General features: G+C 38.9%; 1 protein-coding gene and 1 pseudogene across 1 annotated transcript; both read left to right on the top strand.

Moving 5' to 3' along the window:
* The first annotated feature begins 87125 nt into the window (after positions 1-87125).
* DGKK (diacylglycerol kinase kappa) lies at positions 87126-250653 on the top strand. The gene is made up of 28 exons (XM_047843840.1): positions 87126-87729; positions 134172-134282; positions 136001-136081; positions 138047-138151; positions 172959-173094; positions 173568-173674; positions 173999-174121; positions 193862-193964; positions 207600-207783; positions 208506-208614; positions 209390-209529; positions 210439-210520; positions 212456-212547; positions 213379-213478; positions 229430-229649; positions 231286-231390; positions 231829-231925; positions 233709-233816; positions 238448-238544; positions 238821-238928; positions 239559-239672; positions 240015-240149; positions 241311-241471; positions 242016-242157; positions 244096-244182; positions 247754-247864; positions 249256-249380; positions 250476-250653. The coding sequence occupies exons 1-28, from the start codon at positions 87139-87141 to the stop codon at positions 250546-250548; spliced, it is 3747 nt and encodes a 1248-aa protein (XP_047699796.1). The 5' UTR covers positions 87126-87138; the 3' UTR covers positions 250549-250653.
* LOC125157677 (60S ribosomal protein L32-like) lies at positions 89053-109792 on the top strand (annotated as a pseudogene).
* Positions 250654-288358: the final 37705 nt, after the last annotated feature.

Below are 288358 nucleotides of genomic sequence, written 5' to 3'. Positions count from 1 at the left end.
AATGTCAAAGAGGTTACAGCCTGTGTTCTCTTCTAGGATTTTTATGGTTTCAGGTCTAACATTTATGTCTTTAATCCACTTTTAATTAATTTTTTGTTTGGTGTAAGAAAGTGGTCCAGTTGATTCTTAGCATAGCAATGACAATGATATGGACAAAGGAAGTCATTTGGATTTATTGTTAATATCTTAATATTCACATCAAATGTAGATAAGCATTCTAGAGGTAACATGGAAAGAAAATATCATCATATGCTATATGTGTTTTAATTATATCAATCAGTTGAAGGATAAATGTGTATCTAGTATTGCTAAATAAAAACACATCAAAAATTAATGGTAATTATAAGAACTATTAATTTTATCTCCATGAAACTTAAAAGCCTTAAAAACAGTTAAATAAGAAAGTATATTGGTAGCTAATATAAATTTTGAGAGAAATTCTCACTAGATAACCTTAGGAAGAATACTATATCAATTTTGAGCCAGTATGTCTTTAATTTTCATAAACAAAGATCCAAGCATATTATAATTCTAAACTGTAGACTTACTTGAGATATTAATATTTATAACACTAAACAAAATAACTTTTAAATCTATATTTAACTTTTAGTTATTAATTTCATTATTCTTTCAAAAAAAACTTATGTGGGAATTTTTCACATCTTATGACGATGGCTTAAAACCTGTAAGCCAACTTTGCCACCTCAAATTTTTCACGGAGAAAAATACACAAAATGGAGGTTAATGAAAGATTTCCAAGGGAAGTGATGATTCAGCTAAGACCCAAAGGAGTTATCCAGGCAGAAGTGGAATAAAGAAAGTGGAGGAAGATCCCAGGTAGAAGGAGTGGCATATAAAAGAATGGGAAGGTGGAATATGTATCAGAGGAACTGAAGTGTTGCGAGGAAGGTGAATTAGCTTACAATGCTACCACAACTTAATAGTTAAAACAACACTCATTTATTATCTCACAGTTTCTATGTGTCAAGAGTCAAGGCAAAGTTTGGGTGAGTTTTCTGTAAGGTTGCAATCAAGGTCATAATCATAACTGGGCTCTAATCTAAAGGCTCAACTAGGGAAGAATCCATTTCCACGCTCACTCAAGTTGTCAGAGTTCCTTTTCTTGTGGCTTTAGGAACCATGGCAGGTTGCTTCCTCCAGACCAGCAATGAAAAGAGAGAGAGACTCTAAAATAAGTTGGCTAGCAAGATGGAGTCTCACATAACATAATGTATTCACAGGAGTGACATCCCATCATCTTTGTCATCTTCTATTGGTTAGAAGCAAGCCACAGCTCCTGTTCATATTCAAGTGAAGGGGATTATACAGAGGTGTGAATACCAGGAGATGGGGATTGTAAGGGTCCACCTCAAAATCTGTCCATCACAGAGAGACATGGTCAAGCCAGGTCAGTGATAGAGGTTCACCTAATCCACAGTTTGGCCAAATGCTGCTTTGACAGGTATCAAAATCAATATTCAGCCAAAGCTAAGACCAAATCCAAAAATATTCATTATATATTAAAATTCTGGTATACAAGAATAAATTGGAAATTATATCAAAATATTAATCATAATAAAATTATTAAAATGTTAGTAATTTTTAAGTTTATCATTATAATCTGGGAACAAAATTTCCAAGCACTGTCACACTGCCTACCACACTATTGACCTCTTCTTCATAGCACTTTTACAGCTGCAATTTTACATTTATTTGTATGACTAGTTGATTAATGTTTGAGTCTTATGCTAGACTCTAATCTTCAGAAGAGCAAGAGCCTATGTCCAGTTTTGCTCATAGTAGTACATTCGGTGGAATAGTACTCTTAGTTCCCACATTCCCCTTGTACCCACTTACCCTCATCCCTCATGAGAAGGGAGACTAACATCCTAAAAATGTATCAAAATTATTCTATCAGAGGTGATTAGTAAATAGCAAGAGAAGGGTTTATTAACAAAGAAATTCACTTTACAATTTTTAAATAATAATTGTTCAAATTTGGAAGCAACCTAAATGTCCAACAGTAGGGGAATTGTTAATAATACCATGGTAAATCTAATCCACGCAGGAATAATGGATACCATTTCTTCCTCTACTACATAATTACCCTTCCCAGAGACACAGAATACAAAACAGACTGCTGACCAAGCAGTACCACCTGAATTTCCTAATAATAGTGTAGCAAAAACTTAATGCATTTTGGAGTTAAATATATCTAGGTTCAAACTCTAATTTTACTAATCTTGGATGGCCAAATTGGGGTCTGCCTATCCTGAATGAGGTTTGTCTAAAGCAGTTTTCAAATTGTACTCCTTCAAGCAGCAACAGCGGCATTCCCTGGGAACATGTTAGAAATGCAAGTTTTTGAGTTTCAACCCAGACTTACTGAATCAGGATCAATGGGGATTGGGTCCAACACTGTGTTTTACCAAGCCCTCTAGGTGATTCTGATGCACTCTCAAATATGAGACCCCAAATTCAAATAACATCTGTTTTACCCAAGACCCATCTTGGTTATTTTGGTTTCCAACCACAAGGTGGCAACCTTTGCTTAAGTCCTATGAGTTGACCAATGGTTACAATAAGTATATCTGGTCTAGTGACCTAAATGCAAGAAGTAGTAGGTAGTAATGTGATATAGGGATGTGAGAGAGACGTGGGAAATGGGAGAGGAAGAAAAGAGATGGAATGAGAAATACGGCTGGAGGGGGCTTTATCGCTGCTTCGAACATAGCAAGTTAGCTAGGGTAAAGGAGTCGGAGTAGTGGTTCTGGGGGTACTGGTATCAAGTAGTTTACCATCTAACAATTCAGTTCATTCTGGGTACAAAACAATGTACACCAATGTTGGAGAGTTTATGGGCAACCAATCTCATCTATGATAATCCCTTATAATCCCCAGACACCACCCAAAGGCAAGCACCTCCCTGCATCATCACCTATCCTCTTCCTACCCTCCAATTCTAATCATGATTCCTTATTCAATTCTCTTCCTATTATTGAATTTTCAATTTTAAAACTTTTTGACAGTTCTCCCTGAAACCTTATTGCACAGTAAAGCAAGCTCAGCCCATGGATATATATAGAAATAGTGTTGTTGCTCCTCTTTATTGATCATTCCTTAACAGAGACCTGGTATTCCCCTGAAGATTCTCCTTTCCTTACTTCTCCCTCTAGGAAATCTGTTTTTTTTATTACCCATAAATTATAAGAATTGGCAAAGAGTGTGGAAGATGGGAAAACCCAAAAACAGACGTCTCAAGAGAAGATAAAATGTCTCATCTCTGGCAGTGGGATCCATGCAGACATGTCATGAATCAGCACCTTAGCTTCTCAGTTCTGTTGAATGTCCCAATTCTATTTCACTCCAGCCACTGTTACCCATGAAGACACAATGTATATTTTCAACACCTAGAGGAAGTACACATTGGAAATCTTTTTCGACCCATTTGTCTTCTTTCCTGCTTTCTATAGGATAGATGGAATTTTCTTCCTTTGGTTTAAAAGTTACACATTCTATTTTCTTCAATTCTGTCGGTTGCCTTTTAGTTTTGCTGATTGTTTCCTTCGCTGTGCAGAGGCTTTTTATTTTGATGAGGTCCCAGTAGTTCATTTTTGCTTTTGTTTCCCTTGCCTCTGGAGACGTGTTGAGTAAGAAGTTGCTGTGGCCAAGATCAAAGAGGTTTTTGCCTGCTTTCTCCTCGAGGATTTTGATGGCTTCCTGTCTTACATTGAGGTCTTTCATCCATTTTGAGTTTATTTTTGGGTATGGTGTAAGAAAGTGGTCCAGGTTCATTTTCTGCATGTCGCCGTCCAGTTTTCCCAGCACCACTTGCTGAAGAGACTTTATTCCATTGGATATTGTTTCCTGCTTTGTCAAAGATTAGTTGGCCATATGTTTGTGGGTCCATTTCTGGGTTCTCTATTCTGTTCCATTGATCTGAGTGTGCATTCTTGTGTCAGTACCATACTGTCTTGATGATTACAACTTTGTAGTATAGCTTGAAGTCTGGGATTGTGAGGCCTCCTGCTTCGGTTTTCTTTTTCAATATTGCTTTGGCTATTCAGGGTCTTTTCCGGTTCCATACAAATTTTAGGATTGTTTGTTCTAGCTCTGTGAAGAATGCTGGTGTTATTTTGATAGGGATTGCATTGAATATGTAGATTGCTTTGGGTAGTATCGACATTTTAACAATATTTGTTCTTCCTATCCAGGAACATGGAATCTTTTTCCATTTTTTTGTGTCTTCTTCAATTTCTTTCATAAGCTTTCTATAGTTTTCAGTGTATAGATTTTTCACCTCTTGGGTTAGATTTATTCCTAGGTATTTTATGGGTTTTTTTGTGCAGCTGTAAATGGGATCGATTCCTTGATTTCTCTTTCTGTCACTTCATTGTTGGTGTATAGGAATACAACCTATTTCTGTGCATTGATTTTATATCCTGCAACTTTGCTGAATTCATGAATCAGTTCTAGCAGTTTTTTGGTGGAATCGTTTGGGTCTTCCATATAGAGTATCATGTCATCTGCAAAGAGTGAAAGTTTGACCTCGTCCTGGCTGATTTGGATGCCTTTTATTTCTTTGTGTTGTCTGATTGCAGAAGCTAAGACTTCCAATACTATGTTGAATAACAGTGGCGAGAGTGGACATCCCTGTCTCGTTCCTGACCTTAGGGGAAAGCTCTCAGTTTTTCCCCATTGAGGATGATATTAGCGTTGGGTCTTTCATATATGGCTTTTATGATCTCCAGGTATGATCCTTCTATCCCTACTTTCTTGAGGGTTTTTATCAAGAAACGTTGCTGTATTTTGTCAAATGTTTTCTCTGTATCTATCAAGAGGATCATATGGTTCCTGTCCTTTCTTTGATTGATGTGATGAATCATGTTATTTGTTTTGCGGATATTGAACCAGCCCTGCATACCAGGTATACATCCCACTTGGTCATGGTAAATGACATATCAGATAAAGGGTTAGTATCCAAAATCTATAAAGAACTTATCAAACTCCACACCCAAAAAACAAATAATCCAGTGAAGAAATGGAAGACATGAATAGACACTTCTCCAAGGAAAACATCCAGATGGCCAACCGACACATGAACAAATGCTCAACATCACTCATCATCAGGGAAATACAAATCAAAACCACAATGAGATACTACCTTACACCTGTCATAATGGCTAATATTAACAACTCAAGCAACAACAGATGTTGGTGAGGATGCGGAGAAAGAGGATCTCTTTTGCATTGTTGGTGGGAATTCAAGCTGGTTCAGCCACTCTGGAAAACACTATGGAGGTTCCTCAAAAAACTAAAAGTAGAACAACCCTACGATCCAGCAATTGCACTACTAGGCATTTATCCATGGGATATAGGTGTGCTGTTTTGAAGGGACACATGCACTCCCATGTTTATAGTAGCACTATCAACAATAGCCACAGTATGGAAAGAGCCCAAATGTTCCTCGATGGATGAATGGATAAAGAAGATGTGGTATATATATACAATGGAGTATTACTCGGCAATCAAAAAGAATGAAATCTTGCCATTTGCTACTATATGGATGGAACTGGAGGGTATTATGCTAAGTGAAATTAGTCAGTCAAAGAAAGACAAACATCATATGACTTCACTCATATGAGGACTTTAAGAGACAAAACAGATGAACATGAGGGAAGGGAAACAAAAATAATATAAAAACAGAGAGGGGGAAAAAAGAGACTCATAAATATGGAGAACAAACTGAGGGTTGCCGGAGGGGTTGTGGGAGGGGGGATGGGCTAAATGGGTAAGGGGCATTAAGGAATCTACTGAAATCATTGTTTCACTATATGCTAATTTGGTTGTAAATTTTCAAAAATAAAAAATGAAATTAAAAAAATTAAAAAAGTTACACATTCTATTTTTTTCTTAGTGTGGTTTCCCCCAACATCCATGTTTATTTAACTCTGTCAGTTTATCAATATCTATATTTTCCTGTTAATAATACAACTATTTGAAAATGTTCTATGTCCTTTAGGTCCCATTACACCTTCCCTATCATTCTGATAATATTTAAACATTTGGATCTGGATTATTCCATTGTATGCTTTTTCTTCTTTTCTGTCCACTATTTTTAAATGTTTCATATCAGCAATAAACTATACCATGATATTTAATCAATGTTACTTCCATATCTCTTGTAGCATCTCTTTTCTCTATTCTCACTTGAAAACCTCTTCCAAATTTGTCTTCAATGAGGATCTTTGTGGGTGGAAGGTATGCCAAACTTCCTGAAACAACGTATGTTCCAGAATATTTTTATTACTTTATTACATTTGAATGAAAAATGGCTGAAAATAAAATTATAAGTTCAAAGTTCTTCTAAACATTATAGGTCCGGTCCTCAAAATATTACTCAGTTGCCATCTTATATTCAAATTTGCTGATAAGAAATCTTATCAATTTAATTCTTTCCTTTAGAGAATTTTATTTTCTTTTAATGTTTATTTATTTTTGAGAGAGAGGCATGGGCGGAGGAAGGGCAGAGAGAGGGAGACACAGAATCCAAAGCAGCCTCCAGGCTCTGAGCTATTAGCACAGAGCCTTACACAAGGCTCAAGTTCACAAACCATGAAATCATGACCTGAGCCAAAGTCAGGTGCTTAACCGACTGAGTCACCCAGGCGCCCTGAGAATCTTATTTTTCTATCTGGGAGCGTTGATAAGTCTTTGATATATTCTTAAATTTTATTATAATGTGTGTATGTGTGTTTGTACATACTTATACATATATAGGTCTTATATTTTCCTAGTCTGTATCAGCCACAATGTTTTTGAAAAATGGGGAGAAAAGAGCACCAGGTACCACAGAACATGCTGATCACTCTCATTTGCTGCGATTCCATAGGCAGCTGCTATGATCAAGTTTTCATCTTGAAACTCTTTGAAAGAAGCAGCACCGTGAGGAATCAATGTCCCAAGTCGTAATCTACCAGTCTTGGAGATCTGAAAGGGATGGAAGAGTGAATATCCAATGAGGTAGTCCCCATTTATTTTAAACAACCTCCTACTCAACCAAACAGAGCTTTTTGCTACTCTAATATACTCTAATATATTCGCAGTCACTGGTAACTGTGGTTTGGGATGTTTCCACTGATTTATGTAATGAAGGGGTAAAGTAAGTACTGGGACAGAGGAAATACAAGACCAAACTTCAATGTATCCTCTCACTGTTGTCTCCAACTACTCTCTGTTCCAGGATGCTAAAGAAAACCACACAATTAGCATATTGAAGCTGGCACAAACAGATGGCTTCTTTTCTCACCTGGGCTCTCAGCACCACTCAGCTATCTCTTTACTTGTAAGATTTCCCTTTTATTTGTTCAGTACCTATTCAAATCTCCACCATACTCATCAAGCCCCTCCAAACCCTCTTCTTTTCAGCAATGAACTGAGAAATAACACCTTGCATATCTCCAGAGGCACTTTCTCATATAAGAATGGTCATCCTAGAATAAAACATAGAACATGGAAAAAATTATATCTCTAGTTGTGCTAGACTGCAGAGCTGAAAGGACTTTGAGTCCTACTTCAAAGGAAAATGAAGACAATGGAATGACAAGATAGGAAAATCACAGACCAATCTGTATAGCCAGTGAACATATCCTTCAGGAATGAAGCAGAAATCAAGACATTCTTGGATGAAAGAAAACTAAGAGAATTTTCCACCAGTGTATCTATGCTCTGTCTAAAGGAAGTTCTTGAAGCATAAAAGAAATGATGAGAAAGGAAACCTGAAACATCAGGAAGAAAGAACAATGAAAGAATAAAATTATAGGTAAACGCAATAGACTTTCTTTCTCTTGAGTTTTCTAAATTATGTTTCATGGTTGAAATAAAAATTATAATATTGTCTGATGTGATTCTCAATGTATATAGAGAAAATATTTGATAAAATTATATTGTAAATGGGGAAGGTGTAGGAATTTAAAAGGAAATAGTTTTCTGTAACTCATTTGAATAAAATATCTATACAACCTGTGGACTTTGATAAGTTATGTAAATATAATGTAATACCTATAGCAACCACTAAAAGTTCTATATAAAGAGATGTACTCAAAAATGCTAGATAAATCAAAATGGAATTCTAAAAAAATATTGAGATAACCCACAGGAAATCAGCAAAAATAAGACAGAAATGAAGAACAGAGGGAACAAAGAGAACACAAACACATACTCAAAATGAAGGACATCAGCCTTAACATATCAATAATTACATTAAATGTAAATGGTCTAAGGACTTTAATCCACAAGATGGCATAGATCCATCTCTCCCTGCTTCTCCTTCCTAGCAGTTGTACTTAACTGTAACATAACACAAGAAACAACCAAAAGATGACACTGAATGGTACAGAGAAGAAAGTGGACTGGCTACAGATCCCAGTACTGAAGGAAAAATACAGCAACTGGGCAACTTACAACCCCTTACCCAGCAACAGAAAGTGGCCTAAGGCCTGGAATTTCTTGACCCTAACATATTAGATGAAGTTGACTCTGGTAGGCTCAGGCCTTCTCCAGATCCAACGGGAATCCTGCTGACAACTCCCTCTGGGCCCAGTGGAACGGCTGAGGGTGATCAAGTGAAACCTCCAGTGATAAGTGGCCAGGGAAACTACTCTTTTTTTCTGTGAGCCAGAAAGTTCCTTCCCTTACCCAGAGATGCCCAGTGGCCACAGTGGCACCAGTAGGGGGAATACCACCACAACAACATTCTAGAAAACATTCTTTGTATTCTCTGGTTGAAGACCCTTTTCAACCACCTAGAGACGCTGATAGTCCTGACAGCACTGGGAGTGGGGAATCCTACCACAAGTGGCCAAATACAGTAAGTACAGGCAGTATTTCCCTTTTTGTATAAAATATCCAGAAAGGGGCAAATTATTGGAGAAAAAAGGAGGTTGCCTGGGATTGGGGATGGGAGCAGAGAGTGACTAGAGATGGATTCAAAAACAGGTTTTGGGAGTGTTGGGAAATGTTCTAAAACTAGATTTGGTGATGGTTACGTGACTTTATAAATCTACTAAATATTATTGAAATGTATGCTTATAATAAGCAAATTTTGATGGTATATAAATTACACCTCAATAAAACTGTTTTTTAAAACTCACAGCTGAGAAGGAATTTCTTTAACCTCATAAAGTGCATCTATAGCTAAAATCATTCTTTTTTTAAATTTTTTTAAATGTTTATTTATTTTTTGAGAGAGGAGAGAGGGAGAGATAGAGCACAAGCAGGGGAGGGGCAAAAGAGAGAGAGACAGAATCCGAAGCAGGCTTCAGGCTCCGAGCTGTCAGCACAGAGCCCGACGCAGGGCTCAAATTCACAGAGTGTGAGATCATGACCTGAGCCGAAGTCTGGCGCTTAACCAACTGAGCTACCCAGGTGCCCCGCTAAAATCATTCTTATAAAAAATTGAATACTTTGAACACCACAAAAAAGACAAGCATTCTTATTTTTACACTCCTATTTAACATCTTATCAGAAGTCCTAACTAGTGCAATAATGCAAGAAAAAGAAATAAAAGGCATACAGAATGTAAAGGAAGAAATAAAACTAAACTGTAATCATTAGAAAAACATCAGACAAATCTCAACTGAGGGACATTTTATAAAATATGTGACCAGTACTCCTCAAAATGGACATCATCAAAAACAAGGAAAATCTAAGAAACTATCAAAACCAGGAGGAAACTATGGAGACATGATGACTGAATAAAATGTATCCTAGATGGTATCTTGGAACCGAAGAAGACATTAGGCAAAAACTAAGGAAATCTGAATAAAGGACTTTGCTTAAAAATAATCTGTCACTTTTAAGTCATTAATTGTAACAAATGTACATTTCTAATGTAAGATGTCAATCATAGGGGAAACTAGGTGTGGGAGATATGGGAACCCTCCATATTACCTTGACAACTTTAAAAACAAATTATTTTAATGTTTATTTATTTTTGAGAGAGAGACAGAGTGTGAGTGGGGGAGGGGCAGAGAGAAGGAAACACAGAAATTGAAGTAGGCTCCAGGCTCTGAGCTGTCAGTACAGATCCCTACAGGGTGCTCAAACTCAGGAACCAGGAGATCATGAACTGAGCTGAAGTTGGAGCCTTAACCGACTGAGCCACCCAGGTGCCCCTACCTTGGCAACCTTTCTATAAAGGTGCTCAGCAAAGTGAAAAAAAAATCTCAATACCAGTAGTCATTAGGGAAATGCAAATTAAAACCACTTTAAAATACCAACTACAGCTATTAGAATGGCTAATTTAAAAAAACTGATAATACCAAATAGTGCAAGGCTGCAGAGCAACCAGACTCTTACATATTGTTAGTGGGAATGAAAAAGTGATAGTTTTTTTGTTTATTTATTTACTTTGAGAGAGAGAGAGAGAGAGAGAGAGAGAGAGAGAAAGATCCCAAGCAAACTCCACACTGCCAGTGAGGAGGAACCCAATGTGGGGCTCAAAACCCCCAAACCATGAGATCATGACCTAAGCCAAAATTTAGAGTTGGACACCTAACTATCCATGCCCCCAGGTGCCTTAAAAGTGATAGTCATTTTGAAAAACATTTTGGCAATTTCTTTTAAAGTCAAACATTCACTTACCACACAACCCAGCAATTCAACTTCTGGGTAATTGCCTAAGTGAAATGAAAGCCTATGGTCACACAAAAAACTGTATACAAGTGTGTATTGCAGATTTATTCTTAATTGCCCCAAGCTGAAAACAACCCAACTATATCTCAAGGTCTTAATGGATAAACAAACAGTGGTACATGCATATAAGGGAATATCACTCATCAATAAAAAAGAAGAAACTATTAACACATAAAAGAAAACAGATTTAAAAAGCTACATACTGTACTATTCCACATATATAATGTTCTGAGAAAAGAATCACTGTAGGAATGGAGAATTGATTACTTAGTGATAGAGGTTAAATGTTGGGGAGGAAGTTGGAAATACAATAAAAGGCTCAAGGATATTTGGGGGGTTCATGGAATTGTTCTGTATCTTCATTGTGGTGGTGGTTATACACTACACATTTGTTGAAATTCATAGAACTGTACACAATATAGTAATCTTTTATTGTATCTACATTAAAAATAACACCCACAAATCAATTAAATTTCTTTGTTTTATTTTTTTAGGTAGAGAGAGAGCAAGGAAGATGGGAAGAGGGAGAGAGAGAATCCCAAACAGCCTCCATGCTCAGCACAGAGCCCCTTGCAGGGCTCAAGCCCACGACCTTGGGATCATGACCTAAGCCAAAATCAATAGTTGGACATTAAACCTACTGAGCCACCCAGGCACCCCTACATTTCTATATTCCATCAACAAAGAGTTAGAAAACAAAATTCTTAGAAGATACCTTTATGACAGCATCAAAAAATACTGAAAACATAGTAATCAACCTAACAAATGATATGTGGTAACACTTGAGGGAAAATTATGAAAATTAATTGGGAAGTATTGCTATGGACCTGAATGTGTTCCCCCAATATTTATATGTTGGAATCTAATCCATAGTGTGATGGTATTAGGAGGTGGGGCTTTTGGGAAATTATAAGATCATAAGGGTGGAGCCCTCATGAATGGAATTAGTGCCTTATAAAAAGAAGCCCCAGAGGTCTCTCTAGCCCCTTCTGCCATGTGAGACCACAGAGAGTAGATAGCCATCTATGAACCAGGAAGTTATATCTCACTAGACACTGAATCTGCTACCACCTTGATCTTGGTCTTCCTAGACACCAGAACTATGAGAAATAAATTTCTGTTGTTTATAAGTCAAACAGCTTATGGTATTTTGTTATAGCAACCCCAATAGACCAAGACAGGAATAATAAAAACCCTTATGGGGGTGCCTGGGTGGCTCAGTCGATTAAGCATCCAACTCTTGATTTTGGCTCAGGTCAAGATCTCATGGTTTGTGACATGAAGCCCCGCATCAGGCTCCATGCTGACAGCATGGAACGTGCTTGATATTCTGTCTCCCTCTCTCTCTCTCTCTCTCTCTGCCGCTCTCTCTCTCTCTCAAAATAAATAAATAAACAAAAAATCATTATGAAGGAAAGATACACCATATTCATTAATTGCATCACTCTGTAAAGATGTCAATTCTCCCCAAATTGATCTATAGATGTACAGAAAATCCAATAAGAATCCCAACAGGATTCGTGGTGGGTGTGGTTGAGATATTGACACCTTGATTCTAAAATATATATGGAAATGCAAAGGGACAAAAATATTCAAAGCACTCTTAACATAGAAGAGTGAAGTGGGAAGCCTTGTTTTTCCAGATACCAAGACTTGTTATAGAGCTATTGTCATTAAAGTAGTAGGTATTGACAAAGGGAGAGGAAGATGGCAGTGCAGGAGGATGCTGGGCTCACCCTGTCCTGCTGACCACTTAGATTCCACCCACATCTGCCTAAATAACCCAGAAAACTGCCAGAAGACTAGCAGAATGGACTCTGCAGAGCCAAGCATAGACGAGAGGCCCACAGAAGAGCATAGGAAGGGCAGAGAGGCAGTGTGTGCAACATGGACTAGTGGGAGGAAGCCGGGGCAGTGGAGGGGCAGCCCGCCTGGCAATGCAGAGTCCCTGAGTCTGGCTTGCAAAAGTAGAGGGGCTGGACGGAGAGTGTTCTGACAGCCAGTGGGACTTAACATCTGGAATGTTATAAGTCACCAGCTCTGCTCCGAGAGTAGGAGGGCTAGAGGACAACGGGAGGGAGAGTTGTTGAGCCCCAGAGGACAGAGCTCAGCTTGGCAGGGAACAAAGGCACTCACCAGCACCATCTCCCTCTCACATCCCCCAGCCAAAATCCCAAAGAGAAACAGTTCCCCTCATGGAACTTGCTTGCACTGTGCAAACACCCAATGCTGTGCTTCTGCGGATCCATCCTTCCAACAGGTCTGCCTCCCTCCCAGTGCCACAGGGCCCTTCCCAAAGCAGACCACTGAAGGCAACGTGAGCTGAGCCTGCCCCTCCCACCGCTGTGCACCTTGCAGATACAACCCGGCTAATATGCCAGATCACATTGAAGCAGCACCACAAGCCTGGCAGTGTGCAATTAGCCCAGACAGGGGCCACACAACTCCACAGTGAGTCCTGCACCTGGGAGAGGGGAATATAAGGTACACACCAGTCTGACTATTGCCCCAGCGGTGGGCTGGGGGCAGACATCAAGTCTGACTGTGGCCCCACCTACTAACACAAGTTACTCCAGACAGCACAGAGGAAGAGCTCTGCCATTCCATGCCACTCCAGGGACTATCCAAAATGATGAAACGGAAGAATTCTCCTCAAAAGAAACTCCAGGAAGTAGTGAGAGCTAACAAACTGATCAAAAACGATTTAAGCAATGTAACAGAAAAGGAATTTAAAATAATAGTCATAAAATTAATCACTGGCTTGAAAAAAGTATAGAGAACAGCAGAGAATCTATTACTACAGAGATCAAGGGACTAAGAAACAGGAGGAGCTAAAAATGCTATAAATGAGCTGCAAAATAAAGTGGAGGCCACCACAGCTCGGATTGAAGAGGCAGAGAGAATAGGTGAATTAGAAGATAAAATTATGGAAAAAGAGGAATCTGAGAAAAAGAGAGATAAAAAATCCAGTAGTATGAGGGGATAATTAGAGAAATAAGTGACACAATTAAACGTAATAACATACACAAAATTAGGATTCCAGAGGAGGAAGAGAGGGAAAGGTGCTGAAGGTGTACTTGAAGCAACCATGGCTGAGAACTTCCCTGATCTGGGAAAGGAAAAAGGCATTGAAATCCAAGAGGCACAGAGAACTCCCTTCAGATGTCACTTGAATCGATCTTCGGCACGACAATATCATACTGAAACTGGCAAAATACAAGGATAAAGAGAAAATTCTGAAAACAGCTAGGGATAAGCGGGCCCCAACATACAAAAATAGACACATAAGGGTGGTAGCAGACCCAACTACTGAAACTTGGCAGGCCAGAAAGGAATGGCAGGAAATCTCAACGGGGAAAAACTGAGAGCTTTTTCCTGAGATCAGGAACACGACAGGGATGCCCACTCTCACCGTTGTTGTTTCACATAGAGGTGTAAGTGCTAGCATCAGCAATCAGACAACAAAAATAAATCAAAGGCATCAAAATTGGCAAAGATGAAGTCAAGCTTTCACTTTTTGCAGATGACATGATATTATACGTGTAAAACTCGATAGACTCCACCAAAAGTCTGTTAGAAGTGATACATGAATTCAGCAAAGTAGCAGGATACAAAATCAATGTACAGAAATCAGTTGCATTCTTATACACTAATAGTGAAGCAACCAAAGACAAATAAAGAAACTGATCCCATTCACAATTACACCAAGAAGCATAAAATACCCACGAATAAACTTAACCAAAGATGTCAAAGATATGTATGCTGAAAACTATGGAAAGCTTATGAAGGAAACTGAAGAAGATATAAAGAAATGGAAAAACATTCCGTGCTCATGGATTGGAAGAATAAATATTGTTAACATGTCAACACTACCCAAAGCTATCTACACATTCAATGCAATCCCAATCAAAATTGCACCAGCATTCTTCTCAAAACTAGAACAAGCAATCCTAAAATTCATATGGAACCACAAAAGGCCCCGAATAGCCAAAGTAATTTTGAAGAAGACCAAAGCAGGAGGCATCACAATCCCAGACTTTAGCTGTATTACTACAAAGCTGTAATCCTCAAGGCAGCATGGTATTGGCACAAAAACAGACACATAGACCAATGGAATAGAATAGAAACCCCAGAACTAGACCTACAAACATATGGCCAACTAATCTTTGACAAAGCAGGAAAGAACATCCAATGGAAAAAAGACAGTCTCTTTAACAAATGGTGCTAGGAGAACTGGACACCAACATGCAGAAGGATGAAACTAGACCACTTTCTTACACCATTCACAAAAATAAACTCAAAATGGATAAAGGACCTGAATGTGAGGAAACCATCAAAACCCTAGAGGAGAAAGCAGGAAAAAACCTCTCTGACCTCAGCCGCAGCAATTTCTTACTTGACACATCCCCAAGGGCAAGGGAATTAAAAGCAAAAATGAACTATTGGGACCTCATCAAGATAAAAAGCTTCTGCTCTGCAAAGGAAACAATCAACAAAACTAAAAGGCAACCAACGGAATGGGAAAAGATATTTGCAAATGACATATCAGATAAGGGGCTAGTATCTAAAATCTATAAGGAGCTCACCAAACTCCACACCCAAAAAACAAATAATCCAGTGAAGAAATCGGCAGAAAACATGAATAGACACTTCTCTAAAGAAGACATCCAGATGGCCAACAGGCACATGAAAAGATGCTCAATGTCGCTCCTCATCAGGGAAATACAAATCAAAACCACACTCAGATATCACCTCACGCCAGTCAGAGTGGCTAAAATGAACAAATCAGGAGGCTGTAGATGCTGGAGAGGATGTGGAGAAACGGGAACCCTCTTGCACTGTTGGTGGGAATGCAAACTGGTGCAGCCGCTCTGGAAAACAGTGTGGAGGTTCCTCAGAAAATTAAAAATAGACCTACCCTATGACCCAGCAATAGCACTGCTAGGAATTTACCCAAGGGATACAAGGGAGTGCTGATGCATAGGGGCACTTGTACCCCAATGTTTATAGCAGCACTTTCAACAATAGCCAAATTATGGAAAGAGCCTAAATGTCCATCAACTGACAAATGGATAAAGAAATTGTGGTTTATATATACAATGGAATACTACTTGGCAATGAGAAAGAATGAAATATGGTCTTTTGTAGAAACGGGGATGAAACTGGAGAGTGTTATGCTAAGTGAAATAGGGAGAGAAAGACAGGTACCATATGTTTTCACTCCTATGTGGATCCTGAGAAGCTTAACAGAAGACCATGGGGAAGGGGAAGGAAAAGAAAAAGAAAAAAGAGGTTAGAGAGGGTGGGAGGGAAAACATAAGAGACTCTTAACAACTCAGAACAAACTGAGGTTTGATGGGGGGTGGGAGGGAGGGGAGGGTGGGTGAGTGGTATTGAGGAGGGTACCTGTTGAGATGAGCACTGGGTGTTGTATAGAAACCAATTTGACAATACTTTTCATATTAAAAAAAATAATGAGGACAACAGGAAATCAAAAAAAGAGCAGATTAAGGAGTGTTATGTTAAGTGAAATAAGTCATACAGAGAAAGACAGATACCATATGTTTTCACTCTTATGTGGATCCTGAGAAACTTAACAGAAGTCAATGGGGGAGGGGACACACAAAAAAAAGAGGTTAGAGAGGAAGAGAGCCAAAGCATAAGAGACTCTTAAAACCTTGGAACAAACTCAGGGTTGATCGGGGGTGGGAGGGAGGTGGGGGTGGTGGTTTCTCTGCTAAATTCAGGACTGGTCTCATGGGTATGAACCTTGTGCTGGTTCACAGGGACCCATGTTTAGAAAGGCCTTGTGATTGTTTTAATTCTCTGCTGCCGCATCCTTAAAATTCTTAATAATTTTTGAACATGTGTCTTCACATTTTAATTTTGCACTACTTGCAAATTATGTAGCTAGTCGTGCCTAAGCTTCTGACATATATCCTACTGCCCATTGAACACCTCCATCTCTCTCTGTCCAAAGCTGCACTCAAATCTTTCTATCTCAATGTCCCTAATTTTCTGATATTCTATGAGAAATGGTAAGATCATGGTAAGATCTATCAGTCAATGGTAAGATCTGGTCACCCAACCCATAGCCATCCTTCATTTCACCTCCTCTCTACACTCAGGTCTGCCACCCAAACTTTCTACCATTTCCTTAAAATTATTTCCTTGAATTATTTTTTTATCTCCATTACTGTTGTTTGTTCAGATCCTCATTATCTTTTGTTTTTAATTTCACAATATTCCTCTTTAAAAGTTTGTCCTCCTTCTAGTCTTACCCCTTTCAAACCCATCCTTCATAGTGGTGCAAAGCAAAGCTTCCACACTGCATAACTCCAAGTAACATTACTCCTAGGTTGCAATGTAGTGGGCTTAATAACAAGAATGATTTTTCTTAAATTCAAATATGGTTTCATGTTAATACCCTACTTAAAACTCTTCAATGGCACCCCATCATCTAAAGGATAAATTCGAAGCTCTTTATATTACATTCAAGTATGCCATGATCTAGGCCTCAACAACTCCTTTCCTTCATCTCATGTTCTATCAACAAAGACCTATGCTCAGAATTCCCTGTTCACACTATACTTTTTTCTCTGCATGTAATGTCCTCTCCTCAGCCTCTATTCCTTAATCCTTTTCATCTGTGTAATATCTATTTCTACTTCAGAACTCAGTTCAAGGAGTTGCTTCAGGAAGCTTACTCTTAACCTTGACCCTCAACCCCAGACTGGTCTAAGAATCCTTTCCTTGATTATAGCACTGATTATAACACTTTATGATCATTGTCTGTTTGCACATCAGTCTCCTCCACTAAGTACAAACTCCTTAAAGGCAGATATTCAGTGTCCTCAGCACCTAGCAAAGTGCCTGTCTGAGCTGACTTGACCTCAGCAAAGGACAAATTCTACCCTAACTTCAAGACAGGAAATGTTTTTTCAGAAATCCTCTTAGGACTGTTCATAGTACCAAACACTGTTTAATAAGTAGCACCAGCAGAGAGGAAGAAAATGATAAATATATCCAGGGCTTATATGAATCTGGCATACAGTATTGAAGCCATACTGACTGTAAAAATATTGAAACATTTTCATACCAGCCAGTAAATAGCTATTTAATATTGAAGCTCTCCTACTGCCTCCACTACTATCCTAAGGCCTCCTATATGTCTCTCCTAGACTCTGCTATGATACAGCTCAACAGGGGCTTCAGGAACCTTATTCTAGCACTAATATCTGTTCTAACTGATTAGTGCCCAGGATAAACCAATTGTTACATATTTTGACAATTACCTCTGAATTTCCTCCTCCCCAGTTGTGCAAAATTTCCTCCAATAACATTTTCAGCTATTCTTAATGTTTCAAGGCCCTGGAGACCCAGGATGCTTGTCTTAGAACTTAAGCTGAACAACCAAACATTCACTGGGAAGAGTAAGCTAAGTCCAAATGGAGATTTAGCATCATCAGGATTGGTATTTTTCAAGATTTCTGTGGCATTGGATACCCCCGTTTTTTAAATGAAATGTTTATGTGTGTGGCAGGGTAATACTCTACTCAATGTCCTGCTACCTTGCTCATTATCTTTTCAGTAACCCCCCCCCCCGAACTAAAACCCTAAGCCCTGAAAACCACTAAACTATTCCCAATTTCTATGATACATGATTTCTATGACACACTTCAAACATTTTAAATAACTGGAATCATACAGTATGTAACTTTGGTGGATTGGCTTTTTTTTTCATTCAACATGATTACCTGCTGGCTTTTTTTCTATTAATATATTTTTAAGTTTTATTTAGACTCTTTTTTATAACTCTTATTTTTTTGCTGAGATTTTCTATTTTTGTCTTTTGTTTCTATCATGTTCATAATTGCTCACTGAAGCATTTTTATAATGGCTTCTTTAAAATCTTTGTCAGAGGGGCGCCTGGGTGGCGCAGTCGGTTAAGCGTCCGACTTCAGCCAGGTCACGATCTTGCGGTCCGGGAGTTCGAGCCCCGCGTCAGGCTCTGGGCTGATGGCTCAGAGCCTGGAGCCTGTTTCTGATTCTGTGTCTCCCTCTCTCTCTGCCCCTCCCCCGTTCATGCTCTGTCTCTCTCTGTCCCAAAAATAAATAAACGTTGAAAAAAAAATTTAAAAAAATAAAAATAAAAAAAATAAAATAAAATCTTTGTCAGATAATTCACATGATTCATCTCAGTGTTGGCGTCATTTGATTGTCTTTTCCTCATTCGAGTTATTTTCCTGGTTCTTGGTATGACAGGTGATTTTTTAAAGTATTCTGAATATTTTGGCTATTGTGTTAGGAAACTTTAGTTCTATATAAATCCTTTATTTTAGCAGGCAATCTCCTTGGTTAGGTTTTGCACATAGATCCTGGCCTACTTTTATGTGTTGTGGTTTCAGTAACATTTTAATTTTCAGAGCCTTTGCTCTGCTTTGATATGCTTAGGCTATCTGGTGCTTCTGGGGATCCCACTGGTCTGTGCTGGTGGGCTGTGAAGGCAGGTGTTTCCTCAGGCTAGGTTGCGTGGTGCCTCTAGGTGGGGAAAGGGAGTCTCCATGAGAGAACCCGTTCTGCACTTGGTCACTTGTTGTGGCAGAATCCCTCCTCCCAGGGCAGCCTGGCCATTCTTGGGAGGAGGAGGAGAGAAGGGATTACTACACCATTGAACACAAAGAAACTTCCAGGATGGGTCATTTGTTCTGGAGGGATCCTACTTGCAGGACATTCCCTGGCTACCCAGTGCCTCTCAGTGGAGAACAGGGAGTCTCAAGGACCACAGGAATAAAGAGTTCATTTCCATGATTTATAGTTGTACCTAGTAAGTAGGAGTAGGGAGAATGACTCTATTCCATCTTATTTGGACCAGAAGACCTCTATATTCCCTTTTATGTTACTTAAGATGTCTTAGCATTGAACAAATCTCATGCCTCTCCTAAATTGTATATAACATTTTAGAAAATACTGTTCTTGCTTTCCAATTAAGAAACTTAATATTATCTCCAAATTATATAGCCAGCTGGATTATTCACCAATAAGTTAACTGAGAGACACTGAGGTTTTGCTCAATACTATCATTTAAAAAAATAAAAAATTTTTTCTTGAGGTATAACACACAGAAAAGTGAACGAATCTTAACACACCAGTAAATCATCACAAAATGAACATACTCAGACAGTATTTTGTTTGCTTAAAAAATGTGTCAGTGGGCAAGTTACCAAACCTTTCTGAGATTTAGTTTTTTCATCTGTCAAGTGGGAAAATTAATAGTACTACTTTCTATAGATCTGTAGATCTATTCCACAAAAGTGTGAATATACTTAATGGTAGTGAACTGTACACTTAAAAATGGTTAAGAAAGTAAATTTTATGTTATGTTCTTTTTACCAAATTAAAAAAAACGTATGGGAGGAGACAAAACAACTAAATTATGAAAAATACCAACAATGCCTCCAGACTCACAGGCTAGCAGAAATCACTAGAGCAAATTCCTAGCATATAGACCCTATGTCTTTAGCTCCTTTTTCCTCCCACATACTTGGGGAAATAGTTCTTCATGGTTTTTTAGCTATAAAGAAAAAAAAAAAGAAACGTGGCACCCATTGTATCTTAAGTGTTGTGGAAAAAGCAAAGCATAGCTGCTCTAGTTGAATTCAAGGTAGTGTAGCAGCCCTGCTGTTTTCACTTGACTTTTCATCACACAGTCATCCTGTCATCAGGACTGTTGTGCAAATTGAGTGAAAATAAAATAGGTAAAAGTTCTGCCACATAGCAGATGTTCTTTAAAAGTTTGTTGACTTTGGGATGAGCACTGGGTGTTGTATGGAAACCAATTTGACAATAAACTTCATATATTGAAAAAAAAAGTAAAAAAAGTTCGTTGAATGTGGAGATGGAATGAGAATAATACAGACCAGTTCATATTATAAACACATGCTGTTCTCTAAAGAGGAACCCAGGAAAGAACAAAGACCAGGACTTACTTTGTGTGCCAAACACCATGAAAAGTGATTTATAAATGAGATATAACAGCCATTTATGAAAATCCCACAGCTAATATCATCCTCAATGGGAAAAAACTGAGAGCTTTCCCCCCTGAGATCAGGAACATGACAGGGATGTCCACTCTCACTGCTATTGTTTCACATAGTGTTGGAAGTGTCAGCATAAGCAATCAGACAACAAAAGGAAATCAATGGCATCAAAATTGGCAAAGATGAAGTCAAGCTTTCACTTTTTGCAGATGACATGATATTATACATGGAAAACCTGATAGACTCCACCAAAAGTCTGCTAGAAGTGATACATGAATTCAGCAAAGTCGCAGGATACAAAATCATTGTACAGAAATCAGTTGCATTCTTATACACTAATAGTGAAGCAACAGAAAGACAAATAAAGAAGACGATCCCATTCAAAATTGCACCAAGAAGCATAAAATACCTACGAATAAACCTAACCAAAGATGTCAAAGATATGTATGCTGAAAACTATAGAAAGCTTATGAAGGAAATTGAAGAAGATATAAAGAAATGGAAAAACATTCCATGCTCATGGATTGGAAGAATATTGTTAACATGTCAATACTACTCAAAACAATCTACACATTCAATGCAATCCCAATCAAAATTGCACCAGTATTCTTCTTGAAACTAGAACAAGCAATCCTAAAATTCATATGGAACCACAAAAGGCCCCGAATAGCCAAAGGAATTTTGAAGAAGAAGACCAAAGTGGGAGGCATCACAATCCCAGACTTTAGCCTCTATTACAAAGCTGTAATCCTCAAGACAGCATAGTATTGGCACAAATAAAACAGACACATAGACAAATGGAATAGAATAGAGGCTCATATAGCCAACTAATCTTTGACAAAGCAGAAAAGAGTATCCAATGGAAAAAAGACAGCCTCTTTAACAAATGGTGCTGGGAGAACTGGACAGCAACATGCAGAAGAATGAAACAAGACCACTTTCTTACACCATTCACAAAAACAAACTCAAAATGGATAAAGGACCTGAATGTGAGACAGGAAACCATCAAAATCCTAGAGGAGAAAGCAAGGGAAAACCTGTCTGACCTCAGCTGCAGCAGTCTATTACTTGACACATCCCCAAAGGCAAGGGAATTAAAAGCAAAAATGAACTATTGGGACCTCATGAAGATAAAAGCCTTCTGCACTGCAAAGGAAACAATCAACAAATCTAAAAGGCAACGAATGGAATGGGAAAAGGTATTTGAAAGTGACATATCAGACAAAGGACTAGTATCCAAAATCTATAAAGAACTCACCAAACTCCACACCTGGAAAACAAATAATCCAGTGAAGAAATGGGCAGAAAACATGAATAGACACTCCTCTAAAGAAGACATCCAGGTGGCCAACAGGCACATGAAAAGATGCTCAAAGTCACTCCTCATCAGGGAAATACAAATCAAAACCACACTCAGATATCACTTCATGCCAGTCAGAGTGGCTAAAATGAACAAATCAGGAGGCTGTAGATGCTGGAGAGGATGTGGAGAAACGGGAACCCTCTTGCACTGTTGGTGGGAATGCAAACTGGTGCAGCCACTCTGGAAAACAGTGTGGAGGTTCCTCAAAAAAATAAAAATAGATCTACCTTATGACCCAGCAATAGCACTGCTTGGAATTTACCCAAGGGATACAGGAGTGTTGATGCATAGGGGTACTTGTACCCTAATGTTTGCAGCAGCACTGTCAACAATAGCCAAATTATGGAAAGAGCCTAAATGTCCATCAGCTGATGAATGGATAAAGAAATTGTGGTTTATGTACACAATGGGATACTACTTGGCAATGAGAAAGAATGAAATATGGTCTTTTGTAGCAACGTGGATGGAACTGGAGAGTGTTATGCTAAGTGAAATAAGTCATACGGAAAAAGACAGATAACCATATGCTTTCACTCTTATGTGGATCCTGAGAAACTTAACAGAACACCATGGGGGAGGGTAAGGAAAAAAAAGTTAGAGAGGGAAGTAGCCAAACCATAAGAGATTCTTAATACCTGAGAATAAACTGAGGGTTGATGGGGGGTGGGACAGAGGGAGGGTGGGCATTGAGGAGGGCACCTGTTGGGATGAGCACTGGGTGTTGTATGGAAACCAATTTGACAATAAATTTCATTTTAAAATAAATAGATAGATAGATAGATAGATATCACTTAACCTTCTACAGTTAATGATAAGAAAGTAGTACTATTAATTTTCCCACTTGACAGATGAGAAAACTAAAGCTCAGAAAGGTTAGGTAACTTGCCCACTGACACATAGCATAAGAAAGAAAGAAAAGAAGAAAGAAAGAAAGAAAGAAAGAAAGAAAGAAAGAAAGAAAGAAGCTGAACTAGGATTTGAGTGTCTAACTTCTACCTCCCTCAACCAACCATTAGACATTTATACCCTACTGTTTCTAACATCTATGCTTTGTTCCTAGTGTCCTCAATTTGGCCCCCTCTTCCTCTCCCATTTACATGGCTAAGTCACCTCTTTTTGGAAATCTTCTCTGTCCATGTCTCCATAATCTGTGCACCCTTATGACTCCTACTTATTCCCTGTGCTTATTTATATTGAATTGTCAATGTATATTTACTTTTATGTGAACTCTTTGAAGGCAAGAACCATTTCTTATTCATCTATATTGTGACTAACATGATTCCTGGTACATACTTGTTATCCAGAAAATGCTTGTTGAATGAATAAATGATTGAGTGAATGAATGAATGATGCTAAACAGTGTTTTTTCCTCTTCAACCATTCTCACCTCTCTTGTTCTGAATTTTAGAGACCTATTTTTGTGCCAATTGCCTTCACTGATTATTTAATATTTTTCTTTGACTCAAGTCACTTGCAATATTTTAAATCAATTTAGTCTTGTTCTAAATACTAGTCTAGTCTAGTCTAGAACTAGTCTAGTTCTATATACTATATACTATATTTACTATGTATGCAATGTATACATAATATATATAATGTATACAATAATATATATGTATGTATACATACATATGTACGTATATATGTATATAATAATATATGTATTAAGATAAATGCATAACTATTGAAATAAAAACATTCATCTGTTTACCACCTAAATAGCCTTGTGAACCTCCAGTGGTATATATACCATACATAAGGAAATAATTATCTAATGATACTGATGCTGTTGCATGAAGCCTGGATCTGATGGGCAGAGGAAGCAGGGAAGGGTGAATGGCAGTGGGATATCTTTGCGACAATTGCCACTAGAGCAGGTATTTGACTGAGACAGGAAGTCCCTAAACAGCAGCAGTTTCTCATGGTACTGCATGACCAGTCTTTGGAATATGGCATCCCAGACTTGAGCTCAGGATGCCTATGTGGTACAAGAGGCTCATCCCAAGCCACACCTGGCCCCATCACAATGCACCTGTTCTTTTAAAATTGAGTTTAACTCCAAGTCCAGAGTGCAAGCCTTTTCCTTGTGGCACCCAGTGTGTGGTACTGAATGCAAGGCAGTGTAGCCTAGTGCTGGTTCTTAACTGGGTGACCTGGTGCATATTTTCTGAACTTAATTGTTCTCATCTGTAAAATGTTTTTTATATATACCTTTCATACAGTGGTTCTCAACCCTGGTTATACATTATGATTATTTGTGGATATTAAAAAAAACTTCTGCTAGAAATTCTGATTTAATTGGTACAGTGAAGGCTACACACTGATATTGTTTTTCAAGTTCCCCAATGTGTAGCTAAGTTTGAGAATTACTGAGTTCATTGGAGAATTAAATGAAAGCATGTATAAAGCACCTGGTACACAATAAATACACAAGAAATGTAAGCTATTATTAATATTATCATCATTACTATTAGACTTATTCATTGGTTACCTTTTCTAGTTGCCATTCTGGTAACCTATCCACAACCTCTTACTCTCACAAGCCCACGCATCTCTGGCCCCAAAGACCAGGCCAGCTGTCTGAATCATGTTTGCTGATAATCTTTTGAACATCATCCTTTGCCCTCTTAGCAGAACCTCTGTGAATAGTCCCTGACACTGGGACCACACATATTCCATACACCCTGGGTTGAAACCACTCATGGTCAGGTTTGTGGGTGATTGCAAATAAGCCCTCATGCCCTGTTTCCCTCTGTGGAATCTGAGATGCAGTGGGTGGCCATGGCAATCACACATTGCCTCTCTCCCCCTCCTTCTTATCCAGGGACATCAGGTTACAAGAGAACAAGCTGTTCTTGTCTTAGTAATGGGCTGGGGGAAGGGGAAGAGACCAGCTGTATGCATATGAGTTGCATATGAGCTGCATATGAACCTCAGGTGAGTTTGTTATTATGGAGGGTGTTTTGCTTTTTATTTATACCATCAGCTACTAAAGCTGGTTTTGACCCCTTAGGCCTTCCTTAGAAGGCTGTTAATGTGGCTACTTGCTAATGATCACTCTAAAAACACTAGCTAATATTTATTGAATGTAATGTACTGTCTTAAAGCACTTATATATGGGTGATCTTGTTTAATTTCCAAAGCAACCTTTGGAGACAGGGTCTATTTTTATTATCTTCATTTTTAAGGTAAGAAAACAAAGAGTCCAAGAAAGATAAAGTAACTTGTCTCAAAGTAGTAGGTAAAGGATCCTAAGAAATCTGGCTCCAGAGATTGCTTTATACCCAGATCTCTAGACTTTGTCATAGAGATGCAAAAGACCTGAGAAACCATCCATTCCAACCCTCTTATGTTATCAATGGGGGAAACTAAGACCCAGCTAAGGAAAGAAACACTTTTCTGAACCATGGGCATCTTTTAAGAAAATTCATTTAACAAATATTTATTGAGAACCTACTAATGCCAGGCCCTGTGTTAGGTGCTAGAAATATATAGTTAAAAAAAAAACAAAAATTCTTACCCTAATAAATCTTATTTTGTAGGGAAGAGATGGATTATAAACAAATTAATAACATAAATAGAGTATACTAAACGTCAATAAGTACTCTAAGAAAAATAAAATAGATAAGAGAAAAAAAGAGTATGGGGTAGCTGCAACATTAAATAGAGAAGTCAGGGAAGATCTCACTGAAAGGGCATTATTTTTACTAATATATGAATGTGAAGGGGTTAATTATTTAAGTATTTTGGGGAAGATTTTTTCCAGGTAGAGAAAACAGCTGGTACAGAGCTCCTGTGGCAGGGGCAAGTTTGGTATGTCCAAGGACAATCAAGGAAGCCAAGATGGCTAGAACAGAGTGAGTGTGAGGCAAAATAGTAGGACTCAATGTTATAGAGCAAAAGATAATGCAGGGGTTTGTAAGCCCCTGTAAGGTCTTTGATTTTTACTCTGAATGAGATAACAAGTCATTGGAGGATTTTGAGCAGGGTGATATAATCTGACTTGAGAAATAAAAACATTCCTCTGACTACTGTAAGGAAAACAGATGGCAGAGGGGCAATGGTAGAAAGAGAGGGATGAATACAGAGGCTATAATGAGTGAACAGCAGCTTAGAACAAAGTGGTAGTAGTGAAAAGGATAAAAAAGTGATCAATTTATGAGAAAATTTGGAGGTAGAAAATTACCCAGTTGTAAGGGAAGCACAGTTGTGAGGTATGAGAGAGAGAGGAGTCAAGAATGTCTGGTTCACACTCCTCTAGCACACTCTCTGTTGGGCCCAAGAATTATTTTGACCAAGCAACCGCCATTAATTTTCATCCTCTCTTATTGTCCCAGTTTTAATTCAATTCCATGGATCCTCTAGGGAGACTACTACCCTCTAGGGAATCATGGGAAAGAGCTAAAGCCAGTAGAATCAAGTCACTATACTGAAGGTGAGGCAACTTGGCCTCGTGTGGCCTATCCTAACCTGCATTACCAGGACCACTGCAAGAAAGGAGTATAGCCTGAAATTGGCAGCCACACATGCTCATTTGCCTCCTGGGTCAGGCAGCCATTATGGCCTGAGCAGGAAATAGTGTGGCTCTCCTGGAATCTCTTGCAGATGGTTATCAGAGACCTACCTGACAGCTTACAGACAAAATCTCAGAGGAAAGAATTCACCCTACTTCAGTTATAGGTCATCTTTAGGAAGTCCCTCAGATCCCTATGGCAGACATTTAGAACTTAGAAAAGAGAAAATATTTTGGTTTTCTATTTTAGGTGACAGCTGTACATTAAGATATTTGGAGACATGTGAAAAGTAAAAGGTTTTTCTCCTCCTCCTCTCCCTGAGTTTTGGTCCTGACTACTAGGATTTACAGTTTCAAGATTCTTGAGAATAGGAGCTAATCCTAGTCATGTTTTCAATTATGAACCTCTAACAATTGCATTTCCAAGAAGATATCAGGCAGATTAACAATTTCCTTAGCAAATCCAAAAACTAAAATGACATTTCATTAGAGAGGAAAGGAGGTGTACTAGCAAATGGGGAGAAGCCAGAGTCCCAGCAAGATGCCCAGACCATGTGTTTCACAATTATTCACTGCTATCTTCCCAGAACTGGACTGATATTGATAAAAGAGACTGAGCAATGAAGACATCTCCAGAGTCTAGCAGTGACCAATGGACCAATATCAATAAGAGAGTTAAGATATAGCCTCCTTCCCTTCTATCTGTCCTCATCCCAATGGTAGCACCCCAAAGGGATCACTACCTCTTAGTAATGGTGAGTACACATGTGGAAAAACTACCCTAACTCAAGCCAACTGAAAATCACCAGCAACCCAAGGCTATAGCATTCCCAATTGTCCACAAGCTATGAGGAGAAGAAATGATTTTTTTTATTTTTTTTATTTTTGAAAGAGAGAGCATGAGTGGGGGAGCAACCTGTTCCTCAAAGCAACTTTACAGAATGGCACTGACATACCCATTGGAAAGGTTAGGAAATGGAGGCCACCACTGATTTTGTCCTATGTCACACCTAGAAAACTTATCTGAGGATTAACACAACAATCTGCACAACCTGAACCACAGAATTCAGCAGGTACGTGGAGCAGAGAGGTGAACTTGGGGAGAGAGAAGCTGCGGAGGGCAGGGAGCCACTTTTGTGGGCAGAGAGAAGATGGAGATGGGGGACAGAATACACGCAAAGCACCCCTCCCCAAAAGCAACTGGAGAGAACATGGAAAGTTGGAAACAGCTGCAGGGACTAAACTAAAAAGGGAGAAAGGAGAAAGGAGAGGGTTTAAATTCCATTAAGACTGTAAACAAGGGGAGTGCAGGGTCTGCAACTTTGAAGCTCGATACCTGGCAGTGCTCTGGTGAGAAGGGCAAATCTCCAGGAGCAGAGTGGGGCCTGGGAGGTTCTCAGACCACACAGGGAAAAGCGGTTCCACTGCTGGAAGGACATTTGGTAGAGATTGTTGAAGCCACCTGGTCCCAGCAGACCCCAGAGAACGACCACATTTGCTGGTGCTGGAACAAAGTCATTAACGGTGAAGCCTGGTGCCAGATGCATGTTGTGATTTTCCATAATCCCTGAAACGCTGCTGCTACACTGTTTGGAGAACTTATTCTGGGGTGGGCTGGCACCTGGCCACAGTCTCAGAGCTCCAGCAGCAGCAGGGTGCAGCATTTCTCTGTGCACCCAAAATTCGGCCATTGTTCGGCCATTGCTTGGTGAGACCCTCCCACAGAGGGGCAGAATGGGTCAAAGCCACAGTCTTTTGGAAGTAATGGGCCGGGGATAACAGCCACATCTGATACAAAACTTGGGAGAGAGGTACTGCCAGGGGCCTGGTCATGGAGAGTGAAAAAGTGGGAGTGGACTAGAGCTGAAGACAGAGGACAGGTGCACGATTGCTGATCCAGAACAGACTGTAGCTAGGTGGCACCGTTTTCACCGCCCCGCACATGTACATAGGCACCTATGAGCACCACAACAATCCACTCCAGTAGGCTAGCAGCGCCATCTAGTGGAGAGCAGAGCTGTTACACTGAGCCCCACCCAACAGGGCCAACTTCACTCTTCAAAAACACAAGTCTCACCGCCGGCTTGCTTTATGGACTATAAAGAGAAACATAGACTGACTTCTAGCAGAAAACAAAGCAATTTCAGTCCTACTTCAATCTGTTAGCAGATTCATCTATTCAATTTACTTTCTTTCATTTTTCTTTTTCCTATTTCTCTTTTACAATTCTTTTATTTTTCTTGAATACAGAAAGAGAAAAATTTATTTTTATTTTCAATTTTTATTAAAAATATCTGTTTTTAATTTTTATTACTATATTTTTTTACTTTTGTGTAAATTTTTTTCAAATTCTACTTTACTTCCAAGATTTTATTTTAGTCCTTCAGTGTACTCACCTTTTCAAATTTTCAAACAATTTCCTTTTTTTCTTTCTTTTTCTTTTTTTCTCTTCTTCATTTCTTTTCTTTTTCTTGAATTCAGAAACAGAAAAACTTCATTTTTACTTTCAATTTCTATTAAAAATATTTTAATTTAATTTTTATTACTATATTTTTATGTAATTTTTCAAATTATATTCTACTTCCATCATTTTATTTTAGTCTACTACAGTGTATTCACTTTTTCAAATTTTCAAATGATTTCTTTCTTTTCTTCTTTTCTTTCCTTTTCTTTTTTAAATCTTTTTTCTCTTTTTTTGTTTCTTTTATTTTTTCCTAAATACAGAAAATGAAAAAATTCATATTTATTTTTAATTTTTATTAAAATATTTTTCTTTAATTTTTTTCTACTATATTCTTTACTTTTGCATATATTTTTTCAAATTCTATTTTGCCCCATTATCTCATTTTAGTCTACCTCAGTATATTCATTTTTTCAAATTCTCAAACAATTTCCTTTTTTTTCTCACTCCCCCTTTTTTTCTCTAATCTGTAAAGCCACTTTCAACACCCAGACCAAAACACACCTAGGATCTAGCATCATCTTTTCGATTTGTGTGTGTGTGTGTGTGTGTGTGTGTGTTGAATTTTTAATTTTAATATTTTATTAGTTTCAATTTTTCTACCTCATTAATTCCTTTTCTCCCTTCAAAATTACAAAACGAAGGAATTCACCCCAAAAGAAAGAGCAGGAAGAAATGACAGCCAGGGATTTAACCAACACAGATACAAGCAAGATGTCTGAACCAGAATTTAGAATCACGATAATAAGAATACTAGCTGAAGTCAAAATTAGATTAGAATCCCTTCCTGTGGAGATAAAAGAAGTAAAAACTAGTCAGGATGAAATTTTAAAAATGCTATAATTGAGCTGCAATCACAGATGGATGCCACAGCAGCTAGGATGGATGAAGCAGAACAGAGAATCAGTGATATAGAGGACAACTTATTGAGAATAATGAAGCAGAAAAAAGAGGGAGATTAAGGCAAAAGAGCATGATTTAAGAATTAGAGAAATAAGTGACTCATTAAAAAGGAACGACATCAGAATCATAGGGGTCCCAGAAGAGGAAGAGAGAGAAATGTGGGTAGAATGGTTATGTGAGCAAATTATAGCGGAAAACATTCCTAACCTGGGGAAAGACACAGACATCAACATCCAGGAAGCACAGAGGACTCCCATTAGATTCAACAAAAAAAAATAGATTCAGAGAAAGCATTTGACAAAATACAGCATCCTTTCTTGAAAAAAACCCTCAAGAAAGTAGGGGTAGAAGGAGCATACCTTGAGTTCATAAAAACCATATATGAATGACCCAATGCTAATATCATCCTCAATGGGGAAAAACTGAGAGCTTTGCCCCTAAGGTCAGGAACAAGACAGGGATGTCCACTCTTGCCACTGTTATTCCCCTTCATTTTTAAAAGATAGTTTTACTGTATATAATATTCTTGCTTGACAGTTTTTTTTCTCCAGTCTGAAGATGCCATACCACTGCTTCCTACCTTCCATTGTTTCTGATGAGAAGCCACCTGTTAATCTATTGTGTCCCCCTTGTATATAATATGATTTTTCACTTTCTGACTTCATGATTTTCACTTTGTCTTTCAACATTTTGATATGTCTGTGTGTGGCTCTCCTTGAATTTATTCTTGGAGTTCATTGAGTATCTTGGATGTGTAGATTAATAGTTTTCATCAATTCAGGAAATTTCAGTCAGTATTTCTTTAAATACTTTTCTGCTCATTTCTCTTTCTCTTCTCTTTCTGGTATTCCTGCTATAAATATGTTGGTATACTTAATTATGTGCCATATTTATCTGAATCCCTACCCCTATATTTTATTTTTTCCTTTCTGTTCAGATTGCCTAATCTTTATTAATCTCTCTTCAAGTTCATTATTTTTTTTGCCATATCAAGCCTAGTTTTGAGTCCTTGTAGTAACTTTTTTTCCATTTTGTTTACTGTACTTTTTATCTCCAGAAATTATATTTGGTTCTTTTTATAATTGTTCTCTCTTTATTGATTATTTAATAAGATATTGTGATCATAGCTTATGTTAATTCTTTAAGCAAAGTTTCCATTACTTATTTGAACATATTTGTAATAGCCGCTTTGAAGTCTTTGTCTACTAAGTTAGGATCTGTGTTCCCTTAAAGCAGTTTCTATTGTATTTTTTCTGTATATGGGTCATAATTTTATGTTTCTTTTTACTTGTCTCAATTTTTTGTTGTTGTTGAAATGGACATTTTAGATAATATATTAAAACAACTCTGGTTACAGATTCTCCCTCTTCTAGGATTTTATTGGTTGGTTGGATGCTTGCTTGCTTGCTTATTTTGTGATTTGGCTGGACTATTTCAGTGAAGTCTATTTCCCCCTTGATGTAGAGTTTCTGTTGCTCCCCAGAGGATACAACCTTAGGCATGCACACAGTTTTCCTGACCATCATGCATGACCATGGTTTTAGCCTGTCTCTCTTTGTGTCTTTCCTTGATGTGCTTGTTAAAATTCTGTCTGGTATGCTTCTATTAGTATTATACCTAGCTGTTAGTCTCTATTAATTGTTAGCTGATTGCTCTTTTATTTTCAACCTTGCTCTGCAGCATAAATTGCTCCACAGTCTGATCCAATTGTGGTTGGGTTCTTCAACAGGGACACAGTATTACCAGTCTTTTATGCTTTCTCAGATCTGTCCTTAATAAGAATCTCTGAGTTATAAATCAGGAGCTGGAGGTTAGAGTAGGAATGGGAAATGTAAAACCCATTACTCACTAGATGTACTATCTAGATCTCTTTGTAGCAAGTGATGTGTGTATGCACATTTGCATGTACAGGAGGCATTGATACCACTCCCAGCTTCTGACACTACTTACTATGGATCTTCTGCAGCTCATCAGTGGGAAGGATGAGATCTAAAATGTTTTCTGGCTACTGATTCTCCCTGGACTAGGTCTTATACTTTGGAAATTTTGGCAAGATGGAAACTACCACTAGACTGTAAAGTGCTTTGGAGCATTTCTCTCATAACACAGGACTGTACACAATCATGGTACTGTTTTGTTCACCAGATGCCCTGCCTGGATCCTGCCTACAAAGTAAGAGTTGAGGGGTGGAGAACAGGCACCTCCTGGCTACTGCCACCTACTCTATATAGGCCTTCTACATAACAGAGCTGTGGAAAACAGGACCTGATGATGTTTATCAACTGCCAAAAGCATACAAAATAGCTTTTCCATCCCAGGGGTCTGGGCAAATGAGATTTGCCACTTGACAGCTGAGCCTGATGAAATAGTTCTTCTGCATGGAAGATCTGTCAGGGATGGCTGCAGTCTCTAGCTCAAAGGCCATGTTTTCCTACTGTTTTTATTGAGTTTCTAAACATTTTAAAAATAAATGTATCTCAACTTTTTTAATTCTGTTAATCAACTTCCACAGATTTTGTTAATTTTGATCAGCTTAGTAGATGTTTTTCTGTGAGAGTTTTCTTGAGCTCCTTACTTGCCATTCTGGGAATTGGAACATCCTCCTTTTTCCTTTTATAGCCACTTTTGAAGAATGAGGTGTTTACACTCATTACTCATTACACTCATAGTCTCTCTACTCCTTTCTTTTATTTCTTTCTCAACCTATTGAAGTTTGGCTCCTGTCCCTACTATTCCCATGTGGTAAAACTCCTAATGACCTCTTATCTGCCAGTTCTAATTTTGTGAGAAACTCTGCAGAATTTGACATTGTGGACCAATCCCCTTTTGAAACTCTCAGTCTTGCTTTTCACGATGCCATTCTCTCCTGAGTGTCTTCCTACTTCTCAGACTATGCTTTGATATTCTATCTTTTAGACTCTTCTTTATCTACCTGCCTCTTAAATATTGGGTATTCCCAGACCTCCCTCCTTGTTGTTTCTTCCTCTATGAACTCTCCCTAGGTAATCAAATTCACCCTCTTGTTGAAGTGCTATATATATTAAAATGTCTTCCAAATTTACATCTATGTAACTTTGCCTAGAACTTGATACTTGTGTATCCAAAAGCTGCTGAAAATTTTCACACAGCTGTTTCTTGGGATTTTCAAATTTACTATCTACAAATCAGGTCTTATCATCTATACCCCCTCAATCCTGTTCCTTCTTTGTATTTTCATTTTCAATATATTATGACAATTTCCACCTAACCCCCCAAAAGAGAAACCTGTAAGTCATCCATAGTTGCTCTCCCTTATTACCCTCAATTCAATCGGGTCACCAAGTCCTATTGATTTTATTCCCCAACTATCTCTCAAATTCAACTTTTTATCTCTGGTCTTATTGCCCGTGCATTAACTTAGCAACCACCATGTCTGGCTTTGACCTAATGGTCTTCATGTTCTAGTCTAGCTCCATCCCCTCCCCATCCTTTACACAGCAGCCAGGATGATGTATTTATAACACACAAATGATGTTGTCATTACCTCTATGTAAACTTTATGACAGTTCCTCATCAGTAACAGAATACTATTCAAATTTCTTGTCCTTAAGGCCCTTCATGACCTGGTCCCTGACCACGTTCCTGGTTGCATTTTACCAATTTCTACCCTCCACCATCTTTTCCCTCATGTATTCAAAGCTACCCAGTACTGTTCTACTTTTTTTTCAACATATGAAGTTTATTGGTTTCCATACAACACCCAGTGCTCATCCCAAAAGGTGCCCTCCTCAATACCACTCACCCACCCTCCGCTCCCTCCCACGCCCATCAACCCTCAGTTTGTTCTCAGTTTTTAAGAGTCTCTTATGCTTTGGCTCTCTTCCACTCTAACCTCTTTTTTTTCCTTCCCCTCCCCCATGGGTTTCTGTTAAGTTTCTCAGGATCCACATAAGAGTGAAACCATATGGTATCTGTCCTTCTCTGTATGGCTTATATCACTTAGCATGACACTCTCCAGTTCCATCCATGTTGCTACAAAGGGCCATATTTCATTCTTTCTCAATGCCACATAGTACTCCATTGTGCATATAAACCACAATTATTTCATCCATTCATCACTTGATGGACATTTAGGCTCTTTCCATAATTTGGCTATTGTTGAGAATGCTGCTATACACATTGGGGTACAAGTGCCCCAATGCATCAGTACTCCTGTATCCCTTGGGTAAATTTCTAGCAGTGCTACTGCTATGTCATAGGGTAGGTCTATTTTTAACTTTTTGAGGAACCTCCACACTGTTTTCCAGAATGGCTGCACCAATTTGCATTCCCACCAACAGTGCAAGAGGGTTCCCATTTCTCCACATCCTCTCCAGCATCTATAGTCTCCTGATTTGTTCATTTTGGCCACTCTGACTGGCGTGAGGTGATATCTGAATGTGGTTTTGATTTGTATTTCCCTGATGAGGAGCAACATTGAGCATCTTTTCATGTGCCTGTTGGCCATCTGGATGTCTTCTTTAGAGAAGTGTCTATTCATGTTTTCTCCCCATTTCTTCACTGGGTTATTTGTTTTTCGGGTGTGGAGTTTGGTGAGCTCTTTATAGATTTTGGATACTAGCCCTTTGTCCTATATGTCATTTGCAAATATCTTCTCCCATTCCGTTGGTTGCCTTTTAGTTTTGTTGGTTGTTTCCTTTGCTGTGCAGAAGCTTTTTATCCTCATAAGGTCCCAGTGGTTCATTTTTGCTTTTAATTCCCTTGCCTTTGGGGATGTGTCAAGTAAGAAATTGCTGCGGCTGAGGTCAGAGAGGTCTTTTCCTGCTTTCTCCTCTAGGGTTTTGATGGTTTCCTGTCTCACATTCAGGTCCTTTATCCATTTTGAGTTTATTTTTGTGAATGGTGTGAGAAAGTGGTCTAGTTCTCCCAGCACCATTTGTTAAAGAGACTTTTTTCCATTGGATATTCTTTCCGGCTTTGTCAAAGATTAGTTGCCCATATGTTTGTACGTCTAGTTCTGGGGCTTCTATTCTATTCCATTGGTCTATGTGTCTGTTCTTGTGCCAATACCATGCTGTCTTGATGATGACAGCTTTGTAGTAGAGGCTAAAGTCTGGAATTGTGATGCCTCCTGCTTTGGTCTTCTTCTTCAAAATTACTTTGGCTATTTGGGGCCTTTTGTGGTTCCATATGAATTTTAGAATTGCTTGTTCTAGTTTCGAGAAGAATGTTGGTGCAATTTTGATTGGGATTGCATTGAATGTGTAGATAGCTTTTGGTAGTATTGGCATTTTGACAATATTCTTCCAATCCATGAGCATGGAATGTTTTTCCATTTCTTTATATCTTCTTCAATTTCCTTCATAAGCTTTCATAGTTTTCAGCACAGAGATCTTTTACATCTTTGTTTAGATTTATCCCTAGGTATTTCATGCTTCTTGGTGCAATTGTGAATGGGATCAGTTTCTTTATTTGTCTTTCTGTTGCTTCATTATTAGTGTATAAGAATGCAACTGATTTCTGTACATTGATTTTGTATCCTTCAACTTTGCTGAAATCATGTATCAGTTATAGCAGACTTCTGGTGGAGTCTATCGGATTTTCCATGTATAATACCATGTCATCTGCAAAAAGTGAAAGCTTAACTTCATCTTTTCCAATTTTGATGCCTTAGATTTCCTTTTGTTGTCTGATTGCTGATGCTAGAACTTCCAGCACTATGTGAAACAACAGCGGTGAGAGTGGACATCCCTGTCGTTGTTCCTGATCTCAGGGGAAAAGCTCTCAGTTTTTCCCCATTGAGGATGATGATAGCTGTGGGCTTTTCATGAATGGCTTTTATGATCTTTAAGTATGTTCCTTCTATCCCAACTTTCTCGAGGGTTTTTATTAACAAAGGTGCTGAATTTTGTCAAAGGCCTTTTCTGCATCGATTGACAGGATCATATGGTTCTTATCTCTTCTTTTATTAATGTGATGTATCATGTTGATTGATTTGCGAATGTTGAACCAGCCCTGCATCCATATTCATCAGGGATATTGGCCTGTAGTTCTCTTTTTTTACTGAGTCTCTGTCTGGTTTAGGAATCAAAGTAATACTGGCTTCATAGAATGAGTCTGGAAGTTTTCCTTCCCTTTCTATTTCTTGGAATAGCTTGAGAAGGATAGGTATTATCTCTGCTTTAAACGTCTGGTAGAACTCCCCTGGGAAGCCATCTGGTTATGGGTCTGTTCAAGCTTTCTATTTCCTCCTGATTGAGTTTTGGAAGTGTGCGGGTGTTTAGGAATTTGTCCATTTCTTCCAGGTTGTCCAGTCTGTTGGCAAATAATTTTTCATAGTATTCCCTGATAACTGCTTGTATCTCTGAGGGATTGGTTGTAATAATTCCACTTTCATTCATGATTTCATCTGTTTGGGTCATCTCCCTTTTCTTTTTGAGAAGCCTGGCTAGAGGTTTATCAATTTTGTTTATTTTTTCAAAAAACCAACTCTTGGTTTTGTTGATCTGCTCTACAGTTTTTTAGATTCTATATTGTTTATTTCTGCTCTGATCTTTATTATTTCTTTTCTTCTGCTGGGTTTAGGCTGTCTTTGCTGTTCTGCTTCTATTTCCTTTAGATGTGCTGTTAGATTTTGTATTTGGGATTTTTCTTGTTTCTTGAGATAGGCCTGGATTGCAATGTATTTTCCTCTCAGGACTGCCTTCGCTGCATCCCAAAGCGTTTGGATTGTTGTATTTTCGTTTTCATTTGTTTCCATATATTTTTAAATTTCTTCTCTAATTGCCTGGTTGACCCATTCATTCTTTCGTAGGGTGTTCTTTAACCTCCATGCTTTTGGAGGTTTTCCAGACTTTTTCCTGTGGTTGATTTCAAGCTTCATAGCATTGTGGTCTGAAAGTATGCATGGTATGATTTGAATTCTTGTATACTTATGAAGGGCTGTTTTGTGACCCAGTATGTGATCTATCTTGTAGAATGTTCCACGTGCACTCGAGAAGAAAGTATATTCTGTTGCCTGGGATGCAGAGTTCTAAATATATCTGTCAAGTCCATCTGATCCAATGTATCATTCAGGGCCCTTGTTTCTTTATTGACTGTGTGTCTAGATGATCTATCCATTTCTGTAAGTGGAGTGTTAAAGTCCCCTGCAATTACCACATTCTTATCAATAAGGTTGCTTATGTTTATGAGTAATTATTTTATGTATTTGGGGGCTCCTGTATTTGGTGCATAGACATTTATAATTGTTAGCTCTTCCTGATGGATAGACCCTGTGATTATTATATAATGCCCTTCTTCATCTCTTGTTACAGCCTTTAATTGAAAGTCTAGTTTGTCTGATAGAAGTATGGCTACTCCAGCTTTCTTTTGGCTTCCAGTCGCATGATAAATAGTTCTCCATCCCCTCACTCTCAATCTGAAGGTGTCCTTAGGTCTAAAATGAGTCTCTTGTAGACAGCAAATAGATGGGTCTTCTTTTTTATACATTCTGATACCCTATGTCTTTTGGTTGGTGCACTTAGTCCATTTATATTCAGTGTTATTATAGAAAGATATGGGATTAGAGTCATTGTGATGTCTGTATGTTTTATGCTTGTAGCGATGTCTCTGGTACTTTGTCTCACAGGATCCCCCTTAGGATCTCTTGTAAAGCTGGTTTAGTGGTGACGAATTCCTTCAGTTTTTGTTTGTTTGGGAAGACCTTTATCTCTCATTCTATTCTAAATGACAGACTTGCTGGATAAAGGATTCTCGGATGCATATGTTTTCTGTTCATCACATTGAAGATCTCCTGCCAATTCTTTCTGGCCTGCCAAGTTTCAGTAGAGAGATCAGTCACGGGGTTATAGGTCTCTTTATATGTTAGAGCACCTTTATCTCTAGTTGCTTTCAGAATTTTCTCTTTATCCTAGTATTTTGCCAGTTTCACTATGATATGTCTTGCAGAAGATCGATTCAAGTTACATCTGAAGGGAGTTCTCTGTGCCTCTTGGATTTCAATGCCTTTTTCCTTCCCCAGATCGGGGAAGTTCTCAGCTATTATTTCTTCAAGTACCCCTTCAGCACCTTTCTCTCTCTCTTCCTCCTCTGGAATACCAATTATACGTATTTTATTTCTCTTTAGTGCATCACTTAGTTCTCTAATTTTCCCCTCATACTCCTGGATTTTTTTTATCTCTCTTTTTCTCAGCTTCCTCTTTTTCCATAATTTTATCTTCTAGTTCACCTATTCTCTCCTCTGCCTCTTCAATCCAAGCCGTCGTTGTCTCCATTTTGTTTTGCAACTCGTTGATAGCATTTTTTAGTTCCTCCTGGCTGTTCCTTATTCCCTTGATCTCTGTAGCAAGAGATTCTCTGCTGTCCTTTATACTGTTTTCACGCCCAGCAATTAATTTTATGACTATTATTCTAAATTCAATTTCTGTTATATTGTTCAAATCATTTTTGATCAGTTCATTAGCTGTTGTTATTTCCTGGACGTTTTTCTGAGGGGAATTCTTCCATTTCGTCATTTTGGATAGTCCCTGGAGTGGTGGGGGACTGCGGGGCACTTCCCCTGTGCTGTCTTGAATAACTTGCATTGGTGGGCAGGGCCTCAGTCAGAGCTGTTGTCTGCCCCCAGCCCACCGCTGGGGCCACAGTCAGACTGGTGTGTGCCTTCTCTTCCCCTCTCCTAGGGGCGGGATTCACTGTGGGGTGGTGAGGCCCGTTTGGGCTACTTGCACACTGCCAGGCTTGTGGTGCTGGGGATCTGGCGTATTTGCTGGGGTGGATTGGCAAGGTGCACAGGGGTGGGAGGGGCAGGCTCAGCTTGCTTTTCCTTCAGAGATCCACTTCAGGAGGGGCCCTGCGGCACCAGGAGAGAGTCAGACCCGCTGGACGGATGGATCCGCAGAAGCACAGCTTTGGGTGTTTGCACGGTGCAAGCAAGTTCCCTGGCAGGAACTGGTTCCCTTTGGGATTTTGGCTGGGGGATGGCCGAGGGAGATGGCGCTGGTGAGTGCCTTTGTTCCCCGCCAAGCTGAGCTCTGTCGTCCAGGGCTCAACAACTCTCTCTCCTGTTGTCCTCCAGCCCTCCCGTTCTCTGAGCAGAGCTGTTAGCTTATAACCTTCCAGATGTCAAGTCCCTCTTGCTGTCGGAACACACTCCCTCCAGCCCCTCTGCTTTTGCAAGCCAGACTCGGGGGCTCTGCTTGGCAGGCAGGCTGCCCCTCAGCCCCAGCTCCCTCCCACCAGTCCATGTAGAGCACGTACTGCCTTGCCACCCTTCCTACCCTCTTCTGTGGGCCTCTCGTCTGCGCTTGGCTCCAGGGACTCCATTCTGCTAGTCTTCTGGTGGTTTTCTGGGTTATTTAGGCAGGTGTAGGTGGAATCTAAGTGATCAGCAGGATGCACAGTGAGCCCAGCTTCCTCCTAAGCCGCCATCTTCCCAGGTTCTCCATGTCTTATTTATCTTTATAGTTCCAGTGTGCCTAGTAGCATAGTGTTTGGCAAGGAATAAGTATCATAAATATCTATTTAATAAGAATCAGCTTCCAACTTAATCCACAATTTCACCTTGAAAATCAAACAGAAACAGACATGAATCATGTTTATGGATGAAATTAGGCAAGGTAGTGTGGTTTGATCATGAATTCCATTAGTCATTAGTGGCAGGGTGATGTCTGCATATTCTGGAACCTGAGATAAGCTTCTTTTTGTCCCTCTGTCTTTCTTTCATTACTCATTCATTCAACAAACTATAATAGAGTTAAAAGCATGCATACAGCGCTGAGGGAGCATAGAGAAAAGAACTAACTAAGGGGAGGGGTGGGCAGAGGGAGGGTGTTGGGGAAGGTTACTCAGAGAAGGTGGCATAGCCCCATTCAGCAGCGACTGCAGTACCATTTCAATAAGTGGATGCATAATAAATGGTAATAATAATATCATTACCTAAATAAATAATGGAAATGGAATAGAGTTGGCAGAGATCACTTGATTTTAGAATTCTTAGAGAAAGAAAGTTAGGGAAAGGATCTTGAGGCTTAAGGGCATGGAATTTGCCAGGGCTTAAAGCATAGGTTCTTAGTAGGTAAAAGATGGGGGTATAACAAAAGATTCCCCAGGTATTCAATGCCTCTTAGGTACCAGATGTTTGATATATATTATTTCATTTAGTCCTCAAGTTATCATGTGAAAATGAGGTTTTCCTCCCAGTTTATCGTAACAATTCTGAGGACAGGAAGGTGAAGTGATTTATAAATGGTTAAGATCAGTTGCACTTGTTTTAGTGTTCTTTCATGAATATTGGTAACAAACTCTCATATAGAGTTTATTAATTACAAAACATGTTTTTTTTAAATTTTTAATGTGTATTTATTTCTGAGAGAGAGAGAGAGAGAACAGGGGAGGGACAGAGGGAGAGGGAGACACAGAATCCGAAGCAGACTCCAGGCTCTGAGCTGTCAGCACAGAGCCCAACGCCAGGCTCCAGCCCACAAAACTGTGAGATCACGACCTGGACTGAAGTTGAACGCTTAACTGACTAAGCCAATCAGGTGCCCCACAAAGCATATTTCTTTGGATATTACGTTTATTAAGTTATTTAATTCTCTCAATACTCCCAATGAGGTAGCCATTAATATTATCATATTATTTTACAGACAATGACAATGAGACACAAGGAAATTAAGCAATTTTCCCTAGATCATATAACAAAGAAAATGATGGAGCTAGAATTCAAACAAAAGTCATCTGTCTCTTAAATTATGTACATTAGGCTGCTTCCATTATGTTAGGCCTCGTTAGCTAGAATGAGGTATTTGCCTTCCCAATTCTACCAGGCCATTAGCACAAATTCTTCCTGTGAAGGTGACTGATTAGGGGAGGTGTGATAGAAAGTAGGAAAAGAGATTTGGTGTCAGCAGAAGAAATAAGCATTTCTTTCTTTCTCTTTTCTTCCTCTGCTTTACCCCAAAGTCAGAGAGGTGGGTGTGTGGCAGCCTAGGGGCATAGAGGTCACAAACCACTTCCTCACTCCTGTTCCTGAGTCTAAAAGATGGGCAGAGTCAATCTTTTCAGAGATTCCCTCTGACTAAACTTCAGCCTCATCTTACAGAATTCACAATGATTGGTGTTAGAGCATTAAATTTCTTCTCAGTTTACCCTGTTTACCACCCAGGATAAGTACCATGGCAAAGAGAAATGCCAGAGCTAACTCATGATGGGGGTGTCCCCTTTAAGGAAGTCTGAACTTAGTTAGATTCCTGTTTCCTCTTTGTTAGGGGATAGAACACAGTCCAGGGGAGAGGAGGCATGACATTTTCTAGTTTTGAACTGCAGGGTTCCAAGGTAAGAAGTGTAAGAATATTCTAGACCTAAGCAAGCCCCATGAGAACTTGCTGTCCTTCCAGCAACAAACCTGTTGATTTGTCCTGTTATGGGCTGTCAAAATAAATGTTTCCCCTTACCCCTTACTGTCCAACTTACCTTTCACTTCACTTACCTTTTGTTGTCTTGTTTTTTTGACAAAGTAAGTGACTATTATGTCAACAACATTTGTCATGTCACTTTGGTGAATGAGTTTTAGTAATGTTGGTTTTAATGGATGGCCAAATAGAGCAGACAAGAATCTGTCCCAGACTCTGTCTCCTAAAGGCACTTCTATCTGACATGCTAATACCTCGCTGCATGCCACCCAAAGACATTCAACTTAAGTTCCCCACATATTTGGAACTGAGTTTATCATGCCAGAGCCCCCTCTGAGCTGGCTGTGATACCTCTGCTTACATAAAGGCATATACTAATTGAATTGGGCACCCCCCCTGTCCTATCATGAATAAGAAATGAAACGTATACTTGATCCCCCCGCCCGAGTTTCCAATCTGCAAGACAGTACAGAGAGTGGTTTGTAACAAGCCAGAGAATTACCATTCTAAGTGTTTTCTGCAGCTTGACTTTATTGCACCTTTAATTAAGTCAATGTTTTGGCACCCACCCCCAGTAGAGATGATAAAGGGTAGTTAGCTCAGAGGATCTCTGAGGGAATAAAGGGCTTCTCCAACCAGTAGACAGAGAAAAGTATTGGCTGAAACCAAGCCTGCAGCAACTGTTGTGGAAAAGAAAAGAGGGAAAAGGGAGAGGTAGAGGAAGGGAAATAAGAAGCACATAGGGAAGTATGAGAGTGAGTGGAATACTGGATAGCCAAGACCAGAGAGAAGGTGAAGGATGCAACGGCTGATGATCTAGCCCCATAGTACAGAGCTGAGATATTTGGAAAGTTTTTTTCCTCTGGGAAATAACCAGATCAGTGAGCATATTAAGAACCTCATTGAGCATAACTGTGGCTACAGCTGCTGGACCTATGGAGTGGGGGAGGGCAAGAGACAAGCTTCTGGATGTGGGAATGACTTCAAGGGGTTGGGGAAGAAGGAGGATCGAGGATGGAAGGGAAAAAATGCAACAATATGTAGAATAGGAAAAACATATTAAAGGTGGGACTCAGATTTTTACATTCTCTGTGCTGTTTAGTGTCAGAGTCTCATGGGAGAAGAAAGAATCGCACATTACTCAAGGTGAAAGGAAGACACGTGCAGAATCACTGAGGGGAAGAGAAAACATCAGTAAACCTTTCAAATGATGATTTGTTGTCAGGATTAGATACCCAGTGATATAAGTAAATATTCACACAGAGACTGTGTGGTGGAAACATTAATAATTCATACATTGGGATGCTTCCCGAGGATCTATTTGCTCCTATACAAATCTGAGGTGTGACAGAATTTGATGTAAGTTGGAGGCCCCAGGGGCAGCTGCATATTGTGGGATTAGAAATAAAGCTTACAAAGGAGAGAATCAGATAAATTTTAGAACTAAGGAATCAGCTAACTGAATCCTCCCTTTGACAGATAAAACACTGTGGCACAGAACGGAGAGGTATTTGCCCAGTGAATTACTATGGGATCTGGGCTTTTAGGCCAGGAACCTGTGCTCATCTCCATACAATTGGTCACTAGTGCCATCTGCATGGATCCAGAATTGAGGAGAATTGGGACAAAGAGACAATGGAACTAAATGCAATCCCTCACCCCACCCCCATCTCCAAGATTCACAAAGTAAATATATATTAAAATGGGTAATAAGAGAGAAAAATGCCTGTAAGAAAGTCTGGGCCATCATAGCAATAAAGAAATTGGCTCTTCATCTCATTATCTGAATTAATTAAATGGAAACAGCATCAAATAACTTGCAGCTAAAATGATGCTCTAGCATCATCTATAAATTGAAAAGTACATTTTGAGATACTTCTATGTATTCCATAGTATGTAAGGCTGTGAGAGATTAGTGAGGATTGATTCTTAATTTTATTTCTCAAAGGAGACTTCCATTTGGGTGGAGAAAACAGCTCTAGCAAATGAATTTGGCTACCAAAAGCCCCGAATTTTTCAGGTCAGTTCTCATTTAAAATATTCAGGTCCATGATTCTCTTTGTATATTCATAGTTGTAAATCAACATCTTAAACTACTGGGTTTAGAAATTTTGGTCACTCATTCATTTAACATATACTTATTGGGTATCTACTGTGTGGCAAGCACTGCACAAGGTGTTAGGGATCCACTTATGAACAAAACACAATTGTTGGCTTCATGGAGCTCACAGACTGTTGAGAGACACAGACAACTAACTACAGTTACAGTCATGGGATAGGGTTATTATGGAGTGAAACATACAGTACTATAGGAACATAGAGGAGGGGACAATATTATGCCTCCTGGAGACTGAAAAGACTTCTGAGAGGAGGTGATGGCTAGGTAAGGATTGAAGGGCAAGTAGGAATTAACAAAGCAAAAAGAGACAGTGAGGAAGGGGACAGAAAGATATTCCTGTCAAAGGAAATAGCATGTGCAAGGTCCCCAAAGCAGGAAAACAAAACATGGAAGTTATTTAATATCAACTATGTGTTAAATTGTGGGTTGCAAATATTAAGTATATTACAAGGTAAGAAGGGGAGGAAATTAAAGGCTTTTGTGGGGAATGGTAAGAGGGAACAAAGTCTGGAAGAAAATCCAAATACTTAAAGTATGCAAATAAAATTTTGACTTTAAAAAAAATGGAGAAAGAAGGATTCTGCAAAACTATTAGCCAGTGCGTTTGATGTTAATCCAGGTCCACATTTCAAAATGTATTGTTAAAGGACTGGTTTAAAAACACATTGTTTTAAAAAAGAAGGAAAAAACATAGCAGAACTCACCAAGTATTAGCCATGGCAGGCTATTTTTTTTCCTATTTATGGGATTACTAACTCAGGGATATGCTATAAGCAGGGCATGTCTGAGTGACAGGCAGTCTCTCCTGATATTTTTTCCACAACTGAAGAAATGAGGCTGGATGATAGAATTTGATGGATTTCCAACAGGGTGAATTACCATCCCCATGCATGCAAATGATAGGATATCAAATATGATGGAAAACAGAATAAGGAGCTACAAAAATCTTTTTTCTCAACCAGGTCATAAATGCTGTCTAACAAGAATGACCACATAATTTATCCAAATTGGGACCTTTTGAACAATTATGTCAGCAAACTATGCAAAATCAGGACTGTCCTGGGCAGACTAGGGTATATGGTCACTGATCTATATGTATTGAATGAATGAAATGAATGAGTGCACAGATGAATCTCCTCTAAGAACACCACTTCTCCTTAAATCCTTTTGAAGTGTGGCATAGTCACGAAACAGTATGACTGCAACAGCATAGTCATACAACAGTATCTCTAATTCTCCACTGTAGCTTCCAAAGAATTATTCCTCATGTAAAAATCCTCCTCTTCTGAGGTTCAGATCTTCAGCACGTGGTCAGTACCATGTAAAAACCTCTTGGTCATTCTTTCACATTCATTTGAAGACTTCAGAACCCTAACCTCTCCTTCTCTCACATAAGCCTCCCTGTCACCCTTGGAGGGCTTCAGTAGTCACTAAAGCATTCAACCTTGTGCTCTCACAGTTTCTTTCTCTCTTTAATTCTGGTTAACTTCTCTTTTCTCCTTCAACTATAACCACACCTTGGACTTTTTTAGCACTTAGAACTACTCCATTTCTGAAACTTTGAACTCAAATATCATACTGTCTAATTATACCTTCCTATCCTTCTAAGTCTCTCACTCCCTTACTCCTAGGACATCATTTTTTAAATCTAATTGAGATATTAAGTTACTTTCTTTAACCAGCATAGATCCCCCCTAAGCAATAACTTCACCTCTTCACTATCCTGTCTCTGCACTCCCTTTCCATCTTGTCCTTCCACTGCACTCTAATAACCAAACTCTTATGTGGGTCACCTGCCCTTTTTTCACCTATCTTAGGCAAAGTATGACTAGAAAAAAAATCACAAGCATGTGCATAACTACCAGTATAATATCTTGATGTCCAACTTTAACTTGATCTTCAAGCAGTAAGATAATCCTCCTATGTGACCCTAATCAAGTTCCTTTCCCAATACACTCAGTGGCTATTTGAAATTTTCACCAAGCACCTCAAGTCCTCTACCCACCATATTTCCCAACACATACAGTAGATGAGCTTGCCTCTTATTTCATTAAGAAAGCAGAGGTCATCAGGACACAAACTCTCCCAACTTTTTATTCCTGTACCGAGAAACTTAACTGCACTGGCAACTACCCTAACCTGATCCCGCATTCCTCAGAGGAAGAGGTGTCTCCTAATAAAGGTTTATTTCTCCATCTGTGCTCTTAATCTCACACTCTTCTTCCTCAAAAACCTTGATCCATTATCTTCTCTCTCTTTCTGTACCTTTTACATCTCCCTCTCTATTAAAATGGTCCTTTTGAAGGTCTCCAATGATTACTTGGACACAGTCTTTTTTTTTTTCAAAAGTTGTTTAACTTATTTTGAAACACTTTAATTCACAGTAAATGGCAAAGATATTTCAGGAGGGACCCCATGTATCCTTCCCCCAGTTTCCCCCCAGTGGTTACAGTTTACTTAATACCAAATTAGAAAATTGACATTGGTACAGCATGTGTGGACAGTTTATTTATTTTAATGTTTTTAATTTAATTTAATTTTATTTTATTTCATTTATTTTTAATTTTATTTATTTGTAATTTACATCCAAATTAGCTTATAGTGCAACAATGATTTCAGGAGTAGATTCCTTAATGCCCCTTACCCATTTAATCCATCCCTTGTCCCACAACCCCTCCAGTAACCCTCTGTTTGTTCTCCATATTTAAGAGTCTCTTATGTTTTGTCCCCCTCTCTGTTTTTATATTATTTTTGTTTCCCTCCCCTTATGTTCATCTGTTTTGTCTCTTAAAGTCCTCATATGAGTGAAGTCATATGATTTTTGTTTTTCTCTGGCTGACTAATTTCGCTTAGCATAATACCTTCCAGTTCCATCCATATAGTTGCAAATGGCAAGATTTCATTCTTTTTGATTGCCGAGTAATACTCCATTGTATATATATACCACATCTTCTTTATCCATTCTTCTATTGATGGACATTTGGGCTCTTTCCATACTTTGGCTATTGTTGATAGTGCTGCTATACACTTAGGATGCATATGTTCCTATGAAACAGCACACCTGTATCCCTTGGATAAATACCTAGTAGTGCAATTGCTGGGTCATAGGGTACTTCTATTTTTAATTTTTTGAGGAAACTCTAGACTGTTTTCCACAATGACCGCACCAGTTTGCATTCCCACCAGCAGTGCAAAAGAGGCCCTCTTTCTCTGCATCCTTGCCAACATCTGTTGTTGCCTGAGTTGTTAATGTTAGCCATTCTGACAGGTGTGAGGTGGTATCTCATTGTGGTCTTGATTTGTATTTCCCTGATGATGAGTGATGTTGAGCATTTTTTCATGTGTCAGTTGGTCATCTGGATGTCTTCTTTGGAGGTGTCTATTCATGTCTTTTGCCCATTTCTTCACTGGATTGTGTGTTCTTTGGGTATTGATTTTGATAACTTCTTTATAGATTTTGGATACTAACCCTTTATCTGATATGTCATTTGCAAATATCTTCTCCTATTCTGTTGGTTGCCTTTTAGTTTTGCTGATTGTTTCCTTCACTGTGCAGAAGTTTTTTATTTTGATGAGGTCCCAGTAGTTCATTTTTGCTTTTTTTCCCTTGCCTCCAGAGACTGGTTGAGTAAGAAGTTGCTGCAGCCAAGATCAAAGAGGTTTTTGCCTGCTTTCTCCTCGAGGATTTTGATGGCTTCCTGTCTTATATTCAGGCTTTCATCCATTTTGAGTTTATTTTTGTGTACAGCATAAAAAAGTGGTCCAGGTTCATTCTTCTGCATGTCACTGTCCAGTTTTTCCAGCACCACTTGCTGAAGAGACTGTCTTTATTCCATTGGGTATTCTTTCCTGCTTTGTCAAAGATTAGTTGGCCATACATTTGTGGGTCCATTTCTGGGTTCTCTATTCTGTTCCATTGATCTGAATGTCTGTTCTTGTGCCAGTACCATACTGTCTTGATGATTACAGCTTTGTAGTATAGCTTAAAGTCTGGGATTGTGATGCCTCCTGCTTTGGTTTTCTTTTTCAAGATTGCTTTGGCTATTCGGGGTCTTTTCTGGTTCCATACAAGTTTTATGATTTTTTGTTCTAGCTCTGTGAAGAATGCTGGTGTTATTTTGATAGGGATTGCATTGAATATGTAGATTGCATTGGGTGTATCAACATTTTAACAATATTTGTTCTTCCCATCCAGGAGCAATGGAATCTTTTTCCATTTTTTTGTGTCTTCTTCAATTTCTTTCATAAGCTTTCTATAGTTTTCAGTGTATAGATTTTTCATCTTTTTGGTTAGATTTATTCCTAGGTATTTTATGATTTTGGTGCAATTGTAAATGAGATCGCTTCCTTGATTTCTCTTTCTGTTGCTTCATTGTTGGTGAATAAGAATGCTACCAATTTCTGTGCACTGATTTTATATCCTGCAACTTTGCTGAATTCATGAATCAGTTCTAGCAGTTTTCTGGTGGAATCGTTAGGGTTTTCCATATAGAGTATCATGTCATCTGCGAAGAGTAAAAGTTTGACCTCCTCCTGGCCTATTTGGATGCCTTTTATTTCTTTGTGTTGTCTGATTGCAGAGGCTAAGACTTCCAATACTATATTGAATAACAGAGGTGAGAGTGGACATCCCTGTCTTGTTCCTGACCTTAGGGACAAAGCTCTCAGTTTTTCCCCATTGAGGATAGTAGTATTGGGTCGTTCATATATGGCTTTTATGAACTCGGGTATGCTCCTTCTATCCCTACTTTCTTGAGGATTTTTATCAAGAAAGGATACTGTATTTTGTCAAATGCTTTCTCTACATCTATTGAGAGGATTATATGGTTCTTGTCGTTTCTTTTATTGATGTGATGGGTCATGTTAATTGTTTTGAAGATATTGAACCAGCCCTGCATCCTGGGTATAAATCCCACTTGTTTGTGGTGAATAATTTTTTTTAATGTATTGTTGGATCCAGTTGGCTAATATCTTGTTGAGGATTTTTGCATCCATGTTCATCAGGGAAATTGGTTTATAGTTCTCTTTTTTAGTGGGGTCTTTGTCCGGTTTTGGAATCAAGGTAATGCTGGCCTCATAGAAAGAGTTTGGAAGTTCTCCTTCCGTTTCTATTTTTTGGAACAGCTTTAAGAGAATAGATGTTAACTCTTCCTTAAGTGTTTGGTAGAATTCCCCTGGAAGGCCATCTGGCCCTGGACTCTTGTTTTTTGGGAGATTTTTGATTTTTAATTCAATTTATTTACTGGTTATGGGATGTATGGATAGTTTATTGTGACTTAATCATATGTGTGGATTCCTGCCATAGCCACTAGAATCAAGATATTGAACTATACCATCACCATAAGAATCTCATGCTACCCCTTTATACTCCAACCTTCCCTCCTTATCCTCATTATCCCTAATTCCTGATAAACACTGATCTGTTTTCCATCTATATAATTTTGTGATTTTGAGAATGTTATATAAATGGAATCATACAGTATGTGACTTTTTGAGATTGACTTTTTTCACTCAACATAATTCCTTTTAGACCCATCCAAATTGTTGTATGTATCAATAGTTCATTCATTTTTATTGCTAAATATTATTTCATCATATTAATATACCACAGTTTATCCACTCACTTGCGTATGACATTTTGGTTGTTTCCAGTTTGGGGCCATGAAAAACAAAGATTTTTTTAATTAAATATAAGTTATTGTCAAATTGGTTTCCATACAATACCCAGTGTTCATGCCAACAGATGCCCTCCTCAATGCCCATCACCCACTTTCCCCTCTCCCCCCCACCCCCTATCAACCCTCAGTTTGTTCTCAGTATTTAAGAGTCTCCTATGGTTTGCCTCCCTCCCTCCCTGTAACTTTTTTTCCCCTTCCCTTCCCCCAGGTCTTCTGTTAAGTTTCTCAGTATCCACATAAGAGTGAAAACATACGGTATCTGTCTTTCTCTGCCTGACTTATTTCACTTAGCATAATACCCTCCAGTGCCATCCACGTTGCTACAGATGGCCAGATTTCATTCTTTCTCATTGCCCAGTAGTATTCCATTGTATAAAGATAAAAACAAAGATTTTTAAAAACTATTCTCGAGCTTGTGCATTTCCATATACATATTATAAAAAATGTGTCTAATATCTAAAATCTTGCTGGGATTTTGATAGGGACTGCATTAAAATTATATAACCCTTTGGGGAGAATTGTCATTTTTACCATGTTGAATCTTCCAATCCATGAATGCCATATGTATTTCCATTTATTTAAATCTTTTTAAAATTGTTTCATTGGCAGTCTGTAAATTCAACAAACAAATCTTGTACGTGCTATGTTAGATATAAACATAAATATTCAATTTTCATTTTTGAGTGATTTTATAAATGGTATTGTATTTTAAATTTTAGTTTCTACATGCTTATTTGCTGGTAAATGGAAATACAATTGATTTTTGTATTTAATATCATATCCTGTGTCTTCTCTGTACTTACTCATTAGTTCCATGAGTTTTTGCAGCTTTCTTGGGATTTTATACATAGACAATCACGTCCTCTGCGAATGGAGACAGTATTATTTCTTCTTTACCTATCTGTGTGTCTTTTTTTCCTTATTGAACTGGCTAGAATTCCCAGTACTGTGTTGAATAGTCATGGTGAGAACAGATATCCTTGCCTTGTTTCAGATCTTAGGGTGACATTCAGTCATTATTTGTTAAGTATGGTGTGAGCTGTAGGTTTTTTGTATATTTTCTTTATCAATTTGAGAATGTCTTCTTCTATTCTTAGTTTCCTGAGAGTTGTTATTACTAATTAATGTTGAATTTTGTCAAATGCATTTTAGCATCACTTGATACAATCATGTGATATTTGTTATGTAAGCCAGTTAATGTGCTGGATGACATTGATTGATTTTCGAATATTAAGGCAACTTTGTACCCCTGAAATAAACACCATTTGTCTTTCTGTTAGTGATTTCTAGTTTGATTGTATTGCAATCATAGAACACATTTTGTATAATTTCACTTCTTTTAAATTTGTTGAGGTTTGCTGTATAGACCAGGCTATGGGCTGTCTTGGTATATGTTCTTTGAGCCCTTGAAAAGAATGTGTTTTGGGGTGAAGTGCTCTATAAATATCAATTAGATTCTGTTGGTTGATGGTGTGTTCAGTTCTGCTATAGTCTTACTGATGTTCTGACAAGTTGTTCTTTTGATTGCTAAGACAGGAGTATTGAAGTTTCCAACTTTATTTCTGGATTTATCTATTTCTCCTTTCAGTTTTATCAATTTTTGATTCACATTCTCCTTTCAGTTCTATCAATTTTTGCTCTCTTTTTGGTTTTTTAATGCACATTTAGTATTCTTACGTCTTCTTTGTGGATTGATCTTTTTATCATTATGTAATATTCCTTTTTCTCTGGTGATTTTCTTTGCTCTGAAATTTACTTTATCTAAAATTAGCCACTCCTGCTTTTTTAAAATTATTGTTTGTATGGTATATATTTTTCCATACTTTTACTTTCATTATATATATGTCATTTTATTTTAAACAAGTTTCTTACAGACACCATTAATTTTGGTCATTTTTAAAAATTTACTCTGCCGGGGCACCTGAGTGGTTCAGTCAGTTAAGCGTCTGACTTCAGCTCAGGTCATGATCTCATGGCTCATGGGTGTGAGCCCTGCATCAGGTTCTTGTGTTGACAGCTTAGAGCCAGGAGCCTGCTTTGGATTCTGTGTCTTTCTCTCTCTGCTCCTCCCCTACTCACACTGTCTCTCTCTGTCTCTCAAAAATGAATGTTTTAAAAAATTTAAAATTTATTCTGCCAATCTGTCTCTGAATTGATGTATTTAGACAGTTTGCATTTAATACAGAGAGGGAGGCAAACCATAAGAGACTCATAAATACAGAGAACAAACAGGGTTAATCGAGTGGTAATGGGTGGGGGAACGGGCTAAGTGTGTGATGGAAATTAAGGAAGGCACTTTTTCGGATGAGCACTGGGTGTTATATGTAAGTGATGAATCACTAAATTCTAAATTCATTTTAAAAATGAAACCATTTTTAAAAATTGCATTAATATAATTATTGGTATGTTAGGATTTAAGCCTATGATTTTATTTTTAACAAATCTGTTTTTCTATTGTACTGGGTTGGGGGGGGTGGTTTTGGGTTTTGGGTTTTGGGTTTTTTGGGTTTTTTTGTGGTTTTTGGTTTTTTGGTTTTTTGATTTGTTTGTTTTTGTTTTTTGTTTTTTGGGGTTTTTTTTTTGGTTTTCTGTTTTTCCCCTAGTGTCCCTCTAGGTTACTTAAACAGTTTTAGTTTAGTTTCATTTTTAATTTTGATCTTTTTGAATAGCATCTTAGTGACTGATCTTAGTACTCCACTATACATGCATAACTTAACACATTTTACTAGTGTTAACATTTTTCCAGTTACAGTTAAGTATAGAAATCTTACTTCCCATTATGTTCTTTTGTTGTCTTCTATTTACAATATAATTATCTTAAATATTTTCTCTATATACATTGAGAACAACATCAGTGTTGTTATCATTTTTCTTTAACCACCAAACATAATTTATAAATTCATAAGAAGGAAAGCATGTTACTAGGGCTGCAATAACAAAATAACACAGATTGGGTGGTTTTAACAGAAATTTATACTTTCACAATCCTGGAGGCTAAAAGTCTAAATTCACAACATTTTTAGGTTTGAGATCTTCTGAGACCTCTTTGCTTGACTTGCTGATGAACATTTTCTCACTGTGACTTCACATGGTTTTTCATTTGTGTGCTTGCATATCTGTGTCTTAATCTCTTCTTGTAAGGACACTAGTCATATTGGATCAGTGTCCACGCATATGAGCTCATTTTACCTTAATTATCTCCTTGAAGTCTTTATCTTTAAATACAATCACATTCTTAGGACCTGGGGGTTAGGAGTTCAACATATGAATGGGGGGGGGGCATAATTCAGTCCATAGCAGAAAGTGTATTGTATTTCCTCATATCTTTGCTCTTTCTGCTGTTCTTTCTGATGTTCCAAGATCCCTTATTTTATAAATTCCTTTCTGTTTTGAGAAATTCTTTTGCCATTCTTTTAAGGTAAATAGGTCTACTAGCCACAAAATTTCTTAGTTTCTTTCCTCTGATTTCCTCTTGATTTCTCCATCATATCTAAAGGATATTTTCAGCAGCTATGGAATTCTGATACAACAGTTGTTTTCTTTCAGCTCTTAAATCTTGTGCCATTTCCTTCCAGCCTCCATGGTTTTTGTTTTGTTTTGTTTTGTTTTGTTTTGTTTTGTTTTGAGAAATTCACTGTCATTCTAATTGTTTTTTTTCCCCTTTAAGAAATGCATCATTTTTCTATGGCTGTTTTCAAGATTGTTTTTATTTGTCTTTAGTTTTCAGAAGTTTTATTATGATGTGTCTTGGCATGCATTTCTTTTATTATGTTTTATGTTCACTTAGCGTCTTGAATCTATAGGTTTATAGTTTATGCCAAATTAGGGGAAATTTCACCCTTTTTGTTTCTCCAAATACTTTTCCAGTCTCACCTTTTTTTCCCCCTCTCCTTCTGGAGCTCCAATGGCATGGAAATTAGTGAGGCTCTGTGTATTTCTTTTTAGTCTATTATTCACAGTGGGAATTTTCTGTTGCTCTATTTTCAAGTCTACAGATTCTTTTCTCTTCTTTTTGATTCTGATATGGAGCCCATCCATTGAATCTTTTAATTTAGTTATTGTATTTTTCAGTTCTAAAGTCTCCATTTGGTGTTTCTTTATATCTTGCATTTCTTTGCTGAGAATTTCCATTTGTTTGCTGATATTTTCTATTTTTTTATTTCTTTCAAACGTGTTTGTAATTGTTCATTGAAACACTATTATGATAGCTACTTAAAATTTTTTGATAGTTATAACATTGGTGCCATCTTGTTAGTGTTTGCTGATAGTCTTTTTTCATTCAAGTTGACATCATCCAGGTTCATGATATGATGTCATTTTTATTGAAAACTAGACATTTGGGAATTTTGTTATGAGACTGATTCTTATTTAAATATTTTGTTTTGTAGGTCTCCTCTAATACTACTCTGGTGTGGAAGAGTGGATGCTACCTCATTACTGACATGCTGGAATTAAAGTCCAAGTTCTCCATAGTCCTCTATTGGTAATCAGGAGGAGCACTGTTGAAAGTTTCAATTGTCCACAAGACGTTCTCTGACACCACTCCCCCAAGTACAGGGTAGTTTCCCTCAGTACCACGAGGTGGAAATGAAAGTCCAAGCTCTCCTTGTGATTTTCACTGACACCATGGATGAAGGTTCTTGTTACCTATTGGTGAGGATGAAAATCCCAGATCCCCACTCAGCATTCTCTGACACCTCCCTGGCAGGCAGTGGTTAAGGGTTTGATGCCTTGTTACCAGGTATAAGTCTGGACTTCCTATTTGGTCTTTGCTGACAGCGATAAGGGTGGAGCCACAGATTTTTCTGTGGTGTTTAGTTGGAGTTTTCTCTTGCTACTTTTTCCCTTTCTCAGTCTTTTGTCTGAAGACAGCAGGCCTTCCTAGTTTTTTTTAGGGGGGAGGGGGACACTCTGTGTCCATTGTTGCTGGCTTACCCAAAATCCAATCTGAGATATATGAAGAGTAAACCCAGAGGCCTCACCCTGTATCATTCATTGGGGTCCAAGGTCTCTAAGGTCTTCTCTTCACCTTGTAGCGTCTTATTTTTGTTCTATACATAATTTACTGGGGGAAATAAGGAAAAGTATGTCTACTACATCTTACTGGAAGCAGAAGTCCCATAATCCCAAATAACCATTTTATATCTTTGATTTATTTGACCTCCCTGCAGCATTTGACTCTGTTGACTTTACCTTTCCTCTTGAAATTCTCTTTATTTGACTGTTATCTCACTCTGTGCATTTCTTCCTAATTGTTTTGCTGTTTATTCTTAGTCAACACTGTGAGCTCCTTTTCCCCTGCCTACCTGATAGATTTTGGGGTTTCCCAGGTTTCACTATCAGATTTATAATTTTTCACTCTATATCCTATCATGATTGACTGTCAGATTTAAATATCAAGCTCATGGGGAGCCTGGGTGGCACAGTCGGTTAAGCGTCCGACTTCAGCCAGGTCACCATCTCGCGGTCCGGGAGTTCGAGCCCCGCGTCGGGCTCTGGGCTGATGGCTCAGAGCCTGGAGCCTGTTTCTGATTCTGTGTCTCCCTCTCTCTCTGCCCCTCCCCCGTTCATGCTCTGTCTCTCTCTGTCCCAAGAATAAATAAACATTGAAAAAAAAAATTTTTTAAATAAATATCAAGCTCATTTCTTTTTGTCACTCCCCATCCATATATCCAATTACCTACAGGACATGAGCATTGAATACCTCACAAATATCACAAACTTAACATGTCAAAAATTAAGCTTACCATTTTCACCTGAAACCTGACTTTTTGCCTGTATTCTCATAGAGGTGGTATGACGTAGTGGTTAAGCATGCACACTCTGGAGCCTAGATTTAAATCCAAGCACTACTAGCTACATGGCTATGGGCAAAGTAATTTAATTTTTCATTGCATTACCTTCATCATCTGTAAAGTGGGATACAACTACCTCATAAGTTGAAATGTAGATTATTATGACTTAAAATTCCTCAAAGGCTTTTCCTCTCTTTTAAGATCCATTCCAATCCCATTACCATGGCAAACAAGGCTTAGTCCCATGTTTTGACACCCTCCCTGTCACAACCTCCCCTATCATTGGTAATACGCTGTCTATACTCTCCTTATGAATGTTGTATTCTTCAAAATGTACCATGTTCTTCCTATTCCTACTGCCTGGAAGATTTTATCTTGCCCCTTTAAAACAACTTCTCATCTTATAAGAAGTTGCTCTAATGTTCAAGCTTATGCTGCTGATGATCTTTCCTTGATTTATTTAACACTAACATAACCCCTATCATGCCCAAGAAAGTATGCTAAAAGCTCCATATGCATTAACATTTTTCCCTACAATTCAATTGGTGGATAATATTATTATTTCCATTTTATTGATAGAATAAGGCACAGTGGTACCACAGAACTAATAAGAGACTAAGTGAATCTATGACTCTAGGATCATCCCTCCCAAACCCAAGCTCAGACTGGGTACCCTTTTTATGTGTTTCTACATAACCATAAACACACTTCTAACTTAGCATTTATCTTTCAGTTGTTTTATTCTCTATTCATTTCACAATATATGAAGGTCAGGCACTGTCTGTATGATAGCATCCAGCACAAGACCTGTACACTAAATTTTTTTCTGAGTGAATGAACAGAACGATGAGTCAAATGAAACAAAATGAAATTCACCAGGAATGAATGTAAGGGACTGCCTTTGAGTTCCAAGAACCAACTGTACAGTGCAGTATGGGCATCTTTGTCTTCACACCAGCCAGTGTAAGAATTATATAGATGTGTGGTTTGACAATAACCCCTATTCCAGCCAACAGTGAGATGTAGGTGTCAAAAATCTAAAGGGATAGCAATCCTCATTAGTTCAACCCCTCACAGCTGGAGTCACTGCAGCTCAGCCCTGTCCTCATCATGAGCCATCTTGACTTAGGCAAGGCATGTAGTGCATTTCAAGTCTAAAATGGCATCAAATGGAAGTAACATCTAAATTTCAAAAACATCAAAATGAAAAATGGCTGAGGGCCATTGTAAGATGCCATTGATTGTAAGATCCATCTTGTTTACAAATAAAAGAATAGTGTGCATCTTAAAGTTGATTAAACATGAGTATCTGCAGCTTTAGCCCACCACTTGGTGGGACTTAACCTCACTAGCAACCCATTGGCAATGCTAGGGCTAAACACAAAGCTTTTGTATAACCTCTGACTTGCAGTACTTCTTTATAATTGTATTCCCCTTTTCCCACTCCTTCTTACTTTTCTGTGTTAATACAAGCATTACAACAGGGTTCCTGTCTGTCTGTCTGTCTCCATTTCCTTCTTAAATTCTATTCTATAGCCTCATTCTAAAGGTCTTACTTCAAATCTTAGTCCATGTGGATGAGGCTGAACCCAGATCTCTGGACCTTCCAGTCCCCAAATTGAATCTACAGTTAATAAGTTAATTTTCCAGAAACCCTGGCTTTGAGGACCCCTTTACCCTTTTGGTTTCTGATTTTCAATCCACTTTTTCTGATAGCCTGAGGCTTGCCCTACCCTTTAAACACTATGCATTAGACCCACTGGGGGCCCCTCAAAGGCTGGCCTCTGCAGCTCAGTTAGTGTCTGCAGTACTGCTCTTCTCTGTTATGAAAAGCAGCCTCACAGCTGCGACAAGAACAGCTCCAAAAAAACACTCCATCATGGCTTGAAGCCTGCTGCAGTGTTTAAAGCACATTCGCCACTTTATTATAAGCCTGTGGATCATTTATTTTGTGAATTATCTGTGGTCATTTAGCCCTAGTTTGCCCCTCCTCCCAATTGCAGAGGCTGAATCCAGGCACCTCCACTCCCAACCACCAGGCTCCCCTCTCCCTTTGCCAACAATTCCTGTGTGCTCAGGAAATGCAAACTCATTCTAATATCAGTCCAAGAAAAATAGAATTAGGAACAGAGGTAACTACAAAACAAATTCTTAAATACATCTCTAAACCAAAAGGAGAGAATTCAGAGCTTATCAGGACCAATGATAACTTCAAGTAGTGTGTATAAGTAAGAGTAGGCTTGATTCTCTGAAGGCAACTCTGAGGTACATGCAAACATGTAACCTGATGAAATCCATGCTGTGAAAATAGACACTATATATATTTTAGCTGTCCAGACATAGATCACATTTGATATCTGGCTGAGAATAGACTAGAAATCAAAGAACTAGATAAAACCCCAGAGAAAAGAATATAATGGCCTGAAAGCTCATTGCCAGTGAAAAATAAAAGATTTATAGATGCTAAAGTGATGGGGGGGGGGAGATAAAGAACTAACAAACATGGTAGAGAGGAAGAGGGGAAGAAGAAAAAGGGATTGGAGAGGGACTTATAGACACCCTGGGAATGTTTGATAGTAACAATGATTAAATGGAGAAGAAATTAGCAGTGCTGACTTTCTGCCTGCTGCAGGACCACGGCCATGAAGGGGACTGACTCCAAGGTAGAACACAGTTGGGGCAACTGTAGCAGGCAAGGGGCAGCTCAGAGACATCTACAGGGATGAGCTGTAGATATTTGCATTCATTTTTCAACAGGGTCAAAGTAAAAAGGACAAGCAAGAGGTGGGAAAAATGGTAAAAAGAAGTGAAGAAAAGATGAAGAAAAGAAAAACCAGAAAAAGGAGGCCTGAAGAGGCTGGGACCAGTAAAAAGAGAAGCATGTGGTGAAAATTCAAGCTAAAAAGTACTCAGGGTACAGCTATTTTAAGAGGTGCCTGATGTGGAGAACCAAATGGACACAGCCTTAGTCATCATTGTGCCTTCCATGCTTAGTGCCTGGCATACTGTGAGTGTTCACAAATGTTTTATATGATTCAAGATATGTATGTGTGCACACGTGCACATACATATACATGAATACTCCTATAGAAAGTTGAGAGTGAGCTAAAAAAATAAAATTCTCTTCAGAGATATGGTGAAACTAGCAGAATTTATTTTTACCTCTGTCTCTACTAACACTAGGTACTCCAGATCACATCAAGCCTTAATAATGCCCTGCTTCTTAGGACCCCAACTGCCCTGTTTATGGCATCTATCTTGCTCTGGGAGTCTGATTATATATATTGTGGCCTTTTCTGTGCACTCATTGAGGGTAAAGAGCAATTTCCCATAGCACTGCCTGGAATAGGGTTAGACACATAGCAGGTGTTCAAAAAAAAAAAAAACAGTGGAAAATCCCACTATTCTTCAGATAAATAGCAAATTGATCTTTTTCTCCAAGGAACTGCCTTAAGGTAGAAAGGGGGAATGGCAACCTCCCAGAAATGGTGGCTGAAGGTTGCCTATATGCTGGAAGAACATGGTGGATGGGACAGTTTGCTTATTCCCTCCATCTTTTCCTTCCAGAGAGCATCCTGAGATCACGGGTAATATTGGAAATCAGAATACTCTGTATCTTGCAAACAATCTGCCTTGCTGGAAAAACCCCTTGATATACTTCTGCACAAAGTCAGTTCTGTTGCATGTAAAGTGTGACCTCACATTTTAGGACAAAGCCAATTTTAAGCATTTTTATTTTTTTTCAAACAGATAAATATCTGCATATTATGTTAAAGAGTTTATATGCATCTTGCAGGGATGAGTTTTCTCTTACACATAATAAAAAGGGTCATTCCAAATTCATATTTCCAATGGCTTTACTGGGTGGGGTTACCCAGTTGTTTACTTTAAAATAATTTAAGTTGCACATTTATGTTTCATGCATTTTTCTGTATGTGTGTTATATTTCACAAAAAAAATTCTTAAAAAGTTCTGTTGTTTCCAATTGACACAGTGAAACGTACTTGTGGAAATTATTTGAAATCTTAGAATGTAACAAATGATTATAAGACAGTGCTTTTGAAATTTGTAAAAGTAATGGTTGTCCTTGTTATCTCTGGAACAACATATCATATGTGATAAGACCTCCATTAACTCTGAAAGCCTCATTAAAGGGTTAACTTTGCCCCTACCAAATGAAAGCAATCACCTCTAGAAGATACACAAGAATTAGTTTGGGGTTAAAATCACTGAAAAAAAATTGTATGTTTGTGTAGTTGTCCTGTAGCATCCTGTTGACATTATCTGAAGCTAAATGACTAGATAAAATGCTGCCATGGGAGAAACAAGCACCTAAGAATGGTCATCTTACACCTCTTTCCCAGCCTACCCAAGACTAGTTGGAAATACAAGAATGGTGGTAGAGTTACTTCGTTGTTTGCTATTGGATATTTCTTTGTCTTAACCAAAGATGATTCACTAAGGGTTGCTAAGTGGAAAAGAACCTGATTGCTAAGGAGCAGCTATACAAAATCTCTTGTTGCAGATTCAAATGATGGCTTACCCAATAAAATATCAGGAAATTGTTATTTTCATCCAGCCTATTCTCTCTGTCTCACTCCTTCCTTCCTTATGCATACTTCAAAGCCTTACCACATGCTGCTTCCTCTGCCTAGAACATAGTCACCCATTCCTACCCCAGCTCTGACTCAGCTAATCTGTACTCTTCTCTCTCAGCTTACATGACACCTCCAAGAAGCACATCCAACGTTACCCAAGGCTAGAGTTGATGCCATTCCTCTGTACTGCTCTTCTCATAGCCCTGATCACACTCAATCGTAATGGCTTATTTATAGTCTTGCTCATCATGGTAGTCCCAGCATCTATCACAGTTTCTGCCACATAGTGAAAGCTCAGTGAAGGCTGTTGAATGAATAAATGAAAGAAAATTCATTTCTCTGAAGCCTTTCCCACCTCTCCCAGTCAGAAGAAATTGCTCTTTCCATGTTTCAGAACACTTTTTACAGACCTCTATTCTAGGCTGTCTCATGTTATAACTAGCTGTGTACTGGATGTCTTCCCTCACAATGTTTCATGCTTTGAGGGGCAGGGAATTAACCTTACTTATCTTTGTATTTTCCCGAGGACCTACCTTCTTCCTTATTTGTACAAAGTAGACCTCAATAAATGTTTGTTTAATTGAATTGAATTTCTCTGCCCTCTAGCCCCACTGCCACACAATTAATGATTAGTAAGGATTGGTTCATTATCTGTAAACAAAAACTTAACTGCACTAGAGAAATTGCTATTTAAAACAACAGGTTAGAGAATGTTTGGGGAAAGGAAAAAAAGGAACATGCAATGTGAATAATTATCTCCTAATTATCTGGTTAGTAAATCCAAGATTTCATAAACAGGGTTTTGGGGTTTTGTTCCTGAAAACATAAACATACTCTTGTTATTACTTTAAATTTTTCAATTTTACTGTTTTTGCTCCTTGGAATATATATTTACATATTAGGTAGAGCCAGAATTAATTTTAAGGAACTAGATGAGAAGATACTGACATCACACACACACACACACACACACACACACACACATAGAAAAGGGGTTGTAAATCAGAGAGATCTTTTTGTTCTCAGCTCTAACCTGGGAGGGTCCCAGTTAACTAAGATAAGAGGCAGCATAATGAATATAGCATGACACTTTTGCGAGCCACTAATTTAAACTCAGGGCATGCAAATTGAGTCTTTTTAATTTGTTGCTTATACTGCATACTTGTCTGGTCACAACTTTAAAAAATTAAATGGAACATTGCCAGCTCTATTCCACTGATCTCCCAGAATCTACTTTTTCCCTTGCACAGTCCATTTTGTACACAGCTTACCAGAGTGTTCTCATGAAAACATAAATTATATCATGTATGTGCACTGCTTACAACTCTGTAAAGACTTCACATGAGAACAAAAATCCACACTTTCTACCTACCAGGCCCTGGATGACTCAATCCATATCTACCACTCTTAACTAATTCTCTACCTTGCTCTGATTTTCTTTCAGTTTCTTGAACAAGCCAAACTATTCCCAGCTTAGAGACTGCAAATACTCTTCCCCATGCCTGGAATGTTCTTCCCATAGATCTTTTCAGGACCAGTGCTTTCTCATCTTTCTGGTCTCAAGTCAAATATCATTCCCTGACCATTCTATTCAGTAACCCTCCATTCTGGCACCTGAGTGGCTCAGTCGGTTAAGCGTCTGGCTTTGGCTCAGGTCATGATCTCACAGTTCGTGAGTTTGAGCCCTGCATCGGGCTCTGTGCTGGCAGCTCGGAGCCTGGAGCCTGCTTCGGATTCTGTATCTCCCTCTCCCTCTGCCCTTTCCCTCTCGTGCTCTGTCTCTCTCTCAAAAATAAATAAACATTAAAACAAGTTAAAAAAATTCCTATAAAGTAACTCACCAGTCCAACATTGGTCACTTCCTAAATCATTACTTTCATAGCACTTATCACCATCTAATATCATTATCTTATTTATATATTTACTTATTCTGTGTCTTCCTCTTTAAGAAAGTCAGTACTAATAACGCAAAGGCCTTATACAGCGCTGTGTCCTCAACAGCTAGAATAGTGCCTCACACAGAGGAAGTGCTTAATAAATATTCATGAAATAAATTATTGTGAAAATCAGTTGGGATCCTTTTCAGTACCAAGTTAGTTGTTTTTTGCCCAGGGCTGAGAAATTCAGATTCGATTTAATTTTGTTCAACAAGCATTTATTTGTTTCATTCACCTCTGATTTTCCAGAACGTAGGAAACACCTGGCACATTGTAGATGCTCAACTAATAATGATCAAATGAAGGAATGGGCTGTGCACCTACTGTGTGCAATATTAAGATAAGGAGAGCCACTGGGAAGGAAGGCCACAATAATGAGGAAAGCAGACTAAGAGCCATTTGTTGACTGCCAACAGGCCATAGGCAGAGGCTGGGCCTGGTCTCCATGGTAACCTTTCAAAAGAAAGCATAGGAAGGAATCTATCTTGTATCTTCCCATCAGGCCAAATAGAAGTTATAAGGAAGATGAAAAAAAGGAGAGGTGTTTTTTTTCTGAGGCCCACATCACCTTTCTTTTCCATTAACAGGGTGTGGATCTCTAAACTGCTTTCAGGGTAGGCTTAGGGGAGAGGCTTCTTCATCAATCTTGTTCCCACTGGAGCTCACTTATGGGAGGAGTGCAGCACAGCGCCAGCTTCCCAGGAAGGTGATCCCTTGGGGCCTACCTGAATCACTGCGGGGGCGGGGGGAGGAGTTTCCATGGAGAGGGCTGATTCCTTTAGCTCCATTAGGCCTAGATGAAAGGTAGGGATGGCAAGTGGGAAGAGGCTTAGCCTCAATTAAAGCTGCAATTTGTTAAGCATGAGATAGGCTCTGTGCAACCTCAGGGGCTCTTCCTATAGCTGCAGCTCTCTCCTACTGCCCTAGTTACACTATTGGTGGCATCTTTATGGAAAAGCACCATCTATACTACAGATTCTACAGAAAGCACCATCTATACTACAGATTCTACAGAAAGTTCTTTCTAAAAGCATCAGTTCAGCAGGGCTGAGCTGGACTACCTATTAAGAATTGGTCCAAGATATATGACCTCTATTTCTCTAAATTTTCCAAATTAAGATAATACTAGCCCCATTTTGCAAATGAGAAAACTGAGACTCAAGTTAAGTACAAGTTTAAAAGCTCAGACTCTGGAGCCAGACTACTTGAGCTGAGTTCCATCACTGTGAGATCTCTGACAACTCACTTAACCTTTCAGAGCCTCAGCTTCCTTGTCTCTAAAGTGAGGGTAAAAATAATATATATAACTCCATAGGGATTATAAACACACACACACACACACACACACACACATACACACACACGTCTCTTGAAAATGCTTAGCACATTATCTGGTAAATAGTACATCATTGCTCAATAAATATTAGCTGTTGTCATTATCCAAGGTTACCTAGGTAGTATAGAGATCAGATTCAATCCCAGGTCTCTCAGGCCCCAAAGCACAAATTTCTTCCATTATATCAGGGGTTCTCAGGCCATAGCAGGCATCAGTACAACCTGGAGCACTTGTTAAAACAGGTTACTAGGCTTCACCCCTAGAGTTTTAGGTCTGGGTATATCCTGAGAATTTATATTTCTTACGACTTCCTGTGTGATGCTGATGCTGCTGGTCTATGGGACAATACTAAGGATCACTGCACAAAAATCCTAAACTAGGGCTTCACTCTCAAAGACCATCTAAAAGCAGCTCAAGAGATTTTAGATGATAATAAGGTATGAACAATTCCAGAGCAACTGCATTTTAAATAGGGGATTATGTTGGCTGAGAGACTGCAGCTCTGCCTATGGAAAAGCACAAAGTAGGGTTGCTTTTTTGGAACAAGAAACTTGCCCCTCCAATTATAAAAAGTTGTAAGACAGTTCTTCATCCAGAGATTATATAGCTACTGTATGCAACATGAGAAGGCCCTAGGGAAGAATCTCCTCTTCACTGTTCATCAGAGCCACAATGGCAAACAGCCAACCCTGGGGGGTGTTTTCAGTTGTTTTAATCATGTCCAAACCACACTGTTGGCACTAGTTCATGCCCAAGCTCACATCTTGGGTATTTGGGAACTAATGGGAGACATGGAGCCTATAGGTCTGTTTTAACAGTGAGTCCACTTGGCTGGGATGGACTTTTCCTTTCAGTGAAATGACTACAGAATATTGCCTCACCAAGAATTCATTCCAAAAAAGGATGGAACTTGGATACAGGGACCTTCTCATTTCTCCCACTAACCAAAGTCTATGCTAAGAAATTCTGCACCCTGGAACATCCATATTGACATTCTTAAACTCCTATCTCTAGTAGCTACCATCAGAAGTAGCAATGCACCACACAGGGCTTATGTGAAGCCCCTCTCCCCACTGTTTGTTAAGGCCCTCTTCTCTATGCTTAATGCACATAGCAGGCATCCATTTCCATGGTAGACTCTCATTTAGTTCCCCCCACACCATCATAGGCATCCAAAAACAAGATTTCAATCTCGTGATAGGCAATCATTCCTTAAATTTTCCCATAAACATTAGTTTGAAATACAGTCCTTTGGCATAGGCTTCTCAAAATGCAAATATCCCTGGCAGAATAACACTTTAAAGCATAATAAGTCTTAATAATTGAATGTCAGTGGTTCTGGGAGTCCTTTCCAAGCAAGTTAGGAGAAGATGCATAAACGTCAAGCTCCTTGAGGAGGGCTAGGACTATGACTGACACATCTGTATATTCAGCCCCCAAGAAGGCCCTGCTTTTATTCTGCCCTGTTTTGTTTCATATTTTGCTATTTCTTTGGTAAAGGCATTTGAATGTCTATATGCATTAGCTGCTAAATCTTTCAAAACACATCTGCACACTGAAAATGTAGAAATTTTACATTAATGTCCCAGGCCCCTGATTTTGAATTTTGTAAACAATAGATAGCTTCTTTTGCAGAGTGAAGATATCCTCTCTCTCTCTCTCTCTCTCTCTCTCTGTCTGTCTCTAACACTCTCTCCCTCCTTCCCTCCCTCTATCTCTCATCTTGTCATGTATTGTTACAACTGGAAAGTCCTTAACAATCATCTATTGCCCATGTTTCTCTATTGGAGGTATGTGTTAGAATCAGCTAGGTCACTGTTTAAAACTTCACATACCTGGCTCTACTCTATATCTTTTGAGGCTGGGTCTCAATACAAGGGGACATAGGAATCAATATTTTGCTTCCAATGCACAAACCTAACTGATCTCATTCAACCTTTTCATTTTTAAAATGTAGAACCTGAAGTCCTGGAAGGGAAGGCACTCATCCAAGGTTACACAGCCAATTAGTGGCAGGACTGACTCCCCAGTCCAATCTTGAAATAGCCAATTAATTGTCTTAACTCACAACTTTGTCCAGAACTGCTCTTTCTCTGGGTACCTTACAAACTTAAATGTACACAACAAAACTATTTAAAAAAATGGCACAGAAGGGATAATGGAAAAACAGAGAGAGGGAAAAAGAAAGCACAGTAGAATTTCAAACTACTCAAGGACTTAGATGGGGATAAGAACCTGTGAAGGTCTGAAATTTCCAATGCTTACTAGCTGGACAAAATCTGCACAGAAATTATTTGAGAGTCACACTACAAACACTATTGGGAATTTTATGATCCCTGAGCTCAGCAGCTGTCATCTTTGTATTGCTATTAATCACCCAGGCTTGGTCTTCCATTCCTGAGTATAATCTTTCCAATTGTCCCTATCCCTAGGCTGTGCGATGTGATACTTCCACCCCACATTGAGTCCTACCCAATTCTCTGTCTCTTTGTCTCTGTCTCTTTGGATGGGCTCCATCCATCCTTTCTGTATTAAAGCCACTTATGGAGTGGCAGAGACAATGTCTCCATGGACCTGATTTACATTATTTTGTTTTATTTTCAGATTTATTTGGGGGAGGGGCAACCTGGAAGCCTCCAAAGCTTTTTCTACCAATGCACCAATGACATCCCAATCTAGAGGAGGGATTTTTGCTGTCACAATTTTCTATTTGAAATAGGATCCTGAAACAAAATTAAGCTATTGTAAATTCAACATTAAGAAAGTGGTTAGGGGGTTTGTTAGCACCAGTTTTTCAACCACCTTAAACTTCTGCCAATGCACAAGTAACCCCTGTCTTCTGCATTTGTGATTTCTGTTATTCTAAGCCTTGATAAAAGAGGTTATAAACTGATGCTGAAGTCATTTTATACATAGCTTTTGGCTCCCTGTCACATTCACCATAGTATCTGTTATACACCTCCTCTGCTCATACAAGCCCCCTCTACTCAGTCTTACCTGCCACCTTACTGAAACCAACGTTACTCTAAGTGAGCTCCCTAGAAATCCATTCTCCCTACATTTATACCCAACATTCTATTTCCTTCTTTGCATCACTTATCTTCTCTGCAACAACTGCCTATATCCATCTACTTTCCCTTTCCTTAACCTCCAGCACTCTGGCTTCTATCCCCACCACTCTTCTATACTCCTCTACTTTCATCAGTAAACCCATGAAATGAAATAATATTGGTAGAGCAGATGGCACAGTTATTGACACATAATAAGTACCAATAACATTGTACATCTTCCCAAACATAAGCAAGCATATATGTGCACCCATGCATCTGCACATGCACACACATACACAGGGTCAATTCCAATGGCTTTTCCTCTTTCATTCTTTACTTCATTGTGGTGTTTGACACTGTTGACCACTCTCCTTCCATTCTTTTCTTTTTTAAGTTTATTTATTTTGAGAGAGAGTGTGTGTACCCATGAGTGGGGGAGGGGCAGAGAGAGGGAGAGAAAGAATCCAAAGCAGGCTCCACACAGGCAGTGCAGAGTCTCACACTGGGCTCGAACTCATGAACCATGAGATCATAACCTGAGCCAAAACCAAGATTTGGATGCTTAACCAACTGAGCCACCCAGGTGCCCCTACTCTCCTTCCATTCTTGAAAGTTTCTGACATTTGACTCCAGGGACACTATGCCTTGGTGTAGTGTCTTATTACTTCGTTCTCTTTTCTTCCTATCTTCTCCAAATGTGATCACATCCAATGACTCACAACTGAAATCCCTTATCTCTCTAGATTCTCTTTCATAGATCACATAGATCATAATCTCTTTCACAGATCAAACTATAGTCTTTGTACCAGTACCCATCAGCACTAGTTACTGGTCCACAATAAGATAAGAAGCTTATCCAGAATACAAATCACTCACATCACTAAGCACATAGATTAGTTCACTGGCATTTTTTGGTAACAAAGCTTTCTTGATGAAGGAAGTAGTGCATTGATTTACATTCTGCCACAGATGTCTCCTCTTGTCATGGCCTAGTGCTTCAAGGTTCTTTAGACTGTTATGACTTCAGTATTCATCTTTATTCAAAGAAAGTTCATACAAGTCAACATCTCTAATCCCTGCTTCTTCCCAGTACTCCAAACCTGTATCTTAGCTGCCTGCCAGACCCCAACCACTACTACCAACCTGGATATTCCATTAGCTCTTTAAGCTCAACAAGTTAAAAACTAAACTCAAACCTGAAATTCTTTTTTAGACACAAATATACAAATAAACAAACCTACTCCAAATATGCCTTTTTTAATATAATTTATTGTCAAATTTGTTTCCATACAACACTCAGTGTTCATTCCAACAAGTGACCTCCTTCTTATCCATCACACACTTTTCCTTCTCCCCCACCCTCGATCTGCCCTTAGTTTGTTCTCAGTCCTTAAGAGTCTCTTATGGTTTGCCTCCCTCCCTCTCTGTAACTTTTTTCCCCTTCACCTCCCCCATGGTCTTCTGTTAAGTTTCTCAAGATCCACATATGAGTGAAAACATATGGTAGCTGTATTTCTCTGCCTGGCTTATTTCACTTAGCATAACACCCTCTAATTCCATCCATGTTGCTGAAAATGGCCTGATTTCATTCTTTCTCATTGCCAAGTAGTATTCCATTGTATATATAAACCACATCTTCTTTATCCATTTGTCAGTTGATGGACACTTAGGCTCTTTCCATATGTCTTTTTTTTTTTAATTTTTTTTTCAACGTTTATTTATTTTTGGGACAGAGAGAGACAGAGCATGAACAGGGGAGGGGCAGAGAGAGAGGGAGACACAGAATCGGAAACAGGCTCCAGGCTCTGAGCCATCAGCCTGACGCGGGGCTCGAACTCCCGGACCGCGAGATCGTGACCTGGCTGAAGTCGGACGCTTAACCGACTGCGCCACCCAGGCGCCCCTCCATATGTCTTTTTTATATACATTGTAATCATACACATAATACATGAATTCATTTTCCTTGTAAACATTTTTAAAGTTAAAAATAAAGTCCATTTTGTATACCATCAACAATCAAGGTCTATTCCTCTCCTCCTCAGGAATAACTGTTGTTGATAGTTTGGGTTTTGGTATCATTCTATATCCTTTTCTACACATTTGCATACATATACAAAATATGGACTTAAAGAAAACATAGGGCATAGTTTTGTTCTTTTTTAAAAATCTCAGTGTTAAATCATAATGTATCATTCTCAAATTATTCTTTTCAATAACAAAATATTCAGTAGATCTTTCCATGTCAGTCCACATAGATACATCTCATTCTTTTTTTTAAGTGCTGAATAGTATTCCATAGAAAAGACATCCATAGTTTACTTACCCATTTCCTGTTAATAGTGGACCTTGTGTTAGAGACACTGGTGTGCAGCAAACTACTCTATTATCTCCTGGGCACACAAAGTCACAGGTGGGCAACATGACTAGTCCTGGCCAATGGAATATGGATGGAAAGAACACATCCTATTTCTAGGCCTGGCACTAAAACCTATAACAAATTCCTCTGCTCTCTCTCCTTTCTACTGTGACCATGGGGACAATATGTGGAAGATGGTAGTACTACATGATGGGAGAAATTGGATCTCTAAATGACTGCAAGGATAATCCCTCTCCTCAGTGACCACATTATAATGCCATGTGAACAAGCAATGTATCCTTATGGTGTTAGGTCACTAAGATTTTAGGATTGTTTATGACATCTATCATTGTTTAGCCTAACCAATACAGACTTTTAGGTTGTTTCCAAGTTTTTGCTATTTCAAACAGTGCCACCGTTAATGACTTCTGTATGTGTGCAACTGTTTTCCTATGATAAATTCCTTTCTTACAACTTATCATTTTCTCTGACTCAAACCTCATGGTCACTGTTAACTACTCCCATTTTTTTGCCCTCCTTCCCATCCAATTAGTTGCAAAGTTATTAATTTTTACTTGGTAACATCTCTTGCATTTCTTCCTTTCTCACTTGTTATAATATCAACCTGGGCCAGGGCCTCAACCTCTTATCTGATCTCATGGCATCAATCCTCTACCCGTTCTAATTTATCCTCATAACAACAGCTGATCCAAGTTTCATAAGCCTCCACTTTGATCATACCACTATTATTGCTCAAGAAAAGATCATGAATTCCTTGTTCCATATCAGATAAAATATAAACTCCTTGACCTGGCACTTAAGGTCACAATTGAGCCCCATTCCACCTTTATAACTTTACCATCAGTTACTTCCCCAAAGAGACTCCATTTCAGTTGGAAGTACCTTCTCTTAAATCTGAATCTGCTGCCTATATTCACAATACTGCTTTTGTTTAGGCCCCTTCTCTATTTATTTGAGTCCTAATCATCCTTTAAGACCAAGATTATACCCTCATTGTTCTGTGAAACCATCTGTGATCATTTGACCTCAATGGAATCTCCACAAATTCTGTCAGCACTTTACTTCCTCATTTGGGTCGTGGATACTCTCTCTTCAGCCTTTAGAACAGTTTTATCATGCACATCAAGACCTCTCTGTAGAATAATAAAGCTTCCCTGCCTTAGTACGCCATATTCTCTGATACTTATCATACATCTTTTTCCTTTCCACTTAGAAGTACTGTGCTCCCTCCTTTTTGTCTCTCTTCTACCTCTCATATTTCTTCTTCTGGGATTTTTAAAATAAACATTCTCATAACCTCAACTTCAGTTACTCTTTCTCTTCTAGCTCATTTAGCTCTTTTTCAGTGACCCAGAAAGACTCCCTCATCTTCTCTTGCTTAAATTAGGGTCAAAATGGGTACAGGTGGGAAGTTACAAGTACAATTGTTGCTACTTCAAGAAAAGTGGGAGCAGCAAAGATCTTGTCATGTTGGGCAGCTCTTGGAAATTTCACAAAAGATATCAGAGGCTAGGTATCAAAATGGGTAGAAGTCACCCAAGAAGTGATGAAAAGAGATGAATGGAGAAATGAAAGGAGAGAATAAGGCAGTGGGAAAAAAATGGGAGGGGGGAAAAACTGAAGGCAGAAACTGGGGCAGATATGCAACTAAGTCCTTGGATTGAGAAAATAGGCTGGCTGGAAACTAGGGGCCAAATGTTTAAAAGGTGAAAAGTTTACCACTCCTAGGTAGCCAAGAATCTAAGGTGGCCTGAACATTTTCTTCTTTGTTCCATCTGTGTTTCAACCAAAAGCTCTAATTATGGTTGATGAATGTTAAGAGCAGTGCTGATGCAACCAAATCAAAGAACGAAGAGCCATATGCTTTAAAGTGAAACTAGACATGATAAAAAAAAAAAAAACCTGTGCAACATCCTCTAAAGTCCTTGAAAGTACCAAAAGTCTTATTCAGAATCTCTACTAAAGCCTTCATCTTACTTTATCCCACTCCTAATTAAACTAGCTTCTCTTAAAGTACCAGCACTAAAACTCATTCAATTTTATAGCTTATTTTATTTAATTATTAGTACACTATTTGTCATATAAATTTTCATAACAAATATACAGAGTTTCAGCTATGCTATGGAACAAATTGGATTTATGGATGCATCTATAAAACACTCATCTTTAGCAAGTTTCTGATATAAAATGCACTCCAAGTTCCAAGCAACTGCCTTGCAACTCAGCTTTAAAGGCGCCACCTATTATTTACTTTTCTATGTGTTTATTTCTTTCCTCATCAAACAGCCCATAAGCAACTCAAGAGTTAGGGAACCTACCATTTTCATCTCTTACCCTCTCCGGTGTTTCCCCAATACTAAGTGAGGAACACAGCCTATATCTTCTTCAGGACTGGGTTCAGATAAGAATTCAGTTGAATGGCAAATTAAACCTGCATTATCCATGCCTGTTCCTTTCACTTTCTCCCTTCTTTCACTACCACACTTCTTAAGACAGTCATCTGTCAGGGCAAGTTACTCAACTTCTCTGACTTAGTTTCCACACCTGTATCTTGGGTACATAACAATTTACTTAACTGATGTAAAATGTTAAGAACAGTGGTTATTTAACAAAAGTGGTCCATCATTATTTTACTCCTTGGCTCACTATCAATGAATAACTGTTACTAATAATGAAAGTCAGAACTCACCCACTGGGTGTGCTACAGTGAAAAAAGGATTGAATACCACTGCCTGAGATGGTGCCTCCATGGATTTCAGAATTTAGTCTTCATAACTGCCTTGAGGATCTCTGATAGACTCAGGAGCACTCCCCAGGCTTGATTTGCAGAGATGTCTTTATGCTCAGTAAAGGTACACAGAAAGAGGAGTGTTTCCAGCATGTGTAAATTCAGATGTTTCCAGGAGAGCTTCATGCACTGCACAATAACATTCCCCCTGGGCTAAGGATTGGGCTGGTTTGAGGCAGATAGGAGCTTTTCTAGAACCAAAAGTGTCAGTAGGTCTGTGGGCCCTACTCTCCGGAAGGGATATCTAAAACTATAATTGATTGCTTATCTTATCAGAAACAAAAGATACCTTCATATATATATATATATATATATATATATACATATATTCATATATATATATATATAGTATAAAACAGTAAATATACAAAAAGAAATACTAAATATTAGATACAAATCAAAAGGCATCTGTTCCTAGCCATTCTGGCTCGGTGTACAACAGACCCTCAGGCAAGATTCATTGTTATTAGAATGTTTATGAGTTTGTATTTCAAAGTAAAAAGGGGGGACAATCTGTACTCTTAGTCTTTACTTCCTTCCCTGCAATTTGTGTCTCAGCCCACTTGGCTTGGGTTTCTTCTGGCACCATTCTACTGAATATGTTCTCATTAAGGTCACCAATACCTCAAATACAGAAACAAGTGGGCCTTGCTCCTGTTATTTTTTTTTTTTTTACTTCTGTGCAGTATTTGACACTGTGGACCAGACCTTCCATCTCTCCAGGTTTTCCTCCTATCTTTCTGATTATTCATTCTGCTCTTTCAACAATGTTTCTTCCTGTGTCTATCCCTTAAAGGCTGCTGTTTCTAGAGGTCCCATTCATAATGCCCTTTTCATATTTCACAAACTCTTCTAGGGAAATCTTCTCCACTCCCTTGGCTTCAACTATCACATTGATGATACATACATTTTTTATCTCCAGCTTACACATCTCTCCCCTACTCTAGACCCATTTATTCAACTATCTACTGAATCTCTTCAACTAATCTCTAAAGTCATCTAAACTAGAAATCTTGGAGTCACAAGAAAGTTTTCCTTCTCCCTAGTCCCCACATTCAATTGTCCACGAAATACTATTATAACATTATTTGGAACTGCCTCTTAATCATATTCCCTCCTCATTATTTCCATTGTCACTGACTTTGTTCTGACCTTTATCACCTCTCACTTGGATTTTTGCAACGGTCTTCTAATTGATCTCCCAGTACCCATTCTTGCCTCCTTCCAAATTGCCCTCCATGTAGCTGTTGTAGTGAACTTTGTAAATTGCCAGTAATATATCATGCCCCTGCCCCCAAAATATTCAATGCTAAATCCAAATGCTTTAGCATGCCATAGGGAGGTCCTTCCTAATTCACTCTAATTTCCTTTTTCTAGCAAGATCATCTGACATTACTTCAATCAAACTGAACTTCCTGCAAGACCCTCACCACTCTATGCCCCTTTATATTTCTGTATCTGTGCAAATGCTGTTCCTCATGCCTACAATGACTCTTCCCTTCCTCTCCATATTTGAAACATAACTCAAATGTCACCTCCTTTATGAACACTTCCCCAGTTTCCCTGGAGCAAAGAGAAACTATCCATCTTCTGAGTTAGCATTTTGTCCAGGCATCTAATCATCACACTTATTATTCTGTATTTCAATGATTTGTGTGTGCCTTTGTCTTGAAGAAAGATCTGTGTGTAGAGCTATAAATGAAACAAAGGCAAGAAATTGTATCTTATGTATCTTCATACCTTCAATACTACTACAGTGCCTGGCATATGGTAGATGATTAATAGCAGTTTGGTGAAAGGATAAGTGTGGTTGGCTGCCTAGAAAGGCACTAAACCAATAAAATCCTAATTTTAAAAAATCTCCACAGAGTTGCATGCATGCATTGAGACCCATGGATAACTCGGATCCCAAATATCTGGGTTCATGGTCAATGACTATATGAACTCTATTCTAAAGGTGTCTAGAGCAATAATGAAAGATTCTATAGCAGCAACAAGAACTACAATAACCAATAAACTAAGTTACTTATTTATGGCACTGTGATATCCCTTTCTATTCTTTAGTACATTCATTCTTGGCACTGAAGAAGAAAAACACTAGCCCTTAGGCTAGTGATGGAGGTGGGAGTGTAGGGGGCAGTGAGGATTAGCTGACTTCTTCATTCACACGTTTTGGTTTCCATGGGAGAGAGAGAGAGCATGTGTGATGTCGTCAAGATTACAAAATCTTCCCTCCTCACTCTTGTCTCCAAAGAAGTAAAACCTCTTTTAAGAGCTCTATCCTCTGACTTATGCTCACCCACCTTCACTTGTCACAAAAAAAGAACCTTTATCAAGAGAGGGAAGTCTATGATATTTCAGTATGTAGTCAATGTAGTCACCTCTTTTATCATCATACCAGAGGGTGTCATGATGAAGCTTAATATACCACAGAAGAAAGAGATTTACAGAATAGTAGTGAAAATCCAACCCGAACTCAGCAGAAAGAAAGTAGTTAAAGGCAAAGAGTGAGTCAGCTCTACAGACACTGCCATAGCTGCCAAGCTATACACTGCCAAGGAAAACATGGATATTCATACAAATCTCATCGAGGTTTGCTGACTGATGCTGTTGTTAATGCCCTATGTTCTCACCATATTAATTAATACCGCAGAGAAAGTTTACTGAGGACCTGGCAGTGCAGTTTGATTCTCTGCTGTGGACTGATTTGTATGTCACCAAAATTCATATGTTGAAGCCCTAACCCCCAATGTGATGTTATTTGGAAGTGAGCCTCTGAGAGATCATTAGGTTTAGATGAAGTCACAAAGGTAGGGGCCTGTGATGGGACTAGTGACCATAAGAGAAGAGACACCAGAAAGCTTGTTATTTCATTTTCTTCATCATATGAAGACACAGTAAGAGGACAGCCATCTGCAAGTCAGGAAGAGTGCTCTCACCAGAATCCAATCAATCTAATCTCAGATTTTCAGCCTCCAGAACTATGAGAAATAAATTTATAATGTTTAAGCCACCCAGTCTATGGCATTTTGTTATGGCAACCCAAGCTGACTAAGACATCCTCCTAGGATTCTCCCTAAACTTAGCACCCCCAAGTGATTAGTGGTAAGTTACTTTAGTGTATACTATCTGCTCCCAGTACCTTCAACTCTTCCATTCCTCAAAAAAAGCTCTAGAAAATTTTCAAATTGCATTAAAATAACTTCTCTTCACTTCTCTTGTTTGTTCTCATCAAGGCTATGTCCAGGTGAACAATTCTAGACATTTCCATCCTTATGCCTTTTGTTTATGAGACTTCAAAGAAGCTTGCAGATTGGGCAAAGTTCTCATCTCCACTCCAAGTTTCCATTTCTCCTATGAAAAATTTCTGGAGTAGAATAAAGCTGCAGTTGGAAGAAAAGTCAGTATTCTTGGGAAAGAATGCAAGTGCAAGGGAGCATTTTGAAAGGAAATAATATTCTCAGGCAATAATGAGAGGAAGTGGTTAATGGGAGGGTAAGATAGTATTGATAAAAAGCAGATGCCTCCTACCACAGGTTTGGAGTGGACAGAAAATGAGTAGGAATGGCAATGGCTAATGTAATATGCCTTTCTATCACTTCTAGAGACCCTGACAAAATTTGTAGTGAAACTATCCTTCCCAGAACTTGATTGACTTGGAAAGCATTCACTTGTAGTATTCAATGGTGTGAACTACAGATGAGTATCTACCTCACAAGGCTATTGGGTAAATTAAATGAAATAATATATGAAAAGTGTTTAGCATGGACCCTGGCTTATGGTAATCAATCCATAAATGGAAGCTGTTATAGTTGCTGTTGTTTCTGTTGGTGGTGGTTAAATTAGGGTTTCCTTATCACGGTAACTGTGTTCCTGTCAATGTCAGGTTTTCTCTAAGTTAGTTTTGTCATAACAACAATTGTAGTGAGGGGAGACAAGAAGCTGATAGCAGTCCTGGAAATAACCTGAGAAACCGTGAATCAAGAGATAGATGAAATGCACCATCCATCCCACTACATGAACTTAAGAGTCATCAATGACATCTCTCTCTCTTTCTTTCCCCCTCACTCTCAATCTACCACCAAGCTCTATTTATTTCTTTTCTCAAATATCTATTGACTGGCTGCCTAATTGTTCTCCCAACTTTTCTTATTGCTCCCTGATAATCTATTCTTCACAAAAAGGTCAGTGTAATCATCTTAACATGCAAATTATGACATCCTACTGACCAGAACAATTTGAAGTCACACATTTACCTCCATTCTTTTGGCAAATCTCACTAAAATGATGGTAATTTCAGGAGAGATGATGTTCACAATACAATTTTTGAAGCTAGAAAATAGAAGTACAAGGGTAACTGACTTAGCAGACCTGAGGAAATTGAATCCAAGACTGATATTGGGAAAAGTTGATAAGCAACATAATTCATAACAAAAAATTTCCAAAGGTTCAGAAATTGGTTGTACCAGTATTTCTGGAAGTGGGGGATGAAATTGAGGCTGAAAAGGATAATATTGCTTAAAATTTTATTTAGTGGTTAGATCCCAAGATCCTGTCTACAACTTCACACAATTGGCTGATTGTCTTTGCCCTCTCCCCATCAAATATGTGAGGTTTATTCTCTGGAGAGAGTAAAAAGAAAGGTCTCTGGACTGGGGAAACATTGAGCACAGTTGAGGCAGAGGTACTCTATGAAAAACAAACAAGAAAATTAATAAGTTTACATATTGATTGTTGAGACTCTTAGCCCTTTACCCCACTTGGTGCTCAGAATTCTAGCAACCAGACTTACAACCTCCAGGCAGGGTATTGAAATATTCTTCTTTGGGAATATAAAAAAATGATAAAAAGACCTAAAGATGCTTGTAGAAGTGGTTACCCAATGAAAAACCCAACCAGATCATCTTGTAGTAAATCCCATTATAGTAGACTAAAGTGATCCTCCTGGTGTTCATGCCTTTGTGTAATTCTCTCCCCTGGAATGTTGTTGAGACCTGTGACTTGCTTCTAACCAACAGAATATGGAAAAAGTAATAGTATTTACTCCCACTATTAAGTTACATTATATAAGGTTCTGCCCTAGCAGACTGTAGTCAAGGTGTCTTCTTGTGGGCTTGATGAAATAAGAAGCCATGATGAAGAATCCCACATGGCAAGGAACTGCCAGTAGCTTTAAGGAACAGTGGGTGGCCTCTAGCTAACAGCTAGCAAAAAGCCAGGGCCTTCAGTCATATGGCCACAAAAAAATAAATTCTGCCAAAATCCTGAATGGGCTTGGAAGCAAATTATTCCCCAGTTAAATCTACAGATGGGAATGCATCCTAAACAACACCGTTATTCATCCTGTGAAACCCTAAACATCCTATGCTGGGCTTAACTCCTGATACATAAAAACTATGAAATAATCAATATGTGTTGTTTTAAAGCATAAACTTTGTGGTAATTTGTTACACAACAAAATAAAACTTGCACTCATAGTCTACAAGTCTCACTAAGCACTCTGATTTTCTAATCAACTTTTTAGGAACCTACTTAGAAATATGAGCAGAGGGGCGCCTGGGTGGCTCAGTTAAGCATCCAACTCTAATTTCAGCTCAGGTCTCATGGGTTCATGAGATGGAGCCCCATGTTAGGCTCTGTGATGACAGTGTGGAGTCTGCTTGGGATTCTCTCTCCCTTTCTCTTTCTGTCTCTCTGTGCCTCTCCCCCACTCATGCACTTGTTTGCTCTCTCTCTCTCTCTTTCTCTCTCTCAAAATAAATAAATAAACATGAAGAAAATAAAAATAAATAAATATGGGAAGATAACCAAGGATGATGAGTTATCTGAGGAATGCTTCCAATATCAAAGATAGAGATATAAACCAACAAATAAACCAAAAACTAAAAAGAAACAGAGAGATGAAAAATAACCACTATTAACATTAAAAAGATTAAAGAAGATATTGCATCCACCAAACAAGAACAAGATGATATTTTTAAAATAGGATGCTGAGAGAAGACAATTTTAGTCTTAAAAATTCCTTGAATTTCTTATAAAGAGTTGTGTAATAAAGAATTTGTCTAGTCTTCATCACAGGTTCCTGGAAGGGAGCTTCTAAACCCCAAGAATTTCTTGAGTGATAGGACTGTCTTTGAGGTTCATGTTAGGCCTCTGGGACCATGTTTGAATTTATGCTCATGAGGTGACTCATGGTGAGCACCTAGATACTTTCAGGATGGGGGCTGGCCATGCTGGAAAGACCAATCATGCAACTAGGGCTTTGAGCCAGATGGTATCAGCTCAATTTGATTTCTGAGGAGAAGAAGGGGGTTGGAGATTGAGTTCAATTACATGGTATATTAATTAATCAATTATGTCTAATAATAAAGCCCCCCACACATAAAATATCTCTGGACACCAAGGTTCAGGTGAGCTTCCTGGTTGGTGAGTACATTGATGTGGCAGAAAAGTGCATCCTGACTCCATTTGTGGCGGGGGGGGGGGTGTGCAGGTAGGACATGAAGCTCAACTTTAGGTACCCTCCCAGAATTAACTCTACAGGTCTCCTCATTTGGCTAGTCTTGATTTGCATCCATTGTAATGAAAATATAATCATAGCACTTTCCTGAGTTCTATGATTTGTTCTAGAGAATAATCAAACCTGAGTCATGGGAACACCTGAATTTGTAGCCAGCAGGGAAGAAATGTGAATGTCCTGATGACCCCTGAATTTGTGACCAGCATCTAAAATGTGGGCAATCTTTTTGGGGACTACTCACTTAACCAGTGAAGTTTATGCTAACTCTGGGTAGTTAGTGTCAGAAATGCACTGCAGTATTGCAAAAGGGTTGGAGAATATAAAACTGAAGAAATATCCCAGAAATAGAGCAAACAGACAAACAGACAAAGAGAAGGGAAATAGAAGATAAAATATAAGCAAGTTACAGGATCAGTCCAGAAAGTCCAACGTAAGAATGAGTTCCAGAAAAACAGGTTAGAAGAACTGAAGAGAATAACATGGAAAAAAAATAATGCAAGAAAACATCTCAGGATTAAAAGATAGTTCTAAGATTTAAAGGGCCCACAGAATTCCCAGTGCAATGGAAGAAAATAGACACATGTATGCCATGTGACGTTGCACACATAAAGGCAAAACAAAGAACCTAACAACTTATAGAGAAGAAAAATTAAAAAGATAACTTACACGAGATCAGGAAGCAAAATAACCAGTCTTCTCAAAAGTTAGGAGTCTTTAAAATTATTCAAAATTATTAGAGATATGGCAGGGTGGGAGCAGTGCCACAAATCTAAAGAACAATTAGGCCATACTGAAGCAATTCAGAAGGATGTCTCCCAGAAGATGAAATTGATAGAAGAGCCAATGCTTTCAGTACTGTCCATCTTCACACATTGGGAGAAGAGTTAGTTGGGGAATAGGTTATAGATAAAGTAATTTTAAATATATAGAAAAATAATAAATTGAATAAACAAGACAATTATCAGTTCCATAAAAACACAGATGTACAATAAAGAAAAGTCATCATAGTATGCCACATAGCTCATCTGTGAATAGGATTTCCATGTTCATAAAAATATAATCTCTGAATATTGATATAATCAAAATTGCAACGTAACTATACTGACAGAGTGGTGGAATGGGAAGTGTTTGCATGGGGGCTAATGGTAATAATGAGCTAAACTTTTCTTTTCCATAGAATATTTAACCTGAAAATTATATATTAGCTTTATAACAATGTTATTTAGCTAAAGGAGTTCAGAGTAAGTTGCTTCTGGCAAATTGATAATGGGGGAGAGGGATGACAGCTATTATAAATAACTATTTGTTTCTTTAAATTGCATACAAAATAAAAAATAATTAGAAAATAAAAACTGCTTTTAAAAGAAAATTTAAATCAAATCATGTCACCAAATTGCTTAAAACTCCTAGTGGCTTACCACTGCACTTAGAATCAAATCCTAAGTCTTCCACGACTTATATAGCTCATCATGATTTAAATCCTGCCTATTTTGCTCCATCTTGCACCATTCCCTCCACCATCTCTAGGCTGCAGCCACTCTGGTCTACTTTTTCTTCCTCAAACATAATGAGCTTGTCCCAGTCTCACAGTCCTTGTGCTTGTTATTCTCTCTGTCTGGAATCACTCTCCCCAGGTCTTCTCATAGCTGAATCCTTCTTTTCATTCAGGACTCAGCTGAAAGTTTATTATTTGGAGATGTCTTCCACAATCAGACAAATCCAAATTGGGGGACAGTTCTGAAAGTAACTTACCTATACACTTCAAAAATGTCAATTTCAAGAAAAACAAAAGCTGGGGACTATTTTAATTTTATAAATGTTTATTTAATTTTAAGAGAGAGAGAGAGAGCATGAGCAGGGGAGGACCAGAGAGAGAGGGAGACACAGAATCTGAAGCAGGCTCCAGGCTCTGAGCTGTCAGCATAGAGCCTGATGCAAGGCTTGAACCCACTAACCACAAGATCATGACCTGAGCTGAAGTCAGATGCTTACCTGACACTTAACTGACTGAGCCACCCAGGTACTCCAAAGCTGAAGTCAGATGCTTACCTGACACTTAACTGACTGAGCCACCCAGGGACTCCAAAGCTGGGAACGATTTTAGATGAAAGGAGACTAAAGAGATAAGAACAATTAAACACAATCTATGATTTAATCCTCTATGTTTAAAAAAAGTTATACAGAGCATTATTGGGACAATTGGAGAAATTTTGATAATGTGTTATATATTAGATAATATTAATGCATCATTGTTAAACTTCCTGGTATGATAATTATATTGTGTATATACAAGAATGGTTTTGTTCTTATGAGATGGATGCTGAAGTGCTTATGGGGTGGAGTGTCATGATGTCTGCAACTAACTTTCAAATAGTTCAGCCAGAGAGATAGATAGAAAGACAGAGAGAGAGAGAGAGAGAGAGAGAGAGAGAAGAGTTATAGGTATCGTGCAAATGTAACAAAATGATAACAATTGGTTAATATTAATGAAGAACATATATGTTCACTGTATTATTCTTGCAAGTTTCTGAATGATCGAAAACTTTCCAAATCAAAAGTTGGTGGGAAAATAAATATTGAACTTTAGTAGGTTTATCAATAGCAATACTGATGAAGTAATTGCAAACTATTTTGGATATTTTATAGGATTAAGCAGATGAGTAAATATATTGACCAAAGTAGTCCTCTAGACAGTTTCTATCATATCATCCTATTTTGTTTTCTTTATCGCATTTCTCATTGTCTAAAACATTATTTTGTTTATGGACTTATTTGTCTGTTTAATGTCTGTATTTCTCCCACCTCCTATCCAATAAATGCTATTTGAGTAGAGATGGCATGTATTTATTGGTAAATTTGCAGCATGCAAACAAGTGTCCAGCACATAGTAAATGTCTAATAATTACTTGAGGAATGAATGAATGAATGAATGAAGCAATCCCAAGAAACCTTGGGTATAAACCATGGTCAGGCAGCTGAAATTTTGCCCCTAAGGTCAAGTTAAGACTCTGAAGCCCAGTTGGGAAAGGGCCTTGTTATTGCAGAGACCTGTGAAGCTGATAGAGGAAAAGTAGAGGGAAGTCAGCCTCATTCTGGCATATGGAGTGTGGTTAAAGGGAATAAGACCTATAGGAAATGGCAGTGACCCCAAAGGTTACAACTAGAGGATAGGGACTTAAAACTAAAAGGTGAATGATGATGGAGAGATCCTGGAAAGGACTGTTTAATGCTTTAATCTTCGTCCAAGAAAACCGAGTCATATGACACCTTGCCCTTGCAAGTCACTTCAGTTGTGTAGAGACTCTTCCCTGAAATTCCCTGTTATGCCAATGAATTGTGCATTTTGAGCTAAATCTTGGTAAGAGAGAAATAGGGGAAGAGGAAAAGGGGTATCTGAGAACACAGTAGGTGAGTCTTTGGAGGAAAGGAAAGCTGCCTTTATCCCCAACTCTTTTTATCACAACAGTTCTGCCTGTCAACCTCTTTTTTAAAAATTTCTTTTCCCTGCCTGTTTCTCCCTCCTCTACCATTCCCCTTCTCCTGACCCCACCATGGGTTGGCGCCAGAGAGAAGTGTTGGTGGAGACTGGTGGGGTAGTAATTTGTGCAGGGACAATTCTTATTAAAATAACCCTTTTGTCTTTCTGGATAAGGAAACACACACATTCCAATATTGAGAATGAATATTGCAGTTGTCTGCCTGCCTCCATTATTGACATCACACCATGAGGGTTCTAAGACAGAATTTTTTCCAGTCTTTCTAAACACCATCACCTCAGGAATCCTATCAGCTCTACACACTCTCTCACCCCCACCCTAGCACCCCCCCCACACACACACACCTGTGACCTGTCACACCACATTCTATCACTTCTTTCTCTGTGGCCTTAAAGCAATCTGTTTTCTCTTATTAATCCAAGTTCAGTTTAGATCCTTGGAAGTTCAGAACTTGATGACTGCTTCTCATCAGCTTTCTCCCATATCTAAGCCATAGTAAGTCAAAGATTCTGCAAAGATCCATTTTCTTATCCTCCTTCAAATTGTCCTAGATCTCTTAATCTGCTTTCAGGTCCACAACCATCCCACTGCTTCCTGCCTAAGAAGACCTTCATCATCAGTTATATGATGTTCATTCATCATCAGTTAGAATTTGAAATTAGGAATTCCATCAGCATGTTGAGTCCATGGAAGCCAAATAAGCCATTATGGCCTGAATCCAAATGTATAGGCAGGTGGTTAAGCAGGTCAGGCCAGCAGCCTTGGCAATGCAGACCCAAAACTAGAGTTTGCAGCAAAAATCAGGAAAGAATCATGATTTCACAAATAACCCTGGATTAACTGGATACCAGCTCAAGGGGGACAACATAGATTTGTAGGTTCTTCTAGAACCAAGTATACCATCAAAGATAATTTTTCTCACCAGTTGGTTCTACTATATCACCCCCATATTCAAGCAGTCTTCATTGGCTCCTAATTACCTTTAAAATAAAATCTTCAAACCTTTCAGTCTGCCATCCAAGGCGTTTTACATCTCCCCTTCTTCCCACCACTCACTCTGCTCTCACCTTATCTCTCATCAATTCTTGGTATGATCTGTCTACCTCAATCATCCTGGCATATTCTCACTATCAAGTTTCAATTCTTGCTCCTCTCTTTGCTTGTAATGTCTTTCACTTTCTCTTCCCAGACCCACATTAATTGTATCATTCAAGACCCACTTCAAGATATACTCCCTTCTAAGAAGCTTTCCCTAATTCACTCACAGTAATTAAAGCTAAAACAGACTTTAAAGCTCGCTGATCAAATTCAACTTTACCACTTCCCCCCAATTTTTTAGATGAGAAAACTTGAGGCCCAACAATATTAAGTGATTTGTATAAGGTCATGCTGTGAGTTTAGTGGTAGAAACTTAATCTGAAGCCAGATTTCCTGACTCTTTGTCCACTTTCCTTTCCACACTGCCATACTTTGTCCCCACTGCCCCATCTCACACACACAAGTACAAAGTGTGGTGTCATGATCACAAACTAAGATCTCTGTTTGGATGGCTTATTCACCTGTATTTGGTTTATCTCAACCACCAAGTTCTAATAATTCTTGAGGGAAGGGATTGTGTATAATATTTCTGCCCCCTCTTTTCTTTCCCCATGGCACGTAAAAGGGCTGTATATACCTCAGACTAGTGGTAAATGCATCTTAACTGTGGAGTGCTTCACTTCAAAAAAATATATAAAAACAGAACCAATAAAACGAGTACACTCAGGGTGGATTATTATATCACATCCATATTCAAAAAGGTTCCCCTAAACAGGGACCTCCTATAGTGAGCTTGGTTACATATCATTAACTACCATCCAGAGAGAGAGAGAGAATGAGAGCTGAGAAACCTGGAGGTAAAAATGTAAGAATACTGCTCCTCTCACAGGCTTGAGCAATAGACAGGAGTTAAGGCAGACTTCCCATTTTGCGATAGAGAGGATTTACACAGCCCCTGTCTTCCAACCCCCAACTCAGCACTAGCTCTGGTCTCCCTTGGCTGGGAATTGAGTGACACAAGTTCTAAAAGTCTATTCCACCATTAACTATCTCTGTGACCTAAGACATAGCACTTAATCTCACTGGACTTGTGTTTTCTCATCTGTAAAAGGTTAGGGGGTGGGAGTGTCGGATGGAAGTCCAGACTTGCTTTGCCTCACACATTTGCTGTGAGGCTGAAGTGAGATAATATATGTGAAAGTGCTTTAAAAATCAAAAGGCATTATATGAATGCAAGGTATTAACTTTTTAATTCCCAATCATGTATCAATTAAATCTTAGGAGACTAGAGCAAACAAAGGTTTGCATGTTAATCCCATCTAAATTAATTGTCTGAATCCTCTACCTTCTCTGTAAATGCTGTTCTTCATCCCATCTCTTTATTTTATTTGGTAGAATATTATAAAGGTTGCTATTTTGGCTTTGCACATTGCCGAGGTGGCAGGAATGGAGGAGGTTGGCAGCTGCTAAGACTCAGGAGAGGCACCTATTTTTTTTTACTAAATTGTTCTAAAGGGGGAGTGGTAGGGAAATTGAAGCTGTTGGTCAAGGAAAAAAGGGCTTCCACTCTAGCTCCGTAGTGTCATTCTCTCATTCAATAATGAAATGAAAATGAAAAAAAAAAGGAGAAATAAGAGCTTTAATTTTGCCACATTTCTCAGGTTTTCTTTCCTTTACCTCTCCAGAACTCCTAGTATGCCTGAAATCAAAGGATCTCTGTGTTGGCTTGGATGAGCTTTATTTTGGGTATAATCAGGATAAATGCTGGGCATGGGGATGAGGTAGCACATTAGATATTCAAAGATTTGAGGGGCGCCTGGGTGGCTCAGTCAGTTAAGCATCAGACTTTAGCTCAGGTCATGATCTCACAGTTCATGAGTTCGAGCCCAATGTGCTGACAGTTCAGAGCCTGGAACCTGCTTCAGATTCTGTGCCTCCCTCTCTCTTTGCCCCTTCCCTGCTTGCACTCTGTCTCTGTCTCTGTCTCTATCTCTCTCTCTCAAAAATAAATAAACATTAAAATTTTGAAAAATAAGATTTGAGCTCACTGTACTGATCCATTCTTCATCCATCACAGTTGAGTAACTTATATAATATGTGCCAGAGTCCTATGTTAAGGACCATGTCTGCCCTGGGACATCCAGAACCACGTCCACTCAAGCCTCTATGGAAATGGTCATCATTCTTATTCTTATGCAGCTCTTGGCCTTTATATCAGTATTGTTCAATTAGAAAAGAGCCTCTTAAGAGATCATAAATCATTTGAAATATCAAATACTACTAAAAAGCCATGCAGGGAGAAAAAAACACACCCTAACCGGTAACCTGCAATGAATCATCCACTTAACAGACATTTCCTGGATCCTTACTATGGCCTCAGCCCCAGGTTAGGTTTTGAGGAAAATGCACAAGCATCTCAGTAAAGCTTTCTTTGTTAAGTGACTGGGAGACTATGGTGGAGAGGAAGGTATAGATAAGAAATAGCAAAGTTGTCTCCCCAAATCAAGCACCAGTAAACTCTAACCTTCGGCTACAGTGGTCCTATATAAGCATTGTATTCAATTTTGGGCTGAGGAGAGACTAGAAAACAAAATAAAACCTCGCAATAACATAAAGCAATAAGGCAGTTTGTGATGTACTAAAAATGTCTTTAAATTAATCATACTATAATCCAGGCAGTATATAACCCACCCTAATGGAGCAAAAGCCATACACAACTATTTCAGCATTTACCCTCAAACTGACCTTGTAGCAAGAGTTTACATCATAAATTTTGGATTCCTTGTGATTGAGTACAGAATTATAGACAAGAGTATCAATGAAGATATATAAAACAATAGCTCCAAGTTGTCCCCTGGTGGTGTCCTGCTTGATGACACCTGGTCTATGCCAAACCCCACCCTGTCACTCTAACCCAAGAGGCCATCCTGCTCAGTGACTTCTCTGCCTTCAGCCCTTCTAATTATGTGCCAGGGTTTGGTTAAAATAAGATTTAAATGTGAGATACTGGTCCCTTCCAAGGACAGAGATTTCACTAAAGTCTGAAAGCCTGAGAAGTGAGTTCCAAGCATACGTGCAATGGCTGGTCAGATCTGACATCTGTGTGCTTCAGTCTGAACTCTTAAGGGTTAAAAGCAGCTTGGCTGCTTAAGTGTGGAATGGAAGAGAGGAGAAAAAGCCCAAGGAGGGTGAAGAAGATGAACCCCTTGTGTGAATTCACTGGAAGGAGGCCTGCCATCAGTGAGGGTCTTGATAGTGCTCATCTCCCCAGGGTTTTCCCAGCCCCAGAGGTTAGGGATGGTCCTGGCACTAGCTTACTAGCTGCCTAGGAATGTAACCCTTCTCCAGAAGGGTGGGCTTAGACTGTGATGCTGCAGTGAGAATCTGGGAAATGCAGATCTGATCAGAGATTCTGGTCTTTGGAGGGGGCTAGGTGAGACTGTCTTTTGTCGTATTATTTACTGCTGGTACGTGATGTAGGAAACAGAAAAATGCGGCAGGTTCTAGAAAATTCCAGGTGGGTCAGTGTCATTTGGCAAAAGAAGAGGGATTAGTGGAAGATATGGTCTAGGAGGAGATGGTGAGAGGAGGGGCTGCAGAAAGAGAGCTGCCATCCACAACTGCAGTATTATGTGTGTCAGAGATAAATTAACTTGTCATATTTCAAATTAGGTTTATAGGTACTTTCCCCATCCCCCTCCCCCCCACAGCAGTGGCTTAACGGGTGGTGTTCTCAATTTTTAATTGCAGTTTTGCAGTATATTGGCGTCTGAAGTCTAGGTCTGACTAAGATGATGGTTTGTATGTGTGTGTACGTGACTAACAGTCTAGGGATGTTCTAAAGTCTCCCGATGTAGTGGGAAGGGTGCTGCGGCAAGGACTGGCCTGACTCTTCTCAAGAGAATCTTACATCTCTAACGTCAGAGTGCTATCAGGAGGTGCAAAAGGTGTGGGTGGTGCAGTGAATTTCTCCTAGCCCAAGACACACACACACACACACACACACACACACACACACAGTAACAAGTTCAGTAAAAAATCCTGCTAATGCCTGGGAAGTCCACCTAAAAGCAAAGGGCGGTCTCCCATGGCCAGGGCGAGCCAGGCGTATTCCGAAATCACCGCGGAGACCAGGACAACCTTGGCTCCGGAGCGCGCAGCCCAGGCGCCGCTTCCCTGGGAACTCTTGCCTTGCTCTAGGCGCTACATCTGCAGGCTGCTGAAAGCCGGGGCTCCAGCCGTCTCTCATCACACACCTTTCCCGAAGCACCCCAAGCCCTATACCCAACAGCAACCCCCTGCGATCTGGCAAAAGCTCAAAAATGCAAAAAAACTGAGGCGGAGTGCAAATTGTACTTCAAAGGACTGAACACACACACACACACACACACCCCAACCCCGTGCCGCTTAAATTTCTTCCCCCGGTTAGAAAGGAGGATTACTTGCCCACTGAGGCTTGGAGATGGGGGACAGGAGGTTGGTCCAAGTCTAGGCTCACCTGCTGCTGAGGTGAGGGAGCAGACACAGGATGCAAGCTGTTAAGAGCAGCAGCTCACAGCTGAGTGGCTGGGGGAGGGGGCTCCAAAGACCCTCAAGTTCGCCTCCGGCTTTTTTTTTTTTTTTTTGCATTCACGTCACCAAAGGGTTAAACTGCTGGGCTCCAACCCCCCCCCCCCCCCCGGGCCGCTCCACTCCCTCCTCCCTTTTTTTGTCTCTCCCCCCCCTCCCCTCCAGCACGTCGCTAGGAGGTCATCAAGCGCTCTGTCCAGTCCCCGTTCTCAAGCCCCTCTGCTTCCCGCCCATCGGACCCGTGGCTGCTTACGAAGAGGTGTGCGCTCACCGAGGGGCGTGTTCCAGCACTGGGAGACGCCGAGCGCCCCTGGGTTAGACCTCAGAGCGGAGCCAGCCATGGAGCGGGGCGGGGGAAAGTTTGGCATCCTGCAAGGGGTCGTCAAACTGGAGTGGGCGGGGCGCCCGAGGGTACTTTAGCCCTCTGAGCTCCCGGGTGCTAGCTGCCCAGACCTGAGGAGGTGTGCGGCCATGGACAGCGGAGCTGCCGCGGCCCAGGGCACTGACCCGCCTCAGGATGGAGAGCAGCCCGCGGAGTCTCCAGAGCCGCCGCCGCCGTGGCCGCCGCCGCCGCCGCGGGCTCCTCCGCTGCTCCACGCGCCTTCGCCGGAACCGGTACCGCAGTTCTGTCCAGAGCCTGTTCCGGAGCCCTGTCCGAGAGCGACCCCAGAACCAGCCCCAGAACTCGACACTGAAACGGTCCCAGAACCAGATACAGAACCGGTCCCCAAGCCAGCTCCAGAACCAGCCTCAGAACTCGATACGGAACCGATCTTAGAACCAGCCACGGAACCGGTCCCCGAGCGGGCTCCGGAACCAGCCCCAGAACCAGCCACAGAACCGGCCTCTGAGCCGGCCCCAGTACCAGCCACAGAACCGGCCCCTGAGCCGGCCCCAGAACCAGCCCCAGAACCAGCCCCAGAGTCCTGCCCTGAGCCGGCTCCAGAGTCCCGTCCTGAGCCGAGCCCAGCACCACGTCTATTGCAGTGTCCGGTGGTAGCTCCAGAGAAGGGTCCAAAGACATCATCGCCCCGAACGCCAGTGCTGTTCTCCAGTATCAAGGTAAGAAAAAGACCCCCTGGGGCGGGGGAAAAAGAAGTAAAATGAGGCCGAAAGGCTACCGAGCTTGTGGGACTCTGTACCCGAAGCATCCCATTTGGCTGCTGCTACTGACTGGCAAAGATGCGCGGAGAGATGCAGAGGTGGGGGATCGAGGGGCAGTGGGAAATGGTTGGGAGGCGGGAAGCAACATGTGGAAGTGAGAGTGGGCTCGCTGGGGCTAAAAACAGGGGTGACTGCACGGATTGGGAGTCGGAGCAGTTTTCCCCATGGGGAGAAGTGGCAGTGCAGTGAGCGCCTGTATCTTGAAAAAGAGGAGGAAGACATCCCCGGGGAGCGCAAGAGACCTAGAGAAGTATTTCGGGCTGGCCCTGGGTACACAGCGATGGGACTGAGTGGTGGGGATGGCGGAGTGGGGGTGGGGGGGGTGGGGGGGGGGACACACCTCTTAGCCGCGGTCACTACCGCAGAGGCCCAAGCTTCGGAGCCGCAGTCGTCAGCTTGGCCCCCTCCCTGACACTGGGGAGGGGGTCATTAGTGGGGGCGCAACTGGCGGCGCTCCAAGGAGGTGCCCTGCGCCTCTGTTGGCTGCTGGGAGCTGGTACTCCGGGTGGGGATGAGGGGATGGGCGGCGCCCACGCGCACTGCAGGGGAAGGGCAGGGTTCACTGGGGAGGAGGGGGAGAGCATGCGTGTGTCGAAGCCACCATTCCATCTGTCTGCAGGATTTCCAGGCAGGTAGGTGATATGGTGATGGGCCGCGTCACAAGCGGGCGACTGGCATCCCGCACTGGGACCAGTTGAAATGGTACAGGAGTCCCGGCTTAGAGACACCAAAATAGAACTTGGTATTTGAGAGCGTGTGAATGGAAATCCTCATCTCTTCCAGTCTTCAGAGATGCCTTCCTAAACGTTGCACTTAGCCTGGAGAAGACGAGTGGAGGATCCTCGCGCACCCGCGGTGGTGGGGGGAGGAGGAAGGTTTTCTGTGTTCTCCTTGGACCCCCGAAACCCCGTTTGTTCTTTGGCAGGAATCTGTTTGTCTTTCTTGCTTTCTCTGTACTCCCCCTACTCTTCCTTTCCCCTAAACTTCGTTCCATGAGACTGTGAATATCATGATAACGTATAGATACACCTTGATTTAGCTTCCGCTACAGGGAAAAAAAAAACCACGAAACAAAATGCAGAAACATAAAACATACCACACCAACAATACCCGTCCATCCTGCTGCCTAGCAGGGCGTAGGGACACGACTCTGGAATCCTTCTGCTGTGGAGCGCACACTTGTAGAATGTAGGGGAAGGGGGCAGAACTTGGCATCGCGAAATGGAAATGGGACCGTTGGTTGCTTCCTGAATTATGAGTAGGAAGGCTTGAGTTTGCAAAATAACTGCAATGATAAATGATTGAATAAGAGGAAGCCTAAAGCGAAAAGTTTCACAGGGTGAAAAAAAAGTGCAGAGGCTTAAAAATAGATAAAATAGGACTGTAGGAGACTAAGACAAGTTGTTGTTGTTGTTGTTTTAAATCCAACAACCCGGCTCTCTCCAGGGGGGTGGCTCTCCTCCTCCCTGCAGCAATCTCAGGAAAGGAAATGGCAGTGTAGCAAGACACCGGAGATCACCCTAACCTGGGACTTGCTCTTGTCATTTTGGGAGAGTTTGCAATGAAGCCGATGGGAGGGAGACCAGCAGGGACCACCTAACCTATGGCCTTCTTAAGTGAGATTTGGGGAACCTGGCTCAACACCTGGGGACTTAATTACCGGGATGTCCAGCAAATATATGGCCTCTTTGGCCTCTGGTAGACTGACTAGAGGCCAGGAGCTCTAGGGATGTGCCCCGTGACAGGGGGAAAACATGTCCCACGAGCTTAACAGGAAAAATGTCTGTTGCCAGACAGATAAGGAGGATCAAAGTAAGGCGAATCAGGTTAGCTTCCTCTACACAGTGCCCTCTCAGATGTGCTGGGTGACTGACCCATATGCATTTGGCAGCCCTGGCAGGGGACCAGGACCTCCCCCCCCACACCAAGGTTTGACTTTGTCCTCTGTAGAGTTAGTCATTTGTCCAGTCATTTATCTTTTAGGATTGGGTTAAGAACCCTGACTATCCGCTAAGAGGGCCATGTAGATGAACCTATCAGTGGCTCTAGATGATTTTGAAGGATGCAAAGGATCTGGTTATATGTTCAGGTCCCTGGAAGCCAAAGCCTCTTCAACCCCCTAGGTGTTGCTATGCAATTGCTCTCTGGCTGGGAACATCTGATCTTCAGTGATAGGACCGTTCTCTGCTGCATCCTCCTCAGGCAAATAGCACCCACAACCAGCTGACTTGCATCTTAACATTCAAGGCAAACAGGTTGCCATCTTACCTGAGGAGGTTTGTTCTCAGACACTGCCTCCTTGAGGCAAACTTGGGGAAACACACACACACACACACACACACACACACACTCAGAGATCATAACAAAATACAGCTCTTATCATACAATGAGATCCTACCTGGCAAGGCACAGTCAGTACCAGTAGCATGGAACTAACCTGATAAGTCAAAGGATGAAATGAGCAAAACAAAGTGTTTGAATGTGACTGCAAGTTTCTCCCAGATAATTTTGCTGACTGGTATTGCAGAAGGAAAGAAAGAAGAAAGAAGAAAGAAGAAAGAAAGAAAGAAAGAAAGAGAAAAGAAAAGAAAAAAAGAAGGAAGGAAGGAAGGAAGGAAGGAAGAAAAGTCAACATCTTCCAGTTTGGAGTCTGCTCTTTTCAGGTTTCAGAACCTGTTGGTTGCAAATCCATGCCAATCATGAGGGTAGAGACTGAGAAAAGGGGGCTCATGTGTCTTTCCAAATAGATACCAAGATAACATAATCTTATGAACCAAACCTGTCTATTTCCTTCCTTTCTAAAATGTTTTGATTTCTAGGAAATGAGCTGTAGTCTCCCACCTGGTGGCAGTAAGTGTAAGTAAGGATGTGTGAATTGGTTCTTTAACAATGTCATGACTCCTTGGGGGGGAGTGGGGCTTAAATGAAGGGTACTGTATTTGTTTCTCTCCCCTCAGTTGTGGTTGAAGAAAGATAGCTTATGTTTTTATTAATTGGGTGTAACTAGCTATGAAATTATAGCCACATCATACAGGTGATCAATGAAAATCTGAAAAGAAATACAGTTTTGTGGCCTTTATTTTTGGGGGGCAGGGGTATGTGCTAATAGATCAATTACCAGTTACCATTACACCCCAAACCATAACAGAGCAGTTTCCTGGTATTTCTTTGCACACACTTTCTTCCAAAGTAGCAAGCATTTGTTTATAGGATATCTGGTAATTCTTACCTAAATACTTTATCATTTTACTTATTTCTGAGCTTCTCAAAGGTAGATACTCTTTCCCTCTCAGTGCCTAGTATAATTCAGCCCTCCCTATTTTTGCTCAGTAAACATTTACTGAAGCTTGAAACCTATCAATTCCATTTCCAGCGAGATGTAGAGACTGTTGCTGTGAATGAATAAAAATGCATTCTCATTGATTTCAGAGTAAGAAGTAAATGATTATTTAAATAGCCTGGAATATAAAATAAATAAATAAATAGCCTGGAATATATAGCCTTTAAAGAAATGCAGTCAGTCTTTCCCTTTTCAGAATGGATGTTAGAGCCATAATTAACAAGCAAATTACCAACAATTAAAAAAACTGTTTGGAAAGTGTCCTTATCCCTTGCAGTCCCAGCAGCAGCAGACTAATGATGATGTTGTGGGTTTCAGGGGTAATATATTTTTTCCTAAGTGAATAGAATATCTGCAATGACTATAAACAGCTTTGGGATTGTAGGATCGAATGTTTAACCTGTTGAAGGTTAAGATGAAATTATTTTCTTTCCTTTTAGGCTCTTTCCCCCCTCTTTGCCAGGTTTTGATGAAACTATCTGATTTATTTGGTATATTCTGAGAGCTCCTGAGCATTTGCGGCAGTATGTTCTAGAAAAGATAATGAGATATTTGGTCAGTGGTCTTTCCTGAGAATACAATTCTTATGTGTTTATTAAAATCTCTGACTGGGGCTTCTGCACATCTGCAGCCCAAAAGGAAAGGCTGATCCATTTCCCAAAGTGCTCCCAAGGAAAAGAGGAAAATCCATAGAAGCCAGGAAGCCATTCAGGGATATTATAATAAGGATTAGATAATCCTGCTAGTATGGCCCTTTACAGTGTGCAGAATGCTTTCCTCTGCATTATTAACTCTTATTTCCCTGAAGAAGGCAGCAGGGTGGGAGAAGGGAAAGATAAAACTTGACACCTAATATAATTATTAATTTATCTAATGTGGATTTTTGAAAGTATCCAAAATAGGGCTTTCTGTGACACATAAGAGCCTCATTTGTCTAAGAAGAATCTTTAAGCTGACATTCCATCAGCCTGGAATTTGTTCAAAGCAGCAATTGCTGTTCCCAGTCTGATGCTCCCAGCGGGGGCCACCCTAGAACAGGAGCCTGAGAAGGAAGGATAAGAGGCACAAAACCCTGAACCTATTATTCCCAAAGAAGACCTTTTTCTGGAAAGAAAATAAATAGAAATTCTGCTAGGGATAGGGTGCCCAACCTTTCCAAAGACTGCTGACTGTAATTCCCTCTATGGAAAAAAAAATTATTTCAAGGATTAAAAAAAGAAAGCATCCATTCCTAAAGGGAGATGCCCCACCCTCACCAAAGCAAATAAACCTTATTCTCAAAATAGAAAAACAAATGTACGAATTAAAAAAGAAGAATAAAGGAACAGTGACCCCAGATAATGAAACTTACCCCTCCCCTAAAAATTATTTTAAGAAAAAAAAAAAGAAATTCTAAAGGGAGGTGTTCCTCACTCTCATCAAAACCCATGAAACTTATGTCCCCAAGAGGAAAATTAAAGAGAAAAAGAGAGAAATCACCTCAAGGTAAACAGTATTTCTAACCTTTAAAAAAAATTATGAAATTTATAAACTTTATTTCCACCTCACGTCTCATGCTGAACCCCTTACAAAAGTTATGGGGGCAAAAATAAATCTCCCAAAGGGGAGGTATACCAGTCTCACCAAATCTCCCTAATGTTATTTCTTCCAATTACATGAAATGTCCAGAATAGGCAAATTCTTAGAGACTGAAAGTAGATTAGTGGTAGCCTGCAGGTTGGGGTAAGAGGAAGAGGGGAAGTGTGGGTAATGGCTAAAGGGTACAGGGTTTCTTTGGAAGGATGATAAAAATCTTCTGAAATTAGATAGCAGTGATGATTGCATGACTCTGTGAATATGCTAAAAAACACTCACTTTGTACACTTGAAAATGGTGAATTGTGTGATATGTGAATTATATATCAATTTTAAAAAATAAGTAAAAGGAAGGTCACTCCTCCAGCTGCAACATACTGGACCTACTATCTTCCCACAAATAAACAAAGGAATAAATGAATACATAAGCAAAAAAAAAAGACATTTATCAAAAAGAACTAAAAGGAAGATCCTCTTAAAGGCAGGGCCTCCAACCTCAACAAGGAAAAGAACCTTTATTCACCCCCCAATTTTTTCTCTTTGGGAAAAACAAACAAAAAGGTTGATACTTTCAAAATCATCAAAGTCATAGATGAAACTTAACCAATCCTTCCATCCCAGAAACACACAAACATTTTAACAAACAAAAGAAATATTAAAGGACAGAGTCCCTGATCATACCAAACATCCTGAATTTTTAATTTCCAGAAAAGGAAAAAAAAAAAGAAAAGAAATAAATCCTTCCCCTGCCAAGGGGAGAAGCCCCATCATCACCAAAGCACATGAACCTATCTTCCAAATACAATTTTAAGATGTAAAAGAAAAATCAATAATGGAAAGGCATGTATGTTGGGGGGGGGATAATATTAATGAAATGAAAACAAAATCCTCTTAAAGAGAAGTGCTCCATCTACACAAAGACACATGAACTTTTCTGTCAAGATACAGCAAAAAAAATGCAAATTTTTTAAAAAGAAAAATTAAAAGGAAATCCTTTTATGGATGATCTGAATGTATTCAAACTCCAAAACTTGATTGTTAATATAGGAAATTTAAAAATTGGAAGTATAAATATTTTCAAAAATAAACCTCCGTTTTAGAGAATAAGAATGCCTCAAAACCCACCAAAGTCCCTGAACATTTTTCTCCAAAAAAATTAAATAAGTAAAAAATTAAAAAAAAAAAAAAGAGAGCAAAGGAGAGACCAAAGGGGAGGTGGAAGGAGAGGGAGCGAGGGGGAGGAAAGGAAGGGGTAGAGAGTGAAGGAATGAGATGCAGAAGAAAATAAATTAAGGGATAACTTTTAAAAGAAAGAAATTTTCCTCAGGAAAGGTGCACCAGTTCTTTATTGTCCATTAAGTGTATTATTCCTGATGATCAACCAACCCACTCTACCTCCCACAAAAAGGAGAAAAAAAGAAAACCTCACAAAATCTCTTTCTAAAGCTTATTCAAGGGGAGATGCCCCCAACCCCACCCAAACCCAGGGACCTTATTTATATTCCAGCCTTCAAGTATTTTTTAATGAAATAAAAGAAAAAGGAAGTCTTTTACAGAAAGATGCTCCCAATCTTATTTCTTCCAAATAAATTGCTCATTTTACAGAAAATGAAAGAAAGGAAACCCCCTTTAGGAGGGCTCCCAACCTCACTAAAACCAGTGGCCCTTATAGTTTCTCCCTACAAAACTTAGATTTATAAAAATGGAAATCCTCCAAACCTAAAGAGGTGTGCTCCCACAACCCAACCAAAAGCAAGGGACTTTTTTACCCGGAGATTTTTTAAAAGGAAAATCCGCCCATCATAAAAGAAGCCTTCAACTTCACTAAAATCAATAGACCTTATTCCTCTCCACATCCACAAGGAAAACAAAACCAGAAAAGAACTGTAAGAGGAAAAGAAATTCTCCTAACCTTAGGCAAGTTGGCCATAATCTCACCAACATCGTTAAACTTTATTCCCCTAAAGAGATTTTTTTAAAGAAAGAGGGGAAAAAAGAGGGGAGAGAAAAGCCTGTCTTTTAGGAAAAAGTGCTCTCCACACCTACCCCACTCTAAAGACTAGGAAAGTTATACAAAGAAAGGGTAATATCATTCTAGAACCATGCCAACGAACCTTAAATTGAGAACCTGAAGACGAAGGGTAGTAAATGTTTAATCCCCAGCTGGTTTCCCTCTGCTCCAACTCCAGCCCATTTCTGGTTACCTTCCCCATCAGCCAGTCAGGCTGTGCACTCCAGAAAGGCAAACTCTGCCCATGGAAAATAGAATTAGGAGGGAGGCAAACCATAATAGACTCTTATAGAGAAAAAACTGAGGAAGGAGTGGGGGAGAGAGGAAATTGGGTGATGGGCATTGAGGAGGGCACTTGTTGGGATGAGCACTGGGTGTTGTATGTAAGCAATGAATCATGGGGATCCACTCCCAAAGTCAAGAACACACAGTATACACTGTATGTTAGCTAACTTGACAATAATTTAAATATATATATATATATATATATATATATATATACACATCAGGTTCTGTGCTGACAGGGTGGAGCTTGCTTAAGATTCTCTCTCTCTCTCTCTCTCTCTTTCTCTCTCTCCCTTGCCCTCTCCCTTTCTCCCTCTCTCTGCTTCTCCCCTGCTTGTGTTCTCTTTCTCTCTCAAAAATAAATAAATAAACTTAAAAATTTTAAAAAACTTCCAAAATGTAAATAAAAATTACGCAGCACCCCACCACTCAAGATGAAGTATCAAGAGATAATTAATATTTTGTTGTTTTCCATTGATTTTCTCTGAATATATGCTTATATATCTTATAGTCTACAGTAGTAAGACTTTAGGGAAATGTACAATTGTGTCTCAGGCTCTCCTCCTCCCCCTACCTGTTACCTCCCTGACTTAATTATTAGATCATGTGCTGCGTTGTTCTACATTGTATTTAGGAAACAATTGTTAATTTTAGCTTAAAGTTTATCTAGTCAAACACCTGTATGATCTGATTGATAAACATAAGCTGAAAACATAACTGTTCAGAGATGTGATTGCAATGTAAAGCAATGAAAGTACACACTTTATGTAGACAAACCTTGTGTCTACACTAGAGAATGTTGCATATACAATTGGCAGTGTGATCTCACATTTACTTACTGCACTTTCTGTGACATCCAGATTTCATTTGTCCTGATAGCTTTTGTGATTTGGACTTGAAGAAGGAGACCCTAAGCAAAATCCACCCTCTTCCCACTGTTAAATTCCCAAAAAGAAAATCTAAATTTAAATTTCTAAGACTCAGTTGGGTCACTTTTCACCATATGCAAAAATGTACTAATGGCTTTGTCTCTTTAACACACAGTTACCAACCATGCTCTTTCAGGTTGCTCTTACCCAGAAGGGAAAGACTTTCCTGTGAGGACATTACCAACAATTAGGAGATAGAATATTCATTCAGCTTTCATTAGCCAACTGTGGTAGAAAATTGAGCGAGTTAATAAACCATATACAATCCAACCAAGGTTGAATCAGTAATTTAACAGGCAAGTATAATGTGGTATTGAGTAAGATCAGAGTCTTCAGCCTCTTCTGTAGCACTTAGAGATTTTCATCTTCCAAAGCATTTCAGGCATTTGTTGGTTAAGCCTTTTTCCTTAAAGAGCCTTATAAAAGAGATTTCCGACCCTGAGGACAGTGATTCCCACCCTCTTGTTTTCCTCCTAGCACAGGGCATGGCACATGTTACCAGGGGATTCTGAAAGATAAGCGTGATGCTCCAACCCAGAGTTCTGCTGAATTCTTCTGAAACAAGAGGCAGTGGGCATGAGGAATGAGCCTGCCCCTGCCTCCAGGAGTAGGAGGGCGATGGAAGCACTGCTTGCAGGCTCAACTAAGAAATTCCAGAATCCTGGATGTTCATTCATTTGCCCTCTCCTGCAGCTAATGTCTCTACCTGGAATTTTGCAGTTTGAGACAGGAAATGAAAGGTACCCACTGAGTACAAAATTGTTAATCTCCTTGGCTATGAGTAGAGACACTTGAAACCAAGAGAGTTTTTATTAACTTGGGCTCTGTCAATTGAGTCCCCCACTCTCCTGAATCCAGCTCCAGCATCACAGCACCATCCTCTGAACCCCACCTTTAACAGTAGTCCCTGCTTACTTTAATTGTTAATTTTCCTTCAATAAGTGTCATTTGCATTTATTATGTACCTTGAACATACTATTTCATGGCTTATTACATCACCATGTGTGTCCCTTCCAGTATAAAAGAGAAATGTGATGTAGCTTTATTAAAACAGCTAAGCATAAACAGCAAAGAGGAAAGTAAATCAAGCTACAAAACAAGATTATTGATTTCAGAAAATTAACAAGTTTGTGCCTTCTCACTAACCTCAATTAATGCTTACTGTGACTGTTTCCGTCCTGCCAGGCTTCAGTGGAACATAACTTTTCTCTTAGAATTTGGATATTGCTGTCCCTTTCTCACTCCTTCACCTTACTCTGCTTGACTGTCAAGACAATTAAAATGATAATTTTGGCATTGCCATGGTCTCTTTTGCTTTAATTTACTCAACTTGCTGACTAGATCACCAGGGCATTTTTTTAAAAAATTTTTTTTGTTTCACGCGGAATCAAAGCACCCATTTAGTGGCTCACTTGATGGTTTTGTTAGTATATTGCTTTTCACTGGTGAGTTGTCTTTCTACAAATTCCTGGAAAAACCTTTTGTTGCCTTTCCATCGTCCCTCATCAGCACTAAATTTTTTGAGTTCCTCCATCTCATCTTCTAATGGTGAAAAAAAAAAACATAGATACTCCCAGGCAGCTTGAAAGTTTGCTTGCTTTTGTTTGTTTTTTGTTTGTTTTGTATCCAGTACAGTAAGGCATCATTTTGAACTACACATAGACATATCTGTCAGCTCACTAAATGTTCAATAATCACGTAATTGGTACATAAAATGCTTTACAAGAGGCATCTGGGTGTGGCTCAGTCTGTTGAGCATCCTACTCTTGATTTCCGCTGAGGTTGTGATCTTGCAGTTCGTGGGTTGGAGCCAGCCCCATATGGGTCTCTATGCTGACAGGGTGGAGCCTGCTTGTGATTCTCTCTCTCCTATCTCTTTCAAAATAAATAAGTAATTTTTAAACAATTAAAAAAATGTTTTACAATATGATACATATTTGGAGGATTGTTACATGGGTATTTTAGAGTACTTTACTGATATTTGGGGAAATTAGTTGAGGGTTCCAAGATGAAATGGGAATGCATTATTATTTTTTCAATGTAGAATAATGAAATAAATTTTCCCTATCCAAAATTGACTATTCAATAAGTTTTCAGGTGTGGATTAGATTCATATATGAGGGGGAACTACATGATAGAAAATTCATTTTTATTGAAGAAATTTAGGGGAAAAATAAAGAAGCTGTTTGAGGTAAGTGGGAACAATATATCTTCCTCAAGCCTAGAGAAAATCAGAATTAAATTAAGCAGTGACACTATTAAGTAGAAGTAAGGTTATCCTTAAATTGGGCAGGTGAGGCCAAGGTCTACAGACAGAAGAATGAGGCCCTGTACAGTATCTGGAGTTGGAAAAAATGGCCATTCTAATAGAATCATAAAGACTGAAATAATATGGAAAATAAAGTGGATGGCAAAGTCCTATTAAAACTTTGAAGGAAACTGACAAAATTGTGTATATTATCCTAATGATGAGATACAACCATTGGAGGGCTGTTGACTAGCAAAATAACATGGCTGAAGCAGAGGATTGGCTGATGGGTATATACTTAAAAACTAACTTCCAATTTCTTTGTATGCCAAATTCCAAATTAAACTACTAAAGCTAAAAGTGAAAGAAAAGAATTACATTATCTAGCACCCTTTTTCTATTGTTTTGGGCTTTCTTTGACCCACACTATACTTTTGTAAGCATCTGGTCCGCTTTCTCTATGATATTTTTTTTTCTATTTTATATCACAGAGTTTTGTACAGCAAAAGTAAGAAGCCAGTATGGAAATCCAGTGAAATCTTTTATCTTCAGTGTTGTAGACCCATGGAAAGTTCTAAGAAGGGCCGTTGGGGATCAGCTGTCCTAGTATGTTTATTTATTTATTTTTTGGCCTAGTATGTTCAAAACCTCTTTAGCAATAGAATCTTTTTAATGTTTTTCTCAATAAAATTTTAAATGAAAGCCTAATATTTAATATAAATACAAGAAGTATTTCATTAGTCCTTTCCTTTTATGCTAAAATGGGTTTGTAACTGATGTACCTTTCTAATTATTTATTTTAAGCTAAGAGGAGGGGTGCCTGGGTGGCTCAGTTGGTTAGGCGTCTGACTTCAGCCCTGGTTATGATCCCACCCTTCATGGGTTCAAGCCCCGTGTAGGGCTCTGTACTGAGAGCCTGAAGCCTGCTTCCAATTTTGTGTCTCCCTCTCCCTCTGCCCCTCCCCTGCTTGCACTCTCTCTGTCTCCCAAAAATAAATAAATATTTTTAAAAATTTAAGCTAAGAGGAAAGCGATTTTGCATTCCCAGTTTATTATGGCTTCTTAGCAAAGCGCTGGTGATGTAGGAACACATTGAATATGAAAAAGAAGCAAGTCACAGTTTAAAATTTGGCCTAAAATATTCCAGAAATTAATAATATTCTCCTGGAAACATGGTCATTCTGGAAAGTTCCTCCCTCCCCTGACCCCAGGTAAGTGTTACAATAGGCCTGATTAAATGGGTTGTCATAATATGCATTGTCTTTGTTTATAGGAACATTTTTATTATGGGGGATTGTGTTATTGGCCAAGGACACTACACCAAGTAAATTGTAGATATAATTAAAAATATGTAGTAAAAGCTAATATATAACTAAAAGCTTCTGTAATAATTTAAAACAGCAAAATTATTCCATGTCCTATAAAATAGGCATAAATGTACCATATAGGTTGATTTTGTAAGGGGTCCTAATGTACTATAAAGTGTACATGCAGCACATAAAAGATCCAAGTCTACATAAATTTAACCTATTGTTATTATTTATTTAAAATTTACACTCTGCCTGCATCCAGAAAGGGTATGAAGTAGCCTATAAAATTAAACACATATAAAACAGGACAATTAAGCACAAATAAAAACAGGACAAAACCAATTCAAAGCAGTGGTGAATGAGACTTTAAACTAATGTATGATAGTTATAATAAACCCTAATTATACATTTAATTAGCAGTACTTTTGTTAGCTGCCTTTGTTGGTTGAAGAACTTTGGGGAATGATTTGAGTTACTCAGACCTCTTAAAGTTGGTATCCAAGCAAGTTTGAGCTGATGCCTCATTTTTATGTGATACATCTTCCTGTAGCAAGCTGCAGCAACCACAGAATGAAGAACTAAAAGTTGCCAGGATTGTGTTACAGGTGCTAATTAACTGTCCTAGAAAGCTGCGGTTTGGGTTATTTTGGTGTGCTTGCATTTTTCTAATATCATAGGCAGGTATCTGTGAGGCATGTAAGTATGGAACTTCCTCAAATAAAATAGTATTTCAAATAAAATTTCTCAAATAAATCCAAATGGTACTGTGTAGCCAGGGGTTCACTAGTTTGGACTCTTTCTTAGATTGGGAGTTACTTCACATTGGTTCTAGTCATAATTCCACTCTGCATAGCTGTGCAATATGGGGCAAATTGCTTAATCTTTTCATGGCTTAGCTTTTGTCTTTTAATATATGGTTTTTTTTTAATATTTATTTATTTTTCAGGCAGAGAGAGACAGAGCATGAATGGGGAAGGGTCAGAGAGAGGGAGACACAGAATCTGAAACAGGCTCCAGGCTCTGAGCTGTCAGCACAGAGCCCGACGCAGGGCTCGAACTCACGGACCGCGAGATCATGACCTGAGCTGAAGTCGGCCCCTTAACCGACTGAGCCACCCAGGCGCCCCGCTTTTGTGTCTTTTAAATGAAGCCAATAATGTGCTGCTGACTCAGCTCAGCCATCTCCTCTAGCAAGTCTTCACTGGTATCCCATCTAGGTTAGGTGCCCTTCCTCTGTGCTCCCATAGCACCCTACACAAACATCTGCTTCTCAATTGCCATATAACATTGAGATTAACAGCTTGTGTATCCGATTAGGGCTATAAGGATAAGGCCCTCAGGGCCCAACATACAGCCTGCCACTCAATAAATTGTGGTGGAACTGCTTTATAAAAATATCATAGAGGTTCATGGAGAAATTAGATCTAAAACACATATTTTAAGTTTATTATTTTTTTTTGAGAGAGAGAGCGAGCATGCAAGTGGGGGAGGAGGGGAGAGAGAGAGAGAGAGAGAGAGAATCCAAAACAGGCCCCGTACTGTCAGCATGGAGCCTGACATGGGGCTCAAACTCATGAACCACAGGATCATGACCTGAGCCGAAATAAAATCAAGTCAGATGCTTAAACAACTGAGCCACCCAGGCATCCCTAAAACATTTATTAAAAATAAAAAATGTGCAAATGCTACCTTATTTAGTATCATTTGTATATGTGTGTATATATCACTTTCTGTATTCAGGGATGCAGAGGAGTTTTGATATAGTCGCCCCTCAATAAAATGGACTTAGCTATTCAAGTGCATTACCAGTAGGTGATAGTAGGCAGGGCTGCCTCATATCCTCCCAGAGGGTTGTAATTTTTTCTAACTCATACAGAGGTACCCTACTCATTAGGAGCAGCCCTATATTGATCATGTGGTCTTGAATTATTAGTCTTTGGTCATAAACATAGTTAATTCTGGTGAAAATGAGAATGAGTTATTTAGCCAGTCATTTTAAAAATGCAAATTCCTTAAAACACTCAAGTAGAGCAACACTAAAAAATATTCTTAAGTGTAGTATATGGAGAGAAGGGTTAAACATAGCTAGATACCATTTGGTACCCTTTTCACTATCTTAACTATTAATCAGAATTTAATCTATGTACGGTATTCTTTTCACATTAATTGAAAAGTTCCTGATTCATTACCTTGGTGTCAAATTTCTCCTGTAGCTGGAACTAGAAATTGGAGCTAGGTGTCAATGTTCCAAGGCTCTCCCTTTCTTGTGAGGACTAAGAAGAAACAATTAAGCTTTGATGTCCCCTTGGCAGTCCAAATTTTCTTCCAAAATAGCTTACAGGAAAAGCCGTAACTTGTTTTACCAATACCTGTAATCAGATCAGCACCCTGATCTTGAAAATGATTTGATCAGGAAAGAGAATATGGAGTCTCTACTTAGACACAGGAAACTCTAACAGCTATCTTTTTTCCAAACAAAAGGAACAACTTTTCCCTTAAATAAGATAGACAACTTCTATCTTTTTTAAGAATAGCAACTGGGAAAGATCAGCACATAAAGTTGTACAGTCTGTACAGTATATGAGGCTGCCATCTCTAAGGGGACACGTTTCACAAAGTAAGCCATAAAGATATATATATTTATTGTAACAATTTTCCTGAAGATGGCAGTCAAGTACCTTGTGCTAACAAAATTGGTATATTATGACAATTTTCTGACAAATGGAAGAAAAATACCTTTAGCAAATGGTACCTTTTCCTGATGTGCCCAATAGTGTGTTATGGGCTGATCCTGCTACTAATTCCTTACATTTAAATACAATGTCCCTCTTAGCAACTCCCTAGATGCCTGTACCCTATATGCTCAGAACCAATTTCAAAAAGTACCTATTTTGGGGTGCCTGGGTGGCGTAGTCGGTTGAGCGTCCGACTTCAGCCAGGTCACGATCTCGCGGTCCGTGAGTTCGAGCCCCGCGTCGGGCTCTGAGCTGATGGCTCAGAGCCTGGAGCCTGTTTCAGATTCTGTGTCTCCCTCTCTCTCTGCCCCTCCCCCGTTCATGCTCTGTCTCTCTCTGTCCCCCAAAAAATAAATAAACGTTGAAAAAAAAAATTTAAAAAAAAGTACCTATTTTATTCCACATCACATTTAACCTGAACATCATTTTAAAACAGAAATCTGCAACAAGGGTTTGAAAAAGGAATTTACAGGGGTACAGGAATAGGCAGGCATACATCCATAGATGCACACTGGTACATTCACTCCCAGGAACATACCCAAGTATATATATTCCAGTAGCTGAACAGCCTGGTAGGTAGGTATACACACACACACACACACACACACGCACGCACACAAATACAGATTTAGCTGGACATTAAAGCATAAAAAGGAGGAGACTCTGGCTGCTTGCCCAGTTTTCCTATTTAACTTATTTTTAGCCTGTCTCACTCCTACAGGTCATGAGTTCCCTAAAGTTTACATGCTCTTATGAGAGTTCAAGTCATCAAACCTTTCTAAGGAGTTGTTAGTGACAAAGAACTGTGCTAAATAGATACGGCAAGCCACTCAGTCTTGGAAGGTTGTTTGAAGGTGAGATCTCAAGTGTGTCTGAAGATTAAGTAGGACTTTGATAGGCAAAAATGAAAAAAAAGAGACAAAAGGCAGAGGGAATATCCTAAGCATAGGCATGGAAGAGGTAGAAAGGGCAATGCTCTAAGAATCCCACAAAGACTAAATATGGTAGAAACTTTTATTGAATCAGGAAGAAAGGCTGAAGGAACTAGGTGGGAACTAAAATGCAGAGGGCCTTGAATGCCAGGTGAAGGAATGTGTGTTCTATTCCATAAACAGTGGAGAATCATGGAAGGTTTTTGATTGGGAGTACCATGACTAGGTTTAGATTTAAGAAAACTACCAATATATAGAATGGATTAGATAGGAAGACTCTAGAGAATGGGACATCAGTCTAGGCAAGAGATGTTGAGGACCTAAGGTAATCAGTATGGGAAGAAATAGAAGAGATGCTGATAAGATTTGGTTTGAAATCGGTTGGATGTGGATGATGGGGGAGAGATGAGTAGAAGATGATTCTAAACTTTTGAGTCTGGAGTTGTTAGAATTATAGAGAAGACAGGGACAAGAGCAGGCTTAGATAGTAACTAAAGGAAGATTATGAGTTCAGTTTTGGATAATTTGAGTTAGAGGTATTGTTAAGCCCTGTGCTCAAGACAGTGATTATAGAAAGGCAAGAATTTAAGAGTTAGAGGGCTGTTCCCCTGATCCTGGATTGAAAACAATGAAATGAAATAAATAGAGTCAGATAATGGAAGAGAGACAAATGGAGACAAATACTGTTAGGGAAAATAGGCAGAGAAAAGATATTAATTTAGAAGCTGAAGTATTATAAAAGAAGGGAGAAAGAAGAGAATGTGTATTTTTTTAAAAAAGTATTGTTTTTTTAAAGCAAGGATTACTTTATTTTTTAAGTTTGTTTGTTTGTTTATTTATTTATTTTTAAGTAATTTCTCTGCCCAATGTGGCACTTGAACTCATGACCCAAAGATCAAGAGTGGTATCCTCTTCTGAGCCAGCCAGATGCCCCAAATGTGTACTTTTTTTAAAGGAACATTTTTTTTAAAGTGTTGATCCTGAGTATTTTTTTTTTCAATAGCTTCTCTATCCTCTCCTTTGGCTATTTTCTCCTGGTTGATGAAAATCCTCTGAATGGCCTTGAAAGGAGATGGAATATTGTTAATGTGTTGTCCTCAGACTGAATGCAAGTAGCTCTTCTCTCATTATCCAAGTCTTTATTTTTTTTTTAATTTTTTTTTCAACGTTTATTTATTTTTTGGGGGACAGAGAGAGACAGAGCATGAACGGGGGAGGGGCAGAGAGAGAGGGAGACACAGAATCAGAAACAGGCTCCAGGCTCTGAGCCATCAGCCCAGAGCCCGACGCGGGGCTCAAACTCACGGACCGCGAGATCGTGACCTGGCTGAAGTCGGACGCTTAACCGACTGCGCCACCCAGGCGCCCCTCCAAGTCTTTATTTGTAAGCCGAGGAATATACTGTGTTTGGGGAAACCATTAAGAAAGGTTAGTAGTTACCTTGTTATTAAGAGAGAAGCACGAGAACATTTCTCTTATGTTAATATAATAAGAAGAATATATTGTCCTCTACATCAACGATTCTATTTTAAAGCTCTTTTGCACATAGTACTCACTTAATAGCTTGAAATAACAAGAGCCACACAGCAGTCTTATATGTATAATGATATTAAAAGATCTCCAAACACAGTAAACTAAGATATCTTAAGGTACTATAAGATTTGCTCTGAATATGTTGAGGGGAGATAGGGACTTTCTTAAAGAAAACTATTCTTACCAGGTAAACTTTGTTTTTTTAATATAAAGTGTATAATAAGCCCCTTAAAATGGCTCCAGACAGTGAAGGAAGCACAGGTAAGGCCAGACAGAATAATCAGAGAAGAAAATGATAAATGTTTGAAAGTGTGAGCTGAAGTCCTAATAGGTCCCCAGCTCTTTGCTAGTTGGTGTGGAAAGAGCAAAGGTATATACGAAGTCTGCAATCTTATTTCAAAGAAAAAACATGTACTCTGGAGACAGGTACATAACAATACAAGGAAAGAAATTATTATATTACAGTATGTATAGTACAGAGAATGATGTTGTAGAATTATAAAAGAGGAACAATAAAGGGTGGATTGGTTTGGGAAGGTTTCCTGATACAGGTGAGATCAATTAAATTTAGATCTGGGGGCAACATACCCAGACTTGGAAGCAGCAGGGACTCTATTCAACTGGTATCAAAGAGGTTTTAGAGAAAGGCAGAGGGATTTGGACTCTATTCTGTACAGCAGGACATTATTTAAGATTCTTGAGTAAGAGAGTAATATAATGAAAGAAATTTTTCTAAGATATATATTGTGACAGTGAAAAGGATAGATTGGAGGAGAACAAGATAGAAGGCAGGGAGATTACTTAGGCTGTTGCAAAAATCCAGATGAAAAATGATGGTGGCCTGATTATTGCAATCAATGATGATCATTCATTCATCTAAAATCATTTATTGAATACCTATTCCATGTCAGGCACTGTGCTGATAACTGTAATTTACCTGAAGGAAATTATAGCCAAGCAAAGGAAATAACACCAAGTATACAAATAACTGCAACCCCAAGGAGAAAATGATACTCATTTTAATATAAGAGAAACTCTGAGTTCAAAGGAGTTAAGAATTGATGGGAGCCTAGCAGAACGGGGTAGACTTGGGTTCAGAGATGAGTTAAAGTACATTCCATAATTCTTATTTGGGGAGAAGTACCAGAAGTGTGATAAGAAAGTAATTCTAGGTAAACAAAACAATGTGAGCAAAGGACCTGAGGTGAGAAAACACTGGGATTTCTTTTGGAGACCCCAGGATTTGAAGCCTCAAGGATATAGACAGAAATGAAGAACTGGGAGAAGATGGGGGTTTGACAACTGAATGAGTGGTAAGGAGGAAGGGAAATTGTTAAGACAGAAGCATAGGATATTAATACTTTCTAATTTTCTCTTACTTTGCAACTCCCCCTTTTCTGAAACTCTGTCTGGATTCTTTCTTGGTGCTATCCAAGTGTCCAGGTTGCTTTTGTTTGATTTCTGGACTGCCCACTTCCACATACCGTCTTTGTCTGACATGAGGCTATAGAGTTCTGACTGATGTTCAGAGATACCCTGGTCTGAGAAGGGAAATGATTCACTCATGAAGTTCATATAGGGCCTGTTTCCACAGTAAGCAGCATCTATATTCAATCTTTGGTATCCAATAGCATCTTCCAGTCTCATTTGCTATCTGTATATGTGTGTTTGTCATGCCTTTGGAAGGCCTTGTCATGCATATAAGGAACACCATTCCTAATCAGCTTTCTCTGTATGTTTATACTATTAAATTTTCAGATTGAACTTTCAGAGACCCTTCCTTCCCAATCACTCATGTTATAGTGATAAAAAGTAGGGGTCTTTCAAGACTACCACTTGATTTTTATATTATACTCTACAATATTCTGTGTTTTCCTTTTATTTAAATTTTAGTTAACATACAGTGCAATATTGGTTTCAGGAGTAGAATTCAGTGATTCATCACTTACATACAATACCCAGTGCTCATCACAAGTTCTGTCTTTAATCCCCATCACCCATCTAGCCCATCCCCCACCCACCTCCCTTCAACCCTCAGTTTGTTAAGAGTCTTTTGTGGTTTATCTCTTCCTTTTCCCCCCCTTTACCATATGTCCATCAGTTTTGTTTCTTAAACTCCACATGAGTGAAATCCTATGGTATTTGTCCTTCTCTGATTGACTTATTTTGCTTAGCATAATACATTCTAGCTTCATCCATGTTGTTGAAAATGGCAAGATTTCATTCTTTTTGATAGCTGAATAATATTCCTGTGTGTGTGTGTGTGTGTGTGTGTGTGTGTACCACATCTTCTTTATCCATTCATTAGTCGATGGACATTTGGGCTCTCTCCATAGTTTGGCTATTGTAGATAATGCTGCTATAAACATTGGGGTACATATACCCCTTCAAATCTGTATTTTTGTATCCTTTGGGTAAATCCCTTATAGTGCTATTGCTGGATCATAGAGTAGTTCTATTTGTAATTTTTTTGAAGAAACTACTATCTTCCAGAGTGGCTGCATCAGTTTGCATTCCCGCCAACAGCGCAAGAGGGTTCCCCTTTCTCCACACCCTCACCAACATCTGTTGTTTCTTGTGGTCTTAATTTTAGCCATTCTGACAGGTGCAAGGTGGTATCTCACCATGGTTTTGATTTGTATTTCCATGATGATGTGATGTGGAGCATCTTTTCATGTGTCTTTTATCCCTCTGGATGTCTTCTTTGGAAAAGTGTCTATATATGTCTTCAGCACATTTCTTAACTGGGCTATTTGCTTTATTTGTGTGTTAAGTTTGATAAGTTGTTTATAGATTTTGGATACTGACCCTTTATCAGATAAGTAGTTTGCAAATATCTTCTCCCATTCCATAGATTGCCTTTAGTTTTGTTGACTGTTTGCTGTGTAGAAGTTTTTTTCATCTTGATGAGGTCCAAATAGTTCATTTTTTATTTTGTTTCTCTTGCCTCCAGCAACATTCTAGTAAGAAATTGCTACAGCTGATGTCAAAGAGTATACTCTACAATTTTCTAAAATGCTTCCACATTTCCCATGTCCTGTGTCCTTGGATTCTCACCCCAATCCTCTGTGTGTGATATTGGCTTTATTCCCATTGTGCAGATGAGAAAACTAAGGCTAAAGGATACTTGGCTACTAAGGATTGAAGTCAAGATTCAAGCCCAAAGCTCCTGACTCCAAAACCAATCCCTAATCCATGTCAGGCTAGTTAGTACAAGGTTTCCAAAGCAGCCCTCTTGAGCCCAGAAATGATATAGATTCCTCTAAACAGTGTGGGATAATGGGGGCCAATTACCTTCTTTATTTTTTTTTTAATTTTTTTTCTTTCAACGTTTTTATTTATTTTTGGGACAGAGAGAGACAGAGCATGAACGGGGGAGGGGCAGAGAGAGAGGGAGACACAGAATCGGAAACAGGCTCCAGGCTCCGAGCCATCAGCCCAGAGCCTGACGCGGGGCTCGAACTCACGGACCGCGAGATCGTGACCTGGCTGAAGTCGGACGCTTAACCGACTGCGCCACCCAGGCGCCCCATTACCTTCTTAAAGCCAACCAAATCCACAGGCTTAAGATGAGACAAGGTTTTAAGGTGGTTGTGATGGTTCTTTTTTTTTTAAATGCTTTAGATGCTTATAATGATGATTCATTACATAAATAATTAGGAACTTCCTAAGATCAGAATTCTCAAAAGGTTTTTACAATTCTTAAGAGATTAAAAATGCACCAGTCTTATCATCTGGCCCCAGGATTGGTATTTAAGAGGCTGATTCTATTCCTAGCTGTGCCTTTGTGATTTGAGGTAAATCCTTTAACCTTTCACTTTTTATTTATCCATTTATAAATAAGTATATTTCCCACCATAGAATATCTGGGAGTCACTTTAAAATTCTAGGCTCAAAAGTATTTTAAAGCCTTATAAATTCTGTAAATCACTTTGCACAGATTCAAAATGACTGTCACATCGATACAAGGTGGAATTAGTTTATTAAAAACAAGTAAATTGTATGGAGACGGGGTTAAAGCACAGATTTCTGCCTTCCTACTACTGTTTTTTAATAGGTGCAGCTCAGGTCTGTGTTCCACTTTCACCTCTGCCACAATGTGGTGAGGCCACAGCTAGTTGGATCATCTTGCATCCCACCTCCTGCAATGCCATATGTCACTAAGACTAATATCCCTGGGTGGAGATTTTTCTATGATAGAAGCCTAGTGAAGAAGGGTAATTCTCTAATTTCATTTCCCCCCCTTTGGAGCCTGGATTATGTGGAAGGGAAAGTATTTTAGATTCTAGAATAACATTTCTCTGTTCCATGCCTTAATGTCCTTCTGTATAAAATGGCATTATCAAGATATGCTCCTACCTGCAAAGGGGATGGTGTGAGACTAACTGTGGAAATTGCAGTATAATATAGTGGGCTTCAGAGTCAGACACATTTGGGTTGAAATCCCAGATCTGTCATTTCTTAGCTCTGTGACCTTGGAGAAAGACTCTCACTGACCTCTTTGAGTCTTATTTTCTTCATTTTACACGTGAGATTAATAATTCCCACCTACTAGGTTGTTCTAAGGATAAGTCACATATCAAGTGTTTAGTTCAGTACCTGGCACCTAGTTGGTTTTTTAAAAAATGGTAAATGTGTTCTTCCTTGGAGATGTTCTTCCTTGGTAGCCATCTCCTACTTTACCATTGTAAAGCCCAAGATTGTTAAAAAGAGGACGAATTAGTTCATCCAGCGCCACTCAGACCAATATGTCAAAATTAAGTGTAACTGGTGGAAACCCAGAGGCATTGACAATAGGGTGTGCAGGAGATTCAAGGGCCAGATCTTGATGCCCAGCATTGGTTATAGGAACAATAAGAAAACAAAGCACATGCTGCCCAGTGGCTTCCAGAAGTTCCTAGTCCACAACAGTCAAGTGCTGCTGATGTGCAACAAATCTTACTATGCAGAGATTGCTTACAATGTCTCCTCTAAGAATCACAAACCATTGTGAAAAGAGCAGCCCAACTGGCCATCAGAGTCACCAATTCCAATGCCATGCTGCACAGCAAAGAAAATGAATAGACAGCTCGTGTGCACATTGTATTTGTGTTAATAAAACCATTAAACTAGGGGCGCCTGGGTGGCTCAGTCAGTTAAGCGTCCGACTTTGGCTCAGGTCATGATCTCGCGGTCTGTGAGTTCGAGCCCCATGTTGGGCTGTGTGCTGACAGCTCAGAGCCTGGAGCCTGTTTCTGATTCTGTGTCTCCCTCTCTCCCCGACCCTCCCCCGTACATGCTCTGTCTCTCTGTCTCAAAAACAAATAGATGTTAAAAAAATTTTTTAAAAAAACATTAAACTATTTTTAAAAAGGTAGCTGCTACCATGTGAAAGACACTGATTTTGTTTCAAGCAACTACTGTGTGTGTGTATGTGTGTGTGTGTGTGTGTGTATAATGTATGTATTTGCTCATTGACTGTTCTCCCCTTCTCTTTTAAAAGGGGTGGTTCTCATGCAAAGTAAAGAAAACTGAAAATAACAAGGGTGGCTACCATTGCTTCTTAGTAATGTATCTTAACATCAGAATCATGTACTCCCTTTACTTACTGCTGTTTTCTTCTGCTGCTTAGAGGGGCATGTCAATAGAAAGACTTCCAATTCTATTCAACAAGTATTTTTTTGGCTTTAAAATTTTTTTATTGGGGTATAATTGACATATATATGCATATATATATATATATATATTCATTTCAGGTATACAACATAATGATTCCATATTTGTATATATTGCAAAATGGTAGCCACAATAAGCCTAGTTAACATCTGTCACCATACACTGTTAGAACATTTTTTTTCTCCAGTATAAGGTTTTTTTGAGCATTTTGTATGCACCTGACTTCTGTCATAAGTTCTCTCCTCTTGCCATGATTTATTGAGGGGACCAGATAGTTCATTAACATTAATTAATTATAGAATTTCCTGGGGTGCCTGGGTGGCGCAGTCGGTTAAGCGCCCGACTTCAGCCAGGTCACGATCTCGCGGTCCGTGAGTTCGAGCCCCGCGTCAGGCTCTGGGCTGATGGCTCAGGGCCTGGAGCCTGTTTCCGATTCTGTGTCTCCCTCTCTCTCTGCCCCTCCCCCGTTCATGCTCTGTCTCTCTCTGTCCCAAAAAATAAAATAAAAAATGTTAAAAAAAAAAAAAGAATTTCCTAAGTTTTTAGTTAATAATTATTTCAATCCATCCTGATATCTGAGGTACCAATATTTCTCAGGATTTTTCCCCAGAAAAGCAGCAATTTTAATTTGAAAGCAATTTATGTGTCAGTGAAGGAGGAGAAAAGAACCCACAAAAAGCTGGAGGGCAGAAGTGATACAGTTTCAGCACTCTCTCCACAGGCAGCCTGCAGGTTACACACACACACACACACACACACACACATATACATACACATATACCCAGGGTGCATAGAATTGGCACCAATTTAACTTATGCTGGCTTCTAGCAAGAATGTCGATAACACTTGAGTGACCTTCCTTCAATTATCAAGATTGATGATGGGGGCTCCTGGGTAGCTCAGTCAGTTGAGAGTCTGACTTTGGTTTAGGTCATGATCTTGAGGTCAGTGAGTTAGAGCCCCGCGTCTGGCTCTGTGCTGACAGCTCAGAGACTGGAGCCTGTTTCCGATTCTGTGTCTCCCTCTCTCTGACCCTCCCCCGTTCATCCTCTGTCTCTGTGTCTCAAAAATAAATAAACATTAAAAAAAGTAAAAAAAATTATCAAGGATGATGATGAACTTTCATGATCAAAGAATGAGAACTTAGTCTAGTGTTAACTTTATTCTAACTTTTGAAGAAGTGGCTGCAGAAATTTAAGCCCTGAAAGAGGCTCTTTTCACTTGGAGGCTCTCTAGGGAGATTTTTAAAGCAGATAGTAGAGGTACTAATTCAATATCTACATAGGATTTTTCCCTTAGATGGAGGACTAGATAAATGCCATTAGATTTCAAATCCCCCTGTATCACTCTTTTTCATTTAGAAAGAGAAAAAAATTAAAAAAGAAAAATAAGAAAATGATTTTGTGTTGCCTTTCTCCTTACCCCTTTTGATAAGAACTATTCTGAAGCTGCTAGCAAATAATATATTTTCATAGTATTGCCTTTTGATTTGATGTTGTAGCATAGCAAACATGGCAGACATGATCTCTGCCTCAGGCACATGTCTGATACATATACTTCTGTCCGTGAGAAGACATGAAGGAAACAAGGCTATTCTGTTTATGCACTGATACTACAAGAGCATTTGCTACTTAAGAGACTTGAACTCTGACATCAAGTTTGGCTGCTTTGACAAGGTCTCTATATCCGAAGCCTCCTCATAGTAGATGATATCATGTATAACCAACTCTCCATCACAGATTTAGGTATTTAATTTATAGTGCCAGGTAGATAAGATTTCATAGAGGAAGTTCATGGCGGACCATGTCTCTTGGCCTCTGGGAAATTCTTAAACTCAGTAGTTTAAAAATAACCTTTGAATTTCAGAGAAAGTCATTTAGATACTGCTGTGGTTAAATGGTTGTGTTTGCTAAGCACACACCTCAGAAGACAGGCAATTGATTACAAATGGCAGTACAGAGGCAGCAATGCACTTCTGGGAAGCATAAGGCAAATCTAGCTTATGTGTCATCCTGCAACAGGATCAGGTTCTGTGCATAGATGACACTCACTGGGAAGCTGCCACTTAAATCCCACCAGTGGAACAAGGTGGGCAGTATCAAAAAGTCAGGTTAGCAGGATATAACTTTCCATCATACCTCCACTCATCAGTGTTGGCACTATGTGGATTATAAATGAAAGCTAGAACTCAACAACCAGTATACAATGAGGTGAGGTTGCCAGAAGCCTAGAGGACAAAGAGAAGCTTCCAAAACACACTGAAACATAGCATGACTTAGCCTTGGACTTCTCGAACGTGAGAATGTATGTTCCTAGTCAGGAACTCTCAGAAGCAGAATCCTTTTTACATTTTAGCCAAATCTAATCTTAGTTACAAATGTATGTAAGACACCTGGCATGAAGTGGATACTCAGTGGATAAGGCTGGCCTCAAGCATAGGGTTTATGTATAGAGCGTCTTCCCACACTAATTACTTACAGCCATGTGTACACATGAGTAGTCATCACTTGCATCTGTACCACATTCCAGCATGAAGGACAAATCCTCCCTGTTTTTCAAGTCCATATCTCAGAAGTCCATATACACATTTTCTATGATTTAGGGAGTGGAGGAAGAAAAAGAAAAGAAAAAACACCACACAAACCTAGTCATTCTTTCTAGGCTAAAGTCAATCCTAGGAACTGACTCTTGGTTGCCAGTGGGGAGACTTACTGGAAAAGTGATAGTAGTGTAGCTGGAGAAGTCAGGCATGAAAGCTTTAACTGCAGAAGCTGTTGACTCATCCTACACTCTGTGTGTGTTGGAACAAGGGCAGGCATCATACCAATAGCATAAATGGTAACACTGGGGTGGTTTTGAGCCAGGTCACATCTTAAGGCCAGAGTGCTTTGTTATTGGTTTTTCTTTCTAGGGAGCCTGGTAACTTGAATATGTGCATGACCGATTGCATTCTGTGCTCAGAGGCAAAGGATATCTTTTCTCTGTGTGTGGCTTCTTTTTAACTACAGGGTGGAGGGAGGAAACTCAAACAAAGTAGTAGTCAGCCTTCTCTCTCTTCAGTGTCTTTTAGTCCTATCACTGTTGAACTCTGTCTTAGCTGTTTTAATTGAGGCTTCCACTATAACAGATACTTCCTTTGTGGGATGGCTGTTGGTAGGGCATTTGGGTATTTCATCACCTTTGGGCAGGCCTTTCCCACTTCTGCTTGAGGAGGGTAAGAGTGGGAGGGGAGGAAGCTCCAAGTGAGTAAATCTCAGATGCTGTTACTTCCTCTGTCTTCCTTCTGACCACTCCCTGGGCTGACATCTTGAGGGGTACATGGTTCTTGGGTTTTGGTATCAGCATGTATTTTAGCATGCTAGTCACACTCCAGAGCTTGGACTTCCTGCCCAGAAGCAGCAGAGTAGTGGTGACCTCAAGAAGGAAGTTGATAATCTTAATGAGAAACCAAGCTACTGTTGGCAGACATTTGAGACTAGGCTGACAACAATGATCTTCACCTTACCTTGCCCCCTATCTAGAAGAAAAGCCTGAAGACTCACTATAGGTAAAGATACTGCTCAATTAATTCCAATATCCTGACAACTATTTTGTCATGGTGAATACAGAGGCAACTCCCCATTCCTTGCAACTTCACAGGTTCCTGCAGTCCCCCTGGGATAGTGAAGACCATTATTCCTAGGGAATCCTAAAAGGGGAGTTCCAGGTCAGGGAGCAGGATGGAGCCATTAGCTTTTGTTGGGATACAGCTTGATTCACTGTTGGGGCACCTTTCATAGAGATTCATAGTAGGTGCCTGATCTTTTGAGTCACCATTATTAAGGGATGCTGGTCATCCAGTGTTCTTTATGAGCTCTTGATAGTTATGCAGACTTTACAAACCCTAAGAATAATAAGAAAATCTATTTTGAATCTCACCATCCCCTACTTTATCCCCTCTGTGTATCAAGTCCATTTGTGGCGCACTGTATACTTACGCATATTCATATGGATTTACCCCTGCTGACATATGTGTGTTTCTCTTCCTACCAGTGGAGTTAGTGTTTCTGTGTAGGAGTCTGGAATTGTATTTTTTTAGTCAAATCCTATAGGGGGCATTCTCAGGAGAAATAATAGAACAATTTGTTTAGAAAACACTTCCCACCTCCAGATGTCCCTAAGCAGACCAGGCTGATTATAAAAAGGACTGATTCAAATCAGAACTCTTTGGGAAGTTCTCAGAAGATCAAATAGTCCAATTTCAGATTAGACAATTGGGATCTAGGGGAAGGTATTGGGGTTAGAGCCTGCAAGATGGAGGTACTGGGGATGGGATGGTAAAAGAGAAGAGAAAGGAGGTTTGGTAAAAGGTTAAAAAGAACAACAAATAAGGACATAGCCCCTACCAGATGCCTAATTTATCTTTCAATGTTTGCAAATGCCATACAAATAGCTCTTGCATTTGAGTTGCCCAGGTGGCTGGAGATCTATTTATTTTGTATTTAACCAAGGATCAAAGGATCTTTGCGATGTTTTTGCTTAAGGGTTCCAAATAAACTTTCTACCATGTGTATTTGAGGGTAGACTGGGGTAGAGGTGGTTTATTCAGTACTTAAGTTATTTTTAGATCACCTTTAAGTCACTCTGTTGGAAGAAAGCAGCATTTATGTCCTGAAGGATTTACAAAAAGAATACAGAAAAGCTGGGTTACTGCCCCCTCATTCCTGACTCTGGGATAATTTCCCACTGGGAATTCAAACAAGTCACTTGGACTCCCTGTTTGCCCTGATCTCAAAAGGTTATTGTGCAAATAAGTGGAATTGGTCAATTAGTGGTACAAACTAAGGCAAGGTATCAGGGATTTAGCCTTACCTCAAGCCAAGTTAAGTTTTAAGGGCTGGTAATGACAAGTCAGTGGTTGGCAATGTGAACTCATGGACTCTGTTCTGCTGTGAGTTCCATTTTACTGAATTTCATTCATGTTATCTTACTAAAGGAGGTATGTCAGGCATTTGTTGTACAATGGCCTCAAGTCTCAATTTCTATAAAACTATATACTATTTCTCCTAGAAGCTGAAGAATTTTAGATTTTTTGCCTGCATATGACCACATAATTTTCAAGCTATAAAACTCACAGATTTATACAACATTGCATATATACTAGTCATGCTTCCCTATTTTGTCTAAATAGAGGACAGTATAATTTGAAAAAAAATTGCAATTTTATGAACCATTTTACCCTGTTTGCACCAGAGATGGTAAGTAAACTCCCCTAGATAATATATTTTGTAGCATTATACTCAGCACTAAGAGATATGTTTCTATAAATTCCATAGTAGTACATATGCATTAATTCTTCTAGTTAGGTCAGTCAGTGTGTGTGTGTGTGTGTGTGTGTGTGCATACACATAAAAGCCTCCAAAAGCATGAAAGATACCAGAAGGAACTTTATGGGGAATGTTTCTCTGAAGGTGTTATATAATAGGTATATGACAATATGGTACCAAAAGCATGATTCATAAAAGTAAAAACTGAAAAACTGGATTTCATTCAAATGTAAAACTTAATTATAAACTGGGAAAAATATTTTCAAATCACATTTCCAACAAAAGACTTGTTTCTAGAATATCTAAAGAACTCTATAATCTAAATATTTAAGAAACAAAGAATATAATTAGAAAATGGACAAAAAACATAGATATTTCATCCAAGAGAATATACAGATGGCATATAAGTACATGAAAAATGTTCAATATCATTAGCCATTAGGGAAATGCAAATTAAGACCACAGTAAGATGTTACTACACACCTATTAGAATGGCTAAAATAAAGTAGTGACACCACCAAGTTCTAGAGAGGATATAAAGAAACTAGATCACTCATATATTGTTGGTGGGAATGTAAAATGGTATAGGCACTCTGTAAAATACTTTAGAAATTCCCTTTCAGACTAAAAATAGATTTGCCACATAGCTCAGCAATTGTACTCCTGGGCATAGATTCCAGAGAAGTGAAAAAATATTTTCAGGTAGAACTCTATACGCATATATTCATAGAAGGTTTATTCATAATATCCAAACACTGGAAACTACCCAGATGTCCTTCAATGGATGAACGATTAAACAAATAATGGTACATGCATACCATGGAATACAGCAATACAACTTTCTTTTTTTTTTTTTAATTTTTTTTTCAACGTTTTTTATTTATTTTTGGGACAGAGAGAGACAGAGCATGAACGGGGGAGGGGCAGAGAGAGAGGGAGACACAGAATCAGAAACAGGCTCCAGGCTCCGAGCCATCAGCCCAGAGCCTGACGCGGGGCTCGAACTCACAGACCGCGAGATCGTGACCTGGCTGAAGTTGGACGCTTAACCGACTGCGCCACCCAGGCGCCCCATAACTTTCATGAACTGCTAGGAAATTATCCTGAGTGTAAAAAGTTAATCTCAAAAGGATATATTCGGAATGATTCCATTTATGTAACAATTGTGAAATTACATATTATAGAAACAGAACAAATTTGTGGAGGTCAGTGGTTAGGAATGGGAGGGGGCAGAGGGAATAGATGTGGTTATAAGGAGTAGCATGAGGGAGTCTTGTAGTGATGGTACACTTCAATATCTTGATTTTCTGATGTTTACTCAAAGGTACACCTGTGATAAAATTGCACAGAGCTACACACACACACACACACACTGAGTTTGTGTATAACTGCTGAAATCTGGATAAGGTCTATGGATTGTACCAATGTCAATCTCCTGCTTTTGATATTGTACTATAGTTATGCAAGATGGTAAAATGGAGGAAGATGGGTGAAGGATGCACAGGACCTCCGTGTACATTTCTTTGAAATTCCCTGTGAATTTACAATTATTTCAAAAAACTTTTTAAATGTCTACAAAACACAAAAATAACATTTTTTGGATGCTATATATTTTGTTTTCTATGTAGGATATAATTAATTTCTTCATTTTGTGTATTAAAGATAATCCTTGTGTATTAAAATATAATTTCCTGTCTTTTTGTGCCTAAACATAGCACAATATATTTTTTAAAGTACAGCCTGTAATGTAAAAAGATATTAATTCTCTGGTGTAGGGATGTGATGGTGGAAATGGAAGGTACCTGAACACAGCTGAAAACAGGGTTTTGTGGCCCATTTTTAAACTGTAGTTGACAAATTTCATAGGGTTGTTTGTTTAAGATAGTGTAATAATCGGTCCTAAGTTGTGACATGACTAATCAAAATACATTTATATTTGCCTTTTAGAGTGTGTTTTATACTTTCACTTAAATATGGTTATCTAAGCCTGAGGGATTCCATATTCCAATCAGAAAATAGATGGCGTCACATCTTAGACTCAAGCAAAGTATCTAACTAAGGTAGAAAGGCTGTATTGAGACTTGAAAAATATGTATTTCACATGTATATTAGTTCTTAGTTGCTTTAGGTTGTTTATTATGTGGAGAGATGGTCTTGTGACATTTACCTTGAGAAATTAATTAAGCCTTTTGATTCAAGAAGCCTTTTTTAGGGCTATAGGTTGCCTTAGAATTCAGAACTCAAGAAGAGAATAAAGAATGTTATCAATAGAATTTTTCAAGATCCTTTGTTAAATTTTATTAGCGAGACCCTGAAAAAATTTTAGCCTAGGAAAATGGTATAATTTTTACTTATTTATATCAACTTACTAAAAGGTTTATATGTAAGCTAATATATACTTACACACATATTCTGGAAAAAAAATATGTAAGTGGCAATAATGTAAAATGAACATGATCTGTAACACACTTTGACATTCTTAGATACTATTGAGAAAATATGACATTTTACCACACTTTAAACTTGGAGAAGGAAAAGCAGTGTAAGTGTACCTATTGAAACAAGGAGTTATGAAGATGAAAACCTACATCTTCATTGCCTTTATGGGATGCTGAAAGGATAAATCAGGCAGAGCGTATAGCATATTTTGAGCTTCATGGAAAATATATGCTTGATATTTTTTTCCTCATATAGTAAAAGATTTTACAGACTGAATTCTGCCTTCCTGATACCCTTCACTGACATCTTTTCCTATCACTACAAAGAGAAAATCTTTGATTCTCCTATCTGTTCACTCCAGAACCACCTACTTTCATCCAAATATCCATATACCTACTCTCATTTCAAGCCATCAATCAATATGTCCTATTACCTCTGAACATGCATTTTGAAGGACTTGTATCTGTGGGGCTTATATAGAGAAATTGAGAATAAAGAAATAAGAAATTGAGATAGACCAAAGGGCATCTCAATGCGCCTCTAAGGCCTTGAATGAGGAGATGGTATGTGCATATACTTTGCATATTTGGGGGTCAATAAGATTGTCCTCTTTCATACTTACTCAAGGTTTATGAGGTTTTCAGGTTACATTTCCCTTGTTATTTTTCATTATGTAAAGTGCTACTCCTGGATAAAAACCATGTGATTAAAAAAAATCAGTGAATAATGAGCCTGAAAAGAGTCTTACCATGCTTCCAGGTGATAAAGACCTGGAGAAATGTAAAAGCCTATCAGTTGGGAATGTCACGGTGGAAATTCTGCCCATCAGGAAAAGCACAGAGATTATAGGTAGACAAAGTGTTTTCTTATAGATAATTTCTCTGCAATAACCAGACAGAGTTCATTGGCACAGGCAATCTCTGCCTACTCTACACTTACTTCTGTGCATTAAAAGTGCTCTTGGTTTTCTTTCTTTTTTTTTTAATTTTTTTTAAACGTCTATTCATGTTTGAGAGACACAGAGACAGCGTGTGAATGGGGGAAGGACAGAGAGAGAGGGAGACCCAGAATCCGAAGCAGGATCCAGGCTCCAAGCTGTCAGCACAGAGCCCGATGTGGGGCTCAAACCCACGAACTGTGAGATCATGACCTGAGCCGAAGCTGGACACTCAACCGACTGAGCCACCCAGGCGCCCCAAAAGTGCTCTTGGTTTTCTGCCAGTCTTATATTGGTAGAGCAAATCTTTAGTTGCTCTTGAAGAATTGAGAGCTAAGTAGAACAAGCATTTCTTTTCTCTGCATCAAGGCTAAAAGGAGGCGGAGAAATTTTTAAGAAAAGTAAGAATAGCCATTTGGAGGGGATATACTTAAGTATATAGTCATGAACAAGGATATGGATTTGTTGACCATGATGTCCATTCTAACCATCTTAAGCTTTTGAAAGGTACACAGCTAAAATGAAAAGATGCATTTGCCAGTTTTCATTGTATAACTGTACATTTAGACTTCCCTTGAAAGCCCAAGGCACATGAATGGCAAAGTGTAATAAAAGGGGTTAGAATTTTTGCTTACAAATCTACACATAGCTGTAGATTTTTGGGTTCTATCCAGTAAAGCTATAGGCCTTGCTAGCTAGTTGGTGTGATGACACTGCTCTTAGTTGTTTGTTTTGTGGGAAATAGTCTTGTGATACTTATTTTATTTCATTTAACTAGTTTTGAGTTTGCAAGGTCAGATCTCTAAAAGATAGTCATTTCCTCCTACATACATAATTGGCCTAGAATTAGAATATGCTATCAGAATAAATTGCCACCAGGTAAATGGTGATGCCTTAGTTATGGCAGATTATAGCAGCTCTTGAAACTGTATTTCCCATAGCTGTGGTTAATAGAATACAACAAAGAAAAGGATGTTTTCAACTCAGTCATCTTTTTGGTCTTTCAAAACTTCCCTTGCTGTTTTAATATAAACATTGGAGAGGATTAGATTTGAAATATCTATATGCTAAATTTAAAGGATACAAACACTTGGGTTCACTAATCCTAACTGTTCTAACCACTTGTTTTAACACTAGTTTCTCTTCCAGACTTCAGTAGAATATTTCTCTTACCTTAAATATTCATACCTATAATCAAAAGCCCTTATGGTCTAGGTTATGTTTTTTGCAGGGCAAAGTTCAAAAGTCCCGGCACTATGACTATCTTTATGGGGACAGAATCACAAATTCCTCTACAGAATAAATTTGATTTTCTATTTATAGTCTTTGTTTCCTTTCCCAGTGATCCCTGCTCCATTACTCATGGGAAGGAGAGTGTGCTCACATGGAGTAATCCATAAAAATCAAAAGCACCCTAACCTCTGGAGTAAAGATCCACTAGTTTTGGATTATTAGTATAGTATTGACAGTATACTAAACTATGATGTCAAATTTGGGGAAAAACACTGATTTCAAATTGAACTCCCCAGTATCCTGTTGCAATCAAATATATGCTTGCACTTAACAAGACTTGTGTTCCAAGTTAGGGGTCAAAAAGTATTGTCACCATATCCACAAAAGGAAAGAAGAAATAAGTATTGAATTTATACTTAGTACTAAGCACTTTCATGTATTCTCTTGGTCTTTATTAAGAGTTGAATGTCATTATATATGTTTTTGCAGATAAAAATGCTGAGGTTTGTAAGTTAAATTACTCGCCCAAGGGCACATACCCAATAAGTGATGGAGCTGAGTTTCAAATCCAGGTTTATCTGACTCCAAAATCTACACTCCTTTTTACTATACTTAATTGGCTTTTGCCTAAATATATGTGCTTGGAAATACAAGGATCTTTATCATGTGTTTCCTACAACAGCAAGTGACTTTTAGGAGCCCATCAATAGAAACATTCAAGAATAGCCTTTCTCATTATTCTCTCCAAGGGTGTTTTTCCTGTACTCAATTTCATTTTATATACAACCATCAAGTACCTACTATGGGTACATCGTGGCACTCTAGGCACTGTGCTGGTCACACATAACTCAGCCATGACACATAATTGTGATTTACCAAGAATTTTGTCTTTCTGGCCTGCTCGACTTTGAAATAATATTTTAATGTTTATTTATTTATTTTGAGAGATAAAGAGAATGTGTGTGTGAGAGAACATGAGCATGGGAGGGGGAGAGAGAGAGAGAGAGAGAGAGAGAGAGAATCCCAAGCAGACTCCACACTCAGAGTGGAGCCCAACGCTGGGCTCAATCTCACCACCTGAGCTGTGAGATCATGACCTGAGCTGATATCAAGAGTTGGACCTTTAACCGACTGAGCCACCCAGGCACCCCAGTTTTGAAATAATTTCTATTCCTGAGTCCAGGACCTATCCCTGCAGTCTTTAATTTGGTGGAAGGATACTTTATGGCAACAGACTTGAACAATATTAATAGTTTTGTCTCTTACGTCTTGGTCTTCCCTTAATGAAACATATGCCAAATTTTAGCATCTTTATCTGCATTTCCTAGCAAAGAGATGGCAGCGTGGGGAAATGATGTGACTTGCTCACATAGCAGCTTACTGATGGGTACCAAACTCCATGGAATTCAGGGTCCATTATGCCCACTGTCTCTCCCAGGTGCCATATTGCTGCCCATATTGCTCCCATGTACAAATATTTCTATGAAAACTCCAAAACTGGATCATTCAGACCACCTGTGGTTTTGGAAACTACCCTCTCCCTCACCTCAAATCAATCATACTTTCAGGGAGCCTGGGTGGCTCAATCAGTTAAGCATCTGACTTTGGCTCAGGTCGTGATCTCACAGCTTGTGAGTTCAAGCCCTGCATCAGGCTCTGTGCTGACGGCTCAGAGCCTGGAGCCTGCTTCTGATTCCATCTCCCTATCTCTCTGCTCCTCCCCTGTTCATACTCTGTCTCTACCTCTCAGAAATAAATAAATTTTTTTTTAATTTTTTTTTCAACGTTTATTTATTTTTGGGACAGAGAGAGACAGAGCATGAACGGGGGAGGGGCAGAGAGAGAGGGAGACACAGAATCGGAAACAGGCTCCAGGCTCCGAGCCATCAGCCCAGAGCCTGACGCGGGGCTCGAACTCACAGAGCGCGAGATCGTGACCCAGCTGAAGTCGGACGCTTAACCGACTGCGCCACCCAGGCGCCCCATAAATAAATATTTTTAAAAATTTTAAAAATCATACTTTCTAGGAGAGAGAGGCTGTGTGTATAGTATAATAAATCAGACAGATTTGGGTTGACAGTCATCTTCCTTTGTAACTATGTATGATGTTGGAGAATATGATTGACCATTCTGGGTTTCAGTGCCTTAGCTGTAATATTAAGGCAGTAATACTTACCTGGAAGTATTGTATTAGTAATAATGTATACAATGTGACTACAAGGATGCCATAATGGACACTTCAGAAAAGGTGTAGATATTAGAATTGTGCCTATAATAAACTTAACCAAGGAGGTAAAAGACCTGTACACAGAAAACTATAAAACACTGATGAATGTAATGGAAGGTAACACAACCAAATGGAAAGATATTCCATGCTCATGGATTGGGAAAGCAAATATTGTTAAAATACCTATACCACCCAAATCAATTTACAGATTTAATATATTACTTTTTATCATATGCATGAAAGGATGAAAGGGACAAGAGGGATTATCTGTGCTTCATATTTCTCTGTTTATCAATTTTGGTGTTTGTATATTGCTACTAGTCTGTTTCACACTGGTCTCTCTCCTCTCTCCCCAGCCACTTCTCCTGCTCCTTCCCTTTCTTAAGCAATCCTGGTTTGTTAAGCTCTGTTTCCAATTAAAGGTTAGTCCCCTCACCCTCCCAGATGACAATTTTTCTTACTGTTTATCTTTTGTGTGATCCAGATCTAGCTGTCCCCCATATCTCAGCTGATAATCCTTCTCTTCCCAGTTTAGTCAATGCTGCATTCTCCCCAGCAACTCTGAGAAGAAAGCTGCACACATTGATTAGGACACAATCTCAGAGCTAATGAAATGGTGGCTGAGAGATGGTTCCAGGACCACTGGGAATCCTATGCATCACTAGTGGTAAAACAAACATCTTTTTTCATTTACAAGTCCGTGAATGATCATTGCCATCCCCAGCTGCTCCTCCAATGTAACACACTCATCTTATTCCTTTTTCTTTTCTATTCCTCTCTTCTTCCCTCTTTCCAGGCCTGTCAGCTTGAGTTATAATACACTTATCTCTCCCTTCCTCTCTCTCTTTCCCTCTCCCTTAGTGCATTTTTACTTTTCTGGATAGGTTATCAAGAGTTGAGCAGCACAAAATTCAGATGGTAACAGTCTGAAAATTCAGATGGTAAGCCCTGGCAGTGGGTGTTATAATTTGATTATTGTAGTTAGTAGTCATTGAGAATCTGAGGAGTCTTAATCCCTTAAATATAGCCTGGATAGAGATGGGGGTGTAGTTTTACCAGATGTTTGCCTGCAGGGAAAAGTTAGAAAGGGATGCAGATCTGGATGGTGTTTCAACAGGGGAAAAAAAAGTGAAGGTCCAAAACTATGAAGAGGGTAGCAATAGGTCTTAGGGTAAAGCATCTGAACAGGCTGTGGCAAGTGGCTCCTGGGAGGACGAGGCAGCAGTAACAGCAACGCTGTTTTATAGTCTTTTATAGTAATATTCTTAAAGAATGCTTTTGTTCACTAGTTGCATGGCCAAGTTAATCTTTTATTATTACTACTAGAAGCTTTCCAGGTCAGAGAAAATTTTCCCTTTGGCATTACCAGCATGGCATTACCCTCATTAACCATGAAGATGTCTGCTAATGGCACACTTGATTATGCCATATTTCTTTACCAGAGGTCATGGAAGAGAGTTATACTGCAGGATGGCAGTTCCCCCCTCACATACACTAATTAATTAATTTCATCTTCCCTGGACCACTATTGCTGCAAGAAGCAAGCAGAACCAACTGGTTCTAGTATCAGTTTCCATCTGTCAACTTCATGATTCCTGTCAACACCACTTCATAAAGCTGAAAACAAATAAAAATGAAAACTCACACATCCCTTTTTATTATATAACCACTTCATCCCAAGAGGACCTGTTAGTAAATGTATTCTTAGGTCCTGTGCATGCCTTCAGATAGTTTGTCTGCATTCGGCCAGTTTGGCAATAAGGCAGTTTCCCCAACTCCCCAAGTACATGGGTTAGGTGATATGGGCTTGTCACACCCACATTATGAGAGACACTTGAAGCCATGCTTGGAAAGAGGTATTTTATAAAGACCAAAGCACAGAAAACATCAATTGACTCTGCATTGCTGTGCTCTTTGAGTGAATTGGAGCCGAATGAGCTATATAGTTGCATGTTTACAAGGTTCCTATGGCCCTAGGTTGCAAGCATTTAAAAATACCTCTAAAGGCTGAAGTCCCCAGGTTTAAGAGCTTGTAGGCATGGTATAGCATGTGGTTACAAAGTATAAAATTATGGAAAATTTGGGATTATGACATCTCAGGCACCTCTCCAAAGTACTGTGATTTTTTTTTCCTTCCCATGTGTGAATCATTTGCAGTATATGGTCTACTCCAGCTAAACTAGTAGGAAATCTTCAGACATTACCAGTCCATGGATTTTTCTATTGGGTGAAATAGTGGCTACTGGGAGAAGAAAGAAGTGGACTGAAGTGATACCCAGGTTATACCTGACACCCAAGCCAGAACGTGGTGACCATCTTGTAGATGCTTGGTATTCAGAGGGGACAGGCAGTAGAGTCAAACAAACCTGGGTTTCAACCCCAGCTCTGCTACTCTGTATGACTTGGAAATAGTCAAACTCTTTAAGCCTCAACTTCTCCATCTCCCTTACAGGGTTGTTACTGTGGGCATTAAATGAGATAATGCATGTAAATCAAGGGCTAATAGTGGCATTTGTCAGCCAAAAACAACTCTCTTCTTTTGGAGTGGGATGTTTGAAGAGAAACTTAGAGAAGAATTTGCTGCCTTGGCTGCTTCAATGAGGACATCACCAGAGTCAGAACAGGAGCCAGTGGTCTCATAGGAGGTGGTGAGGATAGCATGTGGCTTGGTGGTGGGATCTCAGAGCTGGAAGCAGTAGGGGGAGTGTCCCCAAGAAGAAATACCCACAGAAGAACCTATCCATCCTTGGTAGCTGATGGTCAGGCAAAAGAGTGGGGAAGGAGGCAGTTGGAAGCAGGCATCCTTTGTCATTCTTTGTAAGTTGGTGGCACTAGATAAGATAATTGGTGCCTCAGTCTCTGTGATCTTAGCTAACTTGAAGAACAGCATCCAAAATTCCCTGATATCTTTCCTTTAGGGACCTTGTATGACCACAGAACTTCCTTTTCTAACTGTTAGCAACTGTGCTTTAGCAACAGGAGCCTTCCACTAAGCTCCCACTTACACCATTCCTTTCACTGAATTTTCTGCATCTAAACTTTTGGTTCTCCCAAGGCTCAAAAACAATCCTCTTTCCTCTATTTGACACCTTTAGCCTTCCCTGCATTTGCAGAGGAAGGCCAACCTTCTGTAGGAAGCCTTACCATAAGCCACTTTTCTCTCAAACTTCCAAAGCTCTGACCCAGCCCTTCCTCTTGATTCAACCCATGGAGTCAAACTATATTCCTGCTGGTCTCCTCAAATCCCTTTACATGCTATCCTAGAGCCCCCAAAATTATACACATGTTCCAGGAAGCACTGCCAATACAGAACAAACTCAATGGCTGTGGTTATAGGGAACCTTCACTCCCACTAAAGAGTCAAAGAGGATTCCCCACACCACTAAAACAGAATGGCCTGAAACCCAGTCCTGGCTAGTCTTACCACTAATTTGCTGTTTGACTTAGGTAAATATAGTCCCTCTTAGGGCCTTATTTTCATGATCTCTAACAGTGTGAGGAGGGAGAAAATTAGTCATTGGTAAGGTCAAGGTTAGCTCTGACAATTAAAAAGCAGTTTTGTGGCACAAGCACAAACTTTGAACTACAAAGACCCCACCTTCATATCCCCACCTTAAGCCAAGTTACTAGTGGTAACTTATAGCAGTGAAATAGCGTGTTCAAGTCTGCTCAGTTCAACACAGCAAAACAAGTATTCAAATCTGTGTGTAGGTCTGGGAAGACTCAGCTGAGCTCTTCCCCCTTCCTGGCTGCTGCCGGTCCCAGGGCAATTATTGAGAGCCAGGTTACAGTTTTCTGCACTTTGTCAGCCTAGATCCAAATTTCTCACCTCCTATCCAACCCCCAAGCAATTAGTTGTCCTTACCCTTCCTAGGAAACTCCAATAAGAGAAAAAGGAAAGGGAGAGCAGAGAGATCTGAGAAGATATATGTGTTTAGGCTTTATGGTCCCAGTAGACTAGTTTTAAAGTTACCAACCCTTGATATTTATTTTATCAATATATCATACCAGTGCAAAATGACACACACACACACACACACACACACATATATATATATATATATATGCAGAAAGTCACAGCAGCATTGTTTGTAATAGAATAAGATTTTAAATCACTGTCCATCAATAGGGGACTGTTTAAATAAATCACATTACATCCATACAGTGGAATGCTATGCAGTTGTAAAAAGAAATGAGGCAGCTCAGTATGTACCAATACTGAAAGGACTCCATGATAAATTAAGCATCAAAAGTAAGAAACAAAACTGTGCATAGAATGCTATGATTTATGTGAAGGCAACATAATATGTGTATATGTTTGTGCATGTGTATAAAATATATTTTGAATTATATGTGAGAAACTGCTTAAAGTTTTTGCCTATTCAGAAAAAAAGGAGCATTGTTCTCAAATTTATTTTATTTCACTAATAGAGAACAGGGACATGGATGATTGTCTATAATTCTTCCTTAGCACAGGAAGTAGTGGGAGGGATTTGCAGCTATAGTCCTTGTAGACCTGAGCAGTAGAAAACTCTAGCTCCTCAGTGTTAGGGTGACCAACAGATCTCGGTTTTCCCATGACTCTCATGGTTTTAGCACTGAAAGTCCTAGGAAAACTGGGACAATTGGTCACCTTCTCATTCTTCTACTGTAGTCCTTGGTCAGCCAGGCTTGCTAGTGCCAAAGGAGAAGCTCCTAATAGTGGGATGAGTGGAACTGTAGCACAAGCCCCTGCTTCCACAATCCATAAGGGACTCACACTTACAGAGTCACAGGCACATGCTTTGTGAGATATCCTCATCTAACAAGACAAGGAAATTGAGTCTCAGAGAGGTTAAGTGATTTTCCCAAGGTCACACAGCTAGTCAGTGCTGGAGCCAGTCTGTCTGACTCCTGCCATGTCAACAGGACCCTGGGGAATGTAAAGCTTTCAGTGAAACAGCAGATCTGGCCTTTTTTTAAAGCTTGAAGCACCCAGAGTTGCATTTTAACCAAATCAAACACTGTTGCTCTGAATCAACTTTGGCAGGCCATTTTGGGAAATGGCTTTCTTCCCATCACCTCCATCCCCAAAGCAAGGAGATGTTCCAGGTTTTTAGACTGAAGGAGCCATAGGCATAAAGCTGGCTTCCCCAGCTGTGCTCATAGTGGAAGTCCAGTTCTCACTTGAAGAGTGATAAGCTACTCATCCCCCAGCTTGATCCACCTCACTCTGAAAAGCAGCATGAGAAAGTAAAACAGAATAGCAGCCAGCTAATAACAGGTATTGGTGCATGTCATGATGCTTGCCTACTCTTTGATTGGCTGGGGGTGGAATTCAATTTGGCTATGTAATACAGGCTCCTTTTGCTAGGAGAGAGTAAAAAAAAAAAAACAAAGCCTCATCCATCAAAAAAACCACTAAACCACAGAAAACATACATAGCAGATAGTTTGGGGGATTTGGGAGGAGCACAGGAAAAGGTCACAGCAACCGCTGTACTTGCCCTTTCCCAGTTAAGCAGCAGGCAGGTGTTAATTATATATAGGAAATTGGTCTGCTTTTCAGACCCTGTTGAGATATTTTATAGAAGATATTTAATACATATGGGGCAAGGGAAATGCTTACCCTCACTGCTGGCAATTAATTTGTACATGCTGAGTTGTAGAGCATCAGGGAGAGAGATCTTCTGTGCCAGGATGCCAGAGTTTCTGGGAATAACAGAGATTGGCTTATCAAAGAGGATCCAAAAGGAAACTGAAACAGAGCTTTCCAAAGCTCTGACTTTCTCTGAAAATGCTGCCATAGTTTAGGGAAAGACATTTTGTGTGAACCTGAACTACCTATGCCTTGATAAGTCCTGCATTCTTGGATTTGAGTGAAGCTGATCAATCTCTTTGGTAATTGAACTCAACACACACTCCCACTACAAAAGAGCCAACCTTGAGAGTTTAAGAGTAGACACTGCAGTGTCATTTGGGTTTTAGTGTCAGAACTGGCAGGAAGGACTAGGAGGCTCGCCTGTAGTATGTCCTGGTTTGAGAAGCATTAGGTGGGTCACATGACATTTCAGTATGCACAAGGATCCTATGACTCTTCCTAACTTCTTTCTAATTGAAGCATAAAAAAAAATGCCACAGAAGTGTGGCAGCTTGGACCAAAAGGATTACAGGTGTGCTCCATTTTATGAAACCGCTGTGTGCCTATAAAGGTGGCCACCAAGAACAATTTCCCATTTAGAATCCTGTTCTTCATTGCCTTTCATAATAACATTAGAGATGCATTCTTCTGACAAATATTTTAGCCTCAAGACACTGCAAAATCTCAGAAATGCAAAATAAACATTGGCAATCTTATTTGAGAGGAAAATGTTCAAATATCTTGATAATGTCTTAGAAACAAAAAATATATGGACAAGCCACTTAAACTGAAGTTCAGGTGATCTTTCAAAGGACAGAACTGAGTTAGATGCTTTCACTACCTACTTCAGAGGACTTCTGAAAGGATTCAATAACAAAAGTAGAAGGACTTTATCAACTGAAAATGCTGCATATATATGAATTCTCATTACTCTTCTAGTCAATCCTACGTTTACTTTAAAAAAACAGGAGAACTACCTCTTGCCCCCCATGGATTACCATTTGCCTCTTGGAGGGAAGCTCATTAACAGTTTTAGTATTGAGTATTCAGAGATATTCTCAGAACAAGTTTTAATTCTTAAATATCTATGGCCTTGTCTTTCAGGATGAAGTTTGGAGGGTAGTATGTTCACTCTGTGATGCACGTACTAATTAATCAGTCTCTCCCAGTTTGTTTGTCATGGACAGAGTAGTGGAAAGAGCATAGAGCCCTCCAGCATTTTGTAATTGTGGCTCCTCAAGCAAAGCAACAGAAAATGTCGAAGCCCCAGATTTACTTTCTGGAAATTAGAGATAACACTGAATGGTTGTGGTGAAGGGCAATGAGATGATATTATCTGTAGGCAGCCAGGAACTTGGAAACACTGTGCAAATCCTCTCATGGGATAGACAAGGGCTCTTCTTCCAAAGCTTCCCTTTGCAGGGTGTGTGTGTGTGTGTGTGTGTGTGTGTGTCTTCTAATTTTTGTGTCACATCCTTGTTAGGTTTAGTGGACTTGAGCAGGTAAAAGTTTGTTTGCATGCACATATTTTATTGACTTGAGACTACCCATTGAGTGATTTTTAGCTTCTACTTGTTCAAACTGGCTTCCAGGAGCCACTTATTGAGTTTTTAAATAAAGAGAGGTTTATTTAAAAATAAGGATTGGGTTAGTAGGTAAGTTTCTCCCAAAAAGGAACAGAGTTGAAAAGGAAAGGAACTATAGGAACATTACCTTCTTCTACCCAGATTTGGATATTTGTAGAAGTTCAGAGTTGATGATATAGAGTCTGTGTTTAGAACTTAAACTCTTTTATGACCTTCTAACCTTCCTCCCTATTATACCTAAATCACATCAACATTTATCTGCTCCCAACATGGTAATATATATCTCATATGGAGAGAATCCTCATACACAAACTCAGAACCCATACGTTGCGATCTCCTCTGACACTAGAAATACCCGCCACTTGGGGCACCTGGGTGGCTCTGTCGGTTGAATGTCCAACTTCAGCTCAGGTCATGATCTCATGGTTCATGAGTTCGAACCCTGTATTGGGCTCTGGGCTGACAGCTAAGAGCCTGGAGATTGCTTCAGATCCTGTGTCTCCCTCTCTCTTTGACCCTCCCTGACTCATGCCCTCTCTCTTTCTCAAAAATAAATAAACATTTTAAAAAATTAAAAAAAAAGAAATACCCACCAATTCATTCACTTTGTCCTCTAGAGAAAGTGACAATAGTTATAGTTCAGAAATTACAAACTGGTTCCTATGGGTAGACTTTGGCCTGCATACATGTTTTGTTTGGCACTCACAATTTTTTTTTTAAATTTAATTAGTTGCTAGCATTTCAATATTATAAAAATTCACACAAATTATAGCCTAGATGGCCAGCTTGTCTTGAAAAATGTAATAAGCTTGTAACACTGGTCAGCATTCAATCATTAACGATCACTTAGAACTTAGTAGCAACTTATCTTGGTCTCTCCAATTCCCCTGCTAGGTCTTGATGAGCCTTTTGTTACCAACCAACCTCCTATGGGCATTGAGTAGATAGCCATATACTTAAAGCTAGTGCATTCAAAGTGACCTGTTTAATATTATGGGACAAAAAGGAGATCATTGTGATTTGGCTGGTGTGCCCAATGACAGGATATATGAGTAGACAGCCACTGTCTTGGTGGAACACCTCATTTGAACAAGAAGGTAAAAATTTAGAGCAATAAGCATGAAGCCTCCAAGGCTCTTTTAAATAATTCTCTGATCTCACATACCTTTGAGTTTCTCTACATGAAATATCAGTCTCTCCTCCTCCACTCCCACTATCCTCATCTTTGAGATGGGGAATGTGCCTTCAGCTACTGCAAAGAGCCTACCCAAAGGTGGAGTCCATAGGAGGAGCTCATAAAATATGAATGAAGCATTCTATCCAATGATATATGCACCACAAAGTATTTTTTTCCTTTTTCTTGACTATGACAAATGCTAGGTTCATGGAATGAGAACTGAAGGTTTTGATGACTTGCTGTGTCCTCATATTAATAGATGAATTAATTAATTGGTTCACTGTGTCCTTGGATGGATAACAGGATGTCATTAATTAGGAAGGCACAGGTAAGAAAAGAAAAGAGAACATTTCTTAAGTACCAGGAAGTGAAATTAAAGAGTGATCATTACTAAGGGTTGATGGAAGGAAGCAGCTGGAGAGAAGAGGATGAATTCTACTTATTTCAGTGTTTCAAATCACCAGGGTCTGAGAATTTTCTGAAGGCCAGAAAGGCCAGAGTTCTGGGAATCTTCTGGAAGATTCTCATTTCTCATTACTACCTCATCCCATCATGCGCCCCCCTCCTCCAAAGGAACAGGAAGAAAAGATAATTAGGCATGGCAGAGCAGTAAGAGGAATGTTGATGTTAAGGGTGGCTTTAAAGAAGTTAAGGGAAGCTTTAAACTGAAAATGGAGGGAAGGGAAAAATATCCATCCAAAAACTATAAAATGAGCCATTACAAAGGGCACTGTATGTGACAAAATAAGAACAGTACAAGGAGCATTTAGTATTCAACAGAGTAGAATAACTTGGGAAATGGGCAGAAATAATGGGCATGGATTCAGTGGTTGAAGCAGTTAAAATTTTGAGCTTAAGTCTTTAACAGAAGGAGACAGATATGACTGCTTAGGTATCATGAAGACAGTGTGGAAGAATATATGGCATGAAGGTGAGAAAGTTAGGATAGAAAAAATTAAATACCATCATTGAGAGTGTATATACCATAGGCCACCAGACCAGAGAAAGGAAAGAATGATGTAATTTCAATGCTTAGAAGAGTTGTGCTCTTTTTCTGGAAGATAAATGAACATTAAAAAAAGAGAAGAGTTGTTTTCTCAATTGATGATTCAGTGTCAACAACTTAAATATAATTTCTCCCTCTCCCTGACACATTTACCCTTCCCACAACATCTTGTTGTTCTCTTTGTCTTGCCTCCTTGGCACTATTCTTTTGTAAGCATCTCGAAAGTATTACAATAATCTTGAAACTCTCATAAGTTATCAAGAGGATTCAGGTAAACTTTGTTCATGAACTTATTTTATAATTGACAGAGGTTCTCTCTACTAGTACTACCTTGTAGCTTAAAGAATTGGACAGAGAGTGTAATAGATGTGTGTATATTTGGGAGAATGGGAGTAGCAAAGTATTGCTTAGATCAGGGTCCCAAACTCAAATGCCTGCTGGAGTCAGACACCCCAATCTGAAGGGAGCAGCTGCTACTCTGTTCCACCAGATTGTTGCTATGTAAGAATATAGGTCCACACTGTTACCAGATGTTCTGGGGTTTTTTAAGAAATAGGAAACCTTAATTTTTATATATATGAAATATTCTGCATTTTAAATATTATCAACTGGGGCACCTGGGTGGCTCAGTCGGCTGACTATCCGACTCTTGATTTCAGCTCAGGTCATGATCCCAAGGTTGTGGGATTGAGCCCTACAACCTTGTAGAGTGTTAGACTCTACACTGAGCATGGAGCCTGCTTAAGATTTTCTCTCTCCCCCTCTGCCCTTCTCCCCCATGCTCTCTCTCTCAAATAATAAATAAATAAATAAATACATAAATAAATACATAAATAAAGTAATTAAAAAACAAACAAAAAACAAAAACAAAAACACTAGGTGGGCCAAACAAAACACTTACACAACCACTCAGTGGTGAATTCTAATTTAGATTATGGATGGAGTTCATGGTAGAGCCTTGATTTGGTGACTTAAACTAAGTCTGGCTCTTTGTCCATTCAGTATGGGTTTGGTTCCAACTTGGTGGATGTGAATACTTCTCCCAAATGGCAAACTTGTATGTTGGTTTGTATCCCATAAATGTAACTCTAAACTTTCTTGAGGTAAAAATGGTAAATAGACTCAATGCTTGGTTAGAGTCCGTCTGTTAAATAAGGAAGTGAAAAAGCAGTGACCAGACTTGAAGTACATAAAGAAAATAATCAGAAAGTATTTACTTTTTGGTGCCTTTTTGTCCTTTCTTACCAGATCATGAATCCTTTGAATTCATGATAAATACTTTGGATTTAGTTCTTAAAATTTTAGGAAACTATTGGAGTTTTGTGAGCAGGGAAGGGATATGATCCAGCTTAATATTCTAAAAGAAACGTTCTAAAGCTGATAGAACAGTATAGAGTTACAATGTGGAGACTTCCAAGAAAATCTGCCTTTTTGCCTATTAATTGTTCTGTCCTAGGAATGTTCTTTTTTTTTAATTTTTTTTAAGTTTACTTATTTATTTTTTTAATTTTTAATGTTTATTTATTTTTGAGAGGTAGAGACAGAGCGCAAGTGGGGGAGGAGCAGAGAGAGAGGGAGACACAGAATCTGAAGCAAGCTCCAGGCTCTGAGTGGTCAGTACAGAGCTCGATGCGGGGCTGAAACTCACGAACTGTGAGATCATGACCTGAGCTGTGAGATCATGATCTGAGCCGAAGTTGGACACTCAACCAACTGAGCCACCCAGGTGCCCCGACTTATTTATTTTGTGTGTGTGTGAGAGAGAGATAGAGAGTAAGTGGAGGGAGGGACAGAGAAAGGGAGGTAGACAGAGAATCCCAAGCAGGCTCCATGCTGTCAGTGCAGAGCCTGACACAGGACTCGAACCTATGAATTCTGAGATCATGACCTGAGCCAAAACCAAGAGTCAGGTACTCAACCGACTGAGCCACCCAGGTGCCCAGGAATGTTGTTCTTATTTTTGTGTTCATGTCACTCATCCCTATCCCTGACCACCAGTGGAGATGTTCTCCATGGTTCTTGGGCCATATATCTCAAGGAACTTAGAGCCTATATAATCTTAATGTGATATCCAAAGATAACCAATTCCTTTTCAGACTGAACTAATTTCCTTGTATTTTTGTCTGTCCCTCAGGCCATTCCTCAGATATGTGACAGAGATAGAGCCTTCCAGATGTCTGATATTCTTAACTGAGAGGACAAATTATATGGTCTTGCAAATTCAACTAACTACTAAACCTTATGCTTCTATTTTTCAGAAAATACTGAAGGAAGGACCTCTGTTGAAGAACTGTAATTCCTTCAAGAGATGGAAGCTTAGATATTTTCTGGTTCGAGGACAAAGACTCTGTTTTGCACACCATCCCGCCGTAAGAGAAAATATAGAATATTTATTCTATAGAATATCTATAGAATTTTGTCATTTGGGTTAATGGGTGGGGATTTCAGGAAATGTTTGTGTGGAGAAATAGGCTAATAGGTAAAGACATGTTGGCAAATATCAAGGTAGAAGTTGAAATCTATTTTTCTTTTAACTTGTTCTTTTGGGCCAAATGGGGGGATACTGTTCTTTCCTTTTCCCTTCCTCTTTCCCTTCCCTTTTACAGATTCCTCAGTTAGCTTCTACACTCAGAACCAACTACATAATTTGTGGGTCTTCGTACAAAATGAAAATGCAGGGCCCCTTATTTAAAAATCAAGGAAAAAATGTCATTAAAGATACAAAAATATAATGCAATGATTTGTCATGGCATCTTTTATTTGTTGTTCAATGTCATTCTAAGTAAAGAAAAAATAAAATGTTAAATTATGAGTATTTTTGCCATTCATCTGCACATTGTACAATGTCAGTTATAAAAACAAATATAAAAGCATTTAATTCATATGAAAAACCACAAAAATTATATAAGTTGTATTTAGTAGCTCATACACACACATATATATTTTGTTCTTAACAGTATACAAAACCAGCTAAACTGTTTTTATTTCACATCTTGATATTTACACATTCTACCAATGCCCTGACTAAAAGGAAAAGGAACTATGGGCTACCCTATCTTTCTTTCCTTCAATGTTATCATTTCAACATAAATTATTGGCTAATACAGGGAAGTAACATAAGTAAGAAAAAACACAATAGGGTTCCTTGGTTGTTCATGTTTCTTAGAACACTATTGCTTTTTTCTGTATTTGAAGCAAGTCCTGGTCTCTACAGAAATTGTGGACTCTCAGGGTTAACAGTTCCCTTACGTCCTCAATCATAGGTACAGCATGCTTACCTTATATTTGCTTTGAGTCTTACTGAACTCTTACACATCATGAGTCCACTGGAATTGTATGTTCATGGGCATCATGAATGCAAATGGAGTGACAAGGCATGGGGTGGACATGCAGATTGTGCATATCTCCCCTGCTCATGTCCATGAGCCATTGTCCCACTGGACTTCATTTACAAAATACACACTCAAGGATAAAATTATTAAAAATGTCAAGATTGCAATAGCAGAACATTAAACCAAGTGCAGGGCCCTGCTGAACATGGTGCCCTGTATGAATGCATAAGATGCATACCAGTGAAGCCAGCCCTATCTGTATTCCTAGTGCTGCTATCCTTGCTGCTGGCTGGATGTTACCTATTAGAACCAGTTTATAAGGAGATGCAGGCCTCAAACTGGATAGGACTAGCAAAAAAGTCAGAGGTTGCCAGCTGATAAAATAGGAATTAATAACTTCTATCTGCTCCACTAGGCCCTTAGTTAAACCATATCCCTTTATCTTCTCCAGCATAAAACCTTAGTTTTGAATAATTCTGAACCACCTAAGCTTTCCTGTAAATCCACATAAGAGTTTTAGGAAGTGTTGTGTTTTGCTTTAGTTTGGTTTGGTTTTTGTTTGTCACATGATATATCAACAAAAAATCATGATGCTAAATAAATCCCAGCACTGAAGCCAGAGATATGATTGGTTCATGGCTGCTAAAAATGCCTATTGTGTGTGTGTGTGTGTGTGTGTGTGTGTTTACCTTTTAGTGTCTGTTGACATTATTAACCAGATGATTCTTTTCCTTCTCCCTCTTATATCTTCCTAGTTTGCACGTTTTGAAACAATTGATCTGTCTCAGGTCGCCTTGGCAGAAAGCAGCTGTAGAAATCTTTTCCATAGCTTTTGTGTAAGTAACATTGGAAATGACTCAATGGGTAGAGGTGTGAGCTAGCTGGGAAAAGGGGTTGCCATACCCATGTGTTGCCTCTTTGGAGTTCAGGTTTCCCAAGTCTTCTTTGATCCTAAAGTGTATATGGGAATCCACTTAAAGTAAGCATTGCAAATGAGTGCTGAAAATTATTCATGTAAATATTTTCTACCAGCCCACTGATAGGGGGGAAAAGTGATGTCCCTATTCTCTAATACCAGCCTGGTATAAATCTGAACTGACTTCTGGGTGGTGGGGAAGTGACTATTATGAAAAAAATCAATCCTCCTGGTGAAGGTGATTTAGAAGAGTATCATTGAGAGGCTTTCAAGAGACCGCTAATATGTTGTATAACATATCAGGAAAATCAAACTACATGACGCTCTCTCCTTTGATCTGATAGATAATAACCTAAATCCAAAGTGAAAACTACCTTGTGCTGAGATTACTGATAAGAGCACCTCAAAGAAAGCAGAGGATTTTCTATGGATGCATTCAAGGGTTTGGCACTGCTGAAATGTCATAAGTCTTTGCTTATTCAAGTGAATCCAGACCAGAAATCTCACTGAAAGATAGCAAGCCCATTGGCCCAGGAATTCTCCTACCCACCTCCTCCCAGAACTGTCTTCTTCCAGCCTCAGTGATGGGTTATGGAGACTGGGGTTCCCCTTCAGGAGAGCAGTACTTAGCAGACTAAAGAGCTACAGGCCCAATACCTCTACTTCTATCGCTGGTCCACACTTCATAATCTTTTGAAAGGAAAGCAATAGGCTATAAGAGGGAGACCCTACTATCATTTCTCTCTTATTACATCACACTGACCTAGGGTAAAGTTAAGAGTTCTGTTGGCCCAGTCCCAAAAAGCTCAACCTTTGGGTGATGAGCATACAGGCTAAAGTTTTTCATTTTTATTCTACAAAGAAATCCCAAGGACTAGGCTGTCCCTTAGCCTAATTAAAACACAGAGGCACTGTTCACCAGCCCCACACAAGAGTGGGTTTGGACCAAATGAGTGGCATCATCACAGTTCCCACTAGATTCTATTCCCATCTATCACAGAATCATGCTGTGCTACATGCAAAAGGAGAAAAAACAATTGCTTGTTGGCATTGTGAGCACTAGTTCCAAGATTTGGGAGGCTTGTATTAAAGACAAGTAGGGTTACTGAAGCAATCACTGATGCTATAGCCATCTGTGTCCCTCCTACCTTCTGGCAAAAAACCAAGTCCTGACTATGGTCTACCTCTGTTAGACCCTCAGCATAGCTTTCTCATTATTCCTGCTGGGGTTCTTACACCAGCTAGGATTAAGAGACATAATGGTAAAATTCTCTTCAGGTTGGCTTGACCATAAGCAAGAGAGAAACTGGATTTTTAGATTCCTCACTATTTTTACTCTCTCCTCAAACAGAAAGAGGTACACCCTGCTGAAGTGTATACCATTTTTACCATTTTTTAAGTAGATAGAGCATCAGTGAGTAGGATTTTCAGACAACCTCTCTGGAGTAATAGATGGTGCATGGCTTAGTACTTAAGAGTATATATTCTGGAGCCAAAGAATCTAGATTTTAATTCTAGGTCAGCTTTCTAACTACTAGGTGGCCCTAAGCAAGTCATTAAACTTTCTTTGCCTTAGCTTTCCTGACTATGAAATGAGAAAAATAATAATGCTCATATCATGGAGTTTTAATGAAGATTGAAATAAATAGTATACATAAAGTGTAATAGAACAGTAACTGGCACATAGTAAGTGCCATTAAAGTGTTATTTATTACTATTACCATTATTATTATTTGGGGTAGGTATCTGAGAATTTGTCTTACATTTAAGAAGTGGCTTGGGTTGTGGTTGATAGTCCTGCCTAGTTCCTTAGAGAGTTCACAGGCTCTGTTTGGGGGCAAACTTGTAGAATGTGAACCAGCTAATAATGTGACTTTTTGTTTAGGTGATCACACCACAACGAAAAGTTACCCTGGCTGCACCCAACCGGAAAGACATGGAAGAATGGATCAATGTCATAAAAACTGTTCAACAGGGAGAAATTCGCAAGGTAAGAAAAATAGTAGAGAACTCACACAACTCTCAGAAGTAAATGTTTAATTGGTTGTATTAGTTAAGCCACCTTTCAAAAAGGGAAATAGAAAATGGAAGTAGAGAGACCATCTGGTCAGGAATTATAGATGGATATCATTAGGAAACTTGTTTAGAACTATTTATAAATAGGAATAATTCACTTAGACTCAAACCATGGTAAGTATGTGGTTTAGATACCTCTTTTTTAAATGAATATAATTTATTGTCAAATTGGCTTACATACAACACCCAATGCTCATCCCAGCAAGTGCCTTCCTCTTTACACATCCATTTGATATGTAGATGTCACTATATGCCCGATGGATGTAAGCAGCTAACCTCGATGTTCTTATGTTAGCAAAGCTGTAATCAGCAGTTTTGACCTGGGTCTGCTGAGTGACTACAATAACAGCTAATGAAACTCAGGCTCACAAAAGAGAAAAAAATAGACAAAGATGAAATAACTATTCAGTAGAAAAGGCAGGATTTGGACCCAGGCTGTGTGATTCTAAAACCTATGTCCTTAAACCCTATGCTAATGTAGGAGGAACAGCAAGGAGCAGTCCTCTCCAAAGATTAGCAGAATTCTTCTTATTATTAATACCAAACCTCTGGCCACTGCTCCCTGCAACAAATGGTATACCATTCAAACTCTGGGCTATGCCCTCGTTCCACTCCTCTGAAGACCTACAATAGTTAGAAGTTTCAAAAGGGGAGGGATTTTTGTCATTTGTTTCCTTGTATCAGTGTGTGGCACATAGTAGAGGCTCAATAAATATTTTTTAAATGAATAAATGAATCTGAGGGTAATCTCAGAGCCAGGGTTTAGAAAGAGAATGATACATAGTTCATCCTAAAGCAAAAGAAGCTGATATTTTAATTAACTAGCAAAAGATAGAGGATTGTTATGGGCATTTGGGATGGACCAATGGTAATAACGGGTTTTATAAGTAAAAATAATGCCATGAAGAAAACCATGTGTCCTCATTTCCCTATGACTCCTCTGGCTCTTAAACACTGATTTTCATTGCTACACATGGCTATTAGTACATGATAAGTTGACTGAACTTGGGCCTAGGTATCTCTCCGCATATCTGTAAGGCCTCTCCCAGGCTCACATTGTCTATGCATAATTGAGAGATTCTTGATTAGAATCTGATGATGGTCTTTATATTAAATACTCTTATTGTGTTACTCCTTTGTTATTTTCTTCTTCTTTTCCTAATAGAGGATTTCATCCCATTCCTCCCCCTCCACTCCAATTGAGCCCACTATGGCATAGAATTAGTGGTAGCCACAAAAAGTTGTGATTTGCATGCTCCTCTTCCATCATCATCCCTGTGGGTCAATCCCGTTCCTTCCCGTGGTTTATCTCTATCCAAACTGTAGCATTTCTCATGAAATACACACTTTCAATTTGGCATAAAAGGTTATATAGTATAATTTTACTTATTAGTCTAGAAATGCAAATGCTTCTAGAGAAAGCCATCAGAGCATTGATGTGCTATTCCTGATTTAGTTGAATTAAACATCTAGGTATTGACTACCCAGCACAAACCAGAAAGGAAAAAAAAAATAATATACCTGTTTACTCTCTTGGAAGAATTGTGAGTTTCAGGTTGCAATCACAACTTCTGTGAAGCTGCTCCAGGGACCTAAATCTATTAAAGAACACTTTTAGCTGATAGTGAAATGTCTCATCATGAGCATCTTAGCAATTTATCTTGCATGAGGCTTAAAAAGTCAAATATGCTTTCTCCCATATGTACCTTATCTCTAACGGTCTCTTTTAGTCTCTGTCACCAGCAATGCCTGATATAGGGTGAAGAAGATTAATTATTGACTTAGTGGTCTATTAAAGTCAGTATAAAGTAATTGGATAACTTACTACAAAATAGTACACATTAAGGAATATGCCCTTAGCAGGTGCTCAGTTCTGTTCCATAGATGATCGAAAAGGTGTGTTGGGGCGCCTGGGTGGCTCAGTCGGTTGGGCCTCCGACTTCAGCTCAAGTCACAATCTCGTGGTCCGTGGGTTCGAGCCCCGCGTCGGGCTCTGGGCTAATGGCTCAGAGCCTGGAGCCTGCTTCCGATTCGGTGTCTCCCTCTCTCTCTGCCCCTCCTCCGTTCATGCTCTCTCTCTCTCTCTCTCTCTCTGTCTCAAAAATAAATAAAACGTTAAAAAAAATAATTAAAAAAAAGGTGTGACTGGCTCCCAGCCACAGTGAGCGTTTTAGGTAGTTGGGAAGACAAGATACACAAAAGAAACAGTTAAATGACAGTACTCATGATAAATAATAGTTTTCAGAGATGTTACAAGACAGTGCATGATTGATTGCCAGAAGAATGAAACAGACAGTAAAGTAGTATAAGAGTTCAGGAGAGAAAGAGATAAGTATGGGCTGAAGTTTCCTGAGATAATAGAGGATAGATTTAAGATTGACCTTGAAAGATGAATGGGGTTTTATTGGTGACAGGGAACTAGGGGTAAGGGTAAGTCCTAAACAGGGGAATTGGTATAAGCAAAAGGTGAGTAACAGAAAAACAGAAACTTTTTGTAACAGAGTAAAAGGGGGACTCCATTTAACCAGAAGAGCTTGGGAAAGTGAGTTTAACTGTCTGGAGAGGTTGCCTGAAGTTGATTGTAGAGGATTATCAATGCCAGAATAAAGAGTAGGGAAGAGTTGCAATATGATCAAAGTTCAGTTTAAAGACGGATTGGAAAGAGAAGAGAGTTTATCAAAAGGATATTTTAGAAGTACAAGCTGGATTAGATGAAGGAAAGACCAGAGGACAGAAGATCATAGATGAAGCTATAGATTAATTCAGACAAGACAAAGTTAAGCCCCAGAATGAAGATAGAAAGGGAAGACAAATTGTAGATGCTGAGATGGAGGTGGGGAAAATCTAAATGTATGAAAGAGGCAAAGCAGAGAGAAAAGTGATAGGCAGATAAAAGGTTTGAGTCTGGGAGACTTAAGAAAGAATAGAAAGGAGAAAATTAGAAATAAGCAATTGCTTAAAAGACTAGATTAAAAGGTTAGCTTTTTCTAATGACTTGTCATGGACCCATTGACTATGGGAATGGGAATTGACCTTAAGAGTCATCTAGACTCCAGATTCTAGATTTTAAAGCATCTTTAGATCAAGTCATGCAGCCTTTATTTGAATGCTTCCAAAGATGGGGAACTAAGATTCTTACAAAAGAGTCCATTCAGTTGTTAAAGGTCTAAATGTTAGAACGTTTTTCTAGTCTTTGGCCTAGTAGAATAACTTTCTAACATTTCAGTTTATGCTACAAGAATGGCATCTGCTGCCCCTTGTGGTAGAAACCTTCCTGTTACTAGAAGCATTTAAAGCAAACTATTTAAGGAACTGCTTCTGAGAATGTTGTATAAAAAATTAATTTTTCATAGTGACATCAGAAAGATTGTGGATTAAGAGGTCCCAATGCTCATCCTCTCTCCCACAAAAACATCAAGAACAACAAATAAAGAGGTACATCCTAGCTAGAATAGCTCTGAAAGAGCTCCAGAATACAATAAAGAAGCTGTAGAAACTCTATGGAGCACAGAGACAGAATGACCATGTAGAAAAGCATAGCTAGTTATTTACATGCATTGCCCCAGCCTCCAGTCTGGCAGAGCTTGGGGCCAAAAAGAATCCCCTTAGTCTGACTTCCCTCCATAAGGGAAAAGGAGAGCAGGAGGATTCCAACAGTCCTCATCAATGCTGTGGACACATGCAACTTCCACCATGGAGATGCTCTACAGACTTTATTGATGCTAAAACAATCAGTTACCTGGAGCCCATGCTGCTGTGATGCTCCCCAAGAGAGCATTAATGTCCCTGAAAAAGCTGCTACCACTGTGCCTACACTGGGGAAGTGCCACTGCATGCTCCCCACTAAGCTGCCAACACTGCATCTTGATCTCCCCCCACAACCAGAATCACAACTTCCACTCCTGCAGCCGTACGCACATCCTGGACTCCAGCTCCATGGCTGCTCAGCACATATCCATGCCACACACACCAGGGCATCATGATAAATACACCTACGCCCCAGTCCATAATACCAGTTTTTCTGGATGACCCTGAACTCCAACCCCAGTGCCATGGCCACTCTGCAGGTGCCCACAGCCCAGACATCAACACCATTGCCACAGCAAATGTGTTTGTGACCCTGATTCAGGCACCTACAGACACGTGTGTGCCCACACACTGAACTCAACAATAATAGGGATCTTCTTGGCAATGACTTCCTTTGTAGAGAAAAAGGAGAACAGGATAACCAAGGAGCCTTCACCACCAAGGAGCACAACAGCTCTTACCACCATTGTGGAATCCCACAGCCTTGACCAACACTGGCCTCAGCTGATGGAGCTCCACTGAAACTTTGCTGCTGTGCCCTTCCTAAAGCAGGAACTGCTGCTGCACACCTTGAAACCAGAGCCGCCATATCCAACCCAAATTGATATCCTTACACCCACCTATAGATAAGTCTTTATCCCCAAAGAGAATCTGTAAAGTCTGAAAGAGGTGACTGCTCCATCAAATGTGCAGACATCAATGCAATGGTACCAAAAATACAAAAAAAAAAAAAAAAAAAAAAAACCAACAACAACAAGAAAACAGAGCACAACCAAAGAATTAACAATAGTTTTCCGGTAATTGACATCAAAGAAATAAAGATCTATTAATTTCCTGAAAGAGAAGTCAAAGTAATTGTTTTAAGGAAGTTCAGTGAGCTCCAAGAGAGCACAGATGGATCATTCAGTGAAACCAGGAAAATAATACATGCACAAAATGAGAACCTCAACAAAAGAAATCATTAAAAAAGAGCCAAATTTTTGAGCTGAATAATACAATAAATGAAATGAAAAATGAAGCAGGGAGCTTTAACAGCAGACTTGATCAAGCAAAAGAAAGAATCTGCAAACAGGTCATTTGAAACCAGTCAGAAGAGTAAAAAATAATGAAAAAGCATGGGTAAAAGCAAAAAAATATATGCATTATGGGAATCCAAGAAAAAAAGAGAAAGGGGCAGAAAGCTATTTAAAGAAATAATGGTTGAAAACTCCCCAAATCTTGGGAGAAAGTTGGAAATACAAGTTCATGCATCTTGCATCTTGATCCCCCCCACAACCAGAATCACAACCTCCACTCCTGCAGCCGTACGCACATCCTGGACTCCAGCTCCATTGCTGCTCAAAAGACTTCACACAAGATCTCTTCACAAAGAAGACTACACCAAGACATAATCAAATTGTTAAAAGTCAAGAACAAAGAGAATTTTGAAGGCAGCAAGAGAAAAGTAACCTATTACATATAAGGGAGCCCTAATAGGACTATTAGCAGTTTTTTTCATATATATCTTCTCCACCAGGAAAGAGTGAGATGATGTAATCAAAGTGCTGAAAGAAAAAAAAAACTTACATACAAGAATACTATACCTGGTAAAATTATCCTTTCAAATGAAGGAGAGGTAAAGTCTTTCCCAAACAAAAACTGAGGGAGTTTGTCACCACTAGACCTGCCTTAAAGATGGGTACAAGAAATGCTTAGAGGAGTTCTTCAAATTGAAATAAAAACACACTAAACAATATGAATGCTTATGAAAGCATAAATCTCACAAGTCAATGAAAATATATATCTGTAGAAGGATCAATATAACAATGGCAATTAATGTGTTAATTTATGTAGTGGATAAATTTCTTATAACCTTAAAATAAAAGTTAGTAGGTAAAAATTCGTTAATGGATACATACATAACATAAAAATAAGCAAACTCTGTCTATAAGAACACAAAGTATATGTGTTTGGTGGGGGGAGTAACAGTGTAATATTTTTGTGTGCTATTGAAGCTAAATTGTTAACAACTTAAAATAGAATGTTATAACTATGAGATATTTTATACAAGTCTTGAGCTCCCTCCCCCCAAAAAACACCTATGATAGATACATAAAAGATAGAGAAGAAAACCAAAACAAATCTCTGCAAAAAAATAATCATCAAACAATAAAAAAAGACAAGAAAAGAAAACAGAGTCAAAACAACTGAAATACATATGTAAAACAAATATCAGAGTGGTAATAGTCTTCACCAACAATTACTTTAAGTGTAAATAGATTAAAGTCATCAATCAAAAGATATGGACTGTAATACTCTCTAGCTCCACCATGTCATTGCAAATTGCAAGATTTCATTTTTTTCTATGGCTGAGTAATATTCCATTGTGTGTGTGTGTGTGTGTGTGTGTGTGTGTGTGTGTATGTATATCCATTCATTAGTTGACATACACTCGGGCTGTTTTAAAATTTTGGCTATTGTAGATAATGCTACTATAAACATGTGGTGCATGTACCCCTTTGAATCTGTAATTTTTGTATCCTTTAGGTAAATACCTAGGAGTGCAATCACTAGATCATAGGGTACTTCTATTTTTAAGCTTTCAAGCAACTGCCATACTGGTTTCCAGAGTGGCTGCACCATTTTTCATTCCCATCAACAGTGCAGTTTTCCCCATAGGTTAGTCAAAGAAAGAAAAATACCATATGATCTCACTTATATGTAGAATTTCAGAAACAAAACAAACGAGCATAGGGGGAAAAGAGAGAGAGAGAAACTAAGAAACACATTCCTAACTAAAGAGAACAAACTAATCATTACCAGAGGGGAGGTGGATGGGGGTGATGGGCTAAATAGGTGATGGGGATTAAGGAGTGCACTTGTGATGAGACCTGAATGCTGTATGGAAGTGTTGAATTACTGACCTGTACTTCTTAAACTAATATTAATCTGTATATTAACTAACTGGAATTTAAATTAAAACTTAAAAAAGACATGGAGTACCTGAATGCAAAAAAAAAAAAAAATAAGATCCAGAAATAACACTGTCTACAAGACTTACTTTAGAATTGAAGAAATTATGGGCTGAAAGGGAACAGACTAAAAAATATATTTCATGCAAATGGCAATCAAAAGAAAGCAGAGGTACTTATATCATATGCCTATATGATATACTTATATGCTTATATCAGACAAACTATACTTTAAGTCTAAAACTGTTTCTAGAGACAAAGAAGGGCATTATATAATGATAAAAGGGTCAATTCAACAGAAAAATACAGTTATAAAAATATATGTACCCAGCATCAGAGTACCTAAATAGATGAAGCAAATAATGACAGATCTGAAAGCAGAAATTGACATCAATACAATAATTATAGGGAACGTCAATACTGTACTTACAATAATGTATAAAGACTGAAGACAGAAAATTAATAAACAGTTGACTTGTATAACACTATTGACCCAATGGACCTAACTGACATATACAGAAATTTTCACCCAACAGCAGCAAGACACATTTTTCTCAAGGGTGCATGGAACATTCTCCAGGATAGTAACAAATTGTGTCACAAAACAAGTCTTAACAAGTTTAAGAAAATAGAAATCAGTGGCATCTGGGTGGCTGTCGGTTAAATGACTCTTGATTTCAGCTTATGTCATCATCTTACAGTTGTAAGATTGAGCCCCGCATAGGGGTCCATGCTGGGTGTGGAAACTGCTTAAGATTCTTCTCTCTCTCTCTCTCTCTCTCTCTCTCCCTCTCTCCCTCCCTCCCTCTGCCCCTTTCCCACTCACTTCCACACACTCTGTCTCTCAATTTAAAAAAAAAGAAAATAGAAATCACTCCAAGTATCTCTTCTGACCATAATGGAATGAGATAAATAACAGCAATAAAATGGGCAAATTCATGTATATATGGAAACTAAACAGTACACTTTTTTTATTTTTTATTTTTCCCCAAATTTTTACTTAAATTCTAGTTAGTTAACATATAGTGTAATATTGATTTCAGGAGAAGAATTTAGTGATTCATCACTTATATATAACACCCAGTGTTCATCATAATGAGTGCCCACCTTAATTCCCATCACCTATTTAGCCCATTCCCCCCCTCACCTCCCTCAATCAAGTCTCAATTTGTTCTCTGTAGTTAAAAGTCTCTTAGGATTTATTTCCCTCTCTCTTTTTTTTTCCCTTCCCACATGCTCATCTATGTTGTTTCCTAAATTCTACACGCGTGAAATCATATAGTATTTGTCTTTCTTTGATTAGCTTATTTTGGTTAGCATAATACCCTCTAGGTCCATCCACATCACTGAAAATAGCAAGATTTCATTATCTTTGATGGCTAAATAATATATTCCATTATACATATATATATATATATGTTATATATATATTATATATAGGGAACTTATATATATATATTATATCATCACTCTATGGACACTTGCACACTTTCAATAGTTTGGCTACTGTTGATAATGCTGCTATAAATATCAGGGGCATGTACCCTCTTTGAATCTGTATTTTTGTAGTCTTTGGGTAAATACCTATTAGTGCAATTGCTGGGTTGTAGGGTAGTTCTATTTTTAACATTTTGAGGAACCTTCATACTGTTCTCCAGAGTGGCTGCACCAGTTTGCATTCCCACCAACAGTGCAAAAGTGTTCCTCTTTCTCAGCATCCTCACCAACACCTGTTGTTACTTGTGTTGTTGATTTTAGCCATTCTGACAGGTGTGTGGTGGTATCTCATCATGCTTTTGATTTGTATTTTCCTTATGATGAGTGATGCGGAGCATCTTTTCATGTGTCTGTTGGCAATCTGGGTGTCTTCTTTGGAAAAGTGTCTATGTCTTCTGCCCATTTCTTAACTGGGTTATTTGTTTTTTGAGTGTTGAGTTTGATAAGTTCTTACACATTTTGTATATTAGTCCTTTTCAGATATGTAATTTGCAAATATCTTCTCCCATTCCATAGGTTGCCTTTTAGTTTTGTTGATTGTTTCCTTCACTGTGCAGCTTTTTATTTTGATGAAGTTCCAATAGTTTCTTTTTGGTTTTGTTTCTCTTGCTTAGTAAGAACTTGCTCTAACCAAGGTCAAAGAGTTGCTGCCTGTGCTCTTCTCTTGGATTTTGGTGGTTTCCTATCTCACATTTAGGTATTTAATCCATTTTGAATTTATTTTTGGTATGGTGTAAGAAAGTAGTCCAGTTTCATTCTTTTGCATGTTCCTGTCCAGTTTTCCCAACATCATTTGTTGAAAAGAATGTCATTTTTTTTTCATTGGATATTCTTTCCTACTTTGTGGAAAATTAGTTGACCATATACTTATGGGTCCGTGTCTGGCTTTTCTATTCTGTTCCATTGATCTATGTGTCTGTGTTTTGCCCATACCATACTGTCTTGATGACTACAGCTTTATAATATAGCCTGAAGTCTGGAATCATGATGCCTCCCACTTTCCTTTTCTTTTTCAGGATTTCTGTGGCTATTCAGGATCTTTTGTGGTTCCATACAAATTTTAGATTGTTTTTTCTGGTTTTGTGAAAAATGCTGGTGGTATTTTGATAGGGATTGCATTAAATGTGTAGATTGCTTTAGGGAGTATAGACATTTTTAACAATGTTTGTTCTTCCAATCCATGAGCATGGAATATTTTCCCATTTCTTTGTGTCCTCTTCAATTTCATAACTGTTCTATAGTTTTTATAGTACAGATCTTTTACCTCTTTGGTTAAGGTTATTCCTAGGTATCTTATGGTTTTTGGTGTAAGTGTAAATGGGATCAATTCCTTGATTTCTTTTTTTTTCCCGCTTCATTATTGGGGTATAGAAATGCAACAGACTTCTATATGTTGATTTTATATCCTGAAACTTTGCTAAATTCAAGTATTAGTTCTAGCAAATTTTTGATGGAGTCTTTCAGGTTTCCTTTTCTTTTCAAAAAAATTTATTTATTATTTCTTTTGAGAAAGAGAGAGAGCATGAGTGGAGAGAGGGGGTAGAGAGAGGAGAGAGAATCCCAAGTAGGCTCCACGCTGTCAGCACTGAACCCAGTTCAGGGCTGGATCTTACAAACTGTGAGATCATGACCTGAGTCAAAACGAAGAGTTGGACACTTAACTGATGGAGCCACCAGGTTCCCCCTTTCAGGTTTTCTACATGGAGTATCATATCGTCTACAAATAGTGAAAATTTGACTTCTTCCTTGCCTAATTGGATGCCTTTTATTTCTTTTTTTTTTTTTTGCCTGATTGCTGAAGCTAAGACTTCCACTACAATGTTAAATAGTAATGATAAAAGTGAACATCCCTGTCTTGTTCTTGACCATAGAGGAAAAGCTGTCAGTTTTTCCTATTGAGTATGATATTAGTTATAGGTCTTTTGTATATGGCCTTTATGATGTTGAGGTATGTTGCATCTATCTACTTTGTTGAGAGTTTTTTTTTTTATCAAGAATGAATGTTGTACTTTGTCACATGCTTTTAATGCATCTATTGAGAGGATCATATGGTTGTTATCCTTTCTTTTATTAATGTGGTGTATCATGTTGATTTATTTGCAAATATTGAACCACCCTGCATTTCAGGAATAAATCCCACTTGATCACGGTGAATCATTCTTTTAATGTACTATTAGATTTGATTTGCTAGTATCTTATTGAGAATTTTTGCATCTATGTTCATCAGGGATATTGGCCTGTAATTCCCCTTTTTAGTGAGGTCTTTGTCTGGAATCAAGGTCTTGGAATCAAGGTAATGCTAACCTTATAGAATGAGCTTGGAAGTTTCCTTCAATTTCTATTTTTTGGAACAGTTTGAGAAGAACGTATTAGCTTTTTTAAAAATATAATTTATTGTCAAATTGGTTTCCATAAAACACCCAGTGCTTATCCCAACAAGTGCCATCATCCCTGCCCATCACCCACTTTCCCCTCTCCCCCACCCCCCATCTACACTTAGTTTGCTCTCAGTCCTTAAGAGTCCCTTATGGTTTGCCTCCCTCCCTCTCTGTAACTTTTCCCCCCCTCCTCCTCCCCCCCATGGTCTTCTGTTAAGTTTCTCAAGATCCACATATGAGTGAAAACATATGGTATCTGTCTTTCTCTGCCTGGCTTGTTTCAGTTAGCATAATACCGTCCAGTTCCATCCACGTTGCTGCAAATGGCCAGATTTCATTATTTCTCATTGCCAAGTAGTATGCCTGGCAAAATTCCCCTGGGAAGCCATCAGGCCCAGGACTTTTGTTTGTTGGGAGATTTTTTTTTTTATTAATGATTCAATTTCTTTGCTGGACAGGGGTCTGCTCATATTTTCTATATCTTTCTGTTTCTGTTTTGATAGTTTGTATGTTTCTAGGAATTTTTTCATTTCTTCCAGATTGCCCAAATTGTTGGCATATAATTTTCCCTAATATTCTCTTTTAATTGTTTGTATTTCTGTGATGTTAGCTTTGATCTCTCCTCTTTCATTCATGATTTTATTTGTGTCATTTATCTTTTTCCTTTTGGTAATTCTGGCTAGAGAGTTATCAATTTTGTTAATTCTTTCAATGAACCAGATCTTAGTTTCATTGATCTGTTCTACTGTGTGTGTGTTTTTTTTTTCTATATGGTTTATTTCTGCTCTAATCTTTATTATTTCCCTTCTTCTACTGACTTTTGGCTTTATTTGCTGTTCCTTTTGTAGCTCATTAAAGTGTAAGGTTATGTTGTATATTTGGGACTTTTCTTGCTTCTTGAGGTAGACCTGTACTGCAATATACTTCCCTTTTAGGACCGCCTTTGCTGCATCCCAAAGGTTTTGCTCTGTCATGTTTTCATTTTCATTTGCTTCCATGTACTTTTTTTTATTTCTTCTGTGATTTCCTGGTTAACCCATTCAATCTTTAGTAGGATATTCTTTAATTTCCATGTATTTGTGGTCTTTCCAATTTTTTTTCTAGTAGATGACTTCAATATTAATAGAATTGTGGTCTGAAAACATGTATGGTATGATCTCAATGTTTTTGTACTTGTTGCAGTCTGGTTTGTGACCCAGTAAGTGATGTAATCTTGAGAATAGTCCATGTGTACTCAAAAAGAATATGTATTCTGCTGCTTTAACATGAAATGTTCTGACTATATCTGTTAAGTCTATCTGGTCTAGTGTGTCATTTAAAACTATTGTTTCTTTGTTGATTTTCTTTTTTTTAATTTTTTAAATGGTTATTAATTTACTTATTTACTTAACATAATTTATTGTCAAGTTAAGTAACATACATTGTATGCAGTGTGCTCTTGGTTTTGGGGGTAGATTCCCATGATTCATCGCTTACATACAACAGTCAGTGCTCATCCCAAAAAGTGCCCTACTAAATGCCCATCACCCATTTCCCCCATCCCCCGCTCACCCCCATCAACCCTGTTTGTTCTCTGTATTCAAGAGTCTCTTATGGTTTGCTTCCCTCTCTGTTTGAAACTATTTTTCCCTTTTTCTTCCCCCATGGTCTTTGTTAACTTTCTCAAGTTTCATATATGAGTGAAAACATGATATCTTTCTCTGACTGACTTATTTTAATTAGCATAGTACCCTCCAGTTCCCTCCATATTGTTGCAAATGGCAGGACTTCATTCTTTCTTACTGCCAAGTAGTATTCCATTGTAAATATAAACCACATTGTCTTTATCCATTCATCAGTTGATGGACATTTGGGCTCATTCCATAATTTGGCTATTGTTGAAAGCATTGCTATAAACATTGGAGTACAAGTACCCGTATGAATCAGAACTCCTGTATCCTTTGGATAAATTCCTAGTAGTGCTATTTCAGGGTCTTAGGGTAGTTCTATTTTTAATTTTTTGAGGAACCTCCACACTGTTTTCCAGAGCAGCTGTACCAGTTTGTATTCCCACCAACAGTGCAAGAGGGTTCCCATTTCTCCACATCCTCACCAACATCTGTTGTTTCCTGAGTTGTTAATGTTAGCCTTTCTGACAGGTGTGAGGTGGTGTCTCAATGTGGCTTTGATTTTTATTTCCCTGATGATGAATGATGTTAGGCATCTTTTCAGATGTCTATTGGTCATCTGGATGTCTTCTTTGGAAAAGTGTCTATTCATGTCTTCTGCCCATTTCTTCACTGGATTATTTGGTTTTGGGGTGTTGAGTTTGGTAAATTCTTTATAGATTTTGGACACTAGCCTTTAATCTGATATGTCATTTGCAAATATCTTTTCCCATTCCATCGGTTGCCTTTTAGTTTTGCTGATTGTTTCCTTTGCAGTGCAGCAGCTTTTTATCTTGATGAGGTCCCAATAGTTCATTTTTCCTTTTATTTCCCTTGCCTTCAGAGACGTGTTGAGAAAGAAATTGCTGCGACTGAGGTCAAAGAGGTTGTTGCCTGTTTTCTCCTCTAGAGTTTTAATTGTTTCCTGTCTCACAATTAGGTCTTTCATCCATTTTGAGTTTATTTTTGTGTATGATGTAAGAATGTGGTCCAGTTTTATTCTTCTGCATGTTGCTGTCCAATTCTTCCAGCACCATTTGCTAAAGACACTATCTTTTTTCCATTGGATGCTGTTTCCTGCTTTGGCAAAGATTAGTTGGCCATACATTTGTGGGTCCAATTCTGGGTTCTCTATTCTATTCCATTGGTCTATGTGTCTGTTTTTGTGCCAATGCCATACTGTCTTGTTGATTACAGCTTTGTAGTAGAGGCTAAAGTCTGGAATTGTAATGCCTCCAGCTTTGGTTTTCTTCTTCAATATTACTTTGGCTCTTCGGGGTCTTTTGTGGTTCCAAACAAATTTTACAATTGTTTGTTTTAGCTTTGAGAAAAATGCTGGTGCGTTTTTGATTGGGATTGCTTTTAATGTGTAGATTCCTTTGGGTAGTATAGACATTTTAAAAATATTTGGCCACCAATACATGAGCATGGAATATTTTTCCATTTCTTTGTGTCTCCATAAATTTCCTTCATAAGTTTTCTTTACTTTTCACTATGCAGATCTTTTACATCTGTGCTTGGGTTTATTCCTAGGTATTTTATGGTTCTTGGTGCAATTGTATACCGGATCAATTTCTTGATTTTCTGTTGCTTCATTATTGGTGTATAGAAATGCAATTGATTTCTGTACATTGATTTTTTATTCTGCGACATTGCTGAATTCATATATCAGTTCTAGCAGCTTTTTGGTGGAGTCTTTCAGGTTTTCCATATAGACTATCATGTCATCTGCAAAAAGTGGAAGTTTGACTTCTTTGCCAATTTGGATGCATTTTATTTCATTTTTTGTCTGATTGTTGATGCTAGGACTTCCAGCAATATGTTAAACACCACTGGTGAGAGTGGACATCCCTGCTGAGTTCCTGATCTCAAGGGAAAGCCCTCAGTTTTTCCTAATTGAGGATGGTATTAGCTGTGGGCTTCTCATATATGATTTTTTTGATGTTAAGGTATGTTCCTTCTATCCCGACTTTCTTGAGGGTTTTTATTAAGAAAGATGCTGTATTTTTCAAATGCTTTTTCTGCATCTATTGACAGGGTTATATGGTTCTTATCTTTCATTTTATTAATGTGGTGTGTCCCATTGATTGATTTTCAAATATTGAACCAGCTCTGCAGCCCAGGAATGAATCCCACTTGATCATGGTGAGTAATTATTTTGATATACTGTTGAATTTGATTTCCTAGTACTTTGTTGAGAGTTTTTGCATCCATGTTCATCAGGAATATTGGCCTGTAATTCTCCTTTTTAGTGGGGTTTCTCTCTGGTTTGGAATCAAGGTAATACGGGATTCATAGAATGAGTCCAGAAGCTTTCCGTCCACTTCTATTTTTTGGAACAGCTTGAGAAGGATAGATATTAACTCTGTTCAAATGTCTGGTAGAATTTCCCTGGGAAGTCATCTTCTCCAAGATTTTTATACGTTGGGAGATTTTTTATAACTAATTCAATTTCTTTGCTGGTTATGGGTCTCTTGAAATTTTCTATTTCTTCCCATTTGAGTTTTGGTAGTGTGTGGGTGTCTGGGAATTTATCCATTTCCTCCAGGTTGTCCAGTTTGTTGGCATAAAATTTTCATAGTATTCTCTGATAATTTTTTGCATTTCTGTGAGGTTGGTTGTGATCCGTCCTCTTTCATTCATGATTTATCTATTTGGGTCCTCTCTCTTTTCTTCTTGAGTAGTCTGGCTAGGAGTTTATCAACTTTGCTTATTTTTTTTTAAGCCAGCTCTTAGATTCATTGATCTGTTCTGGGTTTTTTTATTCTATATTGTTTATTTCTTCTCTAACCTTTATTATTTCTCTTCTTCTGCTGCTTTTGGGGTTTCTTTGATGTTTTTCTTCTAGTTCCTTTAGGTGTGTTGTTAGATTCTGTATTTGGGATTTTTCTTGTTTCTAGAGATAGGGATGAATTGCAATGTATTTTCTTCTTAGGACTGCCTTTGCTGCATCCCAAAGGATTTGGACTGTCATGTCTTCATTTTCATTTGTTTCCATATATTTTTAAATTTCTTCTTTAGTTGCCTGGTTGATCCAGTTCATTATTTAGTAGGATGTTCTTTAACACCCATGCATTTGGATGCTTTCCAAATTTTTTCTTGTGGTTGATTTCAAGTTTCATATTGTTGTGATCAGAAAATATGCATGGCATGATCTCAGTTCTTTTATATTTATTGAGGGCTGTTTTGTGACCAAATATGTGGTCTATCATGGGGAATGTTCCATGTACACTCAAAAGAATGTGTATTCTGCTGCTTTTGGATGAAAAGTTCTGAGTATATCTGTCAAGTCCATCTGGTTCGGTTTATCATTCAAGGCCATTGTGTCTTTATTGAATTTTTGCCTAGATGATCTGTCCATTGTTGTAAGTGGAGTATTAATGTCCCCTGCAATTACAGTATTCCTCTCAATAAGATTGCTTATGTTTATGATTAATTGATTTATGTATTTGGGTGTGCCAAATTAGGGGCATAAACATTTACAATTGTAGCTCTTCTTAATGTATACACCCCATAATTATTATATAATGCTCTTCTTCAGCTCTTGTTACAGCCTTTAGTTTATTTTTTTTATGAAATTTATTGACAAATTGGTTTCCATACAACACCCAGTGCTCATCCCAAAAGGTGCCCTCCTCAATACCCATCACCCACCCTCTCCTCCCTCCCACTCCCCATCAACCCTCAGTTTGTTCTCAGTTTTTAACAGTCTCTTATGCTTTGGCTCTCTCGCACTCTAGCCTCTTTTTTTTTCCTTCCCTTCCCCCATGGGTTCCTGTTAAGTTTCTCAGGATCCACATAAGAGTGAAACCATATGGTATCTGTCTTTCTCTGTATGGCTTATTTCACTTAGCATCACACTCTCCAGTTCCATCCTTTAGTTTAAAATATAGTTTGTCTGATATAAGTATGGCTACTCTAGCTTTCTTTTGACTTCCAGTAGCATGAAAGATAGTTCTCCATCCCCTCACTTTCAATCTGAAGGTGTCCTCAGGTCTAAAATGGGTCTCTTGTAGACAGCATATAGATGGATCTCATTTTTTTTTATCCATTCTGATACCCTATGTCTTTTGATCAGAGCATTTAGTCCATTTACATTCAGAGTTATTATTGAAAGATATGGATTAATGTCATTGTGTTATCTGTAGGTTTCATGCTTATGGTGATGTTTCTGGTCATTTCTAGTCTTTGTAGTGTTCCACTCATAGTCTCCAGGACTGGTTTAGTGGTCATGAACTTCAGCTTTTGTTTGTCTGGGGAAGTCTTTATCTCTCCTTCTATTTTGAATGACAGCCTTGCTGGATAAAGGATTCTTGGCTGCATATTTTTTTTCCTATTCAGCACATTGACTATTTCCTGCCACTCCATTATGGCCTGCCAAGTTTCAATGTTTATTTATTTTTAAGAGAGAGAGAGAGAGTAAGTGAGCGAGCATGAGTGGGGGAGGGGAAGGGAGAGAGGGAGACACAGTATATGAAATAGGCTCCAGGCTCTGATCTCTCAGCACAGAGCCTAACGTGGGAGTTGAACTCACAAACTGTGAGATCATGACCTGAGCCAAAGTTGGATGCTTAATTGACTGAGCCACCCAGGCGCCCCTCCTTGTTGATTTTCTGCTTAAACTATCTGTCCACCGCTGTAAGTGAGGTGTTAAAGTCCCCTGCTATTATTGTATTATTGTGAGTTTATGTTTGTTATTAATTGATTTATATATTTGGGTTCTTCATGTTAGGGGCATAAATACTTAAAATTGTTAAATCTTCTGGATGGATAGACCCGTTAATTATGATATAATGCCCTTCTTTGTCTCTTCCATTTAAAATGTAATTTGTCTGATATAAGTATGACTACTCCAGCTTTCTTTTGGTGTCCATTAGCATGATAGATGATTCTCTATTTCCTTACCTTCCACCTGCAGATGTCTTTAGGTCTAAAATGAGTCTCTTGTGGAAGGATATAGATGTCTTGTTTTTTCATCCATTCTGATACCCTATGTCTTTTGATTGGAGAATTAATCTATTTGTATTCAGAGTGATTAGTGAAAGATAACAGTTTAGTGCCATTGTGTTACCTGTAAAGTTTGTGTTTCTGGTCGTGCTCTCTGTTCCTTTCTAGTCTTTGTTGGTTTTGGTATTTTCACCCCAAAGTGTCCACTTTAATATTTCTTAAAGTGCTGGTTTAGTAGTCCTGAATTCCTTTAGTTTTTGTTTGGGAAATTCTTTATCTCTTCTATTCTTAATTACAGCCTTACTGGATAAAGTATTAGTGGCTGCATATTTTTCCCATTCATCATGTTGAATATATCACACCACTCCCTTCTGGCTTGCCAAGCTTCTGGAGCAGATCTACTGTGAACCTGACCTGTCTTCCCTTGTGGGTTAAGGACTTTTTTACCCTTGTTGCATTCAGGGTTCTCCCCTTGTCTGTGTATTTTGTGAATTTGACTATGATGTGTTTTGGTGATGGAGGGCTTTTGTCGAATTTAATGGGAGTTCTCTGTGTTTCTTAGATTTCAATGTCTTTTTCTGTCCCCAGATTGGGAAGTTTTCAGCTTTACTTTGCTCAAATGAACCTTCTGTTCCCTTTTCTTTCTTATTCTTCTGGGACTCCTATGATACAAATGTTATTATGCTTTAAGTAGTGGCTGAGTTCCCTGATTCTATATTTGTGATCCAATACTTTTCTTTCCCTCTTTTTGTCAGCTTTATTATTTTCCATAAGTTTATTTTGTATATCACTGATTCACTCCTCTGCTCCATCCATCTCATTGTCATGGCATTTTTAAATTTTTGCCTGACTAGTTTTTTAGTTCTTTTATCTCTGCAATAAGGGAACCTCTAGTGTCTTTTGTGCTTTTCTCACATACAGCTAGTATCCTTATGATTATTGTTTTAAATCTAGTTCAGCCATATTATTTGTATCTATAATGATTAAATCCCTGGTCATGGCTTTTTCCGGTTCTTTCTTTTGGGGTGAATTTCTCCATCTTGTCATTTTGTCTGGGTCACTGGTTTTGTGTGTGTGTGTGATTGTTATGAAAGCCTGTTGTATTCTTTCTCTTTTCATGATGTGGCCATTTTTTCTATCTCTAGTTGTGCAGTTTTGCTCTCTTAGCCCTCAGATTGATTTCTTCAATGTTCAAAATGATTTGATATTTATCTAGCTATATGCAAGGGACAAAACAATCTTAGGGTCCCCCTATGCCTCCACAATCTTAACTCCTCCTAGTACACTTTTTTGGGCAAGTTTTTATTTATTCACTTAAGTGATCTCTACACCCATTGTGGGGCTCACACTCACAACCCCAAAATCAAGAGTTGCATGCTCTTCCAACTAAGCTAGCCGGGTACCCCTAAATACTTTTGAACAATTGGGTCAAAGAGGAAATCCAAAGGAAATTTTGAAATATGTTTAGAAAAACAAAAATGATGATAAACTATACCAAAACTTAGGCGTGTAACAAAAGCATGTGTAGGAGGGAAGTTTATAGTAAATTCCTCCATTAGAAAAAAAGGACCTAAAATAAACAACCTAACTTTACACCTCAAGGAACTAGAAAAACAACAAACTAAGCCCAAATTTAGCAGCAGTGAAGAAATAATAAAGATTAGAGAAGAACTAAATCAAATGAACAAAAATTATAAAAGTTAACAAAACAAAGTGGTGATCTTTTTGAAAGGGTGAACAGAATTTAAGAAAAAAAGGTTGAAAAAAAGTCAGAAATGAAAGAATAGACACTATAATAGATACTTCCAAAATAAAAAGGATCACAAGAAACTACTATGACAAATTAGATATCCTAAAATAAACAGATAAATTCCTAGAAACATACAAACTATTAAAAATAAATCAGGAAGAAATATAAAACATGAATAGACCAGTAACAAATAAGGAGACTGAATCAGTAATCACCAGTCTTCCAAGAAAGAAAGGTCCAGGACCTGATGGCTTTACTGATACCATGGGTGAATTCTACCAAGCATTCAAAGAAAATTAATATCAGTCCTCTCTAAATTCTTCCAAAGTTTAGATACCAAATCAGACAAAACCAGGCAAAGATACTACAAGAAAGGAAAAGCACAGGCCAGTATTCCTGACAAACATGAATGCAAAAATCCCTAGTAAAATACTAGCAAACTCAATTCAGTAGTACATTAAAAAGATCATATAACCAAGAAGTATTTACCCCAGAAATGCAAGAGTGGTTCAACATAGATAAATTGATCATTCTGATACAACACATTAACAAAGTGAAAGGAAAAACATGATCATCTCAATAGATTCAGAAAAAGTATTTCATAATGTTCAATAACCAATCAACAAAACTTTTAACAAAATAGGAACATAAGGGTCTTACCTTAAGACAATAAAGGCCATATGAAAAGTCCATAGCTAACATCATAATCAATGGCAAAAACTGAAAGTTTGCTTTCTAAAAGCTGGTACAAGGTAAAGATTCCTACTCTCACCACTTATTTTTAACATAATACTGGAAATCCTAGCCAAAGTAATTAGGCAAGAAAAAGAAATAAAAAGCATCCAAATTAGAAAGAAAAAAAGTAAAATTTTCTCTGCAGATGACATAATCATATACATAGAAAACCCTAAAGCCTTAACAATTTTTTTTATTTTTTTAATTTTAATTGCAGTGTAGCCAAAATACGGTATTATATTAGTTTTAGGTGTAGAGTGTAGTGATTCAGCAATTACATGCATCATCTGGTGCTTATCATGACAAGTGCACTCCTTAACCCATCCCCACCTGCCTCCCCAATAGTAACCATGAGTTTGTTCTCTATAATTAAGAGTCTGTTTCTTGGTTTGTTTCTCTTTTTTCCTTGCCCATGTTTTGTTTCTTAAATTCCACATATGAGTGAAATCATAAGGTACTTATCTTTCTCTGGCTGACTTATTTGGCTTAGTATTATACTGTCTAGCTCCATCCGTGTTGTTGCAAATGGCAACATTTCGTTCTTTTTTATGGATGAAAAATATTCCATTGTGTGTGTATACATACACATCTTTATCCATTCATCTATATATGGACACTTGAAGCCTCAGCAAAATTGTTAGAACTACTAAGTGAATTCTGTAAAGTTGTAGGATGTAAAATCAACATACAACAACCAATTGGGTTTCTATACATAAACAACGAACTATTTGTAAGAGAAATTAAGAAAAAAACCCATTCACAATAGCAACAACAAGAATAAAATACGTGGGAATAAGCTTAACCAAAGAGGTGAAATACTTGTACAATAAATATTATGAAACATTAATGAAGGAAATTAAATAAGACATAGATAAATTGATAGATCTCCCATGTTCATGGATTATAACAGTTAATATTATCAAATTAATATTATCAAAGCCATCTACAGTTTCAATGTAATCCTGATCAAAATACCAGTGTGACCCTTACAGAAATAGAAAAAAAAACAATTCTAAAATTCATATGGAACCGCAAAAGATCCTAAATAGCTAAAGCGATCTAGAGCAATAAGAAAAAAGCTAGAGACATCACATTCCCTGTATCTAAATATATTACAATGTTATAGTACTAAAAACAGTACTGTAGGGACGCCTGGGTGGCTCAGTCTGTTGGGCGTCCGACTTCGGCCCAGGTCATGATCTCATGGTTTGTGGGTTTGAGCCCCACATCGGGCTCTGTGCTGACAGCTCGGAACCGGGAGCCTGCTTTGGATTCTGTGTCTCCCTCTCCCTCTGCCCCCATACCCATCCTCGCTCATGTCTGTGTCTGTCTGCCTCTCTCTCTCTCACAAAAAAAATAACAAAAAACTAATAAAAATAAAAACAGTTCTGTACTGGCATAAAAAAGGCATATAAGTCAATGGAACAAAATAGCACATAAGTAAATCCATGCTTCTACCCCCATTTGATCTTTGGCAAGTGTGCCAAGAACACCAAATAGGAGGATAGTCTCTTCAATCAATGGCGCTGGGAAAATTGGATATCTGTAAGCTTAAAAGTGAATTTGGACTCTTACACCATATACAAAAATCAACTGAAACTGAATTAAAGACTTAAACATGAGACCTGAAAGTATAAAACTACTAGACAAAAACAGAGAAAAATTTCTGGACATTGTTTGGGGCAATAATTTCTTAGATATGACACCAAAAACACAAGCAAATAAGCAAAAATAAATAAGTGGGATTACATCAAACTAAAAAGCTTCTGCACAGCAAAGAAAACAGTCAACAGTGAAAAGGTAACCTAGGGAATGAGAGAAAATATTGCCAAACCATATATCTGATAAGGGGTCAATATCCAAAATATATAAGTAACACCTACAACTCAATACCGAAAAAAACAAACTCTGATTTTAAAATGTGGAAAGGTACTGTATAGACATTTTTCCAAAGAAGATGTAAAAATGGCTAACAAGTACATGAAAAGTTGCTCAACATAACTGATCATTAGGAAAATGCCAATCAAAAGTACAATGATATTTTACCTATTTTACCCATTCTTCCCTATGATGAGGATTAAGGATTGCACTTGTCATGGGGCGCCTGGGTGGCTCAGCTGGTGAAGCGTCCTACCCTTGATTTTGACTCAGGTCATGATCTTACGGTTCATGAGATTGAGCTCCACATCGGGATCCATGCTTTTAGTGTGGAGCCTGCTTGGGATTTCCCTTCTCCCTGTCTCTCTCTCTCTCTCTCTCTCTCTCCCTTCCCTGCTCATTCTTCTCTCTCTCTCTCAAAAATAAATAAAATAAACTTAAAAAAAACCGATTACACTTGTCATGATGAGCACCAGGTGATGTATGGAATTTTTAAATCACTATATTGTACACCTAAGACTACTATAACACTATATGTTAACTATACTGGAATTTAAAATAAAAAGCACAATGATATATTATCTCAACCCAGTTAGAATGCCTATTATCAAAAAGACAAAAGATAACAAATTCTGGTGAGGATAGGGAGAAAAGGGAACCCTTGTTCACTGTTGGTGAGAATGTAAATTGGTGCACTATGGAAAACAGTATGGATGTTCTTCAAAAAAAAATTTCCCCAAGTTGTTTGTTTGCTTGCTTGTTTATTTGTTTATTTGTTTATTTTAATTTACATCCAAGTCAGTTAGCATATAGTGCAATAATGATTTCAGGAGTAGAATCCAGTGATTCATCCCCTGTATATAGCATTCAGTGTCCTCCTTAATGCTCCTTGCCCATTTAGCCCATCCCCCCACTGAAAATGCCTCCAGAAACCCTCAGATTGTTGTTTATATTTAAGAGTCTCTTATGTTTTGTCCCTCTCCCTATTTTATATTATTTTTGCTTCCCTTCCCTTATGTTCATATGTTTTGTATCTTAAATTATACATATGAGTGAAGTCACATATTTGTCTTTCATGTGACTAATTTCACTTAGCATAATACACTTTAGTTCCATCCACATTGTTGCAAATGGCAAGATTTTATTCTTTTTTGATTGCCAAGTAATACTCCATTGTACATATATACCACATCTTCTTTATCCATTCATCTGTCGATGGACATTGGGCTCTTTCCATACTTTGGCTATTGTTGAAAGCACTGCTATAAACATTGGGATGCATATGCCCCTTTGAAACAGCACACCTCTATCCTTTGGATAAATACCTAGTAGTGCAATTGCTGGCCATATGGTAGTTCTATTTTTTATTTTTTGAGGAACCTCCATACTGTTTTCCAGAGTGGCGGCACCAGTTTGCATTCCCACAAGCAATGCAAAAGTGTTCCTCTTTCTCTGCATCCTCTGCAGTATCTGTCACTGCTTGAGTTAATATTATCCACTCTGACTGTTGTGAAGTCGTATCTCATTGTGGTTTTGATTTATAGTTCTCTGATGATAAGTGATGTTGAGCAATTTTTTATGTGTCTCTTAGCCATCTGGATGTCTTCTTTAGAAAAGTATCTATTCATGTCTTTTGCACATTCCTTCACTGGATTATTTGTTTTTTGGGTGTTGAGTTTGATAAGTTCTTTATAGATTTTGGATACTAGCTCTTTATCTGATATGTCGTTTGCAAATATCTTCTCCCATTCTGTCAGTTGCCTTTTAGTTTTGCTGATTGTTCCTTTGCCGTGCAGATTTTATCTTGATGAGGTCCCAATAATTCATTTTTGCTTTTGTTTCCCTTGCCTGTGGAGACATGTTGAGTAAGAGGTTGCTGCAGACAAGATCAAAGAGATTTTTGCCTGCTTTCTCCTCTAGGATTCTGATGGCTTCCTGTCTTACATTGAGGTCTTTCATCCATTTTGAGTTTATTTTTGCGTATAAGTAAGTGGTCCAGGTTCAATCTTCTGCATGTCTCTGTCCAGTTCTCCCAACACCATTTGCTGAAGAGACTGTCTTTATTCCATTGAATATTCTTTCCTCCTTTGTGAAAGGCCATATGTTTGTGGGTCCATTTCTGGGTTCTCTATTCTGTTCCTTTGCTCAAGATGTCTGTTTTTGTGTCAGTACCATACTGTCTTGATGATTACAGCTTTGTAGTACATCTTGAAGTCTGGAATTGTGATTCCTCCAGCTTTGGTTTTCTTTTCCAGGATTTTTTTTTTTTTTTTTGGTTATTCAGGGTCTTTTCTGGTTCCATACAAATTTTAGGATTGTTTGTTCTAGCTCTGTGAAGAATGCTGATGTTATTTTCATAGGGATTGCCTTGAATATGTAGATTCCTTTGGGTAGTGTCAACATTTTAACAATATTTGTTCTTCCAATTCATAAGCGTGGAATATTTTTCCATTTTTTTGTGCCTTCTTCAATTCCTTTCATAACCTTTCTATAGTTTTCAGTGTATAGGTTTTTCACCTCTTTGGTTAGGTTTATTCCTAGGTATTCTATGGTTTTTGGTTTCCCATTGTAGATGGGATAGATTCCTTGATTTCCTTTTCTGCTGTTTCATTATTGGTGTATAGGAATGCAACAGATTTCTGTACATTTATTTTATATCCTGAGACTTTGCTGAATTCATGGATCAGTTCTAGCAGTTTTTTGTTGGAATCTTTTGGGTTTTCCATACACAGTATTATGTCATCTGTGAAGAGTGAAGGTTTGATTTCCTTCTTGGTGATTTAGATGCCTTTTATTTCTTTGTGTTGTCTGATTACTGAGGCTAGAATTTCCAATACTATGTTGAATAACAGTGGTGAGAATGGATATCCCTGTCATGTTCCTCACCTTAGGGGGAAATTTTTGTTTTTCCCCAATGAAGATGATATTAGTGGTGGGTCTTTGGTATATGGCTTTTATGATCTTGAGGTATGATCCTTCTATCCATACTTTTTGAGGGTTTTTATCAAGAAAGAATGCTGTATTTTGTCAAATGCTTCCCCTGTGTCTGTTGAGAGGATCATGTGGTTCTTGTCCTTTCTTTTATTAATGTGATATATCACATTGATTGAACCAGCCCTGCGTGCCAGGTATAAATCCCAAGAGATCGTGATGAATAATTCTTTTAATGTATTGTTGGATGCAGTTGCCTAGTATCTTGTTGAGAATTTTTGCATCCATGTTTATCAGGGGATTTGGTCTGTACTTTGTCTTTAAGTGAGGTCTTTGTCTGATTCTGGAATCAAGGTAGTGCTGGCCTCAAAAAATGACTTTGGAAGTTTTCCTTTCATTTCTATTTTTTGGAACAACTTCAAAAGAACAGATGTTAACTATTCTTTAAATATTTGATAGAATTACCCTGAAAGCCATCCAGCACTGGAGTCTTGTTTTTTGGGAGATTTTTGATTATTAATCCAGTTTCTTTATTGATTATTGTTCTGTTCAAATTTTCTATTTCTTCCTGTTTCAGTTTTGGTAGTTTATATGTTTCTAGGAATTTGTCAATTTCTTCCAAATTGCCCAATTCATTGTCATATAATTGCTCAGAATATGCTCTTATCATTATTTGTATTTCTGTGGTGTTGGTTGTGATCTCTCCTCTTTCATTCTTGATTTTATTTATTTGGGTCCTTTCCTTTTTCTTTTTGATCGAACTGGCTAGGGGTTTATCAATTTTGTTAATTCTTTCAAAGAACCAGCTCCTGGTTTCATTGATCTGTTCTACGTTTTTTTTTTGTTGTTGTTTGTTTGTTGTTTTTTGATTTGTTTTGGATTGGTTTTGTTTTGTTTGTTGTTTTTGTTGTTTTGTTTTGGGTTTGGGTTTGGCTCTGGTTTCCATAGCATTGATTTCTTCTGTAATCTTTATTTCCCATCTTCTTCTGGTTTGGGGTTTTATTTGATGTTCTTTCTACAACTCTTTTTTTTTAACATTTATTCATTCTTGAGAGAGACAGACAGACAGAGCATGAGTGGGCGAGGAGCAGAGAGAGAGGGAGACAGATTCCAAAGCAGGCTCTAGGCTCTGATGCAGGGCTCGAACCCACTCACTGTGAGATCATGACCTGAGCTGAAGTTGGATGCTCAACCGACCGAGCTACCCAGGCGCCCCTCTTTTTCTGGCTCTTTAAGATGTAAGGTTAGGTTGTGTATCTGAGACCTTTTTTCCTTTTTTAGGAAGGCTTGAATTGCTATATACTTCCCTCTTATGATCGCCTTTGCTCATCCCAGAGGTTTTGGGCTGTGGTGTTATCATTTTCATTGGTTTCCATGTAGTTTTTAATTTTCTCTTTAACTTCTTGGTTAACCCATTCATTCTTTAGTAGGATATCCTTTCATCTCAAAGTATTTATTGTCTTTCTAAATTTTTTCTTGTGGTTGATTTCGAGTTTCATAGTGTTGTGGTGTGAAAATATGCATGGTATTATCTCAATTTTTTGTACTTTTTGAGACGTGACTTGTGTTCCAGTATGTGATATATTCTGGAGAAAGTTCCATGTACACTCGAGAAGAATGTGTATTCTGGTGCTTTAGGATGAAATGTTCTGAACATATCTGTTAAGTCCATCTGGTCCAGTGTGTTATTCAAAGCCATTGTTTCCTTGTTGATTTTCTGCTTAGGTGATCTGTCCATTGCTATAAATGGGATGTGGAAGTCCCCTACTATTATGGTATTTTTGTCAGTGAGTTTCTTTACATTCGTGATTAATTGTTTGATATATTTGGGTGACACACGTTGGGGCATAAATGTTTATAATTGTTAGATCTTGGTGGATAGACACCTTAATTATGATATAATGCCCTTCTTCATCTCTTGTTATGGTCTTTATTTTGAAATACAGATTGTCAGCTATAAGTATGGTTACTCTGGCTTTCTTTTCATGACCATTAGCATGATAGATGGTTCTCCATCCCCTTACTTTGATCTAAAGGTGTCTTTAGATCTAAAACGGGTCTCTTGTAAACAGCCAATAGATGGATCTTGCTTTCTTATCCATTCTATGGATAAGATTGGAGTCTTTAGTCCATTGACATTTAGAGTGAGTACTGAAAGATATGTATTTATTACCACTGTATTTCCTGTGGAATTGGAGTTTCTGGTGATGTTCTCTGGACCTTTCTAGTCTTTGTTGCTTTTGGTCTTTTTCGTTTTGTTTCATCTTTTCTCCCCTCAGAGAGTCCCCCTTAAAATTTCTTGCAAAGCTGGTTTAGTGGCCATGAACTCCTGTAGTTTTTGTTTCTCTGGGAATCTCTTTATCTCTCCTATTTTGAATGACAGCCTTGCTGGATAAAGAATTCTTGGCTGCATATTTTTCTGATTCAGCATGCTGAATATATCCTGCCACTCCTTTCTGGCCTGTCAAGTTTCTGTGGACAGGTCTGCTCTGGACCTGATCTGTCTTCCCTTATAGGTTAAGGACTTTTTTTACCTTGCTGTTTTCACAATTCTTTCCTTGTCTGTGTATTTTGTGAATTTGAGTATGATATGCCTTGGTGATTGTCATTTTTTGTTGAATCTAATGGGAGTTCTCTACACTTCTTGGACTTTCATGTCTGTGTCTTTCCCCAGGTTAGGAAAGTTTCCACTATAATTTGCTTGCATAAACCTTCTGACCCTTGTTCTCTCTCTTCATCTTCTGGGACTCCTATGATTTGGATGTTATTCCTTTTTAATGAGTCGCTGAGTTCTCTGATTCTTAAATCGTGCTCTTTTGCCTTAGTCTCCCTCTTTTTTTTTCTGTTTCATTATTCTTCATAAGTTTGTCTTCTATATTGCTGATTCACTGCTCTGCCTCACTCATCCTTGCTGCATTTGTTCAAGACTGCATCTCAGTTATAGCATTTTTAATTTTGTCCTGAGTAGATTTTCCTTCTTTTATCTCTGCAGAAAGGGATTCTATGCTTTTTTCGACCCCAGCTTGTATTCTTAATTTCGTGATTCTAAATTTTAGTTCAGACATCTTGCTTATATATCTCTTTTGGTTAAGTCCTTGGCTGTCATTTCTTCCTGTTCTGTCTTTTGGGGTGAATTCCTTCTTTTCATCATTTTGGACGAAGAAAAAAAATGAATAAAATTTTAAAAAAGAAAATTAAAAAGATTAAAAAGAACACAAAAAAAGTCAAATAATGGAAGCTAGATCCTAGGTGTTTTGTTCTGGTTGTTGAAAGAAGCTTGCTAGAATAGAGAAAAAGGAAAAGAAAAGAATAGAAAAAGAAAAAAAGAAAGAAAGGAAAAGAAAAGAACAGAAAAAGAAAAAAAGAAAGAAAATGTTTAAAAATTAAGGAAATGTATACAATTAAATAGAATGAAATGAATTAATATAGATAAAATATAGATAAAATTCCAAAAAAAATAAAGTAAAAAATTAAAACAAATTTTTGTATAGAAACATAAACTAAAAAATTTTTGGGGCGCCTGGATGGAGCAGTTGGTTAAGCGTCTGACTTCAGCCAGGTCACGATCTCACGGTCCGTGAGTTCGAGCCCCGTGTCAGGCTCTGGGCTGATGGCTCGGAGCCTGGAGCCTGTTTCCGATTCTGTGTCTCCCTCTCTCTCTCTGCCCCTCCCCCGTTCATGCTCTGTCTCTCTCTGTCCCAAAAAAATCAATAAAAACGTTGAAAAAAAAATTTTTTATCTTTCCATATTCATGAAAAAAGAAAAGAAAAAAAGGAAAAGAAAATACAAAACCAACAAAAAAACCCTCAAATAGATGTACCAGTATACAGAATGAAATTTGAATAAAATTACATCCCGTTTTCCCTAGAAGTCATATATGAAGCACTTTATAGTCTGTACACTAATCAGGCAGAGAGACTTGTGGTTGTCCTCTGGGGCTTGGTTGGTGCAGTTGGACAGGGCTTGGTGTAATGGCTCCATTTTCCACTAGGTGGCACTGCTTAGCTTAATGGGGTGGATTGGTGTGGCACCCATGCATTTGTGTGTGTGTGTGTGTGTCTGTGCACACGCACGCATTCATGCACAGAAGTAAAAATGGCATCACCCAGCTTCCCAGGCTCTACCTTCTACCTTCAGAATTCTGTGCTCTCACCAACTGGCCATTACACACCCCTCCTTTGTCTCCAGCTTCCTTCCACTCCCTGCTTCTACACTGCCTGAGTCCAAGATGTCAGCCTGCCAAGTGGCACCCCCTTCCCTAATTTTATCTCAGATGGGGTTGTGTTTCCAAACCCCTCACTTCTTAGGGCACTGCAGCTTGGATCCACTCATACCCTTTGGGGGAGGGCCTCTCCAAGCAGTGGCCAGATGCTGGCTTGCCCCCTGGGAATGTTCACGTAACCATGCTGTGGCAGAGGTTCAGAGGTTGTGACTGGATGCTGGCTTGCCCCAGAATAAGTTCGTGCAATCTCATAGCTGCAGCGTTTCAGGAATTATGGTAAATCACAGCACACAACCCACATAAGGTTTCAGCATACCCTGCCATCTTTGTTCCAGTACCAGCAATTGTGTTCTCTGGGGTCCACTGGGACCTATGCCTGTGAGGAGGCCTACCAAATGCCTTCCTAGCAGGATAGCAGGGGAACCACTTCTCCTTGTGTGACCTGCAGACCCCTCAGACGTCACTGCCAGCTCCTGGGGATTTGCCCTTTCCACCAGAGCACTGCCAGGTATTGGGCTGCAGAATTTCCAAAGCTTCTCTGCCCTGTTTACATGATATTGAAACCCTCTCCTTTCTCCCTTTCTTGTTCAGGCAATTGTAGTGCTTCCACTCTTTGTTTTTCTCTCCAGCCACTTTTGGGGGGAGTGCTTTTCCTGTACTCTCCCCACTTTCTGTGTCCTGTCTTCACAAATACTGTTCCCTACTCTCCATGGCTTCTCTCTCTCCCGGTTAACCTCTCCATGCCATGTAACTGCCGAGTTCTGTGGCTCAAGTTATGCAGATTGTTGTGTTGATCCTCAAATTTTCTAGGTGTGCAAAAATGGTTTGATGCTGATCTAGCTGAATTTCAGGGACAAAAGAAGCAGAGAACTTCCATGTTACTCAGCCATCTTAGCCCCTCCTCCCTCCTCCCTGTTTTTAAATTATTTTTGCTTCCCTTACCTTATGCTCATCTGTTTTTAAAATAGAACTATTTTATGTTCCACCATTCTCACTTTTGCATATATATCCAATGGAAATGAAATCCAGATCTCAGATATCAACACTCCCATGTTTATTTCAGCATCATTTACAATAACCAAGATATGAAAACAACCTAAATGCCCCTCAATGGATGAATGAACAAAGAAAATGTGATATATATATATACACACACACACACACACGCACACATACATAATGGAATATTGTTCAGCCTTTAAACACAAGGAAATTCTTCCAGTTGCAACAACATGGATGAACCTAGAGGACATTATATTAAATTTAAAAAGCCAGACACAGAAAGACAAATACTGCATGACCTCACTTATATGTGGAATCTAAAATAGTCAAATTTAGAGAAGCAGAGAGTAAATGGTAGTTATCAAGTGCTAGGAGAAAGAGAAATGAGATGTTGGTTAAGGGGTACAAAGTTTCAGTTATGCAGGAAGAATAAGTTCTGGAGATCTAATGTACAACAATGTGTTTAAGTAACAATCATTCATTGTATACTAAAATTTGCTAAGAGGGAAGATCTTAAGTGTTCCCAACACACACAGAAACATAGAAGGAAAGAAAGTGGTAACTATCTGAGGTGATAGATATGTTAATTAGTTTGACTTTGGGTGTGTGTGTGTGTGTGTGTATATCAGATCATCAAATTAAATTAAAATATATAATTTTTAATTGTCAAATACACCTCAATTTTTAAAATTCAGTTTAAAGCAAAAATTAGTCTTTTTTCTGATAGGTAGACTAGATGAATTCTAACATTCATTTCAATTTCAGAACCTTATGATTCTAAGATTTAATTAAGCAGATGAGAAAACTGAACTTCGGAGGAGTTCAGTTGTCTTGCCTAAAGTCACAGTTTACTGTTGAAGAATTGAGATTTCAGATCTCCTAACTCTTAATCCATGCTCTTGGAAGGACATCTTAAATTCTGGCTAATTAATTATCTTCATTCTCTCTCCTAGTCCCCACCACTTGTGATTATGGGGTAGTCTGATAGACACCTTAGTGGCACTAAGCCAGACAACTAGACTGTGTAGATCAACAAATAAATTCAAGTTGACTAAATGATTGTCTAGCTCATGCATACTCAGGATGAACACAGTTTACACTTATTATCCCAGCATAATTACTAATAGCCTTCCCTTTTACTGTTAAAGTGTCCTGATTTGGATGATATGGTTATGCTACCAATGGCTAACCTGGAAGCCCTAACATTTTGTAGTTACTAATCCTTGAAATAACAAAGCAATTGAGTTCAAGTTACAGCACAAATCACAGATTCCGTTATATCTAAACATAGCCTTTCATCACATAAGCCATCCCAAACAAGATTCCTTTAAGAAAATACATCTTTAGAAGATTTTGTGTTTTATGAGATATTTCATTTGAGATTATTAAGCACTTTTCAGATAAGTAATGTTATTTGGATAGTGCTGTAGAGTTTACAAAAAGCCTGGACTAACAAGAACTTCTTTAATAGAAAAATAATTACTGTGCCTATCTGGGTTCTGGATTATGCTGAGAGAGATTCAGTAGATGGAGGAAATAGCCTTAGCTGCCCTAAAAGAGCAAAGAATATGATTGGAACGATGGTCTCTGCACAAATGTAATTCACCTAAATATTTTAGAGGGGATAAAAAAATCAAGCACAAAATCCAACACCCATGCACTGAAAGCCTTAACTTAAACTGTCCTCCTTAGCATCCAGAGATCAGTTATTTGTATACATGCCAGTTTTTCATCTGTCTTCAAAATGTATTTTTAATCTGCGTCAACTACTGGAGAAGCCTGTAATGATATACTATATTAGTTTCTTAGGACTGCCATAACAAATTACCATAAACTGGGTGAATTAAAACAACAGAAACTTATTCTCTCACAGTTCTGGAGTCTAGAAATCCAAAACCAAGGTGTCAGCAGAACCATGCTCTCTCTGAAGTCTCTAGGGGATGATCCTTCTTTGTCTCTTCTTAGCTTCTGGTTATTGCAGACATTCCTTGGATTGTTAAACATATTACTCCAATCTCTGCTTCCATCATCACATGGTTTTACCCTCTGAGTCTACATGACCTGTATATTCACGTGGTACTCTTTTCTATGTGCGTGGTTGTGTCCAAATTTTCCTCTTCTTATAAGGACACCAGTCATTGGATTAGGGCTATGTGTGGTCTAATCCAGTATGGCCTCTTTAAATTAACTATATCTGCAAAGACCCTATTTCCAAATAAGGTCATATTCACAGGCACTGAGAAATAGGACTTGACATATTTTGGGGGAAATACAATTCAACCATAAGAGTTTGTCCTCTTCCCTCATCCCCCCAAAACTTATATCCTTCCTATATTCAAAATACATCCACCCCCTCCTGACATCCCCCAAAGTCTTAACCCATTCCAGCATTAACTCTTAACTCTAAACCTTACCTTCTACATAATCTAAATCACGTATGAATGAGACTTTTGGTATGGCCCAATTGGGGAAAATTTCCTATTTGTGGACTTGTAAAACCTAGAAAACAAGTTATTTCTCTCCAAAATACAATGTTAAGACAGGCATAGAATAGACATTCCCATTCTGAAAGAGAGGAAATGGAAGAAATAAAAGGGTTGCTGGTCTAGAGCAAACTGACAACCCAGCAGAGCAAATTCTGTTAGGTTTCCAGGCCTCAGGATAATTCTCTGGTGACTTGATATTCTTTCCTCTGGCCCCATTCTCTCAATCCCACAGGGGTGGCAGCCACCCTCTCTAACCAAGGAAGTGGCCCAACTCTCTGGGTCCAGAGGACAGTGGCCTACTTCCAGGCCAGCCCTCTCTGGATCTATGGTGGTAGGGGCAGCACCTCTGGCCTCTGAGCCACTCTCAACATCCCTGCTTACCTCTGAGCCCACGTGGAGTCTTTCTTACATTTTCTTGAAGAATAACACATATTCACAGCCAAGTAACTCTATCAGCCTATTTTCTGACTGTAGAATCCCCAAAGTCTGACAGCCTTTCTTCATTTGGTCCCATATCTGATCCTTCAGTCCAAGCTGGCAATGTTTCTGCTGAGATAGTTTATTGGATCCATGTGTCACACATCTAATCTCTCCAGCAAAAGTTTGTCTGGCCACACTCTTTGTGTTCTCTCCAGAGCACAGTTTCTTATGGTTTGCAATAAACATAGGGTAATAATTTTCCAAATCTTCAAATTCTGGTGACATTTTACTTAATAATTCTTAAATGGACTAAGCCTTGCACATTCTAGGAGAGCTCACGTGTCACTCTGTAATGAAATGATCTGTTTAGGAAGTTGTTTGCTCTACTAGATTATGAGCTCCCTGGAGGCAAGAAGTTTAGATCATTTATCTCTGTGTCTCCAGTGTCCAGCTTCATAGATGACACAAATTTGGCTTTTAGTAATTATTGGAGAAGGGAAAGATATTGGAAGGAAGGAACATACTGGTAGAGTTATAATTTCGTGGGAAGTAGAAAGGTGCTGGGAGCTCAGACTTCCAAAGCCAAGACTATGTCACTTCCTCAGGACTCTTAGCCATCTACTCTGATCTTCTTAGAGCCTTGTCAGGATCTAAGCATGCAAGAAACATTGCGATCACAAAGTGATCCCAGGCCAGGTAAGCCTTTAGCTCATCAAAGTAGCTTTTCCTTCCAGAAGCTTCCTGATCAATTCAACAACAGCTTAGCACATATCCAGCATACCAGAAGGGGTAAGGAGGGATCATAGAGTGCCATGTGTAGGCTATGGTTTAGATGGTTAATTCCTGTAAACTGATCAAGGCTGAATATTTAATGTGCTAGAACCCTCAATAGCTCTCTCTCTCTCTCTCTCTCTCTCTCTCTGTGTGTGTGTGTGTGTCTCTAATGGACCTCTATAAGCTGGGATAAGGGAGAGTATATATCTCTTTTTACAGTCTTGTTATGCCTTTACACACCAACTCGTTATATTATATAAATGTAGTCCATTACTTATTGTCAAGAATAAAAAGCTAAATGTGTACACCTATGTCTACACTCAACAGGAGTGCAGAAAAGGAACAAATCAGACATTCAGAGGAGTGAGAAAAGTGGAAGAGTCCCATGGAATGCACACCCAGAACAAATGAGAGTGTTTGGTGCCCACCACTTCCTTTCTCCTTTTAACCCCCAAACTAGTTGCTGATATACCCTCTGCCATCCCCATAGTCATGAGAGTCAGGCTGTGATAAATGCAGCATTTATAGACTGGTTAACAGCAAATGTCAAGTTTAATACCATGAGAGAGGACCCCAAACAGAATATAATTTCATGAGGGCAGGGTCTTTGTCTTGTTCTTATAGCTCCAATGCCTTGAAAGGTGCTAAGCACATAGTAGTTACTCAGTAAATATTTGTTTAATGAATTTTGAATGAATGAAATTGATTAAACAGGAAACTGCTATAGGTAGTCAGAGCGTGGCATTCAGAAAAAAAAAAAAATCTTGGGTAAGAAACCCCTGAGATGAAACTATTGTCCAGGTAATGCAGTGCTCTGATTACATGGCAGCAGCAAGGCCAGGAAGGAGAATGTATGTCTCCAGGAGGTAGTTAAAGCATTCCTTACCCCAGAGTCACAGAGCCCTGCCATCTCCCTTTCTTGCTTGGCAAGATGACTTGGATTATCACTGTATTTCCAGGTAACTACCTCCTTTTCCTGACTACTCAAAGAGAACCACAGCCAAGACTAACAGAACTAATTTTGCTTAGACTAAACCAATACAGTGGTTTAGATATCATTGTTCCTGTATCCAGCTCCAATTGCAGGATCTACCCCCCTATTCTTTTTCCCTTTCCAAAACTACTGAGGGAAAAAATTGGAGGTGGGAGATTTGTTAGGTATTGGTTCCAATATTTGGTTTTCCTCTTCACATGCTCTGACACCTACGTGGCCCTTTCAGCCTTAGGAGCAGATTTTCTGGCCCTCCCTAACATGTCTTCCTTAACTCTATTCTCTCTTCTCTTTGACTTATTTTAGATACCTGCAGCAGAAAACAACCCTTTCCTTGTTGGAATGCACTATTGGTACTCCAGCCACAGCCACCGGACCCAGCACTGCAATGTCTGTCGGGAGAGCATTCCTGCCTTATCTAGAAATGTTATAATCTGCGAAGGTACATTTTCTGATTACTTTAGGAAATGGAGTCCAGTGGGTAGAGATAGGGGTAAAGGAGTTCATGCGGCTTTAGTGTCACTGACTCACACTAAGTCACTGACTCTAATGTAAGGTTAATTCTGACACTTAACAGACTAAAGAAAAGAGATGGAAAGAAGCTGGCAAAGGGGGGAATTCTCATGAACTAAAATGGAGGGTTGGATCTGACAAGATTGGACAACATGGTCACAAGAATTGGAAAAACAGAAATCACCTCATTCTTGCCATCAATTTCCATTCAAATCAGATAAGTAGAAAATTTAGTCCGTAAGAATAAAAAGGAACTAGATCATATGAGAATCAGGCCTTTGGAGGTTGGTCAGAACTATTTAGATTCACCTAGGTTCTAACTTTCAGAGAGATTAGGGAAGGGCTTTAGAATCTTCATTGTCACCAGATTCACATCCATCTTTTCTCCTCCTTTTATCATAGTGTGCAAAGTGAAGTCTCACAAATTATGTGCTTTGAGAGCAATCAAAGACTGTAAATGGAATACTTTGTCTATCACTGATGACCTCCTCATGCCTGCAGATGAAGTAGTAAGTACCAGCCATCTTCTCTTACAGCCACTCTTTCCCATATCCCCTTTAACCAGGACACACAGGGGAACGAAGACTTCTCGTTACATACAACCCAAGTAGACTTCCTCCTTAAGCTTACAATCCAGCCAATCTAGAAGAATGAAAGCCCCCACATCCAGCTGTCATCATTTGCTAGCATTGGAGTGGGGAGGGCAAGACCATGAAGAACCTTGTTGGTGTCACTTAATGTCCCTCATGAGTAGCATAGTTACTCCAGCTGGCCCTTTCTCTCTTTTATATCTCTAACTTCTATCTCTTATCTTTTTATTTACCTTTCAGAAGACTATGCCTCATCAGTGGGTAGAAGGAAATATATCTGTCAGTTCTCAGTGTGCAGTATGTCATGAGAACTGTGGCAGTTACCAAAGACTTCAAGACTTCCGATGTCTCTGGTGTAATTCTATGGTAAGACTCTTCTCGTCTCCTTGAGAAATTGACTTCTAGAGAGGGGGTGGAGTTAAGCTATGTGCCTACACATAGAAATCTAAGAGACCCTTACCCCAAATATATTATGCAGATTACATAGTATAGAGCTCAGTAGTTAGCCTTTCCAGATCTGGCTACAGAGTCTTGAAGAGAAAGACTTGCTAGTGAGGTCTACCAGTAAATGGGAAAATCTTAACTCTGTTATGACAGGACAGGCAACTAAAAAAAAAAAAATAAGTTCTGAGTCTATCCTTAAGAAACCTCCTTTCTTCATTCACCATTTTCTGGGAACTTGTAATCTTTGTTAATTAATAATGGTTAATAATATTAACATACTACTATTGCCACTATTTACTGAGTGTTTTGTGTACCTGATCTCATTTAATCCCTACAACAACCCTAAACAGGGCCTCATTGTCCCCATTTACAGATGAGGAAAGTGAGGTTCAGAAAAATGAAGTGATTTGCTCAAGGTCATGCAGCCAGTAAGCAAAAAGAGTCTTGATTCATATATAATTCTGCAAAACCATATTCTTAACTACAACACTACCATTCCTCTATACCAATTGTTCTTAACTGGGGGTGATTTTGTCCCACTTACAGGAGACATTTGACAATGTCTGCAGGCACTTTTTATTGTTACAACTTGGGGAGTTGCTAAACCTCCCATAATGCACAAGGCAACACAAAAATCTATCTGACCCAAAATATCAATAGTGCCAATGTTGAGAAACACTTACCTAGACCGTTTAGATTTTAGATGCTCCTGTGAAACTGATTATTCTAGGCAAGAAGAAACTAATGCCTGAGCTTCTTTTTAGAAGACTCTGGATCCCTCTACCTTGCTCCATGCCATAAGTTTCTCCTGGAAAGGAGCTTGTATCCCCATCAGGCACCCCAAGTTTTGCAGCTGTCCCCAGGGGACAACTCTAGATCACGTGGATCTGGTGACCAGTGAGTATAGGTCCCAAGAACTGTAACTAATGGAGAAAGAGTTCTTACCCAGCTACCACACCCAGGATAGAGCAAGAAGCAACAATCTGAGGATCCCAGTGTTACTGTATAAGAGGACTCTTACCATATCTTCATAATTATGGCCTGAGGAGCAGGCTTCTAATTGAACACATATCTAAGAGTGTACTGTAATACATTTTAGAGACCTAGGAGGATAAGCACCACATTGGCGCTCTCTCTCTGCCACACTCCGGAGTACCAGTATCTCCCAGGGGGGAACTTTTACATGCATCTGCTATGTTGGCTTTTCACAGCTGCTGCCCAGGTGATCCCCTTTATTTCCTGGTTCTGCTGGCCAGCAGGACTTGCATTACTGGGTCCTATAGGACTGTGACAAATGGAGAGAGGGTTCCTGGCCCACTACCATAAACAGGACACAGCACAGACAACAGACTGAAAAGAGGCCTATTTGTCCGGCTTCAGCCTCAAGGGCAGGCTTCTGGTCTGGCACACATCTAGGGGCCTACTAAGGTGTTATCTCAGGATGAAATCCAGTGGATGCTATCTTTGTGCTTTCCTTCTGACTTGCTCCAGGTTGCCACTATCACCCAAAAAGGAGCTTGTACACTTGTCTGGCACACCAATATTTGCAACTGCCATACAGGAAGCACCTCTAGGTCTCCCAGCTCTGGTGGCCATGGGCCTTATGCCTGCAGTCCCACAGGATTATATATAGTTGCATACTTTAAAAGCTGCTATTTAAGGGTCTGGCTTCCAATCACTCGAACTAGGTACTGATTAAAATCCCCCCCTTTGGGACAGTGACATGTTTTGGCACACTCTCAACTACTAGGAGCCACTAGACAACCAAAAGGTGGGCAGGGCTGAATAATAAGTTTCATCCCCTACACAAGGCCACACTCTCAAGACCGAGAGGTGGCTGTTTAATCTAATTGATATAAACCAACCCAGAGAATGAAGGAAAATAAAGAAACAGAAGAATATATTCTAAATAAAAGAAGAAGATAACACATCAGGAAAAAAAGTCCTTCATGAAATGTAGAAGAGTTACTTACCTGATAAAGTGTTCAAAATAATGACCATAAATGCTCACCAACCTCAGGAGAATGGATGAACATAGTGAGAACTTCAACAAAGAAAATATAAAAATTAAGAAGAGACAAATGAATGGAAAAATATTCTGTGCTCATGGAATGGAATAATTAATATTGTTAAAATGTTCATACTGCCCAAAGCAATCTAAAGACCTAATGCAATCTCCATCAACATTCCAATGGCATTTTTCACAGAAATAGAACAAGCAATCTCAAAATTTGTATGGAGCCACAAAAGACCACAGATAGCCAAAACAATCTTGAGAAAGGAAGAAGTGGGAGACATCATGCTCCCTGATTTTAAATTCTATTACAAAGCTATGGTAATCAAAACAGTATGGTACTGGTAGAAAAACAGACACATAGATCAATGGAACTGAATACAGAACCAGAAAGAAACTCATGCATATATGGTCAATTAATTTATGACAAAGGAGCCAAGAATATACAACAGGGAAAGGACAGTCTTTTCAATAGTGCTGGAAAACTGATCAACATGTAAAAGAATAAAACCAGACCACTATTTTACATTATTCACAAAGAATTAACTCAAAATAGATTAAAGACTTGAACATAAGACCTGGAACCATAAAATTCCTAGAAGATAACATAAGCAATAAGATATTTGTCTTGGTGATGATTTTTTGTATTTAATAGCAAAAGCAAAGGAAACAAAAGTAAAAACAAAAAAGTGTGATTACACTTCTGGGTATTTACCCAAAGACAATTAAAACACTAACTTGAAAAAAAATCTGTGCACCAACATGTTCATTGAAGCATTATTTACAATAGTTAAGATATGGAAACAACTGAAGTATTCACTAACAGATGAATGAATAAAGAAAATGTGATATACACAATAATGGAATATTATTCAGCAATAAAAAATAAAATCTCACCATTTGCCACAATACAGACTGACTTTGAGGGCATTTTGCTAAGTGAAATAAGTCAGGGAAAGACAAATATTATATGATCTCATGTATATGCAAAATCTAAAAAAAAAAACCCACCAAGCTCATAGATACAAAAAGAAAAAAAGGTCGTTACATAATGATAAAGGGGACAATCCAACAAAAGGAGATAACATTTGTAAATATTTATGCACCCAACATAGGTGAACCTAAGGGAGAAAAGCACAGCAATATGATATTAGAGGATTTAAATAATAGATTTGTAGTTGCCAAAGTGAGGGTTGGATGAAATGAGTGAAGGGGAGGATTATAATATACTTCTAGTTCTGAAATAAATAAGTCATGAGATGTAATGTGCAATGTGATAACTATAGTTAGTAATACTACATTGCATATTGGAAAGTTACTAAAGAGTGGATCTTAAAATTTCTCATCACAGGGAAAAGATTCTGTAACTGTGTATAGTGACAGATGTTAACTAGACTCATGGTGATGATTATATCACCATTCATTTAAATATCAAATTATTGTGCTGTACACCCAAAACTAATATAATGTTGTATGCTTATATCTCAATAACAAAAGACAGAAAATATAAGAAAATAGCAAATAAAAGTCACAGAACTTTAGAATACAATAACTGAACTGGAAAAGTACACAAGAGAGGCTCAACACAGACTAGACAAAGCAGAAGAAAAGATGAGTGAATTCGAATACAGAGGAGTGGATCACACCCAATCTGAGAAGCAAAAAGAAAAAAAAAATGTGAACAAACAAGAAGATAGCAAAAGAGATCATGAGACATCAAGTGGACCAACATTCTCATTATAGGGTTACAGAAGGAGAAGAGAGAGAGAAAGAGAAGGGTTATAAAACTTATTTGAAGAAATAATGGCTGAAAACTTTCCTAACTTGGAGAAGGAAACAGACCTACAGATACAAGAAGGCAAGAGAGTTGCAAATAAGATGAACCAAAGAGACCCATAAAGACCAAAGAGACACATTATAATTGAAATATCAAAAGTTAAAGACAAGAAAAGAATATTAAAAGCAAGAAGACAAAAACTTGTCATGTACAAGTGAACCCCCATAAGACTATAGCATATTTTTCAGCAGAAAATTTGCAAGCCAGAAGGGATTGGGACAATATATTCAAAATGCTGGGGGAAAAAACTTCCAAGCAAGAATACTCGACACAGCAGTGTCAATCAGAATTAAAGGAGAGAGTTTTTCAAACAAAAGCTAAATGAGTTCATTACCACTATACTGGCCATATAAAAAAAATGTTAAAGGGACTTCTTTAAGCTGAAATTAAAGGGCACTAATTAGTAAGAGGAAAGCATATGAAAAATATAAATCTCACCGGTAAGGGTAAATATATTGTAAAATTCAGAATAATCTAACAGTGTAAAGGTGGTGAATTAATGATTTATAAAGCTAGTTTGAAAGATAAAAATAGTAAAAGTAACCATAACCATAATTTTATAAGGGATACACGACATAAAAAGATTGTAAGTGGTGGAGCGCCTGGGTGGCTCAGTCAGTTGAGCGACCGACTTCAGCTCAGGTCATGATCTCACAGTTTGTGAGTTCGAGCCCCGCATTGGGCTCTGTGCTGACAGCTCAGAGCCTGGAGTCTGCTTCGGATTCTGTGTCTCCCTCTCTCTCTGCCCCTCCCTCATTCATGCTCTGTCTCTGTCTCAGAAATAAATAAACATTAAAAAGAATTTTAAGATTCTAAATAGTAATATCAAAAACACAAAAGGTTTGGAGGGAGTAAAATATAGAGTTTTAGAATGCATTCAAACTTAAATTGTTATCAACTTAAAACAGACTGTTACACCTACCCCTGCTCATGCTCTGCCTCTCTCATCTTTCAAATATAAATAAGTTTTAATTTTTAAAAAAAATGGGGGAGCACCTGGGTGACTCTGTCGGTTGAGCCTCCAACTTCAGCTCAGGTCATGGTCTTGCAGTTCATGAGTTCGAGATCCACTTTGGGCTCTGTGCTAACAAACAGCTCAGATCCTGGAGCTTTCTTCAGATTCTGTGTCTCCCTCTCTCTCTCCCCCTCCCCTGCTCATGCTCTGCCTCTCTCTGTCTCTCAAAAATAAATAAATGTTAAAAAAAATTTTAATAAAAAGAAACCAGACTGTTACAAAAGGTGTTATACACAAGCCTCATGGTAACCACAAAGCAATAATCTTAGTAGATACACAAAATATAAAGAGAAAGGAATATAAGTATACCACTACAGAAAATCTTCAAATCACAAAGGAAGAGAGTAAGAGAAGAGCAGAGGATCTACAAAACAACCAAAAAACAATGAGCAAAATGTCAATAAGTACATACCTATCAGTAATTATCTTAAATAATATACATGAACTAAATTCTCAAAACAAAAGACATAGAGTGGATGGATTTTAAAAAGACCCATTTATATCCTGCCTATAAGATATTCACTTCAGATATAATGACACACAAAAACTGAAAATGAAGGGGTGGGAAAATATATTCCATGCAAATGGAAATCAAAAGAAAGCAGGGGTAGTTATACTAGACAAAATAGGCTTTAAAACAAAGACTGTAATTAGAGACAAGGAAGGTCATTACATAATGATAAAGAGGACAATCCAACAAGAGGATATAACATTTGTAAATATTTATGCACCTAACATAGAAGTACCTAAGGGAGAAATGCATAGCAATACAATATTAGGGAAATTAAATACTGCACTGTCATCAATAGAAAGACAGAAAATTATCCAGACAGAAAATTAATACAGAAACATTGGCACTAAATGACACATTACCACAGATGGATTTAATAGATATATAGAACATTTCATCCAAAAGCCACAGAATATACATTCTTGTCAAATGCAAATAGAACATTCTCCAGGAGAGATCATATGTTAGACAACAAAACTAGTCTTAATAAATTTTAAAAGATTGACATCATATAAAGCATCTTTTCTGACCACAGTGGTATGACACTACTAATCAATTACAGGAAGAAAACTGGAAAATCCACAAATATGTGGATATTAAACATGCTACTGTACAAAAATGGGCCAAAGAAGAAATCAACAGAGAAATAAAAAGATACCTTGAGACAAATGAAAATGGAAAAAAACATACCAAAACTTATGTGATGCAGAGTAGTAGGATACTGAGCTCACCTCATTCCACAGACACACTGAGATAGTAGTCACATCAATGCAACTAATTCAGAAAATGACCCAAAGACTGGCAAAAGAGACCTTCCACAGTTAATTGTAGTAAGGAGGCCACAATAAAAAGGGTAAGAAGGGCAGACATACAACTGGGAACCAAACCCTTAGTGAGACACAATTGGGAAAGAACCCACAAATGGAAGAGACACCACAGGTACAGAGAAGAGAATCAGACCCTACCAACAGGCACCTCAGGCACAGGGAACCTGAACTAGTAAGATGAGTTCCCATAACATTTGGATTTGAAAAACAGTGGGCCTTAACTTCATGAGTTTTTACAATCAACAGGGCTTAATTCTGAATACTTTAAAAACCAGTGAGCTTAGCTCCAGGAGAACCAGAGGGTGATAGGAAGCTAGGTCCTTGTTGTTAAATAGACAACATAACAACCCAGCCAAGATAGAGCATAGAAGCAGCAGTTTGAGCACCTGGGGTATAAGTGAAGATTTGTTTATTAATCCCAGAACGTGTGCTGGAAGAGATTTGTAGAAGACTTCTCCAAGAACAAAAGAGCTATTGGGTGCCATTTCTCTCCCGTCCTTCCCAGCCTAAATAGCTGCACACCTACAGGAACCAGCGAGAACACTCTCCACCCAACTTACTAACACTGTGTGCCCTACCCCCATTCTCCTATTCTCCTGCAGATCTGCCCCATTCAACCCACAGATAGTCCCTCCAAAGCAGCTCCTGGTAAACTGCATCCTGCAAGCAACCCCAGCAGGGACAAACACTACTCCAAAGTTGACTTCTACCTTTGAAGGAGTAGAAGATAACCACACACACCAGTGCACCACAGCCCTAGCATCCAAACCTTACAGTTGGCTGTGCAGAGAGGGTATCCTGCTGATCAGTGTAACTACAGCCCTGGCAGATGGATGGGTGCAGGCATCTGATCTTACTGCAGGCCTTGCCAACCAACAAAAGCCTCTCAGGAAACAATGCAGGGAGAGTGTCCTTCAGGTCAGTGTGACTGCAGCCCTGGTAAGTGAGCTTAGGACAGACATTTGGTTTGATTGCCAACACTGCCCAACTATAAGCCTACAGCCCCACACAGGTTTCTTAACAGCACAGGGATAAAACTGTGCCTACTATGCCACAAAACTCAAAGTGGACCATTGCAGCCAACTGTACTGGAGGCAGACAAGGTGCAGCCACAACAGAAAGGCACAAACAACCCACATAGGAGGCACTACTGAAGTGCCTGGTTCTGGTGAATAAGGGACATTATGCTCCAGGGAACTACAAGATATCTTCTTCATAGGGCCACTATTTTCAAGATCAGAAGACATAACTGACTTATCTAATACACAGGAATAAACACAAAGACTTAGACAAAATGAGGAGACAGAGGAATATTTCAAAGAACAGGACAAAACCACAGCAAAAGAGCTAAATGAAATAAAACTAAGCAATATACCTGATAAAGAATACAAAGTAACACTCATAAAGATACTTACTGGACTTAAGAGCAGAGGATCTCATTGAGAACTTCAGCAAAGAGATAGAAAATATTAAAAAAGAACCAACCACGAATGAATAACTCAATAACTGAAATTTAAAATACACTACAGGGTCACAGACAACATGATAATTACATGGAAAACCCGGAAGACTCCACCAAAAGGCTGCTAGAACTGATTCATGAATTCAGCAAAATCTCAGATACAAAATCAATGTACAGAAATCGGTTGCATTTCTATACATCATTAATGAAGCAACAGAAAGAGAAATCAATAAATTGATCCCATTTACAATTGCACCAAGAACAATAAAATACCTAGAATAAACCTAACCAAAGACATAAAACATCTGTATGTTGAAAACTATAGAAAACTTATGAAAGAAATTGAAGAAGACAAAAAAAATGGAAAAATATTCCATGCTCATGGATTGGAAGAATAAATATTGTTAAAATGTCAATACTACACAAAGCAATTTACACATTCAGTGCATTCTCAATCAAAATTGCACTGGCATTCTTCTCAAAGCTAGAACAAACAATCCTAAAATTTGTATGGAACCACAAAAGACCCTGAATAGCCAAAGTAATATTGAAAAAAAAAAGCAGAAGTCATCACAATCCCAGACTTTAGCCTGTACTACAAAGCTATAATCATCAAGACAATATGGCATTGGCACAGAAACAGACACAGAGACCAATGGAATACAATAGAGAACCCAGAATTGGACCCACAAATGTATGACCAACTAATCTTTGCCAAAGCAGGAAAAATGGAAAAAATACAGTCTCTTTAGCATATGGTGCTGGGAGAACTGGATGGCAACATGCAGAAGAATGAAACTAGACAACTTCTTACACCATACACAAAAATAAACTCAAAATGGATGAAAGAACTAAATGTGAGACAGGAAACCATCCAAACCCTAGAGGAGAAAACCAGCAATAGCCTCTTTGACCTCAGCCACAGCAATTTCTTACTCAACACATCTCCAAAGACAAGAAAATTAAAAGTAAAAATGAACTACAGGTACCTCATCAAAATAAAAAAGCTTCTGCACTGCAAAGGAAACAATCAACAAAACTAAAAGACAACTGATGGAATGGGAAAAGATATTTTCAAATGACATATCAGATAAAGGACTAGTATCCAAAATCTATAAAGCACTTACCAAACTCAACAACCAAAAAACCAATAATCCAGTGGAGAAATGGGCAGAAGACATGAATAGACACTTCTCCAAAGAAGACATCCAAATGGCCAACAGACACAGGAAAAGATGCTCAACGTCACTCATAATCAGGGAAATACAAATCTAAACCACACTGAGATACCACTTCACACCGGTCAGAGTGGCTAAAATGAGCAACTCAGGAAACATCAGATGCTGGTGAGGATGTGGAGAAAAGGGAATGAACCCTCTTGCACTGTTGGTGGGAATGCAAACTGGTGCAGCCACTCTGGAAAACAGTGTGGAGGTTCCTCAAAAAATTAAAAATATAACTACCCTATGACCCAGCAATAGCACTGCTAGGAATTTACCCAAGGGATACAGGAGTGCTGATGCATAGGGGCACTTGTACCCCAATGTTTATAGCCGTGCTTTCAACAATAGCCAAATTATGGAAAGAACCTAAATGTCCATCAACTGATGAATGGATAAAGAAGATGTAGTTTATATATACAATGGAATACTACTTGGCAATGAGAAAGAATGAAATCATGCCACTTGCAGCAACGTGGATGGAACTGGACGGTATTATTCTGAATAAAATAAGTCATACAGAGAAAGACAGGTATCATATGTTTTCATTCATATGTAGATCTTGAGAAACTTAACAGAAGACCATGGGGGAAGGGGAGGGGAAAAAATAGTTACAAACAGGGAGGGAGGGAGACAAACCATAAGAGACTCTTAAGTACAGAGAACAATTTGAGGGTTGATGAGGAGGTGGGGGAAAGAGGAAAATAGGTGATGGGCATTGAGGAAGGCACTTGTTGAATGAACATTGGGTGTTGTATGTAAGTGATGAACCACGGGTATCTACCCCAAAAACCAAGAGCACACTTTACACACTGTATATTAGCCAATTTGACAATAAATTATATTAAAAATACACTATAGGGAATCAATAGTAGATTAGAGGAGACAGAGGAACATGTCAGCAACCTGGAAGACAGGGTAATTGAAAGCAACCAAGCTGAAGATCAAAAAAATACAAACGAATATTTAAAAAATGGGAATAGGTTAAGGGAACTCAGCAACATCATCAAGCATAATAACATTCCAATTACAGGGATCCCAGAAGGAAAAGTGATAGAGAGGGCAGAAAATTTATTTGAAGTAATAATAGCTGAAAACATCCCTAATCTGAGGAAGGAAACAGAGATCCATTTTCAGGCAGCACAGGCAGCCCCAACAAAATCAGCCCAAAGAAGTCCACACTGAGACACATAATAATTTAAATGGCAAAGCCTAATGATAAATATAGAATTTAAAAAGCAACAAAAGCAAACTGTTACATACCAGGGGAACCCCATAAGTCTATCAGCTGATTTTTCAGAAGAAAGTTTTCAGGCCACAAGGGACTGGCATAATATATTCAAACTACTGAAAGGAAAAAATCTGAAACTTGGAATACTCTACCCAGAAGGGCTATCATTTAGAACAGAAGGAGAGATAAATAGTTTCCCAGACCAAAAAAAAAAAAAAAAAAAAAAAAAAAAAGCTAAGAGTTCCTCACCATTAAACCAATCTTACAAGAAATGTTAAACAAAATTCTTTGAGTGAAAAGAAAAGGCCATAATCATGAGTAAGAAAATTATGAAAAGAAAAAACTTCACAGGTAAATGGAAGCATATAAAAAAAGTATAAGATTAATCACTTAGAAAACCAGTATGCAGGTTAAAGCATAAAAACAGTAAAATCAATTATACCTATAGAAATCAGTCAAGGGATTCACAAAATAAAAGGATGTAAAATATGACATCCATAAAACATGTGAAGGGAGGAGTAAAAATTTAGTGCTTTTAATGAGTTCAAACTTAAGTGACTATCAACTTAATATCAACTGCTATATGCATAAGATGTTATATACAAACCTAATGGTAACCACAAATCAAAAATCTATAGTAGATACACAAGAAATAAAGACAAAGAATCCATCCAAGCATATCACTAAACAAAGCCATCACAACACAAGGGAAGAGAATAAGGGGAAAAAAGGAACAGAGAAGAACTACAAAAATAACCATACAATAAGTAACAAATGGCAATAAGTACATACCTAGTAATAATTACTTTCAATGTAAATGAAATAAATGCTTTATTTAAAAGACATAGAGTGACTGAATGGATAAGAAAGCAAGACCCATCTGTATGTTGCCTACAAGAGACTCACTTCAGACCTAACAACACATGCAAATTGAAAGTGAAGGGATTGGAAAACATTTATCATGCAAATGGAAGCAAAAAGAAAGCTGGGGTAGCAATACTTATATCAGAAAAAATAGACATTAAAACAAAGACTGTAACAAGAGACAAAGAAGGACACTACATAATGAGAAAGGGAACAAACCTACAGGAGGATATCACAATTATAAATATTTATGCACCCAATTTGAGAGCACCTAAATACATAGTGTTAACTATTAACAGACATAAAGGGAGAAATTGACAGTGATACAATAATAGTAGGGGACTTTAACACCCACTTACATTGATGGATACATCATCCAGACAGAAAATCAACAAAGAAATGGTGGCTTTGAATGACACATTGGACCAGATGGATCTAACAGATATATTTAGAACATTCCATCCAAAAACAGCAGAATATACATTCTTTTTAAGTGCACATGGAACATTCTCCAGAATAGATCACATGTTAGGTCACAAAACAAATCTCAATAAATTCAAAAAGATTGAAGCCATATTATGCATGTTTTCCCACCACAACAGTATGAAACTAGAAATCGATCACGAGAAAAAATGTGGAAAGAACACAAATACATGGATGCTAAATAATATGCTACTAAACAAAAAAGGGTCAATGTAGAAATTAAAAAGGAAAACACAAATACATGGACAGAAATAAAAATGAAAGCAAAATGGTCCAAAATCTTTGGGATGCAGCAAAAGCTGTTCCAAGAAGGAAGATTATAGCACTACAGGCCTTCCTCGAAAAGAAAAAAACCCTCAAATAAACAACGTAACTTTACATCTAAAGAGCTAGAAAACAAAAAACAAGCAAATCCCCGGACCAGTAGAATGAAAGACATAATAAAGATTAGGGAAGAAATAAATGAAATAAAGACTAAAAAAAAACAATGGAAGAGATCAATGAAACCGGCAGCTGTTTTTTTTTAATAAACAAAAATGACAACCCTTTAGTGAGACTCATTAAGAAAAAAAAGAGGTTTAAAATAAATACAATCAGAGATGAAGGAGGAGAAATAACAAACAACACCACAGAAATACAAAAGATTTTAAGAGAATATTATGAAGAATTATATGCAACAAAATTGGACAACCTAAAATAAATGCATAAATTCCTAGAAACATATAACCTTCTAAAAGTGAATCAGGAAGAAACAGAAAATTTGAACAGACTGATTACTAGCAATGAAATTGAATCTTAACAAACAAAAGTCTAGGCCCAGCTGGCTTCACAGGTGAATTCTACCAAACATTTACAGAAGAGTTAAAACCTATTCTTCTTAAACTGTTCTAAATAACAGAAAAGGATGGAGAGCTTCCAAATTCATTCTATGAGGACAGAATTACCCTGATACCAAAGCTACATAAAGATACTTAAAAAAAAACTTACAAGTCAATATCTCTGATGAAAATCCTTCACAAAATATTAGCAAACCAAATCTAAGAATACTATAAAAAATCATTTGCCACAATCAAGTGGTATTTATTCAAGGAATGCAAGAGTGGCTCAATGTTTGCAAATCAATCAACATGATACATCACATTAACAAGAGAAAGGATTTTTAAAAATGATCATTAGAAGAGATTCAGAAAAGCATTTGACAAGGTAAAACATCCATTCATGGTAAAAGCTCTCAACAAAGTAACCTTAGAGAAAACATACCTCAATATAATAAAGGCCATATATGACAAACACACACCTAACATCATGCTCAAGGGTGAAAAACTAAGAGATTTCCTGATAAGATCAAGAACAGGACAAGGAAGTCTACTTCCAACTTTTAGTCAACAAGTACTGGAAGTCCTAGCCACATCAGTCAGACAAGAAAAAGAAATAAAATGTATCCAAATTGGTAAGGAAGAAGTAAAACTTTCATTATTTGCAAATGACATGATACTATGGATAGAAAACGCTAAGGACTCCACCAAAAAACTACTAGGACTGATAGCGGAATTCAGTAAAGTGACAGGATACAAAGTTAAACAAAAATCTGTTGCACTGTATACACTAATAATGAAAAAGCAGAAAGAGAAAATAAGAAAACAATCCCATTTACAATTGCAGCAACAACAAAAATTAAAATACCTAGGAATAAACTTAACCAGAGTAGTGAAAGATCTGTATTCTGAAAACTACAAAATATTGAAAGGAAGGAAATTTATAATACAAACAAATGGAAAGATATTCCATACTCACGGATTGGAAGAACCAATATTGTTCAAATGTACATTCTACCCGAAGTAATTTACAGATTTAACACATCCTAAAGAACCAACAACATTTTACACAGAATCCTAAAATTTGTATGGGACCACAAAAGACCCCAAATAGTCAAAGCAGTCTTGAGAAAAAAGAGAAAAGCTGGAGGTATCATGCTTTCTGAGTTCAAACTATACTACAAAGCTATAGTAATCAAAACAGTATGGTACTGGCAGAAAAATGACAGAGATCAATGGAACAGAACAGAGAGCTCAGAAGTAAATCCACACTTATATGACCAATTTTTCTATGACAAAGGAGTCAAGAATATATGATGGGGAAAAGACAGTCTATTCAACAAATAGTGCTGGAAAAAATGGACAGTGACATGCAAAAGAATGAAAGTGTACCACTTTCTTGCACCATAAACAAAAATAAAGTCAAAATGGATTAAAGACCTAAATGTGATACCTGAAACCATAAAACTCTTAGAACAAAAAATAGGCAGTAATTCCTTTGACATCAAACATTTTGCTAGATATGTCACCTCAGGAAAAGAAAACAAAAGTAAACTAAACTATTGTGACTACACCAAAATAAAAAGCTTTTGCACAGCAAAGGAAACCATTGACAAAACAAAACAAAACTCCACTTACTGAATGGGACAAGATATTTGCAAATGATATATCAGATAAAGAGTTAATATTCCAAAATATATAGAGAATTTATACAACTCAACATTAAAAAAAAATAATAATCCACTTAAAAATGAGTAGAGGACCTGAATAGACATTTTTCCAAAGAAGACATACAAATGGCCAAAAGACACATGGAAAGATGCTCAGTAACACTAATCATCAGGGACATGCAAAACAAAACCACAGTGAGCTATCATCTCACACCTGTCAGAATTGCTAGTATCTAAAAAACAAAAAACAACAAGCATTTGTGAAGATGTGGAGAAAAATAAACCCTCGTGCAAAGGTGTAAGTTGGCAGGAATGCAAATTGGTGCAGCCACTGTGGAAATCTCTATAGAGGCACCTCAAAAAATTAAAAATACAATTACCACATGATCCAGTAATTCCACTACTGAATATTTACCCACAGAATATGAAAACACTATTTTGAAAAGATATATGCACCCCTATGTTTATTGCAGAATTATTTAAAATAGCCAATATATGGAAGCAACCCAAGTGTCCATCCATAGATGAATGGATAAAGAAGTGATAAAGGAATATATATATATATATATATATATATATATATATATATATATATAGAATGAAATCTTGCCATTTGCAACATCATGGAATGATCTAGAGGGTATAATGCTAAATAAAATAAGTCAGAGAAAGACAAATATCATGTGATTTCACTCGTGTGGAATTTAAGAAAGAAAGCAAATGAACAACAAAAAAAGTGACAAATAAGACTCTTAAATACAGAGAACAAACTGTTCTCTGGTTACCAAAGCAGAGGTGGGTGGGGGTATGGGTGAAATAGGTGAAGGGGATTAAGAGTACACTTTTCCTAATGAGCACTGAATAATGTATAGAACTGCTGAATCATATTTTATACCTGAAACTAATATAACGCTATGTTAATTGTACTTTAATTTTTAAAAAGAAAAAAAACCTTATGGGATGCATCAAAAGCAGTTCTAGGAGAGAGGTTCATAGTGATAAAAACCTGAAGAAAAAAAATCTCAAATGAACAACCTAACTTTACACTTTAATGAAGTAAATAAAAAGAACAAACAAAACCCAAAGTTAGTACAAGTAAGGGAATAACTAAGATCAGAGCATCAATAAATGAAAATGAGACTAAAAGGACAATAGAATCCATGAATTTAAAAGGTGATTCTTTTAAAAGATAAAGAAAACTGACAAAACTTCAGCTAGACTCACCCTGAAAACAAAGAGAAGGCTCAAATAAATAAAATCAGAAATGAACAAGGAGATGTTACAACTGATACCACAGAAACACAAAGAATAATAAGGGACTACTATGGACAATTATACACCAACAAATTGGAAACATAGAAGAAATGGATAAATTACTAGAATCATAAAAGCACAAAGACTGAATCATAAAGAAATAGAAAATCTGAACAGATTATTAGTAGGGAGACTGAATCAGTAATCAAAAACCTCCCAAAAAACAAGTGTCTGGGACCAGACACATACACTGGTAAATTCTATCCAACATTTTTAAAACAGAATTCATACCAATCCTTCTCAAAATCTTCAAAAAAATGTAAGAGGAAGGAACACTTCCAAACTCCTTCTATAAAGCCAGCATTACCCTGCTACCAAGACCAGATAAGGATGTCACAAGAAAAAAAAATTACAGGTCAATATCTCTGATGAACACAGATGCAAAAATCCTCAACAAAATATTAGCAAGCCAAATTCAACAGTACATTAAGGATCATACACTGTAATTGAGTACGATTCATTCCAGGGGTGCAAGTCTGGCTCAACATGCAGAAACCAATTGATGCAGTACACTACATTAACAAAGAAGAATAAAAAGTATATGATCATTTCAATAGATGCAGAAAATCATTTGGCAAAATTCAACATCCATTTATGATAAAAACTCTTAACAAAGTCGGTATAAAGGAAACATAATTCAACATAATAAAGGCCATATATGACAAACCCACAGCTAACATCATACCTAATGGTGAAAACATTTCAGCTTTTCCTTTAAGATCAGGAGCAAGACAAGAATGCCCATTCTCCCTGCTTTTATTCAGCATAGTATTAGAGGTCCTAGGCAAGAAAAAGAAATAGAAGTTATCTAGTTATAAAATAAATAAGTCACGGAGTTGAAAAGTACAGCAGAGGGAATAGAGTAAAATAATGTAGTAACATTGTATGGTGACTACACTAATCATGGTGAGCACTGAGTAATGTATAGAATTGTTGGAGCAATATGTTGTACACCTAAAACTAATATAACATTGTATGTCAATGATACTCCAATAATAAATTTTTAAGCATCCAAATCATAGAGATAGAAGTAAAACTGTCACTATTTGTGGATGACATATTATATATAGAAAACCTAAAAAGGGTTGCCTGGGTGACTCAGTCAGTTAAGCATCCAACTCTCAATTTTGGCTCAGGTCAAGCCCTATGTTGGGCTCTGTGCTGATAGTGTGGAGCCTGCTTGGTATTCTGTCTCTCCCTCTTTCTCCAGTCTCTCTCTCTCTCTCTTTCTCTCAAAATAAATAAATAAACTTTTAAAAAGAAAAGAAAACCCTAAAGAGTTTACAAAAAAAAACCTGTTAGAACTAATAAATTCCAGGGGCGCCTGGGTGGCGCAGTCGGTTAAGCGTCCGACTTCAGCCAGGTCACGATCTCGCGGTCCGTGAGTTCGAGCCCCACATCGGGCTCTGGGCTGATGGCTCAGAGCCTGGAGCCTGCTTCCGATTCTGTGTCTCCCTCTCTCTCTGCGCCTCCCCTGTTCATACTCTGTCTCTCTCTGTCCCAAAAATAAATAAACGTTGAAAAAAAAATTAAAAAAAAAAGAACTAATAAATTCCATAAAATTGCAGGATTCAAAATTAATATACAAAAATCTGTTGCATTTCTATATACTAATAAACTATCAGAAATTAAGAAAACCATCTCATTTATAACTGCAACAAAAATAATAAAATACCTAGGAATAAACTTAACCAAGGTGATGAAAGACCTGTACTCTGAAAACTACAAGATATTGATGAAAGAAATTTAATAAGATGCAAATAAATGGAAAAATATTCTGTGCTCATGGATTGGAAGAATTAATATTGTTAAAACATCTATATTTCCCAATGCAATCTACAGATTCAATGCAGTCCCTATCAAAATTCCAATGGGATTTTTCACAGAAGTAGAACAATTCCAAAATTTTTATGGAACCACAATAGTCCCCAAACAACCAATGCAACTTTGAGAAAGAAGAACAAAGCAGGAGACATCATGCTCCGTGATTTAAAACTACATTAAAAAACCATAGTAATCAAAACAGTATAGTATTGGCATAAAGACAGACACATAGGTCAATGGAACAAAATATCCCATAGATAAACTCATGCACATATGGTCAATTAATTTATGGCAAAGGAGTCAAGGATATACAATAGGGAAAAGATAGTCTCTTCAGTAAATGGTGCTGGGAAAGTTGGACACCCACCTGCAAAAAGAATGAAACTGGACCGCTATCTTATACCAGTCACAAAAATGAATTCAAATGGATTCAAGACTTGAATGTAAGACTTGAAACCATAAAACTTCTAGAAGAAAACATAGATGGTAAACTCCTTGAGATCAGACTTGTCATGGATTTTTGGATTTGACACCAAAAGTAAAGGCAACAAAAGAAAAAATAAACAGATGAGACTACTAAACAGCTTCTGCACAGCAAAGGAGCCATCAACAAAAAGAAAAAGGCAACCAACTAAATGAGAGAAAATATTTTTAAATCATATATCTGATAAGAAGTAAATATCCAAAATATATAAAGAAGTCATACAACTCCATAGCACAAAGCAAGCAACAATCCAATTAAAAAATGGACAGAGGATCTACATAGATATTTTTCTAAAGACATACAGATGGCAAACAGATTTATGAAAAGGTATTCAATATCGCTAATCATCAGGCAAATGCAAATCAAAATGTCAATGAGATATCACCTCACACCTGTCAGAGTAGCTGTTACCGAAAAGACAAATAAACGTTGACAAGGATATGGAGAAAAGAGAACCCTTGTGTACTGTTGGTATAAATGTGAATTGGTGCAGCCACTGTGGAAAACAGTAAAGAGTTTCCTTTAAAAATTAAAAATATAACTACCATATGACCTAGCAATTTCACTTCTGAAGAGAATTAAAACACTAACTCAAAAAGATATAGGCACTCTTATGTTCACAGCAACATTATTTATGATAGTCAAGATATGGTAAGAACCTAAGTGTCTAGTGATGGATGCATGGATAAAGAAAATGTGGTAGATGTATATGCAATGGAATATTATTCAGCCCTAAAAGTGAAGGAAATCATGGCATTTGCAGCAACATGGATGGACCTCAGGGCATTATGCTATATAAAATGAGTCAGAGAATGAGAAATACTATATGATCTCACTTACGTGTAGAATCTAAAAAAAATGAGCTCACAGATATGGGGATGGGGGTTAGGATATGGGCAAAATAGGTGAAGGTGGTCAAAAGGTACAAACTTCCAGTTCTAAAATAAATGAGACATCAGGATATAACGGACAGCATGGTGACTGTAGTTAATAATACTGTTTTGCCTACTTGTAATTTGCTAAGAATGTAGACCTTAAAAGTTATCATCGCAAGAAAAGAAATTTAATTATATATGGTGACACATGTTAACTACACTTACTGTAGTGATCATTTTGCAATATATACAAATACCAAATCATTAGGTTGTACCCCTGGAGCTGATATAATGTTATATGTCAATTATATCTCAATAAAAAAAAAGAAAACTGTGGTTGTCCTTTGGCTTTCTTTCTTTTTTTTTTTTTTAAACTTTTTTTTTTTTCAACGTTTATTCATTCCTGGGACAGAGAGAGACAGAGCATGAACGGGGGAGGGGCAGAGAGAGAGGGAGACACAGAATCGGAAACAGGCTCCAGGCTCCGAGCCATCAGCCCAGAGCCTGACGCGGGGCTCGAACTCACGGACCGCGAGATCGTGACCTGGCTGAAGTCGGACGCCTAACCGACTGCGCCACCCAGGCGCCCCCTTTGGCTTTCTTTTTAATTGCTCTTGCATAATCAGGCCAGATTCATGTCCACTAGGAACTATGTCATTTTCCAGGAAGTGGTACTTAAAAATATCAGAAATTTGGGAAATATGACCACTTGTGGAGAAGGCAGCAGAATCTCAGCTCTGCCAATTCCCAGGTATTTGACCATGAGCAAGACTCTTCACCTCTCTGACCTTTGGTATCCTCATTTCTAAAATGAACCTAATAATGTATTCCCTACTATACATGATTGATGTAAGGATTGGAGTGTAATAGTATATTATCAGGATTAGCATTCTTAAATTGCAAGTAAGCTCCCTATTGTGTAGGCCACTAAGATTGTGCCCTAGAACTTGTGTCTTCTTAATGCCTGTGATGGGTGTCTTCTAAAAGCTACCTTTAAAAGGAACAGAGCTCAGAGGCCATCTTCAGGGATGGTTCAAGCTCTGAGTGGAAAGTGGGTGTCCAGGTTAAGTCAGGGGAAAGTGTATGGCACCAAATCTCAGAAAGGGAGATTTTTAATACTGGGGACTGAAACCTTGGAATTTGACCTCAAGACTGATCAATTGTATCTTTTTCTCTCCCCCTTCCTTTTTTTCTCTCTGTTCTCTTGTCGTTTCAGGTGCATGATGACTGTCGTAGACGGTTTTCCAAGGAATGCTGGCTTGGAAGTCATCGAACATCAGTCATTCCTCCCACTGCTCTCAGCGACCCTAAAGGAGATGGTGAGTACCTAAACTTTAATCTCAGAATGTATTTCATTGGGACAGGAGGGAAGGTGCTAAGACTGGGGAAATTTTTTTTAATATGAAATTTATTGTCAAATTGGTTTCCATACAACACCCAGTGCTCATCCCAAAAGGTGCCCTCCTCAATACCCATCACCCACCCTCTACTCCCTCCCACCCCCCATCAACCCTCAGTTTGTTCTCAGTTTTTAACAGTCTCTTATGCTTTGGCTCTCTCCCATTCTAACCTCTTTTTTTTTTCCTTCCCCTCCCCCATGGGTTCCTGTTAAGTTTCTCAGGATCCACATAAGAGTGAAAACATATGGTATCTGTCTTTCTCTGTATGACTTATTTCACTTAGCAGAACACTCTCCAGTTCCATCCACGTTACTACAAAAGACCATATTTCATTGCCAAGTAGTATTCCATTGTGTATATAAACCACAATCTCTTTATCCATTCATCAGTTGATGGACATTTAGGCTGGAAATGTTTTAATTAAATTATTATTCTCAACCAGTCAAACATTTTTGGGGAGTAGGAATGTGCATATATGTAAAGACAGCTCATGTTTCTTTTTAGACCTTTGGGATAATGAATGTTGGTATTTATGGTGTATATGTATGTGGGCATATTCTCTGTAGGCTCTTTCCCAGTTGCTTCTAAATTATCAGAATTGATTTCAGGTTTTTCATGATTTTCAGCCACTAGATAATCCATAAAAGAAGTTTGCTTTCATGCAGGTGGGCAAGGAAGAACTACATGAAGGCCCAGGTTATGTTACTCTTAGAATGGACACTAATACCAAGGTTGTCTCCAAATCTGAAATTAGCATGATTATTGTCCCAGCATGCTCTGCTCATGCTTTGTCAATTCCTAAACACTAGTGTTTTATTGAGAATTCTATTCATAAGGTGTTGGAAGGCTACAAAGAGATCCAAGATAAGAGCATAGCTAGAGTTTATGGTTATTGTCGACCCAGGATATGGATATGACAATTGATATGACATATGGATATAATATGACAAAAGGTAGCATATGCTAAGCTCCAAAGGAGTGACACTTGGAGGCACTTGTAGATCAGAAAATGTTACCACTGTCAACTAATTATAGGAGGTTTCACAGAATGGAGTTAGTAATGAAATCAAAGCAGCAAGACTAAACTTTCTATAGGGTCTCCTATCAGAGGGTTGGAGATGTTAGAACAGATAAAACAGGGGCCAAGGGGAGGGACGTTTTGTTTAGTTTTGTGTTTGCTTTTTAAAGTATGATATGACATAGAAGCAACATGGTATAAAGGATAAAATAAAGGCCAGGCAACCATGAGTTTTAGTTACTTACTAGCTAGGTGACCTTGGGTAAGTCACTTACATTCTCTGAGCTTCACTTTCCACATCTGTAAATGGAATGATACTGTATATTGTGAGGATAAGTAATAATATGTAAAGGGCCTGAATATGAAGGAACATAGCCCAAAGGACAACAAAATTAAATCACTAGTCTTGTAGCCTAATGAAAAATGTAGACTCCCACAGGAATACTTCACTTTTTAGCAATTGCTAACAATGAATGCTTTTTTGAGTATACCTCTACTTCCCCACTTTTTCTTTGCTTTTGAGAGACTCTCCTTTGTGCCATCGAGTTGTTCATTTGCTTCTCCCATTATTCATTACTAAATAATGGGAGCTGTCAATATCAAAATCACATATCACAGCAAAAAAGAGCTGACCTATTTTACTAACACTAAGGAATTTAGAAATCTAATATATTTACCAACTGACACGCTACTGTTTCACTAAACCAGCAAAGAGATACACTACCCATCAATTTCAGTTTGTGTATGGTTAACTTCACTCTATATATGGTCAATTTCACTTACTGGAGGGGAAAGTTCAAATCCTTCATGAAATGTTTTCATTTATATTTCACTAATATGCTAATTTATCCAACTCTAACATGTGGTGGTCTACTCACCCAGGAGTGGTTAGTGAACCAGAATTTCATTGACTTAAAAATTATCCCCATATCGATGCTTACTGCACATTTTGTTGCCAAGGAAGAGCCAATATTAGCTGACAGCAAAGAAAAGAAAGAAAAGTATATAGGTTCCTTAGTCAGAGAACAGAAGTGGGCAAGGATTCTGCAGCCGGTACAGCAGAGTTTTAGAACTGGACATAGCACATGTGCACATGTGTACATACACATCTGCACACACTCAGAGCCACTCTAGTCTTTTCCAGTAATTTTCTAACCCTAACACAGATACATCCAGATAGACATTGGTACAGGGAATGAGCCATTCACACAGGTTTCTTCAGGTTTCTGTCGTGTTTCCTTAATGACATGCACAGACACAAAGCTAAATTCACTCAGGGATGCATACATATATTATTCTCAAATCTACTCAAATATTTACACACATAAAGTCACCTACCAGATAGTTAACTAGAGAGGTGATGAGGTGGATGACTTGGTAAATTAAAGATGCTTGACTGGACAGGAAAAGGAAGGGAGTAGGAGGAAAATAGGATTGATAGAAGAGAAAAAGTAACAAACTAGTCAACCAAGCAAACTCAAGCTGGTATGAAAGTCAATTTAGTCTTGAATCTGAGATTTTGCTCACCCCAACAGGGGGACCTGGGGAAGATGTCTAAGCAGACTGAAGGATGCCCTCCTCAGCATCCCTCCTATCACCCTAAATAGGTATTAAGGGGCTGCAACCTATTTGTAATTAGCCCAACAGGTTATGTGCTTCCTGTCCTTAGGGAAGTTGGAGTTTCTTAGTTTGTTTTTTCCTATCCTATCACTTCTTACTCTTGTTATAGACAATCAACTAATGGCATTGCTTCTTTCTTTTGTTTTCCACCAATGACATAGTATTATTGCTTAGAAGCACATGAGCTAAGCCATTCTTTTTGTGTAGTATTTCATCTAATGCCCCATGAGCTAGGTTTTAGCCTTTCCTTTCACTCATCTGCAGTACTGATCCAATTGAATCTCACTCTTGAGAAGCTTTCTTTCAATAACAGTTATACTCAGGTGCATTGTGAGGGTTAGATGAACTAACATCTGTTAGAGATCATTTTAAAATATAGGAAGGGGATAAGTAAGCTGTCTTTATGCTAATTTAACATCCTTCTGTGGTACAAACTGAACAAATTTGAGAGGGACTATAGGCTTCCTGGTTTGGAGAACTGTGGTTGTATTAAGGCAGCTCAAAGAAGCATGAGCTTTTATTTGTTTTTTGAAAGGCTCTTTCAGGCTGTTGAGTTATCTAAAGTCAACTAAATTCTCTAAGCCCTTTTCACACTTGATCCTGCCAAACCAAGTTCCTATTGTCCAATTCTGGTACAATTTATGTCCTCAGGTGTAAAATCCAAGCTTCACATTTATCCCTTTTTCATCTTGTTGACTTTGATCTATCTGCCCATTAGGTCATTTTTCTTTTTTTTTTTTAATATGAAATTTATCGACAAATTGGTTTCCATACAACACCCAGTGCTCATCCCAAAAGGTGTCCTCCTCAATACCCATCACCCACCCTCCCCTCCCTCCCACCCCCCATCAACCCTCAGTTTGTTCTCAGTTTTTAACTCTCTTATACTTTGGCTCTCTCGCACTCTAACCTCTTTTTTTTTTTCCTTCCCCTCCTCCATGGGTTCCTGTTAAGTTTCTCAGGATCCACATAAGAGTGAAACCATATGGTATCTGTCTTTCTCTGTATGGCTTATTTCACTTAGCATCACACTCTCCAGTTCCATCCACGTTGCTACAAAAGGCCATATTTCATTTTTTCTCATTGCCACGTAGAATTCCATTGTGTATATAAACCACAATTTCTTTATCCATTCATCAGTTGATGGACATTTAGGCTCTTTCCATAATTTGGCTATTGTTGAGAGTGCTGCTATGAACATTGGGGTACAAGTGCTCCTATGCATCAGTACTCCTGTATCCCTTGGATAAATTCCTAGCAGTGCTATTGCTGGGTCATAGGGTAGGTCTATTTTTAATTTTCTGAGGAACCTCCACACTGCTTTCCAGAACGGCTGCACCAATTTGCATTCCCACCAACAGTGCAAGAGGGTTCCCGTTTCTCCACATCCTCTCCAGCATCTATCGTCTCCTGATTTGTTCATTTTGGCCACTCTGACTGGCGTGAGGTGATACCTGAGTGTGGTTTTGATTTGTATTTCCCTGATAAGGAGCGACGCTGAACATCTTTTCATGTGCCTGTTGGCCATCCGGATGTCTTCTTTAGAGAAGTGTCTATTCATGTTTTCTGCCCAATTCTTCACTGGGCTATTTGTTTTTCGGGTGTGGAGTTTGGTGAGCTCTTTATAGATTTTGGATACTAGCCCTTTGTCCGATATGTCACTTGCAAATATCTTTTCCCATTCCGTTGGTTGCCTTTTAGTTTTGTTGGTTGTTTCCTTTGCTGTGCAGAACCTTTTTATCTTCATAAGGTCCCAGTAATTCACTTTTGCTTTTAATTCCCTTGTGTTTGGGGATGTGTCGAGTAAGAGATTGCTACAGCTGAGGTCAGAGAGGTCTTTTCCTGCTTTCTTCTCTAAGGTTTTTATGGTTTCCTGTCTCACATTTAGGTCCTTTATCCATTTTGAGTTTATTTTTGTGAATGGTGTGAGAAAGTGGTCTAGTTTCAACCTTCTGCATGTTGCTGTCCAGTTCTCCCAGCACCATTTTTTAAGAGGCTGTCTTTTTTCCATTGGATGTTCTTTCCTGCTTTGTCAAAGATGAGTTGGCCATACGTTTGTGGGTCTAGTTCTGGGGTTTCTATTCTATTCCATTGGTCTATGTGTCTGTTTTTGTGCCAATACCATGCTGTCTTGATGATGACAGCTTTGTAGTAGAGGCTAAAGTCTGGGATTGTGATGCCTCCTGCTTTGGTCTTCTTCTTCAAAATTCCTTGGGCTATTCGGGGCCTTTTGTGGTTCCATATGAATTTTAGGATTGCTTGTTCTAGTTTCAAGAAGAATGCTGGTGCAATTTTGATTGGGATTGCATTGAATGTGTAGATAGCTTTGGGTAGTATTGACATTTTGACAATATTTATTTTTCCAATCCATGAGCAGGGAATGTCTTTCCATTTCTTTAAATCTTCTTCAATTACCTTCATAAGCTTTCTATAGTTTTCAGCATACAGATCCTTTACATCTTTCATTAGATTTATTCCTAGGTATTTTATGCTTCTTGGTGCAATTGTGAATGGGATCAGTTTCTTTATTTGTCTTTCTGTTGCTTCATTGTTAGTGTATAAGAATGCAACTGATTTCTGTACATTGATTTTGTATCCTGCAACTTTGCTGAATTCATGTACCAGTTCTAGCAGACTTTTGGTGGAGTCTATCGGATTTTCCATGTATAATATCATGTCATCTGCAAAAAGCAAAAGCTTTACTTCATCTTTGCCAATTTTGATGCCTTTGATTTCCTTTTGTTGTCTGCTGATGCTAGAACTTCCAACACTATGTTAAACAACAGCGGTGAGAGTGGGCATCCCTGTCGTGTTCCTGATCTCAGGGAAAAAGCTCTCAGTTTTTCCCCATTGAGGATGATGTTAGCTGTGGGCTTTTCATAAATGGCTTTTGTGATCTTTATGTATGTTCCTTCTACCCCGACTTTCTCAAGGGTTTTTATTAAGAAAGGGTGCTGGATTTTGTCGAAGGCCTTTTCTGCATCGATTGACAGGATCATATGGTTCTTATCTTTTTTTTTTTGTTAATGTGATGTATCACGTTGATGGATTTGTGAATGTTGAACCAGCCCTGCATCCCAGGAATGAATCCCACTTGATCATGGTGAATAATTCTTTTTATATGCCGTTGAATTCGATTTGCTAGTATCTTATTGAGAATTTTTGCATCCATATTCATCAGGGATATGAATGAATCTCTTTTTTTACTGGGTCTCTGTCTGGTTTAGGAATCAAAGTAATACTGGCTTCATAGAATGAGTCTGGAAGTTTTCCCTCCCCTTCTATTTCTTGGAATAGCTTGAGAAGGATAGGTATCATCTCTGCTTGAAACGTCTGGTAGAACTCCTCTGGGAAGCCATCTGGTCCTGGACTCTTATTTGTTGGGAGATTTTTGATAACCGATTCAATTTCTTCGCTGGTTATGGGTCTGTTCAAGCTTTCTATTTCCTCCTGATTGAGTTTTGGAAGTGTGTGGGTTTTCAGGAATTTGTCCATTTCTTCCAGGTTGCCCAATTTGTTGGCATATAATTTTTCATAGTATTCCCTGATAATTGTTTGTATCTCTGAGGGATTGGTTGTAATAATTCCATTTTCATTCATGATTTTATCTATTTGGGTCATCTCCCTTTTCTTTTTGAGAAGCCTGGCTAGAGGTTTGTCAATTTTGTTTATTTTTTCAAAAAACCAACTCTTGGTTTCGTTGATCTGCTCTACAGTTTTTTTAGATTCTATATTGTTTATTTCTGCTCTGATCTTTATTATTTCTCTTCTTCTGCTGGGTTTAGGCTGCCTTTGCTGTTCTGCTTCTAGTTCCTTTAGGTGTGCTGTTAGATTTTGTATTTGGGATTTTTCTTGTTTCTTGAGATAGGCCTGGATTGCAATGTATTTTCCTCTCAGGACTGCCTTCGCTGCGTCCCAAAGCGTTTGGATTGTTGTATTTTCATTTTCGTTTGTTTCCACATATTTTTTAATTTCTTCTCTAATTGCCTGGTTGACCCACTCATTCATTAGTAGGGTGTTCTTTAACCTCCATGCTTTTGGAGGTTTTCCAGACTTTTTCCTGTGGTTGATTTCAAGCTTCATAGCATTGTGGTCTGAAAGTATGCATGGTATAATTTCAATTCTTGTAAACTTATGAAGGGCTGTTTTGTGACCCAGTATACGATCTATCTTGGAGAATGTTCCATGTGCACTCGAGAGGAAAGTATATTCTGTTGCTTTGGGATGCAGAGTTCTAAATATATCTGTGAAGTCCATCTGTTCCAATGTCTCATTCAAGGCCCTTGTTTCTTTATTGACCGTGTGTCTAGATGATCTATCCATTTCTGTAAGTGGGGTGTTAAAGCCCCCTGCAATTACCACATTCTTATCAATAAGGTTGCTTATGTTTATGAGTAATTGTTTTATATATTTGGGGGTTCCGGTATTCGGCGCATAGACATTTATATTTGTTAGCTCTTCCTGATGGATAGACCCTGTAACTATTATATAATGTCCTTCTTCATCTCTTGTTACAGCCTTTAATTTAAAGTCTAGTTTGTCTGATATAAGTGTGGCTACTCCAGCTTTCTTTTGGCTTCTGTCGTATGATAAATAGTTCTCCATCCCCTCACTCTCAATCTAAAGGTGTCCTCAGGTCTAAAATGAGTCTCTTGTAGACAGCAAATAGATGGGTCTTGTTTTTTTATACATTCTGATACCCTATGTCTTTTGGTTGGCGCATTTAATCCATTTACATTCAGTGTTATAGAAAGATACGGGTTTAGAGTCATTGTGATGTCTGTATGATTTATGCTTGTACTGATGCCTCTGGTACTTTGTCTCACAGGGTCCCCCTTAGGATCTCTTGTAGGGCTGGTTTAGTGGTGACAAATTCCTTCAGTTTTTGTTTGTTCGGGAAGACCTTTATCTCTCCTTCTATTCTAAATGACAGACTTGCTGGATAAAGGATTCTCGGCTGCATATTTTTTCTGTCTAGCACCCTGAAAATCTCGTGCCAATTCTTTCTGGCCTGCCAAGTTTCAAAAGAGAGATCAGTCACGAGTCTTATAGGTCTCCCTTTATATGTGAGGGCACGTTTACCCCTTGCTGCTTTCAGAATTTTCTCTTTATCCTTGTATTTTGCCAGTTTCACTATGATATGTCGTGCAGATCGATTCAAGTTACGTCTGAAGGGAGTTCTCTGTGCCTCTTGGATTTCAATGCCTTTTTCCTTCCCCAGTTCAGGGAAGTTCTCAGCTATAATTTCTTCAAGTACCCCTTCAGCACCTTTCCCTCTCTCTTCCTCCTCTGGGATACCAATTATGTGTATATTATTTCTTTTTAGTGTATCACTTAGTTCTCTAATTTTCCCCTCATACTCCTGGATTTTTTTATCTCTCTTTTTCTCAGCTTCCTCTTTTTCCATAACTTTATCTTCTAGTTCACCTATTCTCTCCTCTGCCTCTTCCATCCGAGCCGTGGTGGTTTCCATTTTGTTTTGCATTTCATTTAAAGCGTTTTTCAGCTCCTCGTGACTGTTTCTTAGTCCCTTGATCTCTGTAGCAAGAGATTCTCTGCTATCCTCTATACTGTTTTCAAGCCCAGCGATTAATTTTATGACTATTATTCTAAATTCACTTTCTGTTATATTACTTAAATCCTTTTTGATCACCTCATTAGCTGTTGTTATTTCCTGGAGATTCTTCTGAGGGGAATTCTTCCGCTTGGTCGTTTTGGATAGTCCCTGGCGTGGTAAGGACCTGCAGGGCACTTCCCCTGTGCTGTGGTGTATAACTGGAGTTGGTGGGTGGGGCCACAGTCAGACCTGATGTCTGCCCCCAGCCCACCGCTGGGGCCACAGTCAGACAGGTGTGTGCCTTCTCTTCCCCTCTCCTAGGGGCGGGAATCACTGTGGGGTGGCGTGGCCCATCTGGGCTACTTGCACACTGCCAGGCTAGTGGTGCTGGGGATCTGGTGTATTAGCTGGGGTGGGTAGGCAAGGTGCACGGGGGCAGGAGGGGCAGGCTTAGCTCGCTTCTCCTTAGGTGATCCACTTCAGGAGGGGCCCTGTGGCAGCGGGAGGGAGTCAGATCTGCTGCTGGAGGTTTGGCTCCGCAGAAGCACAGAGTTGGGTGTTTTCGTGGAGCGAGCAAGTTCCCTGGCAGGAACTGGTTCCCTTTGGGATTTTGGCTGGGGGATGGGCGGGGGAGATGGCGCTGGCCAGCGCCTTTGTTCCCCGCCAAACTGAGCTCTGTCGTCCGGGGGGCTCAGCAGCTCTCCCTCCCTTTGTCCTCCAGCCTTCCTGCTTTCCAAGCAGAGCTGCTAACTTATGTCCTCCCAGACGCTAAGTCGCGCTTGCTGTCGGAACACAGTCCGCCCAGCCCCTCCGCTTTTGCAAGCCAGACTCAGGGGCTCTGCTTGGCCGGCGAGCCGCCCCTCCGCCCCGGCTCCCTCCCTTAGTCCGTGGAGCGCGCACCGCCTCGCCGCCCTTCTTACCCTCTTGCGTGGGCCTCTGGTCTACGCTTGGCTCCGGCGACTCCATTTTGCTAATCCTCTGGCTTTTTTCTGGGTTATTTAGGCAGGTGTAGGTGGAATCTAAGTGATCAGCAGGATGCGCGGTGAGCCCAGCGTCCTCCTACGCCACCATCTTGACTAGAATCTCCTAATTCCCATTAGGTAATTTTTCAATCCCATTCTGTCATCCAATAGCTTTCCCTCCAGCTTTGAGTACTTCAAATTTGAGAAGCCAGCCTTCTATGTTTTCATTTGAATTGTTGATTAAAATTGCTGAACAGTACAGGACACTCCATTACTATTAACATCAGCCTATTCAAAAGCAGCCTTGTGGGCACAATTACTTACCTGGTTATGAATCTGCCTAACATTGCTATATTCCAGTCCATGATGCCACACAATTTTCTCACCTTGTTCACAGATTCTCTTGACAAACTTGGCCTTGCTCAAATTCAGATATTCTCTGACTCTAGGAGAAATGCTAGATGCGTCTGCCCTTGTCTTTTCCAAAGAATAGCTTTCTGCCAACACTGCTTCCCTTTGTCTTCCCATCTGTAACCAAATTAGGTTTGACACTGAAGCATGAGTTGCCTTAATTATAGAAATTTCTCCTTATCTCACAGTTTTCCATCCCCATCCTGGATTATTTTTATTAATCATTGCAACATGATGCTATTTTACATATGGAGAAATGAATACCCAGAGAAGTTAAGATGTTTGCTCTAGTTTAGTGAATAAATCTAGAGGGCAACCAGCTGTGGCACACAGCTGCATTATGTTGTAGAATTACATTGCAGAAGGCAACCCATGATCCAAGCTGCCAAATGGATCTACAAATGATTTCAGCTACACCCTCGTGGCTATTTAACTTATTGATAACATTAGCATAATTCTTTCTTCCTATTTCTTAATTTAATCCTTAAATAGTTGATATATTCACATGGTTAAAGTTTTTCTAAAAAATAGAAACACACATATGCACATATTTAGTTTAAAAATATTACTATCCTTTCTCTCAGTCTTCTCAGTCTCCTGTAGTCCCATCCCATGACCACTCACAAAAAGTTGACTACTGCCATTGGTTTATTCAATAGCTTCGAGTATGTCTTCCAGTATATACTAGTAAATATAAACATATATTCTTATCCCTCCCCTTTTTAACACTGTACACATTGCTCTAAACCTTGCTTTTATTTTATCCTTCATAGTATATTTAGGAGGTCATTTTGTATCAAAATATTGCCTCCTTGTTCTTTTTTTACAGCTATAAGATAACCCATTATATGGATATACCATAATTTACTTAACTAGTTCTCTATTGGTAGATAACTTGGTGGTTTTCACTCTTTTGCTATTACAACAATGTTGCAATGAACAATCTCATACAGGTCATTTTACATATACATCTATAGGAAAAATTCCCCGAAGTGTAATTACTGGGTCATAATGAATAGGCCTTTGTAATTTTCATAGATGCTGTCAAATTACCCTCCATAGGGCTTGTTGTCACTTTGCACTTCCACCCTCAGTGATAGTGCATATTTTTCCATGTCTTCCTCAATCAACTGTATCATCTATTTTTTTTTATTTTTGCCAATCTTCTGGATAAGAAAAAAAATGGTACCATGGCCAGTTTTAACTAGTCTCTTACTATAGCGAGTTTGTTCATCTTTCACATTTAAGAAACAATTCATATTTCCTTTTCTCCTCAATGTAACACCTAGTTTATTTTCATCTCAACACTGGGAAACAAGTTAGTTTTTGGAATGGGCCACTTTGCAGATAAGGAAACTGAGGCCCAAATAGTTCATAGCAGTTGGTATCAGTGCTACTGCTGCCTCATCTTTAAAAAGGGACTAACCCATTGGACCTTTGGCACTGTTAAAAATCATTGAGCATAGAAAGATCTATTCCATAACCTCTGGCAGAGGTAGTCCTTGCTTCTAAGCATAGCTCACAGTTCCATTAGATGTTGGCAGGAGGCTGTTTCCATAAATCCTTTCATTGAAGTGCATACTCAAAGTCATATGCTCACCTAGAGGGTGTTGGTGAGAGGTTGCTGAATAAAAGGAACCACAGAGCAGAATCAGATTCTCAAAGCAGAGGTAAGCCTGAGACCAGGTGGTGAGTTGGGGCTTGATTGTTGTTTGGTAAAGGAGCAAGCGCATAAAAAGATACTACTTTTTTTTTATTTTCTTCATGTATCTTATGACTTGACCCTAATGTTTCATACAATACTAGCCACACCCTTATTTTTGAACTGCGTCCTCTAACATCTTGTTATCATTTTATATGGTCCCTGTCGTCTCTCTGACCTCATTTCTGCCACTCCCCCCCCCCACTCACTCCACAACAGTCATGCCTTTCTGTTTACTGGTCTTCAGACACCCCAGACAGTCTGCCTTCTCTGGGTCCTAGCACTTACTCTTTCTTCTGCCCCAGAAACTTTTCCCCCTAATATCTGCATTGCTCAGTTCTTTATTTCATTTAAGTCTCATCTCACATGTCACCTCCCCAGAGAAGCTGTCTCTGACTACTCTGTCTAAAATTACACCCCCTTCAGTCACCATCCCCTTACCCTGACTTCTTTTTCTTCAAATTATATTATTTTCTTTTTTTAATAATGTTTATTTATTTTTGAGAGAGAGAGAGAGAGAGAGAGTCAGAGAAGGGCAGAGAGAGAGGGAGACACAGAATCTGAATCAGGGTCCAAGCTGAACTATCAGCACAGAGTTTGATGCCAGGCTCAAACCCACGAACTGGGAGATCATGACCTGAACTGAAGTTGGACACTCAACCAGGTGACCTGATATTATTTTCTATATTTCTTTGTTGTGGTGTGTCTCCCACCATTAGAATATAAGCTCCACAAGAACAGAGACTATTTCTATCTTGTCCACCATTTATTCTCAGAACACAAGAAGGACAATCACAGAGAATGCCCTCAATACATATTTGTTGAATGAATGTCTTAACTACCATTGTGTCAACATATTACCTTTTGTAAAACAAATGTTGAAAAGGGCACTATTTTTGGATAATGTGTTCAGGGAGAGCAACTACTTCTAAGCTATGCTATTGAAGGGATATACCAGACTTCCCTTATAGCTGTGAGTCCTAGCAAGCCTTGAAAATTTGGTGCATGACTGGCTAGCTGGGTTAGGATCCCTTTGAGTTCTACTGGCCATTGAGTAGGAATTGGCCCATAGAGGAAGCCTGCTTTAGCTTTTCCAGGAAGCAAAGGAGCAAAGGAAGCAAAGGAAGCCTTTGCTTTTCCAGGCAAAACAGCCATGAAATCTGCTCAAGTCAGCAGAATTCCTCCAGGCTCCCTTTCACCCAGGTTACAACAAATGGGATATCTCACCTCCCTCCCCATGCCCCGCATCATTCAGGAGTGAGCCACATACCTTTTTCCCTTTGCATTTATTTTTGCTGTGGTATCCCTGGCAAGTCATAAGCTCAGAGGTTTGGGGGCTCACGATCTGTCTACCATCTCCTAGGGGGCCATTGCTCACTACCTGTCTCCCTGCCCACAGGCTCTAAGACAGCACAAGCTGACAGGCTTTGGCAATTTAGACTGCTATAACTCCACTTCACTGTAGGGAACTTCAGAGTTAGGGATTATTAAAAGCATCTCTCTTATTCAGACAATTTCCCTATAGTCTTTTTTCCCCTGGAAGTTGGTGTGATAACTTGGATTGCTCTGCCAGAGCCTCAAAGGAGTGATTAAAGCTCCCTGCTTCATCCCACTTTGATATGTTCTGTAATTAGCTCCTAGCTAAAAGACAGCTTTTTCTACCCCTCGCTCTTTACCTGGTACCTTCTCACTGTGAGAACTGAGCTATCCCAGAGAGAGGACTAGTTGGTATGCTGATCCTCCTCCTGGGCTCCCAACACTCTCCTTCAGATTCCCCACAGTGTTTTATTAACCCTTCATTATGGCACCAATTTCCTTAATCTTTGTGTTTGAACATATTATTGTGTATGAGTCTGTTCCTCCAGCTTGAGGGCAGAGGCTATACCCCTAGCAGTATCTAGCATGATGATTGGCATGTAGTAGTTGCTTAACAAATGTTTGCCTGGCAACAGCTGGGCAAACATTAAATAAAAGCCCCTTTGGGTTGTGTTCTGAATTCCCCTCTAGTTCTCATTCTCAGGGGTCTGGGCATAAGGAAAATCTGGGAGGCTTTGGATATGTGTTTGGCCTTGTTTGTGGTGATTGTATCATGGGTGTTTACATATATCTAAACTCATTAAATTGCACACATTAAATATGTACAATTATTTGTATATCAACTATACCTCAATAAAGCTGTTTTTAAAAAGTCTTTCCAAAATGTGATGTTAAGTCATGTCTTGTTTCCATCTCAATGGCCCTGTTCTTTGTTCTCCTTTTTCTTTTTGTTGTGTGCATATATCAGGCCAATTAGTAGTATCTTCAGACTTCTGGAACCTTGATTGGTCATCAGCCTGTTCATGTCCCCTTCTCATCTTCATCAACTCCAAAAGTGGCGATCACCAAGGGATCATCTTCCTCCGAAAATTCAAGCAATACCTTAATCCTTCTCAAGTTTTTGACCTGTCGAAGGGTGGACCTGAAGCTGGGTAAGCATGGGGTAAGGGATATAGTTGGGTATATATATGGAACTTTTCACTCTATATATTCTAGACTAGGATAGGTTTCCTGAAATCAGTTCTAGTACCTGGGTAGGAAAGATATATTTTCTCAAGTCAGGACACAAACATATAACTTCAGAACATTTCAGGTTGGGTAGTTGGAGAACTTTTAGCCCTCTCCCAGAAATACCTTCAGGACCATGTCCTGGTCTCAGATTTGCTTTACTTTTCCTGTTTGGAAGAAGTCTAACTATATCTCCTGACCTCAGAGGAGAAGACAAATGGATATTACTGCTCACCTTTCCTGTCCCTCATTCCTTTCAGGGACCAAATAGATATATCTCTACTATAGGCCTGTTTTATTTAGGGACCATCTGACTGTTCAGCTCTGGTTTTTGTGAGGCCACTGGCCAATGTGCAAGGCATTCTTCTTGGGCTCAACAAGGAGTTTAGCTATGTTATTGTAGCTTCTAAAGTATGATTATGCATCGAAGATGGTAGGCTGAAGCAAGGCCTCATCTCCAGGATTGCCTATGGGAGCATTGCCTGTGATGTTAGGAATACAGAGAGATAGGAGCTAAGTGAAAGAAGGAAGGTAGCCTGTTAGTAGGATGCAGAAGCAGCAGTCCTTAGCTCTTGGCACAGTATAGAAAAGAATTGTGAACCCTAACCATTCATGAAATTACTTTTTTTCTCCCTCTTTCTTTTAGGCTGTCCATGTTCAAGAATTTTGCTCGTTTTCGCATTGTGGTTTGTGGTGGAGATGGCAGTGTGAGCTGGGTCTTATCTCTGATTGATGCCTTTGGATTACATGAAAGGGTGAGTTCCTGGCTGACTCAGTTTAGCCATTGCTAGAGAGATTGGGAGTATGGAGCTGCTCATCCCAAAAAGTCCCTGGTCTTCATGCTCCTTATGTATATAACATGTTTTCCACTGGTTTCATAGCCAACCTGGCTGACAGATTCCCAATCTAAGCTTCATCACCTAAACCATTTTCTGGTTATCTATCTGTGAGAAGGAGAAATGCGGGAGTTATCAGAAAGAATGAGCAATACTATATTCTCCAGGCCACAAAGTGAAGAATCGAAGGGGAGGAGAGCAAACAGAAAAGAAGTGGCTTCAGGCAACATTCAGCCCCCAATTTTCTTACCCTCCTGAGGCCACTGATTTTCTTCCCCAAGTCTCAAGAGTAGCAGAAACTTTCCTCTAACTTTCCCTTCTCTCCCTAGATAGCTCCATGCCCTTCTGACTCTTATAGCTTTGTCTCCCAAGTCACCTTATCTCCTTGGCCAACCCTTGATAGAAATTTATGGCTATACTTCTCTTTCATAAGCATGGCTATAAATACTGGCATATTCTAGCAATATTTTCTTTCACTGAGTAGGTTCTATATTGCCAAGAGCGGGGGCCCAACCCCTTAGGAAAAAGTTCACTCAACATCAGACATCTTCCTATTACACTTCCTAAAATCAGAAGTCTCCTATTGCCACTGGTTTTGAGACCACAATCTTTCCCAAGGAGCACCTTCTGGGTTTGTTTATGGGTGGATCTTGGTAGGATTGTCTGAAAGAGGTGCCTGTTTTTGTTCTTGCAGTGTCAGTTGGCAGTCATACCACTTGGAACCGGCAATGATCTGGCCCGTGTCCTAGGCTGGGGCGCATTCTGGAACAAAAACAAGTCGCCTGTCAACATCCTCAACAGAGTGGAGCAGGCTAGTGTGAGAATTCTAGACAGGTGAGTGGCTGAAAGATCAGGTCATTGTGCCTATTCCAGTCCCACATCAGTTATTCTGTTACATCATCTCAACCATGAATGTTGTAACCCCCCTCATAGTGCCTCATTTCCTGTCTAGCTTCAATGCAGGGCAGTTTGTGTGGGGCAACACTTATCTATTAGGAAGTCAGGGTCCACTATGTATCCTTTAGACATCACTAAAGCCCTTCTCCAAACTCAAAAGATCCTAAATCAGGAGCCCCATGGGTAAATTTTAAGGGTTCTGTCAACCTCCTTCAAGTTGCATAGCTAATAGTCTATGTAAGCATATTTTTTCCTTGGGAGCATTTCTATCTTTCTGTTCTATTCTAGAATAGTATAGAAACTATTCTATAGCTCCATCAGTTTTTCAAAGAAACTCATAAAAATGAGGGTTCAGAAACAAATGGCCTAGATTGTCTCTGCTCTAGAGAGGAATGAGTATTGCCGTCCTAAGTCCTGAGAAGAAAGACTTTAAATGCTGGGTCATAGTATTTGATTTCTGGCTGCCTATAAGGATATTCTGAGAAGCTTTTTCAAGATTCCAAACTAAGCTACCACAAAGACTCTTATTCAGTAGGTCTTGGGTAGGGCCCTGGTATATGTATTTTACAAAATCACCTTAGGTGATCTTGATAGTTACCTCTCTATCTGTTCTCTGAGAACCCTATGATGGACTTCTTTCCATCACATTGGCCTTAAGAAGTCCTGAGGCAGAGGCTCTACTTGTGGTATATCTTGAGATCAGGTGACCTGGAATAATGCGGGCATCCCTACAACTTATCTTCACCCATCACATAAACATTTTGACCTTTTTATTGATATGTGAAGCATTGATGCCAGCTTTTGATGAAACAGAGTCTAAATATCTTTCTTTGACCTTCATTTCAGATGGAGTGTGATGATACGTGAGACTCCTAGACAAACTCCATTGCTAAGAGGACAGGTTGAAATGGATGTACCCCGATTTGAGGTAACTACTGCCCAGCTGTAATTCAGGCCAACACCTTTGTTACACAATGAAATAATAGGCAAAACCCAGAGAGAAGCTTTTGTATTATCCATGGGCTCAATGTGGATGAGATCATTGAGGATTGGAGACATATCAATCAGCAGCTTTTCTAAGAACTGTGTTAGGCACTAAGAATATAACTCATTCATCCATTTACTTATTCATTCACTCAAAGTATCTATGGAAAATTTTATGGATTACCTACTATGTGTGAGATACTGTTCTAGGAGCTGTTCTCATGTGCTAGTGGGTAAAAAAGAATGAAACAGTTCATGCTGTCATGGAGTTCAGAGCCCAGTTAAAGTGATAGAAGCAATACTTTTAATAAAGTAGTAGGAGTGTTAGTATGTAAGGAAGTAGAGAGGGGTGGGAACACCCAGCAGGTGTACCAAACCCTTCCCCCTTTCTGGGGGAAATCAAGGAAAGTTTCTCAGAAATGACATTTCAGAAGAGATCAAAGGACCAGAGGGAGTTAACCAGGATACTAAGAAAGAGGTGGCCTGTTTCAGAAAGATGGAATAGTGTATCTTGTTCCGATGGCAAGAGAGAGCATAGAATATTCACTGAACGGAACATAATATTCACATACATTTGTAATGGCTAAGGCATAGGGGACAGGGAGGAGATATGCTGGGAGAATGACTAAAGATGAGACTAGAGAAGCAATCAAGGGCCAGGCCAGGAAGAACCTAGTAATCCATGGTATAAAATTTGGGCTCTTATCTTAATAAGAATTATAGAAGTGGGTTATTTTTTCTTATTTTATTATGAGAATTTTCAAACATACTAGCTTCTTGAGCTAAATAGTAGAACTAGTTACAACTCTAGCCTACAAGATATAACTCTCAAAGACATCAAAATGCTGATTTCAATATCACAGTACATATCATTAGGCATTATATTAAAGTTTGAGACATATAATGCCAATAAGTATACAGAATCCTAACATAGAAACTATCAAAACTTTGTGTGTGTTTATCATAAATTTAAAAAATAAAAATAAAATAAAATGGTAGAGTCTACCATTAACATTTCATTATACTTGCTTTATCACATATATGTCCATCTATCCATTCTGCTAATAGAAGGGTTTTAAGCAGAAGTGCTCCATGGTACGTGGAGAAACATTTGAAGGAATAAAGACTAGAGGCAAAGCGAAAAGATAGGAGATGCTGCAATTGTCTAGGCAAAAGATGATGGTGATTTGGACTGGTGAAGTTGTAACAGGGACAAGGAGAAGTGACATATTTAAGACATATGAGGAAGATAGAATCATCAGGACCTGGTAGTTGTTTGAATGTAGGGGGTAACAGAGAGGGTGAAGTAGAAGCAGTAGTTGAGAATATAGACTCAAGAGCCAGACTACTTAGAATCAAATCCAGGCTCTACTACTTATCAGCTTCCCATTTCCTGTGCCTCAGTTTGCTGTTCTGTGAAATGGAGTTGTTATAAGGATAAGAAAGTATTTATGTATACCTTAGAACAGAGTCTGGTACAGAGTAAATATAAGTGAATACTTTTATTATTACTAATATTATTATAGAAGAGCTGCACTCTGGCATTGGGAAGATGTGGGTTCAAATCCCAGATCTATTATTTACTAGCTATGCAATATGAGATTGGTTGTTCATTTGAAACATGGACCAAAAAGTACCTCCATGAGTTTTTGAGAATTATTTAAATGAGAGCAAACAATATACGTCTCTTATTTTTAGAATGACCACAGAGCTAAGATTATATATGGGGATCTTCAACAAGAATTCTTTGATTATGGTTATTTTCAGAGAGGCAGTTGAGTTGTTGGCAGTCAGTAGAAAATAATGAGGGGATAAGGATGGGCAGCAGACTATGTCCCAGTGCTAAGATTCCAGGGCTGAACACTCCTTTTCCCCCTAGGCTGCTGCCATCCAACATCTAGAATCTGCAACCATTGAGTTGAACAAAATCCTGAAGGCCAAGTACCCCACAGAGATAATTATCGCAACCAGGTCAGTCTTCCTTTCGCTATCAAACTGGGGTGTATTTTTGCCCTCATGGGCTGTTCCTCAGTCAGACAAGGAGCTCATTTTGATAGCTTGGGGCCTAGGAAAGTATCAAATTACTGCCAACTGAAACCTGCTGATTGGAAAGTTTAGGAAAAAAATAGACGAGATTAGGGTGAGTGCTCCTGCTATTCCAAAAAGACAAAATTTCAAGCCACAGATTTAGAAGAAGGGTTACAGAAGGGAAACACAACATTCCATACTATTCAAGAGCATAGCCTAACTCCTACAGCAGGGACACATTAATTTCCATCTGACAATGGAAGAAGTCTCTGTAGAACCTACAGAGTTGTTTTCTCATAGCCTGAGCAATACATTCTCCCCTTCCAAGTAGGTGGGTCATTCATTCCTCCTGGGATTTGTTGGAGGTTTCCTGCCAAGTCTGCCACATTCTCCTTTGATAAACACTCCGCACCCAGGAACAGTCCTCCCAAAGTCATTATCTTTGTATTAAATTATATGGGCCCTTGAACCATAGCTGATTTGACCCAGGATGAAAACCTGACCTAAGTTGGATCAATTTAATTTTCTTTTCTGAAAATTCTGAATTTATGCTACAAAATTCCAGTTAAATTCTCATAGGTACTCACGCATATGACCATATGTACATGAAAAAATGGGAAAACAAAGGGAGAGGAGAGAGGAAGGACAGGGAGAGAAGGGAGATCAGGAAACAGAGACAGAAAGAACGAGAAGGAGGAAGATGTACTTTATAATAAAAAAGGGCTCTGGATATTATGGTCCATGTCACATTGCCCATCTATCTTATCTTTGCAGATTCCTGTGCTCAGCAGTGGAAGATTTTGTGGTGGATATTGTAAAGGCCTGGAGTCAGATAAAACAGAACAATACAGCAATAGAATCTGTGATTTTGAAAGTAAGTTTCCATTTCTTTTATCTAGTACTTTTAGTGGAGCCAGGGCCTTTTGATTTGTTATCTTTTAATTTATTATTTTAAGTCCAGTATAATTAATGTACACCATTATATTAGTTTCAGATGTACAATATAGTGAATCAACTACTCTATACATTACTCAGTGCTCATCATGATAAGTTTAATCCCCTTCATCTATTACACCCACCCTCGCATCCACCTCCCCTCTGATAACCATCAGTTCGATCTCTATATTCAAGAGTATGTTTTTTGGTTTGTTTCTTTTTTCTTTGCTCATTTCTTTTGTTTCTTAAATTCCACATATAAGTGATCATATGCTATTTGGCTTTTTCTGACTGACTTATTTTGCTTAGCATAATGCTCTCTAGCTCCATCCATGTTGTTGCAAATGGCAAGATTTCATTCTGTATTATGACTAATATTCCATTGAATATATATACCAATTTTTTTCAATTCTCATTATTTTTATTTTTTAAATATACTTTATTGTCAGAATGGCTTTCATACAACACCCAGTGCTCATCCCAACAAGTGCCCTACTAAATGCCCATCACCCATTTTCCCTCTCCCCCACTCCCCATCCACCCTCAGTTTATTCTCTGTTTTTAAGAGTCTCTTGTGGTTTGCCTCCCTCCCTCTCTGTTTGTAACTATTTTCCCCCTTCCCTTCCTCCATGGTCTTCTGTTAAGTTTTTAAAGATCCACATATGAGTGAAAACATATCTGTCTTTCTCTGACTGACTTATTTCACTAGGCATAATACCTTCCACTTCCATTCACATAGCTGAAAATGGCAAGATTTCATTCTTTCTCATTGCCAAGTAGTATTCCATTGTATATATAAACTATATCTTCTTTATCCATTGATCTGTTGATGGACATTTAGATTCTTTCCATAATTTGGCTATTGTTGAAAGTGCTGCTATAAACATTGGGGTACATGTGCCCCTATGCATCAGCACTCCCGTATCCCTTGGGTAAATTCCTAGCAGTGCAATTTCTGGGTCATAGGGTAGTTCCATTTTTAATTTTTTGAGGAACCTCCATACTGTTTTCCAGAGCAGCTGCACCAGTTTACATTCCCACCAACAGTGCAACAGAGTTCCCGTTTCTCCACATCCTCACCAGTATCTGTAGTTTCCTGATTTGTTCATTTTAGCCACCCTGACAGGTGTGGGATAATATCTCAGTGTGGTTTTGATTTGTATTTTTCTAATAATGAGTGATGTTGGGCATCTTTTCATGTGTCTGTTGGCCGTCTGAATGTCTTCTTTGGAGAAGTGTCTATTCATGTCTTCTGCCCATTTCTTCACTGGATTATTTGTTTTTCAGGTGTTGAATTTGGTACGTGCTTTATAGATTTTGGATACTAACCCTTTATCCAATATGTAATTTGAAAATATCTTTTCCCATTCCATCAGTTGTCTTTTAGTTTTGTTGATTGTTACCTTTGCAGTGCTGGGTTCTCTTCATGAGGTCCCAATAGTTCATTTTCGCTTTTAATTCCCTTGCCTTTGGAGATGTGTCAAGCAAGAAATTGTCGCAGCTGAGGTGAAAGAGGTCATTGCCTACTTTCTCCTCTAGAGTTTTGATGGTTTCCTGTCTCACATTTATGTATTTCATCCATTTTGACTTTATTTCTGTGAATGGTGTAAGAAATTGGTCTAGTTTCATTCTTCTGCATGTTGCTGTCCAGTTCTCCCAGCACCATTTGCTAAAGAGACTGTCTTTCTTCCATTGGATGCTCTTTCCTGCTTTGGAAAAGATTAGTTGGCCATACATTGATGGGTCCAGTGCTGGGTTCTGTATTCTATTCCATTGGTCTCTGTGTCTGTTTTTGTGCCAATACCATGCTGTCTTGAGGATTACAGCTTTGTAGTAGAGGCTAAAGTCTGGGATTGTGATGCCTCCCGCTTTGGTTTTCTTCTTCAATATTACTTTGGCTATTCGGGGTCTTTTGTGATTCCATACAAATTTTAGGATTGTTTGTTTTAACTTTGAGAAGTATGCCAGTGCAATTTTGATTGGGATTGCATTGAATGTGTAGATTCCTTTGGGTAATATTTTCATTTTAAAAATATTTATTCTTCCAACCCATGAGCATGGAATATTTTTCCATTTCTTTGCATCTCCATAAATTTCCTTTATAAGTTTTCTTTACTTTTCAGTATGCAGATATTTTACATCTTTGGTTGGGTTTATTCCTAGGTATTTTATGGCTCTTGGTGCAATTGAAAATGGAGTCAGTTTCTTTACTACTCTTTCTGTTGCTTCATTATTGGTGTATAAAAATGCAACCGATTTCTGTACATTGATTTGTATCTGAGACTTTGCTGAATTCATGGATCTGTTCTAACAGACCATTGGTGGAATCTTTCAGGTTTTCCATGTAGAGTCTCATGTTGTCTGCTAAAAGTGAAAGTTTGACTTCTTCTTTGCCAATTTGGATGCCTTTTATTTCATTTCATTGTCTGGTCGCTGATGCTAGGACTTCCAACACTATGTTAAACAACAATGGTGAGAGTGAGCATCCCTGTCGTGTTCCTGATCTCAGGGGGAACGTTCTCAGTTTTTCCCCATTGAGGATGATATTAGCTGTGGGCTTTTCATATATGGCTTTTATATTGTTTAAGTATGTTCCTTCTATCCCGACTTTCTTGAGGGTTTTTATTTAAGAAAGGATGCTAAATTTTGTCAAATGCTTTTCTGCATTGATTGACAGGATCATATGGTTCTTTTCTTTTCTTTTATTAATGTGATATATCACATTGATTGATTTACAACTATTGAATCAGCCCTACAGTTCAGGAATGAATCCCACTTGATCATGGTGAGTAATTCTTTTTATATGCTGTTGAATTCAATTTGCTAGTATCTTGTTGAGAATTTTCGCATCCATGCTCATCAGGGATATTGGCCTGTAATTCTCCTTTTTTGTGGGGTATCTGTCTGGTTTAGGAATCAAGGTAATGCTGGCATCATAGAATGAGTCTGGAAGTTTTCCTTCCACTTCTATTTTTTGGAAAAACTTGAGAAGGATAGGTATTAGCTGCTAGAATTCCCCATGGAAGCCATCTGGTCCAGGACTCTTATTTTGGGGGAGATTTTTGATAACTGATTCAATTTCTTCACTAGTTATGGGTCTGTACAAATTTTCTATTTCTTCCTGTTTGAGTTTTGGTAGTGTATAGGTGTCTAAGAATATAGGTGTCCTTTTCTTGCAGATTATACAGTTTTTGGCATATAATTTTTCATACTATTCTCTTTTAATTGTTTGTATCTCTGTGATGTTGGTTGTGATCTCTCCTCTTTCATTTGTGATTTTATCTGTTTGGGTCCTTTTTCTCTTCGTTTTGAGAAGCCTGGCTAGAGGTTTATCAATTTTCTTTATTTTTCATAAAACCTCTTAGTTTCATTGATCTGTTCTACTGTTTTTTAAAATTCTATATTGTTTATTTCTGCTGTGATCTTTATTATTTCTTTTCTTCTGTTGATTTGGGGTTTCTTTGTTGTTCTGCCTCTAGTTCCTTTAGGTGTGCTGTTAGATTTTGTATTTGAGGTTGTTCTTGTTTCTTGAGATAGGCCTGGATTGCAATGTATTTTCCTCTTAGGACTGCCTTTGCTGCATCACAAAGGGTTTATATTGTTATGTTTCATTTTCATTTGTTTCCATATATTTTTTAATTTCTTCTCTAATTGCCTGGTTGACCCATTCATTCTTTAGTAGGATGTTCTTTAACCTCCATGCATTTGGAGGTTTTCCAAACTTTCTCCTGTGGTTGATTTCACGTTTCATAGCATTATGATCTGAAAATGTGCATGGTATGATCTCAATTCTTTTACATTTATTGAAGGCTGTTTTGTGACCCAGTATGTGATCCATCTTGGAGAATGTTCCATGTGAACTCGAGGAGAATGTGTATTCTGCTGCTTTAGGACACAAAGTTCTGAATATATATGTCAAGTCCATCTAGGCTAGTTTATTGATTATTGTTTATTGGCCATTGTTTATTGATTTTCTGTCTAGATGATCTGTCCGTTGTTGTAAGTGAAGTATTAAAGTCCCCTGCAATTACCACATTCTTACCAATGAGATTGCTTATGTTTATGATTAATTGTTTTATGTATTTGGATGCTATCGAATTGGGTGCACAAACATTTATAATTGTTAGCTCTTCTTGATGGATAGACCCCATAATTATGAAATAGTGTCCTTCTTCATCTCTTGTTACAGCCTTTAGTTTAAAATCTAGTTTGTCTGATAGAAGTATGGCTACTCCAGCTTTCTTTTGGCTTCTAGTAGCATGATAGATGGTTCTCCATCCCCTCATTTTCAATTTGAAGGTGTCTTCAGGTCTAAAATAAGTCTCTTGTAGACAGAAAATACATGGGTCTTGTTTTTTTTTTTATCCATTCTGATACCCTATGTCTTTTGATTGGAGCATTTAGTCCATTCATATTCAGTGTTATTACTGAAAAATATGGGTTTAGAGTCATTGGGTTATCTGTAGGTTTCATGCTTGTAGTGATGTCTCTCGTACTTTGTGGTCTTTGCAACATTCCACTCACAGAGTTCCCATTAGGATCTCTTGTAGGGTTGGTTTAGTGGTGATGAATTCCTTCAATTTTTTGTTTGGGAAAACCTTTATCTCTCCTTCTATTCTTAATGACAGGCTTGCTGGATAAAGGATTCTTGGCTGCATATTTCTTCCTATTCAGCATATTGAAAATTTCCTGCCACTCCTTTATGGCCTGCCACATTTCAGTAGGTAGGTCTGTTACTACACTTACATGTCTAACCTTGTAGGTTAAGGCCCATTTATACCTAGCTGCTTTCAGAATTCTCTCTTTATCTTTGTATTTTGCCAGTCTCACTATGATATGTTGTGCAGAAGATCGACTCAAGTTACGTCTGAAGGGAGTTCTCTGCGCCTCCTTGATTTCAATGTCTGTTTTCATTCCCCAGGTTGGGGAAGTTCTCAGCTATGATTTGTTCAAGTACATCTTCAGCCCCTTTCTCTCTATCTTCTTCTTCTGGAACTCGTATGATACAGATATTGTTCCATTTCATTGAATCACTTAGTTCTCTAATTCTCCCCTCATGGTCCAGAATTTTTTTCTCTCTTTTTCTCAGCTTCATCTTTTTCCATAATTTTATCTTCTATTTCACTTAATCTCCCCTCTGCCTCTTCAATAGTCTCTGTCACCACCTCTAGTTTATTTTGCACCTCACTGACAGCATTTTTGAATTCATCCTATTTTTTAGTTCCTTGACCTCTACAGCAATAGATTCTCTGCTGACTTCTATGCTTTTTTTCAAGCCCAGCAATTAATCTTATGACTATTATTCTAAATTCTTGTTCAGTTATATCGTTATATATCTGTTTTGATCAATTCTTTAGCTGTCATTTCTTCCTGGTATTTCTTTTGGGTAGAATTCTTCCATTTCATCATCTTGGCTAGTTTTCTGTCCCTTCTGCATTTTAAAGACTTGTTATGTGCCCTGTGAGCACTACTATATTAAAGAGACATCACACACTGTCCAGGGCCTGGCCCTGCAGGAGGTGTTTTTTTGGAGAGTGTTACTTGCTCTCTGTTGTGACTTTGGTTACTTTATCTCCCTCCTCGTAGTGATGTTTTGGACCCTCCACCAGGTGTGCTTTGATTTGTTCATTGAAATAGACCTGGAAAGGAAAGCAAGCAAACAAACAAACAAAAAGCAAAGACACAAAACAAAAACACACAAACACACACAGAAACAAACCAAAAAAACCCCACAAACAACCAGAAACACCAGCTACAAGTAAACAACAGGGTGGAGGCATGCTGATGGAAGAGGCCTTATCCCATACAAAGAGAGAAATGACAGGGATGGGGAAAAATAAAAAATAAACATTGACCAGATAGAGAAGCTGTATGGCTTAATCCAGAGAGAGAGAAAGGAAAATAAAGGAGGTGGGGAGAAAGAAAAGAAAAGAAAATTGACCAAAGAAACTCTACAGCTTAATCCAGAGAGATTAAGGAAAGTAAAGAAGGAGGCAGGGAAAAAGAAAAGAAAAGAAAATTGACCAGACAGAAAAACTATTCAGCTTAATACAGAGAGAGAGAGAAAATAAAATAAAGAAGGTGTAGAACATGTATCAAGAGAACAGATTAAATATTTCTGCTTAAAAAAAAAAACAACAACCAAAGTAACCAGACTAGAGGAGGGAGGAGATAAGAAGGAAAAAAAGAAGGAAGAATATATCTATATAATAAGAATTGTCCAAGAGTTACATCAGACAAGGCAATAGCGTTGGTCTGGAGGAGGGGATGTCTGGTTTGTCAGTGTCAATCCCACTCTAGTAGATATGCAGTTAACAGGCGAGGAGGAGCGTGGTTTGGTGAGGCGGATCCCGCCTCCACTGTGGGCCCTCTGTCCATTCTCTGAAGCCCCACTTATGGCCCATCAGGTTGTCTTGGTGGATCCCTGGACACAACTGTTTCCTGCCTCCCAGATTCTTGGAGTTCAAAGTCCTTTGGATTCAACACTGCTTTGTTTGAGAGAGGAGGGAACTTTGGATTCCCCTACTTCTCCACCATGTTGGCCCCTCCTTCCATCTCCTCACTTCTGAAGGACTTCAGCTTTGACCCGCTCAGATCCTTTGGGGGTGGTCGTGCTGAGCAATGGCCAGGTGCTGGCCCACCCCCCAGGAACATGCACGAGACTGCATTGCTGCCAATGCCCAGAGACTGTGGTTGGGTGCCAGCCCTCCCCAGGAAAATTTCACATGATCTTGTAGCAGCAGCACTTCAGGGATTATGAAAAATCATAACACACATCTAGTGCCAGGCTTCACCCTTAACATTCTTGTTCCAACACCAGTAAATGTGGTTGTTCTCCAGGGTCCGCTGGGACCTTTGCCTGGGGGGTGGCCGCACAGCCTCTACCAACCAAATACCCCAGCAGGGGAACCGCTGCTCCCCATATGGACTGAGGACCCCTCGGACCTCACTCTCTGCTCCCAGGGATTCGCCCTTCCCACAAGAGCACCGCCAGGTACCAGGCTGTAGAATTTCAGACTCTGCACTCCCCTGTTTGTAGAGTCCTAATGGAATTTAAACCCTCTCCTTTCTCCTTTCTCCCTTTTTTGTTCAGTACCTGCAGCTATTTCCACTTTTCCCCTTTCTCTCCAGCTTATTTTTGTGGGGGTTGGTTTTCCCGTACTCTCCCCCCATCTCTGTCCTCTCTCTGCAAGCAAAAACAGCTCCCTGCCCTCCACAGCTTCTCTCTCCCCTCGTTCACCTCTCTGCACTGTGTACCTGCCAAGTTCTGTGGTTCAGGTTGTGCAGATTGTTGTCTTAATCCTCAAATCAGTTTTCTTCATGTGTAGGATAGTTTAGTGTTGATTTGGCTGCATTTCAGGGACAAAAGATACAAAAAACTTACATGCTGTTCTGCCATTTTGGCCCCTCCTATACCACTTCTTTATCCATTCATCAGTCGATGGACACTTGGGCTGCTTCCATATCTTGGCTATTGTAAATAATGCTACAATAAACATACGGTTACATGTATTTTTTGAATTAGTGTTTTCATTTTCTTTGGGTAAATAGCCAGTAATGGAATTACTGGATCTCATGGTAATTCTATTTTAATGTTTTGAGGCGTTTCAATACTGTTTCAGTTGTTGCTCCACCAGTTTGCATTCTCACCAACAGTGAACGATGGTTCCATTTTCTCCACGTCCTTGCCAACACTTTTTTCTTGTGTTTCTGATGTTTGCCATTCTGACAGTTGTAAGGTGATATCTCATTGATGTTTTGATTTCCATGTCCCTGATGCTTAGTGATGTTGAGCATCTTTTCATGTGTCTGTTGGCCATCTAGATGTCTTCTTTGGAGAAATGTCTGTCCATGCCTTCTGCCCATTTTTTAATTGGGTTATTTGTTTTGTGGGTGTTGAGTTTGATAAGTTCTTTATATATTTTGGATACTAACTTTTTATTGGATATGTCATTTGCAAATATTTTCTCCCATTCCATAGGTTGCCTTTTAGTTTTGTTGATTATTTCCTTCTCTGTGCAGAAGCTTTTTATTTTGATATAGTCAGAATATTTTTTTCCCTTGCCTAAGGGAACCTATCTAGAAAAAGTTGCTATGGTTGATGTCAGAGAAGTTACTGCCTGTGCTCTCTTCTAGGATTTTTATGGTTTCATGTCTCACATTTAGGCCTTTAGACCATTTTGAGTTTGTGTGTGTGTGTATCGTGTAAGAAAGTGGTCCAGTTTCTTTCTTTTGCATGTTGCTGTCCAGTTTTCCTAACACTATTTGTTTAAGGAACTGTCTTTTTCCCAGTGGATATTCTTTCCTGCTTTGTCGAAGATTAATTGACCATATAATTATGGATTTATTTCTAGGTTTTCTATTCTGTTCTATTAATCTCTGTGCCTATTTTTTGTGCCAGTACCATACTGTTTTGATCACTACAGCTTTGTAATATAACTTGAAGTCTGGAATTTTGATGCCTCCAGCTTCACTTTTCTTTTTCAAGATTGCTTTGCCTATTCAGGGTCTTTTGTGGTTCCATATAAATTTTAGGATTGTTTCTTCTATTTTTTTGAAAAATGCTGGTGGTATTTTGATAAGGATTGTATTAAATGTGTAGATTGCTTTGGGTAGTATAGACATTTTAATAATATTTGTTCTTCCATACCATGAGCATGGAATGTCTTTCCATTTCTTTGTGTCATCTTCAGTTTCTTTCATCAGTGTTTTACAGTTTTCAGAGTACAGGTCTTTTACCTCCTTGGCTGGGTTTATTCCTAGGTATCTTAATGTTTTGGTTGCAATTGTAAGTGGGAATGTTTTCTTAATTTCTTTTTCTGCTACTTCATTATTGGTGCATAGAAATGCAACAAATTTCTATACATTGATTTTGTATCATGAGACTTTACTGAGTTCATTTACCATTTCTAGCAATTTTTTGGTGGAGACTTTTTGGGTTTCTATGTACATGTAGTATCATGTCATCTGCAAAAAAAAAGTGAAAGTTTGACTTCTTCCTTGCTCATTTGGATGCTTTTTATTTCTTTTTGTTGTTTGTTTGCTGTGGCTAGGACTTCCAGTACTGTGTTGAATAAAAGTGGTGAGATGGGACATCCGTGTCGTGTTCCCAACCATAGAGGAAAAGCTCTCAGTTTTTCTCCATAAGGATGATATTAGCTATGGGTTTTTCACCAATGGCTTTTATTATGTTGAGTTATGTTTGTAAGTTTATTTCTGGGCTCTCTATTCTGTTCTATTGATCTATGTGTCTATTTTTGTGCCAGTACCTTACATCTTGAAGTACATCTTTGTAGTACATCTTGAAATCTGGGACTGTAATACCTCCTATTTTGTTCTTCTTTCTCAAGATTGCTTTGACTATTTGGGGTCTTTTGTGGTTCCATACAAATTTAAGGATTATTTGTTCTAGTTCTGTAAAAGCTGCTGTTGATAATATGATAGGTATTGCATTAAATGTGTATTGCTTTGGGTAGTATGGACATTTTAACAATTTTTTTTCCCAGTCCATGAACATGGAATATCATTCCATTTGTTTGTGTCATCTTTAATTTCTTTCATCAGTGTTTTCTGGTATTCAGGGTACAGATCTTTCACCACCTTGGTTAAATTTATTCTGAGATATTTTATTATTTTTGGTGCAATTGTAAAAGGGATTGTTTTCTTAATTTCTCTTTATGCTACTTCATTATCAGTGTATAGGTTTCTGTATATAAATTCTGTATCCTGTGACTTTACTGAATTCATTTATCAGCTCCAGTAGTGTTTGTGTGTGTGTGTGTGTGTGTGTGTGTAGTCTTTAGGGTTTTCTATATACAGTATGATGTCATCTGCAAATAGTGAAAGTTTACTGCTTCCTTACCAATTTGGATGCTTTTTATTTTTGTTATCTGATTGCTGTTGCTAGGATTTCCACTACAATGTTGAATAAAAGTGGTAACAGTTGGCATCCTTGTCTTGTTCCTGATCTTAGGGGAAAAGCTCTGAGTTTTTCACCATTTACTATGATGTTCACTGTGGGCTTTCATATGTGATCTTTATTATATTGAGGCATGTTCCCTCTAAACATACTTTATTGAGGATTTTTATCATAAATGGATGTTTTACTTTGTCAGATGCTTTTTCTACATCTGTAGAAATAATCACATGGTCTTTATCCTTTCTCTGGTTGATGTGATGTATCACACTGATAAATTTGCAAATACTGAACCATGTTGCATCCCAGGAATTAATCCCATTTGATCATGGTTAATGATTTTTTTAATGTATTGTTGGGTTTGATTTGCTAGTGTTTTCTTGAGGATATTTGCATTTATGTTAATCAGAGATATTGGCCTATAGTTTTCTTTTTTTTTTTTGTATTGTTTTTATCTGGTTTTGTTATCATGGTAATGCTGACTTGATATAATGAATTTGGAAGCTTTCCTTGCTCTTTTGTTTTTTTGGAATAGTTTCAGAAGAATGGGTTTTACCTCTTCTGTAAATATTTGGTAGAATTCACCTGTGAATCCAGATGGTTCTGGACTTTTGTTTATTCAGAGTTTTTTTTGATTGCTGATTCAATTTCATTGCTGGTAATCAGTCTGTTCAAATTTTCGATTTCTTCCTAATTCAGTTAAGGGAAGTGACTTGTTGCTAAAAATTTATCCATTTCCTCTAGGTTGTCCAATTTGTTGGCATATAATTTTCATAATATTCTCTCATAATCTTTTACCATTCTGTGTTATCATTTTTTATTTCTCTTCTTTCATTTCTGATTTTGTTTATTTGAGTCCTCTTTTTTTTCTATTGTTTTGGGGTTTTGTTCTTTTCTTTTTCTATCTCCTTTAGGTGTAAGGTTAGGTTGTTTATTTGAAAATTTTCTTGCTTCTTGAAGTAGACCTGTATTACTATTAATTTCCCTCTTAGAACAACTTTCCTGCACTGCAAAGATTTTGGACTTTGTGTGTTCATTTTCATTTTTCTGCATATATTTTTTGGTTTCCCTTTTATTTTTGGTTGACCTATTCATGTTTAGTAGCATGCTATTTAACCTCCATGTATTCGTTTTCTTTCCTGATTTTGTCTGGTGGTTGATTTCTAGTTTCATTGTATCAGAAAAGATGCATGATATGACTTCAATCTTTTTTAATTTGTTGAGACTATTTTATGGCCAAACATGTGATCTAACCAGGGAATATTCCATGTGCACTTGAAGAGAGTGTGTATTCCACCGTTTTAGGATAGAATATTCTCAATATATCTATTAGATCCATCTGGTCAACAGTATCATTTAAAGCCACAGTTTCCTTATTGATTTTCTGTTGGATGATTTACCCATTGATGTAAGTGAGGTGTTAAAATCCCCTGATATTATTGTATTACTATCAGTTACTTCCTGTATGGTTTTTAATAGCTGCTTTATGTATTTGGGTGTATCCATGTTGGGTGCATAAATATTTATAATTATTATATCTTCCTGTTGGATTGGTCCCTTTATGATTATATAGTGTCTTTCTTTGGCACTTGTTAGGGTCTTTGTTTTAAAGTCTATTTTGTCTGATATAAGAATTGCTACCCTAGATTTCTTTTCACTTCTATTGGCATGATAAATGTTTTTTCTATCCCTTAACTTTCAGTCTGCATGTGTCTATAGGTCTGAAATGAGTCTCTTGTATGCAACATATAGATGGTCTTTTTTCTGTATAAATTTTTAAGTTTATTTGAGAGAGAGCATGAGTGTGGTAGGGGCAGAGAGAGAGGGGAGAGAACGAATCCCAAGAAGGCTCTGCACTGTCAGGACAGAGCTCAATGCGGGATTCAAACTCATGAACCATGAGATCTTGACCTGAACCAAAAGCAGTAGTCGGATGCTTAACCAACTGAGCTACCCAGGCACCCCAGTGTATAGATGGGTGTTACTTTTTTAGCCATTATATCACCCTATGACTTTTGAGTCCATTTGCATTCAAGGTAATTATTGAAAAGTATATACATATTACCATTTTGTTACTTGTTTCATGATTGTTTTTATAGTTCTTCTGTGTTCCTTACTTCTCTTGCTCTCTTCTCTCATGGCTTGCTGGCTTTCTTTAGTGACATACTTGAATTCCTTTATCTTTATTTTTTTGGATATCCACTACTAGTTTTATTTGTGGTTACCATTAGGTTTGGATATAACATCTTCTACATATAGCAGTCTATATTAAGTTGATGGCCATTTAAGTTTGAACCCATTCTAAAAGCAGTAAATTTTAACCTCTCTCCAACTTCACGTTTTAGGTATATGGTGTCATTGTTTTATTTTGTGACTCCCTTAACTGATTTTATAGATATACTTAATTTTACCGCTTTTGTGCTTCCTACTTGTCTTACTTCTGCCTATGGTTTTTCTTTCCACTCAAAGAATCTCCTTTAACATTTATTGTAAGATTGGTTTAGTAGTGATGAATTCCTTTAACTTTTGTTTGGGAAGCGATCTTTCCTACTATTCTGAACTATAGCTTTGCTGGATCGAGTATTCTTGGCTACAAGTTTTTTTCTTTCAGCACTTTGAATATATTATGCCACCCCTTCTGGCCTGCAAAGTTTCTGCTGAAAAATCAGCTGATAGCCTTTTGTGGTTTTTCTTGTAAGTAGTTATCTCTTTTTCTCCTGCTGCTTTTAAAATTCTCTCTTTATCACTATTTTTTGCCATTTTAATTACCATGTGTCTTGGTATGGACCTCCTTGGGTTGATTTTGTCAGGGAATCTCTGTGCTTCCTGGATCTGGAAATTTTTTCCTTAGATTAGGGAATATTTTCAGCTATTATTTCTTCAAATAAATATTCTGCAATCTTTTCTCTCTCTTTTCCCTCTAGGATCCCCACAATGTGGATGGTGTTATGCTCGATGGTGTCACTGAGCTCCCTTAATCTATTCTCATTTTTTATTATTCTGTTTTCTTTCTCTTGTTCACCCTGCTTGATTTTCATTACTCTATCCTCCAGGTCACTCATCTGTTCTTCGGCTTCTGTATATTTAATTTCAATTTTTGATTTTTTTCATCTCTGATTGGTTCTTTTTTATGTGTTCTGTTTCTTTGTTGAGGGTCTCACTAAGGTCCTCCACTCTTTTCTCAAATTCAGTGACTATATTTATGGCCATTACTTTAAATTCTCTATCAAGCATATTAGTTATATCCATTTTGTTTAGCTCTCCTGCTGTGATTTTGCCCTGTTCTTTAATTTGGGACACATTCCTCTGTGTCATTTTTTTATAACTCTTTATACTTGTTTCTATGTGTTAGAAAAGTCAGCTATGCCTCCTGTTCTTGAAAGTAGTAGCCTTATTAAAAAAAAAAAAGAGGCCCTGCAGTGCAGTGTCCTCTGCTTACCAGAACCTGGCACTTCAAGAGTGTCTCCTGTGTGTTGTGTGTACCCTGGTCTTGTGGCTGAGCTGTTTTTGTCTTTAGTCGAGTCATCTGAAATGGTTCTCTTTGCCTGTTGTGGGTAGTGTTTCATCCTTGTGTGGTTAATGGGCCAGTTTGGAGCCACATTAGGCTTGAGGTGGGTCAGACCAGGCATTTGTCAGATCTGCCAAGACCAAACTGCAGGATGCTCTCCCTGTGTTGCCCCCTGAGAGGCTTTTGTTGGTAGGCAGGGCACTCTCCCTGTGTTGTACCCTGAGAAGCTTTCATTGGTGGTTGAGGGCTGCAGTCAAACCATATGTCTGCCCCCAGCCCACTGCTTGAGCTGCAGTAGAACTGATGTGTGTGGTTATCTTCCCCTCTCCCCAGAGCAGAAGTCACTTTGGAGTGGTGCTGGCGCCTGTCCTGGCTGCTTGCACAATGCCATGCTTGTGTCCTCACTTTGGATGGACTCCTGCCAAGGGCATGTTTGATGGGGTGGGTCCACAGAATTCAGGGAGTGGGGTGCCCAGTATTAGCAAGGTGTGTGCCTGTCTCTGTGGGAGAGGACGTGCAGCTTCTTTGGAGAACTGCTGAGGATGGGTTGAAGGGGGCAGGTCCACAGAAGTGCACAGGGGTGGGGTGTGCTGTTAGCAAGCTAGGTAGAAAGTGTTCCTCTTGGTTCCCACAGGTGTCTGTGTTTCTAGGCTGGGAGCGGGGGAAGGAAATGGCACCTGCCAGCTCTTTTATTCTTGGAGAAGTTTCCTAAGGATCCCTGTCCTTCCAGCACACGTTCTGAGATTAGTAAATAAATCTCCTTCCCATATGCCCCCAAGTGTTTATCAAACTGCTGCTTCTATGCTGTATCTCAGTGGGGTTGTTTTGTTGTGTCTTTAAGGGTAGAAACTCAGTTTCCTCTCACCTTCCAGCTCTTCCATAACTGAGCCCACTGATTTTTAAAGTTCCTGGTGTTGAGCCCCACTGATTATAGGAACTCACAAAGCCCCTCTGGTTTTCAAAGCCAAATGTTATGGGGGTTTGTCTTCTCAGTGTGTCCCCTGTACCTGGGGTGCCTTGTGTGGTGTCTTCTCTCCCTTCTCTGTACTTTGGTGTCCTTCCAACCTGCATAGTCTCACAGGTCATTTTGGTTCCCAACCATGTCTCTGCCCTTCCTCCAACTGTCAATGTGGCCTCTTCTCTATGATTAGCTGTGGATAATCTGTTCTGCTGGTCTTTGGGTCATCTTCTGCATTATTTACACTGATGTGGCTGTTATGTAGGTGTATCCATGGGATGAGGTGATCTTAGGATCCTCCTACTCTGCCATCTCCCTGGAAGTCCCAGGGCCCCCTTTTTAATGACAAGCAAATGTGAAGGCACCTGAGTGGCTCAGTCAATTAAGTGTCCAACTCTAGATTTCGGCTCAAGTCATGAGCTCACAGGTTTGTGAGTTCAAGCCCCATATGGTGCTCTGAGTGTGGAGTCTGCTTGGGATCCTTTCCCTCTCTCTCTCCTCTCCCTTGTGCTCTCTCTCTCTCTCTCTCAAAATAAATAAATAAACTTAAGAAAAGGAAATGTGCCTTTCACTGGGTATTGTAAAAGAAAGGGAATGAGAAGAGGCTGGTATGCCTCCATTATGGGAGAAGTCTGACCTCATCAAACTTCCATCTCACCAAATGAAGAGTGGCATTATGCATGCTAATACATGTACCATGTACCTAAGCATATGCCAAGCATCTGCTTACACATAGACACAAGTGTACACCAAGCATGTATGGACATGGTTGTATACTAGAACATACATGAAAATATGTACAAATACATGCTAGAAATACACCCACATTAACCTCTATAATAACCTCTAAATAATAACCTCTGTATAACAGCCTCTCTATAATAACAACAGCACCAATAGTTAACTTATATAACACTTACACTATGCCAGGAAATGTTTAAGGATTTTTAATGCATTAATTTATTTAATCTTCACAACTGCCCTAGAATATAAAAGCACATAGAGGTTAAGTAACTTGCCTCAGGTCACAAACTATTAAGTGATGGAGCTGGAAATCAAGCCATAATCACTGAATGCAGTCCCCAAACATATGCATATACCAAGGCAGACACTAGACACCCACGCAGAGGTACACCCACATCCATAGGAGCATGCCCATAGAAACGCCAATCCAGTAATTTTTCTCTTTCCTCAAGTTTACCACATTACATATCATTTTACAGGCCAGTCTGACATGAGAAAAACTTGGCAATATACATTGATGCCTGTAGCTGCTCAAAAGCAAACGATATCTGTTTGATACCCTAGCACCCTTTGGCTATCTCATCACATCTACCAAGTACTTCTTTCCTCAAACTTTTATCTCCTCACATTCAACTTTCTATGCTCAGGGTTCCTGGGCAACTACTATCTCTCCCCACCTCTCACATACCACCCAGTTCCTTATTCTGTCCTTTCAAGCACTAACCTCTCATAACAATGCCCTGTCCCCTTCATCATTACACAGAGCGACATAATGTATGACAAGCTCAGTGCCCTGATTGATATCCTGGCTGAGGAGGCAGCAGTTGAGAAAAGTGCTACAGTATGTGCAGACAGTGGAAAGGCAGATGGAAAGCCCTTCATCCCTCAAATAGACCACATAGCCAAGTGCAAGTTGGAGCTGGCCACAAAGGCCCAGAATCTCCAGAAATCCTTGAAGCTCATCATATTCCAAGTTGAACAAGGTAAGGGTCCCAGAGTTGTGGCAATTGAGGTAAAGGAAAGAGAAGGCTCCAGTGGATGGTTTACTGGTCTCCCTCACTCTGGGCACTCCGGGTCTTCTATTTGACTCCACTGCCAAAACTTGACTAGATTCTGTATTCATATAGTATTCAAAGTCAGTCTTCAGACTGATAATTTGAAAAACCTCAGTCCTAATAAGCTGTCTCTTTGGCTCCTCCTACCTCCCAGACACTCAATCCTTGCAACTCATTTATTTTTGGAACTAACACTCATCCTAAACAATTACAGCTCCCAAGAGGTCTGGCTCAAAGCTCTGTCAGCTTCCACCACCAGCCATGGAATTTTTTTCCACCTATTCCTGTTTCCTTCCAATCCATAAGCCTGTGACTATTTTAAAAAGAAAATAGTGTTCATCTCTGCATGTCTTATATAGTATTAATCAGGCACAAGGACCCTGAGAGTGGTCCTGGGATCTCTGGCATTGACTGCCATTTCCCACAACTCATGACATCTGTAAGCTTCCAACTCAGTATGAAAACTCTTTAAACTCCTCCAACTTCTTAATTTAACATTTTGGCTCCCACTTCTACCCACAATGCTTCCTTGAAAAACATATCAGAAAATGGTATAAGACCATGTGTTCTTGAACTGGTGGAGTTGAGAAGTCCACATAGCAATGAAGTCCCTTGGATGGCCTCTGACTTTTAGCCATGGCACTTTCTCCTGCCTTGGTTCCTTTAGTTACAGCCTCAGCAAGTTTCCAAAAAAGAAGGAAAATCTCCATTATGCACTGGGAATGAAGTAAACAGCTTGTTTGCCTCTATTTCTGTAGTTAAGTTTCCAAGTGGGGATGTACCCATAATCTTATCACAACTAACTCTCAGTCTCCTCCATGAACATATAAGTCAGATTTAGAGGTGCAGCTTGTGGCCATGGGACAGAGAAAGGCACATCTAGTAGAATAGGGATTGAACCTATGAGGTTTGGCACAGGCTGAGCATCTGAGCCATACAACATATACGCTGGTGAAAGGAAGGAGGCTTCTCAAATATTCTTGTAATGGGTGAAACATTTGGATGAAAGAATGGCATGGTCCTAGAGGCTCAAGTCTGGAAAACAGTCCTGTGAGTAAATGTATTAACAAAGATGATAATGGAGGTAGAAGAGCAGAGGGTTTTCCACCTTTCTCCCTCTGCCCCTGGCTCTGAGCTTCTACTCACACCACATTTACTGAGTGGCAGAAAAAGAGTAACCAGTAAAATAGAGAAAGCTCAAGTATGGATATGAAGAGACATGGGGGAAACACTGTAAGGAAGCTAAGACTACAAACAGCATTATGGAAGAGAGGAGATGGTCAGATGGGGGTCTCTACTGGCATTAACTAAACGAAAGAAATGCTTAAGAAAAGTTCAACAAATGTGACCAATCCTCCTTCCTTTATTTCTTCCTCCTTCCTTCCCTCCTTCTCTCCTTCTCTCCCTCCCTCGTTCTCTCCTTTTCTCTCTCCCTCCTTTCCTACCTTGCTCTCTCCCTCCCTTCCTACCTTGCTCTCTCCCTCCCTCCCTCTCATCTTTCCTTCCTACCTTGCTTCCTCCCTCTCTCCTTCCTTCCTTTTTTCCTTCCACTTTTTCTCTGTAGTTCTTGATGAGCAAAGCCGTCAGACAATATCGGTTAAGAACTTTACTTCAACTTTCTTCCTAGAAGATGACTTAAAAGACATTAGCCAGATGAGCCCAAGACACCGTAAGGATCTTTCTCTCCTTCTCTTATTCTATCCTTTATCACTGTTTTCTAGTTCCCATGGAATTAAGATGTGTTTTCATGCATCTTTCTTTAGCCATAATCCTACTCTGTGGTAGATATCTCTCCCTATGTCCTAGAAACTTCACAGTATAAGATCCCATGCCAATGTCCAGAAGTAATGACCTCTTTAAGTACTTTGAAAAGGCTGGCCTGATGAAACCCAAGATTTGAAGCAAGCAACCCAACCTTACTGTTCTCTCAGAGGAAGTCCCTGTTCATCTAAGATGATCCCTCTTTGGAATGAGAACCTTGATTATAATCTAAGAGAAAGTCATTGAGTTTGACCATGGTTCCACAGAGAAAATAGGGTGAAATGCAAGTGGGGGGAAGGGCTTCCTTGTTTGTATCTGACACCAAGGTGACATCTTTTGTGTCTAGGTTCCCATCATGGCACTTTGTCTTCTATATCTTCTCTCAAAAGTGAAGACCTAGACAACCTCAATTTGGAGCACTTATATTTCACACCTGAAACTATGTAAGTATTTAGCCCTACCACCATTTTATGACTTTTCCTTTCTCTGGTTAAGAGTAGCCTAAGGATATTGAGTCAAATCCTGACTCTACTTACTAGTTGTGTGACCTTACACAAGTAATTCAACCAATCTGAACCTAAATTTTCTCATGTATAAGATGAAGATAATTGTAGAACTAGCCACATAGGCTTCTTGTGTTTATTCAGTTTATATACACACAGTACTTGCATTGAACAGTGCTTAGCATCCACAGTTAAGTACTATATGTGTTAACATAATTATTGTTATTCTTATTGTAAATACTTGATAAATATTAGCTGTTGTTATTGCAAAGGACCTGTTTTTCCATTGTTGCCTTTAACAATAAATAATTGGAGACACTAAAAAATAAGTGATCATTTAGGGGGCTAGATAGGAAATCTAAAAACATCTGTATTACTAGCCCTACCTCTTTAAAATATTCCCAGGAGCCTAGTTCCACCACATTTACTCATTTTTTTTTTTTATTTAAAATTTTTTTTTTCAACGTTTATTCATTTTTGGGACAGAGAGAGACAGAGCATGAACGGGGGAGGGGCAGAGAGAGAGGGAGACACAGAATCGGAAACAGGCTCCAGGCCCTGAGCCATCAGCCCAGAGCCTGACGCGGGGCTCGAACTCCCGGACCGCGAGATCGTGACCTGGCTGAAGTCGGACGCTTAACCGACTGCGCCACCCAGGCGCCCCTCACATTTACTCATTTTGAGTTTCACTAAGAACAGTTTGGACATCACTTGGAGAAACTCCAATCTCTGGACTGCAGCTGAGGGAGGCAAATCTCATGTGAGAGATGTGGGGTCAGTTTAGTATCAAATAAAAATGTATCTATGAGTAACTAAACTGTATTCATTTTCAGTTGCTCAAAAGAAGGACACAGTTGGCAGTTATTTAAGTTAACTGCAGCTTCTCATTTGTTCCTATCTCCAACCCCCACTCCCCTCTATTTCATTATTGGCTTATGCTCATGTCTGAGGTCTCGTGGACCTACCTTATGAGCTTTGATCAGTGGTATGCTGCCAAATGTTTAACAACTAGCTCTCTGGGGGGAAAATCCTGATTTATTCCTGGTGCAAACCCTCCCACCATGGCCTATTTCAAGCTACTGATATAATTCCATTGAATGCAGAGTTGGGACATAATAGGCACAATCAGCTTATATGAGCTGGTACTAACTGGCTTTAGCACATTACTGGTTTTGATGTTGACACCCAAGGTGGTTGCAGAAGAATCAAGAAACTGGTTGGCTTTGGTTGTATATATATCTACCCTCTTTCATCAGTCTTTTCCCTCAAATGTGTGGTCACTTTGACCTTTGATGTGAAAGTGGTACAAAGGAGTTCAGACATCTCTGAAAACGGTAGTACAGACTTTACTTTCATCATACATTTTTATCTGAGATACTTATTCTTTATGGGAATAAGTCAATGACTATTTCCCTTTATTATATGTGAAGAAAATATTGGCCACTCATATCTAAGGGCCTCCAAGGATGATTTCTTTATTATGAGTTTCAATCCCACTGAATCCTCCCAACTGCTGGGTTCCCTCTCTTAAAGCTAACAAGCTAATTGTTAACATAATAGGGTATTTGTATATGCCTGTCAAGAGCATAAAGTCTTGTGCCCAATGTAAGGGAGGCCTCCCTCAGTGGTTTTCAGTTATATAGATGAAGCCTCCAGCCTAATGATAATGGCACTTCTTTCCTGCACCAATGTCTGTCCTCTTCTTCCCTTTGGTGAATTTAAGACGCTTCAAAGAAAGGTGTGTCATGAACAACTATTTTGGAATTGGACTGGATGCTAAAATTTCTCTGGAATTCAACACCAGAAGAGATGAACACCCAGGACAATACAAGTAAGGAAAAGAAACTCCCCTCCCTATATCCAAACACACAATCATAATATACACATATCCTCCTACATCCCCTAACTTCCAGACAAGAAAGAGAAAGAAAGAGGTTCTTTGGAAGTAAAACACATTGGTCCCAACGTTGGCCTAGTGTGATGGCTTGCCCCAAATGTTGACCTGGTTTGTGATGACTCTGCACTGGTATCCTGAACTTGGAGCTGCCTACAGAGTTTAGACCTATAGATTGCTGTGTAACACAGCTCATGGTGTTACTATTATTGAAAACAGATTACATTGACTATTCAGCAAATTTCCTACCTTTGTTCTGTATGTGAGAGCTTCACCAGGTCCTAGGAGTGGCTTAAGTCTGTTTTTGCTTGGCAAGGCTGCAAATTATCAAAGATTTCCCTACTAGTTCTTGGTGTCCCTAATCTGGTCCCCCTGGACCCACTGATTTTACCTTATCTGGTGTTAGCTTACTTGTCACCTTTTGGTACTTTTGTACTACAGACATACCTAAATGCAGCTTCAGAGTTTTTGTAAATTGAAACCTCAAGTAAAAAAAAAGCATGCCTCCTCCCACCACCCCTGCCATCTGCCACCAGAACCTCTTTCCCAGAGCAGACATGGGCTGAGGAACAAGCACTTTATCAGATACGTGCTTTGCAAATAGTGTTTTCCAGTTGCTTGTCTTTTTTATGACTCATTTTATAGTAAACATTTTTAAATAGGTATGCATAGATGTATATAGGAAAAGATTTATAAGACAATGTTACCAGTGATTATTTCATAGAGATTCAGTTGCAGGGTAATTTTGCTTTCTACTTTATATATTTCTTTTTTAATTATTGAAATATAATTGACATGCAATGTTATATTAGTTTCAGGTGTACAACATATTGATTCAACAATTCTATACATTTGCTCAATGCTCACCAGGATAAATGTAGTTACCATTTGTCACTACACAATGTTATTAAAATATTACTGACTCTATTGCCTATGTTGTACACTTCATCTCTGTGACTTATTTGTTTTATAATTAGAAGTTTGTACCTCTTAATCCCCTTTATCTGTTTTGCTCATCTTCCCACCCACATCTGCCTCTGTAAACCACCAGTTTATGTTCTGTATTTGTGGATCTTTTTTGGCTTTGTTTTGTTTTTATTTTTTAAATGTTTATTTATTTATTTATTTATTTTTGAGAGAGAGAGAGAGAGAGAGAGAGAGAGAAAGCAAAAGCCAGGAAGAGGCAGAGAGAGAAGGAGACACAGAATCTGAAGCAGACTCCAGGCTCTGAGCTGTCAGTGCAGAACCTGATGTGGGGCTTGAACCTACAAACCATGAGATCATTACCCAAGCTGAAGTCAGAAACTTAACCAATGAGCCACCCAAGTACCCCTATTTTGTTTTTATATTCCACATACAAGTGAAATTATACAGTATTTGTCTTTCTCCGTCTGACTTATTTCACTTAGCATAATACCCTCTGAGTCCATCCATGTGGTTGCAAATGGCAAGATTTAATTCTGTTGCTTGTCTTTTTTTGTTGTTTATCTTTTAATTTTCTCAGTAGTATCGTTTGAAATACAAAAGTTTAAAATTTGATGAGTTCCAACTGATCAAGTTTTTTCTTTTATGGACCATACTTTTGATGCCACTTCTAAAAAAGTTTTGCCTAACCTAAAGTATCAAAAATTTGCTAAGTTTTTCCCAAAATTTGTGTTTTTTTTACTCTTACATTTAAGTCTATGATCTTATTTCAGTTAGTTTTTGTGTATGGTGTGAGGTAAGGGTCTAGGTTCATCTTTTTGCACATGAATATCCAATTACCATATCACCAGTTTTGAAGCTATCCTTTCCCCCAAGGAATTGCGTTAGCACATTTGTCAAAAATAAATTGATCATAAATGTAAGGTTTTTTTCCCCTAAACTCTCACTTCTGTTCCAGTATTCTATATGTCTAGCTTCACACGATCTTTATAACTGTAGCTTTATAATAAGTTTTGGAATTGGGAGATGAAAGTCCTCCAACTTTGTTCTTCTTCAGAATTGTTTTGGTTGTTCTAGGTATTTTGAATTTCCATATGACTGAACTCCTATTTTTATAAATGAGAAAACTAGATTGCCCAGAGAACTTATGGTTTCAAAGAGAGCCCAAGTAATTTTGTGCTAGCTTTCTTGCATTTCAAGACTCATGCTTTGTAGTGACTCATCGTGGCTCTACTTTAAAAGCTCATAGTAGGGCACCTGAGTGGCTCAGTCAATTGAGTGTCCAACTCTTGATTTCAGCTCAGGTCATGATCCCAGGGTCATGGGATCAAGCCCCATGTCAGGCTCTGCACTGAGCATGGAACCTGTTTAAGATTCTCTCTCTCTCTCTCTCTCTCTCTCTGTGTGTGTGTGTGTGTGTGTGTGTGTCTCCTCTGCCCCTCTCCCTCACTCATGCTCTCTTTCTCTCTCTAAAATTAAAAAAAATAAAAATAAAAGTTTATAGTAAACTCTACCCAACATTTATAGTGATTGTAAGTCCCCTGCCTGTTTTTATCAGATATCCTATAGTCAGTAGAACCCTGTCTTTCCCACCTCCTCCCCAAGTCTCCCAATATCCTTTGGCTGTCCCACATTCTCTCCACTGGCTCCTCCTTTATAATCTGCCTAGTAAGCTTAGCCCTATTCTATAGCACTGAATTAAGGGCTTGATATACAGGTCTTGGAAATCCCTCCATTTTCCCAGAAAGGTTACGCTTCAAATATATGGCAGTATAAGAGTCACATGTTTATAATGAAATTGATCCCAAGCAGCTGAAATTTTATGCTCCTGGAATGGCACTTTCCAGGCTAGCTGGTGTGTATAAACCAGTTACGCTCATAGCTTTTTATGAGTATTGCTTTCTGAATATAGCCTATCTCTTCCAAGTCTGAGCTAATATCAACATCAAGGAAAATCAGCAAATTGGGGGGATTCTGGGGCTTCCAGCGTGCCCAAGAACCCGTTTCAGCAGGTGTTTGCATAGGGATACCCTTTATATTATCCTAGCATCCCCTCTTGTGTTCAGTTACCATTTGACATGACTCCTCTCTATAAGAAGGCACTTGAAGATGGTTCTGGCACAAATATAGACACATAGATCAATGGAACAGAATAGAGAGCCCAGAAATAAACCCACAATTATATGGTCAATTAATCTACAACCAAGGAGGTGTGAATATGCAATAGGAAAAATTCTCTTCAACAAATTATTCTGGGAAAACTGTACAACTACATGCAAATGAATGAAACTGGACCGTTTTCTTACAGCATACAAAACAATAAACTAAAAATGGATTAAAGACCTAAATGTGAGACTTGAAACCATAAAAATCCTAAAAGAGAGCACAGGCCAATAATTTCTCTGACATAGTCTATAGCAACATCTTTATAGATATGTCTCCTCTGGCAAGGGAAACAAAAGGAAAAATAAACTATTGGGACTACATCAAAATAAAAGCTTTTGCACAGCAAGGGAAAAAATCAACAAAACAAAAAAGACAACCTACTCAATGGGAGAAGATATTTGCCAATGATATACCCAATAAGGGGTCAGTATCCAAAATATATAAATAATTTATGCAGCTCAACACAAGAAAAACAAATAATCCAGTTAAAATGGGCAGAAGATGTGAATAGACATTTCTGCAAAGAACACATCCAGATGTCCAACAGACACATGAAAAGACGTTCAATATTATTAATCATCAGGGAAATGCAAATCAAAACATCATCACCACCTCATACCTATCAGAATGGCTAAAATGAACTACACAAGAAACAGGTGTTGGCAAGGAAGTGGAAAGAAAGGAACGCTCTTTCACTTTTGGTGGAATGCAAACTGGTTCAACCACTTGAAAAACAGTTTGGAGGTACCTCAAAAAATTAAATAGAATTACCATATGATCCATTAAGTCCACTATTGTATATTTACCCAAAGAAAATGAAAACACAATCCAAAAAGATATATGCACCCCTATGTTTATTACAGCATTATTTACAACAGCCAAAATATGGAAGCAACCCAAGTGTCCATCCATAGACGAATGGATAGAGAAGATGTGTGGGGTGTGTGTGTGTGTGTGTGTGTGTGTGTGTGTGTGTATGTGTGTGTAATTGAATATTAGCTATAAAAAACAATGAAATCTTGACATTTGCAATAACATGGATGGATCTAGAGAGTATAATACGAAGTGAAATAAGTCAGAGAAAGACAAATACCATATTATTTCACTCATACGTGGAATTTAAGAAATTTAAGAAAACAAATGAACAAAGAAAAAAGAGACAAACCAAAAAACAGATTCTTAGGTATAGAGAACATACTGATGGCTACCAAAGGGGAGGTTGGGGGGTCAGGATGGATGTAATAGGTGATGGGGATTGAAGATGAGACCTGAGTAATGTATAGAATTGTTGAATCACTATATTGTACACCTGAAACTAATATAACACTGTATGTTAATTATACTTCAATTTTTAAAAACTTTTTTAAAAAGGAAGGCACTTGAAGAATAAGATGGTGTCTCCTCTTGCTTTTGTTCATTCATTTATCTTTATATTATTCAACCTCTGACTATCTTTCTCTACCTTTATCTCTCCATAGTAGCCGCCTAAAGAACAAGATGTGGTATGGCCTTCTGGGAAGCAAGGAACTTTTGCAGCACTCTTATAGGAAACTAGAAGAACGAATACACCTGGAGGTGAGTGCAAAAAGAGGGCAATACTTCCTGGACATGGAGAAAGGAAATCTCATTACTTTGGGAACCAACTTTCCACTATATCTTTTGTTCTTCCCAAGATTTAACTCTGATCCTCCCTCGCAGCTCAAGGGAGGAAGGCATGAGGATAGATTTCCATTTTATGGATTAGAAAATGATAGCATGAAGAGAAAACAGAGCCCTCCCCCCATATCTGTAAATGTCCCTTCATACTGGTATCTGAGGGGCCAACCAATGAGAACTACTCTTTTCTTTCAGTGTGATGGAGAAGCCATCTCCTTGCCAAACCTGCAAGGCATCGTAGTGCTCAACATTACCAGCTATGCTGGGGGTGTCAACTTTTGGGGCAGCAGCACAGCAACCACAGTGAGTATGGAACAAGGATCAGGGAAGGAAAAGGCTTAACCTCTCTAAGGTCTCTCATAAAGGGTAGCTGCACTGACTGGTGTAGGAAGTAGATACTGAGGAAATAGGAGGTAGACTGGGAACATTTATTAGCCCAGATATATGATCAGGGCCTTTGTAAAAGGCAATTACCATTCCAGAATCAACCAAAGACCTCAGGATCAAACCAATTCTTAATTTTGCCCAGACTTCAAATTTTCTACTCCTAGGCCTGCCTGAAAGATCTTTGAAAGATTTCTCTCTTTTCCAAGGAGTTCTGTCAATAAAACCTCCTGGGAAATTTGCCATGGCCCCTTTTCTCTGAGCTCACCCAAGGTTATCAGGACAGTGGGACTCGCCTTGGGGATTTATGATGCTAGATTGGACATCGAGGAACCAGCTAAGAGTTGTGATCTCAAAAGGAGCTAAAAATTATGATCTCAGTGCCCTTTTCCCAGATTGGCTTCCTGACCTCATCTCTCCCCTTTTAATATGTAGTTTTTCTACTCTTCATGAGCTAGAAAAATTCTCACCAGGATCCTTAAAAGCATATGTGCTTGTGATAGATAAGGGGTCTCTCAAGGGTGGAATGACACAGTTTTTCCTCCTCAGGAATATGAGGCTCCTGCAATAGATGATGGGAAGCTGGAGGTAGTGGCTATCTTTGGCTCCGTACAAATGGCAATGTCCCGTATCATTAACCTGCATCATCATCGTATCGCCCAGGTAGGCAGGGGCTGGGTAGGCATCAGAAAAAGGCTGGGCTTTGTGGCTACAACTTAGAATGTGGAGTACTCCCACGAATTAACTAGGTGTAAGAGTGCCAGGGTAGAGGGAAATTATTTGGTGGGTGGGAAGGTGCTGGCTAAGATTGGAAACAGAGTTTGTGGGGACCAAAAGGAGCAAAAAGCCCATAGGAAACAGATGTTTTTCCCTGAGATAATCTGATTCACATCCTTGCCAGTCCTGCTTCAGATACACATTAAGGCCATTACTGTGGGATTATCAGATTGGTCTGTAGCGGTTACCTCATTTTTCTCCCCCATTCTCCCTCATCTTCTCTGGCAGTGCCGTGAGGTGATGATAACTATTGATGGTGAAGAAGGTATCCCAGTTCAGGTGGATGGGGAGGCCTGGGTTCAGAGGCCAGGACTTATCAAGATCAGATACAAGAATGCCGCCCAAATGTTGACAAGAGATCGGGTAAGAAAGAAAGTCTCATCTTTCTCCTACATTGTCTCATCTACAGCTATCACTTGAGTATTGAATACTTCCATCAAGCAGAATTCCTCAAAGGGAGGTCTGCATGCCAATTATATCAGAGTCACCTTGGGTGCTTATTAGAAATTCACATTCCTGGGTCCCACACCAAACCCACTGAATCAGAATGGGGGTGGGTAGTTCCTGGGAATTGCATTTGTAAACAAGCTCTCTGAGACATTCTGCTATATACTGACATTTGCAAACCACTATCCAAAAGAAGAGAGTGAGACAAGGAGCTCCCTCCTTTGGTTTTGGACAGTTATTCTGCTCCCTCTACTGCACAGAGTGCTAAAGTTAAAGTGCTAAAGAAATCTTCAACAAGAGATTCTTCATTGAATATGGTCTTTAGGTTCCTCTAAGTTTCAAAATGCTGCATTCACAAACGTCACCCATTTAAGTCAAAGCATCTAAAGCTAGAAAGAAGACATTAATGATCAGATATTCAGTACTTAGAGGCTTTCTTCCACTCTAACCTGTGAACAGCCCATAGAAACAGTAATAGAGAGGGGAGGGGATGTCTAGTTTACAAACTGCCTATTTTGTGCTAGTCACATGTAGTCTCTCAGGTACTCCCAACAATCCTATGAGGTAGATACTCTTATTTCCATTTTACAGGTGATGAAAATGAAAACCAGAAATGTTAAATAATATGTGCTGAAGGTCACACAACCAGTAAATGATGAAGCATAATTCAAAATTAAACTAGATATGTCTGGCTCTAAAATCCGTCACAACATGTGGGGCCTAGATTTGGCAAAGAAGGGAGCATGAAAGGTGTTCCACTGTCTTATGATTGTGATGCCCTCATATAAGAGCTTCTGGAAGGTTAACATCTATCTGACTGAAGCATGTTGTCTCAAGATGCAGCACAGTAACAACAACAACAACAAAATTTAATAGTGCCTAGTAGGAAAGAGTAAGTAAAATGAAGTAAAATGAAGGATAGATGTGGATGTGTGTAGATGAGTGTATAGCAGAATGGATGGGGTCATCTTTCTCCTTTACCCACCATACCCACAAATATAAGACTCACAAACAGATCTGCCATGTACCCTCTTAGCTATAGCAATCACCAGGATATGCCACCATCTTCATTTCCAGGACTTTGAGAACTCAATGAAAATGTGGGAGTACAAACATAGTGAAATTCAAGCTGCCTCTCAACCCCAACTGGACTCCCAGGAATCTCAGGATAGCCTCTCTGATGAAGAGTATGCCCAGATGCAGCACTTAGTTCAGCTTGCAGAAAACCTCATCAGCAAGTAAGTAGACTGACCCAAATACAGGGCTGGGAATCCCAAGAACAGATAGGGACACTTGTCTGTGTTGGCTACTAGAGAGCCTGGCCTAAGAAAGGAGTCTTTTCCAGAGCCCTGAAGATTGACAAGGACCCTGACAATCTAGGCAGAAAATAGTCTTTGGCTTAGCAATAAGCCAGCTTGAACCTCTCCCTTTAGCCCCAGAGATGAGCTTTGATCTCCTGCTACCTCAGGCCCAATAAGACTAAGAATACTTATCCTTGCCCTTAAATATCAGGAGGGCCCCAGAGTTCTTGGAGTCAGCTACCCTTCCCTAGCCTGGTCTCCCACTCGCCCAAAGCATCCAGCACCTAATTCAGGTGAGACAAGGATCAAAAAAGACAAATACCTAGAGAAGAACAGAAACATTTTCTGGCATAGTTGCCTACCCAACTCGAATACCCAGGGCTCTCATTTCTATCCTCAGCTCACCTCTCACCAGCACCCCACGTCAGAAGTTTGTTTTTAGAATTTCCAGACCCATTTATCTGTTCTTGCTTTATTACAGACTTACTGACCTGAGCAAGGTCCACCAGCATGTGTCTGTCCTCATGGATTCTGTGAATGCCAGTACTAACATCCTGAATGACATATTTTACAGCCAAGACAGTGGCAATGAGGCAGGTGCAGCTTCCTGCATTCCCAATGAGGTAAGAAAGGAAGGGGCAGATGAAGAAAAGGAGTCAAACCAAATAGGTAAGAAGGTGAAAGTGAAGGAAAGTGAGCCAGAGGCTGGGTGGAGAAACTGGGCAAATGATATGGCAGGAAACTGGTCTATAGAGTGGAAGGGAGGGCAGGTATTCCTTGGCTTGTTACAGGTCCAGAATGGCTGGGCGGGGAGGGAGAGGAATCCCATAGCAGATTTCATCAGCCTGAGAACTAGCCCTCTTCCTGATAGCTATCAACCACACTGGCCTCAGGGAAGAAATAGCCAATAGATAGAGAGAAACTTGGCATTGGCACTTCCTCATCTCTGGTGGATCCCTGTATAACCTGTTAAGGCAATGCCTGTCGTTGAAACCTGAGCTCCAGGCTGCCTTGGTTTCCCTCTTGAGGGTAAGGTCCAGATTAGGATACTTGGTGTTAAATGTACCATCCCACGACTTTACCCATTGCTGGGAGATTTAAGTGATTCTTTTAAAAAGTAACTTTAATGCTAGACAAATAATATAAAAGGGCCATATATAGGATCAGGGCCTCTTGAAATGTGGATTACCTATTTATTTTAGGCCATATCTTAGTTGGTGGAGGCCTGGAACTCAAAGCCTGGAGTTTCTTTTATTTATTTTTTTCCTAATGAGCAAGTGATTTGTTTGAAAAGTTTATTTGATTTAAGCTACTAGAGAATTCTCCAATTATTCTGATTTTTACTTTATACTACATCTTTCATTTTAAAAAGACATGATCAGTAAATTTAGGTTTTTTGTTTTGTTTTGGTTTTACATTTCAGTAATTTGGCCACATTAAAATTTAAAGTAGGTTTTATAATTTGTTTTTGAGTGTATCTGTTTTCTTAGACATAATGTAAATTCTTGGTAGAGATTTTTCTTATGCTTATTTTAATTTACCACCACTTCTTTACACTCAAGAAGTCAAAGAATCACTTGCATACAATAAATTTGGGCCCTTAAGTGATGCTACTATTAAGCTGAATATTTTTCACACTCATGAAGCTATAATGAATGAATTGGAAAATCTACCACCCTTCTCTTCTGATTTAAAGAATGCTATAAATTATCTTTAGTTGATAGAATTTCAAGTGAATCTTCAGGTGCCTATATATTTGAAAAATTAAAACAATTGGTGGAAAACATTAATTAACAAAAATTTAATTGTCAAAAGTAATACAGATTATGTAATATTTCAGTACATATTTATATCAGAAGTAAATTTATATTCAGGCAGCTTAATTTAAAATTTTAAAATAATTATGTTATTTTGCATTTTTATAATCTACAGGAAGTGATGCATTTATTTTTCAATTGCAAAAGTAAAATAAACCTGAACTTGAAATATTCTAAGTTAATCTCCTTTTGATAGGCTTCTGTATTTTTTTGTAGAAACACAAAAGTGGACTTTTCAGACAGCAGAATGTTTTAGTACCACATTTTATACTATGTGTATAAAGTAATAAATAGCTAGCTTTTGCATATCCTGTGAAGAGAATAAGCCTGGAGTTTCAAAAAGGAATGGTTGGAAACAACCGCACCTACCATGGGGAAGGTGATTGTAGTATATCAGCAACAAGTAGCATCAGATTTACTCTCTGGTTTACATACTTCCTATTTCACTATATCCACAGCACTTGATCAATGGTGCCAAATGCCAAGGTGTGCTGCACCACTTCGTAGGACATACCAATAAAGCTGTACCAGTGGTTGACACCTCTGGTTCTGTCAGTTCTGATTGGTTGATGCCCATGCTATACTAGTTGTACTATATTTTGAAAATTACTTTTTCACCTACAGCCACATCCTACTAGCTAGCCTTCTCCTACTTTCCTACAGAGAAGCCAGCTGCATGCTTACTAACCAACTCCCCTGTCTTTGTCCTTTCCCTTCCGTTCTTTTCCTTTCTCTTCCTCTCAGACTCTAAGCAGAAACGATGCAGTAGATGTTACATTTAGTCTTAAAGGGCTCTACGATGACACCAAAGCTTTCCTGGATGAAAACTTGGTGAGTGGAGGGGGTTGGAATAAGGGAGGGCAAAGTATCCCATCTGAAGATGGTCATGTTCTATGCTTGGTTCCAGAGTATTGGAAGAAATGTAGGAACATTTTGGCCAGATGCTTACCCTGGAAGTCCCTGATGTGTCATCCTCACCCAGGATTGTCATTGATTGTATCAGTTCACAGGTTATGCTAAACGATAGGGACTACCATATCCTTGAAAAAAAAAGTCTCTCCTTCTCTGACACGTCTCCTGGGTCCAGACCAAGCCAATCAAAAGTAGGGTGTTCTCATCATACATAACACAGCTTCAGTAGAAAAGGGTGAGCTCTTTTGAGTTGCTTTAAATCTTCCAAGTTTCCAAATACATTTGTCACCATGTGGGAAATTCAAGGTTCAAATCCAAAATCTGCCACTTACTAACTGTATTAGTTTCCTAAGGCTGATGTACCAAAGTACTGAAACCTGGGTAACTTAGAACAACAGAAATTTATTGTCTAATAGTTTTGGAGACAATCAAGGTGTCAGCAGGGCCATATTCCCTCTGAAAACTGTAGGCAAATCCTTCTTGCCCTTTCCTACCTTCTGGTGACTGGCTGGCAATCTTTGATGTTCCTCGGCTTGTAGATGCATTACAATCCTTCATCTTTAAATGGTATTCTCCCTGTGTCTCTGTCTTCACATGACCATCTTCTTATAAGGACACCAGTCACACTGGATCAGGGCCTACCCCACTCCAGTATGACCTCACTGCAATGACCCTATTTCCAAATAAGGTCATATTCTGAGGTACTGGGGGCTAGGATTTCAACACATTTTTCTTGCGGGGAGGGAGACACAGTTGAATACATAACACTAGCTGTGTGAAGTAACATCACATCTCTGGGTCTCAGTTTCCCTACCTATAAAATAGTAATTGTAATCTCTACCTCTCCAGGTTGTGAAAATTAAATTAACTGTTGTATATTAAGTACATAGCTAGCCTGGAACCTAGTACCAGCCTGATAGATGGTACATTTTTATTAGTGTTAGGAAAAATGGACTGACACTCAGTTTTTGAGCTATAAGAATAGTTGAATGTTTCTTATAATGCAAAGCCCATAGGCACACTTCACGAGTGTGCTCTGATGAGTCAACTGATCGTGACCACCCCATTTTTGGGTTGGCTGCTAAAGCCCTGAGGCAGGTGCTGTTCTTGCTTCTTATCTAATTAAGGTTTATTTGAAGAGAGGCTTCTGAGTTGATATTGAAAGAAGTGCATCCACTTCCCCTTTTCCATTTGCACATCTAATTGGCACACTGCACAGGTGGCAGTGTGGCTAAGGCAATCAGGCCAGGCTGTCCTAGCATCTGAGCCCAAGCTAGAATCTTTCAGCCTTAAGCAACAGCAACAGAAGTGCATTCTATACATAGGCAGAGCTCAATGGCCTTTCCAGTCTGAGCAGCAGGAAATATGAGAGCTTGGCCTCTCATTGCCACTCAGGCTTTCTTGAAGCTCATGGCATGAAAATTGGTTTGTGCCAGCCAATAACCCAAATTGAGAATATACCACACTTAACACAGGTTAAAGGCCTGATAATGACCACACACACATTACACACATCTAAATGAGACCAGGGGACAGGCAGCAGCTAAGAATGTCCACATATCTCCAGAAAGACTATGTCAGAGGTGGCATGGAAATAAAGCTTATTTCATTTTGGTGTTGTTATTCTTCCCCTTGAAGAAAGAGGGCAGTAAGGAGCTCAGTGTTGGCAGAGTGATGTAGACTTATGATGAAGTAAATCCCACCCAGTAACTCCCACTTTCTTTATTTGGCAACCTTACTTATGCTATGTATGGCCAGTGATGTGTTAGAATAGGAACTAAGAAATAAGCAACAAAGTCCTCTGAGTCACTTTGCACATTTACCTCAGAGAAAATTCCTGGACAATGTCTTCAATACAGCCAGAAGGATAGGAAAATAGAGCATGAGATTCAGTCCCACCAACCTACAATATTTTGAGCCTGAGTCTCTGGATGCTAAATAGGAAGTCATTAGGAAGCCATTTTATTATTCTCCTGTTAAGATTAGAAATCATTTTCCAAGGTCCCAAATCCCTATTTCTTCTCTGTGGCTTTGGGTTGACCACCAAACCCCTTTTGAGCATTGCTGGTAAGTATGCCCCTATGGACTCCTTGCCCCTTCTCCCTTACCTTGAAGTGATAGCCATTTCTACCTGACACCTCCTATCCCCCATCCCACTGCCATCTGCATACACATGTCCCATGCATCTGGGCTACTCTGTACTGTCCTAAATCATTACTTGTAAAGCAAACACAAAAGATTTGTCATCACTGACTTGTTTCTCTCTCATATCCCATCCTGATGGACCATAATCTCCAACCCCATCCCCCACCTATTCACCTGCCCCTCATTTGTGACAGTGGGCAAGGCTCCGTTTGTGGCTGGAGGATCAAGTGGCCCATGCACAGCTAGAAGCCACATAAATGCCAGATTGAAAGTAAAGTATATGACAGGGAGGAGAGGTGAGGCCAAGTTAGGTGGGCTGGAAAGCATGTCCGGGCTGATGATAGTAACATGCATCTATTCTCCGAGCTCACTAAGGGAAATTATTTCAACTATGTTGCTAGTCTATGACTTGGTTCTTCTAAATTGGATATGGTCCCAGAAGAATTTGTTTTAACTCTCCATAGACTCTAAAGTGTTCATCCAGTGGGTTCTGTGGGTTGTTAGGGAATGCTTAAGCTTTGTTTGCTGAACCTATGGGAAAAGCCATCTGGATCTCATTTCTTAATTACGAACAGTGACTATCTGGGGGCTAAAGCACAGCTTGGGGAGGCAGACCTTCTCCACCAGAAAGGGAAAATTTGAGCCAGTCTCTCTCTAGCCTTCTCCTTGCTTCACAAAGTAGCCTTTAAATTGCGGTGACTGTGTAATAAAGATTCCCCTCAGCATCTGACCACCCCACATATCCTTTCTGGGAAGTGTGGTGTATAGGGTGGGCTACAGAGTTAAACATATCTGAGTTTCTGTCTAGCTATGTGATCTTGATCACCAAACTTCTTTGAGTCTGCTTTCTTGCCTATAAAATAAGAATAGTACCTTGTAAGGTATTATAAAGTTATTGGAAAGATAGAATATCATGTAGGCATAATGCCTGACATACAGCATGTGTTAGAAATTGGTAGCTGTTATTTAGGGGGACACTTTGATGTCTCCAGGGATTTGAGGGTCAGGGATAAGACCTTTGTTCTGGATCCTAAGCTGTAGGAGTATAATTCAAATGTTCATTGGTACTGATCAAAGGACCTCTCTGCTTGCCAGACTGTGAGCAAGCCCAGACCCAAGGAAATCACCACAATATGGTTGTTTCCTGGATCTCCCTATTGAGAAAGTAAAGAGCTAGCTACACTTTCTATTGACCCCATGACCAAAGGATATACAAGTGCTACCCAAAGAAATACCCTGTGGTCTCATGGCCACTAGCAGGGACTGGGAGTGTGGGAGACAGCCAGAGTTTATGAATACAGGGTGTTAGGAGTTGGACACCCACTCATTTTCCTGTCTTTGCCAGCTGAGAAGTGCTGAGGATGAAACCACACTGCAAACTACCCTGGATACCATGAATAAGGAGTTTCAAAAGCTATCTGAGATCAACTGGATGAATTCAATCCTTGTTTCAGAGGTGTGTTAACTGGGGATTAGGAAATAATGAGGAAGAGGGATTCTTCCTTGGTTCCCTCCTTTCCAGTGTGGACCAGGAGGACACGGTGACTGATGTAGCAAAAGGCGTCCAAGTAGTGGCTTTCAGCTTGAGCTTAAAGGAGCCTCCTCCACCCATCTCCTCATCATAAGCATACAGGACATAGTGGAAAGCACACTGAAAACTAGATGACCTTGTGTAAATAACCAAAAAGAAGAACTATTCTGTGGCAGGGGGTTATTGGGAAAGAATAAGCAAGATTGTTTTTTTCTATGCTGTTCTCTGGTCATAATTCCCCCTCCCTGCCCAATACCTGCAACTAGGAATTAGATTTCATCTGGCACATACAATTATGACTAATACCAGTTGTGTGCATCCAACATTTGTTCTAAGTGGTTGGTGCCCAGGCTATATGGTGGTTAAAACACCTCTCTCTCTGCTACTTCCTGTCCCTCCCACTCAGGGAGCATAGCAGGCTCTCTCAGTGCCTTCCCTTAGCAGGTGTATGGCTTGAAAGAAAATCAAGCATGGCAGCAGTGGCTACAATATAGCTGTGAGGATGCTGTCATTTTTAGAGAGATCAGGAAAAAGAGGAAGACAGGTTTATACTCTTCTTCTAATGGAGAGGATTGGAGGTATAAATATCTTGAGAAGAAAATCCCAAAGTTTCTTGGAATGTGTTTGGCTGAACTTTCTGGCAACAAAGTTAACCTGGGAATTATGCTTTATTACAACTAGTAGTAAAATAAGTACACTTTAGCAGGAGTGAGAGGACTAGGAGGCTAGGCTGGAATTAAAGATGATCTGTACAGCAGAGAATCCACATTCATAATTAAGAGCTATGTGTGAAGAACACTCTTTGCATTCCAGATAAGGAAGCAGGTGGCCTGTGAGGCAGGTTCTTCCATATATGAAGGTATTTGGCCAAGAAGTATGTTGCAGCTCACCAAACCATATGTATGGAAGAAGGGGTGCCTTTTTCTAATTCATGCAGAGGTGCCATATGAGCTAGCAGTTCTCCTAGCAAGCTCACCCTTCCAATCCCTATCCAAATGACCTCAGGCAAAATATTTTACCTCTCTGAGCCATTGCTTCCTCATTTCTAAAATAGTGATGAAAATATCCACCTTGAAGGTTGTTTGGGGACTTAGAGTATTTATTAAAGCACTTAGCAAGGCACCTGGCATAGAGTAGGATCTTGGTAAAGATCATTTGCCTTCTTAGGGGATGGGACTAGTTTCCAATGCCTGGATAGATAGCAAATCCGTCTGCTTTCTGCAGTCATCCTTGTTCAGCAACTTGCCAGGTCTCTAGGAATTGTTTCTGAATGTTAGGCAACTAATGTTGACCTTCCTCTTGCTGTGGTTTCCCAGGAAAAATCTTCAGACACTGACAGCAGAAGCATCAAGTTGAAAGTTAAGTTCCCCACATTGGGGAAGAAGATAGAAGAGGGAGACAAGCCTAAATCAGGCCAAGGAGTCCAGGGTTTTATTGGTAAGTGCCCCCCACAGGCATAGGGGTCATGAAGACTTTCCCAGAAGCTTGGGAACCTCCCAGGGACCTAAATCTCCCATTAGAAATATTCACGGGTATGGTGGTAATGGAGGAGGAGATGGACTGGGAGCCAACCTTAGGCAATGCCAAGCAGCCTCTTAGACAAAGTGTGAGTTAAAAAGTGATATTGACACTGGCAGTGGGACAACCTGAGAAGTAACCATGCTGTGGTCTCTGTGATACAGACAGCTGAAGAGAAAGATGGGAACAGGCAGTTACTTTTCTCCTTGACCCATTCCTGTGCTTGGTCAATAAAGTATGGCAAAATAGTCATACTTAGATCGCTCTCACAGTCAAATACAGCTACAAGCTTTTGGTTGTGCTCCAGAAAGCAGTATTGTTTGATATGGTTTGGGGGGTGTCAGTGCTGGGCACCTACAAGGTGAAGAGTAGTTTCTGTGACCAATCTAAACCTATTCATCTGTAAATCCCTGGAAATGCAAGTTTACTATATTTTATCATTTGAATTTTGGTTTCACCCCTTCTTCAGAGTTGGACTTAAGTGTTATTGATATGTCAGTGGGGCTCAAAAGAAGGTTCTAGAGTTGTCAGTTATGCCAATTCTGATGTCAGTGGTCTTTCCTAAATTTGGAGCCTAGACAACCTGAAAGCTTGAAAGATATACCAATAATGGACATGAAAGGGTGGCTGTTTGTTTTTGAGGAAATGAGAGTCTGCACAGATGCCAAGAGAGAATTTCTTGGATCAAGCTATGTTTTCTCAGGTTTGGTCTAACTGGGTTGATTTCCTAAGAATCTGCCAGTTGGAGACCATGGTGTTTGAGAGTCTTTCTGAAAACTCTGAAGGGGTCAATAGCAGTTCCATGGATTATCAGGTTCTGAGAACGCATCCCATTTGTGTTTGCCACACATGGTTTCAGCTAGTATTTTTAGATGGTTCAGAGCCAGTTGGTACAATAGGAACAAACCAGTCTGTCTCCTAACAGACTCTTGTTGGGCCTCTTTAGGGTCCACACATTTGGGTATCTGGCAATGTGCTAACCTCATTATTTGTGTACTTGTTTTTTCTCTAAAGGAAGTTTGTGGCATCGCAGAAATCATGAAGATGAAGCAAAAGATGATGATCCTCCAACATCAAGATTTCAACTGTAGTCCTTAAAATCTGGAAGGAGAACTCACAATGTTTAGAATTCTACAAAACTCTCAAAACCTCAATACAGGCTAGACTAAATTATTTCGGAACAAACATGAGCACCACCAAGAAAGAGTCTCCAATTCTTTACACTAATATGCTTTTCCTGGACTCAATCAGGTCTCCTTAGAGGTTTACATTTTCTTATTGGCCAAAGATTCTTGTTCCGAGTTGTCTTGTTCAGTTCTCCTCTGTGCATCTTGAGCAACTACAGTATTTAATTGGGATAAGCTCATTATGAATGGCCTGGGATCTACAAAGGATTCAAGAAAGTTCACTTGTTCAGGGAATTTGGGAATGGTCTTCTCTGATGAGCAAACTATTGATACCAGGGAATGAGTGAAAGAAAGAAATACTCTCAGGGAGATAAGGAGAGGGGTGAGGCCAGCCAGGCTTGGTTGTTTCTCCCCCAGTTCCTGCCAGTTGCAATTTGTAACTTTAGGAGGCATCTTCTAGTTGGCTTATTAAGATGAGCCTACTAGGTCCTGGGGGCTTGTCCACTTGCCTGTTACAATTACCATGTGAAATCTTTTCTTATAGACATGGTGACTGCATTCTCTGAAAACTCTTTGTGTTTTTCCATGTGTGCATGTACGTCTTTGCACATGTCCAGGTGGTGCTCTGGTGGCTGGGTGGGCCCACTGGTTGGAACTCACCTCAATGGCAACCATACAGGATCCCCTGCTACTGCCTTGATCCTAGCCTGCATGCCTCCATGGAGTGTTTGCCTGCATTCTTGCTGGGTTTTTTAACTAAATGTTTTGCCGCTGTGCTGCAGTATAGATTATGTACAGAGACATAAAGATGTGTATATATATATATATATATATACATAGTATATATATATATATATATATATATATATATATATATATTTTAAAGAACTGAAAGTACAACTCGACCTCTAAGTGACCCTATACTTTACTGTGCTAACCCAGGAATCCTTCCCCACCTTGATCCCACCCGAATTCCCATAACCATACACCCATATACACGCCTCTACCAACTTCCCTAGCTCTTGGTGGAGCTTCTAATATTTTGGTGCATTTTCAGCGTCTTAGAAGTGGCTGGGATCTATAGTCCAGCTGATTCTGACGACCCCCTTCCATAAAATTCTGAGCTAGGCCACGGAAGGGGGAACAAAAACATCAATGCCCTAGAGAAGGGGCTAAGCTGGCATGCTGCCTTGTTTGCTCTATTTGTCCTGGACTCTACATCAGCAACTGCCCCAAACTGTACTGTCCCCTTCCCCAGTAAAGACTATATGGAGCAACCAGGCCTTGAGCTCTGTGACTTAGATGCCTAAGCTAGGGACTGCCTGACAAGTCACAGCCTAGGCCTTCCCCACAAGCTCCATCTTGGCCTGAGTCTTCTGGACAGGCTGTTGGGTCAGTCCCCAAATCACCTTCAAATCTCCCATCTTGCTCCTTTCCCTTGAGTACAAAGGGACATTCAGAGTGATCAGAAACAACATGGGCCTGGGAAAATGGAGGCTAAAAGCCTCTGCTTCTCCCATGGTTCCTCCAAATTTCTCATGGGAACAAACTAGGCAAAAGTTGCTCCAAATCCCAATTAGCATTTTTTGAATGCCTGCACCCGGTCAGGCAAATCTAATCAAACTCATTGTCCAGAGAGGTTCTCTCTGGTCTCCCTTGTATTCCCATCCCCATCCCCTTCAACTCATACTTTTGGTAAGTGTCCCTTCCCACTTATAAAGAGAAAGCCAGAAAACTGGCCTTTCCTCACTTCTCAAACAGCGTGCTCAATTACCTGACTCAGTCCATTGGCTGGTTCATCGAGGTGCACAATCCAGACTCCAAGCACTGGTTCTCAACTCTGGAACTCCACCAGCCTAGCCCACTTAAACCAGCCACCTGTGTCCCACCTCTACAGGGGTGAGGAGAAAAATACTAACAAGGGAATAGTCCCCAGACGTCTGATTGCTGTGCCAAACAACAAAAAAAAGTCCTAGCTCTACAACTGGAGAAGAAAGTTAATGGAAAAAGATGAGAGAAAACATTTACAACTTATTTGAGCATCAGAATAGGTTAACTTACTGTATGTATTTGAGTGGGGACTGTGCTGTTGCTGTGTCTTTGGCTTTCTCTGCATCACTCTTTCTTCCCAGAAGGAGGTATTAGATCAAATCAGCAAGGTCACCATTGCAGCCCGACTTGGCTTCTCTGTGGCTTACACAGTCTTGCATACAGTCACTCACAGAGTTGGGTACCAAGTTACATTTTTTTTCTCAGAAGAGCCTTTTTCAAAATGGAAAATTTCCAAATGAGCAAATTTTGGGAATCAGAAGGAAGTCCTAGGAGAGGCTAGCCTTATCTTGGCAGTGCCTAAGCAGGGCTGTGTCTTATAATTATTTTCATCACCGATGATAGTAAACTGTAATAGGGCTCCATCTCTTGTGCCTACTTTGCTGACTTACTATATGTCTTTGTACATTGTAAGGCTACTGTTGCTCTATGGTACCATCTGGGTTCCCTTTCACCCATCCTGTCCTCCCACAGAGTCAAAATGATATTGAATGAAACCACTAGGATTTAAGGTTGAAGTCAACTCATAGAGCAGAATCAATAGCTGATGAGACCCAGGAGCAGGTGTGGCTTGCTAAATCATTTGCTTACCTCCTAAATTGCCTAGTTACCAGCTGATTGCCATAAAGGAAGACAGCTTGCTGAGCACCTGTTCTTGCATGTCCTGTCTTGGAAGCAAAGCAAGAAGTGGTGATCTCTTTCTCAAGGGGAGCTGGCTAAGTCTCTAGAAGAATAAGATCCTTTCAGAACTTCATTGTTAAATACTTGCAGTAATACAGTCGCTCAGGTGGTGGAATCAGACACCAAATATCCATCTTAATTATGTTCAGAGATGCCATTAAGAGCTAACGTTCTGGGGTTTGGTTGCATTTTTGGTAGTACTTTCTGAGGGATTGATTCAGTGGGCAATTCTTGGCCGGAAGAATAGTGGGGAAAGAGAATATCAATAGCTTTGGACTGCCATCAACTGCCTCTGGTGTCAATACTACAGAAGGTCAGCAGCTTTCAGTCCCCACTCCAAAAAGGGCCTATGCTGTGTCCAAATGTGCAAGGAAAGAATAAGGAAGACATTTTCACCTTAAAAACTTAGGTTTCAGGTTCATAAGAAGAAACAGTTTGGGTCAACATCATCTTCCCTCAGGACAGAGGTAGAAGAACTGTAGCTTCATAAGAGGTAGAAACTAATACCAAAACAACCAAACCCATGAGCACCATTCCATCCTGTAAAGAACCTTGACTGGCTATATGGTTTATGGAATTGGATTTGTCTATATTTCTGCTAATCTGTAAACCACGTTGTTTCCTGTTTTGTGTTTTTTGCTTCCTCAGAGGTCCCTGCAAATAAGTAGCAGGGCCAGGGTCTGGTTGGGGGAGGAAACTAGTGTAATTAAGGATAGTAGCAAATATCAGAAAGAAAACGTCCAAAAAGTGTGCCTATTCCTCCTCCCCCCCCAAATGGAACACCAGTCCTCAAAGTTAATAAAGTTTTGCTTCTTAAAATATTTTAATAAATGGATAAATGTAATCAACACCAGTGTCTCATCATTTACCTTGGCATGGGGGGAATTGGACAGTAATGGAAATGGGGGGTGAGCTTGGGTAGTCATCCAAATTCTAAACAAGCCACATTGTGAGGGGATGGCAGGTGAGGAGGACATAGGGATGGCAGGTGAGGAGGACAGCAGCAGCACAAGGCAAGAATCTCCATCAGGATGATCATAACACTAAAATGGCTGCCACAAAAAGTTCTAAAACCTAGCTACAACTCAGGATAATCCTGTGGGGAAATACCTGCCACTGTAATTATTCTAGAGGCCAATTTTCCTCAGGATCCAGATTTCAATGAAATGAATTAGTTACCGGAGAGGTAAAATGAGGTAGAATAGTACAGCCCAGACTGTTAAATAGATGCATAAATGCAAAAAGCACCTTGAAAACTTTTGATAATATAATCTGCCCCCCTAAGACATGCATCATGTAACTCCTCTCCCTTCCACAAAGGTTTTCAGTGAGGAGGAGTGTGTTTTGTTCTGATGACACAATTCGTTAAGTCCAAGATCAAAAATGGTTCAATTTCTGTCCTAACAATGACCGGGGGTGGGCAGTTATTAGTCACATTTCATAGGTAGGCCATTGAGGCTTATGTAATAGACAAGATTCCACAAAATGCGACACCTGAGTGAGAACTCAGATCTAAATCTTTGACTTTCCAATATTAAAAACTGTCTCTTAGTCAAAGACAAAAAAAGTTGTAACTTTCAGGACCATATTTCAGTCTACCCACATAAAAACTACATTCTTGGGCTTTATGAGGGAAAAAGCCCTGTTGCTGAAGAACTACCACCAGAATGGGGCCTGTAATTCATGTTAAGAAGTTTAAGACTAATCCTGTAGGCTGGTGAATTACCATCAGAATTCAATTTGTCTCAGTTTTTAAAAAATTATTATACAATAAAATTGTTTTTCTTTTGGTGTATAATTCAGTGAATTTTGACACATGTAGACATTTGTGTAACCACTACCACTATCAGGATACAGAACAGTTTCCACTGTCCCAATAAATCTCTTGTATGATTCTTGATTTAAAGACTTATTTCTGGGGTGCCTGGGTCACTCACTTGGTTAAAGCCACGACTCTTGACTTCGACACAGGTCAGTCATGATCTCACAGTTTGTGGGATCAAGCCCCATGTTGGGCTCTTTGCTGAGCATGGAGCCTGAATGGGATGCTCTCCCTTTCTCTCTCGGCCCCTCCCCCACTCATGCTCATCTCTCAAAATAAACATTTATTTTTTTTCAATATATGAAATTTATTGTCAAAATGGTTTCCATACAACACCCAGTGCTCATCCCAAAAGGTGTCCTCCTCAATACCCATCACTCACCCTCCCCTCCCTCCCACCCCTCATCAACCCTCAGTCTGTTCTCAGATTTTAAGAGTCTCTTATGCTTTGAATCTCTCCCACGCTAACCTCTTTTTTTTTCCTTCCCCTCCCCCACGGGTTTCTGTTAAGTTTCTCAGGATCCACATAAAGGTGAAAACATACGGTATCTGTCTTTCTCTGTATGCCTTATTTCACTTAGCATCACACTCTCCATTTCCATCCACATTGCTACAAAGGGCCATATTTCGTTCTTTCTCATTGCCCTGTAGTACTCCATTGTGTATATAAACCACAATTTCTTTATCCATTCATCAGTTGATGGACATATAGGCTTTCCATAATTTGGCTATTTTTGAGAGTGCTGCTATAAACATTGCGGTACAATTGCCCCTATGCATCAGTACTCCTGTATCCCTTGGGGAAATTCCTAGCAGTGCGATGGCTGGGTCATAGGGTAGGTCTATTTTTAATTTTCTGAGGAACCACCACACTGTTTTCCAGAGTGGCTGCACCAATTTGCATTCCCACCAACAGTGCAAGAGGGTTCCCGTTTCTCCACATCCTCTCCAGCATCTATAGTCTCCTGATTTGTTCATTTTGGCCACTCTGACTGGAATGAGGTGATATCTGAGTGTGGTTTAGATTTGTATTTGCCTGATGAGGAGAGACATTGAGCATCATTTCATGTGCCTGTTGGCCATCCGGATGTCTTCTTTAGAGAAGTGTCTATTCGTGTTTTCTGCCCATTTCTTCACTGGGTTATTTGTTTTTCGGGTGTGGAGTTTGGTGAGCTCTTTATAGATTTTGGATACTAGCCCTTTGTCCGATATGTCACTTGCAAATATCTTTTCCCATTCCATTGGTTGCCTTTTAGTTTTGTTGGTTGTTTCCTTTGCTGTGCAGAAGCTTTTTATCTTCATAAGGTCCCAGTAGTTCATTTTTGTTTTTAATTCCCTTGCCTTTGGGGATGTGTCGAGTAAGAGATTGCTGCGGCTGAGGTCAGAGAGGTCTTTTCCTGCTTTCTCCTCTAGGGTTTTGATGGTTTCCTGTCTCACATTCAGGTCCTTTATCCATTTTGAGTTTATTTTTGTGAATGGTGTGAGAAAGTGGTCTAGTTTCAACCTTCTGCATGTTGCTGTCCAGTTCTCCCAGCACCATTTGTTAAAGAGACTGTCTTTTTTCCATTGGATGTTCTTTCCTGCATTGTCAAAGATGAGTTGGCCATACATTTCTGGGTCTAGTTCTGGGGTTTCTATTCTATTCCATTGGTCTACATGTCTGTTTCTGTGCCAATATCATGCTGTCTTGAGGATTACAGCTTTGTAGTAAAGGGTAAAGTCTGGGATTGTGATGCCTCCTGCTTTGGTCTTCTTTTTCAAAATTACTTTGGCTATTCGGGGCCTTTTGTGGTTCCATATGAATTTTAGGATGGCTTGTTCAAGTTTCGAGAAGAATGCTGGTGCAATTTTGATTGGGATTGCATTGAATGTGTAGATAGCTTTGGGTAGTATTGACACGTTGACAATATTTATTCTTCCAATCCATGAGCAGGGAATGTCTTTCCATTTCTTTAAATCTTCTTCAATTACCTTCATAATATTTCTATAGTTTTCAGCATACAGATCTTTTACATCTTTGGTTAGATTGATTCCTAGGTATTTTATGCTTCTTGGTGCAATTGTGAATGGGATCAGTTTCTTTATTTGTCTTTCTGTTGCTTCATTGTTAGTGTATAAGAATGCAACTGATTTCTGTACATTGATTTTGTATCCTGCAACTTTGCTGAATTCACGTGTCAGTTCTAGCAGACTTTTGGTGGAGTCTATCGGATTTTCCATGTATAATATCATGTCATCTGCAAAAAGCAAAAGCTTTACTTCATCTTTGCCAATTTTGATGCCTTTGATTTCCTTTTGTTGTCTGATTGCTGATGCTAGCACTTCCGACACTATGTTAAACAACGGCAGTGAGAGTGGGCATCCCTGTCGTGTTCCTGATCTCAGGGGCAAAGCTCTCAGTTTTTCCCCATTGAGGATGATGTTAGCTGTGGGCTTTTCATAAATGGCTTTTATGATCTTTAAGTATGTTCCTTCTATCCCGACTTTCTCGAGGGTTTTTATTAAGAAAGGGTGCTGGATTTTGTCAAAGGCCTTTTCTGCATCGATTGACAGGATCATATGGTTCTTCTCTTTTCTTTTACTAATGTGATGTATCATGTTGATTGATTTGCGAATGTTGAACCAGCCCTGCATCCCAGGAGTGAATCCCACTTGATCATGGTGAATCATTCTTTTTATATGCCGTTGAATTCGATTTGCTAGTATCTTATTGAGAATTTTTGCATCCATATTCATCAGGGATATTGGCCTGTAGTTCTCTTTTTTTACTGGGTCTCTGGTTTAGGAATCAAAGTAATACTGGCTTCATAGAATGAGTCTGGAAGTTTTCCTTCCCTTTCTATTTCTTGGAATAGCTTGAGAAGGATAGGTATCATCTCTGCTTGAAACGTCTGGTAGAACTCCCCTGGGAAGCCATCTGGTCCTGGACTCTTATTTGTTGGGAGATTTTTGATAACCGATTCAATTTCTTCGCTGGTTATGGGTCTGTTCAAGCTTTCTATTTCCTCCTGATTGAGTTTTGGAAGTGTGTGGGTGTTCAGGAATTTGTCCATTTCTTCCAGGTTGTCCAATTTGTTGGCATATAATTTTTCATAGTAGTCCCTGATAATTGTTTGTATCTCTGAGGGATTGGTTGTAATAATTCCATTTTCATTCATGATTTTATCTATTTGGGTCATCTCCCTTTTCTTTTTGAGAAGCCTGGCTCGAGGTTTGTCAATTTTGTTTATTTTTTCAAAAAACCAACTCTTGGTTTCGTTGATCTGCTCTACAGTTTTTTTAGATTCTATATTGTTTATTTCTGCTCTGATCTTTATTATTTCTCTTCTTCTGCTGGGTTTAGGCTGTCTTTGCTGTTCTGCTTCTATTTCCTTTAGGTGTGCTGTTAGATTTTGTAATTGGGATTTTTCTTGTTTCTTGTGATAGGCCTGGATTGCAATGTATTTTCCTCTCAGAACTGCCTTCGCTGCATCCCAAAGCGTTTGGATTGTTGTATTTTCATTTTCGTTTGTTTCCATATATTTTTTACTTTCTTCTCTAATTGCCTGGTTGACCCATTCATTCTTTAGTTGGGTGTTCTTTAACCTCCATGCTTTTGGAGGTTTTCCAGACTTTTTCCTGTGGTTGATTTCAAGCTTCATAGCATTGTGGTCTGAAAGTATGCATGGTATAATTTCAATTCTTGTAAACTTATGAAGGGCTGTTTTGTGACCCAGTATATGATCTATCTTGGAGAATGTTCCACGTGCACTCGAGAAGAAAGTATATTCTGTTGCTTTGGGATGCAGAGTTCTAAATAGATCTGTCAAGTCCATCTGATCCAATGTATCATTCAGGGCCCTTGTTTCTCTTTTGACCGTGTGTCTAGATGATCTATCCATTTCTGTAAGTGGAGTGTTAAAGTCCCCTGCAATTACCACATTCTTATTAATAAGGTTGCTTATGTTTATGAGTAATTGTTTTATGTATTTGGGGGCTCCCGGATTTGGCACACAGACATTTATAACTGTTAGCTCTTCCTGATGGATAGACCCTGTAATTATTATATAATGTCCTTCTTCATCTCTTGTTACAGCCTTTAAAGTCTAGTTTGTCTGATGTAAGTATGGCTATTCCAGCTTTCTTTTGACTTCCAGTCGCATGATAAATAGTTCTCCTTCCCCTCACTCTCAATCTGAATGTGTCCTCAGGTCTAAAATAAGTCTCTTGTAAACAGGAAATAGATGGGTCTTGTTTTTTTATCCATTCTGATACCCTATGTCTTTTGGTTGGCGCTTTTAAACCATTTACATTCAGTGTTATTATAGAAAGATACAGGTTTAGAGTCATTGTGATGTCTCTATGTTTTATGCTTGTAGCGATGTCTCTGGGACTTTGTCTCACAGGATTCCCCTTAGGATCTCTTGTAGGGCTGGTTTAGTGGTGACGAATTCCTTCAGTTTTTGTTTGTTTGGGAAGACCTTTATCTCTCCTTCTATTCTAAATGACAGACTTGCTGGATAAAGGATTCTCGGCTGCATATTTTTTTCTGTTCAGCACATTGAAGATCTTCTGCCATGCCTTTCTGGCCTGCCAAGTTTCAAAAGAGAGATCAGTCATGAGTCTTATAGGTCTCCCTTTATATGTGAGGACACGTTTACCCCTTGCTGCTTTCAGAATTTTCTCTTTATCCTTGTATTTTGCCAGTTTCACTATGCTATGTCATGCAGAAGATCGATTCAAGTTATGTCTGAAGGGAGTTCTCTGTGCCTCTTGGATTTCAATGCCTTTTTCCTTCCCCAGTTCAGGGAAGTTCTCAGCTATTATTTCTTCAAGTACAGCTTCAGCACCTTTCCCTCTCTCTTCCTTTTCTGGGATACCAATTATGCGTATATTATTTCTTTTTAGTGTATCACTTAGTTCTCTAATTTTCCCCTCATACTCCTGGATTTTTTTATCTCTTTTTCTCAGCTTCCTCTTTTTCCATAATTTTATCTTCTAGTTCACCTATTCTCTCCTCTGCCTCTTCAAGCCGAGCTGTGGTGATTTCCATTTTATTTTGCATCTCGTTTAAAGCGTTTTTCAGCTCCTCGTGACTGTTCCTTAGTCCCTTGATCTCTGTAGCAAGAGATTCTCTGCTGTCCTGTATACTGTTTTCAAGCCCAGCGATTAATTTTATGACTATTATTCTAAATTCACTTTCTGTTATATTATTTAAATCCTTTTTGATCAGTTCATTAGCTGTTGTTATTTCCTGGAGATTCTTCTGAGGGGAATTCTTCCGTTTGGTCATTTTGGATAGTCCCTGGAGTGGTGCAGGCCTGCAGGGCACTTCCCCTGTGCTGTGGTGTATAACTGGAGTTGGTGGGCGAAGCCACAGTCAGACCTGCTGTCTGCCCCCAGCCCACCACTGGGGCCACAGACAGGTGTGTGCCTTCTCTTCCCCTCTCCTAGTGGCGGGATTCACTGTGGGGTGGCGTGGCCCATCTGGGCTACTTGCACACTGCCAGGCTAGTGGTGCTGGGGAACTGCAGTATTAGCTGGGGTGGGTAGGCAAGGTGCACGGGGGCAGGAGGGGTAGGTTTAGCTCGCTTCTCCTTAGGTGATCCACTTCAGGAGGGGCCCTGTGGCAGCGGGAGGGAGTCAGACCCACTGCTGGAGGGGTGGCTCCGCAGAAGCACAGCGCTGGGCGTTTGCGCGGAGCAAGCAAGTTCCTTGGCAGGAACTGGTTCCCTTTGGGATTTTGGCTAGGGGATGGGTGAGGGAGATGGCACTGGCGAGCACCTTTGTTCCCCACCAAACTGAGCTCTGTCGTCCTGGGGCTCAGCAACTCTCCCTCTCGTCCTCCAGCCTTCCCGCTTTCCGAGCAGAGCTGTTAACTTATCACCTCCCAGATGCTAAGTCCCGCTTGCTGTCAGATCACACTCCATCCGGCCCCTCCACTTTTGCCAGCCAGACTTGGGGGCTCTGCTTGGCCCTGCAGGCCGCCCCTCCGCCCCGGCTCCCTCCCGCCAGTCCGTGGAGTGCGCACCGCCTCGCCGCCCTTCCTACCCTCTTCCGTGGGCCTCTCTCTGCGCTTGGCTCCGGAGACTCCATTCTGCTAATCCTCTGGCAGTTTTCTGGGTTATTTAGGCAGGTATAGGTGTAATCTAAGTGATCAGCAGGACGCGCGGTGAGCCCAGCGTCCTCCTATGCCTCCATCTTCCTAGTCCTATAAATAAACATTTTAAAAAGTGAACATCCTTGCCTTGTTCCCAGTTTTAGGGGGAACATATTCATAGTCTTTCACCATTAAATACATTACCTGTAGATTTTTGGAGACAATCTTTATCAGGCTGAGAGAGTTTCCATCTATTCTTTGTTGATCATTTTTATCACGGATGTTAAATTTTGTCAAATATCTTTTCCATATCAATTGATATGTGATTTTTCTCTTTTTTCTTTTGTCTTTATCTTTTTAATGAATATAATTTATTGTCAGATTGGCTTACATACAACACCTAGAGCTAATCCCAACAAGTGCCCTCCTCAATGCCCATCACCCATATTCCCCCCTTTCTCACCCCCTTCCACCCTCAGTTTGTTCTCTGTATTTAAGAGTTTCTTGTGGTTTGCCTCCCTCCCTCTCTGTTTGTAATTAATTTTTACCCTTCCCTTCCCCCTTGGCCTTCTGTTAAGTTTCTCAAGATCCACATATGAGTGAAAACATGATATCTGTCCTTCTCTGACTTATTTCACTCAGCATAATAATCTTCCAGTTCCATCCACATTGCTGCAAATGGCATGATGTCATTCTTTCTCACTGCCAAGTAGTATTCCATTGTATATATAAATCATATCTTCTTTATCCATTCATCCGTTGATGGACATTTAGGTTCTTTCCATAATTTGGCTACTGTTGAGAGCGCTGCTGTAAACTTTGGGGTACATGTGCCCCTATTCATCAGCGGTCCTGTATCCCTTGGGTATCCTAGTAATGCTATTGCTGGGTCATAGGGTAGTTCTATTTTCAAATTTTTGAGGAATCTCCACACTGTTTTCCAGAGCAGCTTCACCAGTTTGCATTCCCACCAACAGTGCAACAGAGTTTCCATTTCTCCACATCCTCACCATCATCTGTAGTTTCCTATTTGTTCAGTTTAACCACTCTTATTGTTTTGAGGTGGTATCTCAGTGGGACTTTGATTTGTATTTACCTGATGATGAGTGACATTGAGCATCTTTTCATGTGTCTGTTGGCCATCTAAATGTCTTCTTTGGAGAAGTGTCTATTCATGTCTTCTGCCCATTTCTTCACTGGATTATTGGTTTTTTGGGTGTTGAGTTTGGTAAGTTCTTTATAGGTTTTGGATACCAGCCCTTTATCCGATATATCATTTGAAAATATCTTTTCCCATTCCATCGGTTGCCGTTTAGTTTTGTTGATTGTTTCCTTTGCAATGCAGAAGACCTTTATCTTGATGATGTCCCAATAGTTCATTTTTGCTTTTAACTCCCTTGCCTTTGGAGATGTGTCAAGCAAGAAATTGCTGTGGCTAAGGTCAAAGTGGTTATTGCCTGCTTTCTCCTCTAGGGCTTGGTTTCCTGTCTCCCATTTAGGTCCTTCATCCATTTTGACTTTATTTTTGTGCATGGTGTAAGCAGGTGGTCTGGTTTCATTCTTCTGCATGTTGCTGTCCAGTTCTCCCAGCACCATTTGCTAAAAAGACTTTCTTCCATTGGATGCTCTCTCCTGCTTTGGCAAAGATTAGTTGGCCATACATTTGTGGGTCCAATTCTGGGTTCTCTATTCTATTCCATTGTCTCTGTGCCTGGTTTTCACCGATACCATACTGTATTTATGATTACAGCTTTGTAGTAGAGGCTAAAGTCTGGGATTGTGATGCCTCCCGCTTTGGTTTTCTTCTTCAATATTACTTTGGCTATTCGTGGTCTTTTGTGGTTCCATAAAAATTTTCAGATTGTATGGAAAAACATTCCATGCTCATGGAGTGGAAGAATAAATACTGTTAAAATGTCAATACTACCCCAAACAATCCACACATTCAATGCAATCCCAATCAAAATTGCACCGGCATTCTTCTGATTTTTCTTCTTTAAACCTTTGATATTGTTGATTACACTGTTTGATTTTCAAATATTAAAACAGCCTTATATTCCCAGAATGAACATCACTTGTTTGTGGTATATTATTTCTGGGTTGGATTTGTTAAAGATCTTTGAGTCTATGCTTATGAGGATATTTGTCTGTAATTTTCATTTTTTATACTGCTTTTGGTTTTGGTATCAGAGTAGAGTTAGCCTCATAAAATGAGTTGAAAGTATTTCCTTTTCTATATTCTGTAAGAGGTTGTGTAGAATGTATACGTTAATTCTTCTCTAAATGTTTGGTAGAATTTCCCAATGAAAACACTTGGTAATGGAGATTTCTTTCGGAGGTTTTTAACTATGAATTCAATTTCTACATTAGCTATAGAACTACTTAGATTATCTATTTTATCTTGGATGATATTGGTAGTTTGTGCTTTTCAGGAAATCGGTTCATTTCATCTAAATTGTCAATTTATGTTCATAATAGTTGTTTTTAGTATTCCTTTAATAGGCTTTTAATGAAGGTAAGGTTTACAGTGATTTCCCCTATTTCATTCTTGATACCAGCAATTTGAATCTTCTCTCGTTTTGCTTTATTTAGCCTAACTAGAAACTCATTCCTTTTACTGATCTTTTAAAAGAACAAGTTTTGGGGGTGCCTGGGTATCTCAGTAGGTTAAGCATCCAACTCTCGATTTCAGCTCAGGTCATGATCTCACGATTGTGAGGTCAAGCCCTGTGTCAGTCTCTGTACAGAGCATGGAAACTGCTTGGGATTCTCTCCCTCTCTCTCTGCCCCTCCCCCAACTTCAAAATTAAAAAAAAACATTAAAAAAATAAATAAACAGTTTTGGGTTTCATTGATTTCCTCCATCTTTTTTAATTTTCAATTTCATTGATTGTTATTCTTTCTGTATGATTTAGTTTGTTCTTTTTCTAGTTTAATATGAAAGTTTAAGTTATTGGTTATAATATGACCATTTAGTTCTATACATTTCCCTCAAGTCACTTTCTTACTGTATTCAACTAATTTTGATATATACTATATTTTAATTTTCATTGTGTATAAACTATTTCTAATTACTCTCAGGACATCTCTTTGACTCATGAATTATTTAGAACTGTATTATTTAATTTCAAATCATTTGAAGACTTTACTATTATTTTTTTGTTACTGATTTCTAGTTTAATTTCACTGTGGTTAGATAACACACTTTGTATGATTTCCATTATTTTTAATTGCATAAGGCCTCTTTTCCAGATGCAAGAGACCAGAGAACTCCCATCAAAATCATCAAGAGCAGAACCATACAAAGACATATTAAAATTATATTTGCACAATATAGTGATAAAAAAAATCTTGGGAAAGGAGGGTTAAGATGGCAGAAAGTAGTGTGACCCTAAGCTTACCTTTTCCTCTGAACAGCTAGATAGATAGCAGATCATTCTGAGTACCCAATAAATTGATCAGAGGTCTTAGAGAACATGTCTGCATGTCTACAAACAGAAAAAGTGACCTGTGGAAGGTAGGAACTGTGGAGAGTTGATTTGTGGGAGAAAAGAGCCATGGGCAGTGCGGTGGGGAGGGATCCTTGAATGTGGAGAGGCGAACTAAGAAGAAAAAAGAGTTAAAATACACACAGGGGACTGCACAAGAAAACCTTTTCTCAAAACCATTGACAAGGAAAAAGGAGAGGACTTCAAGAGTGCCAGGTTTTTTTTATAAACAGTGGAGTAGAGTCTGAAGTTTTGGAGGTCAGCACCTGGTGAGCTCTGGTGAGGAGGTAAGGCAGAGCCCTGGGAATGGACAGCTCAGTCTGAGGATCCCACAGATCACACAGGGAAAAGCAGTTCTCCTGCTTGAAGTGCATTTGGTAGAGGTGATAAGGCCTCTCTGGGGACAAAAGACCCAATACATGCCATAGGGCTGCCCCTTTCACCAGTGTAGGAACAAAGACACCAGCAAACCCTGGTGCTGGTGGTGTGTTGTGATTTACCATAAATCCAAATTGCTGCCACTGTGCAGTTCACCCAACTGCTTTCTGGGACAAGCAGGTACCAGCTGCACTGCAGCAAGACCCTCCCCCAGAGGATCAGCACAGGTCCAAACCGTGGGGGTCTCTGAAGCATGGGGTTTTTAAATACAATCATGTCTGTGATAAAACCCAGGAAAGCAGCATGGCGTGGTAGGTGGAAAGCTCAGATACAGACAGGGTGAAGGCAGGGATCTGACAGAAGCCAGAGACACAGGAGGGGTGAGTGACTGCACACCTGTGAAGGGGGAACTTCCTGCTCCAGAGACTAGAGAACAAGGTGAAGCCATTTTCACCCCTAGCCCACCGGTACTGATCAACCTCAGTGAGCTAAACAGTGTCACTAAATGAAGCCATTACACAAAGCCCTGTCCCACTCCAAGCACATCTCCACTAGGGCAAGTCATCCTAAGAATCAGAGCAGCACTGCCCTCCCCTAGAAGACTAGCATAAACCCATTCTGTGCACTAAGTCTACCGCTCATAGAGTGTGGCAAGGCTTCAGCTCTAAGGGAAACAGGATCTAGCTTTCTTTGGGTTTTACTTGTTTTTTTTTCTTAGATAAAGAAAGAGCAAATGTTTTATTTATTTTATTTTTTAATTAAAATTTTTAAATATTTTTGAGAGATAGCAAGCATGTGAGTGGGGAAGGGCAGAGAGAGAGACACAGAATTCAAAGAAGGATCCAGGCTCTGAGCTGTCAGAACCCAGCCTAATGCAGGGCTCAAACTCATGGACCTGAGCCAAAGTCAGATACTTAACTGAGCTACCCAGGTGCTACTATTTTTTTTTCTTTTTAATTTTTTTCTTTTTTTTTTTTCTCTCATGCTTCTCTTAACAAGCAGACCAAAATACACCCTAGGATCTAGCTTCCTTTATTACATTTTTTAAATTTGTAATTTTTTATTTTTTTGCCTCCAAAATGACAAGATGGAAGAATTCACCCCAAAAGAAAGAACAGGAAGAAATGACAGTCATGGATTTGAACAATACACATATAAATAAGATGTCTGAACTACAACTTTTGTCAAGTTTATTTATTTTGAGGGGGGGAGAGAACCAGTGGGGGAGGGGCAGGGAGAGAGAGGCGGGGACAGAGGATCTGAAGCAGGCTCTGTGCTGACAATAGAGAACCTGATGCAGGGCTCAAACTCACCAACCATTAGACCAAGACCTGAGCCTATGTCAGACGCTTAACCAACTGAGCCACCCAGGTGCCCCTGAACTACAATTTAAAACAACAATTATAAAGATTCTATCAGGGCTAGAAAAAAGCATGGAATATTCTACAGAATCCCTTATGCAGAGATAAAAGAGCTAAAATCTAGTCACACTGAAATTAAAAATGTTATAACTGAGATGCAAACTCGAATGGATTCCATAATAACACGGATGGACAAATCAGCAGAATGAATTAGTGATACAGAAGCCAAAATTATGGAAAATAATGAAGCTGAAAAGAAGAGAGAAACAAAGGTAATGGATTACTAAGGTATACTTAGGGAACTCAGCAAATTATTAAAGTAAAATAAAATTCTGAGGTGCTTCAGAGGATCAGTCAGTTGAGCATCTGATGTCAGCTCAGGTCATGATCTCATGTTTCATGAGTTTGTGCTCCACATAGAGCTCTGTGCTGACAGCTCAGTCTGGAGCCTGCTTCAGATTCTCTGTCTCCCTCTCTCTGCCCCTCTTCCCCACTTGTGTGTTCTCTCTCTCCCCCTCCCTCCCTCAAAAATAAAGCATTAAAAAAATTTAAGTACAAAATTCATATCATAGGAATCCCAGAAGATGAAGAGAGAGAAAAAGTAGAAAGTTTATTTGAGCAAATTATATCTGAAAACTTCCCTAATCTGGGGAAGGACACAGATATCAAATTCCAATAAACACAGAGAACTCCAATTAAATTCAACAAAAGCCAGCCATTGCCAAGGCATTTGTAGTCAAATTCACAAAACATACAGACAAGAAGGAAAGAATCATGAAAGTAGCAAGGGAAAAAGAATCCTTAACCTACAAGAGAAGACAGATCAGGTTATCAGCAGATCTGTCCACAGAAAGTTGGCAGGCCAGAAGGGAATGGCAGGATATATTCAACGTGCTGAATGGGAAAAATATGCAGCCAAAATATGCAGTCTTGCTTTATCCAGCAAGACTGTCATTTACAATAGAAGGAGAGATAAAGAGTTTTACAGACAAAAACAACAACAACAACAACAAAAAAACTAAAGGAGTTTGTGACCATTAAACCAGCCCTGCAAGAAATATTAAGAGGGATTCTTTGAGTGGGGGAAAAAAAGACCAAAAACAGCAAAGACTAGGAAGTAACAGAGAATATCACCAGAAACACCAGCATTACAGGTAACATAATGGCACTAAACTCATACCTTCCAATAACCACCCTGAATGTAAACAGACTGAATGCTCCACTCAAAAGACATAGCATATCCAAATGGATAAAAAACCAAGAATCATCTATGTGCTGCCCACAAGAAACTAATTTTACACCTAAAGACACCTGCATATGAAAAGTGAGAGCATGTAGAACCATCTATCATGCTAATGGATGTCAAGTGAAACCCAGAGTAGCCATATTCATGTGAGACAAACAGGATTTTAAAACAGACTGTTAACTAGAGATGAAGAATGGCATTATATCATAATGAAGGGGTCTATCCACCAAGAATATCTAACAATTATAAATATTTGTGCACCCCACTTGAGCACCCAAATATATAAATCAATTATAACAAACATAAAAAACTCATTGATAATAAGGCAATAATAGTAGGGGACTGTAACACCCCTCTTGCAGCAATGGACAGATCATCTAAGCAGAAAATCAACAAGAAAACAATGGCTTTGAATGACACACTGGACCAGATGGACTTAACAGATATAGTCAGAGCATTCCATCCTAAAGCAGCAGAATACACATTCTTTTCAAGTGCACATGGAACATTCTCCAGAATAGATCACATACTGGGTCACAAACCAGCCCTCAACAAGTACAAAAAAACTGAGATCATACCATGCATATTTTCAGACCACAGTGCTATTAATCTTGAAGTCAACTACAGTAAAAAAAAAAAAAAAACTGGAAACACCACAAATACTTGGAGGTTAAAGAACACCCTACTAAGGAATGAATGGGTCAACCAAGAAATTAAAGAATAAATAAAAAAATACATGGAAGTAAATTAAAATGAAAACATGATAGTACAAAACCTTTGGGATGCAGCAAAGGTCATCCTAAGAGGGAAGTAAATTACAATACAGGCCTACCTCAAGAAGCAAGAAAGATCTCAAGTACACAACCTAAATGTACACCTAAAGGAGCTCAAGAAGGAACAGCAAATAAAGCCTAAAGCCAGCAGAAGAAGGGAAATGATAAAGATTACAACAGAAATAAATGATAAGAAACAAAAAAAAAATCCCAATAGATCAGATCAACAAAACTAAGAGCTGGTTGTTCAAAAGAATTAACAAAATTGACAAACTCCTAACAAGAGTTATCAAAAAGAGAAAGGACCCGAATAAATAAAATCACAAATGAAAGAGGAAAGATCACAACCAACACCACAGAAATACAAACAATTATAAGATAAAATTATATGTCAACAAACTGGGTAATCTGGAAGAAATAAATTTCTAGATACTTGCAAACTATCAAGACTGAAACAGAAAGAAATAGAAAATTTGAACAGACCCATAACCAGAAAAGAAATTGAAACAGTAATAAAAAATCTCCAGGGGCGCCTGGGTGGCGCAGTCGGTTAAGTGTCCGACTTCAGCCAGGTCACGATCTCGCGGTCCGTGAGTTCGAGCCCCGCGTCAGGCTCTGGGCTGATGGCTCAGAGCCTGGAGCCTGTTTCCGATTCTGTGTCTCCCTCTCTCTCTGCCCATCCCCCGTTCATGCTCTGTCTCTCTCTGTCCCAAAAATAAATAAACGTTGAAAAAAAATTAAAAAAAAAAATCTCCAAACAAACTAAAGTCCAGGGCCAGATAGCTTCCCAGGGGAATTCTACCAGACCTTTAAAGAAGAGTTAATACCTATTCTTCTCAAACTGTTCCAAAAAATAGAAATGGGAGGAAATACCCCAAACTCATTCTATGAGGCCAGCATTACCTTGATTCCAAAACCAGACAAAGGACTGACTAAAAAGAATTATAGGTCAATATCCCTGATGAACATGAATGCAAAAATTCTCAAAAAGATACTAGCAAACTGAATCCAATGGTACATTAAAAGAATTATTCACCATAATCAAGTGAGATTTATTCCTGGGATGCAGGGCTGGTTCAATATTCACAAATCAATCAACGTGATATACCACATTAATAAAGGAAAGGATAAGATGTAGGAAATAGATGTAGGAAAAGAATTTAACAAAATATATGTAGGAAAAGCATCTGACAAAATACAACATACTTTCTTGATAAAAAGCCCTCAACAAAGTAAGGATTAGTTGAACATACCTCAAGATCATAAAGGACATACACAAAAAACCCACAGCTAATATCATCCTCAATGGGGAAAAACTGAGAGCCTTTTCCTTACTGTCAGGAACAAGACAAGAATGTCCACTCTCACCATTACTATTTAACATAGGACTGGAAGTCTTAGCCTCAAGAATCAGAAAACAAAAAGAAATGAAAGGCATCCAAATTGGCCAGAAAGATGTCAAACCTTCACTATTTGCAGATGACATGATACTCTATATAGAAAAATGGAAAGTCTCCACCAAAATTGCTAAAACTACAACATGAATTTAGCAAGCTTGCAGGATATAAAGTTAATGTCCAGAAATCTGTTGCATTTCTATAATGAAGCAGCAGAAAAAGAAATGAAGGAGTTGATCCCATTTGCAATTGCACCAAAAACAATTAGATACATAGGAATAAACCTAACACCAAAGAGGTAAAAGATCTGTACTCTGAAAACTATAGAACACTTATGAAAGAAATTGAAGAGGACCCAAAGGAATGGAGAAGCATTCCATGCTCATGGATTGGAAGAACAAACATTGTTAAAATGTCTATATGACCCAAAGCAATCTACACATTTAATGCATACCCATAAAATACCACCAGCATTTGTCACAGAACTAGAAGAAACAATCATAAAATTTGTATGCAACCATAAAAGACTCCAAATAACCAAAGCAGTCTTGAAAAAGAAAAACAAAACTGGAGGCATCACAGTTTCAGATGTCAAAATATACTATAAAGCTGTAGTCAAGACAGCATGGTGCCAGCAGAAAAACAGACACATAGATTAAAGCTACAGAATACAAAACTCAGAAATGGACCCACTATTATATGGTCAACTAATCTTCAATAAAGCAGGAAAGAATATCCAATAGAAGAAAGTCTCTTCAACAAATGGCGCTGGGAAAACTGGACAGCAATATTCAGAATTAAACTGGACCACTTTCTGACTCCATACACAAAAATAAATTCAAAATGGATGAATGTGAGACAGAAAACCATCAAACTCCTAGAGAAGAACACAGGCAACAACCTCTCTGACCGCAGCCATAGCAACTTCTTACTAGACATGTTGCCGGAGATGAGGGAAACAAAAGCAAAAATGAACTGTTGGGACTTCCTCAAGATAAAAAATTTCTGCTCAGCAAAGGAAACAATCAACAAAATTAAAAGGCAACCTATGGAATGAGAGAAGATACTTACAAATGACATATCTGATAAAGGGTTAGTATCCAAAATATATAAAGAATTTCTAAAACTCAACATACAAAAAATGATCCAATTATAAAATGAGGAGAAGACATCCAGATGGCCAATAGACACATGAAGAAATACTCAACATCACTTAGCATCAGGGAAATGCAAATCAAAACTATAATGAGATATCACCTCACTCCCGTCAGAATGGCTAAAATTAACAACTCTGGAAACAATAGGTATTGGTGAGGATGTGGTGAAAAAAAGGAACCCTCTTGCACTGTTGATTGAAATGCAAACAGGTGCAGCCACTCTGAAAAACAGTATGGAGTTTCCTCAAAAAGTTAAAAATATTTTTTCTCCTTCCCTTCCCCCATTGTCTTCTGTTAAGTTTCTCAACTTTCTTTTTTATTTTATTTTTTAATATGAAATTTATTGTCAGAGAGGGAGGGAGACAAACCATAAGAAACTCTTAAATACAGAGAACAAACTGTGGGTGGATGGAGATGTGGGGGAGAGGGGAAAGTGGGTGATGGGCATTTAGGAGGGCGCTTGTTGGGATGAGCACTGGGTGTTGTATATAAGTGATGAACCATGGGAATATACCCCCAAAACCAAGAGCACACTGTACACACTGTATATTAGCCAATCTGACAATAAATTATATTATAAATTTTAAAAAGTTAAAAATAGAACTACTCTATAATCCAGCAACTACACTCCTAGGTATTTATCCAAAGCGTACAAAAATACTAATTCAAAGGGATACATGCACCCTGATGTTCACCAGCAGCAATATCTACAATAGCCAAATTATGGAAACAGCCCAACTGTCCAGCAACTGATGAATGGATAAAGAAGATATGAGATATAGATAGATGATATATAGACATATATCTCATACACACAAGAATATTACTCATAGATAAAAGAATGAAATGTTACCATTTGCAATAAAATGGATGGAGATAGAATATTATGCTAAGTAAAATAAATCAGTCAGGAAAGACAAATATCATATGATTTCACACCTATGTGGAATTTAAGAAACAAAAGAAACAAGCAAAGGGGAAAAAAAGAGAGAGGCAAACCAAAAACAGCTTCTTAACTATAGAGAACTGGTGGTTACCAGAAGGAAGGTGCGTGGGTAGATGGGTTAAATAGGTGATGGGGATTAAGCAGCACACTTGTGATGAGCACCAGGGGATGTATGGAATTGTTGAATCACTATATTGTACACCTGAAACTACTATTACACTGTATGTTGATCAACTGGAATTTAGATAAAAACTTGGGGGGGAAAGGCTTCTTTTATGACCTACTAAATAGTCTGTCTTGGTGAATGTCCCACATGCACTTGAGAAGAATGTGTATTCCAGCTGTCATTGGGTGTAGTATTCTATAAATGTCAGTTGGAGTCAGTCAGTTGATGGTGCTGTTCAAATATCCTTTCTGGGGCACTTGGGTGACTCAGTTAAGTGTCAGACTTCAGCTCAGGTCATGATCTCACGGTCCGCGTGTTTGAGCCCTGTGTCAGGTTCTGTGCTGACAGCTCATAGCCTAGAACCTGCTTCAGATTCTGTCTCACTCTCTCTCTTCCCCTCCCCCACTCATGCTCTGTGTCTCTCAAAAATAAAACATTAAAAAAATTTAACCTATAAAAAAATCCTTTTTTATTTTGTCTGCTACTTTCCATCAATTACTGAAACTATAATTGTAGATTTGTTTCTTCTTTCAACTATGTCGATTTTTGCCTCTTGTATTTTAAACTTGTTATTAGGAGTAAACATAATTTGGATCATTATGTCTTCTTGGTGAATTGGCATTTTTATCAATATATAATATCCCTCTTCATCCTTGGCAATTTCTTTGTTCTGAAGTCACCTTTGATGTTAACAAAACACTCCGACTTTCTTTTGATTAGTTTTTTGAATGCCATCTGTTTTCATCCTTTTGCTTTTAACCTATCCATGTAATTAACTATTTTTGAAGTGAGTTTCTGTAGGTACCATATGGTTGGGTCTTGTTTTTTAATCCATTCTGACAATCTATTAATTGATGTGTTTACCATTTAATATAATTATTGATATGACTGGATTAAGATTTGCCATTTTACTTTTTGTTTTGTTTGGTCTCTCTTATTTTTAATCCTGTTTCCCTTTTCATGCTTTCTTTTCAATTATTTGAATATTTTTGTATCTCATTTTAATATATTTATTGTAACTTTGACATCTCTTTTTATAATTTTTAGTAGTTGCTCTAAGGATTACAAAATACAAACCTTTCACAGTTTACTTAGAATCAATATTTTACCACTTCAATTACAATGTAAAATCCTTATCAGCATATTGGGTCCTTTACCTTCTCCACTTTATATACTGTCATTGTCTTACATACTACATCTACATACACTGAATATCCTATCAGAAAATGTTGGTAAGTTTTACTTTCAATCAAAACTCAAGAGAAAAAAAATAGTTGATTACATTTACCTAGGTATTTACTATGTCTGTTGCTCCTCAATTCCCAATGTTCCAATTTCCCTTTTGGTATCATTTCATTTCTGTATGAAGAAATTCCTTTAACAATTCTTTTTCAGCAGGTCTGTTTATTACAAATTTTCTTAGTTTTTCTTCATCTGAAATTTGTTTTACATTTAATATTCATTCCTAAAAAATATTTTTTCTGGATGTTGAATTCTGGAATGACAAATTTTTCAATACTTGAAATATTTTGTGTTGCTTCCTTCTGATCTAGAGTTTCTGATGAGAAATCTGCAGCCATTCAAATCACCATTCCCCTATACATAAAGCATCATTTCTCTCGATGTTTTCAAGATTTTTCTGTCTTTATTTTTCAGCAAGTTAATTATGATGTATCTATCTATGAATTTCTTTTAGTTTATCCTGGTTGGAATTTACTCATTTTCTTGAATCTATAAATTGGTGTCTTTCACCAAAGTTGGCAATTTTTCAGACACTATTTCTTCAAAGATTTTTTTCAGCACTTCTTTCTCTCTTTCTGGGACTCCAGTGCTACAACTGATATATTTTTTATTAAACAGTCCCATATGTCCCTGAGACTACTCTTTTTTCACTCTGTTGTTTACATTGCATAATTTTTATCTACCTTCAAGTTTACTCTTTCCTCTGACATCTCATTTTTTAATTTTTTTTTATTTTTATTTACATACAAATTAGTTAGCATATACTGCAACAATGATTTCAGGAGTAGATTCCTTAGTGCCCCTTACTCATTTATCCCATCCCCCCTCCCACAACCCCTCCCGTAACCCTCAGTTTGCTCTCCATATTTATGAGTCTCTTGTTTTGTCCCCCTCCCTGTTTTTATATTATTTTTGTTTCCCTTCCCTTATGTTCATCTGTTTTGTCTCTTAAAGTCCTCATATGAGTGAAGTCATATGATTTTTGTCTTTCTCTGACTAATTTCACTTAGCATAATACCCTCCAGTGCCATCCACGTAGTTGCAAATGGCAAGATTTCATTCTTTTTGATTGCCGAGTAATACTCCATTGTGTGTGTATACACACACACACACATATATATATATATATGCCACATCTTCTTTATCCATTCATCCATCGAGGACCATTTGGGCTCTTTCCATACTTTGGCTATTGTTGATAGTGCTGCTATAAACATGGGGGTGCATGTGTCCCTTCAAAACAGCACACCTGTATCCCTTGGATAAATGCCTAGTAGTGCAATTGCTGGATCATAGGGTAGTTCTATTTTTAGTTTTTTGAGGACCTCCATACTGTTTTCCAGAATGGCTGCACCAGCTTGCATTCCCACCAACAATGTAAAAGAGATCCTCTTTATCCGCATCCTTGCCAACATCTATTGTTTCCTGAGTTGCTAATGTTAGCCATTATGACAGGTGGAAGGTGGTATCTACTTGTGGTTTTGATTTGTATTTCCCTGATGATGAGTGATATTGAGCATTTTTTCATGTGTCGGTTGGCCATCTGGATGTCTTCTTTGGAGAAGTGTCTATTCATGTCTTTTGCCCATTTCTTCACTGGATTATTTGTTTTTTGGGTATTGAGTTTGATAAGTTCTCTATAGATTTTGGATACTAACCCTTTATCTGATTATCATTTGCAAATATCTTCTCCCATTCTGTCAGTTGCCTTTTAGTTTTGCTGATTGTTTCCTTCGCTGTGCAGAAGCTTTTCCTTTTGATGAGGTCCCAGTAGTTCATTTTTGCTTTTGTTTCCCTTGCCTCCAGAGATGTGTTGAGTAAGAAGTTGCTGCGGCCAAGATCAAAGAGGTTTTTGCCTACTTTCTCCTCGAGGATTTTGATGGCTTCCTGTCTTACATTGAGGTCTTTCATCCACTTTGAGTTCATTTTTGGGTATGGTGTAAGAAAGTGTTCCAGGTTCATTCTTCTGCATGTCGCTGTCCAGTTTTCCAAGCACCATTTGCTGAAGAGGCTGTCTTTATTCCATTGGATATTCTTTCCTGCTTTGTCAAAGATTAGTTGGCCATTCGTGTGTGGGTCCATTTCTGGGTTCTCTATTCTGTTCCATTGACCTGTCTGTTCTTGTGCCAGTATCATACTGTCTTGATGATTACAGCTTTGTGGTATAGCTTGACATCTGTGATGGTGATGCTTCCTGCTTTGGTTTTCTTTTTCAAGATCACTTTGACTATTTGGGGTCCTTTCTGGTTCCATAAAAATTTTAGGATTACTTGTTCTAGCTCTGTGAAGAAGGCTGGTGTTATTTTGATAGGGATTACATTGAATATGTAGATTGCTTTGGGTAGTATCAACATTTTATCAATATTTGTTCTTTCTATCCAGGAGCATGGGATCTTTTTCCATTTTTTTGTGTCTTCTTCAATTTCTTTCATAAGCTTTCTATAATTTTCAGCGTATAGATTTTTCACCTCTTTGGTTAGATTTATTCCTAGGTATTTTATGGGTTTTGGTGCAACTGTAAATGGGATCAATCCCTTGATTTCTCTTTCTGTCACTTCATTGTTGGTGTGTATGAATGCAACTGATTTCTGTGTGTTGATTTTATATCCTGCCACTTTGCTGAATTCATGAATCAATTCTAGCAGTTTTTTGGTAGAATCTTTTGGGTTTTCCATATGGAGTATCATGTCATCTGCGAAGAGTGAAAGTTTGACCTCCTTCTGTCTGATTTGGAGGCCTTTTATTTCTTTGTGTTGTCTGATTGCAGAGGCTAAAACTTCCAATACTATGTTGATAAACAGTGGCAAGAGTGGACATCCCTGTTTCATTCCTGACCTTAGGGGGAAAGCTTTCAGTTTTTACCCATTGAGGATGATATTAGCATTGGGTCATACATATATGGCTTTTATGATCTCGAGGTATGCTCCTTCTATCCCTACTTTCTTGAAGGTTTTTATCTAGAAAGGATGCTGTATTTTGCCAAATGCTTTCTCTGCATCTATTGAGAGGATCATATGATTCTTGTCCTTTCTTTTATTGATGTGATGAATCACATTAATTGTTTTCCGGATACTGAACCAGCCCTGCATCCCAGGTATAAATCCCACTTGGTCGTGGTGAATAATTTTTTTAATGTATTGTTGGAGCCAGTTGGCTAATATCTTGTTGAGGATTTTTGCATCCATGTTTGTCAGGGAAATTGGTCTACAGTTCTCCTTTTTAGTGGGGTCTCTGTCTGGTTTTGGAATCAAGGTAATGCTAGCTTCATAGAATGAGTTTGGAAGTTTTCTTTCCATTTCTATTTTTTAGAACACCTTCAAGAGAATAGGTGTTAACTCTTCCTTAAATGTTTGGTAGAATTCCCCTGGAAAGCCATCTGCCCTGGACTTTTGTATTTTGGCAGATTTTTTATTACGAATTTGATTTCCTTACTGGTTATGGGACTGTTCCCATAGAAATTTTCTATTTCTTCCTGTTTCAGTTTTGGTAGTGTCTATTTTTCTAGGAATTTGTCCATTTCTTCCAGATTGACCATTTTATTGGCATATAATTGCTCATAATATTCTCTTATTATTGTTTTTATTTATGCTGTGTTGGTTGTGATCTCTCTTCTTTCATTCTTGATTTTATTTATTTGGGTCCCTTCCTTTTTCTTTTTGATCTAAGTGGCTAGTGGTTTATCAATTTTGTTAATTCTTTCAAAGAACCAGCTTCTGGTTTCATTGATCTGTTATACTGTTTTTTTGGTTTTGATAGCATGAATTTCTGCTCTAATCTTTATTATTTCCTGTCTTCTGCTGGTTTTGGGTTTTATTTGCTGTTCTTTTTCCAGCTCCTTAAGGCGTAAGGTTAGGTTGTGTATCTGGGATCTTTCTTCCTTCTTTAGGAAGGCCTGGATTGCTATATACTTTCCTCTTATGACCGCTTTTGCTGCCCCCCAGAGGTTTTGGGTTGTGGTGTTATCATTTTCATTGACTTCCATATACTTTTTAATTTCCTCTTTAACTTCTTGGTTAGCCCACTCATTCATTCTTAGTATGTTAGTTTCCAAGTATTTGTTACCCTTCCAGATTTTTTCTTGTGGTTGATTTTGAGTTTCATAGCATTGTGGTCTGAAAATATGCACGGTATGATCTCGATCTTTTTGTACTTAGGGATGATTTGTGTTCCAGTATATGGTCTATTCTGGAGAACATTCCATGTGCACTGGAGAAGAATGTATATTCTGGTGCTTTAGGATGAAATGTTCTGAATCTATCTGTTAAGTCCATCTGGTCCAGCGTGTCATTCAAAGCCATTATTTCCTTGTTGATTTTTTGATTAGATGATCTGTCCATTGCTGTGAGTGGGGTGTTGAAGTCTCCTACTATTATGGTATTACTATCGATGAGTTTCTTTATGTTTGTGATTAACTGATTTATATATTTGGGTGCTATCACATTTGGCGTATAAATGTTTACAATTGTTAGGTCTTCTTGGTGGATAGACCCCTTGATTATGATATAATGCCCTTCTGCATCTCTTGTTACACTCTTTTTTTTAAAGTCTATATTGTCTAAGTATGGCTACTACGGCTTTCTTTTGTTGACCATTAGCATGATAGATGGTTCTCCATCCCCTTATTTTCAATCTGAAGGTGTCTTTAGGTCTAAAGTGGGTCTCTTGTAAACAGCATATAGATGCATCTTGTTTTCTTATCCATTCTGTTACCCTATGTCTTTTGATTGGAGCATTGAGTCCATTGATGTTTAGAGTGAGTACTGAAAGATATGAATTTATTGCCATTATGATGCTTGTAGAGTTGGAGTTTCTGGTGGTGTTCTCTGGTCCTTTCTAATCTTTGTTTCTTTTGGTATTTATTTATTATTTATTTCTATATACATATATATATTTTTTTCATCTTTTCTCCCCTCAGAGAGTCCCTGTTAAAATTTCTTGCAGGGCTGGTTTAGTGATCACAAACTCCTTTAATTTTTGTTTGTCTGGGAAACTTTTTATCTCTCCTTCTATGTTGAATGACAGCCTTGCTGGGTAAAGAATTCTTGGCTGCATATTTTTCTGATTCAGCACACTGAATATATCCTGCCACTCCTTTCTGGCCTGCCAAATTTCTGTAGATAGGTCTGCTGCAAACTTGATCTATCTTCCCTTGTAGGTTAGGGACTTTTTTTTCCTTTGGCTTTCATGATTCTCTCCTTGCCTGAGTATTTTGTGAATTTGACTAGGGTATGCCTTGTTGATTGTCAGTTTTTATTGAATCTAATGGGGGTCCTCTGTGCTTCCTGGATTTTGATGTCTCTGTTTTTCCCCAGGTTAGGAAAGTTTTCCACTATGATTTGCTCACATAACCCTTCTACCCCTATTTCTCTCTCTTCCTCTTCTGGGACCCCTATGATTCTGATGTTGTTCCTTTTTAATGAGTCACTAATTTCTTTAACTCTTAAATCATGCTCTTTTCCCTTAATCTCCCTCTTTTTTTCTGCTTCATTATTGTCTATAAGTTTGTCTTCTATATCACTGATTCTCTGTTCTGCCTTGTCCATCCTTGCCGCCACTGCATCCATCCATGATTGCAGCTCAGTTATAGCATTTTTAATTTCATTCTATTTTTCACTTCTTTTATCTCTGCAGAAAGGGATTCTAATCTATTTTTGACTCCAGCTGGTATTCTTATTATCATGATTCTAAATTCTGGTTCAGACATCTTGCTTGTATCTGTATTGGCTAAATCCCTGGCTGTTGTTTCTTCCTCTTTCTTTTGGGGTGAATTCCTTGGTTTTGTCATTTTGAAGGGAGAAAAGGAATTAATGAGGTAGAAAAATTAAAATTAAAAAATAAAATTAAAGAAATTTTAAAATTAAAAACACACACACACAAATTGAATAAATGATGCTAGATTCTAGGTGTGTTTTGTCTGGGTGTTGAAAGTGGTTTGACAGATTAGAGAAATAAAGGGGGGGAAGAAAAAAGTAAATCATTTGAGAATTTGAAAAAATGAAAACACTGAAGTAAACTGAAATGAGATGATGGGAATAAAATAGAATTCGAAAAAATATACACAAAAGTAAAGAATAAAGTAGAAACAAATTTTAAAATTTAATAAAAATAAAAAATAAATATGAATCTTTTCCTGTATTCAAAAAGGAAAGAAATGAAAAAGAGAAAAAAAGATTAAAAAAAAGAAAAAAAAGGAAATCGTTTGAAAATTTGCAAAAGTGAATACACTGTATTAGACTAAAATAAAATGATGGAAGTAAATAGAATTTTAAAAATTTACATAAGAAAAATATAGTCAAAAAAATAAAAATATTTTTAATAGAAATTGAAAGTAAAAATGAAGTTTTTCTCTTTCTGCATTCAAGAAAAAGAAATGAAAAAGAGAAAAAAAAAGAAAAAGAAAGGAAAAAAAGGAAATTGAAAATTTGAAAAGATGAATACACTGAAGCAGACTAAAATAAAACGATGGAAGTAAAATAGAATTTGAAAAAACTTACACAAAAGTAAAAATTATAGTAATAAAAATTAAAGAAAAATATTTTTTAATAAAAATAGAAAATAAAAATGTTTTTTCTCTTTCTGTATTCAAGAAAAAGAAAAGTGTAAAAGAGTAAAAAAAGAAAGAAAATTGAATAGATGGACCTGCTAACACATTGAAGTAGGACTGAAATTATTTCGTTTTCCCCTAGAAGTCAGTCTATGTAGCGCTTTATAGTCCATAAACTAAGCCGGTGGTGAGACTTGTGTTCTTGAGAGCGAAGTTGGCCTAGTTGGGCGGGGCTCGTGTATCGTCTCTGTTCTCCACTAGATGGAGCTGCTAGCCTACTGGGGTGGATTGTTGCAGCGCTAGTAGGTGCATATGCACATGCGTGGTGATCATGATGACACCCAGTTACCTGACACCCAGCTACCCAGTCTGTTCTCCCAGATCAGCAATCGCGCACCTGTCCTCTATCTTCAGCTTTTGTCCACTCCCTGCTTTTTCACTCTCTGTGACCAGGCCCCAGGCAGTACCTCTCTCCTGAGTTTTGTCTCAGATGTGGCTGTCTTCCCCGGCCCCTGACTTGTGAAGGACTGCGGCTTTGACCTTTTCCACCCCTCTGCAGAAGGGTCTCACCGAGCAATGCCTGAATGAGCAATGACCAAATGTCAGCTGCACCCAGGAATGCTTTCTGGACCCTCCTGCTGCCGGTGCCCCAAGACTGCGGCCAGGTGGCAGCCCGCCCCGGAAAATGTCCGCAAGATAGTGTAGCAGCAGCGTTTCAGGGATTATGGAAAATCACAACACACACCTGGCACCAGGCTTCACCCTTAACGACCCTGTTCCAGCACCAGCGAATGTGGCCATTTTCCGGGGTCTGCTGGGACCAGGTGGCTTCAACAGCCTCTACCAAATGTCCTTCTAGCAGTGGAACTGCTTTTCCCCTTGTGGCCCGAGAACCTCCTGGACCCCACTCTGCTCCTGGGGATTCGCTCTTCCCACCAGAGCACCGCCAGGTATCGAGCTGCAGAGTTGCAGACTCTGCGCTCCCCTTGTTTACAGTCTTAATGGAATTTAAACCCTCCTTTTTTCCTTTCTCCCTTTTTAGTTTAGTCCCTGCAACTGTTTCCAATTTTCCACTTTGTCTCCAGCTGCTTTGGGGGAGGGGTGCTTTTTCCATATTCTCCCCCCCCACCAGTCTCCGTCCTCCCTCCGCTTGCAAAAGCACCTCCCTTCCTGTGCCTTCTCACTCCCCAAGTTTACTTCTCCATGCCTTGTACCTGCTGAATTCTGTGGTTCAGGTTGTGCAGATTGTTGTGTTAATCCTCAAATCAGTTTTCTAGGTGTGCAGGATGGTTTAGTGTTGATCTGGCTGTATTTCATGGATGCAAGACGCACAAAAAACTTCCATGCTCTTCTGCCATCTTGGCTCCTCCTATGACATCTCACTTCTGCTATTAAGTCTATCCATGATGGGATATTTTAATGTTATTTTTAAAGTTTATTTAAGTTTGAGAGACAGACCACAAACAGGGGAGGGGCAGAGAGAGAGGGAGACACAGAATTAGAAGCAGGCTGCAGGCTGCAGGCTCCAGGCCAGCACAGAACATCACATGGGGCTTGAACACACAAACCATGAGATGACCTGAGCCGAAATTGGACGCTTAACTGGCCGAGCCACCCAGGTGCCCCCATGAGGTGTTTTTAAATTTCAGTTATTGTATTCTTCAATTCTGAAATTTCCATTTAATTTCTACTTCCTTATATATTCTATTTATTGGATGAAACTTTGTATTTTAACATTTGTTCCAGGAGCATTTGCAATTGTTTTTTAATAGTAGCTGATTTAAAGTCTTTGTCACATAATTGCTATATCCATATCCTCTTGTAATTGATATCTTTTGTCCTTTTCCATACAAGTTCAGACGTTCATGGTTCTTTGTATGCCTGTTAATTCTGGAGTATCTCCTGGATATTTTGAGTGTAACATTATAAAACTCTAAGTCTTGCCTCAATTGTATGGAAAACACATTTTTGTTTTAACAATTTGACTACGTTCAGGCCATATGCTTCCACCAGCCTTCTGTGGGCTGATGGTCCAATGTCAATTCAGTTTTCAATTGCAGTATTCTTCAGATCTGTCTAGTGTGCATCAGTCTGGAACCTAGATGGATGTCCATTAACTCAGTTCTCAAATTCTTTGGTATGCTAATTAGGACCTAATCAACACATACACAGGTTAGTGTTGCATAGCCAGAAGCACATAAAAAAAAAAAAAACTTTGAGGTCACTTTCCTTAGTTCCAATCTCTCCATGTTCTCCCCAATACTATCTAATTCCTGGGACTTCCTTTCAGTCCTGTGGTTGGAAATTGTTCATTTCTGCAATTGTGTCACCTCTGAAGACAAACAGTGGAAGGACAGAGATATAAAAAAGCACCAGTGTTTGTGGCTCTATTCACTGTGGCCACAGATCCATCAAATAAAAATGAAAGGTCCTTTGTCTAAGAGTATTGGTTCCAGAAAGTTCCCATTGCCACTGCATAATTGCCTGGGGATCGAGATGTGAGGGAAGAGACAAATAAAGAAAAAATGGGGAATTTTTGTCCCCCTCACTTTTCTAACCAGAACTAGAGCACTCTCCTGGAGTTCTCCGTGTCTGTACTCACTTCCAGGTTTTAAGCTGCATTAAGTTCAGGATGGAGCTTTTGAGAGGGGGTAAGAGTAGGAAACTCTCCACTGGTTTGCTGGTTCCTCACATTTTGGTGTTCTCCAATCTGCCTTAAGCTGTTTACTTTTCAGAATTCTCAAATAGCTGGGCCATGTACTCTGTCCAGATCTTATGATTGTGTTCAGTGAGAGACAAAGAGTGGCAGGCACTTAACGGTTTTAACCAGAACTGTACTCAAGAAGTGAATTAAAAAAAAATCATTCTGGTCATTGTATGGAGGGTAAATTTGAAGGGAACAAAATTTAAGATAGGGAGACCAGTTAGGAAAGTCTCATAAGTAATCCACAGAAAAGACAAGATCTCAAGCCTGGGCGGTGGTAGCAGATATTATGATGAAAATGTCAATTCAAGAAATAGTTGGGAGGTGAAATTGGCAAGACTTAATGAGGTCATCCTTTTATAAGGCCATAATCAAAATATGTAAGCAAGAAATTCAAAGTGATCAGGACTGATGGATCCATTAAAAAAATACTTAGTAATGGGGCACCTGGGTGGCTCAGTCGGTTGAGCATCCGACTTCAGCTTAGGTCAAGATCTCACAGTCTGTTAGTTTGAGCCTCACGTCAGGCTCTGTGCTGACAGCTCAGAGCCTGGATTCTGCTTTGAATTCTGTATCTCCTTCTCTCTCTACCCCTCCCCTGCTCACACTCTGTCTCTCAAAAATAAAGATTTTTTAAAATTTAAAAAATACTTAGGAATAGAATAGAAATTAAAAAAACTTATACTTTGATAACTATAAAACATTGTTGAAAAGAATTAAAGTCCTAAATAAAAGACATACCATGTTGTAATGCAATCCCTAACAGTTGGGTTGTTGTTTTGTTTTTCATAATGCAAGTGCCTGACTTAAGCACACTGCTAGTCCCACCCCCTCACCTCTCAATGGTTGATTTTGATAACTGATCATTTCAGCCAATTGTTTTTCTTTTTTTTTTAATCTTTTTTTGATGTTTATTTATTATTATTGAGACACCAGGAGAGACAGAGCATGAGCATGGGAGGGGCAGAGAGAGGAGAAGACACATAATCTGAAGCAGGCTCCAGGCTCTGAGCTGTCAGCATAGAGCCCAATGTGGGGCTCAAACTCACAAACTGCAAGATCATGACCTGAGCCAAAGTTGGACGCTTAACCGACTGAGCCACCAAGGCACCCCAGCCAAATGTTTTTCTCTTTCCATAATTTAAATTCTTGCTCTTAGGTTTTAAAGTCACCAATAAAGAATGAGCTCACAAAACCCTAAGTTCCCACCCTGACCCCATCAACCTAAATAGAAGCAGAACCCTAGTCCTGTGCACACAAGTGCTCTCCCTTTGCCTCTCCCTCTTTCCCCAGCATCCCTAGACCTTGCTATGTGACTTTACATGTGCTGTGTAATTTCCAAGTAATAAACCTTGTCTCTTTTGGAGTTTCTTGATGGTTACTGCTAAGGGTGTCTTGTAATCATAATAAGAACCACAAGGATCAGAGCAGGTCCAAACACAACACTGGTTATCAAAAGGCTGAGACTGGCACAAAATACACATTCATAGATTAGAAGATGTAATATGGATAAGATGGAAATACTAAATTGGCCCACAAATTCAATGCAATCTTTATCAAAATCCCAGCTTTCTTTTCAGAAATTGACAAACTGATGCTAAAATTCATTTAGAAATGCATAGCCAAAACAATACTGAAAAAGAGGAGCAAAGTGTGAGAACTCACAATTTCCCGATTCCAAAACTTATTAGAAAGCTACAATAATCAAGATGGTATGGTACTGGTATAAGGATAAACATATAGGTAAACAGGATAGAATCAAGAGCCCAGAAAAAAGTGGAGAAAATATTAGTCTTTTAAAGAAATGGTGCTAGAACAACTGAATATCCACATGTAAGAAAATGAAGTTGGCCACCTACATTACACCATATAGAAAAATTAATTCAAAATAGATTTAAGAATTAAATGTAAGAGTAAAAAACTGTAAAACTCCTAGAAGAAAACATGGGAATAAATCTTCATGATCTTGGACTAGGCAATGGTTTCTGAGATGTGACACAAAAGCCAAAATATCAAAAAAAAAAAAAAAAGGATAAATTTGACTTCATCAAAATAAAAAACTTTTATGTTTCATTTTTTAAATTTTTTAATGTTCATTTTTTTGAGAGAGACAGAGTACAAGCCAGGGGAGGGACAGAGAGACAGGGAGACAGATTCTGAAGCAGGCTCTAGGGCCTGAGCTCTCAGCACAGAGCCCGACGCAGGGCTCAAACTCACCAGCTGCGAGATCATGACCTGAGCCAAAGTCAGACGCTTAACTGACTGAGCCACCCAGGCGCCCCGAAAACTTTTACGTTTCAAATAGAACTCTCAAGACTGTCTTGATAATGACAATATCAAGACAATATCGATTGTGAAAAGACAATCCACAGAATCAGAGAAAATATTTGCAAATCATCTATATGATCCAGAATATATAAAGAATTCTTACTACTCAGTAATAGACAAATAACCCAAGTAAAGATCGGTGAAGAATTTGAATAGACATCTCTCCAAAGAAGATAAACAAATGGCAAATAAGCACATGAAAAAAAATGCTCAACATCATTAGCCATCAGGGAAATGCAAATCAAAACCATAATCACATACCACTTTACACCCAGTAGGATAGCTATAATTAAAAAGACAAACAACAAGTGTTCAAAAGAATGTAGAGAAATTGAAACCCTCATATACCGCTCATGGGGATGTGAAATAGTGCATAATCCAGCAATTCCACTTCTAAGTATATTGACAAGAGAAATGAAAACGTATGTCCACACAAAAACTTGTTCATGAGTGGTCATAGCAGAATTACTCATAATAGCCAAAAGTGTGGGACGAGATAAAACAAAATGTGGTATATTCATACAATGGAATATCACTCAGCAATACAAAGAAGTGAAATACTAACACCTGCTGCAACACAGATGAACTTTGAAAACATTATGCTGAGAGAAAGAAGCCAGACACAAAGGGCTACACATTGTATTTAGTTTATATGAAATGTCCAGAATAGGCAAATCAATAGAGACAGAAAAATTAGTGGTTGCTTGGTGCTGGGAGTGGGGGAGTCGGGCGGGGGGGGGGGACTGGGATTAACTCCAAGTGGGTATGGGTTATTTTTGGGGGGGTGATGAAAGTGTTCCAAAATTAGATTATGGCTATAGATGTACAACTCTGTGAATATGCTGAAAACTATTGAATTGCATACTTTAAATGGGTGAATTGTGCAGCATGTGAATTGTATCTCAATAAAACTTTTACAAATACCTAAGGTTACAAAGAAAACTAGTTACACGGATCTAGGTTCATCAAAATTAAAAACAAAATTCTTGGGGCGCCTGGGTGGCTCAGTTGGTTGAGCGTCTGACTTTGGCTCAGGTCGTGACCTTGCAGTTCGTGAGTTCAAGCCCCACATTGGGCTCTGTGCTGACAGCTCAGAACCTGGAACTTGCTTTGGATTGTGTCTCCTTCTCTCTCTGCCCCTCCCCCACTCACGTGTGAGCGCTCACTCGCTCTCTCTCTCAAAAATAAACATTAAAAAATTTAAAAAGACAAATTCTTGATAAAGAATTAGATGTGCTTCTTTAAGAAAGAACTAAATAACAAGATCCAGGTCTCATAGCTATCTTCATTTTGATGTAGTGATAAGTATAAATTTTGAGACATGTGCAAGGACAACACCACAAATGATTGATGGTTTCATTATCACCTCTAAAGAACAGAGTTGAAAACAGGTGTGGGGCAGGGTGGGGGGTGGAGGGAAGAATAATCAAACCAGCTCATGTTTTCCTCTGATGAACCTCCAGCATTAAAAAGCAGGTATAAGACACTTCCTTTCAGTGAGGCTGGAATTTGCAAGAGGGATTCCAGCCTAGAGCTTTCAGCATGTTTATGCCAAGTTGGCTATGCAAGCTGAATCACTGCCAAGCTGCTTAGATCTCTAGCTGTGCCCTGTAGTCACCTTGAATACAAGTAGAACAGGGCAGGTGGGAACCCAGTGATGTCTGGTTGCCAGGGAAAAGCAAGTTTGGAGGGGTAATGGAAAACTGACACAAAGAGAAAAGAAAGCACTAAGACATCTAAGGGTTCCGAATGCCCTCCCTCCTGTCCCCAACCATAAAAGGGGATGTGACCAGAATAGCACGGGGCATCTGGGGCTAGAATTGGTGTGGTATTTTCCCCCAAATTTCTCCATGGATTGTCCCCTCTACCAGATTCCTACCCTCAGGACTGATATTCAAACATTTGACAAGTGGTAACAAATGAGCACAGACCAAGACTGGCAAATGCCAGTCATAGTACTAGAATAGGGTCCTAGAGGTCTTCCACTGTGACAGACATTACTTAACTGCAGTCACCAGATTGTGGGGAGGTCCCAGAGGTCTTAGAGGCAGGATTAAGGCACTGGCTCTTTGTCATCTTGCATGAAGTAGATTCAACTCCTCTGCTAACAACTAAGATAGCTGTACTAATACACATCACCCCAAAGGTAGGATGGATAGGGAGAGAGAGGAGAACCTCCTTAAGGCTTTATAAATTAACGTTGTACAAACAGTTGATGCTTGCATTCATAGGACATCTCACTGATTGAACAGGTGGAAATTTTCCCTCTTGACAGAAGATAAGGTCCAAAAGAGGTTCTGGTGTGCCACTCCAAGCAGCTTTTCAAATTTAGACTCGAATAGACACTTCTCTAAAGAAGACATCCGGATGGCCAACAGGCACATGAAAAGATGTTCAGCGTCGCTCCTTATCAGGGAAATACAAATCAAAACCACACTCAGGTATCACCTCACGCCAGTCAGAGTGGCCAAAATGAACAAATCAGGAGACTATAGATGCTGGAGAGGATGTGGAGAAACGGGAACCTCTTGCACTGTTGGTGGGAATGCAAATTGGTGCAGCCGCTCTGGAAAGCAGTGTGGAGGTTCCTCAGAAAATTGAAAATAGACCTACCCTATGACCCAGCAATAGCACTGCTAGGAATTTATCCAAGGGATACAGGAGTACTGATGCATAGGGGCACTTGTACCCCAATGTTCATAGCAGCACTCTCAACAATAGCCAAATTATGGAAAGAGACTAAATGTCCATCAACTGATGAATGGATAAAGAAATTGTGGTTTATATACACAATGGAATACTATGTGGCAATGAGAAAAAATGAAATATGGCCTTTTGTAGCAACGTGGATGGAACTGGAGAGTGTGATGCTAAGTGAAATAAGCCATACAGAGAAAGACAGATACCATATGGTTTCACTCTTATGTGGATCCTGAGAAACTTAACAGGAACCCATGGGGGAGGGGAAGGAAAAAAAAAAAGAGGTTAGAGTGGGAGAGAGCTAAAGCATAAGAGACTGTTAAAAACTGAGAACAAACTGAGGGTTGATGGGGGGTGGGAGGGAGGAGAGGGTGGGTGATGGGTATTGAGGAGGGCACCTTTTGGGATGAGCACTGGGTGTTGTATGGAAACCAATTTGACAATAAATTTCATATATATAAAAAAAATTTTAAATAGAAATGAAAAAAAATAAAGTAGCACTTTGGATGTTCTGTGGAAGGAAAAAAAAACAAATTTAGACTCGAGAAAGCTGCTTAACTATGAAAGTAGGGTTATATTTGGGTTAAAAGTCTGTTCCCCACCTTTTCATCATCTAGGAAGAAACAAAGCAAGCAACTTGAGATGGGGACCAAAGAGTACTGACCCACACTCCCAGCTTCCCCAGATCTGAACACTGAGACCTGTGTGTCCAG

The sequence above is a fragment of the Prionailurus viverrinus genome, chromosome X (genome assembly GCF_022837055.1).
Source record: "Prionailurus viverrinus isolate Anna chromosome X, UM_Priviv_1.0, whole genome shotgun sequence".
Taxonomy (NCBI): Eukaryota; Metazoa; Chordata; class Mammalia; order Carnivora; family Felidae; genus Prionailurus; species Prionailurus viverrinus.
Note: the sequence above shows the minus strand (reverse complement) of the source record. Positions and strands in the feature narration are given on the sequence as shown.

What these genes read in the sequence shown, in the direction of transcription:
- DGKK (XM_047843840.1), top strand. Translation starts at nt 87,139, where the DNA reads ATGGACAGCGGAGCTGCCGCGGCCCAGGGCACTGACCCGCCTCAGGAT. An exon ending in GAGATAATTATCGCAACCAG is followed by an intron (nt 212,548 to 213,378) that starts GTCAGTCTTCCT and finishes TTATCTTTGCAG; the next exon opens with ATTCCTGTGCTCAGCAGTGG. An exon ending in CTTTCCTGGATGAAAACTTG is followed by an intron (nt 244,183 to 247,753) that starts GTGAGTGGAGGG and finishes TGTCTTTGCCAG; the next exon opens with CTGAGAAGTGCTGAGGATGA.